Genomic DNA, 235,719 nt, shown 5'->3' with positions numbered 1-235,719 from the left:
ATAGAGATAAATATTATATATTACTTACTATATCTTTATAATTATATCGCTTATTTAAAGTTCTCTTTTATATCTATTTTAAATAAGCTTACCTATAAATAGTCTAGTCGATATTAATTATTTAATATTTATATATTAAATATAGATAAGGAGGAGTCGGATATAGGCCTAATAGAGGTAAACCCCCGTCCTAGATTTAAGATAGGGCTCTTAAGTATAAGGCTCGAGATAATAGTAAGAGAGATAGAGCGGTAGTATAGATAGGTTCTAAGGAGATAGCTCTCCTTTACCTATTCCGATCGCCGCTATTTAAATAGGTTTCCTTTTAAGTATAGGACTAACCTAATTACGTTTTTTAAACGCTATCCTTAGCTTAGACCTATATTAGAACTAGGGAATTACTATTTCGGGAAACGACTATATTTCCTATTTAGATAGTACCTCTAACCTAAGCTATACTTACGGAAAGCGGAATTCCCGTATTACGATAATTAGTCTAAGGTGATTCGGGTAGATATAAGATATAACGACAGACCCCGAAGAATTAATATAGCTAAGGCTATTATAAATTACTAGACTTATAGGGTTATCGCCTTAGGATAACCTCGGGAACTAGGCTTAAGGAAAGATCGTCTAAAACCTATAAAGATTCTAATAAAATCTAAGCTATTAGTATACTAATAGTGATAGGAGATAGATCTAACTTAATAACCTATCTAAGCTTAGTTAACCTTAAGGAGAGAATCGTCTAAAATTAGATCTTCTACTAAAGAACTCTTAGAGCTAGTAAAGGAGATTCTAAGGGCTAGTTCTCTACTAAGTCAGACTAGTAGAGATAAAGAATATAGGGAGGCCTATTAGAGAAGTAATAAGAGAACTATTAAATACTATAAAAATATCGAGAGATTAATATTAGGCCTTCTACCTAAGTCTCCGAAAGCTATAGTTATTAAATCTCCTCGTCGAACCTATTTTCCGAAGTAACCTACGTCCCCTCTCGAACCCTCTCTACTAAACTATATTAGCTAAGTAAAATATTTCTATAAAGGTATAGAGCTAATTAGAAAAACTTAGGAATTTAATAAAAAGTATCCCGAAAAGAAACTTACGAAATCTTAGTTACTTCTAAAGCTTAGGATTAGTTACGAGAGTTAGAACTCTATAGTAGATCTTCTAGATATTACTCGTTCCCTAATATTTAGTCTAGCCTATTCGGAAGTAAAAAGAAAAGCTCTAGAGTATATACGTCTAAAGAAGAGTTAACTACCTTTTAACTCGTTATAAGAAGCGATTATAGCACTAAGAAATAAGAGGGTAGAAAGTAGCTATCTTTAGGAAGGAGCGGTTAACGACTATCTTAGTCGACTATCTAGCCTTCCTCCTTTTACTACTTTTCTTCCTCTAATATAACTCTCTTCCCGCCCTCTAAACTCCGTCTAACCTCTATCTCCGGTTTCTTTATATTTAATACGATCTTCTTTCCGCGAATTCGATATTTAAAGTATTATTAGTATAGATAAGGAACTCCCTATTTCCTACTTTAAAGATACTACCTACTAGAATAAAGATAGGGAATAGTCTTAAAATCTACTAGGTCTAATAAATTTTTCGGAAATAGCTACGCTAATAGTCGATCCTTAAGAAGTAGAAAGGGCACTAATAGGGCCTAATTCGTTAGATTCTATCTATCTATAATTAATTATACTTACTATCGAGTTATTAGCTAGCCTAGTCTCTAGTAACCGAATATTAGAACCGAAGCCCCGGCGAACGTAGCGAATAGTAGATTAGGATATACGCTAAATACTAAGTAAGGCCGGCTCCTTATAATATCCTATAGTAAGAGTTCCTTTCCTAGATCTAGTCGGATATAGATATCTACCTTTTCCCGATAATTTCTCCCCTTATAGATAACTACGCTACCTATCTTATATTCTTATTAATTAGTTTTATCCGGGTAGAGGAATTAAACCTTCTAGATATTAAGTCTATAGGTTAGAACCGCGTTACGGACGTCCTAAGGATAAAGATTTAGACCCTAGACTAGATACCTAGATCCGGGAGATATAATAAATAGTGTTATAACCTAATATACGGAGTATAAATATGGTACGTATATCTTATAGCATATATCGGGTATTTAGGTTAGTAACCTGATATGACGACTAGTTAGTCGTCATAGTGGCTCTTTTGGTAAACGCTCTATCTTACCATTACTTCCTACGTTTTATATAGTGGTGTTAGGCCCACTTACCATAATAATATGACGACTAACTTCGGAGACCCTAGGTTCGAGACATGTAGATATCGAATTCGAATCTACGGTCTTTGTAAGGAATATCATGGAGAGATCCAGATATACACTTAGGGGTCTATAACTTAAAATACATATACCGATATCTTACTAGCACGGTATCCATACCGTTTAAGCTACCTATGGATATTCTATGCCTCGGGGTCAAGGCATCAGAAAGAGGGGAGATAATATTACAACCTAACATACGGAGTATAAATATAGTGCGCATATCTTATAGTATATATCGGGTATTTAGGTTAGTAACCTGATATAACGACTAGTTAGTTGTTATAGTGGCTCTTTTGGTAAACGCTCTACCTTACCATTACTTCCTACGTTTTACATAGTGGTATTAGGCCCACTTACTATAACAAATAGTCTAAAGGTAAGAATAGGAATAAGAACTTCGCGAACTATAGCGGCGTCTTACTAAGGAACCGGAAGTAGAATTACCTTAGGTTAAATTACCTCCTACTAAGAAAGGAACTAAATAACCTAATCTAGTATTAATACGAAAGAGAGAAAAGGAACCGGAATAGGAACTAAAAGTAAAAGATAACCCTAGCCCGACTAATAAAATTCCGAATCCCTAATTAAAAAGTTAGGGCAATTTAACTAAAGAGCGGGTTAAGGATAAATTAGTATTAATAAAGGAAAACGCTACTAAAGTAAAGAATCCGGAACTAGTTAAGAAGATCTCGGGGAAATAAAAACGAGTAAGTTCTCTAGTAGAGTAAATCCTACTTAGTCGTTAGAAGGTTAATAATAAGAAAGTAGGATCTGATCCTAAGAACCGTAACGTACGGAATCTTCTCGAAGAACTAAAAGAAACGGTAATCTACTAATACTAGCGAGAATTAGAAAACTAAGACTCTAAGGAGGATATCTTTATATTCTAAGAATATTTAGATTTACTAGAAGGACTAAAGGAACTAATAGTCTTTAATCGAGATCTAATAAAAGATAAGGTCTAATCCTTATTTTAATTTACTTTAAAGGTCTAAATAGATTATAGTAGATATTTCCGAATAAAGGGCTACCTAAAAATAGAATACCTAGATTACCTTTATTAAGAAAAGAGAGGTTATCTAGTTTTCCTAGTATAAGTGATTTATTCGAATAATCCGATACTTATTATAGACTAGATTATAATATATATACGAAAGTGTTACGGTATTTCTTTATTATATTATTTTGCCTTAGGCTCCCTTTCTCTTAGACGGAGGAGACCCCTCCGAATACCCCACGATATCGGGATAGAACTAATATGATCCGGTTCCGAGAAGCGGGGAACCTAAATTATAAAAGGAAGACACCTAGAGGGATAGGGAAGGTAAGATTCAGTCTTATAACTAATATAGAATCGAATACCCTTCGCCCTAACTACGTATCCCTCTCGTATTATTATTTATCTAGTTAATAAGTACTACCTTAATAAATAGTTACCTTAATAATTCTAAATCTTCTTCTTTAACTACCTAAAGAAATGATAACGAGATAGAGTTTACGATCCCGATAGGGGGATAAGGAGATACCTCTATAAGAAAAACCTACTATCTACGAGATAGAGGAGGGAGAGACTTAATCTTTATTAGGACTCTCGGAAGCACCTACTACTACTAGTAGAGACGACCGATAACCCTCCGAAACCACCCTAAATCCTTAGCGAAATAGGGATAATTCTTAAGTAATCCTTAAGAAAGAAACCTTCTAAGCCTTTATAATAAGGATTAAATAGCTTAAAAGGGTAGTCGAAACACCTACGTATCGTAGCCGGATCCGTAGTAATTCCCTAAACCTATATAATTAGGAAATCCGTTTTAAGAACTCTAACTTTACGGAAGAATTCTCGATCTAAGAAAGAGAAGACTAGTTACTTAGACTACGTCTAGAATTTAAAAGAGCGAGTAAAAAATATAATACTAAAAAATAAAAGATCCTTAGTGCCCTATCCTATATAAATAGGAACTACTAACGACTTTAGTATAACTATCTAGATAAAATACCCTTAACTCTAAGCCGAATCGTATAGGATTCGTAAGCTTACCTTAAGGAATAGACTTTATCCTTAATAAAAAATTCTATAAATATATAAGCTACTATTACTAACTAAATATAGAGAATAATCTAGTAAAACGATTAAGACCTAAAAGACTTTTACTATAAGTTAAATCTCTTAGAAAAATATTTCCCGAAGTAAAGCGAGGAATAAAGAGCCCTTACCTTTTTCTTAAAACTTAATTATAGACTCTAAGCCTATATCTATAAATATAACCTAACTCTTCTAAAAACTCGAGAGGAGATAGTTTATATTATATTAAAATTTTAGGAGCTTTAAAACTAGAAAACGAAACCTAAACGAAAAGCGACCGAATTAGGGTAGAGAGACCTAGATACGAAGAAAAAAAAGAGAAAATTCGAAAAATATAATAAAAATAAAAACTCCTCCGAAAAAAGAAATCTAAAAGACTTAAGGTCGAAAAGGTAAGGAAACCCTATTAATAAAAAGATAGAGAAGAAACTTACCTATTATACCTATTAAAGTAAGGATTACCTTTTAAATAAATATCTAAATAACTCCCCGATAAAGAAAATAAAAGTATAACTAGTAAAAGTAAAAGGATCCTTAACGAAATAATAGGGAAACGAGAGTAGATCGGAGTAGATTTCCCTACTCCGACCCCCTAGATCGGAATAACGATACGCTTCTATACTCCGATCCTAGTAGGAAAAATTAAAACCTATATAGACCTAGATAGTTATATAGAAGTCGACCTCGTTAGTTACGAGTTCGTAAAAACTTAAAAACTTTAAAAAGCGAAACTTATACCTCCTATTATTAAAGTAGTAAGATATAAAGAAGTAACTATATATAGGGTATAGAACGTCCCTATAACTATTACGGATAGTAGAGGAATTACTAGAACGTTTATATAACCCTATATTACTATCGATAGAGATCTAAGGATTTCGGGTAGTCTAGTATTACTATTAATAATAACTTTAGTCGACTAAAAAATTAACCTCTCTCTACTAAACCGAAAATAGTAGTTTAATACCCTAAACTATAAAGCGATAACCCTATACTAGTTTATAAAAGAGTATAGGAACTACGTATATATATATACTATAGTAAAAATACCCGAAGAAGTATAGCTCCTATATAAAAAGGAGGGGGATATAGAAGAATCTCCTAACTTATCTTTAGAACTATAAGGATTCTATAACGTCTTCTCTACGAAAAACGTACGAACCCTCCCTTTAAATAAGGCTATAGACTATACTATTAATATATTACTAGGAGAAAATCCCTCTTATAGACTAATCTACCCCTTATCTTAGAAGGAACTAAAAGAACTTCGAGAATATATCGATAAGAATCTAGAAAACGGACGAATCCGACTATCTAAAAATCCCGTAGGAGTACTAATCCTCTTCGTTCTAAAAAAGGATAGCGGATTACGTCTCTACGTAGACTACCGGGGGCTAAATAAAATCTTAGTTAAAAACCGGTATCTATTACTACTTATCTTAGAAATTCTAGACTAATTAGTAGGAGCTAAATAGTTTAGTAAAGTTAATATCTAAGATATATATTACCGAATTCGTATTAAGGAAGGAGATAAGTAGAAGACTACGTTTTATACTCGATATAGATACTATAAGTATATAGTTATACCGTTTAGACTAACTAATACCCCTACTATATTCTAAAGTTATATCTACAACGCACTAAGAGACTACTTTAATATAATCTATATAGTATATCTCGATAACGTACTAGTATTTTCTCTAATAAAGGAATCTTATATAAAATACCTCTAAAAAGTCCTTAAAAACCTTAGGAGAGCTAGCCTATATATAAAGGCCTTAAAGTATATATTCTATTAGGAAGAGGTAGAGTTCCTAGGATTTATAGTAGGTTCGAGGGGCGTCTCTATAGACCCCCGAAGGGTAGAATCTATTAGGAACTAAGAACTCCCTAAAAGCTATTATAATATCTAAGTATTTATCGGATTCTATAACTTTTATTATCGGTTTATACTACGGTTTTTATAGATTATACTTCTATTAACTTCCCTACTAAAAGGGTTAAAAAATAGAAGAAAACCCGGATAAGTCTAGCTTAATATCTATAAAAGACTTACGTTTCGCTATCTAATTATAGCGTTTTAGTTACCGATACTACTATACTATTTTAACCTAGAAAGGGATACGTAATTAGAAACTAATACTTCTAATAAAGGTATAGGAGGGATTATATCCTAGAAGGATAAAGATAGGAAATAGTATCTTATAGCCTTTTAGTCCTAAAAGTTTAGTAGGGCTAAACTTAACTATTCTACCTTAGATTAAGAACTATTCGCTATCGTTTACTCGTTTAAATATTAGCGACACTATTTAGAAGGAAGTATCCGACCTATAGAAGTTCTATCCGATTATATAAATTTATAGACTTTTATAAAGTAGCTAAAGCTAAATAGAAGATAAGCGAGATAGTATATATTCCTATCCTTATATAACTTTTTTATTAAATATAGACTAGGAAAAATAAATCCTATAGATATATTATCCTAAAAAGTAGATCTAAAACTAGAGGACGCCTTAGTAGAAGATCTACTTAGACTATTACGTAATAGAATCGTTACTAGAATACTACCGAAATAGAGTGTTACTATAGCCGAATCGCTAAGTATTAGCGATTTATATACTAGTAAATCCTAGTTTAATCTAGAACGGACTAGTATAAATAGCGACGAAGCTAGTATAGAAGTAGCTAACTAGGCTATATAGGAAGAGTTAGGTCGCGACTAACGGATACCTTATAAAATAGTTAAGTATATATACCGAAACTAATCTATATATATATAGGAAGTATAACCGGACCTCTAAAACCTAATCGAGAAAATCTAAGATAGCGATCCTAAGATACGCCGCTAAAAACTTACTATTTCCTAGTCGAAACTAGGTAATAAAGGTTAAGGCGTCGATCTATATAGTATTATAAGGTATAAAGAAAGACTCTATATCCCCGCGGAGGAGAACTTAAGGAAAAAACTCCTTAGTCTTTATTATAATAATACCTTAGCGGGATATTTTAGTAAATATAGAATATTAATATTACTATAAAGATATTTCTACTAGTAAAATATATATTAAGACGTCGCGGAATACGTATCTAAATATATAGTATATTAAGGAAACGTAGCTTCGAGGTATCGGCTATATAGCGTACTTAGAACACTACTAATTCCTACTTAACCCTTCGCTAAATTATCGATAGATTTTATTATAGGATTACTACCTATAATTTATAAAAACGATATAGTAGATAGTATCCTTATTATTATTAATAGGATAATAAAATAGGCTCTATTTTTTACCGTTTCTATATTAATTAACGCCTCCGAGCTCGTAGAGCTTTTTTATATAGAAGTAGAACTTCGCTATAGACCCCTATAGGGTATTATCTCTAATCGAGGCCCTATATTTACTAGTAAATTTTAGTCTTAACTATACTATAAAAGTAAGGTAAAACTACGCCTTTCTACTACGTTTTACCCCTAAACGGATAGTTAAACTAAGCGTATAAATTAAACGCTAGAATATTATCTTAGATATTTTATTAATATAGAGTAATTTATATAGCTAAAACTACTACTAATAGTATAATATACCTATAATAACTTACCTAATATAATTATAGGCTACTCTCTATTTATAGCTCTTATAAGCTATAAGCCTAACTTTTATATACGTTCTAAGGATAAAACGTATAAAAAGGAGGTCCTAGCCGTAACTAAAAGAATCGAGATTCTAAAAAAGTTACGGGAAGATATAATAGAACGATAGTAAAAAGCTTCCGAATTATCCGCGAAACGATTTAACTCTATTTATAAACCTATAGTATTTAAAAAAGGCGACTTAGTAGGGTTATTAATAAGAAACCTAAAATTTAAAGTCTACACTAAGAAACTAGCCCTAAGATATATTAGACCGTTATAGGTCCTAAACCCTATTAGATCCTAGGCGTACCGATTAAGTCTCCTAAACTAATACGATAAGATATATAACGTATTTTATATCTCTCTTCTAGAACTATAGAAAGGAGAAAAGTCCGAAACCTTACTAATACTAGAACTTAAAGAGTCTAATAAATAGGAAATTAAAAATATTAAAGATAAGAGACTATTTAATAAGGAGAGGCACTTCTTAGTAAAATAGAAAGGTTAGCCTACTAAATATAACTAGTAGATCCTAGAAGAAAATATAGGAAATATAAAAGAAGCTATTAAGTCCTTTAAAAAACTTAAGGAAAAGAAGAAGAAAGCTTAAAGTATATAGTTAAATTTAATACCCTATTAATAAAAAGAAGATAATAAATCTAGATTAAAACGAGCCCGTTTTACTATCGAAATACCTTTAAGATATTATAGAAGAAATAACCTTTAAAAACGAGAAAATAGAATAATTCCGGAAACTATACTAAATATATAACGAACCTATAGCGTATCTAATACGATTAGAAAGCTAGCCTAGATACTAAGGGAAAGTATAGGGCTTATATTAGTATCTTAACTACTTATAATAATCACTATTATTAGATCCCTAATAAACGAATACTTCGCGGCGTTCTATAAGGTATATCCCGAATCCCTATAGCGGATAAAGTAACGAATAGAAACGTCGTAGGTCTTCCGCTTAGCTAGTATAGCTAAAAGACTAAGGCGAGGTAAAGAGGTTAGACCTCGAGAAGAAAGGAACTATTTATAAGCGTTAACGATATCCTACCGATTCGTTAGCGAAATATACCTAAAAGGGAGAAGATAATACTTATAATAGGAGTCTTCTTTTAAGATAGGGGGAAACTATAAGTAGCTTAATAACTATAGATTAACACCGAAAAGTCGGAGATTAACCTATAGATCCTACTCTTAATAGTAGCCCGGATAGTAGGCCTATAGAAAAACTAAGACCTATTAACCTTATCCTATTCTATATAGTCGGGGCGATCCTCTAGCTTTTTAAAAATCGGGTAGACTATTCGATAATTAAGATTAGATCTATAGCGTTACTAGTAATACTACTCGGAACCTATATAATTAGGGTCTAATACTAATAAGAAAAGCGAACAAATCTATACTAAGTTATATATCTATCGTTTCTCTATATAATATTAGTAAGAGATAGAACTAATAGCCTCGGATTTATACTTAATCTTAAAGGGTTCGTTAGTAACCTACTTCTTCTTAACTATATATAAATAGATAACGTACTAATTTAAGCGATATCGGATAGGATAATTTCGTTTTAGACGCGTAGAAGAACCGGAGTTTTAAGTACGATAAGTAGTCCTAATAGGACCTATATAAGGAGGAGTTAATAGCGGATCTACGTTAGAATAGTTATAAACCTTAGATACTAGCTTAGAAGTAGCCGAAGAAGAAGAGGGTATAGACTAGTCTATAAATAGGTCGTTAATAGGATTTATACTATAACCCTAACTATAATTACGACCGCGACTATAACTATAACCTCGCGTTATAATAAAGGAAGGTTCTTATAGAAATAAATAGGACTCGTAGAAGATAAGACGATAAGATATAAGGGGATTACCTACGAAATATATAAGGAACTATACGTAAATAATAACGAAATAACGTAAAGAAAGAAGGATTATAGTTAGAAAATTAAAATAAATTCCTCTTTTATTCTAGGCTACCTTTATTATAAGGAAGGAACTATATATATAGTACCTTCCCTTTTATCGAGGAGAATAAGTTACGAACCTCCTATATTCGTTAATCCTAAAAGTATTAAGTAGGATCGTTCTTATAGCTTCCCTAAATATAGCTATAAAAGTATTAGAAACGGACTCTAAATACCTTTATTTTATAATAGTCTAATAAGTATATTCTATATCCCTAAAAAGTAGACTTAAAAGTCTACCCCGATCTAATAAAGTTAAACTACGACTATTAAGTATAGTCTATATATTAGCCCGACGACCGTTTATAAACTCGTTATAATTTACCTAAAATAGCTAGACTATTATTAGAAGACGAATTATCGACGAAAAGGCTATAAAATATTTATAGCTTATATTTTTTTCGTACCTACTAAATTCTAATATAAATAGTAACTAATAACCGCCGCGTTAAACGCCTAGGCTAAATTATACGAACTCTTAGCGACTTCTATATAGATCTACTCCGATAACTCTATTTTATTATCTAGAAGAACCTTTAAAAATTTTAGGATAGTAGAAAAATCCTAAGTATCCCTTATTATACTAATAGGTACCTATACGGGATAAGTACGGATCTATTACGATAAAGGCCTAAAAACGTACCGTATCGTAAGTCTTCTTATCTATATAATATCGCTCGTAAAGGATAGACGCGATTATATTATACCGGTAGGAGATAGAGAAAACCTCCCTTTCGGTAGTATTAAAGGACTTTAAGTTAGAACGTAAGTAGCCTAGGCACTAGACTAGTTCTAGTTCCGGTACTAGATCGCTAGTATCCCGCCCGTTAGCTACTACTACGGCTATACTAACGAAGCTCCGAATAATAGAAAAAGGGATAAACTCGATAGGAACCCTCCTTATCTTATAACTTATACTTCCCTTTATTTAACCTAAAACCCCGGGACGGGTTTTATAGAGAAGGGGGGATAGTTATTACGGTATTTCTTTATTATATTATTTTGCCTTAGGCTCCCTTTCTCTTAGACGGAGGAGACCCCTCCGAATACCCTACGATATCGGGATAGAACTAATATGATCTGGTTCCGAGAAGCGGGGAACCCAAATTATAAAAGGAAGACACCTAGAGGGATAGGGAAGGTAAGATTTAGTCTTACGACTAATATAGAATCGAATACCCTTCGCCCTAACTACGTATCCCTCTCGTATTATTATTCACCTAGTTAATAAGTACTGCCTTAATAAATAGTTACCTTAATAGAAAGAAAGATAGGGTATTATTAGTAGATAGAGAGCCCGTCTCTACTAAGTTACGAGTATTAGGATAAATCTCTCCGGAATAAGCTAAACCGAGATCTATTCCTAAAAAGACTAGGTTAGAAGAAGCTAAACTAAAGGTCCCGGTCTAAATAAAGCCCTCGGAATATATCCCTCCTATACTGATATCTATAGAATAGGAATTAATTCCGAAAGAAAAATATTAACTCCTAAGAGAAACTCTAAAGCAAACTCGGACCTAAAGGGACTCCGCCCGAAGTGAACTTAATACCACTAAATAGCTATTAGACTCACTAACTAATATTCTCCGGAATAAGAGTTAGGAAACCGAATAGTAGAAGAAAAGATCCGAAAAGCTAGAGTCTTACTTAAAGAAAGACCCGTCCCTATATAAACCTACTCTAACCTCCTTAGGTCTAACCCCTATTACTATCTAGGTTCCTATATTCCTAAAGAACCCCTTAGATTAATTAGAGGACTAAACTAAAAAAAAAAAAAAAAAAAAAAAAAAAATTCTTAACCCAAATCAAGAATTTAGGAAGACCGGGATCCTATCCCGTGCCTATTGTTACTAAAGTAGTTTAGTTCTAGAAAGACGGAAATCCGCGGCAGAAAGGGAACCTACCTTATCTATCATATTCTTAGCTAGATCATAATTTTACTAACCATTCATACTAAGTTATAGACCTTCGTACAAAGACCTATTTAGGTCTGAATTTCAGTATCTCGATTCTTTTCAGTTTTCTAGTCAAGTAGCAAGTTATAGAATACATTATTTCAGCCAACTACGGGCGACTAAGTATGCCTCGCGGGATATAACCCTCTTATTAGATAATATTGCCTAGTAGTATATTAGGACCAGCGTGCTAGCGGGTCCTAGTAGGTAGTATAGAACTAGAGTAAAGGAATAGTAGGGTGCTAGTATATTTATAAACTAATCGCTAAAGAGCTAAGTTCCCCTAGTAGTCTCTATATAGATGACCTTTAGCGGGTCACGGGACTAGGTCACCTAACCCGGTAGGACTTAGTCTCCCTAGTGCGGTCTCTAGCGGGGGGTTATACTACCCCTACTAGGTCATAGGTTCTAGGTTATAGGACTAGGCGGGATCTAGCCTATAAGGCACTCTCCTAGCAGAGGGTCGTAATATTTTCCCCCTCCTTAAAGAGCTACGTCCTCGTAGCTAAGGGTCGGGGTTCGAGGGTCTCTTATAGTCGAGATAGGGAGGGTTCGAAAATAGTATATATATCTAGCTATCTAAAAGAGGGTAATTTGTCTTTATAGTGGAAGGTGTAGATAGACTCGGAGCTTTAAGCGTTATCTCTCTTCGTCGCGTATAATCTAAGTTCTTTATATATTTTTCACTTATCTCTCTTCGAGTTATAGCTTTCTTCTTTCTACACTTCCTCGTCCTTTCGCTTTTTCTTCTTATAGCTTTTCGTCGCTTCGCTTTTCTTCTTATAGCTCTTTATCGTCTCGCTTTTCTTACTATAGGTTATTTCGACTTATTATAGTAGCTCCCTTTCCTCCGGTCGCGAGTACGACGTATACCTCTATTAATAATTACGCCCCTCCGGCCGTCGTCTCCCCTACTAACCCTATAAGTATATAGTATCGGCGTTATATAGACCGTCTTAGATATAACCCGGGGTATATATATATCCCTCCGCCTAGCGGGATTAACGTTAATACTCCCTAATATAACTATTATATAAGGAAGCGGTAGTCTTATATAATAGTAAGTGTAGATCTCCGTTTATATTAGCGGTTATTAACGTTCCTTAGGTTAATTCTAGACTCGACGCTTAAGTTAATACTTATATCTTAGCGCCCCGTACTACCCCTACGTAGAATATATCGTTCCTTATAATTATATAAGGGTTTCGAGGTATACGGAACACTTTAACTCGAGATATCTATATAGGTATAGTTACGCCTTTTAGTCTTCCTCGCGCTACGCCCCCTTTACCTCCCCTACCCCCTCCGCCCCCTTCGACGTAGATTTTATTAATAAATCGGGTTATAGGTTAGCTTTAGGCGCCTCCTCGGGCTAGGTTACGTATATAGCGGTAAAGATATAGACGTATCTCGGAGGTTACTCGTCTAGTATAGGTAGTTATTACGTTATACCTTTAGAGAGTATTAGCTATATTACTTTTTATCCTATTTTTCGGCGATAAACTCTTATATATCCTTATTATATATCTATAGTCTCTTTAGGATATTTTTTATCCGCTCCTTATCTTTACTAGTGTTCTAGATCCTCCCCTAACCTATCTATAGTGTATACTAGTATAGCTAGTTATTTTCTAAGGGTCCGTTCGGTAGTTAGCTATTAGGTTCGGCGTTCTTAAGCTCACTCCGGTCCTTCTAACCTTCCCGGAACGTATCTAGCGGTAGATCCTAGGTTATATTAACTTCTTCTTTATAGATCTTCCTCGGCGTATTATACGCTTTAGCCGTTCTTTCTTCTTATTATAGTAGCTCTCGAATATTAGTATATCTTCTACGTTTTCTCTCGGCTCCTAAATATTTTTCTTATACCTATATTCTCTCTATTTAATAAGGTATTCGGCGCTCTTACGGTTATTAGCGAGGATCTCCTCGATCTCCTATTTAGATTAGTTATCTACTAATATAGGATCGGGCCGCTTTTAAGCTTTTAGCGGATCTCCGTAGTATAGCTTTAGTATTAAAGTATATTATATAGGGTAGATCTTATAGTATCTCGGTATAAGGATTAGCTAGTATATCTATTATCCTACTATACCTACTATCGTAAAGGGTCCTATATAGTAGTTATCTAGCTTTTTATACGGTCGTCCTAAGTTAATATACTTATTTCTTAGTATAACCTATTATCCGATTATAAAAGACTTCTCTATATATTTCCTATTATAAGCTCGCTTTATTATAGTTTTCGACTCTTCTAGGCGCTTTCTTAATATTTCTTATATCTTTAGTATTTCCTTTACGCGGCTTTCGGCGTTATCGTAGATTTCTATCTTCCTATCTAGTACTAACGTTCTTAGTTCCGGTCGGAATCCTAGTAATACTTCGGCCGGGGATATTTTTAGTACGCTATAGGTAGTAGTATTATAAATAATCTATATAAGGGGGATCTATCTTATCTAGTCGTCCTAGCACTAGCTTACTATATTACGTAGGTAATACTTAATACTCTAGTTTTATCTCTCCGTCTACCTATTAGTTTATAGATAATAGGCTATTAATAGTCTACGTCTTATAGTAAGGAGATAATAGAAATAGCTCTAGAATTTTAATATAAAGATAGTATCTCTATTACTAACGAGGTTTTCTAATATTCCCTATAGGGGTATAACCTTTTTATAAAATAAGGTTATAAGTTCTAGTAAGTCTACGTCTTTAGTATAGGAAATATAGAGGGAATATTTTAAGAATAGATCGACTACGACTATAATTATATCGTAGGTCTTCCCCTCCTATTTTAAGGGTAGTAGGCCTATAATAAAGTCTACGCTTATCTACTAGCCTAGTCTCTCTAGTACTAGTAATAGTTTAAGTAGTCTATATAGCTTATAGCGTTTAATAGTATTAGACTAGTAAATCTAGTATATAAGGATATAGTCCTATATATCCTTAATAAGGGTTTTCTACTAGTATTTACGTCTAATAGCCTATAGCGTTTTTTTCCTCGTATAATAGCCTACCTATAGATCGTCGTAGTAGATCCTTATAATTTCCTAGTAGATTACGGGTTCGCCTTCGGGAATATAGACGTAGTTATTATATCTTAGTAGTCTATTCTAGCTCCTTACGCTCTATCGTATCTTCGGGGGTTATTTAAAGTCGCCGGTTTCCCGTACCCTTCTAAGCGTATTCCTATAGAACTTATTCTTCGCCTATATCTTAAGTATAAGTTCTACTATAGTTTCTAGCGGCTCGTAGGTATATACGGTTTCTCCTTTAGCTACTTCGCGTACCTCTTTTTAACTCGGTAGTCTATTCGTCGCGGGCTTAGTAGAGATCTTTACGCGTACTATAGTTATTATAACGCCTAGGTATATCGTATCCCGTAGATCCCTTTAGTAACTAGCGCCTTTACCGATAGTCTCCTTAAATCTCTATATAAAGATATTACGACTTATAACGTTCGGTAGCTCGTCTACTATATAGTTAGGTCGTCTATTAGGAGCGTTTACGGGGTTCGTTTTCCTTAGGCGGAATATAATAACGAAGTTAAAACCTACGAGGTATTCTACCTAGCGTACCTAGCGTCTCGTAAGCTCCTTAGTCGTTATAAATTAGACGAGATTAGTATAATCCGTTATTATTACGATCGGGTACTTATTTCCTTTAAGGAAATAGCGCTATTCCTTAAACCCTATAAAGATTACTAATATTTCTTAGTCGCCGACCTAGTAATTTCTCTTTACTATTAGTATCTTCTAGGAGTAGAAGGCGATAGGGTACTAGTATCTATCTTTATAGAGCTATAATATAATTACGTAGATAGCGGCTCCTAATATATCCGTTTCTATTATAGTTTTTAATATAGCGTCGAAGTATATAAGTATCGGCGTAGTCTAGAAAGCGGTCTTAGTCCTTTTAAAAGCTTCTCGCGCTTCTTCTATAAAGATAAACCCTTCCTAGCGCTTATTTCTTCCCTTCTTTTATACGTCTAGCCCCTTAATTAGATCGTTAAGGGGGGCGCTAATTATTAACTATTTCCTAATAAAATATCGGTAGAAGTTAGTAAAGCCTATAAACTACTATACGTCGAAGATATAGGTTAGCTCTAGCTACTAGCTTATCGTCTCTACTTAGGTAGGGTCTATAGTAACTCCGTAGCGGGAGACGATAAAGCCTAAGAAGTTAACTCTCTCTACGTAGAATATATACTTACTAGATTTAATAAATAACCTCTACTTAATTAGGCGTTCTAGTATTTCTTAGACGTAGTATACGTAGATCTCCTTATCCTTCGAGAAGATTAGTATATTATTAAGATATACTACTAGGTAGACGTTAATAAGTCCTACTAAGGCTCTATTAACGTACGTCTAGAAGGTAGCGGGAGTATTCGCGAGTCTAAACAGTATTACTATATATTTAAAATATCTATAGCGGTATCTAAACGCTATTTTCTACTTATCTCTCTATTTTATATAGATCCTATAGTAGGTATCTTATAGATCTAGTTTAGTATAGATCTATACTCCTAATAATCTTACTAGGGACTTATTAATTAGTAGTAGAGGGTAGCGGTTCTTAATAGTAATCGCGTTTAACTCTCTATAGTCTACGTAGAGTCTAAGCTTACTATCTTTCTTCGGTATAAAGAGGATAGGTATACCTAATTAACTCTTTAAATATTAGATCTAGCCTTTTTTAAGGTTCTCCTTAATATACTAGCGGAGGACTTCTAACTCCTTAGCGGATAGTACGTATACTAGCCTCTAAGAGGGTATCTTACCTAGTATTAGCTCGATTATATAGTTATACTCTACGTAGGTTAGAAGGGCTATAATACCTTCTTTACTCGCTATAATAGCTAGATCTTAATATTCTAGCGGGAGTTTAGTTAGGGGTTATACTAGATAGGAGGTCCTATCCGAGCTTTATATTACCCTTAGTATTACTATAAACTCCCTAGTAATCTTATCGACGTCTAAGCGTAGCTTTCTAAGTATACCTTATAGTCTTATTTCTTCTTTAAAGTCTTCTAGCGGGAGGGTTTTAACCTCTAGCGGGGCTATATTTCTATACGCCTACTTACTAGTTACCTAGTTAATATCCGGATTTACTAATCTAAGCTAATCTATTCTTAGGATTATATCGTAGATCGTTATATTTATAGCTTTATAGGTTATTTTAATAACTCTACGGGTTCTATTCTAGTCTATTAGACTAAGCTATACTTCTCGGCTTCTATATAAAGAGATCTTACGCCTATCTATAGCTTTTACTAGGCGGGTACTTATTATATATATCTCTTCTAGGTTCTCTTTTACCTATTTCTAGCTTACGAAGCTCTAGGTTACGCTACTATCTATTAGCGTCTTAGCTACCCCCGTTAGGGCTCTAGTCTTAACGTCTAATATTAGTACGTTATAGACGAGTACTCGGTATACTCCTTTATATTCTCTAAAGAGGACTATCCCTAATACTATAGGAGTTTATAGTATAGGGTTATCTATTTTTTTAACTCTTCCGCGGCTATAGCGTTTACTATAGCTTTCTTATAGTAGTCCTTTATATAGTAGCCCGGCTTACTATAGAAGTTATAGAATTTATTATCTCCGCTCTAGTCTCGTTTAGACCCTATAGTAGCTTTTCTACCCTCCGTAGTAGTTATAGCTTACTATACGGGGAAAGCGCTATTTCCCTTAAAGGGTCTTCTATTAGATCTTTATAAGTCTATAATATTTCTTAGCGCTATCTTCTTAGCCTCCCTAAGATATAATATCCTACCTAGTATTACTTTCTTAATTTAGTTATAGAAGGCTACCTAGTTATCCTATTAATCTATAGCGGGGGCTATAAACCTCTTTACTTTATCTTATATCTCCTTAACGATACCCGTCTCTAAACGGTCGATTCTTATCTATCTAGTTAGCGTATCTTTTAGGCGGTTATAGAGTCCGGTAAGCTTTAAGGTATATTAGTATATATCTTAATACTTAGCTTATATTATCTACTATTAGTCGTATTTAGCTTCTTATTATATCTTAATAGGGTCGGTAACCTAAGCGAGCGCCTATATTTTAAAGACTAACTAAGTAAATATCGTACCTAGATTATTCCTACGGTATTCTATCTATATTATATTAACCTTCGGCGCTAGGAACTCGGTTACTCGGTCTACCTTATATACGTCGCTAGCGAACTAATCGGGGTATCTATTCTAGAAGGCTTCCTAGTTCGACTTAAAGAGATTATATTCGCCCGAACTCTCGGCTCTATACGTTATTATATTATAGGGTATATATAGTTCCCTTACTTTCTTTTAATAGGATAGGTAGCCTCCGGCACTTCCTTATAATATAATTAGGTTTATACGGGTAGTATCGGGTAATTAGTAAGTAGTTTAGTTAGTAGTACTACCTAGCGAACCCTAACGGATCCTAGATCCTTATATTCTCGCCTATAGGATTACTACGTTTTCTTCTTCGTCCTATAGCTCCGCGCGGATCCTATTTTTCTCCTTTACTAGAGCTAGACGTCTTTTAAGGGTCTCTAACTCTTAGAGTTCCGCCTCCTTATCTACCTCGGTCGGGATTATCGGATCCGGTAGGTTTCCTCCTTAAGGGTTATCGTCGACTCCCTATATCTCTACCTCTTCTAGTAGGGGTTATAGGGGTCCTAGGACGTCGTTCGTTTCCGCGATCGGGGCTAAGGTTCCCCTTAGGCGGTCGCTCGTACATCGAGTCGTCGATATTACGTATTCCAACGGTCTAGTTTAATTAAGATTTAGCGATTAGAATATTAGGACCGGCGTGCTAGCGGGTCCTAGCAGGTAGTATAGAACTAGAGTGAAGGAATAGCAGGGTGCTAGTATATTCATAAACTAATCGCTAAAGAGCTAAGTTCCCCTAGCAGTCTCTATATAGATGACCTTTAGCGGGTCACGGGACTAGGTCACCTAACCCGGCAGGACTCAGTCTCCCTAGTGCGGTCTCTGGCGGGGGGTCATGCTACCCCTGCTAGGTCACGGGTTCTGGGTCACAGGACCAGGCGGGATCCAGCCTATGAGGCACTCTCCTAGCAGAGGGTCGTAACACAGTATTCTAGTCATCTAAAGGTGAAAGCTTCCAGGGTTCCCTCTAGGGCTAGAATGCCTCATTTTACAGGGTTTATGCCTTAGTTTAGACTAGTATTAATTAAAATACCTAAATTACTATAATAGAGGGCTTAATGAGAAGGTAGTAATATTCAAATGTAAAGCTATTCCCATATGTGCGCTATATAAATCCCTATATGTATATACCTATTTCTCGGTTATAATCGTCCCCCTCTGCTCTCCCTCTCTCTTCTCCCTCTCTCTTATTCTCTAATAATATTTTGTCAGTAAGTAGAAAGTATAAACCCGATAAGGGAAAAACTCGAGATCTATTAGCTCTATTTTGAGGTAAATACATTTTTAGGAGGTAGTCTTTCTTATAATGTATTTATTTGTTTACTTCTATAAGGCAAAGAAAAGAACTACCTACCTATACTCGGAGACTCCGGGGTACGTCTAGCCTCCGGAGGTGTAAGATACCCCTATTTAAAAAAAGATAGATAATTTTATCTTCATACGGTTTAAGATCAATGAATAGTCACACTATTATCGAGTGTATAGGTATAGAAATAAAAGAGAAATTGAAATTAGCATATAGGCTTCGAGAGTGCGGTGAGAAAGGCGGTAGGGTAGTATCCAATGAGAGGGTTATGTCCCGCGAGGCATACTTAGTCGCCCGTAGAGCCCTAACTACGGGCGACTAAGTATGCCTCGCGGGACATAACCCTCTCATTGGATAATATTGCCTCCACGACGTATAGAATCAATCTTACGTTCAAGGCAACGAGCACATCCACTGGAACAGCAGTCTTAGCAACCAAAGCAACATTTGACAAGCCCATGGTCTATATATTATTAGAGCACTCAGGGCTTGAATGTTGTTTGGCACTTTCCTCTTAAGGATGCTCGACAATACCACCATCTTTATATTCAGAGCCATTATCTGATATTAGACTCATTCTCTCGTGCATGTCTTTGCTTGGCCCACTTAGTCTCTCTTTGAGGGATATTCCCTCTCGGCAGAACTCGAAGATTTGCTTCTAGATAGGAGAAATCAGAATACTGGGCGTTGCGTTTTCTTCTCGTCCCTGAAGAGCAGATCATGCCCGCATTCCTCGGAAACGATGTCATCGGAGATTTCGTCACTAAACAAGGACTGGTTGGAATGTATATGACTTGATCCTCGCATTATATAGAATGTGGGACTTGAATGACATCTCTGGGGTTGGAATGAGGTAACAAAATTGAATCAGTAATTTCTCTCGATAGCTGTTGTTACGGTGTTATAGTGAAGTCAGCTTCTGTCCCGAGACCTTCAGGGCTAGATCGGGGTTTCTATATAATCCACCCAGTTCTTCATTCGCGATCACTTAAAAGAGCAAACTGCGACTTTGACTCTGTTTCTCGATACGGAGTACTCCGTAATGAGTACTGCGACACTGTTGCCTCTCGCAATGGGATAATTTCGAACTCCACGGGGTGCAGCATATATTTAGAACTGATCGCTGCAAGTATATTACAAGATAGCCAATCAGCAAAGATCTCCTTCTGATTCTATGTATCTCTACTCTGTATGTCTGACTCAGATTGAATCAAGTTAAGGTCTCGGCTGACCGCTATTAGACCCACGCAGAAGACAACCCCGCGACCAACGACTTTATACTGTGTACTTCTTACCTGAAGCCACCAAAGAGCCCAAAATGTCTACACCAAATTCTCTAGTCCTCGAGCCCGTGACGATCGAAGACCTCCCAGCCATCACAGAGCTATGGTTTACCGTCTTCAACGACCCTGGCATGACGCACCTCATGCCCAACACACCAGGGATACGCGAATGGTTCACCCAAGCCAACCGCACGGACATGCTCACCAAGCCGTACCAAAAATACCTTAAAGTCGTCGACCCAAATACCAAAGATGCTCAAGGTCGCTCGCGGATAGCCGCGTACGCGAAGTGGGATCTGGCCATGCCTGACGAGCGCGGGCCTCGGTTCCCGCCTTGGCACGGCGACATGCCTCAAACGGATTGCGAGAAATTCTTCGGGTCGCTGGAAAGTGAGCGTAAGCGGGTGATGGGGGATCGGAAGCATTATTGTGAGTACTCCGTACTTCTGTCGAATCTTCGGCGAGCTGCCTGCGGTATGACACCTTTGTTGACTCTCATACGGAGTAGACCTTGATATGCTCGGTACGCATCCTGACTACCGCTGCCGTGGTGCAGGCTCTATGCTTGTTCGCTGGGGCTGTGACATTGCGGACCGGGAGGGTGTTGGAGCGTATATCGATGCCAGTGAGGCGGGTGTCCCCCTGTATACGAAATATGGGTTTGTGGATCGCCGTGACCCCGCGCGGACAAGTGAGGTGACCCCAATGGCTCGAGTCTAGCGGAGAGATTGGCAGTGCCGACAGTCTAATCTACGTTTCGAGGTACGAGAGGTCTATCGGTCTTGCAGCCGTTTTTGAACGGTCTCGTATTCCCCGAGCGGTATACGACAGTCAGAATGAAACCTCAAGCAGCCATTGCTGGAAGATTCTTTAGCCGTAGCTCCGTGCTTTACGGAGTATTGTGCATTAGATTGAATGCCGATATGGTCTTGACCTGATTAGCACGGCTCTGGCTCGAAATTCTACACAAGTCCATGATCCAAGACATCTCAGCCCCTCTCGGCAGCATAAATGTACTCCGCATTCGCCGGCCGAGTCCTCTATCACACATATCACATTAAAAATAGAAATAGTAGTTCAACGACTTTGCAGATGTCAAGCCCGTATGCGCCAAGATCGCGAGTACCGGCCAAGTCCTTTTCCCCTCGCCAAGCATCTCCGCCTCGACAGCCCCCCGCGACTTCAAGCAATAAGCGACGTTCTTTGACACATGGGCAGATATCCTCCAATTCACAAGACGGCATGTATCTAATTTTAACTTGCCATGGCCCGGAGACCGACACAAGGTCTTGGCTATCACCAGTCACTGTATCACAGATGATCCCAAATTGCGCGGTTCTAAATATGGTATTGATGTGCGTCGCAGGGATCAAGGTGCAGATGGGCTTGGGAAACCTGCACCGTGGCCTGATCCCTGTCGCTTTTTCAGGTCCCAATTTCGGGTGCCGAGCTCCAGCGTATTGAGATACGGGCTGTTCGAAGGGGGCATCAAGATGTCCAAATACCTGGTGTATCGCTGCGGTTCCAGACGGCCGCAGATGATACCAAGATGAGACAACGATGTTTCCGGACGCGAGGGCGAGCGAGGATTATCCCCTACGTCATGCGGCTTCTCAATCTCCCAAACAAACGCCAAGTAGCTGGAACAGGGATTGGCCGCCACTTACCAAGCATCGTGGCCTCGACCATCGTCCTGTTGACGCTTAATCCACGCCAAGACATCCTCCACGGTGGACTCCATCCGATTATTCCGACTCAAGCCCGAGTCGCCGAGTTCCTCAGCGAATATCTTCGTTCTCTCTGTGTTGTACTCTATAATGGCCTGATGTACTCTGTACGTGGTACGGTTATGGGACCAAGATTGGACTCGGCATTTCCATTGGGGCGAGCTAACGGTCTTCGGAGGGAAACAATGCGTGGTGTGCCTCTGTCTGCTCCCTTGGCTGTGGAGATGATCATCCACTTCAGCCGGGGCCCCACTGCGTCGACCAGGGTGATTCGATCTCGTCACACTTGTTGACCGAGGCCAGTGAACCGAATTAATCATTCGACTTCTGGTTGGCGAATGTCTAGCCCGTGCCTGATCGCTAATGCACATGTATGATGCGGTCTGCGAACTTTTGCGGAGTTTACCATTGGCTCATTGCCAAAGTCCCAGTCGACGGTTTTAATTTCCTCTTCGGGTTCGCTTTCATACAATCGTATAAAGTGAGCCTGGGGCCGTTGGCCAAACCCCCTTAGTGAATCGAGGTTGAGTTTCCCATCAAGATTTACACTCTCCAACCGTCGCAATGCATGTGCTCGCTCTCGTGACGGGCCTCGCTGGCATTGCCAGTGCTGCTTGTCCTTATATGACCGGTGAAGCAGGCGACAATCCTCACCTCGCACGCCGAGGGGATGGAGATGCTGCCGGTGACACGGAAGAATTCCTCTCACAGTTCTATCTCAAGGACAAAGATGTATATCTGACCTCTGATGTTGGCGGTCCTATTGAGGACCAGAACAGTCTCAGCGCAGGAGAGCGTGGAGCGACTCTGCTTGAGGATTTCATTTTCCGTCAGAAGATTCAACGCTTCGATCATGAACGAGTATGTTTCCCATGATCCAATCCAAGCTCACAAACTCATGTCTGTTTCTCTCAGGTACCGGAACGCGCTGTTCACGCTCGAGGCGCCGGCGCCCACGGAACATTCACCTCCTATGGGGACTGGTCCAATATCACAGCCGCATCTTTCCTTTCCGCCAAAGGCAAACAAACCCCGATGTTCACACGGTTCTCCACCGTTGCTGGTAGCCGTGGAAGCGCCGATACCGCGCGAGATGTCCACGGCTTTGCCACCCGCTTCTATACCGATGAAGGAAACTTTGGTACGACCGATCCCCCATTGATAAAACGAACGCCGCTAATTCGGGCTTAGATATTGTTGGAAACAACATTCCCGTTTTCTTCATTCAGGATGCAATTCTTTTCCCGGATTTGATCCACGCTGTCAAGCCCCGCGGCGATAATGAGATTCCCCAGGCTGCTACAGCCCATGACTCGGCTTGGGACTTCTTCAGCCAACAGCCTAGTACAATGCACACTCTTCTTTGGGCAATGGCTGGTCACGGTATTCCCCGGTCGTTCCGTCATATGGATGGATTCGGTGTGCACACCTTCCGCTTCGTTACTGACGATGGAAAGACCAAGCTTGTGAAGTTCCACTGGAAGGGCCTGCAGGGCAAAGCCAGCTTTGTTTGGGAGGAGGCGCAGCAGACCGCGGGTAAAAATGCAGACTTCATGCGTCAGGATCTTTTCGAGTCCATCGAAGCTGAGCGTTATCCTGAATGGGAGGTATGTTACTCAGCCAAACGTTGCCGTGATGCACTGGCTAATAGGTTGTTAGCTCGGTGTTCAAATTATGGAGGAAGAAGACCAACTCCGATTCGGATTCGATCTTCTCGATCCTACCAAGATCGTTCCTGAGGAGCTCGTGCCTGTCACAATTCTGGGCAAGATGCAGCTGAACCGAAACCCATTGAACTATTTCGCGGAAACCGAGCAAGTCATGGTACGTCCCAGCCGATCATTACCAGCAGCTCGATACTAATTTCTTAGTTCCAACCGGGCCACATCGTCCGCGGCGTTGACTTCACCGAGGATCCCCTCCTCCAGGGCCGTCTCTTCTCCTACCTGGACACCCAACTGAACCGCAACGGCGGTCCCAACTTCGAGCAACTGCCCATCAACCGTCCCCGGTCCCCAATCCACAACAACAACCGCGACGGAGCTGGTATGTACCCACAAGAATCCCAACCTCACCAAACCTTCATTCCTAACTCCTCCAGGCCAAATGTTCATCCCCATCAACCCCAACGCCTACTCCCCAAACACCCTAAACAGCGGCTCGCCCAAGCAAGCCAACCAAACCGTCGGCAAGGGCTTCTTCACCGCACCCGACCGCAAAGCAAGCGGCAACCTCCAACGCACCGTCAGCTCAACCTTCGAAGACGTCTGGACCCAGCCCCGCCTATTCTGGAACTCCCTCGTAGACGCAGAGAAGCAATTCGTCGTCGACGCAATGCGCTTCGAGCTCTCAAACGTGAAGAGCAGCATCGTGCGCAACAACGCAGTCATCCAGCTCAACCGCATCAGCAACGATCTCGCCAAGCGCGTCGCCCAAGCGATCGGCATCGACGCCCCGAAGCCCGATTCGTCTTTCTACCACGACAACACGACCGCGAACATCGGTGCTTTCGGGCAGAAGCTCGTTAAGCTGGATGGGTTGAAGGTTGCTCTTCTTGCGTCTGTGGATAGCAAGGGTTCGATTGCGCAGGGCGCGAAGCTGCAGTCTGCTCTGTCTTCTGCTGGTGTTGATGTTGTTGTTGTTGCGGAGCGGATGGCGGATGATGTTGATCAGACTTATTCTGCGTCTGATGCAGTGCAGTTTGACTTTGTTGTTGTTGCTGATGGTGCGGAGGGGCTCTTTGGTTCGAAGTCTTTGACGGCTGCTCCTAATGCTAAGGCTTCGGGTGCGTCGTCTTTGTATCCCGCTGGTCGGCCTTTGGATATTTTGCTCGATGCTTTCAGGTTTGGAAAGCCTGTTGGTGCGTTGGGTAAGGGTTCTGCCGCTCTGGAAGCTGGGCAGATCTCTGCGGACCGTGAGGGAGTTTATACTGCTCGCTCTGCGGGAGATGCTTTTGCGAAGGATATCCAAGAGGGACTGAAGACCTTCAAGTTCTTGGATCGGTTTGCCCTGGATCAGTAGAGAGGAGATGCTGGTGATTGTAATTATTTGTATGGATATATCAGATTTAAATACGTGTGACTATGTTCATCTTCTTTCTCTTTACAATTGTGCTATACCCAAGGTTCTAGGAATTGCCCAAATAGGTAGGTGGTAATGTGCATATTCACAAAATTCTTCTTAGTTTCTCAGGACACATGAAAAGCTCAATCAGCGTTTAAAGCCGAGATAAAAATTGCCGACGCCGCCTCATGAAAGGATCAGTCTCCGATACGGCCGCTGCAAAACGCACGTCGATCTTTCTCTTTGGTTTAGTGGCTGAGGAAGAACTGCGCTCCTTGTCTTGCCCGATAATGGCCCATTCGGCAACAGTCGCACCAGTTCCGTTCCTGGCTTCAACATCAACGGAGTCTAGGGCTTGGTTGCCCACAATAAGTAGAGATGCATAGCGTGCTGCTCGTACGGGAGATGACAAAGTCACATTCGTTGTATTGCCAGTGGGGATAGCAATGACATCGAGATTTGTAGTATCGGAGTCGTAGGGATTTGATTGAATGATGTTTGTCATGCTGTGAACAACTGTGTAGTCTGGGCTTTGAGCGGAAAGCGCACTGGAAGGATTCTTCAACGTCACGTTGTGGAAAATCACTGTGGCATTGACAGGAGGTGCCTGTGCCCAGTCAAAGTAGAATCCTGACACCATAGCACCGGCCTCCTCTTCGAAAGACACTGTTACAGCGCTGACATCGGCCGCCAATGAGGGTTGCCACTTTGTAGATGCTGCGCCATCCACCGCAGAAATTGGGAATTGGCCAGGCTCAAATGCATTTGAAGAGGTGACAGCCTGGCACTGCACGAGATTACCTTCCACGGTATTCTCGGATCCAATCTGTCGGTTAGGAATGACAATGGAGCCTTTGGAAGGTAGGCGATAAATAGTGGCATCGGCCTCTGGGCCAGAGTGAATTGTGATTGTTTTGTTGGCAAATCGTTGATCAGCAGTATCCAATGGAGCAGACCCCGTGGCATGGCTGATGGTCGTGTGCGTGTAGTTTGACCATGCTGAAATAGGCCACCCGCGCCAGTAGAAGGTGCGATATCTCAAGTATGGAATCTGAGGAGGCAAGTTCGGATCCACATGAAGGATGTCATCTGGTACCAGCCGCAAGCCAAGATAGCCATATATAGCAACCTGGTTGGCGCCACCATGACCAGTCAAAAATGGATACGCTGGGTGCGTTCCACCATTGATGGTAGCATTGTCTACCATCTGCTCCGATAGTTGAAAAAATGGCGCGCGGGTATAAGGCTTGTAGGAGTATTGAGCATAGGTGTATGCTGAGCAGCCAGAGGGGGCCATCTCATTCGCGACAACAGAAAAGATAGCCCAGGTCATGGCAGGTCCATCAGCGGATTGTTTGGCGGCATACTAGATTTTTTCAGCTTGGGGTTTTCATTCAACTAAACAGGGACAAAATACTCACATAGTCCAAATCATTCAGTGAGTTTTCGGAGGTATAGTTCGCTGTATAACCCAGGGGAAAAGTGACCATAACCACATCAGCTTGCTTGACTACAGCGCTTCCATTCATTGTAGTGAACTCGAGAGTCACATCGTTTTCGCGCAGGATTAAGACGTTATCAGCCATTTGATCCCAGGTCGCATTCTCTTCCAATCCAAAGTCTTTACGGAAGGTGTTTGCATGTTGGAGTGTATCAGCAATCAGCGGCATTGTGAAGCCACCTGCATCAACGTTGTTGGCATACTCGTCCTATGTGTTGTCAGTGTTTTATACTTCGAATATTGAGACATCAAACTTACAGGGTCTGTCATGTTAGTCAATGTCCAATGTGAGCCATTCCGAACTAGCAGATTCGAAAAGAGTGTAGCCGCGGAATCATAGATTGGGAAATGCTTCTCCTTGAAGAGTTTTGTATTGCCACTTGTTACCCATTGGTTGACTAGGGAGATTCCAATATCTCCATTCAAGTGATACTGGTAATCCCAGCAAGCGCCGGTGGCTGTGCAGTTTCCAAAACGGCCACTAGTCCAGGGATAAATTGCAGCCGACGAACTGAAATGTGTCTGATTCTGAGATCCAGAGTACGCAGTCTTAACGTTTTCCTGTGCTTGGGCATATTGGCCCACACGGAAGTTGGTGAACCGCTGAGACGCTTCTGGGTGAGAGGCAACAAGACCTGGTTGCATCCACACATCGGCATCCCAGAATACTTGACCACCATAGGAGTCAGATGTCAAGCCACCAACTGAGATACTGTCCACATTGACCGGTGCTCCTGAAGTGTTGTTGATGGCATTTTTCCCAACGGTATTCTGCAGCAGATAATAAGTGTTAACCACAGAGTTCACTGCAGTATCGATGATAGTGGTATCTGCGGGCAAGGTTCCGTTCGGGAAAGCGTAGTGATCAACAGAGCCTTCAGGCATAACACTGGCCCATTCCATGATATGGGTTCTCACAGACTGGGCATAGCCATTTTTCATGGCGGTGGAAACAGCCTTCTTGGCTGTTTGTTTTGGATCATCAAAAGCATCCGTAGAAGCTACCCCGACATATTTGGTGACGTGAACAACCTGACCGGGCTTGAAAGTCACATCCATAGCTTGCGCAATGGAGGATTTATTAGAATGGACATATGGCTTGTTGGAGACAATCTTGCGCGAGGAAATATCGACATTAGATGACCCAGTGACGTTCGCGTAAACATAGGCCGTAACATTACCAATACCATTCGGCCTCACTGCCGAGAATATCGCACCATTCTCTTGGCCAGTCTCCACGAAGTCTGTGCGAACCGCAGAGGCTCCATCAAGCACATTGACGATGCTCGCCTTTGCTTCTTTGGAGGGAACAATCTCCATATCTACCACGGCCTGGTTGATGTACAGCTTGTGTGCAAGAAGACGGTAGGTGATCTGGTAAGATCCCTTGTTCCCCCCAGGCGTCCATTTATAAGACCAGGCCAAGATTCCTGCTTTGAAGTCGTATGTTGTTCGGAAATTGGAGATGGTCTCGTTATCTACCTTTGCGTCCAGATAAGTACCATCCCCAAGATCCAAGATAATACCCGCCCAATGAGGCACACCACTGATCACACTGTCGCCGCCGTACTGGGACAGCCAGGGAAAGTTGCTGCCATTTGTGGTCGGCTGCGAATCGAAGAACCCGCTGACCGTTGCAAAGGTCTGGCGGGTAGAGAAAAGCGGCCAGCCGTTGATATCATCGGGACTATCAATTTCAAAGAAAGGACCAACACTGGCAACATTGATACCCAAATATCCGTTCGCGACAGATCCTCGGGATTCAAAGCGACCCTGTTCTAATATGGTTGTGCTTAGAAGCCAATTATCTTCGTCCCAGGTCACGTTGTCAAAGCCAGTTTGGTACACATTGTTGCTGAAATTGGCTGCAGAGCTAGGACCAGTATGTGCTCTGAGACTTCTGATGATACGATTGTTGGGAGCGCCACTGGCAAGGTTCAAAAGCAGCGGCAAGACCGCGCATGTGAGGGACTAAGCATAGCGTTAGACGGTCGGCTAAAGTGTACATACGCCAACTCACCTTTAACTGCATATTGCAGTTTTGCCAGCCTGATCAACCAGTTCAAATACTTGGATAATTCCGTTTAGTAGCAAGTAGAACAAAGAAATACGAATGTCACCTTTCGCAGGGGAAGGACGAGCGATCGTGGAGGAAGGAAGATGGGTTTCCAGGAAAGACGGCGATTTAAGAGCACTTTCCCAACTTAGCAAGTGACAAGATGATCCAGGTACGTACATACATGTAGTAATTCAAACTCGCCCAGACCATCTATGAACGCATGGCAAATTGTGGGGTATCATGAGAGTCAAGTTGAGTGGCCGGCTGGTCAGAGGGCCGTTCTCAGTGGGTTATATGACCTCTGCCAACGTTGGAAGTCCACAGAGGTCACCCGTCAGCCAAGGCGTTGACCTGATAAATGTCGTACGAGGCTGGTGGCGTACATTATGGGGACAGTAACGGAAAAGCCGGAAATGCGGGGGCATTCATACAGCAAGGACTGGCTGGCATTGGATGTGAAGACCGAGAGTTTCCGTCGGCATCCTCCACGGCCAAGACCTACCCGGCTTGAGACCGAATCTCCCCAGATCGTCGTCATCGAGTGCAAGAGAAGGTTTGGCGCGACTTCTTTTTGGTTCTAAAGATCCAACCATGTTGAAAGGTGAGTAAACTTTCCGAATGTAGGTTTTAATTTCATCGAGCGACGTTAAAAGCAGGTTAAAGGAGTAAGTGTTAAAGGAATGTAGTTCTTGGGGAGGATGCAATGACGGTTTGGAAGATGGAGGATGCCTCACGTGTCCACTTCACCCACAGAATCCCCATGGATTCTTTCCCTTGTACGGAGTAGATATATGTAGATTTTACATCTGAGCAGTATGACCATACTGGAACAAATTCGAGTGTTTTATCAACTTTCCGGGTTAAGCTAGTTCATTCCATTTCATCATCCACTCTCACATCTGATCGATCTTTCCTACAAGTTCGCATGATCCCCAGTGTCTACACCTAAAGATACTTATCAGGTAGGGGGTTTGAGTGGCTCTGGGTGCGACTGGGGCACAATACGAGCGATTGCTTGGGATGTTACTTCAAGCACGCTGGTAGCAGTTCCTGCTGCCAATGCTCTGACATGTCATTCATTCGTGACCATCCACATGGATTTGGATTTGCATGACACGAACACGCGTCGAAGCCAACGCTTCGCTCAAGATGGTTGGCAAAGGTCTAGACGGGCTTTGTGTGCTTTGCCTGATTGAGCCTCAGGTTCAGCCTTCAGTGGCGTTGTTTCCGTCGCCGGAATCTTCGCGAAGCTCACTAGGAGCAGCCGACGAAATCTGGCTTCGCTGTGGGACAGCGTTGCTCGACCTTGCGTTTACAGTGATCGCTTTCTCGCCCACAAACATATCACCGGGCCATTCTTCTTTGCATACTGGGCACTTCTCTGCTTGCTGCATACGGAAGAAGTTGCGCATGCAGTGGTTATGAAGTCGACCGTTGCAATCATGGTCACCACAGCGTTGGCCCTGGATATCTCGGTTAGGCATGTTTGATACGATTTGAGATTGATACTTACCACAGTGATAATCTCTTGGCAGGCAGCACAAAATTTGATACGCTCCATGACTCGGCCATCGTAATTCTCGTCGTTATACGTCAGGACCAGCCAGCCCCGCAACTCCATCAGCGCTCGTGGTGTGAGACTAAGATATCCACTTCGGCTCTTCTGGAGCCAGCCCTCTTCGATCAAGCGGATAATCAGCGTTTCTGCTTGAGTCATGCGTAATGACTGGACCGCTGCGGTTTGGGTCTGTGTTGAGTCGTTACTGGTGGACAGCCGACCGCTCGATGGAGCTTTGTGTAGTCCAACTGCTTGCATCTGTGAGGCCGCCATGCCTTCAAATAACCGGGTGTTATTTGTGTCGAACATATAGTCGAGCAACCGCTTGACGAAGGCGATCTCGTCTGGGGAATAAGTCGTCGCAAGTTGCGTCAGAGCATCACTTGTAGTGTTGACAAGCGCATAAACTCGCGCTGGTGCTGGCTGTGTGTCATCTGTCTGGATTGGCTGTGGGGCTTGAGGCAAAGAGCTTCTGATCTCTAGGTCGAACGGTGAAACCGCAGTATTAGCCGCCGACACATAGTCCAAGAACCGATCTTCGGTAATATCTTCGGGATCCACCGTTTGTTCCTCTGCTCAGTAGTTCCAGCGTTAGCAATTGTTGCCGTTCACAATGCGGGGCCCAGGTAAGATCCAAGTACCAGATACTGTCAATATCGCAGCCAGGATGGGTTGTGCATCTTCAAAAGTCATAGATGAGCGGGCCATGAACGCCTGGAGAAAGGCGCGGTTGCTGTCGTTGTATTCAGACATATTTACGACGTTGATTTAAAATCTCAAGACAGCAGAGTTTGCGAAATTAGTCAATTCGGAACTCTTTGTGCCAACAGAGCATTGGCTTTAAGCGCGATCCGACGCGCTCGCGTGGCTGCCGATGGAAGAAAGATAAGAACTCCCGATAAGGATGCTTAGTAAATTGACTTTGGGCGGGTCTAAGGCATCCATATACATGTGCCTCAGGCACAATATCACTGTCAGCGCAGTATATAAGCTCCCTACATGGCTATAAACAGGAACCTTGGTTTTTGTTGTGGCCTAGTGGTACTTTGCTGTGTTTTTCACACTGATAATACTGATAATCACCCATCAACCTACCCACATATATGGAGTAGATATATCAAACCTACATTCTGCCAGTAATGAAGAATCAGAAGGTTTCTATCTATATCTTTCTCTCATAGTGGGCTGTTGACACACACATACATATAGATTATGCATAAAAACATCATGACCACTCTGGCCGACAAGCTCGCTTGAGCCTTGAAAGCGAGGCAAGGGGAATAAGCAGTACATCGAAGTCTTTATACAATTTAGCTCAAGTCATAGTCTGGACGTTAGCTTCCAATGTTTTTCCAGCATTTTAATGATATTCCTATCCCGATATAGCTTGCGATAAATCTAGAACGATTTCTCTAGTAGAAGAATTTCCGATGAATGCGAAAGGTCCTGCTGATAATTGGAGCCTAGATGATCAATATTATGATTCTTAAATAGATAGCTATGATTATGACGGTGCAATAATCCGTAAATCGCATAGTCTATGGTTATGAAGCGCTGGATACAGATTAGAGATGATGATATAATCTAGCGTTCGCGTGTTCCAAGGATGAGATGTTGGTGATTAACACATAGAACGGCCCTCCATATATAGTTAAGCCGAGTTGTTTGCAGACCATCTAGCAAAAAGTAAGCCCTTAACCGCATCTTCAACACTATTGGACAAAATCGAACATCCCTAGGCCATTTTCAGGGGAGAAGTATGTATATAACATACCTAGACTACGGCTATGTGAGCCTGATGAAAATATACGCGTAATTCAATAAAGCGGAGGTATTCAGGAACAGGTCTAAACCGTATGTACATGAGCTCTTCTCCTGGCCCCGTGGGATGTACCGCGTAGCATTATGTATAGGCCTTGCAGCGCTCATTTGAAACGTCAGGAGCACAGCCATTTCTCAACCTTGACACGAGAAGACAGAAAAGATGAAGGTGAAGTCTCGGCCTATCACGCTATCTGTTCTCTCGATACTCCCATCGGTCGATGCAATCACATTCTCCAGCCTTGAAGCTACAGGCAAGCACCATGCCACCTCCGAGCCACCACAGCCCACTCCCAAGATGCAGTTATATCGGCGTAATCATCCATTTTCACATACGACCATGATCGATAGCCCAGATGCATGCGGATGGCTTCGCCCTGATGAAGATACTAGTAAGTATAATGGGAAAGTAGCATGACATGTATCCAGTTGACGGATTGACAAAAGGCTGGCTTTTGACACGGTTGATAGTCGCTCCCGATGCTGTGCTCCCATATGGGTGTGATGAGGGTTACAGTTGCGGCTATCATTTGTCCAACACCGCTTTCCCTGGTATGGCGGGATGTTGCCTCGACGGTGATTGTTACAACTTTCAAGCCACTTGTTATAATAGAACCCAAGTCTCTGCGACACCATCATTGGCTTCAGGTAACACGGCCTTTGCTGTCTTTTGCACCGAAGCTACCGCACCAGAGTGTAGGACGTTGATCTGAGAAGGTCATGATTGGGCTCATTACGCCTGCGATTCGAACCCCCGTGTGACAACCATTTATACGGTGTCAACATGGGACAAACCTGTGAACGGGACAATACTCACGGTCAGTCAACATCTCACAGAGATAGACGATGATACCCTGAGCACGTACTCAGCTTCATTCAATATATCAACCGCGGTATCGAAGCTAGTCCCCGAGGCGTCGCAGACGAATGCTATGACTGAAATCACGACTTCCGTGCCACCAGTCTCGGGTAGCTCATCTACCTCTCCGGGCACGATTGCGGGTGCTGTTGTTGGAAGTGTTGCAGGCGCCGGTGGTATTGTAGCCGGTGCCATGTTCCTAATTCTGAAGAGGAAGAAACACCAACAGGCTCAGTCAAATGATGCTAGGAATGTCACAGACCAGAAGGACCAGTCATGTCACTCTGGTTGGGAGAAGCCGCAAGCTGTGGAGGTTGAGGGAAGCACCCCGGCTCATGGGGCTGCAGCCGTCTCAGGAAATAATGCACCACGTGAACTTAATCCTACTCACCTCATTTTCGAGTTACCAACACTGGATGAGGCAAACCGTCATTGAGCGTGGTCGAACCTTGCAGCAAAAGCCAACCTGTATCACCCATGAGGTCGTTCTTCATTTTTTTCGAAACATATCCCTTTTGATAGATGCAGATAGTCTCGTTTAATATCGTCAGTTATCACTGGGCATCTAGTCTGGTCTGAATCTACCACGGTAATACTCCATTAAATGCAGTTGCAAAATATAGAAATCGATCTAACAAACAATTTACGTACAAGGTCAATGATAAAATGCATACATTTGTATGATTCGAATCGTCCAGAAGTCTAACGGATTTAAAGATTTGAGCAAAGTCTTCATATACAAAGCTACCGAGCCATAGTGAAATAGAATAACCGCGAACCCCTTGGAAACCTGGGGAAACCTCACATGATTGATCAACATGCAGGATTGATGTTCATCTACGCGAGGAAAAATCAAAAGAAGATTTGTTCATTCAGTTTGGCTGTGAGTTACTGATCGCGCAAGTCTGATATCATGAAACGCAAATGCCAATCAAGAAAAGTAAAGACCGAAACCCCATACCTAGACGCGCCGCTGCGCAAAGGAAAGGAATCGAACCACCGACTGATATCGCCAAACGCCAAAGAATTGAATAGAAGATAACAACAATGAAGAAAGGTCAAGAGCCGCAGCACACCGCTAGTATCTGCGCCGGGTGGGCTCGGGGCTGGGGCTTCGGCTGGCACTGCGAGGATCTCTGCCACGTTCCTTGAGCCACTTCTTGGTGCTGAGACGCAACTCGCGGTCGACATCGGCCGAAGGATCTTTCCGGTGAATGAAATTGCAGAATCCCCCTCGTACACATCCTTCGCCGCTATTGAGACGACAACAAGCTTCTCGGAAATCCGTGACGGGTGATAATTCGCAATAAATCGGGCGTGCTGCATACCAGCGGGAATTGAGCTCGTCGCATGCTGACTGCGCATCTTCTTCGTATTTGAATCGGCCATAGACGTTACCGATGAGGTCTATTGTCGCGAAACCAGATGTCAGTAGGGAATTGGATATTTCAAGTAGAGCAATTACTTACGGTCATTGTTGTTGTCGCAGATGACCAACTCCTCGAGTTCACCGAACTTGCACAGCTCACACCATACGTCCTCGTAGAACGCGTCGAAATGGTTCTGCATCTGACTGGGGTTCATCTTGTTCTTGGGGTCGTAGGCCGGATTCTGGTACATGTTCGGCATAAGGATAGTCTGCGAGTACGAAGGCTTCACATGCTTGCGGGAGCAACGATCACCGTGTCGGCATGCGCCGATCTTGTAGTAGAACGAGCAATTGACCTTGTCCTGCTCGGTACCGAAAATGGATGCGAGGTAGTTGGCCATGATGGATGATTGTCAAGCTTCGGTGTGGTCTGGTGAAGTTGTGGGGAGAGACGCGTCGAGCTGTTGAGAGTGTCTCAAAGGGAGCAGACACAGATGAAAGGAGGGCTAAGTTGCTTTGACAGCTGGATGATATCGGATGCCCGAAGTTTCTGGAGAGCTCGAGTGGCGCGAATATGGATGACTAAACCTGGGGAGCTGGTCGGATTATCCATGTTCCGTGATCACAATGTCAGGGACAATCCCCGGATTATATATAATCCGATGGGCAATGTATACAATGTACTCCGTACTCCGTACTTGGACTTAGAATTCAAGTCTGCATTTGTGACGAGTTTTACCACTTGCATATTGAGTTTCGCTCTAAAAAAGCTCTATGTTCTATTGCCTATCTGAGACACCATATCTAACTCCTATCGCCCAAATCAGAGAATATAAAAACATCTACCAGCTGATTCACAGTTTAGAGCTAGGACCTTTGTCCTGAACTGCCAATCCGCTTACATCCACTGACAGCTTTTGCTTCTTAATCATCTCAGAAACAATCTTTCCAGTTCCCAGGCTCAGAGAGATCCCCCAAGGTCCATGTCCAGACGCTATGAAAACACCTCCCTTGGGGCTTGCTCGTACTCCTCCCAAAGAGTGGTCCTCGACTCGGCCTATTGTTGGGACACCAGTAGTTCCTACTGGACGGAAGCATAGGCCTTCACGAACAATCTCTAGGTCGTCTGTGTTGACTGCATCATCAGTAGCCTCGGTCGTACCCTTGGGGGGCTCTCCCATCAAACGAACTGCGACATCTTTGAGTTTTTGCATCTCGGCAGGGTCAAAAAGATGCTTGGTATCTGCGACACAAGAGGGAAGTTTCATCGTGGTGTTGTTGAGGCCGGCAATATAAATCTCACCACCCTCCCTGAGGAAGATCTCGGGGCTGAAACCGCATGACGGAGGGTGTGTTGTGAATACCGCATCGCTCCTTTCGCCGTGCACATTTCTCTCGTGCTCCATCGTATACCGAGGGGAGCGAACGACCAGCGAATAACCAGCCAAGGGTGAGATATCGAATGATACCCGAGAGGAAGGGAACAGGTCCCTGAGTACCTGTGGGGTCCACGATCCGACACTCAGGACAAGGTTGGTACATGGGATTATCGACTCCTTGTTGGAATCCAAGGACACAATCTTGACACCCGTAATCATGCCATTCCCATCCTTGATCACTGCCGTGGCCTGGGATGGGTTATGAAGCTTGACGCCACGGGAGATAGCATCATCCATAAGGAATTGGCTCAGCCGCAACGGATCCCTGATTGACATTAACAAACTATCCGCAACATGCTTCATTCGAACACTCACGCCTGGGCCACGGTTCCTTCCTGGCTGATCTTCTCTAGAATCCCTTCTTTCTGCTTCGTTAACCACTCCGGAAATTGAACCGGAGCAGTATCTTCGGATCCGGATGCAGTCTCTGCTCTACTGGTCCCGGTTCGCAACCAATCGTCACCGCGGGGACCACCTCGCTTGCGCTGGGCAACGGTATCCAAATTGTATGCTGTTCCTTTCATAAATCCCCACTTCTTGTTTCCATCCCGCGTGGCGGCGAGCTCATGGTGCATGTCAAAAGACAGAGCAGCAAGAGGGGCGAGAGACGGCTCGAACCAATCTCTAGCTAGGAAACCAGCAGCATATCCCGAGGCTGATGTGAACAGCTCTGGAGATTGTTCAATGATATGAATCTCGCCTTCTGGCTGATTGGCAGATAAATAGTAACCAATTGAGGCTCCAATGATGCCTCCTCCCAGGATAACGGTCGACATGTTTGCTATTGTGGGTGCGAAATCAAAAATGTCCACTGCAGATGTGGTCGAAATCAAGTGTCGGTCAATATCTGCGATCAATGCTCAAGGGTGGAGATCGCTCCAGATGAAATTCCTCGGCAATCTAAGAATTTCTCTCTCGGCTCCTTTGCACCGGCCCGGCAGTATATATATGTCCAAGCTGCGGATGGAAATTCGGGGAGGATTTTTATGACTTGGCATATTAGATAATGATCCACGGGACCCAGCATTTGCCATTGTGTGTGCTGGGCTCTGTGTGGTTCAAATACCATGCGCTATGGAGTACGTGAGAGGCGATCGCAAAACTTGACTCCCTTGGGGAGGTTCCCCAAAGGCTGTCTTATCGAAAGTGGATCTGTCGGATCGCTTTTCTTAAAATGGTATGGCTTTATTGTCACTCCCGAGGTCGCTTCACTACATCGTAAATTGGTGTACGGAGTACACAACACATAAGAATGTATCAAGGAAAATACATGTACGGATGTACTCCGTACGTGTAGGTACTCACAGGGATGTGTGCACGGCTTGCCGATATCATGTGATATCCTTATTCTCGTTCAATCTGTTCAAGTTGCGGTCGAGAGAGATCGCTCATCATAGCCCGATTTTGAATATCATCCCTTTAAAATACCAAAATTCATCTGCCGAAAAATGATAGATATCTGGAAATAACCTTATCCAATGAGATATGATAAAACCTACTTCAAATGCAGCATACTGAATGTTATATGACATGACGTTGACAGCCCTCCATAGTGAACAGGACAACCGCCCGCAATGCGATTAATAAGCCCCGCACTGGATCACGGCGCTCTGTGTTTTCGTTCCCTGCCATAATTGATACCCAGCATTGAAGACATCTAACACAAATAGTGCATAATAATTTGAGAGTAAGTCATCCCAAATACCTATCTAGATCCCTACATTTTCATCAGTCCTTGATTTGTCGGCTTTGGTCGACTCAAGTTTTGCCCGACGATCCCAGATAGGCCAGACGTCTTGATGGAATGTATTCCTAATCACTCGAATGATTTGGCATATGAGGCCGTTCCAGTTCCAAGAAAGCATCCACCATGCTACTGGGATTTTGAGTTTCATATTCTATCCAGCATCCACCCGTTGTGGCGTTTATTTTCACCTAGAAATTTCGTACCGCTGACACCACTTTAGCATTTATCAAAATGGCAGCCAAGACCATCATTGTGACAGGAGCCTCAAGAGGTAATAATACTCTTCAAGCCTCATGCATGGCAATTCGTTAACATCACCCCTCTAGGCATCGGTCTTGCAGTGGCTAAGTATCTGCTTACGGCGCCTCAATCCCACAATGTTGTGGTAGTAGCCCGCAGCGTTGAGCCCCTCCAAAAGCTGAAGGAACAATATGGCAAGCAGGTGGCAGTTGTGAATGGCGACTTGTCAGACTTCTCTCTTCCCCAAAAGGCCGTTGACACAGCTATCAGCACATTTGGCGGACTCGACGGAATGGTCCTCAACCACGGCGTGCTAGGCCAGGTCGGCAAAATCGCCGACTCCGATCCTCAGCAGTGGAAAGAAGCCTTTGATATCAATTTTATCAGCCTAGTCGCTTTCGTATGGGATCTATAATCTACGTTCTCACCATTCACTACTGACATGCACTAGGCCACAGCGGCTCTCCCGGCTCTCCGTGAGTCCAAGGGAAAAATTATTTTCACGTCTTCTGGAGCAGCTGTCAACGCTTACCGTGGTTGGGCTCTCTATGCTGCCACCAAGGCCGCCATGAACAACTTTGCCATGAGCCTGGGTGCTGAAGAACCCGACGTCACCTCAGTGTCTATCAGGCCTGGTATGGTTGACACCGAAATGCAACGAGCTCTGCGGGAAGACCATGCTACAGCATTGGATGCCGAGATGCACTCCAAATTCACTGGCGTCCACAAGGATGGCAAGTTGCTCAAGCCCGAGCAGCCCGGTCATGTCATGGCCAAGCTGGTGCTCGATGCGCCTAAGGAAATCAGCGGTCGTTTCTACTCGTATGTGATATCCCACACAGATTACGCGAAATGTACTAATAATTGGCAGATGGAACGACAAGGACCTCGAGGGTTTCCAGGAATAAGAATATCATTGATAGCTAGCATAAAGTCTGTTCATATCTGTATTCTTTATAGTAAGTCAGTAACGATCACCATAAAACAATGAGTGGGATATTCAAGACATTGATTGGTTACAAGTCAGTCGAAAGATGAAAAGCAATACATTTTAGAAGCATTAGGCGCAGTGCACCTTCATGTTTAGCATGGAATGTAAAGGTATACATCATGTAATTGGATCTCAAAATATAGCAAAATTTCTGCGCGTACCTTTTTAAATACACAGATGTAAAGATTCCATGCTCCCAAAAAGGTATTCTGTTCAATGTGACCCAACTGGGGAACCCCAAGATCCAAGCTACGAGATTGTGTCCCTGTGAAATTCTTCAATAATGTTAGCAACAGCTTCAAACAAATGAATGAGATGCAAATAGGCAGAATTGATAAGATCAGAGAGTCCGTTTGGCTAGGACAGGTAACGTCACCATGGAATGTATGATAGGGGCGACAACAAGGTTCATCATGATAAAAGCGGGAAAAGGAGATTTCAAGCAAAAACTTACCATTAGTGTGTGGCCTTGGAAAGAGTCAAGCTCATTTGAAAGACTCTTTCCAAGGTAGTTGGAGGAGAATGAAGACTGATGAAGAAGAAGCAATTGGGAAAAAAATTCAGCGGCATTTATGTAGTTGAAAGCGGTGAGATAGTGCCGGCAAGAAAATGTACTTAACTCCGTGGCGCGCCTGTGATGGGCCTTGAAACTTTGAGCCCCACGCAAAAAGATCAAAGAAATTAAAGTCGCATCTCTTTGTCGCGTTTATCTCTTGAAATATCTCCTTGACGTCCATTTATCGATCTAACATTAGATCACCTGATTCGCCATGTCTGACCGGGAGTTCAACTGTGAGTGTATTCCAGATCTTGGCCGCCTGCGCGCACCCTGCTGACCTGTATGAATAGCAAACGATGACCTGTCGCTGCCCAAAGGTATGGCACAATATCGCCGTTCCATCGTGTTTTGATGGTTGTATATATTACTGCTATTTGGGACATTATATATTCATAACCCATCTGTGCACTTGCAGCTTCACATACGCGTTTGCTAGCATTTACTAACACATCTGTCATAGCGACGGTCCAAAAGATTATCACTGAGATCTTGCCTCCTAGCTCTGGTCAAACCTTCTCTAAGGATGCGCGCGACTTACTGATGGAATGCTGTGTCGAATTTATCACCTTGATCTCCTCCGAAGCCAATGATATCAGTGAGAAGGAAGCCAAGAAGACTATTGCTTGTGAGCATGTGGAAAAGGCATTGCGGGATCTTGGGTTCAGTGATTATATTGCCGATGTACTCGCTGTTGCCGAAGAACACAAGCAGCAGTTGAAGGTATGTTTATATTGCTTGGGATTGTGGACTGGGCGCAGGCTGACCTCGCTGGTTTCAATTATAGTCACGAGAGAAGAAGCAGAGCAAGATGGAGCAGAGCGGCCTGACAGAAGAGGAGCTTCTACGCCAACAACAGGAGCTGTTCCGATCAGCGACTGACAAATATCATGCCGTTCCAGAATAGAAACACCTAAGACTCGTGCTGGTCATAGAGTGAAAAGGATGTTGGCGTTTTCTTCCACCGGATATGTGGGCCTGGAGTTTTTGTCTTTTTTTATTTCCTTCGATGGATTCTGATCTTTCCCCTTTTTTGTTTCGAGAATGGTTTGGGCTAGGATATTTCTAATGACGCGAAAGCGCCTAATGCATTAGTGAATTGCATATGATTTGAACGTTCAATGGACATAGGGAGTTTCCTTCTAGTAGTCTCGAAAAGAATGTAAATTAGGTAACAATTGGAGTTGTGTCAATTGCTTTGTTGATTTAAAGCTACCTTATTCTGAATAGGCTAGCTGATATAAGGTATGGTTCTATGGATCTATGATGGATCATGTCAAAGTGGCGGATGTTACCTACATGTAACCATGTGTACTTTCAGTTGGATTTCAGAAGTAATTCATATTTACCTATTCAATCATCCGAAGAATCCATTTGACTGATTGTTTGCGTTTTGGCAAATCTGCGTAAATCAACGTGTGGTACTACGTACACATCTTCCATTCGGAGACAACTCCCGTCCCCAAAACCTCCAAAGCACGTGACCTTTGATCCATTTCACACGCTAAGCCGCAATGGGAGGAAAGCGCAACCAACGCAAATCGAGCCACAGCGGAGCTCCCGTGCGCAATCATCGCTTGTCGCAACGCTCATTGCCACCGAGAAAGATGCCTCCCTTCAAGGATGAGCATATCCTGGTATGATTGGCTCCCGCTATTATTTTGCTCAGAATTAACCGACTCGTCTAGCTAATTGCGCCAGGTTCGCAAGTGACCTTGGCGCAGCTTGGTCTCCCCGAAACATTCACGCCCGCGCGATTCCGATTCCCAACGCGCATGTTCCCTGCCGAGAAGAAGGGAGAATATGAGCCTTATCGTGTTCACGAGAGACGTCAAGTGGTCAAGGTCAACAATGGCACGGAAGCCCCTAAGCCCGATGTGGAGATGAAGGACGCTGAGCCCGTCGCGGCTGATAGTGCCCCAGCCACAGAAGATACCACCAAACCCGATGGAAATCCTGAAGAAAATGGCGAGTCAGCCAAGACTATTGAAGAGGTCTTTTACGAGGAAGATCCGACATCCGATGAAGGGGCAATCTACCCGATCGAGAACGGGCGCATCGTCGACTGGCCCTGTTTCTTCGCCCTGCTTACTCACATCCATAACACCTTGAGCCCACCTTTCCACACCCCAATTATGCTCATTGGTGAGCCTGTCTGGTCTGCACGCGATCGCGAGGCAATCGCTCAATTCGTCTTTGAGAAGTTCAAGGCACCCGCATTTAGTCTTATGGACTCTGCCCTTGCAGCTTGCTACGGCTATGGTACAGCTACAGCCACTGTTGTAGATGTTGGTAAGGGCAAAGTTGACGTTACTGCCGTGACCGATTTCTCGGTCAACGACCACGGTAGGGGAATTGCACTAGAGGGATGTGGTGGAGATGCCATGACCGATCGTCTTGTCGAGCTGCTTGGTCCGAAGGGATTCACGAGAGAAATGTGCGAGCAACTCAAGCGAAGTAACATCGCGGAGATTCTGCCCACGGGAACACCGTTGCCTGGATCTTCTGCTACTGCACGCCAGGGCGCCAACCCTGCTGCTGCCGCCTCGACAGGTGGATCAGATGCGAACGAGTCTGCTCCCCGTGGTCCAGGTGACGGCACTCAGACAGGAATAGAGGGAAGTAATGTTGATGAGGATGAGGGTGTCCTTGATGTCGCTGCGATTGTCAGTGGCAACACCACTGAATACCTTGCCAATATTGAGAAAGAAAAGACGACTACCAAGAAAGGTGCAGCTGATCCTAAAGGAGCCCGTTTGCCCAACTCGAAGAAAGAGAAAGCGTCCTTCCAATTCGAGGAGTTTGTTCAACTGGAAGGAGAGAAGGCGGGAGCCCACGGCTCTCGGCAGTACATCCGTCATACTCGTGACATCGAAGTTAGTGTCGAACGTTTCCTCTTGACATCGCCTCGTTCAAAGACTGGGGACCGCCTTAGTGGTGGTATTCTAGAAGATATCGCGACTCAGATCCACCACACTATCCTTGCTGTCCCAGATGCTACAAAGCGAAGCGAGCTTTGGGACTCTTTAATTATCGTTGGATGCGGAAGCAAGGTAAAGGGTATGTTTTCCTCCCCCGGCAGCACCCATAGCTTAAGCCTTTGCGCTAACATATGAACAGGCTTCACTCAGGCTCTGCTCGCTGTCATCACACAGAAGTTCATACTTTCTCCGTCCGCCACTATCTTCACATCTGAAATTCCTTCCAACTTCACCACACCTCTTCCAACTGGTGGCACCAATACACCGGCACCCATGGGTCAGCCTGGGCCAATGTACCACCCGGCAGCACATGGAGTGAATCCTCTCCTTGTAGCAGCGACTCACAACAATCCTGGTATGCCCGGTGGTATGCCTGGTACACCCTCCATGGACCCCAGCATGGCATCACACTACCGGTCAACCGGCCACTCTCAAACTCCAACCTCAGTCAAGACTTTGAAGCTTCCCGAGTATTTCCCAGACTTCAAAGACCAAGGCAACAGCAACGCTCCCGGTGCGAGCAGTGGTGGTGCTGGGCCCAACGCATCTGGCGCGTCCCAGGGTGGTCGTGGAATGGAAGAGGCCATTTTCCTTGGTGCCCAGATGGCTGCCAAGGTCTTCTTTGTTCTTGATCAGGGTCTCAGCAAGGGATACATGAGCCGGGCCGAGTATAACGAGAGCGGGCCGTCTGCAATTCACGAATATATTCTGTAATACTTGCAGATTCAACGGATCAATAATTCATGCTGTTTTTATTGCATTTTTCTTTCGCCTATCGGTATCGGGCCCCTTCGTCTTGGCGAAGTTTTCTGGTTTGTATCTGAAATATTTTTGTTTTACCTTATGTACGCTATGATTCTAGAACAGCCATCTTGGAATGCAGGCGTAGAATTGGGGGGAGTTTGGTCTAGGTTTTGTCAAAATATTTCAAACCGGGTATCCTGTACTCGATTCATTTCATCTTTCCGGTGTAGTTCATACTGGCTGCTATACCGACACGCGAATTTGTATACATAAAACATCGGGATGGATGGATCTTTCCAGAAGGTAACTGACCAATCATAGAACCAGGGAACCCTGGAGGTTCAACCAAGGTTTCAAGGTTAGTCACGAGTATCATGTGATGCGGCTTATCGCTATCGAGGCCCCATCTTTTTTATCTCTTGACACTCTTCTCTCTATTCATTTATCAACTTCTCCGCATTCTCAGTACCTTTCAAAATGCCTCGTGCTCAGGCCGGGACAACCAAAGCGATCGGAAATAAAATAAAGAGCAAGGGACTTGGTCGGCTGCGTTGGTACTGCCAGCCATGCGAAAAGCAATGTCGCGACGAGAATGGATTTAAATGTCACACTCAAACGGTAAGAGCCACGAAGCACCCATACATTTGGATATATCTCTAATTTTTGGTTCATTTAGGAAGCACATGGTATGTAATTCTTACCTACATCTTTCTAGCACCTGGCTCACTGGTTATCAGTCCGACAGATGATGCTCATTGGAGAGGACCCGCGCAAACACATTAGAGAATACAGTCGTGAATTCGAGCGAACCTTCATCGACACACTGCGGACTACGCATGGAACCAAATCTATCAACGTCAATCATTTCTATAATCAAATTGTGGCCGATAAACAGCACATTCACATGAACAGTACAGGTACGTCCAGGGATATGGCAGGGATAGTGTGGACTTGTACTGACAACTGGCGCAGAATGGAAAAGTCTATCACAATTTGCAGCCTATCTAGGGAGGGAGGGAAAATGCCGAGTCGAAGACACCGAGAAAGGGTTATTTATCGCTTGGATCGATAATAGCCCCGATACACTTCGCCGTCGAGAAGCCATCTTGAAAAAAGAACGCCAGGAGAAAGGAGATGAGGAGCGCGAGCAGCGCTTGATTCAGGACCAGATTAAGCGAGCCCAGGCAGCAGCGGCCAACGCTGCGACAGGCGCAGAGGACCCCGAGGCAAAGTTGTTGCAGAGGAAGGAAGGAGAAAAGATGACATTAAATCTTGGACTTGGCTCGAAAAAGGCAGATACAAAGCCCGCCTCACCTCTTACAGCAACGGACTCGCCCGAAACAGATGTACCGACAGCAAGCACTGGCACCGATTCTCCTGCTCCATCTGCGCCTCCTGCGCCGGTCAAGGTTTCGATGTCGATGGGTGCACAAAAGCCGAAAAATGTGTTTGCCATGGCGAAGAAGAACCCTTTGGCTGGAAAGAAAACATCTGTGTTTGCGCCTCCTAAGAAGATGACCGAGCAAGAGAGGATTATGAAGGCAGAGATGGAGGCTATGGAGAGGAAGCGATCTCGCCCAGACTCGGGTTTCATGAACAAGCGACCCAAGGTCACTTAATGTGACATATACTGCATAAAATAAGTATCATATCCGGACATAGCCGGCTTATCACCCTCCGCAGGACCTTGCTCGAGTATCCGTGAAGGTGGTGGTCCTGTGTTGTCTCAGATGTCCTTCATCTACGATTGTAACTAGTAATGAAAAGTGTTATTCTATCTTACTTGTATGGTGATGTGGTTTCCGCCTTGACAGTTTCCTTGATAATCTTGGATTTTGGATGATTCTTTTCGACTTCGAGACTTACGATCAAATGTGTGGTGTATTCACGCCTTAACTACGTAGTGCGGTAAAGGTGAATATATATATCTTCTCCCACAACCATTTTCCCGCCTCAGCAATTTGCTTGAAATAGCCATTGTTATGGCTTAATAGGAAGTAAAAAGGAGAGACATATGTTCTATACGAATTACAGACACTTAACTGAAATAGTTGATATTTTGATACAACCCCAAAGTTTCAATGTTGGAAGCATGTTGAAACACGACCAACTAAATCTCCCTCCTGTAGCCTTAATCCGACGCCCTATCACAACAACAGCCCGGGTGGTCTAGTGGTATGATTCGCGCTTAGGGTATTCAAAACCTGAGCAATATTGCGCGAGGTCCCGCGTTCAATCCGCGGCTCGGGCCTGTTATCTTTTTTTGCTTCTGCTCTTTTGTTCTTCCGCTGTGGATAATGTGGAGCCAGCGGAATCAGCTTTTTCTTGATGGAAGAAACTGGCGAACGGTAAAGGATAGAGTTCGAACCAGGGGGATATAGGAGGCAGATGTATAAAATACTTGAGGGCTCACATAGATGGAACACAGCTATATGCACGAGCATAGAAAGAGGAATCCGGTTCCAAGTGGCACAGCAGCAACGGATGAAAAACATATGAGCCGATAGGTTCAGTTTGGAGTACAACCAGCTGCACCGGTGGATGACGCCTGAACAAATCAACATGTAGGGTTGTCAGAGATCGGCCTGTGTGCCGTGTTCGCCAAGAAGGAGAAGAACAGGATGATCGTGTTTCTAAGTGCAGGGATATAATATGTCGATCATCGCCCTCATCGTCTCTCCAATGGCCAAGGAAGGGATGGTATCTAAGACAAATAGAGTACAATAGGGATCTCTGCGTAGTCGAAGTGAAAGCCATTAGCATGGCATCAAACTCTGTTGCTCTGACCTCATGGTGCTACGAAGAAATCCTGAGTATAAATCAACACCGCGTACTGATGGACCTGATTCTCCCACTAGAGTGAACTGCCATAGACACAATGGACATACCTGACCTCATATACCCCTCCTTTCTGGCTAGCCACTGCCTCATAGGCCTGCTTGGTGTGGTCTTTCTAGTGAGTATGACCAAGCTTCCTCTCATTCAGAACCTTGACTAAGAAGCAACACACATAGAGACTCATATATCGGAGACTCACGAACCCTCTCTCTCACATACCCGGCCCGGAGATATCAAAATGGACGGACGCCACATACACGTACCACTGGATGAATGGAGAGATACCGATGTACATTCATCAGCTTCATGAGAAATACGGTAGGTGTTCCCAACAAGGAGTGTCAGTGTCATCAACAGAAGCACCAAACTCGCAATAGGTCCTATCGTACGAGTGAGCACAGATCGGATCGATATATGCGACATAAGGGCTGCGAAGGAGATCTACAAGACAAATAGCCGCTTTATCAAAACGAAATTTTATCGCAAACTGGCTGCGGGCTCTGCGCACAACCTATTCTCAACAAGCGACAAACATCTCCATGCTGTTCGCCGGCGTCTGTTGGCATCACCTATCTCTGACTCGTCACTGACTCGCCTCGAGCCACTGATAGCTGATAGAGTCCAGCTAGCTGTTCACAAGATCACCGAGGAGCTAATGGATCGCGGTGTTGTCGATGTGTTCAAATGGTGGTTGTTCATGGCGACGGATATTATTGGCGACCTCACCTTTGGAGACTCATTTCGAATGCTTGAAACTGGACAGGTAGATGGGGAAATCATGTCAGATTTGAGAAGAAATACGCTGATCACGGTTATAGAAAACGCAATACAGCCTTGATCTGGAACGAGTGTTAACTTTCCAAGCCATTCGAACAACATTCCCGACCATATTCAAGGTTGCCGGCTATATTCCTGTACCCGGATTCACACAGGCAGCATATGCAGACAAAAGACTCGAAACGTATGCCATGCAATCTGTTGATCGCTATAGAAAGCTGGTCTCCCAAAACGCATCGCAACCAAAGCCAACTCTGTTCGCTAAACTCTTTGATGAAAAGAGTGGTATGTCATACTCGCAAATCCAACAAGAAGCACAGGGGTATATCGTTGCAGGAACTGACACGACCGCTGTCACGTTGACCTATCTTGTATATGCTGTTTGCCAGGATAGTCGTATACAGGAGAAGCTTGTTGCCGAGTTGGCTAGTGTTCCTGAGCCGGTCACAGACCGTAGCCTGAGGGATCTACGCTACCTCAATCAGACCATCGATGAGGTTCTGCGACTATATACGGCTGTACCTACCGGCTTACCCCGATTGGTGCCACCAGAAGGTGCCCAGTTCAATGGATATCATATACCGGGAGGTATCACAGTCTCAACCCAGGCTTATAGTCTTCATCGAGACCAAGATATCTTCCCAAACCCAGAGAGGTAAGTAAGCTGCACCTGAAAGCGTCAAGGTGCTCAACTAATACAATCAGCTTCACTCCCGAGAGATGGGAAACCCCGACTAAGGAAATGAAAGATGCTTCTCTACCGTTTGGTGGTGGATCAAGGGGTAAGTCTCCAGGACTTGAGTATGTCGAGTTACCAACCGACTTAATTAATGTAGTCTGTTTGGGCATGCACTTAGCTCGAATGGAGCTCCGCCTGGCGACAGCACTTTTCTTCCGCGCCTTACCCGATGCTCGAATCTCCACGAAAGAAGGGATGTCAAGCAAAGACATGAAGATAGAAGCCTTCTTCTTGATGGCACCTCAAGGACGTCGTTGTCTCATTGAGGGATGATATCGAAATATTTCGGAATTTCCACAAATGTTGATCATATTCTGAACGGATTATAGTTTCTTGATTGAATGGATCCGAAGAAAGAGTCTAAATTGACGTTTATGTATCCAAATCGTGTTATTAGTCCACTTCCAAGCAATATGTTTTTATTGGCTAGTCGTCTAGCGCAAGTGAGCATTGTTGCATGACCGATCAAGCTTGTCACAACCTAGTTGTTGTTACCTTATACATCTAAGCTTATGAGTGTTCAGCTCTCGGATGGAAGTAATAGTAATCTGGATTCTGCGAGACTTCTTGGGCGTGTCTATTATGCTGAGTGGAATCCGAGGCAAGATCTCAACAATATATCTCACCAAACCTCCCTACACGAGTTACCGCGGAGAATGTAATTACACTCGCACGGCCCGCCAGCCAAGGCATCTAAATAGCCTTGGAGGTTTCAGTTTCAGCGTAATTCAGGGGGACTGTTTCCTTGATCCTGTCACTGCCTAGGTTCGAGTTGGATATCCCAAAACTAGTCGATATACCTCGAATGTTGCTGGAATGGCCAACATAAGCTTTCTGTATAAAACCCACTCGGCCACCAAATCGCCAACTTCCAAAATGACCCAAGCACTCAAATGAGCCTGGGAGAATGGTCGCTGAGCCCATGTACCCGTTTAGATTACAATCCCGACTGCTGACAGTGTTAACGCCCCGATTGCTGCCCGTAGGTTGTTATGTATAACACTGAAGCGCGTTGATTCGTCAAGAACAAACAGTATGCAGCCCTCACTGACATCCCCCTTTTGATCTTCTTGGCTTCTCCCCTTCTCCACACGTCAGAGGAGCAGGACAAGGCTGAGCAACTCGGATGCAAATTACCGGGGCCTATCCGTAACCGCAAGTGGCTTTTCCATATGTCGATCACATCCCATTAGAGGCTGTTGTGGAATTTGTCTCTGGTGAGATGTTCAAAAAAGGACCCAATTCTGAATCCGAGTAGGCGCTAGTACGGGATACGGCGTACAGACAAGCTTGTTAATTGGGGGCTGATAATCCCCGTGCTCGAGAAGCATGATATAAGCACCAAATCCCCTAGAAGCTCAGCCTTGTCCACGTTTCTTTAGATACTCTCCCCCTCATTTCGACCTCTTGTGATATGTGATCCGATGTCGGATATGTTGAGTAGCCCCTATGGGCTGTCCGTTCGTCGAAACGGCTCCTGCCTCGACACCGAGCAGGATTGTGGTGGAACATGGTCGCCCTGGCGAGCCTGCTGCCCAGGGGGCACGTTCTGCCCTCCTAACCAAGACAATGTGAAATGCTGCCCATCAGATGCAGAATGTACCGATCTAGTGGATAACACGCATTGCGCAAATGAAACCGCGAATGTCTACAAGGCCGTGGGGTGGTTCTGTTGCGCGAATGGCACCTCGGCCTTCCAAAGAAAGAACGGATGGGTTGGCTGCGCCGATGACATTTCCGCTTTGAACAGTGATATGACCCTCTTGGCTATTAAATATCATGGTATGGAACAGGCCCGGAGTCTGAGTGTAGTCTATTTGCTAACGGACCGACAGCAACTCCCTCCTCATCCATCCCATCATCGACTGCGTCCGGCGCAAGTAGCGCCATGGATGGGTCAGCTACTAACACATCCACCACTACCACCACTTCTGCTACCGTCACTTCTGCTACCACTCCTTCCGCTACTAGCACCGGAAATACTGCCGCCGCCACGAGCGAGGAAATCAACTCATCGTCTTCGTCATCAAATACCGGAGCCATTGCTGGCGGAGTCGTTGGGGGAGTAGTTGGTGCAGCCATTTTGCTTGGTATACTCTGGTATCTACTCCGTCGCCGAAAGAAGGCACAGGGTACCTTGGGAACACCTACGGATCCAAGCCCTCTAATGTCCACGATCGGCGGATCGACTGCTCCTCCCTCGAGCGCCCCTGCCTCGAACGTTGGCGGTCCGAATGTTGTTGAATACTACAACAAAATACCCGTCGGTTCGGATCCAAGAGTACCGGCCGAGCTGTCCGGTCGACAGGAGAATACGATTCATGAGTTGCCGTCATCGCAGGTGAAATATCGGTGATGGCTGAGTATATACCCGAGAGAAAGGCCGACTTTCTCTCCTTTGATGAAATATGTAATAAGACCTACCTAATTTTGAGTTTCTGTTTCTGGGATATTACCAAACATTTGATTTCCTAGATCAAGGGCCATATGGCAAACGAAAAGTGGCGAGCTGGGTCTCACATCTCACTGTCAACATAACTACCGGCCGCTGCTAATGTGGCGTAGTAAAGATCTGTCTCGGCACAGATGACCATTCTGCCTTTCCCAGCGAAGTTGAAGTTCGCTGCTGTAGATCCGAGGTGGATTTTGCCGAGAAGCTTTCCAGATGGATTCCACACCTGCACGCCATCGCCACAGCCGGCATACACGTTACCCCGTGAGTCGCAGTGGATGCCTTTTCAAGGAGTCAGTTCCAATATAGAATACAATGCAAAGATCAGCGTTGCTAAACTTACCATCGGGTGCACCGGCATTAACGAAGGCAAAGGTCTTGCGGTTCTCAAATGTGCCGTCCTTTTTCACATCGAATCGGTAGCTGAAACACAGCTTATGATCAGCTTCAAGTACCAGAGAACACCAGCTGTATAGCTAAAAACACGTACATGGAGGCGCGACGGGTGAAGTCGAGACCGAAAAAGCCGCTGTCGATTCCGGTATCGGTGACGTATGCGTAATCACCATTCGGGGAGAATGTCAATCCTTTTGCAATGTTAGTCATATTTCCATTGTCAACTTTTCGGGCATCCTGGATCCTTTACCATTGGGATGATCGAATCCGTCCGCAACAACTGTCACGGCACCTGTATCAGGGTTGAATCGATACACCTGATCCTGTAGGCCGGGAGCAGGGCGGAAGTCTTGGGCATAGCCATAGATCGTGTCTGTGAAGTAGATTTCCTTGTTTTGGGGATGAATAGCCACATCATTCAAAGAATTGAATTGGCGACCGAAGTAGTTGTTCAGAATCACTATAGACCGCTTTGTTAGTTCTGGAAAGCCAGAGAGCTTGATTATACTAACCTGTAGTGTTGTATGGCTCCTTCGGGTTCATAACCCACAAAGAAGGCGGCTTATTATCGCCTTGACCTTCGCCAGTGAATATGATATCTCCTCGGTAGTTCGTCCCACCTGGAGTCACTGTTAGCCATCTTTAGCAGTGAGAGGCAAGCTAATCGCGTACCATTAGGGTTGAGGACCATTGGCGATGAGGGAACGGTGGTCACATCGACCAAACCCACGGCATCAGCCTTATGGGAGACAGCGGCAGCGTCCGCAAGAGAAATCTTTTCAATAATGGCCGACTTTTTGAGACCGGTGCCGGCGTTCTTAGCGCCTGCATTCTGGACAAAGAATACTTCATCTGTGTCCTTGGACCTGAAAGCCAATGTCAGAGTGTGTCTTTTATATATGGGGTTGTCTACTTACCATACGACCGCTTCATGGAATAGAGGGTCCTTTGGAGAGTGTGCAATCCGGGTTAGAGTTGGATCGTCTCCAATGATCTTGAGGAATTCCTTGTCGTATACATGGAAAGGCCGCTGGGCTAGACTATCTCCGGTTGATCCCGGGGGTACAAAGGACTATACCCGAATCAGTAAAAATCGCTATCGGAAGCGGCATATGGAATCGCATACACTCTTTGCACTGAATTCCGTTGGGGGTTGAGTTGTTTCTAGGACATTGAAGGCCTTTTGATCAATCAACTGCGCCTGAGCGGGAAGTTTGCTAGATGTGACAGGCGACAGGAATGACCCCAAGAGTAAGAGCGTAGCCAGTGAGGACATTTGAGAAGGCATCTTTAACAAGACGGCGCACTTTAAACAGTGTGCTTTAGAAGGATTTTTCGAGGGGAAGATCGGGCATTTATTTCAGAGGGGGCTGGGGACGTGGGGGTACATTGGCATGGACCATGCTGCAGAAATTCTCCGGACTCCATTCAAAGCTAAGGACTCCGTACTCCGTACTCCGTATGCCGTGTTGCTGTTGAGCGATGTCTGATGTCGGAGTCGGTCCGATACTCGGCCCTCGCCTCACCTAGAGTCGCCTGTTGACGTCATCGTCATAACAGTGGAAGGATATCTTCGACGGATCTCGAGTTTAATAAGGAAAGAATTCCTCAATGTATGCTTTGATCAATATATTAAGTCTCATTCTACCGTTTCATATGCTCAGTATCTGCTATGCTAGTTTCTATGTCGTGCAGCAACTTCGGTTGGAACTTGGCCTGGCTTAACACTCAAGTCGGAAGATTTAGGACTCTGGACTACGAGTCTCGGGCTTATAACCCAGGGAAAAGACCAAAAGAGAAATATGGAATACCCGGGCAGCACAAAAGTTAGCTAAGTATATACTCAATGCTACCTAGGTAGGTATCCATGCGGTCTTCACCTGTCGGCCCGGGGGTCACCGAAAACACTCGAATTGCCTAGTGAACCACACCGGGTCCAAGGCTGGAACATTCGGCACACAATTGCCGTAACTGGGAATGTATGTATTGCTCTCTGTTTTATAATGGGATATTTTTAGGAGATAGATTGCGGCAACATCATCACACGTGGCGAACCATGAAATACGGAGAACAAAACAAAGTGGCGATTTTCTCTGGTCAATAGTTGGTCGACTCTAGAAAGCGTGAGATGCCTTCAATGGGATAGCATTTAATACTGATATTGACGTTCGAGTCTGGATTGGTCCGTGAAATAAAGACCAAAATAGAGACAAAATAAGCCGCCAGTTCGTGAGAACCTTGATATCCAATCTTGCTTTAGGGAATGTTCGCTCTGTACCAAAAAGGGAAACCTGCTCACGGAGAGCTGGTCATCGGTCAACTTCATCCTGCCTTGTTAATGATTCGAACCATATCGCCCTGTCTAGACTTGTGCTTCGCTCCAGACACACCTAGGTACATTCTGGCCAAGACAGTCTAGAATGGTGACGCCTTTGTTCTGTTTAGCGTCTAACTCTATTTGCCAGTGTTTCAGACACAAAGAAGGCATTGAGAATCCTGATGTATCATAAACCAAGAAAACGAGGTGACCCGCCGTTGCTTTCATTAAGCCAGTGCAACGTTATATCCCTTGACTTTGACCTTATTATAACGGTGTAGCTCATGTTGATGATCCCGAGTCCACAAATCCTTGGCTTATAGAGCCCCCGTGGAACGCTGCGGAGAAATAGAACGAATCCAAAGAGTCCACCGGGGAAATCTAAGCCGCTGAAGACGGAGATCGAGGAGATTTAGACGAGAGTCGTGAAAATGTGGAAGCCAAGCCGGCACTGCGGGATTTTGTCAAGCGCGCTGGAGGAAGAGAATTCACGTTCAACGAGGCACCGGGCGATGAACCACGGATGATAGCCAGACATCCCCGGGAACCAGCGATGATTGGCTAGGGACGGACCCCTGCCCTGCCAAGATCAAATACTCTATTATGATTGGTTGTTAATTGAAAAATACCCAGCCAATCGTGTTGCTTTGCTCCTGAACCACAACGTCGTCGTCCGTGGTGCAAGAGCTGACCTTCCGAAACACACAGAATCTCTCAATTTGGCAAACAACTCTCGAGACCATGAACCCAGAATTGGAGCTTTGGAAAGCTATGGCACTATGGCAGCACATACCCAACTGTTGACAGTTGATGCGTCTTGACAGGCACGGTGGCTGTAGCCAGAATCCCCTCGGATCTGAGTTCCTGATGGTTCCGTATCCTTTAGTCTCGGGCTAAAAGGATCTGATCATCCTTCCGTTGGGTCCACACTGGGAGTCTCTTTCTGGAGTCTTTCTGGCCCGGAAGATCCAGTTTGCAAGTCTTTGTCGCTTCCAGACCAGGGTCAATTTGCATTTCTGGGTCCCACTGGAGCTCTGTTGATAGTCACTTCTCCCTACGGTCTTCCAGTTGCCAATGACTTCCAAAATATACCAGAGTGATATTGTCTCAGAAGAAACAGAAGAAAATGCGGAGAACAGGCATCCCCCGGGCTCTTTCTCCTGTAGATGGAATCATGGTTGCAGTCCGACCTTCCTCCGGGACCATGTCCATGGACAATGACCAGGCCCACAGTTTGATGGATCTGCCAATGACGAATTTCTCGGGGAATATAGAGATCTGGAATAACCAATGGCTTGAATCTACCCAGATGGACCCAATCAGACTGTCTATTGTCCGACCCATGGACCAAACTTCTTCCTAACCCACCGCCATACATCCAATGGCATTCTCTACATTCAGCCCATATCCACTGGCCCAGAGGGCTTACTTGTCAAATCCATGGCCTCGACTCTTGTGGGGGCTCATACATAGCACACGACCCTTTCCATTGTCTCAACGGCCTGACGTACTTGCGCCCCCGGTGGTTCCCATGGATGGAGCCAGGTACAACACACTCTGTGGGACATCTTTGGTCTCGACCTACGAGGCAAGCGTGGCGGAGAGAAGATTCTGTTTCGTTCGAAAGCTATATATAACTGCTCTTGTCCGTCCTGTTCATTTCCTTCAAACAACCACAGTCCTTTCCGGTAACCTGGCTCATTGATTTTCATTCCGTCTTTACAATCCAACCAACGCTCCTTTGAGATCTTCAGTGATATCTTCATTGATACCTTCATTGATACCTTCCTTCTTTCGTGACTCAAAAAAGCACATACACACACTCTCTTTCCACCAAAATGCAGTTCACCAAGTCTCTCATGCTTCTGGCAGCCCTTGCCACCAGCACCCTCGCCGTTCCCACAAGCCTTGAGCGCCGCCAGGCCGCAACCTCCGCCGCCTCCTCTGGCAGCTCCAGCGGCGGCGACTGGACCTCCACACCCTCCAGCGGTTCATACTCAACCGACGGCTTCGGCGGCAAAACCAGCTCCTTCGGCTCCGGCGAGACCTACGCCGGCAACGTGGGCAACCCCTACGGCAGCAACATCATCCAAGTATCCGCGTCCAAGGCCAGCGAGTACAAGTACGTCGCACAGTTCACAGGCTCCAACACCGACTCCTGGACCGTCGCCATCTTCAACAAGTACGGTCCTGACGGCAAGATGACCGGCTGGTACGGCAACGCCTGCCAGACCTTCACTCTCGCCCCCGGCGAGACCAAGTACGTCGCCTTCGACGAGGACTCCAACGGTGGCTGGGCTGCTGCCTCGGGCTCCACCATCCCCACAGACAGCAAGGGTGGCTACGCCTCCACCTGGGGTGAATTTGACGTCGGATCCGCCACCAACAACGGCTGGTCTGGCTTCGATGTCTCGGCCATTGCCGCCCAGAATGCCGGTATGTATGTCTCTGGTATGAAGATCTGTGATGCGCTCGGCACGGTTTGCTCGTCTATGACCAAGGACGCGGCCAGAGTCGATAACGCTTACACTTCTGCTGAGACTGATATCGGTGGTATCGGTGCTAACTTGGGCTCTGGTCCGGTTCGCATGGCTGTTACCATTGACTACAGCGGTTAAAGCTGATTTGTTCTCTTTGATTTGATATGACTTGATATGATTTTGAAGATAGACGATTAGATCATTCTGTTCTTTTTCGGAGGATGGTCTATAACCCCCCAGCTGGAATGGTTTCTGCTTCTGTGTCAATATAGAGACTTTAGGCTGGTCCTTTTTTGGTTCAATACACCACATACATTCTTTCAAAATTCCTTATTAATTCCTTTCCATGGAGATATCACTAGGGGCTGACATATCTGGCGTGGCGTTAAAACGTGGCGGACGTGACCGCATAATTGCATACTTCCGTACGTCGCCGCCACGTTGTTTGATCCCACGTTCATAGACCGAGACAGGAATAAGATTAAAGTTAAAAATAAGCTCATTTCATTCTGATATTATTCATAATAACGTTGGATTAAGGTATCGACAAATTCATTAACTTCATATGCGCCCAATCCAAACCAAAAAAAAAAAACATCAATCTCGAGATTACTTCCGGGCGCTCACCAAACCGTAGAACTCAAGCGGCTTGATACTGAAAGCACCGTTCGACTCAAGCTTGTATTTGGGATCTGCCAGCTCGAAGGTAGTATCCTTGATAATGCTAGCGAGAGTGAAGAACGACCACCGCCAAGCCCAGAGCTTGCCAATGCACTCACGCTTGCCATTACCGAAGCCCTTCTTCGCGGCAGCAGGAAGCTGATCCCACTTTTCGCCGAGGACACGCTCGGGCTTGAAGGCCTCGGGGTCTTCGAAGACAGCTGGGTCGCGGTTGACCTGGCTCAAGATTGCGATCATGGGTTGGTTGTGGGCGATCTGGTACTCGCCTCCGCCGAGGAGGACAGGGCTCTTATCGTTGGAGGGGATGGGCTCGATGTTGAAGCCTGGTGCTGTGGCAGAGAGACGGATGGATTCGCGTAGGACGGCCTCGACGTAGTGGAGGCTCTGCAGGTGCTCGAGGTCGATGTTGTCGTCGCCGACAATGCTATCAATCTCCTCCTGTGCTTTGGCGAGTGTGCTCGGGTTCTCCATCAGATAGTAGAGGGCGTATGAGACGAGGTTGGGTGCTGTGGCGGCACCGATGAAGATCGAGATGATTTCATCGATGACCTGCGACTCGGTGAGCTTCTCGCCGCTCTCTGGATCGGCTCCGTTCAGCATAGCATCCAGGATGTCGTTGCGGGCCGTCTCTGGCTGCTCTTTGCGAGTCTTGATAACCTGTGCCGCGAAATTGCGCATGGTCTTGGTATCTTTCTCGAATCGGCGTTGGTACACAAGCCAGTTCAGTAGCTTGGGACGGGTGGGTCGCTTCATTGCCTCCATGGTGGCGCCGTCCATGGCATTGAGCATGGGTGGCTCAGCGCCCTCAAGCACGTGCACGCGTTGGTTGAAGAAACATTGCATGCAAGATGCCAGCAGGAGACGGTCCAGGTCTTTAGTGAGCAGGGTGCGTGTCTTGGTTCCTGCGCTCCACTTCCTGGTCAGGTCCGGAATGACTTCCGCCATATCACCGAACAAGTTATCGGTCGCGGATTGCGTGAGATGAGGCATCATGATTCGATGGGCGATACCCCAACTCTTCTCGTAATCGTATGCGGTGAATAAACTATCGTGCACAGCATATCTGATTTCTACCACCGGACCTGTCACACACTTGCGGAACCGGGTCTGGTCACAGATCTCTTCCAGCAGAGCGACGCTGCCGATGAAGACAATCTCATGGCCGAGAGCGTTGATCTTGAAGATAGAGCCTGATCTTGTTAGTGGATGACTCGTTTACCTAGATTAGCTGACAACTGCTTACCAAATTGCTTGGCCAACTTGTTGAGCGAGTTCCACGTCTCATTGGGGTTGACATCGAATATATTACCCAGGAGGGGAACTCCGGGTGGTCCTGGAATTTGGGTAGGCATATCGCTGAAAAAGGAAGGGGATATCGGTATAGTACACAAACAAAGGATCAAAGAAAGAAGAGAAACGATTCCTAGCTCCCAGTGGGCGGGGGAAGTATTAAAGCGCCATCAGGCTTTCGGTTTTAGTTTGCACCCGGAATAATCTGCATGGCTTTCCGATCGACAGATCAAGATGAATGAGGCGATTGGCGCAAAAGGAATCTTACACTTGGCCTATGTCTCCATCGTTCACCAGAGCTCCGGGATGCGCTGAAGAGATCGGCAGGATTGCGATTGTAATAGCGCAGATTGGTGCGCCGATCAGCCCAAAATTGGCAATCCATCAGACTATCTGGAGCCTTTCTGCAGCTATCTGGGGCTTCTGGGGCCTCCAAAGCGCGCTACGGCCTGTAGTGCACCACTGAGCTGAATGGAGTTCAGCACAATTGTCAGCTGAAAGCTTCTGCAGATTTTTCCAGTTCTGCATCACTGCACTCGCACTGCACTCCACGCATCTTGACCGCTCCTATGCCACGTTGGTACACGTTGTATATCAGTGTAACGACGGGTAATGTTGACCATTGTGGTCATCACACAGGGTAAAGTAGTAGAACAAGAGATCGAATGCATGATCATCAAACCATGACTTGTCAGTGTGGCTGCCAGTGGGGCACGAGTCGACCGCAATTGCGGGTTCCAGCCTCCTTGTTTGCCGCTGTGCATTTGCGACATCACATCATGCTCTGCAGGGATAAGATGGCCCATATGTATTCGATTCTGTATACGGAGTACTCCGTACACCGTATGTGGATAGGGTTCATTCATTTGCCAGGGGAGTGATCCTGGTCTCATTTCTTTGGCGCCAACAGCACTAGCCTGAAGGACTAAGTCCAGTTCAGTGAGTCGGCCCGTGGAGCTGGGATGGAGTCATGTGATAATGATACTGCCCAAGGCCTCATAATTCTTTCGCCACTATTTAATCTACTATGGAGTAAAAAGAAACGCTATGCGTACCCCCAGACTCTCACTGGGTGGTAACTGGATCAATGTATATGTCATCCAAGAAATAGTACAAGGTAAAAACAACTCTCCAACCTAGAACCCAAAGCTGTCCAGCAACGAATTGGCATCCGGCTCATGGAACATTGTGGGCGGCGGCTTCACCTTCGGTTTCTGATCTTCTTTCTTTGGTTTCTCTGCAGGGGAGTCCTCGAGAATGGCATGTTCCTGCGAAGGATCTGTAAGTCGCATCGGCATATCAGCAACCACGAGGCTGCTCCGCCGACGAAGCAGCTTCCGATAATCGACCCCGTTCTCTATTATTTCGAAAGAGGTGTGTGATTTCAATGAGTCCTGGGTAGGTAGCCCACACAAGAACTCCCAGTGGCGTACAAGGTCGAGAGCGAGAAGATCGCAGCCCATACGGTCGTAGAGTCGAGCATTGCGAATAACAAAGTCCCATTCTTCTCTTGGTCGCACTTTCGACGCACCTTTGAGAGTCTGGAGTGTCTTTGCGCGGAGTTGGTGGTATAAAACCACCAAAGCGGGATCATTAGAAAGATAGGATTTGGACTGCAAGGTTCCTCGCCCCGGGCTTCCCGGAGTATCCGGGGTCGTTGATGTTAGGAGGGTTTCAACCGGTGACTGGGTCTAATTAGTTGAGCGTTAACGATCGAAGAGGGCGGATACTCACTATCAGTGCCCGCACCGCCATATCCCGTCGTCCAAGCATCCAGAAAGCCCAAGAGGCCATCCAGCGATTGCCCTCCGAAGCTGCTTCAGGCAAGACTTTCTCTTCCAAGATTTCCTGGAGAACAGGACCGTTGTCTCCTTCGGAGGCCCGAGTAATTGCGATTGCGAGCTGGAGATCACCCATCTGGTTTATGATGACATTGGCAGCGTCGCGCAAATGGTCCGCGAGAAGGAAGAAAGATGCTGCGTACTCTGTTGAGTGTAAGTTGAATGTACTCAATTGTAAATGAAATAAGATTGGGATTACCAAATCGTCGCTTTCCAAGCAATGCATACGCGTTCTTGAGCGCGGATGTCCTCCATCGCGGCTCCTTGAAGTCATTTGCCAGCAAACGTTGGGTCGCCGCTTGTTCGCGATTCCAGTGTGCGATGCGCCAGAGACCCTGAAGGACGTTTTTCTTCCCGAGAGCAAGATAATATAGGGTACAATCGATCGGGTTTCTCTCTTCTGTCTTGGTATATTCGCACCGGGCGAGAATCTCGAGTTGTGATTTCTAATCAAGCTGTCAGTACATAACCAGACAAATGATGTGACACACACGCACCACTGCTACCGAGTCCGATAGCCACATGAAAAGACCGCTCTCGCGAGCAGCCTTCCAAGTCAATTGGCCATTGAATTGCCGAGACACAAGGTCCGTAAGAATATCTTGACTGCTGCTATGGTAAGCCCAGACAATCTCTCGCCATGAGACAGTGTCTTTGTTGGCGAGTCCTTGGCTCCGTCGGAGCATATGCTGTCGGAAAAACAAGAGATAGCGTGCTGCGTTATCATCCATTGATCGCCGGTGTTTCTCGACCATGGCAACACATTCAATGGTATCTGCCAAGCGGAACTGTTCGTGGCTAGACAGTTGCGGCAAGGCAATCCGTGCTAAACTCTCATTCAACGCCTCCGCTGCTTTTTCATCAATGACAGTTGAGAATTCGTCTTCAGTGAAGTCTACATAGGAAGAGCGCATTTCTTTGGAAACTTCTTGTTGGGAAGCCTGGCTTTGTTAACATATGAAAGAGGGACCAGTCGATAAGTACTTACATCTTGATCGTAGAAAGATTCCACTGGCATATCTAGGAAACCATCTAATTCATCACCGTCAATGTAAAATTTGAGCTTGCGATGTAGATTCAACAAGATCGAATGTACCAAACTAGTCTTCCCGGCTAGAATGCATTGTGCTAGGAATTGTGGGTGGAATATCGGCAATGGGCCATTCAGTCGGCTGACAAGATCGAAGAGATCAACTGTCGACAGTCCCCGAGATGGCATACGGAGTTCAGATACCAGACGATCTCCAACATCGATGTCCTTATCCCAAACGAACAGCTGATTGCCCGCACCGATAACTAGATGGCCATTGCTCATCCAACAAGAGTCTCCGATAGGGTGAGGTGTGAAATCCTTGATCCCGATTTCTCGAACTTGTGTCCATGAGGGTCGAGAGTCTAGATAATCATAGCGAAGCTGAGACAGGAGAACAACTTTGTGTGGGAACCCCACAGCTAAGATGGATTGTTTGTCTGGTGTTGAAGTCCAGTCCAAATCACGGATAGTGTCATGTGCAGCAAAATGCTCCTCAAACTCCAGCTGAGCATTGTTGGTGTCCCAAATCGTCAGACGGGTCCGGTTTTCATCAACCAGAGCTGCCTTTCTAATGGAGCTGCCACTGGCCAGGGATGGATTGATGATGCCGGTATCAACAGTTGATTGAAGTAGCCAATTAACCTTCATCCTTACCGGATCAACTGTAGCCGTCCATGTCCGCACAACTCCATGGTGAGTGTAGGAGAGAGCAATGTCGGCAGAAAAAGAATCAAAAAATCCCGAGGCTTTTTCTTTAGGGCCAGCAGGGTCTACCGGCAGGATGTATGCAATATCTTCCTCCAGCCCCATGTTAAAGGTGCAAAACTCTCGTAATTGATAGCCATTGTCATCAGCGGATTTCTCTTTTTGGTCATACTGATCAGGACCTCGTATCTCCCAAGCAATTCCGTGCATGTCTCCCCAAATCGTTGCTACATAGGCAACATTTGCACTCGTTTCGGTGCTAGGAATTGGCAGCACACACAGCGGTTTTCCAGATCGTGTGAAAGGCAAAGTAGCCAATTTCTTGGCATGGTACGAGCTGACATCCCAAAGGGAAACTCCATTGTGGTGGAGATTAAGGAGAAGATTCTGGTTCTCCAGCACGCATGTCCGATGAATGTGCTCATCTGAAAGAAGGACGCTCTTATGCGCCAATCTTGACCCTCCATCCCGACGCCGTTGTGTCCATACAGTGGCTTTGTTGTCGTTGGTACGAGAGACCAGTGTATCTCCAGTCGCATTTCGGACAATCTTTTTCACAGGAGCAGTATGACCAGACCAAGAAGCCGTCTGAGTAATTCTTCTTGTGCGAGGTGCAGGGTCGAATAAAACATCCACATGAGAATCATACCACTCGATTCGACCATCAAAGTGATGAACTAGAACACTGAGTTTGTCTTCTGAAGTTATGCTCTGGAATGCACGAATTTGTGCGTAGTCTTCTAGAGGCGGCCGATCGCATGCAAATCCCAAGTCTAAGCCTTCGACGTGGAGAATATTGAAGACACTCAGATTGGTCTTTGCTTTAGAGCCAATATCTTCCAAAGCCCATGCAGACATATGGCCCTGGCCATCAATGACAACACAAATTTCCGGGGCCTTACTCGCAACCTCAATAATGTGTTCCAAGGCATGGTTGTTTTTATTCCCTGTAGTCCTTTGAACAGCACGCTCGGTTGCAACGCAAAAGTCACGGCTGTCCAAGATAAACCCATACCGCCGTTGTGGTCCTTGGTCTGCATTAGACGCATTCCTAGGTTGAACTGATAAACTCATGTCAATCTCAGCCCAGAATTGTAGGGCAGAAAGCGCATGGTGGTCTGTCACTGCCCATACTCGGATCTTGTTATCGGCGCAAAATGTGTATAGAACATTATCCATAGATTGCTCCGGGTGCCGAGGCAAACGCCAGTGTATCCCGGTGACGACATTCGGATGGGGCAAATACGAGTTCTCGAACCGAACCTCATCTGCGCCAAAGGCGAGTCGTCTCCATACTTTGACCAATCGGTCGTATTGTCCTACTGTAACAATTAAGGCCGAATCGGGAGAAAATTGCGCAAATTTCACCGGTGTAGCAAGCTTTCGTTTCCATACCAATCGTGCTTCATCGTTCATAAACCAGAGGGCAAGGCGGGAATTGCCCACCAGCAGCTCGTTTGAAGAACCCCACGATAATGTGTAGATCGGCTCGTCGTCATCGGAGGCGCGAAACGTGTAAAGGAGAGACCACTGAGTAAAGTCATTGATTAACTCCAGTTCCAATTGTCATTATGCGCAAGTGCTGTGAGCAGATCAAGCTCCGGGGAGTGGGGTTGTATGCGCACTTTCAAAGTTTCGCCTTGGATGCCGTATGGCTGGTACACGAATACATCAGGACCACCACAGACGGCAATCCTACCAGATGTCTCGTCAAAGGCTACAGCCTCGAGGGTTTCGGTATCATCGACGTAGATCGTTTGGAGGAGCGCCTGCGGACCGCCGAGGATGACCAGCGCGTGGCCAGAGATGTAGGCCTATTGGGGAACGCGCGCGGGCAAAGGTCAGCGACTGGAGGATTTCAACTGGTGATGGAGCTGTAATGGTAGTTCAGCAACCACGGGGGCCACTTACAACAACGCGAATGCCATCCCACAGCGCGGTGCTGAACGACTGGAGCTTCGCTGGGGGTCTCCCCGGCAGTACCGCTCGCATAGAGGCGGTTGATTCGGGGGTTGGACGCTCGTTGCGCTCGGAGGCAGATTACAACATTGCCAGGGCAATATTATTATTATGTCTGGGAATAGCCAGAATGACAGAGGAAAATGAGCGTAGTAGATGGGTGTATGGGGGTTTGTCTAGATACACGTAGGAGACTTGGCGGGAGACGTCGATTACGCTCCCGCTCCGCTCGGTGTGACCGTGTGACCGATGATCCTCAATGTAGGCCGCATAAAGAAGCTACGGGATGGACATCGGTCGTATTGCATGATCAATCTTTTTTTTATTTACGGCGGAAATTTACATAACAAGGACCTATAACCGATTTGCAACATAATTACAGAGTACAGAGCTCACTAATAAGCGACTACAATACTACGTCAACGTATATCTCAGATAACCTGGGATGACCAGATGGTCTACATATCACCGTACTGACACACATGGTTTTTCATCTTTCCCAGAAGAGCTCTATTAAAACACAATTCGTATCTTGGGTATCTCATTCAATCATGGCAAAAGTACAAAACAGTATACCAAGGGCCCAGAGTCCATTGAACTCGCTATATGCTGCGCCGCATGATGCATCCAATGAAACATCGTGGCACCTATCCACAGACATGAAAGGATGGATATAATCATCGCTGATGTACATGAGGCTAAAGCAACTGCAAAGACGTCATACACCAAACAAGGAACGTCAAGATCGTCGATTAGCTGACCTGCGACCATCTGACGGAGACTCGGGAGGTTCTTCGTCAACAAATCGGACGCTGTTTCCCACTGAGCTTTGCCGACCTGCCCGTACCCGCTTAGAAGACGTAGATAGAGCAGTCGTAGTCCCAGCACGAAGTAGTCGGCTGGCAAAAGGTGTGCGTAAGGGTGTAGCGGGAGTGGTAGATACTTGGGCAAGGGCTCGCGCACGGGCGGCTCGTTTGGAGGGTGAGGTGGTGAAATTGGGAGTCGCCAAGGGACTTGCAGAGATTGGATCATTGGAGGTTGCTTGAGATGTCGTCGTGAAGTCGCTGATTTTGAAAGGCGTTTCAGCCTGGTCTTGATACCAAGGGTCAAATATCGCCGGGCTAGCTGCATTGCCATTCCCGAATGTTGACATTCGTGCAGGTGTCAAGGATGGACCCGCAGTATCTCGAGCTTCCAGCTTCATTCGGGCGTTATCCACCCAATCACGGAACATGTTTCTCGAGTGTTTGCGTAGATTTCTTTCTCGCATGGCTTCGGCGGTCTCCGTGGTACTACCAATCTGGAAGATACGAAGGCTGAGCTTGCGAAGAGAAGCAGCTGCTTGACGAAGGACATGTACTCGGTATACATTATCTGCCTGGTCTTCCATCTCGCGGCGAATGATAAAGGTTTCGGACATTTGCATCAATTGGTCAAATGCAATTTGTCGGAAATAAGAATCGTCCGCATCCTGGCAGTCCTGGGTTCTCTTGGTTGTTTTGTCGTGCCATTGGACGAATATCGCGGATGTATCGGCAAGCAATTTCTCACGATCAACAGCATTGGCTTGTTGTTCCATTCCCGTGATGATTCGAGTCTTGGATGACCAGGTAGCCAGTGCCTTCGATGCTAGGTTGACCTTAACCTTCCGCCGGACTTTTGCATACGCCTCTTGCCGCCGTCGTTTACCAGAATCCACTTTAGCCTGGTGCCATTGCTTCATGGTCCTTTTCATTAGGAAGTAAAACCGAGCATCTTGAGCCCAACTTTCCATCTTAATAACCTGTTGGTGCTTTGACCGCCAAATCGCCAGAGATTCAGCAGCAAGCCGTGGAGCATAGAACTCAAACGCCACATACTCTCGCTCGCGCTGGAGTTGCACTTGGTCCCGCCAAATGGAAAATTTAGAACGAACCAAACTCCCGGCCTTATGGTCCTCGTGGGTTTCAGCATGAAACAGTAGACGGGTGTAAGTGTCCCGAGTGTTTGTCACAAACCGAGAAAATACTTCCCGCTTGATTCGCTGCTCACGGATCCTTCGCATAAGCTCATATCTCTCCATCAGGATCCACCTGTACATGGCCTCCATTTTTAGTCGCTCGTCAACGCGAGCCTGAAGGGCCAGGCAGCGAAGCGTATCATTCCAGGAGATCCACGCGTTGCGTTGTATTCGCTGACGATCTAGCTCTTTTGCTTGTTGGAACCTCCGCGCCTTTTCAATCCATTGTGAAAGGGCATTCCGTACAATCCTTGTATCAACCATTTGAGATACTCGAGAAGCAGCTGGGGCCAGCCGAGACTGAATTCTCCATTCATCAAAGGTTTCTCTGAGATCATGTTGACGCCGAGAAGCTTGGACCTCTTGATCTGCACAGGAAATGGTTCTCGAGTGATGGGACCAAATCTGAAGTGCCGACTTCAAAGCTGACCGTTTGTTATGAAGGTCTATCTCATGATCACGCTCTCGATTGGTGCGGAAGTTCCGAAGCCAGGAAAGCAGTGACCGTCGTTTGAGTCGATAATCGGAAACTTCAAGAACACGCCTATCACAGAAGCACCACCACCAGTCCCAGAAGGCAGTTTTTTGAATCTTTGTGTCGCGTACACTGACTGCTTGAATCTCTGCTGCCTTCAGATCTTTAACCTTTTTCCGCCACATATTGAAAGGTCTCTGCAATGCAAATCGCTGAGCCTTCAACTCATTGACCGCTGTGATCTCGCGCCAGGCATTGAAATATTTGACACCAAGAACATGTCTCCGAGCAGCAGAGGTTCGAGCCACTTCTTCCGATGTCAACTGGGCCCAATGGCTAAACGCTTTAGTCATTAGGTATAAATCACGTGCACGACTAGCTCGCGTCTCAAGGTGCTTGAAGAACCGATCTGTTCGGACAGAGTGGCGTTTTTCTTGGATAACTCCTCGCCATGGATCGAACGCTTGTCGGATGAGAAGGCCCCGGTCGTAATTGATTGCGAGTGTTTCTCTTGTTTGTCGAGTTTGTCGTGCTTGGAAGGCTTTTTTCAGCCATTGGGTCAAAATTCGACGGCAGATTGACCGTTGGCGATACATATTGAAGGTAGATGCATCCCGAAGTAGATCGGAAAGTTGGGGGCGATACAAAAACTCGGGTGGCACCTCTTCTTTATCAAAAGAATCGTGCTCTGGGCTTTGTGACATTATTGATTGCTCTTCTTCGGACTCGGAGCTGGAATCGTACGAGGGTGGCCGATGGGGACGTGAAGCTTCAGCCATTCTCTTCGAACGATCACGAGCAACGGCCGATCTCGCAACCACTCCGTTAGTCAATGGCAGTTCTCCTGTGGCTGCATTCTTGTGCTCTATTCCATCAAACCGGCTCAGTAATCGGCGACCGACATCTAAGAACTGGCTGATCAATTGTGTCCGGTCTGGCGATTTTGTAGGCCCGAACTCATGGCTGGGTGTAGGTAAAAGGTTGGGCTTGGGAAACTCCGGTTTGCCTATTTCAAGCCGTGACATTGAAGATCGAGAGCTGGGGCGATTGATTAAGCTTCTCTGTGTAGCATCTTCACCAATATCATACGTAGTGTTAAACGATGCGCGCCGCCTCGGTGTCGGTGGCACTCCATTCGTAATCGGAGCATGGTCATGGTTATGGTCAACCGTCTGGCTATGAGTGACATCCACTGTATATCGGTCATGTTCATGTGTCTCATTGAGATTCGTAGATCCCTCGTCGCCAAGCTCAATCACGATTCCCATCCGTTGGAGCGCATTCTCGAATTTGTCGAAGAGAGTATCGCCGTGGACATCTTTGCTTCCCATTTTGAACAGGAAGCGCAGACAGGCATGGCCTGGGTCCACATTGACGCCATGATCACCAATGACTTCGTCGTAGGCCTCAAACAGCGCCCGGAATGGGAGTCGATCTGCTTCAGGTTTTGTCTCGGCGCTGGCGACAACCTGGTAGAGAAAACCGACATCTGTCAAGATATTAGCTTTGATTGAATTAACGCCACCATTAATTTCATACCATCATCGGTAAGAGACGAGCTCTCTTCGGTCACGGCTCGACGCTGCGAGGATATCGGAGGCATCGAAAATTCGCGATCTTAAGGCGCGCTTGTCGCATCTGGGTCATAGAGCCGCAGGACCAAATAAATCATCGCGAAGGTCGGGGATACCCAATATGAGAGACATGCGCGGGCAGAGATACTCTGCGACCAGCAAATCCAAAAGAATAGCAACAATAGACTAGTCCATGCGCCATCAATCGAAGCAATGACTGGCTAAGCGGGTTGTTTTGGTTGTCGCGACAGAAACATGCAGAACGGTCACGTGCCATTATGTAACATTCTTGGATTTCGCCCAGTGGACTATTGACTTCACATCGGAACAATAAAGTCTTTGCAATCCGAGCGGCAGCCTAATAATTCCTCAGAATGCCTGCCAGAACTCGTCCGGTTGAAAAGATTGCCAAAGCCACGGCCCAATGCTCCGCAGAGGTAAGTAACTTCTGTATGACCTCATCTCGGAAGTCCACGACTAATTAGCTTGATAGGTTGCGGCATACGGCAAGTGTGTTGTAACGGATTATAACTCGGTACACAAAGATATGTGCGCCAAAGAGTTTATGAGATTGAAGAATTGCTATCTGGTAGGTGACAACCGAGTGCTACAACATCCAAACAAGCTAAACAACCCCTACAGGCTGCATCCAAGAAGGGCTAAAGCAAGGCTCGTTGGGCTTCATGCTGGAAGCATCAAAAGAAGGCATCAGAAGCATTCCTCGATTTGAAACTATTTGGGTATAGCGGCGCAAGCGGGGGCATTTGTATAGTATCTCAAGGTTGGATTTCGCCAGAAATTGAAGATGGATTATCAAAGAAAGATTCATGTTTTCATTTAAGGGAACCGGAGAGTATTTGAAAAGTAGACTTTCTAGGTATCTACGTATATTCTTTGAATAGGCCATCTAGAGCTTGAGAAGGCGCAACAGGAAAGTAGCATTTTGCACCTCCTGCTCTTCCTGAGAGATGGTGCCTTCTTCATCTCCGGTAGGCAGCTTGTCGCCACTGAAATCGCTCACCTCGACTGGCCGGCGGAGAACCTTCTCAAAGGCTTGGGCCTGAGACTTGAAAGCTTCACCAAGGCCAATGTTGTCCGGATCCGAGATCACGGTGTATTCCATCTTCACATCATCGGTGGGGACGAGACCGGCCTTCTTGCGAAGGCGCTGAACTCGGTTGATGATCTCACGACCAAGACCCTGGTGAGCCAGCTCGGGGTACAAGTTTACATCAAGGATGGTCAACACATCAGCATCGGTGTTGGTCTCCATGCCCTTAGTGTTGTCGTTTTCCTTGATTCCACGCTTCACGACAAGGTCACCTTCAACAAGTTCGATGCCATCAACCAAGATTTTCTTGTCTGCAAGATAACCCTTCACGTCATCACTGGTCAGAGAAGGCAAAGCCTTCTTAACCGCTTGAACAGCCTTCTTGAGCTTCTTTCCTAGCACAGGCCAATCAGCAGTCACTGAGTATTCGACTTGGTATTTGGCCTCGTCAGATGAGAGAACAAGCTCCAAAACATTGAGCTCCTCAAGAATGTAGGACTCGAGAGACTTGACATCTTCGAGATATTGCGGGTCATTGTGAATCACAACAAGTGTCTTCAGGGGGGTCTTCAGACCGATAGCCCGACGTTCGCGCGAGATACGACCGAGTTCAATGATGTTCTGCATCCGAGAGACTCTGCGCTCGACAACTTCGTCGAAGAGCTCTTGGCGCACTTCAGGGAAGGGAAGGAAGTGTACGCAACGGCTGTCTTCGGCACGGAGCGACTCAGGAATGTGGGGTAGGAGACGCTGGTAGATGTTGTCGGTGATGAAAGGAGTGAAGGGAGCAAGGCCTCGGACCAGGGTGTAGAGAATCTCAAAGAGAGTGTTCAGGGCGTGCAAAGTGTCATCAACGCCATTCTCGCCCTTGAGTCTCTTGCGGTTGAAACGAATGTACCAGTTGGTGGTGTTATCGATCAACCCGAGGAGTCGCGGTACAACGGTGTACAGACGGTAGGCAGCCATTTCCTGGTTAATGAACAGAAGAAGTGACTGGCAGCTTGCAAGGATCCAACGATCCATGACGTTTGTGTTAGTGCTCTCCGCTGTGGGATCAAAGACAAAGTCAATGTTGGAAGTCTTCTTCAAAAGAGTCACCTGGCCCTCGAAGAACTTGTAGCTGTTCCACAATGGAAGCAGCACTTTGCTGACGATTTCCTTGACACCACTCTCCTTGAATCTCAGAGGCTCGGCACGAACGACAGGGCTGTTGATCATGTACAAGCGAAGAGCATCCGATCTAGTTGTAAAACATTAATTCCAAAGATTCTTCATTACAAAGCGCAAGGCATGAACACCTCGGAACGGAAGGACTGGACCGGTACTTACCCGTAAGAGTTCATAATAAGCGATGGATCGGGGTAATTTTTCAACCTGTTTAGTCAGAATACTTGAATATCATTCAGGTCTTGTAGCGGTAGTGGTTACACACCTCTTTGACATTTTGAGACCGTTCTCCGCGAGGACAATGCCATTGACCACGACGTTCTTGTATGGTAGTCTCTGTCGCAAATGAACTCCGATAACGCTAAGAACGTAGAACCATCCTCGGGTTTGACTAGAAATCCAAAATTAGCCCGTGAATAGCGGTGCACAAAGGCAAATGGGGAAATTACTCAAGACCCTCGGCAATGAAGTCTGCTGGGAAACGGTCCTCGAATTCCTCCGCACCCTCGAAGGGGTAGTGGACACTTGCGAAAGGCATACTGCCTGATTCGAACCAGCAATCGAAGACCTCCGGAACACGTCTCAAAACACCGTTGCCTTTAGATGAAGGAATAGTGATGTGATCGACCTTATCCCGATGGATATCGGTGAGTTCGCCCTCATAACCACTCAATTCCTTGAGTTGTTCGATGCTACCGATAGCAACGACTTCCGAGAAATCATCACTAACCCACAATGGCAGCGGCGTTCCCCAGAAACGGTTGCGAGAAATGTTCCAGTCATGAGCGTTCCGGATCCAGCTAGCGAATCTGCGCTCCTTGACATTGGAGGGGACCCAGTGTGACTTCTCAATACCATCGAGGATATCGGGAATGATGGGCTTGACCTTCACGAACCAGGATGGCACAGCACGGTAGATCAGAGGGGTGTCAGACCGCCAGCAGAAAGGATAACTGTGAGTAATCTGGCTGTCAACAAGAACACGACCGTTGCCCTTGAGAAGCTTAATAATGCCCTTGTCAGCCGCCTTGACATTTTGGCCCACGAAGTCCCGAACTTCAGCAGTGAAACATCCCTGAGCATCAACGGGGTTGGGGGGAAGGCGGGTTTCAGAAATGACACCGTGGTTCATAGCGACTTGGTAATCCTCCTCACCGAAGGCTGGGGCCTGGTGGACGATACCCACACCGTCCTCGGCGGTGACATATTCGTCGTTCAGCACCTGGAAGCCACAATCCTTGAATTCTTCATAGAAGTAATCAAAGAGAGGCTCATATTTCCATCCAAGCATGTCGGAACCCTTGATGCGATCGACGATCTTGAACTTGGCCTTCTTCGGGTCCTTGTAGATAGTCCGCAGGAGAGCCTCCAGAAGAATGTAGTTTTTCTTTGTAGCCTCATCGTAGATCTTAACGTACTCGAAGTTGGGATTGGCACACAGACCAGTATGCGAAGGAAGTGTCCATGGGGTAGTGGTCCATGCAAGCAGACATGTCTCTGGGTCATCGCGCAAGGGGAATGTCACAACGACAGCGGGATCCTGCACATCCTTGTAGTTCTGTTGCGCTTCGAAATTACTGAGAGGGGTGTTGAGGGCAGTAGAGTAAGGCATGACACGGTATCCGCGGTAGACGAGACCCTTGTCGAAGAGCTCCTTGAAAACCCACCAGACTGATTCCATGAATGACGGGTTCATGGTCTAAATAATAAGCTCGTTAGCAAAAAGGCGCAAAACGCTATTCGGCGTCGGGCGTACCTTGTAGTCATTATCGAAATCGATCCAACGACCCAATCGCTCGATGGTCTGGCGCCATTCTGTCGCGTATCTCATAACAATAGATCGGCACTCCTCGTTGTACTTCTCGATTCCGATCTCTTGAACCGCCTGTAGACCAGACATACCCAACTTTTTGTCAATCTCATATCTAGTAGTGCCCCACGTCAGATAAAGACCCAAAAAGCCTTGAAGCATGTCTTGAATTAACTCACTCGATGGGCACGCCATGGGTATCCCAACCAAAGCGGCGCTCCACATGGAATCCCTTCATAGACCAATAACGGGGAATCACATCCTTGATTGTCTAGTGGAAAATATTAGGACGGTTCACGAACTATTCGCCAGTTGTTCACAACGCTCTTACCGAAGCAAGCAGGTGTCCGTAATGAGGGGTTCCGGTAGCAAATGGAGGACCGTCCAGGAATCCATAGCGTGGCTTTCCGGCCGAAAGTTCAACTTGGCGCTTAAATGCATCAATCTCCCTCCACCGAGAGAGCACACGCTCTTCTTCTGCAGGAAAATCCATGTCGTAGTGACTCCAGTGATTTTCGAAGGTTGGAGAGAAGACTAACAACGACAATTCACAGGTGAGTCACCCCGCCTGGCTTTTTTTGCCAGTGTGCTTTGTTCCCCGACCCCTCCACGCACACCGCCTTCCCCGAATAGTAAACCTCATATTAGGGCTGCAAGTACGCAGTAAAAACCTCAGAGGCGAGGGACTATGGACATGAAAGAAAACCAACAGCACATAATAGCCAGCGGGACAGTGAATGGCTTACTCAGAAGCAGAGTGGTTTGCTTAAAGCTTCTTATATATCATCAAGCTAGATTTTTGAGCGAATACATAGATCCTCTACAAGCGCACCCAAAGAGTATATATAAAAGACATCAATTGAATTCATTTTACATTCCCCGTAACTCCGTTTCTTCCTCATACCCGATTCCCAGATGGACCAACAAATACTAACAACAGTATTGCAAGAAGCAAGAAATAGTTGGAGAGAAAGACAGAGAGGCAGCTAAAGCCTAATCTACTTTCTAGTATCGATTATAACCCCCACCTTGATTGTAGGAGTACTGGTCTCGGTTCTGACCGCCGCCACCGCGGCCTCTACCGCCACGGTTACCTCCCCGGCCGCCGCGATAGTCCTGGGAGCCATAGCCTTGCTGATGCCCGTTGTTGTATTGGCCACCTTGGTTGTATTGACTACCCTGGTTGTACTGATGGTTTTGCTGGCCATAGTATTCCCCAGACTGTTGGTAGCCGTGCTGCGGTGGGTACTGGTGGGACATTCCACCACGCGGAGGGGGAGGAGGTCCTCTGGAGTAGCCTCCATATCCTTGACCAGGAGGTACCCACCCAGGAGGTACCATGGGGGCACCACCAGGAGCACCTTGTGGACCAGCATTGAACTTTGGATCAAGATGCGCGGCGAATGGATTCGGACGATCACTGGAGTAGTTCATCCGACCACCACGTCCTCTGCCCTGGAAAGGTGCTCCGCCGAAAGACCGACCCGAGTTCTGAGCTCGGCCTTGGGTGGCTCTGATATCATTTGCATCCAGCATAGGAGTTGGAAGCTTGACACCGCGAAGAAGCATGGACTTGTGGACATGAGAAGACTCCGGAATCGAATACAGAACCCTTTGGTCGGTCAGCATATAAAACGGATATGGGATTTCATAGGGTAAAACTCACGTGAGAGAACGATCATCATCAACTCCCGGCATGCCATGTGCCTCCAATGGTGAGACTAACGAACTGTGGGGTATATAAGTGTCGCTACGCTCAACGATGCCAGCAAGACCGCCACTGATATCTTGTTTGAGAGTGTATTTTGCTGGACCGGGCTTCTTCGAGTAGAAGTTCGCGACAAGATCTTGATATAATGGGTGTCGGTCAGATAGTAGAAGCACTTCCTGACCGTGAGAGTTGCGACTCTTCTCATCTTCAGTAAGAAGGGGGTATACCTTTGCCATGGCGTTTAGAAGGCGGGTTTCATCGATGAAAGGGAGAAGAATCACGCCTTGCCAGGCGAATTTCTTCCCGTTCAAATCCAGAGGGAAGTCCTCTGGGTAGAAATCGATGATCTCACTATCGGGATTTTCCATGAGTGGATGGAAAACTTTGGGCAGCGCGTGGTTAGACGATGCAGGCAAGACTCCCATTAGCTGTTCAAAGGGTTTGAATATGGTGCCCTTTTCGAACTTGACATCCATGTCGGCGATGTCAACAAAGTCGGCAGCTGTAGAAATACGTTAGCTTTGGCCGAAGAACAAAGATAAACATAGAGAGTGTGAAGACATAGAGACAATGGAAGAAGAAAACTCACCGAATGGGGCATAGTGCCTTGGGTAATACCAAGTCTGAAATTAAGTTAGTAGTGTTCACTCATAGATATGTAAGTAGGAGCGATAAACATACCCAAGATGGACAGCCCTGGAAATAGTATCGCAAAACCCAACAGAGACCCATCGCATACTCACGAGCGACCTGGTGGCGGAACTCCAAGTCTTTGGGATCCACACCGAACTTTTGCTCATAGTAGCGATCGGCGTATCCTGGTTCCCAAAGCTTGACGGTATCTTCTTGGGGCTCGTCTTGTTTGGCTTTCGCAGGAACCACAGGAGGAGGTGGGGGAGAATCTCTACCTGGTGTTCCAGCCTCTTCGACCTCCTGTTCAGCTGCATCGGCCTTTCGTTTTCCGAGAACTCCGGGAGAGGTCGGCTCTGATGCTTCATTTGATGCTTCCTCGCCCTGTGTGGCTGGGGATTCATCGGCTTCAGGCGCCTGATTGCGCTTCATGAGTTTACTCTTCAGCACAGCGGCGGCGCTCTTGTTCTCCATGTTGGCGCGGTACACAGCTCCACGGTTGATGACCATGCTGTGTGTCAACTCCCGTGTCTCCTTGGCCAAGTGGCCCCGGCCAGGAGTGATCAGTTCCATAGTAGGTGCAGGCTCGCCGTCTCCGCCGCGCGAGCGATTTTGAGCTCCAGAGTCATACTGAGGCGAGCTTCGCCTGCGCTTTTGAGAACGCTCTTCATTGCGAGCTGCTTCTTGCTCCTTGCGCCTCTTCTCGTTTGCCTGCTTTCTCTCGTCCGCCTGCCTACGACGTGCGAAGATGGCATCCTCTTGTTTGGCCAGTCCTTGCAAAATGATTTGGGCGTTCTTCAACTCAACACTTCCATCTTTAGTGAGGTAACTTCCCATTGCGGGAAGATTGTCACGCCAGATTGCGATGAGTGTATCAATTCCGTTTTCACGAATATCCAAAGAGGGCAAGTGAGGAAGGAAATCGTTTCCAACGAAGAAACACATGAAAACCCAATCATCCAGCGCACGTTCTAGGTCGAATGGGAACGGTTGGTTAGGAACACGGAGCTCTACGGCAAGATATTCTCTCAGGACTGCGACGTGGAGCCAGATAAATGGCTTCAGAGGGGCAGCATGTTGCTTCTCATCAAATTCGCCGCTTTTCTCCTTTGGGCGGCCTAGACATTCCTCAGCCTTGTGTCCAGTCTGTCCACAGAGTCTGCAACCCCGAGGCCTTGAGTCCTGGGCAAACACATCTTCACGCAGTACTCGGAAATAAGGCTCATGAGTACCAAGACCCAGCATAATCAGATCGGCGTCCTGTTTAATGTTAAGTCAGCTGGTTGAGAATTTTGATTCGCAAGATCATCAAACTTACAAGACCATAAATAACATGGCGAGTGTTGGGATCATGATCAGGCGAGGCCCGCTGCGATCGCACAAAGTTCATGATCTTGTGCTCTCCTTCTCCTGGAACCGTAGCATCCGAAATGATGATTTTCAGCTATTCAAGTCAGTTAAGCAAATGGTACTGAGAAAAGATATCAAAACATACGTTCTCCCAGCCCGGGTCAGTGTTGAGCTTATAGGCAATCCAGTACCGCAGAGAGGCAGCGAGGATATCCATGAAAGGCGTTCCTGGTGTGATCACATTGCTGTCCCATGTCTTCTGAACAACTTCTTCTCGAAGCAATTGCTCGCCGGTCTTCTTGGCATGCTGTGAAGCAAGCATCTTCTGAAGTTCCTCCTTCTTTTGATCATTCTCCTTAGCCTCCTGCGCTGAGCGGAATCGACGTGCACGCTGCTGGTTCATTTTCGCTCTTGGTGCAACACCATCTAAACATGATCGAGGTTAGCGGAACCTGCGGATTTGGCACAAGAATCAAAAATCCAAAAGCCTGACTGGAATATCCACATACCAATAGCGATCATGAGAAGCTTTCTAGGGCGCACCATGTTGACCACGCGATCAGTGTACTTGTAGATCTCCAACATCATTTCCTGCTCGTCCGCTGGTGGAGGCTTCCCCTCTGGATGAGTACACGGATGGACAATACCATTCATATCCAGATAGAGGTTATCTTGCTCTTCGCCATTGGGGTTCGGACGGGTGATATCAATTGGGATTTCTTCTCCATCGACTTGCTGAGGCTGCTCTTCAATCACCGGGGAAACGATCTTCGGATACTTGTTGGAGAGCCATCGGAATAGCGCGGGGACACCCATGATGGCAATGCGACACTCGCGAGGTCAAGGTTTGGGGATTCCGGTAGTGTATTGTCGCAATCAGTCAATAGCGCTCATGCAGATACAAGCGCGATCCCTTCGTAACTGCGTTACACGTTGACTTGACTTCAATAAGATAGAAGCTTCCTTAATGCATGCAATAAGAAAGAGTGAATGTGCAACCGCAAATATGGTCGCGGTGCAGGTTGGACGTAGTGAAAGAGAGCTCGTCGTTGACGAAAAGATAAATCCCGGGCGGTCGGGCGATTCTGCGATTCTGCGGGTTGGGTTGGGCCAAGATCGGCGTTTAGCCCCCTTCGGCAGTAGGACAGCTTTCTACTACAATCAGCGATCCCTCGTCATATTCCTCTGTTGTTGCTCGTTAGATGACTATCAATTCCTCCGCCCTCGGCCGGCGACCATGATAGTGCAAACCAACTACGATGTTCCGAATCCTCGAGTCGCAAGCTCCGGCCAAACAAACGGCTACGGACACAATTGAGATATTGAGCAGTAGACTACAGAGTGCTACATTGTTGGAAGATCGTCGGGCAGCAATCCAAGGTCTCAGAAGCTTTGCAAAACTCTACCCAGCATCAGTCGCTTCTGGTGGTCTGCGATCATTGATTAGCAGTTTACGCAATGATGGTGAGGATGTGGACACCATCAAAGTGGTCCTCGAGACCCTTTTGATGCTCTTCACACCTGATGAATCTAGTGTTGGTATCTCATACTCTGGATTACTTTTATTCAATCCGCTCACGTATACACTTAGCCCGAAGCATCGGATGAAATAGCTCTGTGGCTCGCAGATGAATTTACTCAGGTACGTACCGTTACCTCGGTTCCTGAACAATGAACTAACGTATTGAAAGCGACAAGATAATATAACAACCCTACTCGACCTTCTCGAAGCCCGAGACTTCTACTCCCGTCTCTATTCACTTCAATTGATTTCCCACATTTGCAGTGCACGACCAGAACGAACACAAGAATGTATTTTCACAGCGCCGCTAGGTATCTCCAAACTAGTCAGCGTATTGACAGACGCGAGGGAGCCCGTACGGAACGGTATGTCCAGGGCAATATCTACGTTGGCGTGAGCCATGAAAGGTTGGAGCTGATAATTTGTTCGTTGGTTTGCTAGAGGCCCTCGTGTTGTTGATCGCCTTGACCCCCGCATCGGAGGAGCTACAAAAGCTTGTGGCATTTGAAAATGCATTCGAGATACTCTTCTCCCTCATCGAAGCAGAGGGAGCATTGACTCATGGAAGCGAGGTGGTCGAAGATTGTCTCTCGTTATTGGCTCAGCTATTGAAGTTCAATGTCTCCAATCAATCATTTTTCCGCGAGACCGGTTGCGTGAAAAGAGTCACCCAACTCCTTCACGAATGCCAACATGAGCCAGAAGACAATGCATCAACGCCAGAATGGACCCTGATCCACCGAGACAAGAATGTTTGGGGCCTATTGGCTATCATTCAATTGTTTCTGATTCGCGGTGGGGTGAGCACACCTATCAACCAGACGGTATTCTGGCAAAATGGCGTAACAGAACAAGCCCTAAGCATTGCGTTTGGTCAAAAGTTTAGTGTCAACGTGACATCTAAGGTAAGATGCCGTTTATGTCCTCGTTCATCTTTTGTTAGTATTATCAATTGACCAATCTAGGCTTTATCGACCTGTGCCGACCTAATCCGTGGGAACTCACCGCTGCAAGAGAGATTTGGTGACATTGAAGTCTTGTGGGGCTCTTACCCAGGCAGCGACACGGCTACCAACGGCCATGTGAATGAACCCCTACGAATCAATGTGATTGAAGCATTCCTGAAGCTCAGTCTTGAGCCTGCCCCGAACAGCCTCTTGGATGCACGACTTGCTGCGTGCGAGTGTATGAAGGCATTTTTCGCTCAACATTCTGGTATCCGTATGCATGTACTCCGACGAGCGATTGAAGGGCATACCAGTGGACAGGATCGAATCCCGAATATTCTATCTGTTTTGCTTGTTGCTCCGGAAGCGCGAGGAAACGCTGATCCGTATCAAGTGTGGATGGCTTCAGTCTTGATGTTCCATCTGCTGTTTGATGATGCCGAGGCGAAGGCAGAGGCTATGCGGGTCACCGAAGGCGATGCTGAAAGCGGCGAAGAAGTGGTCACCAGTGTCCAATTCGTGATTGGGAATCTGATCACTGGCTTGCAACGCGGAGACGATGAAAGAATCACAGTTGGTTATCTCATGTTGCTTTGCGGATGGCTCTTCGAAGATCCTGATGTCGTCAATGATCTTCTTGGAGAGGGCAGCAGCATTCAGACCTTGTTGCAGGAAATTAAGCACCAGCGTGCTCCGAGCAAATTGGTCCCTGGCCTGTGCACAGTGTTGTTGGGTATCATTTATGAGTTTTCTACCAAAGACTCCCCGATCCCTCGTATCACGCTTCACAAACTGCTCCTTGAACAGCTTGGGAGGGAACAGTACATTGACAAAATAACAAGGCTTCGAGAATGCCCATTAGTTCGCGACTTCGAGGTTCTTCCCCAAACTGCCGGTGGTCAGCTCGAAGGTGGACTGCCGGAGGTATTTTTCGATCGTGCGTTCGTTGACTTCCTCAAAGACAACTTTAGCCGAGTGCTTCGTGCCATTGACCGCGAACCCGAGTTTGAGATTTCCGTTGTTACGAATGGCGTTGAAAAGGGCATTTCACGTGAGCTTGTCGATACATTGCGTGCAGAGATTGAAGATCGAACCCAAACCCTTCAGAAATTGGAGACAGATCTCATTAGTATGCAACAAAAGCTTGACCAAGAACAACTGGATCACCGAAAGACAAAGGAATCCAGCACGGTAGAGTTGTCAAAGATCCAACAGACCCACCAGTCTCTACAACACACCCATGCACAAGAATTATCGCAGCAATTATCAAAGCTCGAAGACCAACATAAGAATCACAAAAACGAATTACTGAAGCAGCATGGTGATCAGCTCCGTGCCATCGACAATCAACTCAAGGAAGTTTCGGCGGATTCTGAGAGCAAGAGCATCAAAGCGAAAGAGGCAAGAGAGCAACATGAGCAAGAAGTTGGTGGTCTACAGCAAAAGATCCGTGGCTTGGAAGCAGAGCTTTCTCGCATTCGGGAACAACATACCAGAGAAGTCTCCAATCTCAATAAGAAACTCCAGGAGTCGCAAAATGCCATCAAACAAGCCAAGAATGCCCATGGTGAGCAAGTTACTAAGCTTGAGAAAAAGATTCAAGATCTTGAAAGCACTGGGAAGTCCCACAGTGGTCAAGTCGATAGCCTCAGCAAGAAAATTCAAGATCTTGAAAGGACTGAAAAGTCCCACAGTGGTCAAGTTGATGGCCTCAACAAGAAGATCCAGGAGTTGGAAACCTCGATCGCCCAATCTAAGGAGACCCACAGTGGACAGGTGATTGATCTTGAAAAGAAGATCCAAGAACTTGAAAACACCAACAAGGCCAAGGATGAACAGGTTGCTGATCTCAACGAGAAATTGCAGAGCCTGGAATCTACATTAGCTGGAAGCAAGAAGCAGCACGAGACGGCAGTCGCTGATTATAAAAGCAAGCTCAAAAGCTTGGAGTCCGATCTCTCTGCAGCCAAGCAGCAAAATGAGACTGAATCCGCTGGCCACAAGGATAAAGTTGGAACCCTAGAGTCAAATCTCGCCACAGCCAAGAAAGAACACGAAGCTCAGATCGCGACACTGAAGCAATCTGTTACGGCCCTTGAGTCAGATCTTGCCAAGGCTCAGAAATGTAGCGATGATCTCGAGAGAGCCCAAGAAGGCGCCACATCCCGGACCACCGCTTTGGAAGCACGAGCCAAGGAGGCTGAGGAAAAGGCCAAGGAGGCTGAATCACGCGCTCGCAGTGCAGCTGAAGCCCTCAAAAGTCTCCAGGCCCAGCTTGACAAGGCTAATGCGGAATCCAAAGAAAAGGAGGAGGCTCGCCAGTCTGCTCAATCTGAACTAGAAGACCTGCTGATCGTCTTTGGAGACCTAGAGGCTAAGCGAATGGAGGACAAGGTATGTTCATCAACCCGGATTGCTCTGAGTTTACGCCCTGTTTCTTGGAAATCTGGCTAATAATTTTATAGAACCGTTTGAAGGAGCTCGGAGAAGAAGTCTCAGAGGCCGAGGATGACGACGATGATGATGAGGATGAGGATGAGGAAGATGAGTGATGGATATGTGCCCATTTAGTAAATAGTCATACGATTTAAGGTCAATTCTCCAGTGGTTAGCGGTGTGTTGGCATCCAAATCCAAAGCCCTGGAGGTTGAGGAACTCTTGAATTGGTTCTTGCAAGTAAAAGAAAGAGACTCCCCCACGTCCAGGGAAACCTCGGTCAGCTATTTTTCAGTTCTCATTTGTACATATAACCTTTCAGATCCGTTTCAAGGAAAAGCCCGGTGGCATCCAGTTGATTATCAGGGCTTCAATCAAGCTTCCTGTGATATATCAAAATCTTAGAATGACGCGATCAAGACAGTTGTTTTCGGTCCCGACTTCTTTGGCGGACTTTCAGGCCTTCGCCACTATAGGTTGTAAACCACATGTTAACAGCGTCTCTCAGATTATATGACTATCGTCGTTTATTGATCGTGGAAAAATGCACATTTGGTCCACTCTCACTAGTACAGTTATGTATGATGTGTGAGATTGCCAAGTAGATCTGAAATATCGGCAAGATTGAACGTTTTAGTTAAAGAGTGCTTTTGTCATAAGAAGAAGAAAAAAGGTCAAGCGAGCGGACCAACGTTATATTTACAGATGCTCACGGTCTGGCTGGCTGAAGTTCAATCTTCACCTCCTCCGTCACCAGAATCCGTTGCGAACTCATGTCCCAATCTGCATCACCCAATCGTGAAACATCATTTGTGCGATGGTCGTTGGAAAATCCATCCATCGACCCGGCCTCCCCAATATCATTCCAAAACTCTTTTGATCTAGACCACGGCGTAACGCCTGACGGCTGGTGGCTGGTCTTCCCGCTAGACATGCCGAAGATTTTCGCCAAAGCGCCACCGAAGGCTGACTTCAAGAGTACCTGCATCGTGGGCAGGCATGTGCAGACAATGCCCGTGGACACTTCAATAATGGACCACATGTATCCTTTTGAGTAGACCCATGTGGAGTCGTACTCGCCCAGGACAAGCATTGAGAGGAGAAGGCGGGCCATGGCTGCAGCGCAATCACTAGGAATGATGCGTTAGCAAGGCATAAATCTTGGCATTGACTGACATCTTTGGAATAGGAATAAGAGTATACTTACAAGAGACCCAGTGTAAAGATCAGACACAGAGCAATCTTCTGGGGTTTTGGAAGCTGGATATTCCATACTCGAGGAATTGGCATCAACCAAATCGCAAAGTCACTGACAATGTTCACGATTGCGTAGCTGACAGCAAAATTTTTGAAGTCAAGGCAAGTTCCCTCTGTTGTCCAGAAGGCGCTAATCGGATTGCAATTGAAAATAGCGAGGAAAGTCATTACAACGGCCCACACAGAGACCAGAACGATCATGCCATTGACAACTCGCAAGAAGCTTGAATGCTCGAAGATGCGCCGGTACAGAAAAAGCAGTGCTAGCTTCACAGCCGGGGGGCTGAGCACGTAGAAGATCTGGAAGAAGTAGAGAAGCTGCGAGAATACAGCGACTTCTTCTGGTGGGAGGATTGCTCGGTGCTTGCCGAGGCCATTCATTCGACCTGAAAGTCCGTCAGTGTCAATACTGCGGTTTTCTAGCGGGATCAACGTCATGATAGTACTCACTTCCCACAAAGAGTCCGTATAAGACCCAATCCAAGAAAAGGGCGATACAGATGAAACAGTCATCTGCACCGAGAGGCAACTGTCGTAGTCGTCGAGCCCCAAAACGGGCAACAACAGCGCATGTGGCCAGTGCAGCGAACACTGTATTCACCCCCCATAGTATCGGTCCCAAGTCCTCCTGGAGGTCGGTCATTGTGTGTCGATAGAAATTGGGAATCTCTGCTACTCACAAGTCACGACCATGACCCTATGAAGAGGGTTCCCTGCCAGTATAAACGCCTTCATGTCGCTACATTCTACACTCTGAGACCGTAGGCTTCTTCCAACTTTTCAAAATTTCCGGGCCTAAGACCACGCCAATTGGGACTATTAAGAAGAATCCCTGTCGTGTTTGATTGGCACTCTAAAAGAGATCAATGAAATAAAATCGCGCACGGTCTGGGGCTTTTCGAGTGGTGGTCCCCGATCCACCGGCCCGCTATTCGGGGGCCAACGGCACGGCCAGGGAAGTTAGGGCTTGTCCTGACTCCAGAATCACACGTTTGTAGCGTTCCGGTTGGCATCGCTGCAATATTAGAGCTGACAATTAAACTATGCGTATTGGTCTCAGCGCTGTGGATATGTGACCCGCTCACGATCGTACCACTGCTTCAGCACAAGCGAGATGCCACATTGGGGCCAAGAACTGGGGCCTGTCATGTTCTAGTCGCGGATCATAGGCCAATGTACCACGAAGATGAGACAATAATGAGAGAGGCCCAGCTTCGGAATTCAATGAACACCGTGCGGCATTCTGCAGAACTCCTTCACCCAGCCCGTACTCGAAATCACCCGATCTAGGCCCGGAAGATGACCATGGTACCTCAAAGGAAACTCGCCTGGCAAGAGTCGGCCCGCTAGGTCCAGGCAGTGCATTTTCGTTCCATAGACCCGGTTTACCCCACCATCGCTGCTCTTCCCGATGCGCATACTGGCGGGGTGATCGATTTCTCCCGAAAGCACCCTTCGCCTATAGAGATCGCTATCACAGAAAGTTGCACTGAGACCTTGCTGGGTTCCCTTGCAACGAGGAAATCGACTGAAACTGCAGTAACCAACACTTTTCTTCGACGAGCTGCGATCGCTCAGAAGATGATGAGTAACGCTGGAGGTTGTGCGCGACCAAATCCCTCGAAGTTCGAGTTCTAACCATCGATCACATGCTTGGACCAACTGTATCCACGAGCTTCTTCCCGATCGTGCCATCGCCAGCGCCAAGGAGCTCGATGATTATATTGCAAAGCATGGAAAGCCCCCGGGTCCGGCTTCACGGTTTACCAATTAGCATTAAAGCCCATGTGGGCCTTAAGGGGCGAGACTTCACTGCGGGATGCGTTGGCTTGCTTGACCAGGAGAGCCAAGAGGACGCAGATATTGTGCGGATTCTCTTAGATGCCGGTGCAGTTCTTTATGCACCAAAAACCGAGCCATAGGGGCTGGTTAGTAACCCTAAGTTTCCGATTCTGTTGATGCATAACTAATACTTTGGTTTCGAGGTAGATGGCTCTTGAAACATACAGTAATACCACCGGCACCACCACAAACCCGCATAATACTGCTCTCACACCAGGTGGTTCCTCCGGTGGCGAGTCGCCCCTCTATGGCAGCCCTCTGGGAATTGGCCCAGATATCAGTATGTTGCTAGAGTCTCTGGACTGATTGCTTCATTGCTGGCAGAAGATTCAGGTGACAGTATTTGCTTTCCCGCCGCTGATTGTGGTCTCTACAGCCTAAAGCCATCAACGGGTCGACTACCACTAATCGGATGTGCTTCCGACCTTCTCGGATGTGAGGCAATCATGGGAACGCTTAGGCCCATTCTACCAACGTTTGGCGGTATTGAACTGTGTATAAAGGAGATCGTTGAATCCAAGCCTTGGGCCAAAGATTCAATGATACTTCCAATCCCTTGAAGAGACCAGGGGAAGCACATCCACCAGGATAAGAAGAAGCTAACCGTCGGTGTGATATGAACCAAGCTATGCGATCATTTTCAGCAAAGTGTCCAAGTCTCACTGAAGCCCATCGAATTTCAGAAAGACGAACGGCGTGGCTCGCAATTCCTTGATGTTGACAGTCTGATCAATCAATACGCCCGAACAATTGGACAGGGCTGCATCAGAAGGATGACTAGCAATGCTGATACATCTAGTCAAATTGTCAAGCAGTGTCCGCAGATGACGAACCAGAGGCATAAAGCTACCAGCAATGGAGATACGGGTCGCGAGGAAGAGATTGGCCCTCATCGAAACGTTCATTCTGGGGCGAAAAACGCTCGCAACCATCACCATGCTACTCCGATGACCATGGCGTCTTCCAGGATGCAACTCAGTTCGTGTAACAGTGGGGTATCTAAAAGCAGGACTCGAAGGGCGAAGTTTCCCAAATGGCGGGTGGACTTACATGCCTAAGATGCGTGCAAATTGGTATTGGCAGGTAGATACGAAACGACAGGTCACTTGAACGCAGTCAGTTTGGATGCAGTGATCGAATTGGAATTGGACTTTGAGATTGATTTGACAAAAGACTAAACCCCGAAGGCACTCCCCAGCTATTTAATCGGCGCAAGCTCACAACAGGCGATGTCGGCGGGGTTGAGGGTTTGGATTAAATGATGGAATACGGTATTTCTTTGCGAGTTCTTGATGACGTAGTCTGAATGCAAGGTATCTCTAGCAGATGAGTATATACAACATATGAGCCGTGTGATGAGGACATGTAGGTGTGAGTGTACAACATCAAACCGAGTCCTTGCAGATTGACTGAGTCACCGGGCGGTCAAGAAACTGCCCGCGACACCGGAGGGGAAACGATGTCATGTTACTTTTTCTTCTCTTGCTCTTGACTCGGGAGATATTATACTCTTGTTTTGATACTCTGATTCTTGGTGCAGATTTGTCCAGGTTGGTCTATATCCTCTAATCCTTGTCTTCCCCCCGGCGTGCACCTTGTACTAGCTGCATGGTGGGGGAAGCAGATAAAGTTAATCAACCCTGAGTCATGGTACTAAGAAACTACAGAATGAAATGAGCAGCCCTTGAATTTTGTTATTATTGAGTCCTCGTCTATATCCTCCACAATGTCCGAACCCACAAAAATCAGCATCTTGGGCAAGGAGAGTATTGTCGCTGATTTCGGCCTTTGGCGCAATTTTGTCGCGAAGGACCTGATCAGTGGCTTGTCCTCGACGACCTACGTTCTCATTACCGATACCAATCTCGGATCCCTCTATACCGCTTCTTTCCAAAAGACCTTCGAGGCTGCCGCCGCCTCCGTCACCCCAGCCCCGCGGCTCCTCGTCCACCATGCCGCCCCCGGAGAAAGCTCCAAGTCCCGGCAAACCAAGGCCGATATTGAAGATTGGATGTTGAGCCAGAACCCGCCATGTGGGAGAGATACAGTTATTATTGCATTGGGCGGTGGTGTGATTGGTGATTTGACCGGATTTGTTGCAGCAACCTACATGCGTGGTGTGCGATTCGTGCAGGTCCCGACCACACTGCTTGCCATGGTGGACTCTTCAATCGGAGGAAAGACCGCCATTGACACTCCGCTTGGTAAGAACCTTATCGGTTCTATCTGGCAACCATCAAGAATCTACATTGATCTTGAATTCCTCGAGACCCTCCCCGTCCGCGAGTTTATTAACGGCATGGCCGAAGTCATTAAAACCGCTGCCATTTCGAGCGAAGAGGAGTTCACTGCTTTGGAGGATAACGCGGATTTGATTCTGGCAGCTGTTCGCAGCGAGCCTCAGCCCGGCCAAGGCCGCTTTGATAGCATTCGGGATATCCTGAAGGCTAGAATCCTGGCATCGGCACGTCACAAGGCGTACGTTGTCTCCGAAGATGAGCGTGAGGGCGGTCTTCGCAACCTGCTCAACTGGGGCCACTCTATCGGACATGCCATTGAAGCTATTCTTACCCCCCAGATCCTTCACGGCGAATGTGTCGCGATCGGTATGGTGAAGGAGGCAGAGCTTGCGAGACACTTGGGCATCCTGAAGGGTGTCGCCGTTGCTCGCGTGGTCAAGTGCATCACAGCCTACGGCTTGCCCACTTCCATGAAGGATCCACGGGTTCGTAAGTTGACTGCTGGTAAGCACTGCTCTGTGGATCAATTGCTGTTCAACATGGCTTTGGACAAGAAGAATGATGGCCCCAAGAAGAAGGTTGTCCTTCTGTCGGCGATTGGCCGTACCCATGAACCCAAGGCCAGTGTTGTCTCTAATGAGGATATTGGTGTTGTTCTTGCTCCTAGCGTTGAAGTTTACCCAGGAGTGCCAAAGTCACTTAATGTCACTTGCGCACCCCTGGATCCAAGAGTATCTCTAACCGTGCCCTTGTGCTTGCTGCGCTTGGTTCTGGAACCTGCCGTATCAAGAACCTGTTGCACTCCGATGACACTGAGGTCATGTTGAATGCCTTGGAGCGTCTCGGTGCGGCAACATTTTCTTGGGAAGAGGAGGGTGAGGTTCTTGTTGTGAACGGCAAGGGCGGAAAGATTGTCGCAAGCCCTTCGCCTTTGTACCTGGGTAACGCCGGTACTGCCTCTAGATTCCTTACCACCGTGGCTACTCTCGCTACTCCCAGCAGTGTCGACTCAAGTGTTTTGACTGGTAATAACCGCATGAAGCAAAGACCCATTGGCGACCTTGTCGACGCACTCACTGCCAATGGAGCCGATGTCGAGTACATGGAGAGCAAGGGATGTTTGCCTCTTAAGATTGCTGCTTCTGGAGGCTTCGCGGGAGGAAAGATCAACCTGGCCGCTAAGGTTTCCTCCCAGTACGTCTCTTCGCTCCTCATGTGCGCCCCGTACGCCAAGGAGCCAGTGACCTTGAAGCTGGTCGGCGGCAAGCCCATCTCGCAACCCTACATCGACATGACCACTGCGATGATGAGATCTTTCGGCATTGACGTGAAGAAGTCAACCACCGAGGAGCACACTTACCACATCCCTCAGGCCCAATACGTGAATCCTGCCGAGTACGTTGTGGAGAGTGACGCAAGCTCTGCAACCTATCCTTTGGCCATCGCTGCCGTTACTGGCACCACCTGCACCGTCCCTAACATTGGTTCTAAGTCCCTTCAGGGCGATGCCCGTTTCGCCGTGGATGTGCTCCGGCCTATGGGATGCTCTGTTGTGCAGACTGATCACTCTACCACCGTTACTGGACCTGCCGATGGTATTCTGCGGCCACTTCCTAATGTCGACATGGAGCCCATGACCGATGCCTTCCTTGGTGCGTCAGTTCTCGCGGCTATTGCCCGGGGTAAGGACTCAAACCACACGACCCGTATCTACGGTATTGCGAACCAGCGCGTCAAGGAGTGCAACCGTATCAAGGCCATGAAAGACGAGCTGGCCAAATTCGGTGTGGTCTGCCGTGAGCATGACGACGGTCTTGAGATCGATGGTATCGATCGTTCCACCCTTCGCCAGCCCGCCGGTGGTGTTTTCTGTTACGATGATCACCGGGTCGCGTTCAGTTTCAGTGTTCTTTCTCTGATCACTCCCCAGCCTACTCTCGTCCTTGAGAGAGAATGTGTGGGCAAAACCTGGCCGGGTTGGTGGGATACCCTCAAGCAAATGTGGGACGTAAAGCTTGCGGGCAAAGAACTCAAGGAAGATGAACATGCTGCCTCGGGCGGCGAGGAGCGTAGCAACGCCTCTGTCTTCATCATTGGTATGCGTGGCGCTGGAAAGACCACCGCTGGCAACTGGGTTGCCAAGACCCTTGATCGCCAGTTCATTGATCTTGACACAGAGCTTGAAACATCCGAGGGTATTACTATTCCCGAGATAATCAAGGCTCGTGGCTGGGAAGGTTTCAGAGACGCAGAACTGGCTATGCTCAAGCGCGTCTTGAAAGACCGTCCTACTGGCTACGTCTTCGCCTGCGGCGGAGGTGTTGTCGAAATGCCCGAAGCACGGAAGCTCCTCACTGACTACCACAAGAACAAGGGCAATGTTCTTCTCATCATGCGCAACATCAACCTGGTGATGGACTTCCTTCAGATCGATAAGACTCGCCCTGCCTACGTAGAGGACATGATGGGCGTGTGGCTGCGACGTAAGCCTTGGTTCCAGGAGTGCAGTAACATCCAGTACTACAGCCAGCACTCTAGCTCAACAGAGCTGGCTCTTGCCTCAGAGGACTTCAGCCGCTTCATGCGGGTGGTCACCGGCCAAGTAGACAGCCTTAGTCTCATTAAGAAGAAGCAGCACAGCTTCTTCGTCTCATTGACCCTGCCTGATCTGAAGCCATCCGGTGATATCATTACTGAAGCTTGTGTTGGATCCGATGCCGTGGAACTACGGGTTGATCTGTTGAAGGACCCTGCAGTCGATGGCGATATTCCCTCGATTGACTACGTCAACGAGCAACTATCCATCCTTCGCCGCTGTACCAACCTGCCGATCATCTTCACCATCCGTACTAAGAGCCAAGGAGGCCGCTTCCCTGATGACGCCCACGATGCTGCCATGCAGCTCTACCAACTGGCATTCCGCTCTGGATGCGAGTTCGTGGACCTTGAGATCGCGTTCCCCGACGCAATGCTCCGTGCTGTTACCGAAATGAAAGGTTACTCCAAGATCATCGCCTCCCACCACGATCCTAAAGGCACACTTTCGTGGTCCAACATGTCCTGGATTCCCTCCTACAACCGTGCTTTGGAGTACGGCGATATGATCAAACTCGTCGGTGTTGCCAACACCTTGGATGACAACACTGCTCTTCGGAAGTTCAAGACCTGGGCTGACCAGGCTCACGATGTGCCTCTAATTGCTATCAACATGGGCGACAGTGGCCAGCTCAGCCGTATCCTTAATGGCTTCATGACTCCGGTCTCTCATCCCAGCCTCCCCTTCAAGGCTGCGCCTGGTCAGCTGTCCGCTGCAGAGATTCGCCGTGGTCTTTCCCTGATGGGTGAGATCAAGGCCAAGAAGTTCGCCATCTTCGGTTCCCCCGTCGCGGGCTCACGCTCTCCCGCTCTCCACAACACCCTCTTCAGCACAATGGGTCTTCCCCACGAATACTCACGTCTGGAGACCACCAACGTCGGAGACGTTAAGGACTTCATTCACGCCGCCGACTTCGGCGGTGCCTCGGTTACCATCCCCCTCAAGCTAGACATCATGCCTCTGCTCGACGAAGTTGCTCCGGAGGCTGAAATCATCGGCGCCGTCAACACCATCGTGCCTGTCCCCAACGGCGACAAGCCCCCTCGTCTGATCGGTTACAACACCGACTGGCAAGGTATGGTCCGGTGCCTGCGCAATGCAAACGTTTACGGCTCCGCCGGTAACGAGAGCGCCCTGGTCATCGGTGGCGGCGGTACCGCCCGTGCTGCCATCTTCGCCCTCCACGACATGGGCTTCTCCCCCATCTACGTTGTGGGCCGCAGCGCCAGCAAGCTCGAGAGCATGGTCTCGACCTTCCCTACCAACTACAACATCCGCATCGTAGACAACCACGCCCAGCTTGAGACCGTGCCCCAGGTTGCCATCGGCACTATCCCCGCCGACCGTCCCATCGACCCTGCCATGCGCGAGACGCTCTGCAACATGTTCCAGCGCACTCAGGAGATCGACGGTACTACCATCGGCAAGACTACCCATGCCAGCCAGCACCGTGTTCTCCTCGAGATGGCCTACAAGCCTTCCATCACTGCACTGATGCAGCTTGCTGCTGATGCCAGCTGGACCACCATTCCTGGACTGGAGGTCCTTGTTGGACAGGGTGTGCACCAGTTCGTTCACTGGACTGGTATCACTCCTCTGTACCATGAGGCACGAGTAAGCTTCCGCCCCAGTTATCTTCCCTCTCCGAGATACATTAACTAACTTTCATATTTAGGCCGCTGTCATGGGCACTGAATCTTCATAAATGTTTCGGGAGGGGGTTTTCTTCTTTTCCATCTTTCACGCCTAACGCCATATCATGTTCCATGCTCTAGGGGCAGCTGAGCGGGTTCAAAAGCATTCAACAAAACTTGACCTGACTTGCAACCTCCTGTTTCTTGTGATTATAAGACATCTATCATATACACATAGTTCCATTTCGGTCAATCATATTACATTTCACGCTGTGTCTTATCTTGAGTATAACTTGGAGGAAGAGACCGGATGATACGTAGAGCACGTAGAAAAGTCTTAGCCAGAAGGAGAAAGTAGAGTCAGTCCATGAGAAACAGTCCCTGGAAATCCAGACTCAGTCAAACCCCTTATGAGACGCTCTATCTCAGTTCAAGACTACATTACATTCCAGGCTCTTTCTTTTGTCCTGACATCCAGGCACAATTCCTAATGGAGAGTATTGAAACCGACAAGGAGATATCAGGTTGACACCGAAACCACAAAGCAAACAAGCAACCCAGAACCCGAATCCCCACACTCACTATTGAATGCATAGTCAACATCCGTCGGATATCAGCTGAAACCCATTTGACCAACAAATGATTTCCGCCCGAATCGTCTCAAACAAGACGGCGCAATTTCGAATCCACCGCAGGTAAAGAAAAGTCGTTCTGAAACCTTTGGTATCCATCTTCCATTTTTCCCAGGTATCGTTCAGATTTGTTGTTTTCCTAGGAAGTCTCAACCCCTTTCTTGCAGCTTTCGTTCCCCGTCGGCTTTTGAATGGCGATACGGAACACTCTCCGAGACTCTGTTCAGCACCGCCGAGCAGGACACGCTTCACGCTTGATCTCGTCTACCGGGACACAGTCGAGATGTCAAGGCATATGTGTCTTTGGAAGTTCACTTTGTCATTTGGCGAACCCATTCTTCGGTATAGTTGATGATTGAATTCCGTTGAATTGTCTCTTTGACAGAATGATGCTTCATTCCGAGTGGAGGATGCCAGCCCGTTTTTCCGCAATTCGAAGTATAATGGCTCTATATAGGATCATGGAGGCGAAGACAGATGAAGAAGCAATGAGAAGAGTGATTTTTGAGAGAACCAGGGAAGGAGAAGGGAAAAAGAAGAAAATGTTTGTCTGTTTCCAGGGAAGATGGGGCCTTTATATGCCTCTATCAAACACCGCGTCGTCTACAAACAGAAGATGGAGAGACCAGACATGGACTGAGTATCTGAACCGATATGATAAAAACTGGAATTGAGCAGCAGAGACTATTCTGCATCCTCTATCATGTAAGATTGCAAACACCTTGACAAGAAGTATCTCTCAAAACTTGTTCAACCAAGCCTTCATTTCGCTTTCACTCAGCCTTGACCTCAGGTCGGGGAGTGATGGTCAACCAAGTATCTCTCCAGTACCCAACACCACCTTTGACTATAAACTTGGCCTCGGGCTTGCCCTTAACAGTCTCCGGCTTATAGAGGCGGAAGAACTGGACATGTCAGCAAATATCCCAAACACCCAAGCGACCAGGAAAGAACCTACCTGCAAAGGACCCTTGAACAACTCCATCATCGCAATATCCCTCCCTAAACAAACCCGCGCGCCATACCCAAACGCAAAGTTATACTTATTATACAATTTCGCCTTCTCGGCATCCAACCACCTCTCCGGCTTGAACTCCTCCGCATCATCGCCATAAAGCTTCGGGTCCCGATGCACCAAGTACGGATTACAGCTAATTTCCGTCCCAGCCGGCGCAAAAGTACCATAAAGATCCATCCCAGGCTCCGAGACATAGCGGGGGAAGATATTCGGCGCAGACGGACAAAGTCGCATCGTCTCTTTCACGCAACCAACATAGAATGGCAGATGCTCGAGGACCTCATTGTACTGGGGCATATCGGATATCAGACCCTTCCGAGCTGCATTGTCGATCTCCGCCATCATACGCTCATACGCCTCCGGGTGAGTCAAGAGGAACTGCACCATGGCCTGGAATGCGGTGCCGGTGGTATCGGCGCCAGCCAGAAGGACGAGCAGAACCTCCGCGCGGATGTGTTCCAGATCCAGGGGCTTGCCTTCTTCTGTGATAGCCTCGAGGAAGGTCTGGAGCAGGTCAGTGCGCTCGATCGGCTTGCCGGTTTCGATGTCCTTGGTGCGTTTGTCGATGAGGCGGTCGCGGAAGCGCATAAGTACGCCGATGCCGCTGTTGTCTTCGGGCTTGGCGACCATGTACTTTTTCAGGAAGGTGGTTTTCACCCAGGAGGTGAAGGGGTGGAGACGGCATAGGAGGCCGAACGCGGGTAGGCCGTCGTGGAAGCCTTGGATTAGGCCGCCGATGTCTTCGCCTTTTTCGATGAAGCCGAAGGGTTCGCCGAACCCGATTTCGCTGATGATGTCGTAGGCCATGTAGCTTTATGGTATTAGTTTGGGGGATAACGTTTTAGTTGGCTTGTGCTTACACTGCCCACCAGGAGAAGTCGAAGGCTTCGCCGGTCTTGGAGAATCTTTCATTGAGCTTGTTGGTCCATTCGGTGATGCGCATATCAATCAGCGGCTCCATCTTCTTGATGTTACTGAAGCTGTACTATCCTGGGTGTTAGTTTTAGATATCTATATACCAGTCTGCATACGTACCGGTCCAGCAACGTGCTTCCTAGACACGGCATGGGTCTTATGGGATCTCATATTGAACAGCGACTCAGTCTCGCCGAAGCTTCCGGTGATATAATGACCGGTCTTGTCTGCATTGCGGTGGTAGATTTCCGGTAGTTTCTCGTGATCGCTGACCAGCAACAATGTCGGGGTGATGCGCACAACGGGGCCTGTGAGGATTTACTTAGGAAACAGCTCGCTTTTCAAGAATAATCTAAACCAACCATATTTCTTAGCCAGCGCATAGACGGTCGGCACCTCGGTCTCCTGCAAATTATGCCATGCGATCCAAAGACGAGTCACAGAGCCCCAGAAAGGTCCAGGGAACTTTGCAAGTGGGTGGAAGAAGCGATAATGAACGATCTGCCAGCCAAATTTGAACGCAACATAGGCAACAAGGCCTAAGAGGATATTGCTCACTGTCAACAGTGACAGGACATTTCCCGCCAGACCCATGGTTTAGAGGCTTGAAATCATGGAAAGAAATGAAGCTCTTTTTTTTTGGCCGAGGGAGGGACCCCCAAAAAGAACAGACTCCAAATCCCACTTCATGATCAGCAGGTTGTAGTAAGGGGCAGATGGGCATTGGCCCGAGGGCTCTGTTGAGCTAACACAGTGTGAAGCCTAGACCCAACTAGGTCTAAAGGAATGAAGCTATCCTCGGCATGCGGCAGCTGGGTGCATCTGCCCCTCCCTCTAAGTGTTTTTCCTTGCGCTATCCCGCCGTGGCATGGCTTCATATTAGCGTGCGGAACTGCAATTTCCATTGCCAATCCAAAAACGAAGACTTGTAGCCGGTCCCCCCCGGCCTATCAACGGGTACGGAGTACGGAGTAGTGAAGCCCACTAGCATAGTGAAGTGACCCGAAAGAGTAGCGATTGTCCGATGGAGAAGGGCCGTTAACAACTGACAAGCACGAGGGGGCCGTGCAAATTCGGGACCCCTAGACCCTCTATTAGAAAGACATGCCGACAAGGACTTGAAACAGTGATCAACATAGGGGATAGGAAGGTTCCTTGTTTGTCTGCCGTGCTCGGTGTACTCCATACGAAGTACGGAGTATTCGGTTCCTAGTTCCAACGACACAAGTTTTCAGGATTCTTCATTCTCAAAAAAGGACAAAGTACCTTGCAGTGGAGCAACAGGCGGTTGTGGCTCCACTGTGGAATTGCCGGTGTCTAGGACGAGAGCTATTTAGACTGAAATTCAAGGCAATCAGGCTCTCACAAGGATTTGGGACACTGTTATCAACCGGGAGCACGTTCTCTCGAGATGGATGTGGGGACTGGACAGAGAACGGTTCGGAGAAAAGGGAGGATACAGCATCAGCTTCGGAATGGGATCGCTACGCAATCCGTGATGCGTTCGTTTCCCCATAGAGGCTTGAAACAAGTGAGACTCTACCTCTTGACAGTGGGGATGTCGGGTTCCTCCACTAGTTTCCCACCTGAAAGAGAGAGTGTGTGTGTGTGTGTGCGAAAGTACTCCATATGGAGTACGGAGTACAACGTAGTGAGTTCTCCGTAGAAAAGTATAATTGATGATCAGCTCTGGAGTACAGAGTATGTATTATTGACTTAGACCGATATAACGATCCCTATTATAATCGGAATACTCCGTAGTATGCTTCTATGTTGTAGTCCGGAGAAATGATTGAATGTGACCAACGTCGATCTGAATCAGGATGCCTCGGAAGGCGTAAAAGGGGCTTCAGATGCGAAGAAACGAAAAGAACCAAAGTTGCACTTTCTGCTGCGAGCATCTCGTCTGTTCATATCTCTCTGACTGCAACTCATATCATATCTGAAATATCAATTCTCCGAGTCTATCACAATGAAACACTTCTCTATCACATGCCCTACCTTTTTTTTTCTTCAACGGTGGCCTAAGACCTGAATGTAACGTCTTTGAGATTATTTCGCAGGCACTATTGACATCCTCGGCCAATCTCGCTTAAGCAGACGCCCTTGAAGACCCGCTCTCCACCTCAGGACGGCTCGGAAGGCGAACGGAAGGCGAACGGAAGGCGAACGGGACGCGCCGATCGAAATTGTGAGCTCCTTGCACAATAGCTTCCACTGGGATTATAAGGATCAAAGTCTTGACTCTTTCGTAGATCTCTCCTGTCGCTCAACTTCCGTGAGAAAAAAAAAAAATGTGCCATTCGTCAGCCTTGTCGGAAATGTTCCGATGGGTTTTCTAGTGTCTCCGATGGACCAAATAAGCTGTGTAGCTTGCCGATGTCGGTTGGAGTCGGATCCCCTGAATGCACCTATGTTATAGTGTATGTTGGATATTATCTGAAAACAATGGACTCCGTGCTCTGGTCCAAACACATTACGATCGGAGAATCGCGATGGGAAATAAAAATAGCCCCGATCTCTCCACCTCGGCCCTCGCCCGCTATGACAATCCGCCGAACCCCAAGATTTTGCCTTTCGCTCTATCAGATCGGCTTTCCTTGAGTCTCTGCATTCGAGTAATAGTCTTGAGTGATGCACGTAGCAACGTATGTTGTAATACGGAGTAGTTGGAAGTTTGCAATGTCCACATTGGATGTGCGCCCATCCCTGTCCAGGCCAATCCCACCCCGGTCTTCGAGTGGAACTCCCAAGACGGGGCTAAAAATGTGTCTTTCTCGTCATGACTGGGATTAGGACAAGGATGTGAGTTGGCATTTCTCGCTGAAGGACATTCCTTGGAAATATCCGTGGACAATAATTGGTGACAATCGCGTCTGGGCAAATAATCATATGCAAGGCCCAGTCCAAGACTCTTCCAGGTGCGTTGTAGGAGAATCTTGTGACTCAAGCCCCTTCCCATAACTGGCAGGTGGCTTTCTAGCCCAAATAGATCAGCAGTGGTCTCGAGTCAGTGGAGATGGTCGTCTCTGGCAGTTCGGCTCCATGGTACTTTGTACTCGGAGCACTTGGCTCCTAATTCACTCTCGGGAAATCACCAAGATTGACAATTTTAGAAAGCAAATTGAAACTCATTGTTAATCCCTGCCATTATTTTGAACCAAAGTCCTTTTTGGTGTATAGTGGATCGCAGATGCTGCTAGAGTCATGTACGATGCGCATCTGTGGTGTGTATACAAAGTACTCCGTGCTCTGTACACAGACCTTTTGGATCGGGCTAATTCCAGGGGCATCTGGATTAAATCTCCCTCTAGCCCTTCTACAAAGACCGGGGTACTGGTCATCTTTTCTTCTGATGCATCTCGGTGATGCTTGCAGTGATTTGCATAATCTGATCTTCATGAGACGGCCCATGTGAACCGACTGTCTGTGCCATTCGTTAATTAATTGATTCCTTCTTTGAATTACTCTCTTCAACATCTTCTTACCGTCTCTATCTCTCTCTATATCTCTGATCCTCGTCTCCTTCACTTTTCTCATCATGGCTGGTGACAATGGTTCCCAAGGCCCCGTGGTCTTGGGCATATGTCTGGCATTTGCCATCTTGACCTTCATTGTTTTGTGTCTTCGTCTTTTCTCGCGTGTTTATGTCTTGCGTAAAATGGGCATGGATGACTGTAAGTGGACTTGTCTAGTCAATAGTAACCGATACAATAATAACAGCTTCTCAGACCTGATTATTGCCGCTTGTGTAGGACAAATGCTCTCTATCTTCACTGCTATTATAACTAATCGAAACAGTTGTTCTCGTGGGCATTCATTGCTGTCACAATTATCGGTATGTTCTAGCTTTGCCATCTGTCATTTTCTACAAAAGCTAACATCATCTAGCGGTGAAGTATGGGCTTGGCAGTCACCAAAAGGATGTTGATCTGGACAAGATGGACGACTATGGCTTTGTAAGAATGAGAATCCTGGAATTTCACATCGTGATATCTCTAACTTCTTTCCAGGTCGTCTGGCTCAGCTCCATGTTCTACCTTGCCACTCTTGGATTTATCAAAACGTCCGTTCTATGGTTCTATACTCGCCTCGGAGATCGCTACCTCACTCGTCTATCCTGGATGATGATGGTCGTTATTGCAACGCAGGCCACTTCGTTTGTTCTCGTGGCGGCGTTCCAATGCCAGCCTATTGATGAGGCCTGGCTAGCTAGTGGGAAAGGGAAATGTGTCGATATCAATGTTTTCTATCTCTGCAACGCAGCTCTGAACATCGTCACTGATGTCTTGACGTATACCTTACCCATCAAGGTGATATTCGGGCTTCAGATGCCCCAAAAGCAAAAGATCGTTCTAGGCTTTATCCTCTGTCTTGGTCTTTTGTAAGTGATTGTCCAGTGTTTCCCCCTGCCCGATCGCTAATCATCAGTCTTTACAGCGCTTGTATCTCCTCGATCATCCGAATTACCTACATCCCTACCATGCTTACCTCAGAGGATGCTACTTATGCCATCAGCGGCGCCATGTACTGGTCTGTCATCGAAACCAACGTCGGCATCTTCGCCGCCTCGATTCCATCATTCAAGGCAATTGCCTCGCGCTTCCTGCCCCGCTTCATTGGCGAATACAGCAGTGGAAAGAAATACACCTGGACAGGAGATACCACAGCCAAGCGGTATGGGTCTGGATTCAATAAGGCCACAGATCCTAACAACATCACCATGATCACAATGAATGGCAGGGAAGAGGCTACCATGGGTACCAATATTGGTGCGAATAGCAATTCCAGCAAGGAACGCATTATCCCGCACGGCAAGATCTTCACGCACACGGAGATCGAGACTACAGTCGAAACACATGATTTTACAACCCGTGCATCGTCATCACTCGAGCAGGCTCCTCGATGATATCATGTTTATGCTCTGAGATTTGCAGGGACTATGAAATGTTAGAATATTCGGGCAATATGTTCTTTTCTTTCTTCTTTGGGTTGATGGCCTGTATAACACATATTCAAGGGGACAAAGTGACATGTGATAATCTTCTTTGTAAATGGGTTTTATTTGATTGATCTGCGATGAGTCTTCGGCATATATTCCATCTGGCCCTGGAAGAAACTGACATCCAAGGTCATGCAAGTCGCTGAAATGTTTTAGTCTGACAAAAACCAAAAGAGCAAACTCTCTCCAAAGTCTCATATATACCCGAATCCAACTCGGCACAGCCAAACAAAGCCAAAAGCCACCTGATCAGTCTTTAATCAGATCCATGCAACGGTCCCACCCCCGTCTCACCTCCGCATGCGAAAAGCCGCAGCCCCAACACCAACCACAGCAAATATGCAAGCCCAGCGCGCAAGGCCCCTCCGCAAATGATACTGCACCGACCTCTCAATGGCCTCGGAATCATTGACGCGGGGAAACGGTATATCCACCGGGGCCTCAACTCCCAGAGCCTCACACAGTGGCTCCCACCCATCCTTAACATCAAAGAAAATCAACCTATCCTCCGGAACAACTTCCTTGAGCCACTTAACATGACTCGCATAAGTGTCCCGGCCATGCTGGCCAGCAACACCACCATAGAGTCTCTCCCACAGCGCCGCGAGCAAGGTCCCATAAGGAATAAAATGTCTCATCCCGTCCAGCGGGAGCAGCACCGCACGTGCAAACCAAACGCCCGTCAAGCTCTGCACGTGGAGCATACTGGTCTCCCACAAGACGGGGTCGCGGGTTGTGCAGATGACCTTGGCATCCGGATAGAGCTCCATGAGTTCCGGGACCAGCTCGGAGCCTGGGGAGTCGGTGATGGCGACGTAGCCGGCCAATCGGCGGCGCAGGAGGGAGAGCATTGTTGCCCGGCTTGCGGAATCATCTTTTTGGAGCCATTTCTGCAGAATAGGAATCCAGCTTTTTATCTCTGTGGGTGGGCCGATCGACATTTGCGTTCCGCAGTGGTACACCGGTCCGTTCAGGAGGATTTCTAACGCTTGGCTGAAGGATGAGGTTCCCGTGCGCGGAAGCCCGGCGCCGATGACTTGGATCTGGGCACCTGGCTGTGGTACTGAGGCTTTTTGGCCCATTGTTGCTTTGGTTTCTGTATACGGTGGTTTGTTGGGGTGTGGGGTTGGAAGTCGGTTTCAGGTTGGCCTAGTGGCCCTCCTTTTTGCTTGCCTTTGTTTGACTCGGCGCTAGCTACTTTCACTGTTTCATTGTACTTTTGTGCATATCTTCGAGGTTGGTATCCAGCTAGATGTCAATATGTTAGGGCTGAAGTGACTTTCTGGTGGTGTTTTCGGAGGGATGTTTAGACAAATAGGAGGAGCCCGGCGATTTGGGGATTCCCGCCTCCGCACTTTGACGATCCCCCCTCTGTCGCTTGACATGCGGCCCAGTTTCTAAATATCCCCGTGTTCCATTCGACATATGGGATGAGCGAATATTATATTAGCTTATGATTTGTGGGTCTATTGTTTCGGACCTGTTCCATGGTAAACCAATAATCATTCCAAGGTTGTCCCCTTCCACGTTTCCGTTGTATACCCAGCAACTTTATCCTCTTGGCCATCGCCTCTGGAGCTCCACTCGAGTTTTGACTGGGCGTCACAATGCTTGGTATTCGTCTTTTCCTTCCTCTTTAGGAAACCTGGATCCTTGCAGCTTTCTGCCTCTTTCCCGGGATGCCATCCTGCTGCCTCGCGCTATTGCCATTCTTCAGATCTCATTACACTGCAATGTACTCCGTATATCACTATGTTTTTCATTTTGTCCTGCCTTTTTGTGCGTATTGTCCCTTGTGCCTTTTGCACATCTAGCTTTTCAGCAGTGTTTATATAGGCCAAGTGTTATAAAATTTTCCTAAGTTACTGTCTTTGAATGACACTCAAGATAGACCTACCTGTGTTCAATACTAGGGGATTGTCATGCTTAACCTTTTGCCATAGCTCCTATTTACTGTCATTAGGAGAATTTCGATGTATCTACGGAGTACAGGCCGTTGTGTTACCCACGATGTGATGCGGAGATGGCTGTATTTGCCTTCATCCACTGACCTTGCGGTCTTGATATTCATGGACATATGAGCTGAACTTCCCGCCACCCTTTAAGGACCAATTAGCTCATATATATCAAGGGGCTGTCAAAAGGACTATCACAAGCAACTGTCTTAGGGCTGGATTGTATAATGATTGGTCGTGTATGAGCGCCTACATAGTACCTTCCAGTTCTGTGCGTTGTAGGTATCGTGGAACACCAACGAAACACATTTCTCCTGACATATCTGAAATTGCCATCAGAGACATGTGCCATTCCCCAGATGCAAGGATAGATCGTGCCTTGGCTTCTCTGGTTCCGCAATAATACACACAGGCAACCAAGTTCAACACTTGTGATCCCTTGCGGGCATTGACAGCATAGCCACAAGTGTCTTGCCAGCAAGGCTCCTTGCCGCGGCTCTTCTAGCCCTATCCTTCGGTTATTAATTCCTGACTCAAGATGACAACTCATTCTATACAACTCCGCGGGCAGATCTAAATCGACCACGTGACAAATATTTTGATGAAATGTGAGTCACGCCCGAGTCAATGCTGATAAATCCAAATGACACAAAGATTCGTTCCAAGGCCTCGGGGCAATCCGTAACCAGCCAGGATGCAATATACAGCGCAAAACAAAAACCTGCTCCGAAGGATGCATGAAAAAAAAAAAAAAACTTCACGCGCATGGTCCTCCTATCTTGTCGGCGATGCCCGGAGGCCGACATTCCGGGACGAAAATAGAAGGCTTCCAGAAAAATGCAAACGTCCACGCTTGACCAGATTGGGGACTAGCGGCATGTGCAAGCCACCCAAATAGCTTCTAGAACCCACCAGAAATACGGAAATACGATAACCTGCAGACGGTGGCTGCTCCAAGTGCCGTACGGTAACAGGTTAAACCGGCAAGTTGTAGGTACTCCGTACCGTGTCACGGCATTACCGAGTGGCTGTGCAGCGCATTCCAACACCGCGGCCAATCAATTACATTGAAAACCCTTTCACAGGTGCATTAGATTGTTACTAAATATGATCTTGCATATCCTTCGCCCAGAAACCCGGATTAAGGTGCTGACATGGGTTTCTGTCGGAATCGCTTGCCGGTGAAAATTTTTCCTTCTTGTTCCTCATGCAGGGGCCTTCGATTGGTAACGAGTGCGCGGGTTGATAGTCAGCTGCCTAATTGAGCAGGAGGTTAAGGACATTTCAGCCGGGATTTTTGGGGCCAGTCCCATCTTCGAATTCATCTCGGAGATACGTACATACGATAGATCTACATATCGCACTATCTGAGTGGGCCATTCCTCAGATTAGACACTTGGATCAGCTGAGGTTGGTTTGCCACTTCCCCGGACTTTGTGACCACGTTTTGGTGTATCGTATCCTCGAGGGGACTCGCCAAGAGTGTATGGTGCACACGGATGAAGGGAGATCTGGAGTTGAAATTGGGCCAGACTGTTCGGTAGACACGGCAGACCCCGGACCCGTTTCGGGGTGTCCAGACCGAAAAACTCACTTGGACCCGAAAACATGCCGGTCGGATATCTGCGCTAGTGATTTCAAATGGTCATTTAGGGTCACATGGAATACTCTATTGGCCTGCGGTGTCTGGCTGATATTTTTTTCAACCAAGATCTAAACTGGATACTCGGGGTTTGCCACTCGCGCATTCTCGGTTCGGAGGACCTTGATCCGCGATCTGATATTCTAAATAGTTAGTATCAAGCCCAAAATATGCACGGTCAAAGGGCTGACAGGGCTAAGAAGCAAAATTTTCGCATGTAACCCGTAGAACATGGGCTTCCGCGTGCTACAAAGCCGCTAACAATTTACAGTACCAATCACTTGGCAGCCCTGGAGGGATCCGAGCACGCTTAGATGGAAAATACAACTCCCAATACGGAGTACTAAATCATAACTCCGAATACCAAATTATCAATTAGGTTATTCACAGTTCAAGTTCACCTCTTGAGTCAAAGGGTAAACAAAACTTATGATTCACATGTGATCGAGTCATCGAAGCGTTGAGCAATGTAGACCAGAAAATTAAGGCAATCAGCCCACAAGGAAACCATGTGACCACGACTTGAAGGCCCTACGCATGGGAATCCTCACGTCGTCTAATGATAAAACTAGATTTGGCATTTTTCGCCGACCCTACGGAGGAGAGCTAGTGATGCAAAGCCAACGTCTGACTTAGGTTTACCTGAGCACCAAAGTAAGACATAAAAAAAGTATCCACGACAGCTCTTCGCTTCCTCAACCCAAAAAGATTAAAAAGAGATTAATAAATTAATAAATTAATATAAAAAAAAAAGCATGGGCATTGACTTGGGTGACTCAAGGTCGGAGGTCAGCTGGTCATCACCTTCCCCTACACAGACAAGATCCATGGGCTCTTGTCCAACTCCAGTTTATCAGACCATTAGCAGATCGTTGGAGAGATGGTCAGCTGACCATCGCGTCTGTCGACTGCGGCCGAGCGGAACACGCCGATTGGCGCGTAGTGGGGAGACACTGACCATCGCAAGACAATCGCAAGATATTAACTCCACAGCCCCAATTCCAAGTCATCGAGGATTCGATTATTGCGACTATTGGGGGGTCGAAGTGACAAGTAACGAGAGGAATGTGCTAGCCTGCAGGGTTCCTCCATATGCAGGAATGCCATACCGTTGAGACGGGCGTCCCGAAAAAGTGGACACCAGCCACATGGCTCCCGATGTGGCTAATGCAAACACACACAGGACGAGTTATGTGAACACCAATATTATCCAAAGGGGGGGCCTCGGCTAAATGTATTGCCCAATTTTGCTCCACCGTTATCATATGTAGTTATGTATTTTCATTTGACTCACCGAAAATAGTAGATCAGGCCGAATCGTCAACTCCCAAAAGACCACGATTTACTATGTAAAATGGGTACCGAGCCAACTAAGGTGTGGCACAGCCCTACTCGGCTCCACCCCCGTCTTCCTAGGTACCTAATTTTGGTCGTTGGGTGGTCACCCGAGTATACGAATCGGAGCTAGTTCTAGACTATGCAGCAGAGATTTTTTTTTCTCTCTGCTTGTTCTTTTCTAAGCGATGTACGGAAAATCTTGGCTCAATCTTTGCCCGGAATTCTCCTGAAGCTAAAGCACCCAAAAATGAAATGCCATTAGTTGAAACCATCACCCTCGACGCCCAAAAGCCCAATTCACGTAAAAGATGAATATGTGGATCTTTGTGGCTTTTGGTGTCTGTAAGCCACAACTTGATAGGAGAGCGAGTGAAAGAGATCCCCCCCCAGATCAGATCAGTGGGACTGGGTATTGTGCCAAGGTTCCCGGTGGTTTTGTGATACGGGTCCAATCCCGATCTGGCCTAGCGGGGGCCGGCCGATTAAAAAAGAAATAATCAATATTCTTACGCCCAAAAATACAAGCGTAATACGGTAATCTATTTCGGAAACCCCGACTTACCTAGTGTCCTCAGGTGAGGTCATTCAGAGTAGAGAGTCTTTATTAATGCAATCATTCTCCCGGCCTCTTTCAACTTCATTACTCATACCCAACTCTGACTCTTGAGATCATCATATCAGGTAATATTTCTTTTCTCCGGTCGAGTCATTCTCCAGAACCAAACTCACCCACCTCCAGTCACCCTATTAAACTTCCAATCCTCTTATACCTCTCCATTCGATCATTCTCCCGACGTTTCCAGACTCTTCTCTCTCCAAGCTTTGAACCGAAGTCTCCCATCCCAGACTTTCCCAAAGCACGGCCACAATTGCCCAGGAAATCTTAATCGGACCTTGTGCCCTCGGGTTCTATAAAAGCTCGCCTTCCCCCAGTGGCGAACCCTACCCACTTACTCTGACGTCCCCAACCCGTGATAGCATAATGCTTATGTACCCACGTAAGGGTCTCATCACCGATCCCTACAACGCAGAGGACATCATCATACAAGACGACCAATACCCACTTGATTTCTATTCCGAGAACGTCTTGAATTGCGCTGAAGCTCGTCTGCAATCACCGTTCGAGTGCCACCCCACTGTACAGCTCTCCCCGCCATCCTCTGTACCTTCCTCGCCTGCTTTCTCTTCTCCGACGTTCTCAATTTCCTACCCACAGACATCTGATTGTCAGTCTTTCGGGGCTCCTTCGATGACCCCGTCGCATTCCTACAACCCGTCATTCGACATCCAGGGTTCCAATTCGCCTTCGCACTACCTACCTCAATATCCTCAGCAATATTATACCCCGATGTTGGCGCAACAGCCTCTTGCAAGCAGCCAGGGTTGGGACAGCAACTTGCAGTTGCTAAGCCCTGCGCGCATCCATTATCCTGGTATTCAAAAGCGATCCTCGCCCTCGGTATCATCGCGCTCAGTTCCTTCGGGCTTGGCAGCCAACAACTACCACCGCCGGTCCCACAGCTCCAACAAGCCATTGCCCACCCCGGTGCAAACTCCCATTCAGAACTCATTCCTTGCGACTCCCTTCCAGAACTTCGATCCCTCATCCCAAGATGGTCACAGTGCTGAGGCCGAGTCTGCGATGAGAAAGGCGATCATGGACCAGCAGAAGCAGTCCCCTTCACAACAGCTGCAGAGCGAGTACTCGCTAGCTCCCTCTGTGTCAACAATGAGCCACAATTCACCAGTGACCCCGCAAACAAGTCTCGATGAACTCGATAACGCATCCAAGTCGATGAGCAATGGTGAGACTCGATTTCCTGAGGTTGATCGGTGGATGGACCAATACTTACGTTTCGATGCACCCCCAGAATATAACACTGCCAATGGTGCCATGTCAATGGGAATCCCCAAGTTGGACAGAACTATTTCCGATATTTACCAAGACGAACTGTACAACCCCGCTATGATGGCCACGCCCCAGGTGTCCAAGCCGATGGGACAGAACCTCAACCCGCGCAACTTTATCGCCGATCGTCTGCAAGCTGCCAACCAAGGACACATGTCTGCTCGCTCGCAATCGCCCGCTAACAGACGGGATCGCTCACCCTTCCGTCCTTCTTCCCCATTCGCGGGTGACCTTGGTAACAACGCTCTTCAGCAGCCTCCGATGGCCACCAGCATCCCCATGGGACAAAATGGAATGAACAGCATGAGCATGAGCCAGACCTCCAACACTGGAGATATCAAGACTATGTCCCCCAAGGATGCAGTTTTGGATTTCCACGATGGAGATGACTCCATGCCTCCTCTCTTCCCCCCAACCCAGGCTGATTTCAACTTGGGTGATGCACTTGGCTTGCAACGCGATAATGGCTCAATGCGACCGATGGAAACATTCCCTCAATATACATCCTCCACCATGTCACAACCACAGTTCGCATTCTCCCAACCTCAGATCCATCGCCCTCAAAGCAACCTTCTGCAGCAGAATGTCGAGTTCCCCTCACTTCCGGGAGTGGAGTCTACCGAGACTACGCCGCAGAGCCAGGTCAACATGCCGATTACAGAGGGTATCTCCCGCCCCGCCGATACATCATCAGATACCGGCACCTACACTTGCACCTATCACAATTGCACATACCGCTTCGAAACTCCCTCCAGACTTCAACGACACAAGCGCGAGGCACACCGACAAACAACACCGGGTGGCCACTTAGTCAGCCGCGACGCCTCGCTACGCAATTCCCAGGCTGGACCGCACAAGTGCGAACGCATCAACCCGTCTACAGGCAAAGCATGCAATTCCATCTTCTCTCGGCCTTACGATCTTACACGACATGAACATACCATCCACACCGCCGGGAAGCAGAAGGTGCGCTGTCATATTTGCAATGAGGACAAGACCTTCAGCCGAAACGATGCTCTGACGAGGCGTAAGTTTCCACTTTTGATTTTCTACCCCTTAGTTGATCATACACTAATTACATTTAATTACAGACATGCGTGTGGTTCATCCCGAAATCGACTGGCCAGGCAAGCAGCGCAGGAGAAGAGACTGAGAGCGCCTTTGACGTCATATCCTACCGGATCGGCATGCCGAGCGTCATGGCTCCACTTGGGCCCACTCAAAATCCGGGGCTGCGTCATCATGACGCTGCCGCTTCCTCATCCCCATGAACCCTCTGTATCACTATTCGGATTCCGATCTCATTGTTATGTGTACGATTTTATGTTTATGATGTGTTTTGCATGCGACATTTCCCTTTAGCATTGGCTGGTGCGTTTTTGCTTTATATTGTTTTTCCTCATTTGGCTTCGACCTTGAGCTCGAGAAACAAACGGTTTCGGTGTTGTACATTTCTGTTGTACATGGTGTTGCTGCATTTTTGACCCGGTACAGTGTCCTCCCCTTGTACTATAGTACATTTTCTTCCAAAAAAAAAATATTGTACATTAGCTTTTTTTGGATACGATATGAAATCAATCTGGCAATAATCAAAAGAGTTTCCCCTCTACACCCCTCACCGGTGAAACATTGTGAAACAATCAAGGGATACCCTTGAACCTCATTGCCGCACGTGTCTACCCACCCCATATCGCAATGTAAACGTTTGCCGATCAGCAATCGTTCTGTAGTGCAGGTGTCAAGTCGGTATGTACTCCGTAGACTAATTAGAGTTGAGTGACAAACGTACCCACCCTATACAAGCATGCCGTATATCAGCAGAATGTAGATTAATTTCGTCCCTCGATGGAAGAGTCCCGATTCGTGTCAATTGTGCAATACAAGTTCACAGATACGTACATGTATTCACAATAAACAACCGAGATCATGTACATAGTCCCAGCACCATTCCGCCAAGAGTATGATCCCACCATTGCGTATGTTGTAGAAACACACCTCCCGAACAGCCGGCCACCCTTGGAACAGCTCCAGTCTCGCCCAAACTCCCCGACCAGCAATCTGGCTACCAGCGTCCCGATAGCCCGGTAGTGAAGTTTGTTTGGACGGAATCGTGGTAGCTTTGGCGGGTCTGCAGCTATGTTTACAAGATTTCGCAACCTCGATTTCCAGGATTTCCGCATCAGTCTACAGGGAAGTATCCTCGACGGGGTATCTGGCTTGTTCGTGGGGGGGTTGTACATCGTATTCCAGGGTGGTGTCATCCACCCCTCATTAGCCCACTTGCCAAACTTGTCTGATTTGTGTCGGCGTCATGGAAATCAGCTCATTTTCCAGCTTTGGGAAATTGTGTTTCTCGGTATTCGCATCCGTGGAATCAGATCGTACCGGGTACCAGGGCGCTAAGCCACCGCATACATGGCGCACATCACGTATGCCATATATGAAGTGATGGACCAAGATAGACGTGGATGGTGGACACCGTCTGGCCTGAGTGTTCTGTTTGGGTCGTTAATACCCGTGGACGTTCGGTGTGAGTGGGGGGAGGGGGGGGAAGTGTCGGAAGGTGGGGGGGTTGTGGCTTGCAGAAGTCGTCGTTCATTTGTGAATTCGTCCGGCTTACGTTGATCGTGGGTTGTTGAGTTTTGGTTTGGTGTGTACGGAGTAGATGATCGGTTTCTTCTGTACTTTGTAGGTGGCTTGTTGTGGTTGGTGGGTTCTTCTGGTTGCTTTTTCCGGTAATTGGTCTCCCTTGCGTGGATTCGGATTATATCGATTCTTAAATGTGGTATGTTCGAAACACGGGAAATAATGAAACCAATACGGAGTACAATCTAGCAATGGTCAAGCCACAATTCATCGTAATGGATACCGTTAGACTCGACTGTCCCTTCAGGCCTACCTAGGTATCTACATGTATGTAATTCCGGCAACGCGATGGGTCTCCGATCTATGCCCGTTGTACTCCGTACTCCGGACTCATCAAAAGTTAATTTTTATAACGCAATTTAGGTGAGAATCCAGTCGCAGATCTCGCAGCTGAAGACAATAAAGAAATTGGTTGTTTTGGGGCATGCGGTTGCGGAATAATGCTCGTCTGAACCTAGTGGACTTTCCATCTAGTGGTACTGCAATCATTATAGGCCGTAGCGCTTATACTTCGAGGAGGTAGTTTCAGCATCTGTAGGTGAAGTAGCCCTTATAATAAATGGGCCGGCAATTCCCCCGCCGCCTATATAGCTATTCCCTGGTGTTGTGCTGTTGATATGCTTTTCAGATTGCTTGAAAAAGGCAGCTATTTAGCCATGGCTGATATGTCCCTACCGAAGGGATCCGTGTGTCTTGTGAATAGTTGTTATAGCTGTACGCATCTGGTGCTGGGGCTGTAACTGCGCAGAAGTCGACATGTGGGTCTGGGATGTTGATATTTAGACGTACCATTTTCCATCGAAATTGCCGTCGTCGCTGTATAGACTGTCAATGAAGCCCAATTCATCGAATCCGGGCTATTTTTGGGTATCGGGGTGGGATGGGTGCAACTAGGCTCTAGGGACGCGCATAGATGCGTCCTGTGATTTGAGTCGGTATTGTCGCTTGTCGATTTCATCACTTCACCGGTAGAGACCCCTAGAGGCTAGCACTCCCTTGTACTAGTATTGAGGATATCCGCCAAGCCACTCTTGGCGTGAGTATTTCCCATCAATGAAGTGCACAGGTGCGTAGCCTGGAAGGTGACGATGTCGACAACAACCTTACAAGATCACCACCGTTCTTGACTATGGCTGTAGTTGATAGTCTCCTTTTGATCGGTCTTAGATTATGGGTGTAAGAATCAATATACATTGATGCTTAGTTTTTGCAGAGAATGGGTAGTTTGAAGGTGATCAGACCTACGAGGTAGGGCTGGAAAGAAAGAGGGAGAGGGCTGTCTTGGAAAGGCAGCGAACTCCCGGCTAAACCACGGTGATGCCTGAGGCACCCACCGCTCTCAACAAAAGGCCCTCTCACTCCCGCCTTCTAACATTGTTCCTCTCGGCCGTGTTGGACATTATTGGGGTTACAATCAAGTCCGCCCAATATACGGAGTACCAGGCAGTTTGATTGCATCGAGATACTCCGTTCCCCTGGGTAACTGCTTATTGAGCCTATTTTCGGACGTTCTATTTAATCGATTCTTCTTGTTTTAGGCTGCTCCTTCCGGCCACCAGAGCACCCAATGTTGCTGCAAGCCAAATATCCCCTACGGAGTGCATCTATTCGACATGAGTGTATTACATGGCATTGTGGAGTATCCTAAACGCCTTATTTCATTTTTACCAATTCTCAGTACAGTCTGCGAACACCAATTTTCACAACTATTGCCAAAATGAGGATCCTCTGGTGATACCTCCATTCGGCCGATCGATCCTACGCGTCCAATCAGACACTGTTTTATCCATCATCGCCAGAACCAAGTCAGACGAAAACTGAGGAACGGACTGCACCAGACTGTCTGGGAAAGCCACAGGTACAGTTCTGCTTGAATAGTGCGTGGGGTACCCAGCATTCGCCTGCGTTCTTAGCTCCACAAGGTTGTCCATGGTCATTTTCACTGCCAGATCTCGCAGCCCCCGGTCTTTTTCGGGCGTTGAGTTGTATATCTCACTGATGGCTATCGGGAATATCTCGGAGTTTAATCGCTGAGACAGCTCTAGCTCGACTTTTTCCTTGGATAAGAGCTTCAGTCCATTGATCAATCTTCGGTCTGCGAGGCTGTACATCGAAATATGAAACAGCAGCGAGTCAAATTGCGACGCACAATCTTCCGGTTGCTTAGGGGGGTTTGAATAATCTCCGGGTTGGGTTTTGATTCAAGAGGTGAGCAAAAGTCGGACTCGGGCTCGGGCTCGGACATTGGCCATTTGTATGGTTCTCGCACTGCTTCTGGCACTGGTTCAACCTCGGGTTCTGGATCTGATGCTGGCCATGAGGCTGGTGCTGGCTCTGCCACTGGCTCTGGCCATGCAGGTGGCTCTGCCATTGGTTCTGGCTCTGGCGCTGGTTCTGGCTCTGCTTCCGGCTCTGGCTCTGGCTCTGATACTGGCCATGCAGTTGGCTCTGGCTCTGATACTGGCCATGCAGTTGGCTCTGGCTCTGATACTGGCCATGCAGTTGGCTCTGGCTCTGGTGCTGGCGCTGGCGCTGGCGCTGGCGCTGGCCATGCAGTTGGCTCTATCTCTGGTTCATATGCTGGCTCTGGATATGAAGCTTCCACCTTGTAATCCAGGGTATAAAAATACTCTATCATTTTTTTCACCAAAGCAGGATGCTCTTGTAATATGATCCTGTGCATAGAGGATTTCTAGTTTGAATTAGTAAACGGGCCACATTGGAATGTTCTTCGTGTTATCTCGGTCTCTCACCTGGAACTCGCTGCTACAGGCCTTTGCAAAGAATTCCGACCGTGTACAAACTATGCATTTGTGCACATCGTATTCAATGTCTCCACATACGATGGTGAGGTCGCTATACCTAGGGTCAAGCTGTAGGCTGTAGTATTGTTAGTGACTTTTCTATTGTCTTTGGGTACATCGCGTACCTTGCTAGAGCATTAAGAAGCTCGTTGGCAGGGTTGGTATCTTGTCTCACCCCATCCTTAGAGGCGTCTGCCACTTTCTGGATGATCATTGCATCAATTCTTTTTCTTTTCATCTTCTTCAGCCTGAGTTTGTTCATGGTAGCTGGGTTGTGGTAAGGGTCCTGTGGGATGTCGGGTCTCTTCTTGGTGTGAGTTACTGAGGAAGCTGGGAGTCATATAAACAGGAGAGCAGGGAGAAAGATATGAAAGAGGGGTAGATGTCCAAGTATCTACATACAGTTTCTGGGGAGTTCATGTAAGTTCTATGAATTCTACTGGTTCATCAATATATGGATGAACAACGCATGCGCTGGGCCTTCATGCATGCAGCCAGTATTTGCTTTGATCGTGTTTCTGCCTTGCATATCAGGCTTTCATTTCAGCTTATTCTGTTCTTTTCTTTGGTTCTTCGCCTACTTGTCTCTTTTTTCTCTGTCACTTCTGTGGACTTGGTCCGTATCAATTAGACAAGCTACGTCATACCAACTTCGGGAGACTTCAGCTTGGGCAGAGAGTCCAGAAGGGCACCGGACATAAGCACGGGTACGCGGAGAAAGCTAGAGAAATAAATGACTGGCGGGGTAGGCGGTTGCCTAGGCACTCTAGATTACTGGTTTTTGGGCATCATGCATCGTGCTATTTTCTTTGCATATGCTCTGTTTGTTGTCAATGCTCTCCGGTCTATGGCATGCTCCTCGTCGTATGCGTGAGATTTCGGCTATTGCCACTCGTCATGTGTCAAGTATACATATATGTGGTCTCTGGACTCTGTATTCCAGTCTGTGACATACAGAAAGGGCGTTGTAGTAATGACTACACGTGGCTGCGAGGTATAGTTCTGGTGCCAAGGAATGTTGGACCTCCCGTTTAGGGGGTTCAACTTTGTCTTGATAAGCAGAATGAGACTGTTTCCATCGTACCACCAGGAGTGGTAGATATGACCCAAATTCTAGAAACTTTGGCTCTATTTTTAGTATCTCTACCAGGTGATACATGAATATAGACCTTAATGGTTGGGTGATCAAGCCCTTTTCTCCTGATCGCAGTGCCGAGAAAACTTGAACTGCCATTTCGGGGGGTTCAGGTTCAACTTTGATGCCAGAATGATCTGGCTCACCACGCTATGATCTGCGGTCTGTTGAGTTTGATATTGCATTTTATGGCTATTTTGTGCGGTTGGACCTATTCTGTGTGTGATTTATGTTGATTTGAAGCGTATTCGCATGGGAATTGAAGGGTTATGGAAATGTACTTCTTGAATATATATCTACCACCACAGCATAGCATGACCTATACCACCCCCAACAGCATATTCCCACCAACTAGACCAATACAACACAGAAAATAGAAACAGCACAGCCAGCAAGCAAAGATAGACAAGTCTAAACACCAGATAAGAACGTATTAGTTGACTTTTTCTTATAAACATCCCTACGAGCTCTATGCAATCAACAGCATCAATCAAACCCCCAAGCACCACAAAACGACAATAGCATTACGGGAGAGCTCTAGGCAACCATGAAGAATAGTAAGCAGGACGCGTCACAGATAAATGTTAGTACGTGATCGACGACGATCGAGGTTAGATTCAAACGTGGGCTGATATTCCGCATGAAAAGGACTCCATCAAAACAACGCGTCAATCCAACCCCAAACGCCAACCTCAAACACCAAATGTATCAGGGACCAGAATACAAACAAAGACGCGTCAAAGAACAAGGCCACAGCCAACCTCGAGAGCAACAATAGTTACATAGATCTACAAGGCACAAGAGTTGAATTAATTCAAGTTTTGATTGTATTCGTATCGGATCGCACCTTGAGTGCTTGATCCCACCATGTCCATGGTGCCAGCCGTAATGTAAGAAGGCCGCTATGATACAAAAAAGCTCAGAAGCGAACACTATGGACGCGCAATAGTGGTAATCGAGTGTTATGAAAAGCAAACCCAGAGACCCATGACGATTGTAGTAAAATAAATCAGAGAACACCCCAACGTCCCGTCATACCGTGAACCAGCCCGGAAAAGAAAAGCACAAATAATTTAGCCACCGAAACCGTAGAGGGTACCTGGATAGAGATGTTAGCGACGCGTTCTGGAACGGGAAAAAGACGCGTTGAAACTTACGGCCCTGGCGCTTGAGAGCGTAGACAACGTCAAGAGAAGTGACAGTCTTGCGCTTGGCGTGCTCAGTGTAGGTGACGGCGTCACGGATGACACCCTCGAGGAAGGTCTTGAGGACACCACGGGTCTCCTCGTAGATCATAGCGGAGATACGCTTGACACCACCACGGCGTGCGAGACGGCGGATAGCGGGCTTGGTGATACCCTGGATGTTATCACGCAAAATCTTGCGGTGACGCTTGGCACCACCCTTGCCGAGACCCTTTCCACCCTTGCCACCTGAATAGAGACGCGTTAGAACGCGTTTTCTTTTGCGTTGACTGTGCGGAGATGCGGGGTAATGACTTACGGCCAGACATATTGAATGTGTATTAAAGAAAAAGGAGGATGGTTTAGTGGAGAAAATGGACTTCGATGTCGGAAGATTGTCGATGGAAAGATAGAAGAGAAGAGGAAGTGGACAACGGATATTTGTATGACACGGAAGACCGCGAGGATAGGGAAATCACGCGCTAGGGATTGGGTCCACCAATGAGAGCGCAGGATCACAGACCAGCCTTGATCTACCGGGCCACCCCAGAGTCGGAACGCCAACTTTGCCGCTGTCTCTCAGTGATCCAGCTGGAATCCGCCACCAACAATGTTCATCTCTGGTCAAAACCGTGCAAAGACGCATTTTCAAGAATGCTCCATCGGTTAGAATGCTTTGATTGTCCGTCCAAGGGAGGCTGGTTGCAAGATCAAGAATTCGAGGGTCTTGCATTCTATACTCCGTGATCCTGCCCTGTCATTGGCTCACCACTCGCTTAGTTGGCAGTACCAGGACTTTGATCCAGTTTGGCCAATCAGCACTCACCGCAAATCAGTCTCTGGGCTACGCGCTACGCAGAGTCCCTACGCCCTGATTCCTGATGGGCTTACTTCCCCTGATTCGTGGTTCCCGTCCAGATCAGTCCGCCCTTTCCCGTTTCCTACAAATAGCCTTCCCCCACCCTCCTCTCTCTTCCCTTTCTCATCCATTCTCCGCCAACCGACTTTCCATCAACAAAACCACATTTTTCATCAAGTCTATCATCTAAGATGGCTCGTACCAAGCAGACTGCCCGTAAGTTTATACATATCTCCTCTTTTATTCACTCGCCGCTCTACCGCATCGTCGACACCTGAATTATCAGGTGTCCGCGTTGAGGGGGAAGGCGAGTGACGCGTTGACGCGAAGTTCCTTCAGAACAGAGTGCTAACTGTCTCAAATAGGTAAGTCCACTGGTGGCAAGGCTCCCCGTAAGCAGCTCGCTTCCAAGGCCGCCCGCAAGGCCGCTCCTTCTACCGGAGGTGTCAAGAAGCCCCACCGCTACAAGCCCGGTAAGTCTCATCTCATGTCATTGAATGGCAACGCCACACTATGTTCTCGAACATCTTCTAACAATCTATGAATAGGTACCGTCGCTCTCCGTGAGATCCGTCGCTACCAGAAGTCCACTGAGCTCCTGATCCGCAAGCTCCCCTTCCAGCGTCTGGTTCGTGAGATCGCCCAGGATTTCAAGTCCGATCTCCGCTTCCAGTCCTCTGCCATCGGTGCTCTCCAGGAGTCCGTTGAGGCCTACCTCGTCTCTCTCTTCGAGGACACCAACCTGTGCGCCATCCACGCCAAGCGTGTCACCATCCAGTCCAAGGACATCCAGCTGGCCCGTCGTCTCCGTGGCGAGCGCTCTTAATTTTCCTCTTTGAAAGAGCTGGTTTTCTGAAAGGCGATCAGGGGTTTGTTTTTATCTTTTTATCATGACTACTGGCGATACATGATGGGTTTGCTTTCAAATATCAATGGGTTTCGGAACCGGGTTGCTTCGCAATTTTGCTTTTTTATCGATGCTACTGCTCACCATCGATTGATGGATCAGTCATGGGCATGTACATTATGGGGCTCCCTTAACATGATGCCTTAGCGCGCATCATCTCATGACAAGACTTCTTAATGCAGTCTTCTATGATTCAACTTCTTTTCTTCCTTGTAAATTTTAGAGTCTTTTCGAGGCACAGAGTAGTTTGTTGTGACAAACGCGAAAAGACGCGTTTGACTGTTGTCCTGCCTGTGCTCCTCTGGAGAGTGGGTGGGCTCGTGTCTTGCTCGTTTGTGTTTGTTCTGCCCACGGTACAGTCGCGACTTTACCCTTGCAACCTATACAAATTGGCGACCACACCATTGCTCAACCGAACTTGTTTGGTAAAAACACGGGCAAAACCACTTTAAGCCCAAGAAATGGCCAGACCCATCAATTGGGCCAAGTTTCGTTTCTCGTCAAGAAGAAACCCCGTGACACTCCAGTTTACTCCGAATGTCCCCGGAAGGTTTCCCCCCAATTACACAACGTGGAACGAGCCTTACAAGAGGTCGTCCTTTGCTCAAGTCCGAGGCTATAATTAGACTGTAACAAACCAAGTAACAAATTTACACTCGAAATTGTGATATTTTGCAGTATTTACATCTGACCACTTGGAAAACCGGCGAGTAGAACGTGAATACCTGCTTGGGCTGGGATTTGCAAAGTCGATCGCCACCCGAACCTGCCCTCGATCCCAGCTTGGCAGACACTCGATATGAGATCACCTTGACTCAACCGTGATCCAAAGAAACGACCACGACTAGAAGACCCCCCAATCATACTCCGGAATACAATGAAACGGTTGAGCTCGGACTTTCTATCCAGTTTATACTCGCACACGACATTGTAGACCCTCTCGCCGAATTGTGAATATCCCGACATCTAGAATTTGATCGCCACTGAAGAACCCTGCTGCAAGTCATATCATGACTGGGCTGGGATCGAGTCACAATGAGATCAACATGTCATGAGCACTGGCTGCCTTCGCTAGAATATCAGAATGACTCATTGCTTCCTATTCAACAGGTCCTGGAAGGACGAGAACCACCCAAATCCATTGAGAAATCGAATCGAATATCAGATGATCACACCCCAAAGTGTAGAGAACAAAGGATTGGATCAAAGAAAAGATCAGATCAAACCAAAAACTTGGAATATATTGCCATTCCTGGTACTTGTAGAGATATGATTTGCTGACTCTGTGATTACCTAGAGGTAACCGGGGTATTTTCTAGAATCATAATGCAGGGTTGGCAATTTTATACTTCATTTATAGATTCTCCAGTAGATTACATACCAACCTGTCTATATCCGGACAAGCGAAACAAGGCTGAGTACGGGGTACTCTGTACATACGCTGTACGTGTATTTGTGAGGTTAGAGTCCAGTTGGATGATAGGGCTATATTGGCCTTGTATCGCAGGTGTCAAGATTGTCGATGCCACGCGGATTCACTGTGGGGACGGAGTGACTTGAACGCGTACTTTGTTTCCTTGATCCTACCACCAAACCGGACTAAAAAGTATTGAGATTGCAGAATTTGGTAACTAAAACTAAGATGAATCGATTGATATAAGTTGACGCGTATTTCATCTCTTTGGTACCAAGATCAATGCTATATCTTGTCCTAGTGAATGTATCTACTTCTAGTGGGTCCATCTGACGGCTGCCGGCCTGAGGCGAAAACGAAGGCACCAAGCTTCGATGGAAAATTCTAGCTTACGCCGTGGAATTAGTGCAGGTGACGACCAGCTTGAGAGAGCAAAAATACATTGTTCGTTGGGAGTGGGCCCGATTAACCGGGAGGTACTATGCATTTGGCATACTAGAAATTTTCAATTTTAGAGGCACTGGGACTCCTAGTACATGGAATAAAAATCCTCTACCATGCTCAAAATCTTCTCACAGGGCCTCGGAAGTTTACAAATGAAAGGCTCTTATCCAAAGATAGAGCATGCAGGGTGCAGAGGTAATCTTGGATGTAGTATCTACAAGATATGTGCCTTTTACTTGACCAAGGCGTCGCTTTCTATTAGCCAACGGCCGCGAAAGACGGCCGGCCCTAGAGAGTGGCTCACATTCAGAAACGGGGACATGGCAATCCCTGGAAGAAGCACACACGGGCAGCCTGGGAACTCTCGAATCGGAAACTGGGTCTAACCATCTTATACGGCAGAGAAAGGAGGACAGACAACTGGCCATCCTCCCATATTATCATGGATGGGTTGCTTTCTATGGGCGTACTTCTGTACAGAATAACATAATAATTCCATTGCTTAGCATATCCCTATACCCCATGGGAGGTCGGAGGAACACGGGCTACACCCATGTTCCAACGGACATTAAACAATAAGGCGTCGCGTTCCTCGATTCATTGAGAAATCTTCCTCTATAAGCCACCTTGATGTGTGGCAGGCAGGTTTATCATAGCGAAGAATGGCCGTGAAGATCTATTCCCTTTGTGGTCTGGTTTGCGTGGCTTGTGGGCGCGGTGGCCCAGGCTTCACATGGGATCCTCCCGTTAATGCTTGAAACTATATTGACATTGATCCTAATCTTCCATGACTCATGTATCTAAATATATCCATGGGTACATGGATATAACTGCATTGCTTACAATCTCGGAGTAACCACGGCGCTAATTTGGGAAAGAGGGATGTCATTGGTATCTATTCCTAATTGTAATTTGATTATATATCCGGGGCGAGGGGCGAGGTGGTGATCTGGAGTCAATCATGGAGTCAGCCAGGAGAAGAAGGGGAAGGATGACATCAATGGCTCCGGGTATCTACGGAGTTCGAGTGAATAAGCATATGGTGCAATTTATATTTAGGCACCGATATTCTAATGATCAATCATTTCAAGGCTGCATAAGTTGGGTCGGTGTGCAGAGTACGCAGTACATATCTGTGTACACATGGAGTTTAGCCGGCCATAAGGTGGGTAAACCCTTAGGGAACGGGGTATGGGGTACGTGCACCGGAGATACCTCTGATATAGAAGCTTTGTGAGATCTGTGTATGTTGGAGATGGAGGACTCTAGGTCGATCTACAAGATATCTACGGAGTATTCTCAGACCCCATAATGCGATATGGAGCTTCCCGAGTCGGCAAGTTACCGACTCCGAGGTGGAACGTCAAACATGGGCCCAGAATTGATGCACGGCCCCGCCGAGAGCTACATCAGTTTGGAATTTTCTTTGCATCTTTTTTTTTACCTTGATATCTCACCTACTCTATGATCCACACGCTCTACCTACCAGAACTAGAGCGAGAGGTACAAAAAATCAGAAAATGAAATCTAAAACCTCCCGATCTTTAATAAAAGGGGGTTAGTGACTTAGGTATATCCCTGACACCATATCCCCCATAAGTCTAGACGGTGGAGATAGAGTGGGAACTGATATTACTTCAGCACGGAACTTGGGTTTATCCTAACGCCGAGCCAATGGAAGCGATGCCGCATAGCCGGGTGGCTTGGCACGAAGCTTTTTTTTCTCCGCCCAAGTCACGCGCGAAAACGTGGCTACAGTTTGCATTCGATTTGCCTCCGGCTTCTGTTAGCAGCATCTACCGCGATGAATACCTCGGTGTCTACGTAGACGTCTACGTAGACGCCTACGTAGACAACTTGCGAATTATACGGAGTACCATCATAGCAATAGAACAGACTTCTCCAACCTTGAAAGCCTGTACGGAGTAAGGCGAAAGATGAATAATCCTGATAGGGCTTATATCTGCATCGGGGCAGACGTCCGCATCCGTCCCCACCCATTGCCCACTTGTCACCTTTCTCATTTTTCTTTATTCACTCTTAAACCTGCATAGCATGAGATCAATATGAGCTATGCAACCCACGCTAAAAATCTGAGAGCAAACTCTTTTATATAAGTGGAGGTTCCTGCTGAATTTTACCTCCGATTCTTCATTTCCACCTCCCATATACCTAATCGATATCTGCCCCTGTGCTCCCCTCTTGCTATCCCCGCAAGCGGAGCCTCAGGAACCCACACATAATCAAGCTCCATTTCACCTTAATTGACAATTGACGCACGAACTTGGAATACTCGCAATCCCAACACATCACCTGCCCACCATGGCAGCGGATATGGAACAGGCCTCGGAAAAGATCGAGCCTTCTGCCCCAACAAAAATCCCCTACTGGCGCTTGGTCTCGGATCAGGGTGTCGTCACCCAAGAGATTATCGACCATACCTACCCCGGCTCAGGAACGGATGAGGATCCTTTCGTAGTAACATGGATTCCCGATGACCCTCGCAATCCCATGAATTGGAGTGAGGCCAAGAAGTGGACGTTTACCCTGTTGGTTGCCATCGCAACCTTGGCCGTTGCATTGGTATCATCTGCCTACACCGGTGGTCTTCGAGAGATCATGGTGGAGTTCAAAATCGGACAGGAAGTCGCCACTTTGGGTGTCTCGCTGTTTGTGCTCGGTTTCGCGGTAAGTCATCGACTCTCTAGATAAGCTCTTGGTTTTTGGCCTGGAGCTGGTACAGTTCGTGGTGTATGATCTCTAACATTCTTTGCTTGAACTGTAGATTGGACCGTTGCTCTGGGCTCCACTGAGTGAGCTGTTTGGTCGCCAAATTCTGTTCATCACTACATACGCTGCCCTCACAGCTTTCAATGCTGGTGTTGCTGGCTCTCAAAATGCCTGGACCCTAATCATCCTTCGATTCTTTGCCGGTTCCTTCGGTTCCTCGCCTTTGACCAACGCTGGTGGTGTGATTGCCGATATGTTCTCTGCGAAGCAACGAGGTATCGCCACGAGTCTGTTTGCTGCCGCACCTTTCCTCGGCCCTATTCTGGGCCCCATCACTGGTGGATTCATCGGCATGAGTGCTGGCGGCTGGCGATGGGTCATGGGTTACCTTGCTGCTTTCTCTGGAGCAGTTTGGATCATAGGCTCTCTGCTGATTCCCGAGACCTATGCGCCTGTGCTTCTCCGCCGCCGTGCGGAGAGATTGTCGAAGTTGACGGGCAAGGTCTATCGCAGTAAGATTGAGGTCGACCAAGGCAAGGTCACCCTTAAGGAGTCGTTCAAGCTGTCTCTCTCTCGCCCTTGGATCCTCCTATTCCGCGAGCCTATCGTCTTTTTGCTGTCTCTTTACATGGCTATCATCTACGGTACCTTGTATATGATGTTCGCTGCCTTCCCTATTGTCTATCAGCAGTCGCGTGGCTGGAACCAGGGTATAGGCGGCCTCGCTTTCCTCGGTATTATGATTGGCATGATAATAGCTGTTGCCTATTCTATCTGGGATAACAAGCGCTATGTTAAGGTATCCGAAAAACACCAGGGCTTCGCACCCCCGGAGGCACGTCTTCCACCATGTCTCATCGCATCCGTTGCGGTCCCAATTGGCCTGTTTTGGTTCGCATGGACCAACTATCCCTCCATCCACTTCATGGTCAGCATCGCAGCCGGCGTTCCCTTCGGCTTTGGAATGGTCCTCGTTTTCCTCAGCATCCTGAACTATCTTATTGACGCCTACACCATTTTCGCCGCCTCCGTTCTGGCTGCCAACTCCGTCATCCGTTCCCTCTTCGGTGCCGTTTTCCCCCTCTTCACCACATACATGTACAATGACCTTGGAATTCACTGGGCTTCCTCGATCCCGGCCTTCTTGGCTCTCGCCTGTGTCCCCTTCCCATTCTTGTTCTACAAGTACGGGCCTGCGATTCGCGCCCGCTGCAAGTTCGCCGCCCAGTCCGAGGCTTTCATGCGCAAGATCCAGGAGCAGTTTAGTACGGCGCCGGTGCCGGACGAGAAGGTGGAATACGACCGCACTGAGGCTCCCGCGCCCGCCGGCTCGATCTCTAGCGAATCCGAGGATGGCGTTGGTGAACCGCTCGCTGCCGAGCGTACTCGCAGCCGTAGGCAATCTGTCGCTTCAAACCGCACTGGTGCCTCGCTAGCTCGCACGGTTACCTACGAGGGAAACCCCTACGATGTTGACCGTGTTAATACTCGTGAATCTTTCAAGCCATAGATGGCTGCTGAGCAGCTTGGCTATACTTCCTCCGACCCCTATTATCTCTCGACCGGGTTGTTTATTCATACACGCCTGTGTTGCTCTAATCATAGTTTCTATTTCCTCCCCCCCCATGTCTAAAAAAGCTTCCTTCTTGCATGTGTTACGTTTATGTTTGGACTGATACCTGTTTATACCATGTCGACCTCCGACTAATGTTTTTATGGGATGGATGCATTACCTTAGAGCTGGAGTTCGTGTTTTGTTTCTTGTCTTTTTTTTATAGCAAATATGACTTCTCAATTCATGTCACTATACCACAGACTCTTAGGTATTATATCAAGATCATTAGAATATATCCGTTTAGCTCACTCATCTCTAACCAACGCCATCGGAACCTGTACCCGGCACTGTTTTCACCCGCTTTTCGGATGACTCTTATCGCCACAACTCCGAGGTCAGATTCTCGACTTTTTGCCATTGCTCCTCGTCACGCTCATTTGGTTTCTGTTTCTGTTTTCTATTTCTTTCGTCCATTCTCAGTTTGTGCACATAGATGCGGTATTGGATATGAACCTCAACAGTCTTGCACCCAGGGCCTCGAGCTTACCCACAACCATCCTCCGCCGACCGATAACCCCCAGATCCCAACCCCAGGTATTGCGCCGAGCACGCCCACAACGCCGGCACAAGTCCAATCCTGCGGAAAGGAAAGCCTCCGAGTGTAAATCCACACCTCCACATTCACAACAATTTTCGCACCAGTCAACCTCCTCAGGTCCATCGAGGCCACCAGACACCATCCCCGCCGTTGCTACTGCCGCCGGAGCACCAGCCACACTGCTACGCAGTCGTGGATTCCGCGATGTGATCAAAGCCAGTCCGATCGGGACATTTGGACGATGGTATGCGCGCGTGCAGGAGCGCAAGCCATACACGACGCAGTTCTGGAGCGCGATTGTCATCTATCTATGCGGCGATCTGAGCGCGCAGATGTTCTTCCCCTCCGAAGTTCCTGCGCCTGCGAAGGAAGATGGTAATGATGCGCAAGGAGGGGGTGAGACTGTCAGTGCTGGATATGATCCGTTGCGAACTCTTCGGCACTTATGTGTCGGAGCTGGATCGAGCATTCCTTCTTACAACTGGTACGTGCCTCCAATGCAGGAGTGGATTCATACGATCCATGGATTTTAGATGTTTATTGTGAATTTATATCCTTGTCTGGTACTGACATCTTCGCCCAGGTTCATGTTCCTCGGCAATCACTTCAACTACCCAAGCAAGTTCCTCTCTATCTTGACTAAAGTCGTGGTACAGCAGACTTGCTTCACTCCTGTGTTCAATACGTACTTTTTCAGTATGCAGTCGCTTCTGGCGGGTGCGACGCTCGAGGAAACCTGGGAGCGTCTCAAGAAGGCTCTCCCTGTCAGTGTCACGAACAGTGTCAAGCTCTGGCCGGTTGTTACTGCGTTTAGCTTTATGTACGTGCCAGCGCAGTTCCGGAATGTCTTCTCTGGCTGCGTGGCGGTTGGCTGGCAGACTTATCTGAGCTGGTTGAATCAGAAAGCGGCGAAGGAGGTTGCTGCTGCTGAGGCGCTTGCTGCCGCGGAGGGAATGGGTTCTGGTGCGTTCCATGGTGTTTCTGGAGGGAACATGGTCTCTGTTGGGACTGCATGAATTCATGATACATAGATAAAAAGTACAGTTGAAGGTGATGGGATTTTGTATAGATTCATAGATTACAGCGGAATCTCGGCGTTGGGCACGTTTTTTTGGTTCTTCTCTTTCTTTTCTGGCTTCTGAGCGATGCATGAGATATCAAGAGCAATTCATGAGATCCAGACTTCAAGGTCTCTTATATTGTCTGTCATTCTATGCCCATCTCCATACAATTCCCAAATGAGTGGTCAGCCAGTAGGAACAACGGGATTCTTAACGCCGATCGCCATATGACGCAAATCTAGAACAACACTCCCCAGAACAGAACATGATCCCCTCCAGTCGCAGGCATGTCCTGCCCAGAGAGAATTGAGGATCTCGACTCCAGCGACTATGGATCCGACTTCACGCCAGACGAAGAGGACCTGCTGAACAACCTACTCAGCAAAGCCGTAGCGGAACACGCGACCGACGCCGCCACCTCGACACCGACCTGGACCTCGACTCCAACGCCCATTGAACGTATAACCGCGCCAAAATCCCCCGAACTCGCCGAACTCGAGTCTCTACAACCAACAGTCCTAGCGGCCCTCGTCGCGGATATCGAGGATGGCATTGAGCCACCGGTCGTTCGGCTGCCTAAGGTGCTTGGCCGGGAAGGGCCTCTCTCGCCATGGCGGCAGTCGCAGCCTCGACCAGGCCCGGCGGTCAGATGGAATCCGAGTGCTATGGGGAGATCGAGTCCGCATGCTGGCAACAGCAACAGCAACAGGTCCAGCCCGTCTGGTATGCTTTTCCATCTGAACTATTCCCCATTTGGTCCAATCTTATCAATGGATTTCATCGTGTTAGTCCTGAATTGAGCTGACGACATATTATCCGAAGCGTTTAGTCGAGCACTCTAATTCAACGGAGGGTCGAGAAAAAGAGCGCGAGCGCAACGCAGCCCGTGAGCTCGAATGGACGCGACAATCCAATGCAGTCGATACTCGATCCCCTGTCGAACGGTTTCGACGAGCACCTAATAAAGCGTTTTCAGTGACGGACTTGGTTTCGCCTGCGTGGTGCGAGCTGCAGTACTGGTATACGTTGACCAAACATGGGCGCAAGAGGAGGACTCCTGCTATGAAGAAGGGGAGCTCCATGCACAAGACGCTCGAGGATGAGATCTACACTACTGTCCCCGTGGAAATCACGACCAAAGAGGATGCGTGGGGTCTCAGGATTTGGAATGTCATCCAAGGATTGCGGATGCTGCGCGAGTACGGTATCACGCGCGAGCTGGAGGTTTGGGGCGTTGTCGACGGGGAGATTGTCAATGGTGTTATTGATCAGTTATCCTATGAATGTCCGGACTCGGAGCTTGAGGCTACTGCTGCTGGATATTATGCGGACGCTGTAGCATCACGCGCTGCACTGCCGGAGTATCAGATGTCCTTGTCGGATTATTTGCTGTCCTCTTCGCAGGGCGGGATGAAGCTTTCGGATCTGGGACAAAATCAATTTGAGGAAATGAGCGCTGTTGAGCCGGAATTGCCTGCGGCTGTTCATAATCTACCCCGGATTTATTTGACAGATGTGAAAACGAAGGCTAGTCGTTCGTTACCCACTGTGAAAAGCTCGGGGTTCCGACCGACTCTTCTGCAGCTACAACTCTACTACCATATGCTCAACCGACTGATCACGAGTGACGATGTCACCATTAATATCCTCGCTGCACGATATGGCTTTGACGTTGAATGTCCGTTCACAAAAGCATTTGTCTCGGAGGTTGGCGGACTGAATGATCAGTTCTTCGATGCTGTCTCCTCACAAGAGTCTGAACAGAAAGCGAGTCCTCCTTCTGCCAGTCAAGACTCAACCAGCATGCTCATGACACACAACAACCTATCCCGTCTTTGGAGTCTCATGATAGACCAAATGCGCCTCACGTTCCTCCCCGAAACTTCTCTTGAAACACAACCCATCGCACCGTCAATCCCATCTGTCTCCCAGCCAGAGCTTTTGGAAGAATACCCAACTCTCCTCTCTCCTGTGCTCACAGCCAGATATCTCTCATCTACCGCCAACGAGGATCTAGAGAGACAGCTTTTGGGAAGCCGATCATTCCTCTTCGACCCGACGACCCTGACTTCCTACCTCACCGACCAGATGACTTGGTGGAATGGCCAGCGAGATCCCCGCGGTGTAGATATCATGGACGCATGGAAATGTCGAATTTGCGAGTTCCGCGATGAATGCTCCTGGCGCCAGGAGCGTGAGTTGGCTTATGCGAGACGTGGACGGGGCCAGAGAGCTGGGTCGGCGGACATATAATTCTAGTCCAAGTCTGGCCATGAGGGTTGTAATGTGTTTAATTATATCGCTTCTTGTACATGTTCAGCGAATACAGACATATGGGGTTCATTTGAAACTGCCCAAAGCTGCGATCGACCTTGTTATGGACAGCGAGGAAAGATCGATTTACAAGCTCTGTATAAATGCAAAGTACCTCCCATTATCAAGATTAACTGAGTGAATAGACACGAAAGACATCCAACAGCCAAAGTCATCATTCATAAACCCCATAGCTTCCTCACAAAGGATAACTCCTAACTTCATCCTCCTTCTCAACCTCCAACCCAGCCTCAACCTGCTCCTTATGCTTCCGATCCAAAAACTCCAACAAAACATCCTGATACTTCTCCTTCCCTTTATACCGACTAACATCATCCCCCCAACTCCGAACCGCATCCGCCAAACGCCCAGGCACATAATCCTCCCCCACAATCCCAGTCACCGGCTCAAAGTACGTCCGAATCGTAAAAACCACCGCCCCAGACCTGGGCAACCTCCTCAGCGACTGCCTCTCCGAGCGAAAGAAGTGATTCTCAATAGCGCGGTTCTTCTCCGCCGTACTCCACGACACCGTCTCCGCATCCTCAGACCCAATACTATGCGACCACGCCAGGTTATCATCCACCTGGATGAAATAGTTATTCCGTAGAACGGGCTCCTCGGGCCGAAGTCGGCGGAAGAAATTCATCATGCCTTTCTCCAGCTTGCTTTTGTATCCTGGTACGTCGCCCGACGTGTGGATTTCGGATAATCGCATGCCGAATTTGTCGCTTAGGCGCCAGAAGCCCGCGAGCAGGATGGCACCGGCTAGGAGGTAGTATTCGCCGTCTGCGCGCTCGAACATTAGGGCCAGGTCGTCTTGGACTAGTCGGGCGGCTGTGGCCATTGGGTCTTCGGGGAGGGGGCGTTGGGTTATGTTGAAGGTTTCGTTGGTGATTTTGTTGATTATTCCCGTGGTGGTCTTGGTGAACATGCTTGGGTATCGTTCCGGGAGGTAGGCGCATCTGGTGAGAGGGTTGTTAGACTGGGGTTCGTTGGATATGGAGGGGTCATGTGTTTCTTTTCCTGGTACTTACAGTTCTTCTAGTAGCTCGATTGCTCCGTCCATGGCTTCTGGTGCTGTGTGGCAGCCTTTGCTGCCGCGCTCTTGGATGCGGCGGGCTTTGTCTGCGTGGTATTTCAGATAGTTGTTGTCGAGCTCTGTGTTGTGGGGAGATATGAGGTTAGGTTATGCTAGTATGTTTTGATTATTGAAGACTAACCGATACATTCGTCCCATTTCATGCTTCTGAGACCCATTGTGATGAAGTATTTTCTGTCAGGAGTCAATATATGAGTCTATCCTCACTAGGTTGATTCAACTTACGGCCCATATCTAAAAGGTCGATAGGGAATCGGCTTTGTCGAATGGACATCCCATTCGGGGTATGGGGCCGCTGTTGGCCGCTTGAACTCAGATGGAGTCCATTCTATAGAGTGGCTGTCAGTAGGTATGTTTTGTCTGGGCTTGAAATGGTATTTCCATCCATGTACCTACCACCCGGAGGCCTGGTGACTTTGCCTTTCACAGTATCGGGCTTCTCAAGATCAGGGCTCGAAGCTCTGGCCGTCTTGCCAAAGGTCCATTTTCGCGAGACCAAGACAACTAGACATGCACAGAGATTGAGAGCGAGAAAGGCGCCGACGACTTCTTTCGTCGGGATATTGGATAAGATGGCTCCCCGTAGGGATTCGAGCGCCGGCATGATGACAGAAGATCTCGATTCAAGATAACAAGGACGATATAGAAACCACTATCAATTTTACATAGTCCGCAAAATCAATATAAAGTGAAGAAATCAAGATGAACAAGGTCTAGGTATGTACATCGATGTAGTACATAGCGGACATGAAGTGGGCCCCGATCGCCTTTATCAAGTCTATATAAAGTGGAATATCGAATAGTCTTCTCTTGCGAGCTGCCTTTCTTGTCAATCCGATGCGAGATCAACCCTTATCTTTGTAAGTTGAGCAATAGAGTGCGGCTTGGGACAGTGGCGTTGGCTTCATTGAGTCGCGGGGAGAGGCATTGGAGAGAGTGTTCTCCGCACCGTCTTTTTCGAGCTGTTGAATCCGTCGCTGCATGTGCTGGAGGGTAATTGAACCTATTGCTGGGCAGCTGAAGATGCGATTTGTCCCTGGCGAGGCATGGCGAGGGGCTATCTGCCCATCAGAGCTTATCATTCTTCAAGGTCACGGACTTTTTGTCCTTTTGGGAAAAAGGCATGCTACGTCCTACCCGAGAATCTGGCTTTTGTCTCTCTATGTTTGCTGGGATTGAATGTCGATGATTGTTCGAATGTTGATATTTTTACACAATTACTCTGGAGAGCATGTCTTCCCCAGAATAATGTAAGGGTTATCCTGGATTTATACATGACCTGCAGCAGTTCGCTGGAGCAGACAGTACTCGCCCCATTTGCGTCGGAAGCGGTCTGGGATGACTGGAAGATCCGGAATCCAGATCAACCGACCTAGCAGACCGGTTTGGGATGCGTCGAGGAAGCTTGCGCAGGATACCGTCTCCCACTGCGTCTTATCTGTGACGTAATGAGGCTCCAGCTCGGTTGCATCGTGGCCAGGGAAGTAGGAGTCAACCAAGAAAGAACATTGAGAGATGTCAACCTGTATTCAAGTCAGCATAAGATGGGACATGGTCATTTCAACATCTCGTTGCGGCACTTACGTATTTGCTGGGGTCCTCGATGTTGAGATCGTTCATGCCAGACGGGATCTGCGAGGCACCATCCAGACGCTGAATATAGCTCGGCGCGTCCGGGAATTCGCTTGGAAGTAATCCTTCAAATTCGCTTCGGATAAACTTGGCACGCATGTCGTTGGGAAGGAAATAGGAGGACGGGAAGCGATACCACTCCTTGCCGAAACACACCGAGTCTCCTGCCTGCGCGATGTCCACCCGCTGTAGAGGCTCAAAGACCTTCAATGGAGCGCTGTACGCCGTGACCATGCCCAAAGTGCGCAACAAGCCAGCATTGAAAGCGACTAAAACGACTGACAGGGCTGCAGCAATCTTAAGTTTGGTTGGTACGCGCCCGACTAGTTCCTTCGGGTTAGTTGAACCAAGATAGGTCAGGATAATATGGAAACTAAGAGCCGCGCTGAGTGCCAGGAATGGGTATGCAGGAAACATAAATCGCTCTTCCTTGTGAGGCTGGACCGAGAAGATACCAAGCCACATGTAGAAAGGTGCGACCAGGGTCATGGATCGCAGTGAGGTTTTCAAGGAGGTAGTGTGCGATCTAAAGACCATCTGGAAAAACAGTAGAGGTGCGGATAGCATGGCGAGGATGAACCAGACATTGAAGTTGAGCAAGAGGTTTCGAATATAGAAAGTCCACGGCTCTGTCCCAAAAATGTCTGGTCCCTTACCCTCTCCTCCAAAGATGTTGTAGGCAACAATGTTCCAAGGCACAAGGACAAGTTTTCGGAAGAAAGCATAGTCAACTGCAACTTCAAGAGCCTGTGATACACCTTAGTAACCCCATCGAGGCCAGACAAGGACAACTTACCAGAATAGACAAACAACGAACAACACCATCAAATACAGCACACAAGAATGAGCCAAACAATCCGGACTTGAGGCTAATAATAGCCTCTTCAGCCAAAAGTGGGACAATAAGCGCACCAGCAAACGGCCACCCAACTATTGTGCCCAGTCCAAACCACATGATCCCCCGCGCTGTTCTTTGGCTATTGTTCCAATCAAGGAATGCAGCCAGACCAAGCATCGACATATACATGGTAAAAGTGGATGGCAAAAAGGCAGTCGAAGCATGGAACATGCCGGGACTGAGTGTAGTGACCATCACAAACAAGAGACCGATGCGGGGGCTGAGAGTGCGACAGATCGCCGAGTATAATCGAGTCTGGCAGGCTGCACATACAAATGCAAGAACTAACCGAATTGTATAAAATTCAGTTGTCTTGGTGTGAACCACCAAAGACCCCAGCTTGCCTACGGCAGCATGGAGCGAGACGTAGAGCCAGCTCCGAATAGAATAAACAGGGGAATATTCCCATGTTTGGAGTCCATATCCATGCTGTAAATAATGCGCAGGTTCCCAAAAATTGAAAACCTCATCGCAATCTTGGATTGGGGAGAATATCGCGGCGAGTCCGTTCGCGACTAAGCACAGGTAGAGGGTGATATTGAGGGGGATGTAGAAGGGAGGTGGTGGGGGTCTATATAAATGTCAGCAGATTGTTTAATCCCACATATATTAAGTTACATACTGCTTCTTTGTTCGAGGTTTATGGACATCCCCCGCAGCATTGTCGGTCTCTGCCATCTTGCGTGTTGGAGAGGCGTTGGAATCTGGAAACATTGACTTCATCCAGATAGAGTTACGATAACCGATAAGGCTTCGTTGACCGCCCTGTGTAATCCGGCAGATTAAAAAAAAGTTTCCTATCCGACATTTTTCTGATCTTGCGATTTGCATTGGTTTTATTCTATTTTGTGGTCAAAAATCAATATGAGTGATCATCAGAACTCCTCAAATGAGGCTACAGGTGCCACTGAAGGCCCTGCTTCGAAAAAGCCCTGTTTGATCGAGACGCCGCCTGTCCATGGGACCCCAGACACTGGCAGCGATTTCTACGGCACTCCCTTGGCTGGCGCCACCCCAGCCATGAGTACAACTGGGGTGACCATTGAAAAAGATGCAGGCGATATCCCTGTTCCCTCAAAGCCCAGCAATGTGATCCCCGGATTGAACCTTATCCACCACCCCTCCGAACAAGCCAATGGCTCACCCCCAACCGAACACACAACCCAGCAAGAGCAAGATAAGCCAGTGCAAAAAGAAGAGGATTTGGGTACAGAGACCAAACAAGATCAAAACCAACATGTCTCCCAGCCCGAACCCAGCGAGGTAGTGATGAAGGACGAGCCGGAGGCGATCAAAATCGAACATGAAGCGACTGCTGCCCCCGCCGAATCCATGGAAGTCGAGCAAAACACACACCAAGACAATATGATTGAGGCCGCTGCTAAGGGCGAAGATGGCGAAGAAGAAGAGCACCCTGAGTGGGAGGTTGACTCCTCCCCCTACGAATCATCTTCGGACAGTTCAGATTCCTCAGACTCCGATGATAGCGACGATGAGGACTATCCCATCCTCAGTGCCGAGGAGCAAGCGCGGATTCTCATGCTAGCGGAAGGCGGCTCGGATGACGAGGGAGATGGCAAGGGCAAATCGGGTGGACATCTGCGGACCACCAACGAAATCGAACAGGAGATTTTGCCTGTTCCTGACGTCAAGATCACCCCCGAGATGAATATTGTGTTCCTCGGTAAAGTTCATGCCGCTATAGACAACAATGTCCTTGTCGAGGCCAATACCTCAGGAGAATATCAGGTACTTGAGTCGGGCTCCTTGCTTTGCTCTGATGACCGCCAGGTTATTGGTGTAGTAGCAGAGACCCTTGGCAGAGTTGAAAACCCTCTGTACACCATCGCATATGCCACAGCCGCCGAGGTTCAGGAAAAGGGCCTAGTTAAGGGAAAAGACATTTTCTACGTTGAAGGGCACTCAACCTTTGTTTTCACTCAGCCACTTAAGGGCATGAAGGGCAGTGATGCCTCCAACTTCCACGACGAGGAGGTTGCCGATGAAGAGATGGAATTCTCCGATGACGAGGCGGAGGCTGAATATAAGCGCAAGCTAAAGCAAAAGCGACAAGAGCGAAAGGAAGCCAGAGAAGGCCCCCGAGGCAAGAAGCCAGCCCCGGGACCTTCCAAGTTGAACCAGAGTGAGCTCAACTATGACGATGCAGGAGGCGAGGAGGGTTACACCCCTCTTGCACGCCCCACCAACCTCCACGAAATGATGAGTTCCCGCGAGCCCCCAGTCGAAGGCAATGAGCGCGGCGGCTTCCGTGGCGGAAGAGGCCGTGGCCGGGGTGATCGTGGGCGTGGAGGACGAGGCAGAGGGGGACGAGGAGGCAGGGAATGGGAACAAGACCGTCGGCCTCAGCAGGGCAATAGTTCATCCTATGAGGCTCAGCCTCAGGCCCAGGCCCAGGCCCAACCTCAACCCCAACCACAAGCCCAGCCCACACCATACGGCCAACCCATGTACCAACAGCAGCCCCAGTATCCGTACGGGATGGCCCAGCCCTTCGCTGCATATGCACAATACGCACAGCAACAAGCTCAGAACCCGCAACTTCAACAGCAACAGCCGCAGTTTGGTCAAAATGGAGGGCTAGCACAGATGCCTTTCCAGTTCCCTAATCTCCAGGGATTACAACAAATGCAGCCCATGATGTTCCAGAACCCCTCACAGGGTGCTAATCAATTCACCCCTCAACACCTTGCTATTTTGCAACAGCAACAACAACAATTGCTTCAACTTGCGCGGACTCAGCCCATGCAGCATTTCGCTCAGCCCCAGCACCCGCATTATCAGCAGCCCCAGCAGCAAGCACCTCCCCAGGCCCAAACACCTGCTATGAACTTTGATCAAGTCAAAGCTCAGCTGGATTTGCTGCGGAATTTGAGCGGCGGGAACCAAGGCCCTCCTCCTTCTTGATAAATTTGTTTTTCCTTGCATGTTCTTCTGTGATATCCTGGCATCGGAATATTTGCTTTGCATACGGAGCGGGGTTTATGTGGGTTGGAAATCTTTGATTAAGGGCAAGTTTTCTATGGCTTGATTTCAGTGCCTTCGTGTTTGAAGTCTCTACGACGTCAACGAGTCGGTAAATGTTTGAAGCTGTATGTATATCAATGACATTGGCTATAAAAGAACAAACTCGCTATTCGTACATATACAATCGTCCTAGATCTTGATTCTCAATCGTAGGAATTTTCTTCTCAGTATTCAGCTGGCTTGGCACTCTTTGCCAGTGTCCAGAAGCTCTCCATCTTCGCACGGGACAAGGCCTCTTTTGCCGCAGAGTCGGTTTCACAGATACGGGCACCAAACCATCTCTTAAAGGAGCGGCCTTTGGCCTGGCCCTCCCAAAGGAGATTGCAAGTGTTCTCGCTGAAATCCCGAGGCTCTCCCTTGTCATCTTCAGTGGACAGCCAAGACACTTGAGCTTCGGGGCTGTCTGCAGCCACTCGATCAGATCCGGGGTTTTCGGTCCAATCGATGCGGTTCATCATCAGTTTTCGGTAATTGTTGATAGAATGCTTGCCACCTTCAACAATTACCAGATTGAATCTGGGATGCATGACACACATGCCCGTCAGTTTATTTTGCTCTGCGTTTTTGCCGATCTTGAAGCGGTTCCGGCCGCTCGCCAAACTATCGATTCGATATACAGATTGGAAGATTCCCAAAGCGGCATCCTTCTCCTGCTGAGCGGCCAATTTTTCATGACGCTGCTCTTTGGTCAATTTGCGTTCTTCGTTCGCAGTCTCGTGGGCCTCCCGACGATCTGCAATCTCCCTGGTGACACGAGCTTCTACGGCCGTGGGGTCTTTGACTGCTTGTTCGCCCAAGACCCGCATGAGGTTGGATTTCTTGACCTTTGGAGCCGGTGCTTCCACAAGACCCAGTCTGATCTTAGCTTGCTGCTCCTTCAGGTCCGCCATGCGGCGTTGTCGACGAATCTTGGCTTGTTCCTTGGGAGTAAGGAACATGGGCTTCTGCGCAGGCATATGTTTTTCTTGCGGAGGTTCAAGTTGAATAGGATGCTGGATGTAAAGTGTGATAATAGTGTCAGGTGTATCGATTTTGATGTTTTGTGGGTCATCAATTGCATCGTAGTCGCTTCCATTGACCAAGCCTTCGTCCCACCACTCCAGAGCGGGGGGAGCAGGAACAAGGAATGCCTTCTCCACGTCCATGTCCTCGTCGAGACCGGCCTGTCGTGCTTTCTCAGCAATTCTTTTCTTCATAGCCTCCAACTGCGCCTGTCTGCGCAGAGCCGCGGCCTGCTGAATATATTTGCCCTTTTGATTGAATATAAGCTGCCGGTTTTGCCGGGGCTTCGCAATCGTCGCTTTAGGATTGATGGATGGGTCAAAGTAGGGGTTGTTCTTGATTTCTTCGACAGACGGACCGGACAGATCAAGCTGTGGCCCACCAGCGCGTTTCGGCTTGAACTGTTTACCACCACGAAACTCAGGCGTAGCATCCGAGAGAAGTGCGGGATGAAGTCCAACATCCAGACCACCGCGAGCCTTGGCAATGCCTTCATCGTCGCGGACCGGAGGCTGATAGGAGGCTGCGGGCGCACTGGGTCGTTGTTGAGAGGACGCACTGGCTCGTTGAGTAGCTGCAGCAACTCGCGCTTTCATTTGTTCTAATCTCGACATCGCGGGACTGGGTGCTGGCGGAGTAGGACTTGCAGAATCCGGTTGGGGTGGTGGTGGTGTCGGTGTCGCTGTCGCGCCACCGCGCGCAGCTTGTAGACGAGCGCGGACAGCATCTGCCTTTGCCCGTGCCTCGGCCACCATTTTCGCAATGTCTGGCTTCCCCGGAGTAGAGCCTCCTTGACCTGGTGCCGGAGACCCATGGTTGGAGCGGGTCCTTTTCTGGGAGTTGTCGTTCTGGTCCTCAGGGTGAGGACGCTTTAGCGCATTCCCCGATGTGTCAGCCATATTGAAAATGGATTTTCACAATCTCAGTATTCTGGTAACCGTAAAACACAAAATGATTTAGCAGGTAGACATAGACAAGAAAGTCGGGGTGTATGACACGAGGGGATCCACGCAGAAACCCAAACACAGAGCGGTGGGGAGGGGCAGAAAGAATGTTGCTCCGGAAAAAAAAAGTTCGCTCCAGAACTAAAGCACTTGGAGACTTGATCCGAGCACTTTGATTTCGTGCGCCAGCGTTTTCTGTTGCTCAAGGAGCTGCGGGTTACAATGGCAACTTTTGCGCGCCCGGTCGCCTCGACCATTAATGGGGTTGACTTCAATGTCTACTCCGAGGAAGAGATTAAAGCTCTCTCGGTGAAAAGAATTCACAATACTCCGACTTTGGATTCATTCAACAACCCTGTTCCCGGTGGTCTTCAAGACCCTGCTATGGGCGCTTGGGGTGATCATGTGTAAGTCTCGACCCTAACGGCGAGTATATTGTTCAATCTCTAACATGAGAGATTTTCTTCTAATTTTACAGATGCACTACCTGCCGTCAGAACTCTTTTACCTGTACCGGACACCCCGGACACATTGAGCTCCCAGTTCCCTTCTATAATGTTACATTCTTCGATCACATCTTCCGCCTTCTCCGAGCACAATGTGTGTACTGTCTTCGCTTGCAGATGGGTCGCAACCAGGTCAACATGTACACCTGCAAATTGCGCCTGCTGCAATACGGCCTGGTTGACGAAGTCGCTATTGTCGATGCGATGGGAGCCGTGAAAGGTGCCAAGTCAAAGTCCACCAAAGGCAAGGATGACGATTCGGACGACTCAGATGACCCTGATGATGATGACTATATGCAAAAGCGGTCTGAGTATGTCACTCGGCGCATCCGCGAAGCCAAGAAGGAAGGCAAAGTGGATGGATTGATGGCTGGCGGGCAGAATCCTATTGCCGCTGAAGCTAGACGAGAGTTGATCAAGGCTTTCCTCAAGGATATCAACGCATTCAAGAAATGCGCTAACTGCAGTGGGTACGTTGTGCAAAATTTCTCAGCTTTGAAATTCCTATCTAACGTTATGGCAGAGTATCCCCCTCTTATAAGAAGGATCGATACAACAAAATCTTCCGAAAGCAACTTTCTGAGAAGCCGAAGCTTGCGATGGCGCAAGGAGGATTCCAGGCACCGAATACCATGGTCCTCCTCGAGCAAGAGAGAAACTCCAAATCCAAGCAGAACGGTGTTTCTGAGATCCATGGAGCCGAGGAAGAAATCCGCCGTGGGGTGGCTGTCGTGCAAGAGGTACAAGGATCCACCGGCCAAGAATTCATGTCTTCCTCTGAAGTCTATGCAGCTCTTCATCTGCTGTTCCAGAAAGAAAGCGACATCCTGCAGCTTGTTTACAACTCTCGGCCTGTGCCCAAGGGAGTGAAGGTTGTATCAGCGGACATGTTCTTCATCAAGAGTCTCATGGTGCCGCCAAACAAGTATCGTCCTGCAGTCCAGCAGGGTGCCGGAACAGTAATGGAGGCACAGCAGAACACTTCCTTCAATGCGATTTTGAAGGGATGTGACACTATCAACCAGATCAGCAAGGAGATTCAAAACGAGGAAGAGAAGACTATGTCTCGGGCACGGAATTATAGTGATCTCCTTCAAGCTATCGTTCAGCTTCAGGATGTGGTCAACGGCTTGATTGATCGCGATCGTACCTCAGTCACCGGCTCAGCTGCCCTGTCTCAGCCCAACGGTATTAAGCAGATTCTGGAGAAGAAGGAAGGTCTGTTCCGAAAGAACATGATGGGTAAGCGTGTCAACTTTGCTGCTCGTAGTGTTATCTCGCCCGATCCCAACATTGAACCCAATGAGATTGGTGTGCCTCTTGTCTTCGCCAAGAAGTTGACTTTCCCCGAGCCTGTCACAAATCACAACTTCTGGGAGTTGAAAGAGGCTGTTATCAACGGTCCCGACAAGTACCCTGGTGCTTCTTCTATCGAGAACGAAAACGGTCAGGTTATTAACCTCAAGTTCAAGAACCTGGAAGAGCGAACAGCACTTGCCAACTCACTGCTCGCACCATCAAATTGGCGCCAGAAGGGTTCGCGCAACAAGAAGGTCTACCGTCATCTCACCACCGGTGATTACGTTCTGATGAACCGTCAACCAACCCTGCACAAGCCCTCCATCATGGGTCACAAGGCCCGTGTGCTCCCCAACGAGCGGGTCATTCGCATGCACTACGCTAACTGTAACACCTACAACGCCGATTTCGACGGTGATGAAATGAACATGCATTTCCCTCAAAATGAGCTGGCTCAAGCCGAAGCCAGAATGTTGGCAGACGCTGATCACCAATATCTCGTTGCCACCTCAGGTAAACCACTGAGAGGTTTGATTCAAGATCATATTTCAATGGGAACTTGGGTTACTTGCCGTGACAGCTTCTACGACGAGGAAGATTATCACCAGCTTTTGTACAGTTGCTTGAGGCCAGAGCATTCCCACATCGTCACCGACCGCATTCAACTCGTTGAGCCCGCTATGAGAAAGCCTAAGTGCCTGTGGACCGGAAAGCAGATCATCACCACAATCCTTAAGAACATCCAGCCCTCGGACCGTGGAGGCTTGACATTGAAGAGCAAGTCTTCGACTCCTGGTGACCGATGGGGTGAGGGCAACGAAGAAGGCGAAGTCATTTTCCAAGACGGAGAGTACCTGTGTGGTATCCTCGATAAGAAACAGCTTGGTCCTACTGCTGGAGGTCTTATCGATGCTATCCACGAAGTCTATGGATATAGCATTGCTGGAAAGCTCATCGGTATTCTTGGAAGACTCCTTACCCGCGTTCTGAACCTGCGGGCCTTCAGTTGTGGTATTGACGATCTTCGATTGACCAAGGAGGGTGACCGTATCCGCAGGGAGAAGTTGGCCACCGCTCCTCAGATGGGTCGCGAGGTTGCTCTGAAGTACGTGACTCTGGACAAGGCTCCTGGTGACCAGACTGCCGAGTTGAATAGACGGTTGGAGGAGGTTCTTCGTGATGACGATAAGCAAAGTGGTCTGGATAGCGTTTCTAACGCACGTTCTGCCAAGCTTTCTTCTGAAATCACCAGTGCCTGTCTCCCAGCTGGCCTTGCTAAGCCTTTCCCCTGGAATCAGATGCAGTCTATGACAATTTCTGGAGCCAAGGGATCCGGTGTCAATGCCAACCTTATTTCTTGTAATCTTGGCCAGCAGGTTCTTGAGGGTCGTCGTGTACCCCTCATGATCAGTGGAAAGACTCTTCCATCGTTCAAGGCCTTCGAAACCCACCCCATGGCTGGTGGTTACGTTTCTGGTCGTTTCTTGACCGGAATCAAGCCCCAGGAATACTACTTCCACGCCATGGCTGGTCGTGAGGGTCTGATTGATACTGCTGTCAAGACTTCTAGATCCGGTTATCTGCAGCGTTGTTTGATTAAGGGTATGGAAGGCCTGAAGGCTGAATACGACTCCTCTGTCCGTGAGGCATCGGATGGCTCCATCGTCCAATTCTTGTACGGAGAGGATGGTCTCGATATCACCAAGCAGGTGCATCTCAACGACTTCGACTTCCTTGCTCAGAACCACATCTCCATCTCTAAGCAAGTTCAAGCTGATGATTACCACAAACTGGCCAAGGAAAGTGTTACCGATTGGCACAAGGATGCCATGAAGGCAGTCCGCAAGACCGGAAAGATTGATGCTATGGACCCTGTGTTGTCTCGCTTCCCCCCTGGAGGAAACCTGGGAAGTACATCTGAAGCCTTCGCTCAGGAGCTCAAGAAGGTATGGACCCGCCATCTCTCTTTCGTCAACATTTGAAATTCTAACATATTTTTCTATTAGTATGCGGATGTCAACAAGAACAAGCTCATCAAAGACAAGAAGAAGAACATTGAGGGCAAGGTCACCAAGAAGACCTTCGAGGCTTTGATGAACATGAAGTACATGAAGTCTATCATTGATCCTGGTGAGGCTGTTGGAATTATGGCCGGTCAGTCCGTTGGAGAGCCGTCCACACAGATGACTCTCAACACTTTCCACTTGGCTGGTCACTCGGCTAAGAACGTCACACTGGGTATTCCCCGTCTACGTGAAATTGTTATGACTGCAAGTGCCAAGATTATGACCCCTACGATGACCCTTCTTCTGAATGAAGAGATTTCTACGGAGGACTCGGAGAAGTTCGCTAAGGCCATCAGCAAACTCAGCATTGCTGAACTTGTTGATAAGGTGCAAGTGAAGGAACGCATTGGCTCTGGCATTGGCCACTCCAAGGCTAAGATCTACGATATTGATATCGACTTCTTCCCGTCCGAAGAATACACCAAGGAGTATGCCATTGAGACTAAGGATGTCCTGGTTGCTCTGCAATCCAAGCTCATTCCTCGATTGGTGAAACTCACCAAGGCCGAGCTCAAGAAGCGCAACGAAGAGAAGAAGGGTGTCAAGGGCACAACTTCTCAGCCTGAAATTGGTGTCTCGATCGGCAAAATCGCCGAGGCACCAAGAGGCGCTGACTCTGAGGCCCAGCCAGCTGACGATGACAACGAAGATGATGAAGATGATGCCAAGCGGGCCGCCGGAGCTCAGAACCGGGGCAACCAGGTCTCATACGAAGGACCCGACGATGGCGAGCAGGAAATCATCAGACGTCAGGACACCCCCGATGAGGACGACGAAGATGAAATCAGCAAGCCTGCCAAGAGCACTCGCGACGTGGAGATGCGGGACGGTTCTGACTCTGAGGATGACTCTGACGACGAGACCGCCCAAGACACCAAGGCGCGCGAGGATGATGTTATTGGCAAGTTCGAGGAGATCACGAAGTTCAAGTTCGACCCCAAGAAGGGCAACACCTGCAATATCCAATTGCAATACGACGTCGAGACCCCCAAGCTTCTGCTTCTTCCCCTGGTTGAGAAGGTTCTCCACCTCGCTGTCATTCAGTGCATCCCCGGCATGGGCAACTGTGTCTACGTCGAGGCCGACGAGGCCAAGGGCGATCCCGCGAACATTCTCACCGAGGGTGTCAATCTCCTCGCTATGCGTGACTACCAGGATATCATCAAGCCCCACTCCATCTACACTAACTCCATCCACGACATGCTCAACCTGTACGGTGTGGAAGCTGCTCGCGCTACTATCGTCCGCGAAATGGATGCCGTTTTCAAGGGTCACAGTATCTCCGTTGACAACCGTCACTTGAACCTGATTGGTGATGTGATGACGCAGTCCGGTGGCTTCAAGGCCTTCAGTCGTAACGGCTTGGTCAAGGATGCCTCGTCCGCCTTCGCGCGTGCCAGTTTCGAGACTACTGTCGGCGCCCTGAAGGACGTTGTGCTCGAGCGGGGTGTCGATAACCTCAAGAGTCCCAGTAGCAGAATCGTTGTTGGCCGTGTCGGTACTGTCGGCACTGGATCCTTCGACATTCTCGCTCCTGTCGCATAGTCACTCTTTGACTGGATGGAGTTTTGAAATGTGTATCTGATCTTGTGTTTCATGTGTATATTGTGTTTTTTATGCCAAGCTCTTTTGTCATTTTGTCCGTTTTATGTCGCTTCATCTTTGATGTGTCGATGATCTGGAGTTTTTCTTTGTGCAGCGGAACCAAAAAGTCTGTCGCTGTTCATATTAGCATCTTGACTAGTTCGATAAATAGATCTTTTCAAAGTAATAATCTTTGACAGTAACATTCCCGCCTGGGCTGCGATCGGCTTAGGGTCATAGAATGAAACCAAGTTAGTCTGCACTTCGAGGGCATCTCTTCCGGATGAGGGCATGTCAAAGTGTACCTCAATCATTGAAATAATGGGCATCTTGATGCTTGAGCCTGGGCATTTGGAGTATCAAACTACGTGATGGGTCGGTATGAATCACCGTATAAGAATGCCAAGACCTGGACCTTCTGCGCAAGAGGTCTTCCTGGAACTCCGTACGGTCCCTTGACCCCCAATCCTCCGAGGTGCTGCCCCACTCAAGCATAATGTCGCACTCCACTCTAGTAGTTGAGCGTTTCGTACCTTTGCTGACATCTCTACCTCTGGCTACACTACGATCTTCACAATGGCGCCGCGGCCTTCCGAAGTTGAAGTCTTATTCATTTCCGCGAGCAAGCTCTACAAATACTCAAGGTCGCATCAAGTACAACTGGATCCCGCGCGTGGAGCCACTGGAGGATTATGAGCCCGGAGGCTATCATCCCATTATGGTCGGGGACATGCTCCATAACCGATATCACATTACAGACAAACTCGGCTATGGGGGCTACTCGACTGTTTGGCTTGCCCGTGACATGCACATGAAGCAATACGTTGCTGTGAAGGTTAACATAGCATCCTCGCCTCTACGCGAGACGAAGGTTCTCAAGGCTCTGTCTACACCCTTGAGGCCGAATTTGTCTCAACATGCTGGGTGTGGCTTAGTCGCTAATTTACTAGATGAATTCGAAGTGCAAGGCCCTAATGGAACGCACACATGTTACGCGGTTACATTAGCTGCGTGCAGTCTGAGGGATGTCTCTCAGAATCGTCTTTTCTCCTTGGAAGTTGCTCGAGCGCTGTCATATGGCCTTGTTCAGGCCGTGGCATACATGCATTCCCGCGGCTATGTCCATGGAGGTATGTTGTAGCAATTCTTTACAATAAGAGTCTCTTGGGCTAACGTTCGACATTTTCTGGGTTAGACGTTCGTTTAGACAACGTTCTGCTTAAGCTCCCCTCCAGTTTTGATAACCTTTCCATTGAACAGCTATATAAGAGATATGGCGAACCCGAGACAGTCCCTATAACGCGAGAAAGTGGGGAGTCGCTTCCCCCAAATGTCCCGGCTAAGGCAGTTGAACCACTATGTCTCGGGAAATCATCAGATAAGATGACACTTCCTGAGGCTCGCATACTTTTAAGTGACTTCGGTGAGGCTTTTGCCCCAGCCTCGGAAGTCCGACTTGGGAAAGACTGCCACATTCCACCAGCTTTCCGAGCCCCCGAAGCAATGTTCAAACCGGACGCTCCCCTTCTGTATCCCTCTGATATTTGGAGCCTAGCTACGACAATCTGGGACATTGTCGGGATGAAGTCTCTGTTTAGCTCGGAGTTTGCGACGGAAGACAATGTGATATCTCAGCATATCGACGTCCTGGGGCCGATGCCCCCGGATTGGTGGGTGCGTTGGGAGGGACGGAGTCAGTTCTTCTCTGACGATGGCCAGTCCACCGAGTATCACCAAACAAATAAATGGACTCCGCTGGATAAGAGATTCGAGCACTGCGTACAGAAGTGGCGACGGAAAAAGGGAAGCGAGCTTGGGGAAGAGGAAACGGCAGCGTTTCTAGACCTGATGCGCCGGATGCTGGTTTTCCGGTCGGAAAACCGACTGAATGCCGATGAAGTGCTTCAGTCAAAGTGGATGGTCAAGTGGGCATTGCCGGATTATGAACGGAGTTTGAAATCTCCTGTTGTGGCCTGAGATACCGTCGGACAGTAACTGACGGTGCTTCTACCTACATATAGGTAGTTGTACTTCCCGATTACTAGGGAGTTACAGTCTGTGGATTGTATTCGCAGAGTCTAAATATATAGATAGGCTTTAATACTCCCTGCGCGAAGGACGAATCTCGTATACTGTCTAGTATAGAACATCCCCCCTGATCTACATAGCGGAGAGCAGACACTGCAGTATGAGCGGGGTAGATCTTGTCATTAGTTGTCTGATCTCTCTGTTCGAATGCATTATAATACCTCCCAGGGTTGTTTCTAACAGCCTCGATTGGCAGTATATTGATACATAAGAGGCACGATGTCCCTCTCTGCTATCAGAGGCCAAAAGAGATTTAAATATATGCACTCGATGGAATCCCACAAGCTTGCCAACTGATTTCAAGAAAAAGTCCGAGATCTGCCGAGGTCCGCTCGGTGATGTCGCCGAGAAGTGTATATAGAAGCATATCCCCGCATCAGACAACACATCCCAATTGTAGCCAAATCGAACCTCTCACGTCCTCCAAACAATCCACATATCCATCCCTCCGCAATGCAAGCTGTCGTCTTCAAGGGCCCGTTGGAGGTAGCTGTCGAGGAGAGACCTATCCCCAAAATCGAGGACCCAACAGACGTGATCTTGAAGGTACGGTACACGGCACTATGTGGCAGGTAAGAGACCAACCTTGAATGAGCTCATAAGCAGCGCTCAAAAGCTAACATTGTCAAGTGAAATGCATGTCTTTCGCGGCCATCAGCCCTCTGGGACAGGGTTCGTCATGGGCCATGAATTTACAGGCGAAGTCGTCGAGGTTGGATCGAGTGTCAACAATTTTCACAACGGAGATAAAGTAGTCTCACCCTTCACTGTGAGCTGTGGAGAGTGTTTCTACTGCGAACGGGGCTTCTCTTCTCGATGCGCTCGAAGCAAGCTATACGGTACTGCCATACTTGATGGTGGACAGGCCGAATACGTGCGTGTCCCATTGGCCGATTCGACTCTTTTCAAAGTCCCCGAAACAGTCGACGAGAAGAAGCTGGTTCTTATGGCCGATATTTTCCCTACTGGATTCTTCGCTGCGTCGAACGCTTTCTCTGGCACAAGTCCGGAGGAGGTTCAGAACAGTACTGTCCTTCTCTTTGGCTGTGGCCCTGTCGGTATCTGCGCACTGATTAGTGCTCTTGAGCACAAGCCTAAGCATCTTATTGCAATCGATAGTGTGCCTGATCGTCTAGAACTTGCAAAGAGTCTGGGAGCTGAGCCTTGGAATTTCCAGACGGACGAAGAAGGATTGCGACAACGGGTAAAGGAACTTACCGAAGGTCGAGGCGCGGATGTTGTTATTGAAGTCGTCGGACATAGCAGTGCGCTCAGAATGGGCTTTGATCTGTTGCGACCCTGGGGACGCCTGTCAAGTGTGGGTGTTCACAATGGGGAAATTCCGTGGACTGGGAATGAGGCCTACGCAAAGAACATTCGTCTGCAGATGGGCCGATGCCCCGTTCGGAGTATGTTATATCTGTCCCATCCCACTCTAACGGCTTTGCTAATTTCTGCTAGGTATATTCGGACCAGCCATGGAACTTTTCGAGAAGAAGCAGGACGTCCTCAAGTGAGTTTGTCTGAAACGATACTCTATGCTTTGCAAGCATCTAACGGTTCCCAGCTTTATGTCTCAAGATATCCGCCCGCTCTCACAGGCCGTTCAGGCGTAAGTCTTCCTCTTTCAGCTTCGGATACGTTACTGACTGATCGGTAGATATGACGACTTCCATCACATGCGAGCCCACAAGGTCATTTTTGAGGCATAAGAGCTTGGTGCCCCAATCTTGAGACAACCTAGCCTAAGAGCATGTCTCTGTTTAGTGGATTGAATGATGAACCTTTGATTCCATTATAAGAATTGCACCGACGCCTTGATAATTATTACCCTGCTCAGTGCATGTGATGTTTAGATCAACGGAGATGAATTGAATAAGCCACTGCATTGGCAGCTCTAACCCTCGGTTGAAAGCCCATGTAATACATCATCCACGCTCTAAGACTCCAATCTCTCCCACGCATCATGCGGCGGTATTGTGACAGAAGCACTGTTTGAAAGATACCTATAAACCGGAGTGTGAGACTGACGATAGCGAGGTGAGTGAGACTGGGTAGTTGTATGCGTTCTTGATCCCCCGATAACGATGATTTTGCTGCAGTCGCTGATCGTCACCTTGGAGATGAGGTCTGAGGTGAAGGGATGTTGTGTTGGGGAAGGTTGCGTCTAGTAGCTGGTGGAGTGTTCGCCAGGGCGCCCCGTATCGATGGAATGCTCGGTATGGCAGGATATCGAGGGCTTCGGTGCTTGTGAAACTCTCAAAGATCCCATTCAGCATATAGAAGGGAAGTTGGATGTCGGAGCAATAGGGGTGTGCTTTCATGTAGGGGCTGCATTTTGCCGGGGACCTGGCCACTAGCAAGGGGAGACTGCCGGTAGTTGGGGTAGGTTGGGGCACGATGCTCTTCAAGATGGAGGTGAACTGAAACCAGAGGGGATACATTCGCTAGTGGTGCCTCTGGTGACTTGCAACGAGCATCAGCAAGGGATATGGACACTAAGGGGGACAAGACATGAATGCGAGCAACGGGACGCGAGGCGTAAACAACCATGTTACTCAGGAGGCGTCGTGAACATTACAGAATACAACCTACTAACAAGAGTCTCTTCTCCAAGCCCGAGCCACTGGCTCAAGGAGTGATGAAAAGATATTCCACGAGAGTGGGGGTGCCAAAGAATACGCCTGTCAATGACCCGAAAGCCATTGAACAGCTTGTTCCGCCGCGCTGTGCAATGCAGGGACCAGACTGTGGTGAACCGCCTTCATGATCGCAGTCACCCAAACAAGGTAAGTATGAAGAAGAAAGAAAAGAAGAGGAAGAATCGGGGGGAGGAGGAGGTATTTATACCCCGAGACTAGGGGCGGTGGCACAATCCAAAAGGGGGAAGGCAGGGGTCACGGGGCATGTAGGGGGCAAACAAACAGCCGAAAGGAAGCAAGATCGTCGAGGGTTCACCGGATTTCAGATACACGATCTCATGATCGATTGATTGGAATCAACTCAGAAACTCTTCAAAGCAGACTTGGCTAGAATCGAGTTACGAGAGGGTTCAAATGATCACCATCTACCCCGTACTGCGTATGCCAGTCCAAGGTAGTCAGTCTACATGTACGTATATCGGTTCTATTAAACCAAGGTAACAGAGGAAAAAATGAGATTTCATCTTTAATTGCAAGGCAGATTGTAAATCACTGCCATTCTTAAAAAGATCGCTCATGCCAAAAGGCACTATGCCCAAGTCCAAACGCCCCAGTATCCACGCCAGTAGATGCGCCATCATGCATGCCTTATGGAACAAAGAACAAGATTATTTTATCGTGCATCCAGCATCATAAGATCCTCATCAATGTCATCGTCGTACTCGTCCTCCACGATCCGGGATGCAGAGGGGATCATGCCGTGCATCGCATGCCCATTGTTCACCTCCTCTCTCATCATCCGCTCTTCCTCGGCTTTCCTCTTTGCCTCATGGCGCTGAATATCGGCCAACCCCCAGGTGGAAATGCCTTCCTGATCTTTCGCCTTGAAAGGTTGGGCCATGGTTCGGAGGAAGTTCTTGGCATTTGATACGGCCATATCGGTGCTGAGATTGGTTTCGCTGTCCAGCATTGCCTGGTTGATCCACTTGGGCAGTTGCGCGCGCTTTCGCTCGAACCGGCGGTCTGCCAAGACCATGACTCCGTAATCGTCCTTGCCACGGAGCACACGACCCAGACACTGGGAGGCATGTCGAATTGCATCGAAAGACAAAAAGTCATTCTCCTTGATACGATAGTTCTCACGCAAGAATTCGAGACGAGCTTTCAGGATTCGAGATTCGGTGTATTGGAAAGGAACGCCAATACAAATCACTGCACGGCCATAATGGTGATCGAAATCAATACCTTCGGAAACCTTGCCTCGGGCGACACAGAATAAGATAGCGCCGCGTCCATTGCAACACGCTGTTCGGTATGTCTCCAAGGCAAGTGAAGATTCTTGTGCATCGGGTGTTTCGACGAGAATCAACTTGTAGTTCCAGATTTGATCCAGGATACCCATACCTTGCCACATGCTGATGATTGATTCCATGTAGAGATAAGATGGGAAGAAGACTACAACACCATCGGGTGTTATGCGAGAGAACTCGGTCACCAGACTTCCGTAGTTTCGTACAACACCGGGGTCATTACGGATTCCAAACGAAGATGAAACCTGTGCTTGATCGGAGCCGCGAGTGACAATCATGGGCAAGAAAGATCGTCGAGCTAGTGTCATGCTGTAGGATTCTTGCATAACGGTGGGGAATCTCAGCATCTTTGGATACATTTCTAGGGGCGATAGAGTTCCTGACGTAATGATAACAGAGCTGAAGCGATCGAAAATCGGTTTGATGGCAATGGCAGCATCCAAGCATGTAAAATGCAAGATGGGATTTGGCACAGTGGCAGCCTCAGATTCGAAGGGCTCAAGAATCAGAACAAATCCTTTGTCGTAAGTTGCAACCAGTGTTGCAAAAGTAGCCACCTCTTGAAGGGGCTGATAGTCTTCGATGTTGACAAGCTCTAGTGTGCGTACAAGTGATGTTAGACGCTCGGCGCAAAACCGCAGAGGCTTTCGTTCAATATAGGTTAGGTCTTTCAAGTGAGTGAGGAAAGAAGGGGGTGTTTCGGATATGGTATGGGTCACTTTCATGCGAGTCTTCAGGTACTCAATGAATCTTTTCAAGAAAGAGATGAAATGCTCGGCGCGGCGAATATTACCAGGAACAGCTTCCTTCAATAAGTCATCTGGCAAGACAGGGTTCGAGATAAATTGATCTTCTTCCCGAGCTTTCTCTGCCTCTTGTAGGCCTTCCACCAATTTTGAGTATTCATTCTTGAGTTTTGCCTCATCGGAACTTTTCATTTCCTCGATTTTGCGCTCCAGGTTTGTTGCGCCACGGGTGGCCTTTCTTAAAGAATCCTCGCTCAGGTCTATACTGAGCGATTCAATGCAGACGTTGTCAATATTGTGCGCTTCGTCAAAAACAACAATGCAATCTTTCGAAAGTTCTCGGGAAACTCGTTCGGCAATTTTTGGGTCGAGAAGATAGTGGTAGGAATAGATAATAATGTTGCACCATGGCATCTAGGAAGCGTTGTTAGATATGAGACACGTTATATAGGAGACTAGTCTGATGTCTTACCATGCGCCGAGCAGAAAAGTATGGACACTGCTTATGCTCTTCTCCATATCTCGATAAATCATCAAGTGTGAAGACACCCGTGGGTACCAGATTATGTGGTTCGAGGAGGTCAAGATTCTAGGCCAGTTAGATTAGCTCGTCCCAATATTGTGATGCAGACCGAAAAGTCCTACCTCATGGTATACACAAAGGTCAACATCCTCACCACGTTCCTTCTTCTCTTTAACGAACCCAGCCGTCAGGCTCCTGCACCTAGCATCAACTACCGTGCCACTCTTTTCTCTCTTCACCGAGGGGTGAAGACATAGGTTCTTCCGACTGGTCAGACCAAGTGCACGGAACTCTTCCTCATGACCCAGTTCCTTGGCGCGGTGCTCCATCAGGGCCTTCAGCTCCGCCAAAGCTTTCTCGATCTCTGACATTGTTCGGGAGCAGTAAATGAGCTTACGGTGCGTTGGATAGTGTTGTTGGTACGCGACAATCAACGACAAGAGTGAAACTGTCTTGCCAGTCCCCGAAGGCATTTCCAACACGCAATGACCCTCTGCATCGAGGGTCTTCTTGAGATCGCACATGTAGGCATATTGTTCGGGGTAAATGCGAGGATACGGAAACAGCACCGGAAGATCACTGACAAACAACTAAGGTCAGTTTGAACACGAATATTAGGCCATTCACAGGGGACCTACTCAATGAAGAACTTCATCTTGGCTGGGCTCTGATGCAGAACGCAAGAGGGCAAAGAATCCGAAGATGCGAGCTCTCGTGCTCTCATCTTTCGCGGCTCCGCCTTCGCGCTTGTCCTAATCAGGACAGCGATGACACCAGCTCACGTGATTGCTATCTTTTGTCCCGCGGGTTCTTCGAAGATGAAAGCTGGATGTGCTTGCAGCTTCACATATGCGATTGAAGAGTCATACAGCATTGGAAGCATATCCCAAACCATCATTCATGATTTACACCCCCTGCCCTCGCCGAAGCCTTTGAATCTCCTCGATATCGAGCTCCTCCCCCACTACTTCCTTATCCCGCTGACCTCATACCCCACATGAGCAAAAAGTTCAAATCCCAGGCCTCCAGCAGTCGCGCTGCTGCCAGTGCCTTTGGGTCATTTGGAGGTTTCTCCGGTAGTCTCTCCAGCCAAGGAAAGGAGCCATCGACTCTCACATACATTGCAGCACCACCAGATCTTTCTCGCATTACGGAGCAGCGATTGGTTATCGCATTCAAGAATTTATTGAAGAAAGATGAAATCACACGGACGAAGGCTCTGGAGGAGCTACGAGACCATATATCAACAGTGGCAGAGAAGAATGGAACCTTGGATGACGGTTTCCTAGAGGCTTGGGTATGGATAGATTGATTTCAAGTATATACATCAAATGCTAATTAGCATTTTAACCTAGGTTCGGATTTACCCTCGAATCTCAATCGATTTGTCGCGCCGAGTACGCCAACTCGCCCATCCAATTCAGGGTACAATCGCTGGCATTGTCGGGAAGCGAATCGTGCCCAACCTCCCCAAGGTTATCGGAGCATGGATCGCAGGAATTTATGACAATGATCGACCAGCCCATCGAGCCGCCCTTGACTCATTTACGAGTGTCTTCTCGACCGAAGAAAAAAGAAATAACGTATGGAAGATCTACCAAAGCCCCATATTGGACTTTGTAGACGATGTCATTCTTCATCAAACAGCCTTGACACTGAGCGATGAAAGAACAGTGAAGCGCGATGACGCCGAGGGCAAATATGCTCGTGTAGTGGGAGCGGCAGTTTTGCTTTTCAACCGCGTATTAGGTTTGTTAGATGTTTCTTATCTACAAAATTCATTGTCTAACACGCTTTTTTCTTTAGCCAATTCTGCCGATAATAATTTGCAGAAAAACATGCCAGAGATCGAGAACCTATTAGCCAGTAAGGATCTCTGGGCTCTGTGCTATCACGATGATCCATATGTTCGCCGGTCCATATACATTCTTCTTCGATCTGCGGTTTCCCGGGAGCCTGGATGGGTCGACTGGAAGACCCTAAGTTCTGCCGTTATTGGGAAATCTTTGTCTCTCCAGCAAGTAGGATCAGCCTCAGAATTATCCGAATCTCTCCTGCTATTGACGTCGTTGAGGCCTCAAGTGTGGACTGATGATTACACCGGGAAGTCATCTGCTTCGAAGAGATTGCGCCAGTACATGCAGAAGGGATCTCAGGGTGGATCCGGGAACTTTTGGTCAAATCTAGACCAATTACTTCGAACTATCCCTCAACAAATTTTAGCAGGCGCAGACAAGACCACTGCTGACCAAGGAATCACTTCTACCAGCGCGATTGCCTTGACTGAGGCTTTGCGAGAAGGCCTTAACTCGAGAGAAGAACCCCGCGAGAACCTTGCTGCTGGGTGGAAATCCTACATTCAGATAGGCACTTGGCTTGCACTGTTGGTTCCCCAGGAGCAAAGGTCTGAATTCATCGCGAAGAGTCTTTCCCCCTTGGTGCTACACTATGTGCGAGCCGATCCAGATTTAACACAATGGTCGCTTCCGACCCAGTCAGCCGAGGGGACTTGTGTGAACTATGTGGTCACTCTAGCTTCTACTGGGCAAGACCGGGAATTGCAAGAATTGTGTACTTCTCTTTCTCATGGCCTGCTAGAAGCTGTGAAGCTCTCGTCTCCGGAACAATCAAAGGACTTCCGTGATTCCCAAGACTCAATATGTGCTCAATCCAAACGCCTCCTAGCCTTGAAGTCTGCTGTTCTCTCACGTATCGCAGACACGAAGGCCGAAGCCCAGGTCTCAGAGGCCTTTGAAAAGACAAGCACGTTCCTTCTTGAAGAATGTCTTGAAGTCTTGCGCACTCGCAATGGGAAGCCCTATGGAGCTGCCGCTGTAGTCGAGGAGTGTGTACACAGCATGCCATCTGTCGCCAAAAAGTCGCAGGCTCTCCAGAAATTCGCACAGAATGATGCACCGGACCTGTTGCTCTCACCCTCCGCTGATCGATTGATCTCAATCATCTTAGAATGTCGACAATGGGATGGATTTGCATCCAGCTTTGAGAACATTGTCGAGCGAGCTCTAGCACTTGAGCCAGAACAGTCAAATGTGCATGTACTGCAAAGCTTGCTGTACTCCCTCAATTTCCACGATGCTAAGCACAAAGATAAGCTCAAGTCACTTGTTGTGCAGGCGCTTGCCAAAGCCTGTGAAGGAAGTCATTCTCATTGGCATATTGTCACTGCTGTTCTTCAAAACAAATCCTCACACGGTGAATTGGCGGATCAGGTATTCCTGTCTTTGATCGATGCCTTATCCACAGACAATAAGGTATTTGATGCCTTGCATGGTCTTTCTCATATTGGAAAGTCTGCACCATCCTCAGTTCGGGAATTCCAAAATGGAGCCCACGGATCTAAGCTAGCAGGAAAGCTACTCTTCCTCACTGAATCACCATCTGAAGAAGTGGCCAGCTTGGCGGAGGCGTTATTAAAATCGCTTAAGGAATCCGGTATTGGTGATACGAGTGCCAGATCGAGTATTGAAATCCTCCAACACGGATTCAACCATGTAGATCAAGAGTCGTTGTCGTAAGTGCTCGATCATGATTGAAAATCACCACAAATCTTACTAACCTTCGTCTAGTATCGAGTCACTTGTTGCTATCGCAGATGAGTTGCTGCCAGATCTAACGTCTGGCAGTGCAACCGGTGCTGTCAAAGATATTCTGCCTTCTCGTCGCTCGTGGGAGGAATCTCTGGCTCCCTTCCTCCAACTCCCACCTCGTTCTTCAATTGCCATCACAAGCCCTCTAGGAGGCATTGTTCACTTGGTTCAGCGTGAGCTGTCTGATTCTTTCAAAGCGTTATGGCCGACCATACCTCGCGATGCCGACCACCGCTCCTCTGCGTTCCGCCTGGCAATATACACCATTAATATTCTGTCTACTACTGAGTTAGTGAAATACCTTGACCAGGAGGACTTGGAGACACTGTTCCATTTCCTACCCCTGGCGGTCCAACTCATAGATGATGACTTGAGCATTGAAAACTGCAATGGAATTTCAGGCCTTGAGCTGGCTGACCAGCGCGAAGAGTACATGGAGACTGTCTTCAGTGGCAGGAAGGTGGTTGGGAACTGGATGAGTGACAATGAACCAGTAAGCTTCGCGCAGGACAAGACGATTTCTTCTTTCTTTGTCGAGTTCTGGGAACGCAGATTGGAGGAACTCAAGGGCACATCCCCCTTGGACTATCGAATCGGCGAAATTTTCGTCAAGGTCATGACTATTACAGATTCATTGCAAACTTCTAAATCATCGGATGATGTCGCTAAAATTTGCAGAGAAGCCCGAACAGCAAATTCCATACGTTCGGCATCGTGGTTTGCAGTATTGCGGAGCTCTATCCTTTCTAATCCCATCGGAAACAGGATGTGTAATGAGCTGGTTGCCGACTCTACTGGGCTCAAGCCCCAGGATGCTTCTCAAGTTGGTAAGTACCTGCAAGTATGAAAAACTTCTGTTGAACTGAACTTACTGTGTGCAGGATTCCGAAAGCTGGCTCTGTTGAATATCCTGCTGTCTGGTGAAGATGAGGTTGTTGCCACCATTCCGACGCAACGCTTAGTTTTCCTCACCAAGCACTTGATCGAATGTGTCCAAAATGACTCCATGTCTCTTGGGTTGAAAGCGGAAGTGATCAAAACGTTGTCCTTTGTCCTTCCAGCTCTCGGAGAAATCTATGGGTCTCACTGGGAAGAAACGATGGAAATTTTGAACTCGGCATTGCGAAGTACCAATGGGGGCGAAGAAGGTCTACCGTTGCTGGTGTCGTCATTTAGGCTCTTCGCAAGATTGAAGTCTATCTCGGAAAGTGATAGCAATGACGATGTCCAAGATGCATGGTTGGATCGCAAGACAACCCTGTTCAATGCCTTAGCATCCACCATTGACACCTTTGGTAATGACTATAGATTTCCCCTACAGTTACTTTATCTAACATTATATAGACTCCTCAACCACATTCCATCAGCCTCGTGATGTTGCTGTTGAATTGCTACGACGGTTGATCAACACCATTCCCGTTGACAAATTGGAAGATGTCAGCGAAACATTCCATCTTCTCACTGCGCACAGTCGAGCAGTGCAGCGAACCGCTTATACCTTACTCCACAACTACATCCCTCATGCCCAGGAGAAGGTATCCTTTGAGCTAGCCTTATCAAAGACTGCAGTCAGTCTTCCTGATGAGCTCATTTCTCTCTTACTTGAACCCCCGACAATGCAAATGGTTTCTGCTGCTTATGGAGACGACAAGATGTGGACCACCATGCGTTCGTACCTTCTCAGCTGGAAGATTGTGTTTGATCATTTCTCCAATGCTGTACGTTCCAAACCCTCTGCAAAAAGTCGCAAGATGAACTTGCTAACAATTTGATTAGTCGCTTCCGGTCCAAGAATATTATACTTCGAGCATCAGAGAGAACAATATTCTTATCCCACTGTTGGAATTCACGTTTGATTTCCTTCAAAAATCGCATGGAAAGATGATCGATGCATCCAAACTTGATATTCACTCATTTGAGCCTGATGAGTCAGAAAATGCCGAAAAGGAGACACAATGGCTTCTGGTACATCTGTACTATCTGTGTCTGAGATACTCTGCGAATATGACCAAGAACTGGTGGATCGACACGAAGAAACGCATCAAGGGCCCGGTAGAAGCCTGGACAGAGAGATATGTAAGTGATATTGGGTTGGCCCCTTTAGTTCGCAACCGTGACTAATCCTTGTTTTAAGATCTCCCCGCTTGTGATTGAGGAGGCCCTCAAAAGTGTGACCGACTGGATTGCCACCCAAGATGCAAACGAAGAGCGCGCACTTGAGGTGAAGATTTCCCCAAAGACAGGCGAAATTATCGCCAGTATTCCAGTCGATGAGGAGTCACCCCCAGTGTCTATTTCTATCACTCTCCCACCCGCGTATCCTCTACAGTCAGCGTTGGTTGTCGGCCGGAGTCGTGTGCTTGTGGACGAAAAGAAATGGAAAAGCTGGCTGCTGACTATCCAGGGAGTGATCATGTTTGCCAATGGCAATATTGTTGACGGTTTGTTGGCTTTCCGACGGAATGTACAGGGTGCTCTCAAGGGCCAAAGCGAGTGTGCCATCTGTTACTCTGTTATCTCCACAGACATGCAGACACCCAACAAGCGCTGCGCTACGTGCAAGAACACTTTCCACTCTGTCTGTCTCTTCCGCTGGTTCAAGAGCAGCAACCAGAGCACCTGTCCACTTTGCCGCAACAACTTTGTTTATGTTTAGGTGTTTTGTTGTTGTTTGATTGTACATAGAGGCACACAACACATCAAAAGGCAGGGCTTTTCCTGTTTTATTTTCAAGAGTGCAGATTCCAGCAAGAGCGACGAAATAATTATCCTTTTCGAACGCCCTAAATATTCTCTAAATATTCCAAGGTTGTGATGTACCTATGTTTAGTCACATGGAAAATTGCGAGGCTTGTTCGGCATCTACTACTAACATGTGTAGAGAGTTAAGATTGCGTATGTCTATCAATAGTGGGAAGTATCTTACTGCTTGGTGTGCACTCGTGTTTCTTCTACTACGCCATTGGAACAAGCCAGATGTAGTGGCCGGAGTGTGTTGAGGCCTCAGGGAGTAGGGCTTGAGCCAATCAGATGACTTCCCCGAATCGGAGATTTGGAGAAGAGACCAACCTCATCTTTCTATACAGTCCTTCGCAGGGACATTTAGCCACAATGCTTGCTTTATTGAAACACTTTAAGCCGATGGATGATAGAACCAGAGTGAATTCGACACATGAACTGTAGACTTGAATGTTGTGAGACCCAAGTGGCTCCATGTATGTGGAAAGGTAAGGCGTGTGGCCGCTCTACGTCTGTACGGAACTGCATGACTGATTGACAGTGAGCTGGGAATATTACTGGATTATCAAAGGGCGCAGTGGGTAGCTCTCTACTACCAAAAGATAATGATAGAGGTTGAAGCCTTACGTACGGTAAAGAGATTTGGATCCCGGTAATCAGAGAAGCTCTCTGCCTGCCCATGAGATAGGGATCAGCCTGGGTATTCCCAGCAAAAGACTTTTTAGATAGCAATCCCCAATTGCCATAAATGAAGCCACCATCTAAAAGTAGGGCGTCAAAGGCCATTGTTCGGATCGAAAGGGGGGCATCGGAACCGATCCTAGGTCTCGATGTAGACGAAAAGCCTTGGAAGCCCCACGTTGTATTCAATTGAGTAAGATGTGAGAGTTTCCCCGCAAAAGCAGTTGGCCATGTTGAAGATCTCCATTGGCCACCGTGGTCCTTGCAGAGGATCGACGTCCCCGGAGCTAGTACTCCGAGCCATTGGAGACTGATTTTCCGGGCCACACGGCGGGGGAGGTGAGAACTACCAAGCCGCCACATGAATTCGGAAAGATAGCTTCCGATTTTACCTAGTATGGCTTCAAGATGGTATGCGACTGCTTGGAGTTGAGGATACTTAACAACCGCCCCAGGTTTCCTGGTGAATCTTCCTTTGCTTTTACTATTGAAGCGCATCCAAGACAGATGCAACTGGTGAACGATGCTTCTTCAACTTGACTTTGTTCCAAGTGACTGGCAGACGCAGCTTGCAGCTATTCCTGCCGCTTTTTATCCATTGGCAATTATACCGCTGGTGCTAACTTACTACCTGTCGTCATGCCTGGCACAATGGAGACTTCATGACATCCCAGGCCCCAGAATAGCCGCCTACAGCAATTATTGGTTTCTGTGGCAATCTAGATGGGGACGTCGAGCACTGGCACTGGACGATGCCCACACGAAATATGGAAAAATGGTTCGCATTGCACCAAGACATATCTCGATCGCGGATGACGCCGCAATTCAGGCAGTCTACGGCCATGGAAACAAGTTCATCAAGGCGTAAGTGAACTCTTGATCAATGGCGAAAGTTCTGTTGACTTATCTCAAACTAGGCCGTTTTACGACGCTTTCCTCAACGTCTTCCGGAGTATCTTCACAAGCAGAGACCGCGAAGAGCACAGTCGAAAGCGAAAGCTTGTCTCCCACGCGTTCAGTGCCAAGTCGATGGCCCAGGTCGAAAAGTATGCCCATGCGAATATGGAACTTTTCGTGAAGCAATGGAGAAAGATTTCGGACACCAAGAAAAATGCAAAGACGGGATATTCCTCGATCGACGCCTTGATCTGGTTCAACTACTTGTCCTTTGATATCATCGGAGATTTGGCTTTCGGTGCGCCCTTCGGAATGCTGGAGAACAACCGTGATATCGTCGAGATGAGGAAGACCCCTGACTCCCCAGTCACCTATATCAATGCAGTTGAGGTTCTGAATCGCCGTGGAGAAGTCGCTGCCACGCTCGGCACACTCCCAGGCCTCATCCCTTGGGCAAGATGGCTGCCAGATCCCTTCTTTCGCCTGGGAGCAGAAGCCATTTCCAACCTTGCGGGCATTGCAACTTCAGCGGTCAACCGGCGTTTACAACTTCAGGGTACTACAGAGGAGCGCACCGATCTTCTGACTCGACTGATCGAAGGAAAAGACGGGAACGGCAATAAACTCGGTCGTCTAGAGTTGACAGGAGAGGCCCTGACCCTGATCACCGCGGGGTCCGATACAACTTCCAACACATTCTGTGCTATTCTCTACTGGGTTCTGAAAACTCCTCATGTAATGCCCAAATTACAGAAGGCTCTCGATGAGGCACTTGCCCAAGATGTTGAAGTCCCAACTTTGGACATGGTGAAGAATATTACTTAGTGAGTGTCTCTCTACAACTATCTTCACGAGTTCTTACTAACAGAACAGTCTCCAATGGGTGATCTGGGAAGTCCTACGTATTCATAGCACCTTCGGTCTCGGTCTTCCTCGTCAGATTCCTCCCGAGAGGGGTGTTGTCGAAGTATGTGGTCACAAGTTCTATCCCGGTGATATCCTGTCTGTCCCCATCTACTCTGTCCACCGTCTCAAAGAAGTTTGGGGCCCTGATGCCGAGGAGTTTGTTCCTGAGCGTTGGGATCCCGCACGTGTGACGCAGCGTCAGAAGGATGCCTTCATACCTTTCAGTCTCGGCCCCAGAGCTTGCATTGGAAGAAATCTCGCTGAGATGGAGCTCTTTGTGGGATGTTCTTCTTTCTTCCGCCTCTTTGATATTACTTTGGAACAGGAAGGGCCGATGCAGATTTCGGAAGGCTTCCTTCGCAAGCCCGTCGAGTTGATGGTTGGCATAAAGAGAAGGACACCCAAATCACAGACCTCCACTCAAACGTGAGGAGCAGAAGACGTGATGCAAGGCTCAATAAGAGTATAAATATTTACTGTTCTACCCCATAAATGGATTAGTGATGTGATAACTCAGTTGGATGTATTTTGATGAAACTTCGAGGAATATAACGTCTCATGGAACATTGTTCATTATACTTCCACACACTTCCCACGCGACTGAAAGCCAACACCACATATTTAATCCCTTAGACTATAAGTACTTTGAAAATATAAACCCTTGACTGTACGAATCTGGATCACATATGTTGTCATCTTGGGTATCAATTCAAATCCGCCCCCTATGGCTTTGATCACCTCCAACGTCTCCTGTTATCACATTCCACATATTGATCAAATAATATATATCAATACATTTGTGTTTGTCTAAATAATAAGCCAAGTGTGCGGACAACCAACTGGGGAGTTAATGCTGTATATATTTGCGCTTTCTCTATCCTTCAACTATTGTAAAAGACTCGACATATGAATCGACAGAAGCAGACGTATTGGGCTCTATTAAAGTGATCTCAGTTATGCAAATATTCAAACTCTCCCAATAATGAGTGACCAAGCACTCTCATTCGCTTTTCTTTCCTACTACCACAAATAGACGGAGGTAAAATTGGTTATCTGAAAAAGAGCGAGGTCAATAGAGCAAGATTTTAATTCTGAAAAGCATTGTTGAAATGAGTTTATGAATATGGCTTGGTGAAGTTGATCTTTAACCCTTCCTTAAATCCCAATGGTAATGCTCTTGACATTGAGGTATTCATCAAGCGCAGCAATGCCACCTTCACGACCAAGACCACTCTCTTGAATTCCTCCAAAAGGCCCTTCAGCCGCGCTGACCAACCCAGCCCGCGCACCTACCATGCCCACTCGCAGTGCCTCGCTCACTCGGAATAGACGCGAGATATCTTGAGTGTAGAAATAAGCCGCCAACCCAACATCGGAATCATTGGCTCTCTGGATGGCTTCTGCTTCAGTCTCAAATGGCATCAAGAAAGCAACAGGTCCGAAGGTCTCTTCTCCAGCAAAGTCCATATTTCCTCTAGATTCGGTAACAATAGTAGGCGCGAAGAAGTTGGGGCCATCAGTGTTGGATACGCCACCGGAATGAAGCTTCGCTCCCTTGCTGACTGCATCTTCCAAATGGGCTCTGGCCTTTGAAACCCCCTTGGAACAATATAAAGGCCCGAAGTTCACCTTCTTATCCCACACCGAGCCGTAGATGAATGTGTCATCAATGCATTTTCTCAATACATCGGCGAAGCGATCGACAACTGACGCCTGCACGAGGATCCTGTTCGCACAAACACAAGTCTGGCCAGAAGAACGGAATTTGCAAGTTACCAAGCCTGCAATCCATGTCAGCATTTACTCACTATCCTCCCAGGGGACGGACTCACCTTTAGCAGCCTCTTCAAGATCAGCATCTTCGAAGACGATGAAAGGAGCGTTACCGCCAAGCTCAAGACTGGTCTTCTTGATCGTCTTGGCACACTCAGTGTTCAAATATTTTCCAACAGCGGTCGAGCCCGTGAAACTGAGGTGCTTGACCAACTTATTATGGCAAAGTTCCTCTCCAACCTCGGGGGTAGTATCAGGTCCGGCAGGAATAATGTTGAGAACACCCGGTGGGCCCCCAGCGCGTTCAAAGAGTTTTGCCAGTGCAAGCGCACAAAGAGGTGTCTCCGGGGCAGGTTTACAAACCACAGTATTTCCAGCAGCGATCGCAGCTCCGACCTTGCGAGTCACCATGGCAAGCGGAGAATTCCAAGGAGTGATAGCAGCCACCACACCTTGAGGCTCACGGATTGTCAACATCCGATTATTGCCTCTTGCAGCGGGGATGGTTTCGCCCAGAGTTCTCTCCACAGAGCTTTCGAACCAGTCGATAAAGTCGATGGCGTATTGGACGCTCCCGAGAGACTCTGTGAATGGCTTTCCCAGCTCCAATGTGCACAGCGCTGCCAGATCATCTTTGCTGGCCTTGATAAGATCGCCCCAGCGGCGCATAAGCCATCTGCGTTGACGGTGCGGCGTAAGGCGGTACGTTTCGAAGGCCTTTTGAGCTTCGGCGATAGCGAACGAAGTATCGGCACGGCCTGCATTGGTCACGCTGATGATTTCCTTGTCATCCTCAGGGTCTAGTATTGTAAATTATTGGATTAGCCTCTGTTGTGCGAATGCTATATACCCAAATTGGGTACGAAGAGTCGCGCTGCTCACCATATACGGGGAATGATTTCCCGGACATCGCCGGTAGCCATTTGCCTCCAATAAATGCTCGTGTCTCGATCAAAGACGGGTCTTTGAACTAGAGTAAAGAGGGTTAACATGTTTCACTATTAGTGTCAATTGTATCAAGCGGTACCTGGTATGGGATGGACTTTTTGAAAAGAGAAGCCATGTTGTCACTGTCCTTTGGCCTAAGATGATCTGAGAAGAGCGTATGATGAATAGTATCCTCCATACAATAAAAGCGCTCTGAACGAGGGGGAGTTATATCTTAAAGCATTATCAAAACACTGAGGTCGGGGAAAACACCGAGACGTTTCTTTCCGAACCGGCTAATCGGCGCGATGAGAGACTTGGGCGAAGATGAGGTCGGAGGTTGACTCTCCGAGGGATATTTTGAAAGTCAACAGAATCAAAATGATAGTTCGGAGGGCCTGTTGGCCATACAAGCTGCGGTTGCCTCATGGTTGGTCGTAGATAGAGTAGAACGAAGAAGGTGCACCGTGAAGAAAACTCGAGTCATAGATTCACGCCACAGAAGAAGGGATTGAGTGAATGAGAGGAACTAGCCCTAAAGGGACGACATGGCTCACTCCAATCCGAGGCACCGGAAATCCTGTCCGCATAACTATGCAGCTAGTGTGCAGTAGATCGCTGTCTATATCACATGGTGAAGATGGAGTTATGAAGGCCGCAAAAAAGGTGTATCTCGAATTCTATACAAGACAATAAATTCAAATTCGAGAAAACGAAGTGAATTTAGGCAGACTAGTAGCTGAACTATTTACATGCCATCTCGCCTTGAGTGATATGCGTGCGACACAAGAGATCTATTTATTTCTACCGACTGTGTTCTTCGCATTCTCAAATCGCACGACCAAGCTGCTTTGGTGCTGTGATCTGGACATTCAATTCTTTGGCAGCGTGATAGACCCAGTCAGCTTCACGGAGAAACTGGCGACCCAGCAGAACTGCATCTGCACTTGCCTCTGGACCAGCAATCATCGCCTCGGCTGTCTTTGCTTCATGCAGATCGGCGCCTTGCACAATCTGACTTGCCGCGTGGGCTTCTGTAATCAGTCCCACGGCTCCAACCAATGTCGTCTGTCCCGCCTTCCTGATTTCCTTTCGAATTTGGCTTGCAAGGTCGATTTGATAATTGGTGTGAGGCTCCACCGTCTGGTACTGGTGGTTGCCGCCAGAGCTGACGTCCAAGAAATCAATTCCCAGATCAGGAAGAGCCTTGGCAAGCTGGATCGACGATTCAAGATCCCAGAACTCCGAGAACTTCCCATCAAGCCACTCCGTGGCACTGATTCGCAAGAATAATGGCATGCCTTCGGGGATAACGGCCCGGATGGCAGCTGCAATTTCACGAATGATTCTCGTTCTGTTTTCGAACGAGCCACCATATTTATCCGTTCTCTTGTTTGTCACAGGACTCAAAAACTGGCACAAGAGATAGCCGTGTGCTGCGTGGATCTCAATGGTGTCGACGCCCGCCTGAACAGACAGCTCAGCGCTGGTCGCAAATGCTTTCACCAAATCCTCAACTTCGGCTGTGCTAAGCTCACGCGGGGTCCAAAAGCCATCACCAGCGGCCCAGATATGGTCGGGGCCGCCTGATGGACCAACCACATCTTCTGGCCACCCACCTGCCTCTTTACCGGCGCGAAGACTCCGCTTGCCTGCCTCCTTTGCAACCCAAGGTGGCATGATGCTGGCTTTGCGACCAGCATGGGCAAGCTGAATGGCAACTTTAGCTCCTTGACTATGAACAAAGTCAACCACGCGCTTGAGCGCTTTGAACTGTTCCGATTCTGTGCCCGGTTGCCAGAGACCCGAGTCGTTCGGAGAGATGCGTCCGTTGAACTGAACCGAAGTTGCCTCAATGATGATCAATCCTATGCCCTTGAGAGCGAGATTTCCAAGATGAGCGAGGTGATAATCTGTCAGAGCACCAACGTAGGGTGACGAGGGATCTGATTGGGTGGAATACATGCACATAGGGGCAAGCATGACTCGGTTCTTCAACGTGAGCTGTCGGATTTGAAGGGGGCGGAAAAGGGTGGGTGTATTCAGACTGCTCGGGTCGATTGCAGCACCACCGTTGTTGGCAGGGGTGAAGAAGGGTATGCCATTGTAAGGGACTACCCCGACGTGATCGGTTTGAATGGAACCCATTGGGAAGTATATTCTAGAAATGATGGGATTGGAGTTGGAAGTTCAACGGCCCTTTCGAATTTGAAGGCCTTGTGATGGGTCAAAGGTGGAAGAGATGGCGACTGAAGCGTTCATATCGAGACATAAAAATAGGGTTGTCCATCTTCGCAACGTCGAGAAACGTATTTCCCATGTTCTCTGAGGCATCACGATTGGTAATCATTGAGCCCTCGGAGACACAGATCCCCTAGACTGGTTGGCTTCATGTCCAATGCGATTCCACGCAGCTGATGTCATTCCTTGGAAAGCATTCAGTGTAAGATGACGCCAACCAATGCCTTGGACTTCGACCCAGCCGCCACGTTGCCCCGAATCGGGGAATTGGAGAACGAGATCCAAGGAGCATTCTACCTAAATTAGCATAGGGAGCATGAGCATATCCCCTAATCAAACTGGTCGGCAAGAACCCCGGAGTCCCCCGCAATTGATTTTCATATGAAATTATATGAAATTCTGGGGTTGATATTGCCTTAACAGTGGCGCTCCACTTACTAGTTGGTGATCCCGCCCTTTTCTCACCCTTGCCTGTAGTGTAATATCCACCCAGGCGAAAGATGACAGGCCGTGGTAAGAACCATTGGAAGTGAAATTTACAGGTAGTATCTAGGCATGTAGTCAGTGACACGTACTTGATTGGAATGACAACCCGTCCCTTTTCGGAAATTCCCCTTTTCGGAAAAGAATCCTCGTAACGTCCCGACCTTTTGAAAGTCAAAAATCGCGAATAACCGTGTAGATGATTATTCGTTCTGACTGGGTTCCCCAAAAGTGAAATGGCAACGTCTTTCCCCAATGCATAAGCACGGATTCCTATCATCTGAACTCGACAGATCGAGCCTGCCTCAACCCCATCATGACCTCGAAATCACACGTTGAGCGCCCCAAAATTATTGCGCGTGCATGTCTGTGGTGTCGGCACAAGAAAATACGATGCGATACCGCGCGTCCAAAATGTGCAACGTGCAGCAATCAGAATCGGGACTGCGTATATCATCTGGAGGCACCAAGGAAGAGGTATGCCTCGGCACTGAAGCAAAAGGATACCGAACAATACTAAATTGTGAGTAGGCCAACGCTAGCTCAGGTCAAGGAACTCCAGCGCGAGAAGTCTAGCTTGTTGGCTTTCATTAGACGGCTCAAGCTCGCTACTCCAGAACAGCGAGAAGCCATGTTAGCCGCAACCCCAATTGATCATCCTAAAGAGGAGGGACGGCAATGGGAATGTCAGGACGAGAAGGGGATTGCCCCTGAGCCCGAAGAAACATCGGGTCCAGTTCCTAGACAAGGCAGTGAACAATTTGACATGGATTCCGAAGACGAAGATATCGACATCGCACCTTTCATTTCAATTGATGAATCCGGGAAACCTGGGAACTTCGGTCCATCGTCAGCCCTATATGTTCCAAATCAGAGTGAACAAGTATCGCCCCCAGCATCCAATCAGACCTTCGAACATAGAAGAAACACCCTCATAGCGAACGCAGCTCTACAGCGCCAATCTGAACATTACCTTTCTTTGTCTCCGAGTATTGGCGGCGCGCCAACTGAAGTCGCGCTTCATCTGTTAAATGTGCATTGGACGCGGCAGCACCACACATTCCTCCTCACCTACCGACCAGCCATCATTCGTGATCTGCAGCAGAATGGTCCCTATTGTTCAGAGCTATTGCTGAATGCAATTTTTGCCTGCTCGAACAAATTCTCCGATGTCTTCCAGCAGGAGAACCACTTTTTCCTTCGATGCGAAAGTTTCTTGACAGCGAAGGGGGTAATAATGAAGCCCACAATACCCACTTTAGTTGCTCTTCTGCTATTAGGGTCGACATGTGTTGCAAAAGGCGAAACATCAAAGGGGTGGCTATTCACTGGTTACGCTCTGCGAATGGTGTACGACCTAGGGCTGAACATCGACCCCCGCGAAACCACCGACAATAGCGAAGAGATCGAAATCCGCAGGCGCGTCTTTTGGGGGGCTTACGTCTGCGACAAATTACAGAGTCTCTATCTTGGCCGCCCTGTGGCAATCAATACACGAGATCATCGTGTCTCGCGTGAACTGTTCGATACATTCGAAGAAAAAGAGCTGTTCCTATCCACTGCACCGCGCCCTTCCCCCATCTACTCAGTCTCCACATTTCAACAGCTATGCTTGCTGTCAAAGATCATGACGTTAATCATCAATCGCTTCTACGTGGTGGGGGCTTCGTTCGCCAATGCAAGGTCAAACCTGCAACTCGTCGACAATGCCCTAAACAAATGGAAGCAAAACTTGCCCGAGGAGTTGAATTTCACTCCTCCGGCCGAGTCCCCCATGCAATATCCTTCGCCTAACGTCATGGTTCTGCATGCGATCTATTACTCCCTCGTAATCCTCCTCCATCGCCCATTCATATCTGATGGACATCTGCGATCTGCAACAACACCCCAACACTCATGGGAGAAATGTAGTTCTGCTGCACAGATGATTTCGTCCATTGCGGAGACTTACAGATTAGCATACGGTCTCCCCAAGGCTCCCTATATTCTCAGTTACGCCATTTACGTCGCCAGTACTATTCACGTTCGGAATGCCGCAGGCGACGGAGCCAGCATTGTGGAGCACAAGTGCTTGCTCATTTCATGTCTTGAATATTTGAGCTTAATGTCTCAAACGAATCCTGGAGTCGACAGACCACTGAGTATCATCAAACAACTCATAATGGTCAACGATATTGATCTTGACAGAGGTAGGGCACTTCGCAGTATAGCTGTTCAGCTTTGATACTAAACCATGGATAGATACAGTTCCAGGGAAGGAATCGGTAGATCTCTTCGACCTGGAATTGATTTTCAACACATTCCCAACTAGTCGAAAGAGCGATGCTCATGGCGTAGGAGAATATGGTGAGATTGCAGATCAAGATGGTCGCTTAGATCCATTGTTTGGGCTGATGGACTATACTGCGGTGACTCTTGAAGATGTTTCGGCTACAGAAGGGTTCCTGGTGGAAGATCCTGGTCTGTAGCATTCGGGATTTGGCTGGAGCGAAACTCAACAGTTGACATTGGACACAACTTGTCAAAGTATTTATTTGAAGGCATACTGAAAATATTCACACTGATTCAATTGGATTCGATCCCGAACCGTAGATTGTTCTCAGCAAGCCATGCACTATCATGAGCCAAGATGACCTCGACAGAGATGACTGTTTCAAGCTCCTTGACGAGACGCATGTGCTTCTCAGCTAATTCTTTATCTTCATGGGCACACTTCAGTAACCCGGTTTGCTCGTCGGGATACATTGCTGCATTTTTAGTCCCGCTCAGAAGAGCACAATCGTGAGCAGTGTCTCCGGCAAGATAGACCCATCCATTCTCCTCGTCATGAACAAGAAGATTGGGATGCCTCGATAGATGACCAGGCGCGTGAATCAAGTAAACAGATCCATCACCAAACCAATCATGAGCGGCCGGAAAAGGTCCTAATGGGGACCAGTAATCACTATCATTGCCATCTGGAAGTTCCAACACACCGTCAAGGGGAAAGCCTCTGGAATCATATGGCGAGTTTGGGTCCTCGGGGTAGGACTGGGGACCCCGAATGAAACGTCCAGCACCAGGCCCCACGACAAACTTCACCCCAGGACCGAACTTTGAGGGATCCCCTGTATGATCATAATGCATATGCGAGAAGATCACTGTATTGATATCGGATTGAACATCCAGCCCGCCTTTTTCAAGACTTTCGAACACATCTTGGGGAACATCGGCATGGACGAGTCGCTTCATTCGCTCATATACAGCCGGTGGGTAGTTTTGAACGTCTTTCTTGATGCCGAGGTCGAATACAAGGTTGGTCTTGGATGGGCCGTGTGATATCAGCCAAGCCATGGACGGCACTCGACGGATTTCATCTTTTGGAGCCCCTTGTACGAATAGATGCATCGGAAGATCGAGATAGCCAGCTTCCAGTCTTCTCAGCGCAATGGAAGCCGAGCCAGCTTTATCATCAAGTGGACTCGTCATGGCCGTATCTGTTGCTCTGAACTGTTCACTAGGTTAGATTTCGAGCTAGGTGTATATCATTCAGTTTGTCGACGCACCTGGATTTCCTTTTATATTATAATAGTCTACCACGCGGCCGGTAATATAATGGGCCGAGTCATTGAAATGGGAAATTGGAAATGTGATAGCGAGGGACATATTTAAGGAATGAGATTCGGGCGGATTGGCCCCGATGTACGGGGGGTGGGGAGAGGAGAGGATAGGAGATGGGATCGGGGCTCTCCCCGGAGCCTGGGGTCCCGATTATTCGGACTTAACTCCCCTCGAGGGCCTTGTGGAAGCCATTCATCGTCTCTATCATGCCAGAAGATCAGGCATGTATACCTTGTGGTTCTGTGACGTTCGGCCCATTCGCTACACGTGAAGATATGAGATGAGGTAGGCTCTCAGATGAGCCTCTTCCAGAGTGCTAGGAGCTTATGATTCAGCCCTGGAGCTACGCCATTAAGGCCCGTTTACGAAAAGTTCAACCAATACAGGGACTATAGAAACTTCCAATTTCATATTTCTAGAATAAGGCCGAAGATCAATACTTAGGGCTTCTCGCTCTGCTGTAGGGCCCGCTTCGCTTGTCCTCGCTCGGCGAGCTTGTCAAATATAATCTTCTGCTTTTCGTCGATAAAATCCGGGAATTTCGGGTGAACAGCACCTTGTCCGGCATCGTAGTTGGGCCCAATCTCATAACACTCACCACTGGCGGTTTCCTTGGCACTGAGCAATTGCTCACAAATCTCCACCACTCCATGAATGGGGGTAAGGAGACCCTCGGCCTCCAATGAATCGTAGAACTCCGCGGTAGAAATATTGGTCCGTATCACATTGGGGTTGACCGAGTTCAGTGTGATACCCTCAGAGGGCAGAGCCTTACCCCAGGAGCGAACCAAGCCCGTGACGGCGTGCTTCGATGTTGTATAGATTGGCAGGCCGGGGCAGCAGTATATACCACAGACAGAGCCAGTGATAATCACTGGGAATATTAGCATCGATGTAGGCCTCACTGGAGTGTAGAAATTTACCTTTGCCGCGTGAGCCATGTTCATTGAGAGGCTGTCGACGGAAGTGTTGGACAGCCAACGAGACAGTATAGAGCATGCCGGTGACATTGACATCAATAACACTCAGTTGGGGCTTCTCAAAGCCGCTGGTGGCTGTATTGTCTGGGATCCATTGATTTTCGCCAATTCCAGCACCTGCGAGCACATAGTCCACTCGGCCAAATTGGTCTAATGCTTGCTGGAACGCAGCTGCTTGGGAGTCCCAACTGCTGACATCAACGACAGCATAGGCGCCATTGATTTCCTGAGCTGTTGCAGCTGCACGAGCGGCATCGCGGTCTGCGATGAACACTTTGATTCCTTTGGATGCAAGCTGGGTGGCCACTGCTTTTCCAACCCCGCTCGCAGCACCAGTGATAAAGGCAACTTCGGAACTCATGGCTAGATGATGAGATAGAAATAGAAAGGTGGAAAAGTGAGATGTTCGAAACACAAAATAGTATGCGAAAAGAAAAAGGAATTCAATCCCTTCTGGTGTCAGCTGTGGAATAGCTTTTATGGCCCTTGGAGCCAACTCTGGGATATATCTCTAGAGCAAAAGAGGAAATACCCCGCGTCCACCCCGCGGCGAATCGATGAGCGCATTCACACGAACGGAGAAGCCCGGGGTATGCGGCCGATCTTGAAAATAATCACTTGGCCCCCTGGGGGTTGGAGGGGTAGGTCGTGGACCCGGAGAGAGACTCCCCGGATATCTCGACGCCTTCGGAAAGGAGACCGATTTCTGGATACAGACTTTGGCAGAATACGCGGTGCAATGAGATGGTTTAAGAACTGCGTTGGCTCCGGGATCTCCCTTGGAATGGAATCTTGTTATCCAAAGCAGACCTTTCTTCAACATGACCAAGACCACCCAAGCCACCCACGCCACGCCTGCACTGATTGGAAGCAATCGTGTCGGTCCTCATCCCGCCTCGATTGGACGCCCAGTTGACCATCCAGAATGGCACATGCCAACAGAGTCTGGATATGTTGTCGGAACCAATTTATTGGGGGAGCCCTTCAAACGTGATCCCCTCAAGGTGATTGTGATGGGTGCTGGCGCTGCTGGTATCGACTTCCTCCACCATGCAACACAACTTCTTTCGGATCTTAACGTGGAGATCAAGTGTTTCGACAAGAATGCTGATGTGGGCGGCACTTGGTATGAGAACCGTTATCCAGGCTGTGCTTGTGATGGACCTTCCCCGAGTTATCAGTTCGCATGGCGCCCGAACCCGGATTGGTCGCACTACTACTGTGGTGCACCTGAAATCTGGCAGTACATGAAGGGCATCGTGCTAGATGAAAAGTTAGATAGGTTCATCCAGCTGCAGACCAGGGTAGTCAAGGCGACGTGGGATGAGAACAAGGGGAGATGGCGAATCGTTCTGCGCCGTGCCGATGAATCCATGGAATGGGAGGAGGAATGCGATATCTTCCTCAATGGTACTGGATTCGTCAAGTGAGTTCAATATCGAATTATCCTCAGTGACTTTGGCTAACCGACCAGTGCTTGGAAATGGCCGAAGATTGAGGGGCTTCACAGCTTCAAAGGCAAGCTGTTCCACACCGCTGCCTATGAAGAGGGCTACGATCTCACAGGAAAGAGAGTGGCAATCATCGGATCCGGAAGCTCTGGCGTCCAAACAGTCGCGACTGCCTATCCCGATGTTTCAAAGTTGTACACCTGGGTACGAAGTCCGACATGGATTACTGCAGGATTCGCACAGAAATATGCAGGAGAAGGAGGTGAAAACACTGCCTGTAGGTTGAAATTCCAAACAAACATGTGAGATGTGATAGAATGCTAACCTTTGCCAGTTACCGAGGAGCAGAAAGCCGAATGGCGTCGTGACCCTGAGCTCTATCGCCAGTATAGAAAGATGATTGAAGATGAGATCAACCTTCGGTTTAAGGCTATTCTGCGCAACACTGCGGAGTCGCAACAGACTAATGAGGTTTGTGATTTCCATACACTTTTCGTCGCACGATGTGTATGCTAATCAAAACGCACAGTTTTCCTACAAGGAGATGAGCCGGAAGCTGGGCGGAGACCCACGACTGGTGGACAAAGTTATTCCGAAGGACTTCAACGTCGGCTGTCGCCGACCTACTCCTGGTAACGGTTACCTCGAAGCTCTAGTTGGTGAGAAAACTACCGTGTTCACTGAGACAATCGGATCAGTCACTCCGAATGGATTCAAGGATCACAATGGCGTTGAGTACGAATGTGACGTGATCATTTGCGCCACTGGATTCGACACATCCTACCGTCCCCAGTTTCCAGTGACTGGCCTGGACAATGTTTCCCTGCAAGAGCGATGGGCAGAACTCCCCGAATCTTACATGGGAATTGCAGCTCCCAAAATGCCCAACTACTTCATGTTCACCGGACCATTCACGCCTGTTGCGCAGGGTGCAATCCTGCCCATTCTCACAGCTATGAGCAACTACTTCGTGAAGGTTATTCGAAAGATGTATTCTCAGCATATCCGCCGGATCACTCCTAAGGACTCAGTCATTGAGGAGTTCATGGAGCACACTCGCGCCTATCTTCCCCGAACTTCATGGGCGGACCCCTGCGCCAGCTGGTTCAAGCAGGGACATAAGGATGGTCCAGTTGTGATGTGGCCCGGCTCTCGTCTGGCCTTCTTCGAGGCTGTCAAAACGCCACAATGGGAAGATTATGATATTCAGTATCATTCCAACAATCGATTTGGATTTATGGGAAGTGGATTTGCGCCATATGAATTCAGTGCTAAGGGAGAGAGTTCGCCATATCTGAATGGCGACTTCGTTCCTACTCTGCCCCGAAGCAAGGTTGAGGAGATGATTGCCGATGAAAAGACGAGCAAGACTGTTAATGGTAAGCATTAGATATTTGTTTTGAGGGACCTTGTATCCATAGGTTCGCCCCGTTTGTATTGTGGCCACTTTACTGGGCCTTCCTTTCCATTTTGATTGGCTTTAGAAATGCAAAAACAATGTTTTGGAATGAAAACGCTTCACCACTGTGTTTAAACCCCCTCGCTCTGTAGAATGCTAGATCATGTCGAGGCAATCTGCCAAGCGGACCTGTCCCGGCATAATCTCTCATCAGCACTATCGCAAATAGTTCTCATGTCAAGAGACTAGTGTATAGCACCGAGCTCTCCGGGTTTAGATTCACAAGGTCAGGTTCTGGCGTGCAGTCGGCCTTTTTGGTGAATTGCTGGGGCTATGATCAAGTTCGTGCTAGTGAAGCTTAGACTGAATGGAGTCAACTGGGGACCCCTCGTTCGACTATGAGGTGCTTCTTCGAACGGATGTGCTATTGCACCGCTACCTGAGAGACAATTTGGAGTGTTATCGATGGCCTTTCTGCTGCTGGCACCCTGGGAGGTCAACTCGAGCGCGGAGTTCCTGCAGCCCCTTGTGCGATCCGGTCCTCTTCATGGGCTATTTGTCATGACGGTTCAGGCCCCCGCCTAGGATATTGGCCGCGAAGCTCTACCACCTTCCATCATCGGTGAGAATGATCCGATCTCATCGACACGACCTACGATATCAGACTTGACAGTTACTTCCAGGAGTGGATGGACTCTCTCAATATGCGAAATGTCGGCAAACATTGGCAATGATCTAGAAGAGTGACTGACCCTCGCCTTATCTCTCGAAGGCTTCACCGTTATAGAGCTTATATTGATGACGCATAGTGCAGCCTCTAGAGTTGCTTCCAACAATCGATGGGACAGGTTGTTGGGGCCTCATGATGCGATTATCTCGAAATTCGGCGATGAATGAAGTGTGAACTGTAACCAAAACAAGTCTTTCAATTTCGGGGTATCCCTTTCTGCACAACCTCAAGAGATATAACCATTGTGACCTGGAACAACCCCATGAGCGCCTCCACCAGTTCGAAACATATCTCGCACATCCTTTATCAGGGATTCTGGGACTTCCCAAGCAAAGAAATGGCCCCCACGATCATTTTGACGATCGAATACAGTCGGGCCGAGCTTCCTGGTCCAAGTACTTGGAACATTGCGCAGCTCCATGGGCAGATGGCTATACCCTAATTTGACCGAACCGATCCATTCGCTTGTTCGGGCTCGAGTCACCTTGTTTGGTCCACTGTTCTTCCAATCATGTGTGGACTCATAGTATATTCGCAGAGATGCACCGCTAGTATCAAAATCAACACGCGGGAAACTATCAAAAACGCCAAAGCATGAATGAACTTACGGGCCAGCTGTACTGAACCAGTAGATACTGATCCATGTACAGACTTCTTCTTCAGTCCAAGGGTAGTTGTCGGACCAATCGTGAAGTTTCTCATAGAGCCAAGCCAGTAATGCAACAGGACTGTCAGCCAATGCGTAGGCTGGAGTCGTCGGTTTCGTCGCTTGTAAAGACCGGTATCCTGAACTCTCCTCTGCGAACCATTTGCGACGCTCCAGGCCCTTCTTCTCTCTCTCGGTATATGGTGTCACGGCATGCTCAATTGCAAGTAGAGGATACTTCCAAAACGTAGGGGCTGAGCCTCCATAATCGAAGTTGATGTGCGTCGCTTTGACCGAGTGGGGATACAGAAGCGCCATCGTCCGGGTGATGTAATATCCCCAGTCGCCTCCCTGAGTCACATACTCACTGTATCCCAGCTTTTGCATCAGATTCTGACATGTCTCCGCGTATTGCTCAAGAGCAAAGCCTCTCTTCTTCGGTCCTTCACTGAACCCAAAGTTGGGTAGGGAGATCCCAACCACATGAAAGGCTGGGTCTGAGATACCGTCACCGGAAAGGTTCTGAATGATCTTCGATCCTTCGAGAAATGAGCCAGGCCAGCCATGTACATACAAAAGAGGAATTGCGTTGGGAACAGGTGAGGGCTGGTGCAAGAAGTGTATATTCAGCGGATCAAATCCGGCCACCTCGATCTCGGTGGTAAAGTGTGGCAGATGGTTCAGCTTTCTTTCCGCGGAGGCCCAGTCAAAGTGGTCTCTCCAGTACGCTAGGAACCTGCTCACCTCACTGACAGGAGCCCCGAGGTCCCAGCCGGCTTCATCGGGTTCATCGGGTAATCGAGCATTGCGCAGCCGAAGCTTGAGATCGTCGATTTTTTCCGGTGAGATGCTAATGCAGTATGGTTTAATCGGAGACATGGTCTCAAAAGGATAACGGGAGCTTTCACTTCAGACTCCAGAGAATCGCGAGAGATGCTCTCTTGGTCTTTGAGTGTAACTTCAGGGGTGGACTACTTATGGCGCCGGAGTTCGGCAGAGTGAGAGCCCTTCAAGTGATACCTCCAACATTGGAAGTCTAATTGTTCGTATTATTCATCAGGAAGCTCTCCATTTCGGAGATCTCAGCGATATATTTTGCATCGCCAGCTTCGGGGCTCCAAAATGAGGGGAAGCCTTTCCGGAGACTCGGTCTCCGGCCACAAAAGTCACCAGAATCGGGAAGTTCAGCGTCACGCGAATTTTGCAGGAGAGTAACAGAAATCTATAAATGCTTGAATTTGCGTTATACCGAAATCAGAATCAACTAACCATTGCATGACATATCAATTGCCAAGATGATGAAAGCTCTCGTGTTTCATGGCCCCTACGACGTGAGATTGGAGGAAAGACCAAGTAAGTCTCCGTCTCTTTATATCTCTCATCCCACCAGACCATGAAGGACACGAAGAACATCTGACCGTGAACCTTCTGATTAGTCCCCGATCTCGTCGATCAGACCGATGTTATCATTAAGACAACCTCCGCTGCTCTCTGTGGAAGGTAGGTCTCCGGTATACTCTGGCCGCGGATACATGATGCTAAAGAATATATTCCTGTCTGAAGTGAGCTACATCGGTATCGGGGTCACTCAAAGATTAACATGACTCCCGGATATATTTGTGGTCATGAAGGCATTGGCATCATTGAGAAAGTCGGCAGTGAAATCAAGAGTTTCGCCAAGGGAGACCATGTCATTGTCCCCTTCCTCGTCAGCTGGTAAGAGACCTTTTTCCAACATCATTTGAATCCTTTTTTGCTTTTTTGTTCTAACATCGCTCGTCAGCAACGAATGCTTCAACTGCAAACGAGGTGTCCATGGACGCTGCCAAAGAGGTCGAAACTTTGGCGGACCTGCTTTGGACGGCTCCCAAGCCCAGTATTTCCGGGTTCCTCTTGCAGAGACAACTCTCTACCACAATCCACGCGATGCCGACCTGGGAGAACTTGCAATCTTGATGACGGACATCTTTCCTACCGGGTAAGCAAGGCAATTCCTACGACTGAGTATTTCCAAATTCATGACTGACGATAACAGGTTCAACGGCGCAAAGCGCGCCTTCATAGACGTACCCAGCGAAAACTGGAAAGATATGACCATCGCAGTTATGGGTTGTGGGCCCGTTGCCCTCTGCGCTATCATCTCGGCCATGGAATATAAGCCGGCGCGTGTCTTTGCTATTGACTCAATCCCCAGCCGTCTTAAGGCCGCGGAAGAGCTTGGTTGCATACCACTCAATTTCAAAGAGGTCGACGTCGTCCAAGCAATTAAAGAAGCGACAAATAACAATGGTGTTCACGCTGTCGTTGAGGGTGTTGGTCTTACGCCCGCACTGAAGACTGCCTATGATATTGTGTGCCCTGGTGGAAAAATCAGTTCGTTTGGTAAGTTTGAACCTTGATTTCACAGGATAGTTATACTGACCTTCAAGGTGTGCATAATGGCGAGTTGCCTTTTAGTGCCGCTGATTGTTACAATAAGAATGTGCATATGCAGTTTGGACGGTGTCCTCTGCGAGCAGTGTTTGCCGAAGCACTCGCGTGTCTGATTCGGAACAAGGAGCTGATTCAGAAGATGAAGTTCATTGATTTGGTACTTCCTCAACTTGATGAATCATTTGATGCAGCATTGAAGCGGTTTGAGCGTGGAGAATTGAACAAGGTTGTATTCAAGCCCAATGGTTTGGATCTTTGATGACTATGATCGATGATTAGACCATGGGGCGCGTGGCTCCATTTTATAGAAATCTCAAAATGTTAAATAGGAATTTTATTGACTACTTTGCTTGAGAAGTCCGGTTACTGGTAGTCTAGACGTCCATTGCCAATATTTAATTGGGGCCGCTGAGACACTGAGACCTTCAATCGCAAAGAAGTATATGACAATATCCTCATAAACTCATACGTTTGATCGAATCGGCGAAACGCTCCACCATTCTTCTCGACGGAGGTGATGTTGAAAGATGGCACCAGGTGAGCCATTCTCCATTGACATTTCCTACCAGAAAAACGACATTGAACCAATGCATTTGTACTCTCCCCATTGATGACCCACGCTAATTCAAGTCATTCATCCTCAAAATCATTTATCACAGAGAAACTGAAACCAGAATTGAACTTCAGAATCATACGAGGGTGATAGATGAGAATAGCACGGCTGGGATTTTGCTTTAGGCAGAGAGTTGACTCCAGAGATGTGATAGGATAGATTCTAAATCGTAGATAAAAGCGCTGTCTAAATCAACAAGAACAGCACATCAGGTTTGAACAGGAACCAAGTCTCACTTCCTTGGCTGGGCCTCCAGTACCCTTTTCAAATCAGTGTCCCTTTGTTTCAGAGACTCAGATGTCGGAAGCCCATATGCTTCTTCTGTCTGTTGCACGACAATCTGGGCCCAGTCCTCACCGTCTAAACCATTTGGGGGATTCCGCTAAACATCTTGATATGGAGATAGCGAAGTATCTTTGAAGGAGATGTGAGCAGCATCATCCCAACACGCTTCAATGGTCTCCGCTAGATTGCGCATGAAGCAACCCAGACCACCAACCCCTCCTCCATGATTCCACCCCTTGAAAGGACCAGCAACTGCCCAGCGTGGCCCCAGACTTGATTCCATAACAGTATCCACATCCTCAACAGTTGCGACGCCCTCCGCAACAATGTGACACGCCTCACGGAACAAAGCAAAGCCAAGTCTATTACCCACAAAGCCAGTAATCTCCTTCCTCAGGACGACAGTGCGATGGCCGGCACCCAGACCCTTGACATAATCCTCTGCAAACTTGACTACATCATTGCTTGTGTACTTGGAAGGTATTATCTCAATCAATGGCAGGATATGCGGCGGGTTGAATGGATGGACGATAAGCAACCGTGACTTGTCTTCGAGATCCGCCGCCTGTTGCGAAGCCAAGATTCCGGACATTGAGCTCCACAGATGCGTAGAGCGAGATACACACCGGACCACACGAGCCCATGTGCTCTTTTTGAAATCCAGGTTTTCCGGTCCTTGTTCTTGCACTATGCTTGCTCCGGTACAGGCTTCCTCAACCGAAGAGCAGAACGTGATGCGACCGCTAGAGGTGTAGCTTTCGATCAAGGAGCCATCCGTTTCGGTATCCTCTTCCAAACCAAGATAGACTGGTAGAAGGGAGCGAACGTGCTGGTCGAGATCTTCGCGAGTATCAAATAATCGCAGAACGCCATTGGTGTACTTGAGATGTAATGCGGCAAACGAAAGACCTATCGTACCCAGGCCAATGAGGGCAATCGTGTGCGGAGTGGTTTCATCCATCGTGGATTTCGAGAAAGAAGTGGGTGAAAGGCGAATGCTACTGGCTCCTTGGAGGTAAATGAACGCAAACTCGGTGCTTCCCCGTCCCCTGTGACTCTCCAACGGACACTCTGTCTCCGGCCATCTTTTTACCTTGGGCAACCGAGCATTTCCATCTGCCGCGGCATTTTGAGCCGGGTATCCTGGGAGTGGCGATGACCATGGCCGTTAGGGTCTTCATCTCGCGCACATATTTGAATTGTGCTTTGACCCCAGTCAGCCGTTGATGCCAATCTGGTTTCGTATTGTCATCGATCTATCTTCCATCTAGATTTATTATCTTCTTTATATTCATAGGGTATTAATTGATAGCTATATATTTTAATCTTTCTTCCTCTTTTCCTTAAGTTTCCTATAGGACTTAATAGCTTCTTTTATATTTCTTATATTTTCTTCTAAAATCTATCAATCATATTTAGTAGACTAACCCTTCTATTTTACTAAGAAGTATCTCTCTTTATTAAATAGCCTCTTATTCTTAATTGTTACAACCCAACGTACGGAGTACGAATACGGTGCGCATATCTCGTAGCACATATCGGGTATTTGGGTTGGTAACCTGACATGACGACTAGTTAGTCGTCATAGTGGCTCTTTTGGTAAACGCTCTACCTTACCATTATTCCTAGTTATGGGGTGGTGTCAGGCCCACTTGCCTTAACAATAAAGTAGATAAACAAGTAATTAAGGCTAATCTATATAAATATATAGTATTAAAAGCGTAATATCTTAATCGCTCTAAATATAGTTTATTATCTTCTATTAAAGATATAGAGGTATAATATAGTATATAGGTTTTAACAATAGGTTTAATAATACTAGGAAGTAGTGGCACTGTATCTAAAATCACGTTTCACGATATTACGATAAGCTAAATTAAAAATCGACTAGCGCGTTTTAGAATAAAATCGAAAGGAATCAAGCGGTAAAACTGATCACGAGCAGCCCTGTACCACGTTGTCTTTTATTGACCAGCGAGCTGTTTTAAATAGCGGTGATATTGTCCCCTACAGCCACATACGCCATTTGCATCTCAATGGATCTTTCTCAACTTCCGGATATCACCAGTCTGCTTGTCAGGCCAGATAACCCTCCACGAGATGATCTCGAAGGAATGGACTACGCACGATGTGTAGCTCTACACAATTACCTGATCCAATATGCCTGGCTCGCTGAAGGCCGCCCACTAGCAACTCTGAATGCCAACAGCAACTTTTTCACGGCCTTCGGTGATGAAGCTGAAGCTGAGGCTTGTCGTCCAAGGCTTGATCCGTCACTGGCGGCGTTCCTTGACACCGCTATGGTGTCTCCTTTCCCTTATGATAATCCTCACGAGTACCTCCCATTCTCTGTTTTTGCATGGGGTATCGATGGGCCAGAAACACTTTTTGACGAATTTACAGCTGATATTCACGATCAGCCCGTTGATAGCCTGGTGCGCTTGTACGCTGCGGAAACGAGCTTATCGGCTGAGGAAGGTGGTGGCGGGGTCATCTACCACCAAGGCTTCCACCGCGTCGCAACCTTCATGCATCTTGATGACTTCGGCTATGGCTTTCCAGTTGAGGCTAATTCATACGCTTGGAACCCCCTAGAGACACTCCTCACCAATTGGATCGACCTTATTCATATTGGAAAAGTTGTGGCTTCGCCTAATAAAGAATCAGCCTTATTTGACTTCGAGAAGATCGGGCCCTGGGAGTGGCGGCCCTATAGCGATTCCCAAGTTACTACGTGTGTCGCCGAGTGGGATCGACTGTGTCAGGCTATTGAGGCGCGCATCTCACAGCTACCACACCCACCATCACTGATTAGCCCTAGCTCCGGGTCTAATATAGACAGTCTAGAGCCATTGGTCGCATCAGCTATCCTAAACGCTGCTTTAGTGCCTAACCCTTCCTTTGCACATGCGTTTCTAACGCGCGCGAGACGGCCTCAGTTCCGCTACATTGCTCCAGGCCTTCTCTTGCCACCCGCTGACTCGGCTAGATTTACGGCAGCGCAGCCATTCAGCGTATTGCCCCGATCTAAGTACACTGCACCGCCAGTATGTCTTTTCCCCGCTGATACCGGAGACCACCGTCCTATCCAGCTCACAAGAACAACAACTCCATTTTTATTGCCGGACTTTTATTCAAGGTCCACCAAAACTTGTACACCATCTCGCGTCTCTGCAGGCCTATATACTGAAGCAGTGGAGAGAAACGGCCGTGATGTGGCCGAGGAGGGATTTCGGCTATTGCTTCCGTTCACCTTTAATGGTGATTCGGACAAGAGCGTGGCCGCACGAAAAAGCGATGGGTCCCTTGTTGACAGAGGACGCTTTTCAGAGCTCTTTCAGCATGGATATAAGCCTTTTGGCGGTGACTACTACCGCTCCCAGCGGCTGGAGCGTTTGCTGGGTTGTTGGCGCAAACTGGTTGAAAAAGGCGTCTGGTCTGTGGGGGCGGATGGAGTAGAAGGTACTATCGATACTTTCAAAGATGCTGAGTCCGACCGCTCGGAGGACTATTATATCCCAGCCACGTGGTAGGTATACCAGATCACACAAGGGAAGCTTCGGCTTTACATACCAGGTTGCAGGCGGCCCATCGTCCGTGATACTGCAAACGCCAGCGTGGTACGCCGAGCAAGGCATCCACTGTGCCATCTTCCACATTCTCCAATCAAGTCCTTGTTTCCCATTCGCAGCGCCGTTGACGAGACGGCAAGCCTGCGGGAAGTTACCTCCTGATTCCATGAGGTTGCCCATCGGAAACTCATCAACTTCACATCTAAATCTTTTGGATGGGAACCTTACTTGGGCCGCGGTTCGGTATGCCTTTATGCGCTGGCTTTTCCATAGTCCTTGGTTGGCACCAGGAGCCCGGCCTGCTGCAAATGGCTGATAGATAGTCTTTCCGTTCAGCAGCTTGTCGATACCCCACCTTTGGTTATCACAAATCTCATCCCAACCCATGCCATAGCGGCATGTATATGTGACCACACAATCGCAGGTACTCGTTGTCTGGCCGCCGCCAAAATTGAGAATCGGCCACTGGCCATACGAAGATCGGCCCGCTACTGTCGCTGGGACTCCAACGTTCGGTTTAGATGGAGATCCACCGAAGACCCACCCAATTATACCGCTAAGGATTTGAAAGCCGATGATGGCTGCAGAGGCGACGGCAGCACCATAATCTGTGCTAAGCCCTGTGAAAATAGTGACGATCTTGCCACGATATATTCCAACTCGACTTACACCGTGACCACAGCTCAACTGCTTAGCTGGAATACCAATATCCAGGGCAGTTGCTCAGGAAATGTAGCAGGACAGCGTGTATGTAAAAGGTAAGTCTGAGATCAAGAAGGACCCAATAGAGATATTTATGGCATTAAGTGATCCTAACCAGACTCGGCGAGAACAAAGTGCTCCCGGAGGAACGTTCCCCAAACCCAACGCGACCATCACGGCGCCTGGCGCCACCGGCGCGCCTACTTACTACACAGCAGCCACTGCGGCTTACCCGACCCAAAGTGGAACCATCAGCGAGTGCGGTAACTACTATCTCGTTGTAGCCGGTGACGACTGTCCTACCATCGACCTGCGCTTCGGCCTGAACTTTAGCCAGTTGCAAGAGTATAACCCGTACCTTAACTCCACCTGCGGCAACCTGTGGCTTGATTACGATATATGCGTCGCTCCTGTCACCCCGGAGACAGTCTCAACAGACGGTAGGTGCCCTGCGGGGGTTACCTGTGTTGGGAGTGCCTTTGGCGATTGCTGCTCGCCATTTGGCTACTGTGGAACCGGGTCAGATTACTGTGTTAGCACAAGCAACGGCACCGCGACACAAGACGGCACCTGTGGGCCTGATTATGGGGGCACGACTTGTATTCCCAAGTTCGGAAACTGCTGTAGCATATACGTAAGTGATGCTGTATCGATTCATGACCATCCTTCCTAGTCACTGCAGTCGCTGATCATAGACATAGTGTTACTGCGGAAATGGTACCACCTATTGTGGTGCAGGGAACTGCTACTCTGGTAGTTGTGACACTGATAATGGCGGCCCGTCCACAAATGGAGAATGTGGCCCGAATTTTGCTGGAAACAAGACTTGCACTGGTACCCAGTTTGGCACGTGTTGTTCCAGTTCTGGTTATTGCGGAAGCACCAGTGCCTATTGTTCTGAGTCGAACTGTTATAGCGGTGCTTGTGCGTAGTAATGCTACTCTGACTATGCAAACAGGAGGTTCTCAATGTGTATATCATGTCCAAGTCGTATTCAATATTTGCCACCTTTTCAATCTAGCTGATTAGATACGAATGGTGGCATACTAAGTTACCCCCTTCCATGTATTTATTCACAGAATTCCGAATAATAGGCCAAAAAGACATTCTTTAGATTGGTTTTACCGCGAAGAGCTTTAGTATAAACGATCCTGCTAGATCAAAAGAAGAGATCAGGCTTCATATTTATGTTATAAGCGATTACTAGCTGCTGATGGCAACAGCAAAGAAAACTTCCTATTATGGCCACCGTTATCTGATTATCTTCGTATCATAGTCCCGGATGGCAGAGTATGTTTACGATATGACTATTCTATTGATCGACCTGATTCGTTATATGAATATGAGGCTACATTCCTGCCTCTGCACTATGCTTTATGGAACCATTTTTGTACATAAGCAGGTAATATGAACGGGAAGCGTTAGAGCACATCTAGTCGACGCACACGCACCGTTCCTAGGAACGCGGACGGCCAAATTTACTGCGACCATTAGGACTGTCGATCCACACGCCCGACGTTCCGTCGTTGTGAATGGAAGTGAGTAGTTCCACATCATTCTATCGCTACCTAACCAATTTCTGATGCTTACTTCGATCTTCTGTGGTAAACATATGGATAAATATGACCATACTTAAGTATGAAATGAGACTGGCGGCAATAAGATATAAGGCTTCACGTCTTCCAGTGGTCTCTTACGGGATTAGCATGAGGTCCGCAAAAAATACCCCAACGCGATAAATCCGATTCTGTGTCCCTATAAGGGCTAGTCCTGAAATAAGACGAAAGTAGCATATGTATAGTGACATCTTGTTGTGACAATTTTTAGGTCGGATAATATTGAAGTGTTATGGTAGCAAGCGCCCTCTTGTTATATGGTATACAATTTGAGCTATAACACCCCTAGAATTGATAGCGTGGGGAGGCAGCATCGAAAATCGATCCCGATTTTGCTTCGAAGCTGTTAAGGCAGTCCGTGATGCAATTGGCGGTGACCGAACGGCGATGCGCTTATCACCTTTCAGCACGTTCCAGGGCATACGCATAGAAGATCCAGTTCCTCAGTTCACTGATCTCATAACCCCGTCTGAGGGATCTCGGTCTCGCTTACTTGCATCTGATCGAGCCACGGATGTCAGGAAACGCGGACAAAGATGTTCAGAATGATGAGAGCCTTGAGTTTTGTATAAAAACGTGGTCAAAGGCTAGTCCGATAGTCCTGGCGGGAGGATACACTGCCCAGAGGGCCAGCAGATTGTTGAACTCTACACTCCAGGATGAGGTGGTTGCATTTGCCTTTGGCAGACACTTTATATCCAATCCCGACTTGCCGTTCCGATTGGAAAAAGACATTGCTTTGACGCACTACCACCGCGACACTTTTTACAAGGTAAAACACCCTGACGGGTATACGGATTACACATTCAGCGACTCTTGGAAGGAATCAAATTCACTCTGGATCTAATGTCAGCATTGTTATTACGTCCTACAAGAATAAGAGATTTTATCAACCATTTTGTACTAGGGTAAATGATTTTGGCATTTCGGACCGACACATCCATGATAGTGTGGAACTTTCAATCATCATCGTGTATATTCTTAAGTTGACCGATTCTCAGCGCAACTCGCAGACGGGAAAGAGGGACATTTATCCTTGATCTTTCCTGGTAACCTTTTGGGCATGTCAGAAGTATTCCAGGATTACAACAAGGCCATTTTAGCCCTAAAGATGACCATAGCACTTTTATTTTGCCGAAACACAGACGAAGAATGATCGCTCGTCCAAAATCAGTTAGACCGCACACCCCCGTTACCCCTGTTACATTCCCCAGAAAGATCTGACGAGTTTATTGCCTAGAAGAACGCGGGGAAATAGTGTCATGCTTCTGCAGGTGTGTCACATTTTCAGCCATATCCAATAGCAGCTCACGCTATATACCAGTTGATTCAGCCTAATAATATTGTTGCTAGTCCATTTCTTCACGGCTGAATGTAGTGATCGTGGCACAACACAACTGAAGTTTTATACTTGAAGTGTCATTAGGCAAAAGTGTCCTTTCGGTCCAAAGGAACCTCTTTTCTTCTTGAAGAGATATTGTTGGCGGCAAAATGCTGCCATCATCCGACTGCAATTCGGCTACGGACTACCAGAAGCTATATAAACCGACCATGGCATCTACAATTTGACCTAGCAGACCTACCTATACGCATGAGTATATCCAAATCAACAAACCTTCTTCGTCTAATTTGATTCCATATCCATTGACACTATGCTTTCCAAAATCTCGATACTCACTCTCCTTACCAGCAGTGCCTTTGCTGTTCCGCTTGAGGTTGAAATCGAGAAACGCATCAACTGTCCAGACGTGCACATCTTTGGTGCGCGCGAAACCACAGCAGCTGCTGGATACGGCTCGTCCAACACAGTCGTCAATGGCCTTCTCAGTGCTTACTCGGGCTCTACGGCCGAGGCCATCAACTATCCTGCATGCGGCGGACAAGCATCATGCGGGGGCGTGAGCTACTCGAGTTCAGTTGCTCAGGGCATTGCAGCTGTCGCCTCGGCTGTCAACTCCTATAATTCGCAGTGTCCGTCGACAAAGCTCGTTCTGGTCGGATATTCTCAAGTGAGTTGTATCTCGCGTACTTTGCATGGAGCATAGTGTATCTAATCATGCTCCAGGGTGGTGAAATCATTGATGCAGCCTTATGCGGCGGTGGTGTCCCCAACCAAGGCTATACCGACACTGCAGTCCAGTTTTCGGTCTCGGCAGTGAACATGGTCAAAGCAGCTATCTTCATGGGTGACCCGCTGTATGTGGCAGGGTTGTCGTATAACGTTGGAACATGTGCAGCTGGAGGCGTACGTGATTTTCTTCTTTTCTTACTGGATTTTGCAATGCGCTAACACTTGCGACACAGTTTGATGCACGTCCTTCTGGATTCTACTGCCCGTCGGCTAGTAAGATCCAGTCATACTGCGATGCATCGGATCCTTACTGTTGCAACGGTAGTAACGAGGCAACACACCAGGGGTATGGGGCTCAGTACGGTGAACGGGCCATTGCATTTGTCAAAGGCAAACTAGCTTGACAGAATGTATAGTGAGGCTGTCTCTGTATATACAGACCCTTGTGGGGGATTGTGTCTGAAATCCAGACAGGCTTAGGACTGTGACACCCCGGTGGTATGGACAATAGAATGCCAGATAATGGTGATATATGATGGAATTGCAAGCAGTACTTATTCATTTTCACTTCCAAAGTTCTCTATGTCATGATTCAACGCACATTAAGTATAGCATATGAGACATTGGTACGTCAAAGTTGTACGTGGTCACTCACCAAGTCAACCTTCGAGGTGAAACAAGGCCAAATGACGTAGTGTAGGGATAAGGATGCGGGACCTCGAATCACTTGGCTAAAGTCACTAATCGAAAGTTCAATTGAAGATATTTGTGTTCAATGATTTGAATTGTGTATTCTAGTGGAAAGACGGAGACTTCGGAGACCAAAATGGCCAGAAGCGAACTGGACAGCTACCCCACCACGGAAGCCCAATCCAAGCTTCCTCCATTCCCCATGGCCTCTCACATTCCCAACCTAAACTCTCTCCGACGAGGTCGAGGTCGAGGTCGTGGTACAGGGACAGAAGATACGAGACTCCCGTCTGGAAAAGACCGCATCGTTCAAGGCACAGACAATGACGCAAGCGTGTCCCGCCTGAGCGCCGTGGAGCTAGGATACCTAGAAGATGCCTACGCGACAGCATTGACACCCGCCGGGTGCGCGACGCGAAGACTCCCAATCATTAACAGAGGTAAGATCTCTTTCTCATGCCATATGATGCTATTACCGAGGATGGAAAGGGTTGAGACTGACCTAGGGACCTCCCCACGCAACAGGTACCTATGTCCGCACAACAGCCATCGACCAACTCGTGGCGCGCTTCCTCGGTCCGTCCTCGCCGGAAAATACACACAAAAAGCAGATTATCTCGCTAGGCGCGGGGTCCGACACGCGTTTCTTCCGATTACTCTCATCGCGCCAGACCCCGGATTTCGTCTACCACGAGCTCGATTTCGCTGTCAACGCGACTGCGAAGATCCGCGCGATTCGCTCGGCGCCTATACTGCAGCGGGTACTGGGGATTGAATCCTCGGAGGTGTCTTCAAGAAAGAATAATGGAGTTACCGTGTCGGAGGCAGGCGACGCGCTGCATTCGCCCTCATACCATGTTCATCCGGTTGATCTGCGGTCGCTGTGGGCATGTAGCGATCCGGCTGTGGCACTCCCAGGTGTTGACACAACATTACCGACGCTGTTGATCTCTGAGTGTTGTTTGATCTACCTGTCGCCCCTTGAAGCAGAAAAGGTGGTTGCGTTCTTCACACAACGGCTTTTCGGCACCGGGCATACATCATCTGGGCCCGACGACAGCTTGCAGGTGAAGCAATCAGGCATCACTCCGCTTGGGTTGATTCTTTATGAGCCTATTCGCCCGAATGACCCCTTCGGCCAGGTTATGGTGTCAAACCTTGCGACGCGAGGGCTTCAGCTGCAGACGCTCCATAAGTATGCATCCCTTGGGGCGCAGCGGGGTCGCTTCCAACAGCAAGGCTTCCAAGATGGCCAGGCTGCGGCTGATATTGAGTTTATTTGGAAGCGATGGGTCAGCGAGAAAGAAAAGGAGAGAGTTGCTGGGCTTGAAATGTTGGATGAGATGGAGGAGTGGGAGTTGCTTGCACGGCATTATTGCATTGCTTGGGGTTGGAGAGACCGTGACGATATCTCGGCCTTTGCCGGATGGAAAGATTTAGAGACCCAGCAAGGCGAGTGACTTCATTTGTGAATACTGGATCTGCAATGATCCAGCTCTATAACGAAAGATTATGATACATACATAGTTGAACATGCACAACAATATATTTTGAGTCAGAAGGACCCCCTGATCCTTTGGATTTGGAATATGTATATACAAATGAGGATATTGCTTTCGCAAATACAGCAGGTGGACCGAGCTGATGGTCAATTTACCTACTGGTAGTACCCTCATGAGGTACACTCAATATTAACCACCAAACACAACATACTGGAGCTTGAGTGTCATAGTATGGCTCTGGGTGGGAACCCGACCTGTCATATATTGCCAGATGCATGGGACCCCGCAAAATGAGAGGTTCGATAGGCCACGCAGAGACTAAACATGCGAGGAATCTCAACATCCCTTGCAGCAACTCAAAACAGACTTCGCTGGCAAAGTATCATCCGCGAGGTAATGCCACCCGCTGCAGCCGCATCAGATTTCTATACGAAGCCGACCAAGCCGACACAAGGATCACCGGGCATATGGAGTAGTGGGAGAAGGATACGTGAAGGCTATGAGTTTGCTGGTCCCGAATGTGCGACTACAGTATTGAAGGAACTATTGAAGGGAATCCTAGCTAATGATGTGTTAGATTTTGTTCAGCGAGGCAGGTAACAATAATGCGAGATCTAGTACGGGTTATATCGATATAGATACTAGATATTCGCTGTGTAGATATCAATCTATCACACAGAATCATAATGCGGACAATTTTATAGAATAGAGGCTCTATACGGAGTGCGTCTTTGATACTCCACGTCCAATATGCCATTAGTGACGATCGTACCCCTAGCGTCAAAACCATGCCACTAGGGCATTCAAAGTGACTACTAGCTGTCAACCGTTTCCCCATCTGATAGACAAGTCCCACACATGCTCAAAGTGATGATAAACCGTCAAACCCCTCGTAGATGGTGTGATGTAAACTCCTAGGCCAAGCCTAACCATAGCCTCCCCAAGGCGATACGTTGACAACCTGAGATGCAAGGACGGTCTGAATATCTTGGCTACTCGGTTCCATGTCTATCAAAGAAAGCGCGGGTCAGCGGGAGTCCTCGGAGGACCCGGTAAATGTTATCATTGGCTTTGGGAATGGATATGTGCTGGATATTATGACGATCAACGGGCCCAGAACAGGGCAGCCTTGTGGGTTTGATTGGGATTGACAGCCTACCCGGCGAAATAGTCGGTTCCTTATTAGGGCGATCTGTTGTCCCGCGTTGATTCGTATGCTTGTGGATTGCTCTCCTATTCCAGATCCTATTCCAGAGCCTTGTTTATATTGCTGACAATTTTGCGTGTACAGCGTACATCGCGTGTAATGCGAGAGCATTGCGTCATTTGATGATATCTGTTTGTCCAAACAAGATGACTCAAACGCTGCCAATGTTGCCAATGTTGCCAATGTCGCCAATGTTTGCGAGTGTTGGCGAAGGTCAGGAGTGGGATGTCATGTGAGAGATAAGATTGGCATGTCGCGCCGAGTAGCCCGTTCTTCTTCTGACCCTCGTTTACTCCAGTCCGGAGCTCCGCACACCTACCGTTGAATGAGGTCCTGGAGATGACTCCACAACATCAAATACCTTCTAAGCTTATTGGCCTATCTCCCCCGCCAAGCAGGAACCATCGGGGTAATGTCATTTACCATTGGCCGCATGTCATCGCTTCCCCTGGCGCTAACCCTCTAGTGGTTCCATGTGGCTGTCCACTAGTGAAATTTGCTTCAGGGGCACAACGCTTCGGGGGTCCAAGGAAGCACGCATGATTCCTGTTTCGGAGGCGCAATCATGGGATTCATAGGCAATTAAGGACGTGGAGCCACTCATGAACGCCAGGTCTGCCCTGCACCGGAAATGTGCGCATATCATCCCAGATCTAGCTCCCTTTCAGGTTAGTACTGCTCGTGGGCCTGAGGGACCGGGCCCTGCTCTCAAGACTTTACAGAGGCCGTGTTCTTTTTCTTAGTGCTCTCTCCCTGTCTCTTTGCCTTCGCTCGTCTTGACCTTCATTCTCTGTGAACATCGTGTCTGTCCCTGGCCTTTGGCCGTACGTCTCGTCACTCGTTTGACATAGCCATTCACTTCAAATATTCATTCGTTTATTTAAATTGACCGAGCTGCCAAGACTTTTCCCCCTGACAGAATGAAGTTCCAGGTTACATCCACCCGCGCATTGGGGCTTGTCGTCCTCATTGCAAGCGTTGAAGCCGCCAAACATGGCCATGGCCACAGCCGTCACCATGAAAGTCGCGATCTCGTTGTGGAGAAAAGAGGTGGACAGTGCGAGTTTCCCACCGACGCTGGTCTGGTCGCCATTACCCCAAACGAGGAGAATGGCGGATGGGCTATGAGTCCCGATGAGCCCTGCAAGCCCGGAAATTACTGTCCTTATGCCTGTCCTCCCGGTGAAGTTTCTATGCAGTGGGATCCCAAGGCCACCTCCTACTCGTACCCCATGTCCATGAACGGTGGTCTGTATTGCGACGAGAGCGGCAAGATCCAAAAGCCCTTCCCCAACCGTGACTACTGTGAGTCGGCTGCTGGTATTGTGAAGGCGCGTAATAAGGCTGGAAAGTCCGTTTCTTTCTGCCAGACCGTGCTGCCCGGAAACGAGGCCATGCTCATCCCCACGCTGGTTGAAGAATTAGCCGATCTGGCCGTCCCCGGAATGTCATACTGGTGTTCTACGTCTGCCCATTACTACATCAATGCCCCTGGTGTTGGTATCGAGGAAGGCTGCATCTGGGGTACCTCCGACAAGCCCGTTGGCAACTGGTCCCCGTATACTGCTGGAGCCAACAAAGACGACGATGGCAACACCTTCCTGAAGCTTGGTTGGAATCCTATCTATCTAGAACCTACCACACCCTTCCGCAATGTCAAGCCTGACTTTGGTGTCGAGATTGAGTGCGATGGCGGCGGCTGTCAGGGTCTTCCCTGTAGAATTGACCCTGCTGTCAACGACGTCAATGAGATGACCGGGGATTCCTTCGGTGGTGCTGGCGGTGCTACGGGGTGTGTTGTGACCGTCCCTAAGGGTGCGACTGCGCATATTGTTGTCTTTGAGAACGGCGGTAGCGGCGGCGGCTCGTCCGAGACCACCCAGGTTTCCAGCAGCTCCGCTACATCAAGCAGCACTTCGACTCCTACCCCGACGAGCACCAGCACCAGCACAACGGAGACCCCCACCCCTACTTCCACGTCGACCTCTACCTCGACCCCTACCCCGACCTCTACCTCTACTTCAACCTCAACCTCGACCTCGACCTCGACCTCTACCTCTACCCCTACCCCATCGTCGACTTCGACTTCGACTTCGACTCAAACTTCTACATCTACATCCACATCGACCTCTACCACCTCCAGCTACACCACAACTCGCGAGTTGACAACCGTTTCAACAACCCGCTTGCCCAAGTCAAGTCCGACGTTCAGCTATACATACCAGCCACACGTTCTGACGGGTTCGGCCGTGCTTGAAGGCGCCTCTATGACCACCGCCGCTGCCGCCGCAACTTCCTCAAGCACTAATGATGCTATTGGCTCCACTGTCTCCAAGTTGACCTTGGCCTTTGGTGCCATGGCTGCTATGGTCGCTCAGTTCTAAATCAGCTTTAGCTGACTGTACATTATTGTAAATATGTACAGGTTGTGTACAGACACTACTTGGAAGCATCTCCTACGCACTTTCTTTGCCTGCGGCAATCACCCCAACTCCTTCGATTCTTTCACATTTTTAATTTCGCTTCTACATAATCTCCCTTTTCACGATTTCCCCCATTCGCTGGGTGCCCTTTCTTGACGACGCTCAACGTTGGCCTTTTATCTCCGATTCTGATACTTTGCTTCATGATTTTTATTTATATATCCCTTGGCCCTTCAGCATTTGCTTTTTCTCACTTGGTGCTTATCCCTTGTTCTTGCCTTTGATACGCATGGGGATTTGCTTGGTTACATATGATGATTGGGTGACATCAACCATGTCTTTTTGGAATGTTCTTTATTAGGAAAAATATGTGTTTTATCTTTTATTCGTCTATCCATGGGGATGCACTTACTACTGGATACAACCTGTTGTGCACGACAGATCTCATATATTACATATTGTTGTCCGCTCATTCTCTGCTTGTTCAGTGAATTCTCTTCCATTCTTTGTGGTTAGGCTTCATGTATCGACTATGGCACCTGCCTTCAAATCTTGAATCTTGGATACCATTGAAATCGGCATGCATTATTTCCGATATACCATGCTCTGCGCGTGCGCTTATAACTCTTGACTCTATCGTGTGCTGACGCTTAATATACATCAATCCATAGCCTCGATATACCAAGGCCATTTCTTCCCCAAATTATGCACCTCCATCCCAAACGCCAAATCCCAAAATCTCAAGCCCTCCCTTCCCCAGTAGGAGTAATCAAATCAGGCCTTCTGGCATAAACGGCCAACGCATTAAAGTTCTGCTGCCTGAGCTCGCGCATATATCTTCGTTGCTCCACGGAGGTGTCTTTGAAATTCGATGAGTCGTCGGTACCATGGTACATAGTGTATATGCTGAACCCAATGAGTCCACCTGCTATGCATCCGATGATGATGAGGAAGACGTAAAGAGGGTATTTATCCGGGTCGCTCATGCTGCTCCGCTTGAGTAGGTTCGCAACCATGATTGTGGTTTGGGTCTCCATTTTGGATGGGATGGCAGGCATTTTTGTGTGTGGAAGGCGCTGTAAGGAAGCAATCCGTATGTTAGTTATTGAGGGCAAAGGCAATGTAAGTAATAAGAGCTGAACAACACATACAATGGTTCCGTTCAGGCGTAATTACAAAACTGAGATGCGACGTTGATATCGGAGTGGGCTTTGGTAGATCGTGGTCTATGCAGAAAGAAAACTACAGAAACACTCAAGACGTACGCCCTGGCTGCTATATAAGTAAACGGAACCTGCACGCTAAAATCTCATCCCTCTATCTACAATCACACAGCAAGACTGAAACGCGCAGCGGATGCTAAAAGTGAGCCATCCAGTTGTGATATTATTCCCGAATAGGTATGGCGGCTTCGAAATATCCGCCAATGATGTCAGAACCCGAGCCGACCAATCAGAGGGGCCCATAGCTGGTGGGTCAACGTCTTAGGGTCGCGTTAAATGGACGCGATGTTCTAAATTTACGGGGTTGGAGCGATCGTAGCCTCGTTCTTTTTCAGGTACCCCTCTCTTCGGCCCCAAATGAGAGATTTCTCCTGGTTCGATTGTGCTCTGGCTCTATATCGGGTGCTGTTCTATTGTATCTCCTGTTTGATTGGCTTGAAGGTTCGTTTCGGTGCGCTCTGGCCTGTTGGGCCCGCATTGGAGCAGCGATTTAAGGGTCACTAGGGAGTATCAGTCTCTTTATTCGGGTTGGTTATGTCTCAGGTCAGGTATACTAGACCCTGAAACTTCTCATATCTTTGGGGCTCGTCCAGTGTAAGACCAAGGCGACCCACTGGCGCTGTACCTTAGGTAGGCATGTCCACATTGTGATCACTGATCACCCCGAGGCCAGTCATATCTTTTTTTGGCACTTGCCACGGCTCTAAAGGCATATGGCTGGACCATACATAGATTATATGCAGGCACCTGCCCGTGGGCAGACTGATATATCAACTTAAGTGCCATTGAAGAGGGAAGGGGCGTGTTCTGAACGTCCTTTCCCTGTGGTCACCTGAGTAGCGGGAAGAGAACAACCTCGTAGCGTAAGATCTTAGAATCTCCATTGCATCAATCCTGACAGAACGGGTTCGACCCCAGCAAAATTCTGAAAATGGTGCCTTGGGTCTTCGGCAGCGCACTCACAGTCACCACTATGTCGATCCATACCCCATAAGGGACAACTTCGAGTATCTCCAGTCCAAATACGACTCATGGCCTTTCTGGCCTTCACAATCTTTCATCTTAAGATGTTTTCGCTCTCGGTAACCTCGCGCCTAAAACCCGCACCTAATCACTCTCATTTCTCTTCACATATGCGCTCGGTTTTCTTCGAGATCTTTTCTCTTCAGCGTACTGTGACTTCTATGATGATTAGATGGTGCGGCAATCTCAAACTCTGATTCATCTTAGGATGCCATGTGTATGGATATACTATGGACTACTGGAAGAGCTTTTCACCCCTCCATGGGCATTGAGTGGTGGGAGTGGGATACTCCTGTCCTTTCTGCCTAGGTTCCAATCCTCGATTGTGCCTTTTGGGATTATGACCAATCTCGAGCAGATTTTCTGGTGGAACTATAGACTCAGACGCATCGCAGCCACCGAGAGGCAAACCTCCGAAGCAAGTTACCATCTTGCTGCCCATTCAGAAGTTTGATGCAGCAGCTCACCTATCTTCGAGGATCGACCACTGCATTTTTTATTCGAAACGCTTGGCGAACGATTTCAATTAGATGAAAGAATGAGGAGGGCACAGAGCAGAGCTTTATGAATTTACTTCTCAGTGAGTAAATAAAACGTTTCCCTCCTTGTTTTCCTCTGAGATCCAAGGCTTATTTATCACGAATACATAAGGGCAAGATATACGGGTATAAAAGAAAGATAATGAGAGTGACAGCTGTCAATTGATTTTTACTTATCTCACACTCAGAAAAAAGACCAACAATTGAGATTCCTTTAGGATATTTGAGTGGATAAACTGCGGCCCTAGTTGCCTCTGACAAAGTTCTCAGGTTTGCGAGACGTTTGGGGAGGCTGCTTATATTGTTCTGACGCTCACCCCTTATTTTAGTTTGCATGTTATTTTCTTTCCTTTCTTTGCATTTGATCAAAACTCCGGTTAAGTTGATATCGAATCTCGAACGTGTGGACGGTATACACATTTTGAGGTCATCGCGATCCCGAGGTTCACAGGTGCGCCCAACGGCTCAGTCAGCAAATCCTGACCCCGGGGCCCCGAACCGTGAATTTCACCTATACACCCACTTCTTCGTCACAATCCCCATGTCTCATCCAAATGGAGACGTGCGATCCATGCTGGACATGTCGCAACCGACGTATTCAATGCGACCAGTCTGGGGTGCCTTGCAACAAGTGCGAGAAGGCCGGGATCGAATGCTTCGACAAACGTCCGCTGCGGTGGGTCAAGGGCGTGGCAATTCGCGGAAAGATGCAAGGCCGTTCGTATGAGGCTAGATCAGATGGCGCTTCTCTGAATGGTTCTGGTATTGTTCAACCCACCCGATCAAAATCGAAGAAACCATCTCGCGCTCTGATCCAATCTTCTGCTGGCGGAAGTCTGCCGGTCACTTTACAAGACCCGTCCATGTCAAATCTGGATCAAGTTTCAAAATATTATTTAGACTATTGTGAGATCAGGGAGATCATCATTGAATATTAGTATATCACTAATTTCGAATCTAGATAATGACCGCATATGCAAATTGTTTATTGTATACGACAGCGACAGAAACCCGTTTCGGAGTCTGATCTCCTTGGGATTAGAAGATCCGGTCTTACAGAAAGCGATGCTTGCTCTTGCGGCGCGACATCATGTCAATACAGGCCATTCGTTTCATCAAATTCAAGCGCCGATATCTCCGGATCTTCTCAATGCCAATCGCGATGCGCTACTCTTCAAGCACCAGGCCATGGAAGCCCTCTCCCAGGCTCTCGGAGATAGGAGAATAGACAAAAGCGATACAACCGTCGCTAGTATTTTTCTTCTTATCTTCCTAGATCTTCTGGAATCGGGGAGCGACGGTTGGAATTTCCATCTCGAGGGGGCGAAGAGTTTGATTACATCCCATCAATCACTGTTGAAGTCACAGACTGGAATGAATAGCAGGCCTGGTCAGACAGTACAGGAGCTACGGGGTTTCATTTCGAGTCAGATACATTTGTGAGTTGTTCTAACTTAATCTTTCAAATGCCATGGAGTTATGGGAGATACTAATTAATTACAAAATAGGATTGAAACATTGGGATCGACCTTCTTACAACCGAAACTACTATCGAAATTCGTATTCGCCGACCAGGCAGAACCTCAGGCCCCAGAAGCAATTGAGAAATCATTCCTTGGATGTCCGGAGTTCCTGTTGACAGCAATACAATTCTTTTCCAATGAAAGAGATGCCATTACAGAGCAGCCTCACGATGATGCTGCTGTTCAAACGCACGTGCAAGACACCACCTCCATGCTGGAACTCATTCAAAATTTTGATTCTTTTGCGTGGGCTTCGACTCTTGAACACTCAAGACGGGCTTCCACTGCCGAAATTAACAATGTCTGTATTTTATCTCAGGTGTTCAAAACCGGGGCTTTGATATATGGCAGACGCGTTCTTGATGCGCTCACGCAAACTATCACAGAGCAGGACGATTTGGTCTCTGAGCTCCTAGGTCTGATTGATATTTTGACGGACGAAGAACCGCTTTTCAAATGTGTTCTGTGGGCTATCTTCGTTGCAGGTTTGGAGTGTCGATCTCAGGCCCAGAAGGACTTTTTGGTCGGGTCCTTGGAGAGATTCTGGACTGCTACAAGCTGTTTGAATGTAATCAACGCCGCGAAGATCCTGAAAGATTATTGGGCCCAGGAAGAGGGCCTGGGGATATCGTCGCGGTGGATATTTGATATTGGCCGTCTGGGTCGTGACTGTCTTCTAATATAATTCATGATACAAACCATACAGCTCATTTTGACAAAAGTCACAGAAATAGGTGATTCTTCCATATATATTGTACGCATCTTAAGATAACAGCTGGTTCAGAGCCACCCTGATATCCGCCGATATCGCAACAGCGAGATCCTGCTCTTCCATCTCCCAAGGAACACAGCCAGAAGCATCCATGCCGATCCGAATCAAGCGGAACTCTTGACTTGGAGACCCAGACACCAGATCTTCATTCGGCCACCGCAGCACACCTGCCGTATTCAAACCAACTCCCAGCTCCAAGATGACCGTTTTCCCACGTGAACTGCCTTCTCCGGCATCACCACTCTGCTTTCGAACGCCTTCCATTTCTAGTCCTCTCACATACGACTCCCACTTCCTCTCCTGCTCCCTAAAAGGAAGACTATTGAAATAGCTCCCTCCACGCACACAAAGTGTCATCTCTCCACCACAAGATCCACACTGCGGAATCTTCGTCTTGTCCATTAACACCTGCGAAACAGGATCGATAAACGGCATCGCCGCATCAACAAGAGGATCAGACAAAACCACCGCGTCTGGCCGGCACTTCTGTAAACACTGCAAGTATCGATATTGTCCCTGTGGTGTCGCCACGCGGTCCGCGGAGAACCCGTTCTTCACGAAGAACCCATCCGCATTTGTGGTGCGCACGAAGTACCTGTCATCAAAGCGGGACACGAGGTTGAGCAGGCCGCTATAGATCGGAGACACGGGCCATTTTCGTGCCATGTCGAGGTGCAGGAAGTAGTAGCCCCATTTCTGGGCTTCACTGTCCCACCCGTTGAATCCGAAGACGTCGTACAGCCTTTGCAGGCCCTTGGCGCGGAAAGCGGGGAATCGCTTTGCGAAGAGAGCGGTTGATGTGTAGTCTAGACCTGTTGCGGCAGAGAGGCCTGCGCCTGCAGAGATGATGAGGTTATCGGCTTGTTCGAGCCAGAGGTGTGCCTTTTGGAGAGTGGGCGATTGGGTCGGTAAGACTGGTGGGGATTGAAGGGTAGGTGTGAAAGAGAGGCTCGTGTCTGAGGGTGTCGATTTCTGAAGCTGAAGAAGGGTCTCTTGGTACAGTTCCCAGTCACTTTGGAGGAAAGTGTCGAAGATAATGTCAGTGATACTGGTGTCTGGGTGCTCATTGCACCATTCTACCACTGTATCGACAGCAATCTGAGCTGCCACGTCCGATGGGAATGCGAACACGCCGGTCGATATACAGCAGAAAACAACGACCTTACGGCCATCTTTGAGCGGAGGAAGAAGCTCTGTGGCGTCTAGACAAGATCGGTAGCATGACGCAAGTTGGGTTCTGTGGTGTGACTGGGGTTTCTGTGCTGGATTCAACTGCGGCCCGACGGTGTGCAAGACCCACTGCGCGGGAAGAAGGAAACCGGGGGTGACTTTCGCCGAGCCTGTTGGTTCAGGGTGGCCTTGGGCCGACATAATAGAATGGCATGCCTCTCTGAGTCGAGGTCCAGCAGCCGAATGGATCACATTGTCAATGCAGCGATGTTCGGGGCGAAAGCAGCCCAGAAGTTGGGCGTTGGCAGCGTTCACGATCGCTGTCACATCAGATAAGGTCGTAATGTCGCCCTTCCAGCAGGACAGATTTATCGGACTAGACTGTGACTTTTGGCTCTGGATAGTCACGCTCGGTGAGATTGATTTCGTGGATGTCAGCAAGTTGTGGCTGTTTCGGTACGCGATGACCGCGTCGATGTCCTCTAGCGTCTCGGATGGTAGATTGGGAACTGCCGGTCTTTGACACAATATCCGATGAAAGGCCTGGAGCTGGGACCAGGTATCCGATTCGAGAACCCAATTAGGATTATGATGGTTGTGGTGGTGCGTACATGAACAAGGTGAAGGCTGTGTTTCCTGAGTCTTCAGGAGGTATCGGAGGGCCTTTTCAAGGCGGAAAGAGCGAGAGATCCTACTAGCCATGATTGTCGAAGTCTCAATTCACTGGGTAAACTGGATGAAGTTGTTTCAAGCGGACATACGGCCGGTCCTGTTATACTTATATCTTCACCTCTCTGTCTAGCCCTAACATCAATGCAAACACCCCATTTCCGGCCCGTGGTCCCACCGGAAAATGATTGGTGATCAGCATGTTTGGCTGGTTTGCAACACAAACAAACTCAGACCATCGACCAATCAAAAGGCCCAAACTGACCCGTCCAATGCTTTTACCAGCGGACCAATTCCGAAGTAAAGATACCCAATACAGCCTGTTACTAATTTTGGCTGTTGTAGATCGCTGGAAGAAATCTAGCCTAAGCATCTATTCCAAGAGGCTAGTTACAATCCTAAAAGCGACTTAAAAGCCCGGAGCAAGTCATCCTTGAGATCCTCCCAATTTTCCAACCCAATGCTGACTCTCAGCAGCTTACGATCAACCTTGGAATCCGACAGTGCCCGCCACTCAATCAAAGACTCAACGCCACCCAAACTAGTGGCATGCTGGAAGAACTGAAGCTTGGTTGGCAAGACTTTTGCAAAGTCTTCCGTGTGCAACACGATCGAGAAGACCGGTCCAAAGCCATTGGGCATCTGTTTGTGCAACCACGGCTCGATCTGGAGACTAGCATGGTAGATCTTCTGCACCACCGACTGAACGACCATTTCGTCACTATTCACAGCAGGAGATGATGCTTGCATAGCCCTGTGAAGCCAAGAGATTAATCTAGCCGAATTCTGGCTAGCCCTCTGAACCCGTACCTCCAATGTACGCAAACTCCGAACTCCGAGCCAGCTTTCCATATTTCCCATAACACTTCCAAGGGCGATTCTATCCTCGAACAATTGCTTCGTCCAGTCTGCACGCTTCGTAGCAAGCACACCGCATAGGAGATCGCTATGTCCACCGAAATACTTGGAGCCGGAATGCATAACGAGATCCGCGCCCCAGAGGAACGGATCTTGCAAGCCAGGCGGTGCAAAGGTACTGTCGACAATAAGAAATGCGCCGCGGGAGTGGGCTTTGCGGGCGTATTCCTCGATGCTGAATGCCGTCCCCAGGGGATTGACAGGGGTCTCTAGCAGGATGACATCGCCAGCTTCTAGACTTTCAGCAGGACAGTTGAGGGCGAGTTTCTGTAGTCCGGAAAGACGCGATACTACCGCGATGACTTCATGACTGCCGTGGTACCCCTCGCCGACAGAGATTCGGCGCGGGTTCAGCAGAATAATTGCGGCGTGCAGTGCAGCCAGTCCGGTGGAGTAGCTCACTGCGTTCCCGCCCAATAAGGAGGAGAGCACGGCCTCAAAGCGAGTTGCATTTGGAGCGAATTCGCGGGAGTAAACATAGTTCTTGCCGTTGAATTCATCCTAAAGGATGTTGTTAGATCAGATTACTTCTTGGGTGTCTGCTCTTTACCTACCACGGGATCTTCCGATGGAATGAGTTGCTCTGGATCATTGGAATATCTGAAGGTTGTAGATAGATGGATTGGAGGTGCGACATCAGTCACCAGATTCAAGGGATCGTCGGCATGCAAGGCCTTGGTGGCAGGGTGGCTATTGTGAAAAGGTGCCATTTTGTTCCTCCGGAAGTCCTGTGGAAAATCCGAGATTCTTTCTGAAGAGCTTTTATATCTCTACATCTCTGACTTGGCTCTCCACCCTCATCCAGCACCAAAACGGTTAGTGGTATCCACTGTTTGAGGGAGGTACTCATTCTGATTGGTGGACTAGCTCTGGCCCACTCCCATCAACTTCCTAAAAGGGAACAGGTCTATATGGTGTACTCCGCAGACTCTTCAAGAACAGAATCCGATGCCATAGCCGATAGTATCAGACGTTTGCTGCAGTTAGTCTGGGACCACAGATCCTAGGAGCCACTAACGATGTCAATAATGAGGATTTGGGATGAATTCTCGTTCGCAACGCCCAGAGCAGGCTGCGTGGCACAATTATTCTGCGATTCTAGGATGTATTCCCTACCTACACGTAAATCTTCTACGTATTTAACCGATGTTAGATGGCCAACAATTGACAGTCACTTTGATCTTAGCTCTTCCACCCTTATGGAGGATAGAGGACGTATTCGATCCGTGTTAGGGTAGGTCGACAGACGATGACTGATGATTCTAAAACTGTAGGTCCAAACTAAATAGGACCTGACAGGAGGGATCGGGAACAATTAGCAGTGAAAGAGAGAGTCTTCCAGAACTCCGTAAATTGGAAAAACATCCCTGTGAGCCAAAACGGGTAATGAGACAGTCAAGACTCAAACACGGAGTACTCCATACCCCGTACGGAGTAGTTAAATATCGATCTGCAAGGCCCTTGGTACCTAATTTCTTTGTTGGTCCCTAAGCGACTTCAATATCCTCAGAATTTCAGGGGCATATCCTCGGACAAATGTAGAAATCACAAGACAAAGGTAGAATCAGTCTTCGCTCTCCTGCCCCTGATATGTGCATGTAGACGACCATCTGGTTCCGTAGCGAGTTTCCATCCTACTCCTCCCCGATGTCATTTCTATGTCTCCTGTCTCCATTCACAACCAAGATATTCAAAACACTCAATACCTCCTGTTCCCATGATGGCGGAATCTCCCAAGCCAGGTAAATCATACGGTTGTGTCCAGGTCTAGATTGCGATGATTAACATGATGATATTCAGAGTTCACTACTGAGACCCCGGAGAACTTGGAGACGGACGAGTTCGATTCTCTTTTAACGGAGGTTACAGCCCGCTGCGAGAAGCAGACAGAGGAAATAAGAAAATGGCTCCTCTACACCCAAGACTTCCAACAGAGGATTGCCAGCTCGTTGGAGCATGAGCGCCGGAGACAGGCTACTGAGAGGGTTGTGCTGCCTGGGACCCCTATGACGCCCATAACCCCCAGAACACCCCGAACATTGCATTAACGTTGTCAATATTGTATTTGATTTTTGGTTTAGTTTTCGAGTTCCGACTGGATTGATCTATGCAAAGAGCAAAACAACGTCTCTGCCTGTCAGAGTGACCCCACATGGATCCTCGCCCCATCGGCCCCCTCACATTTCTCTTCTGACAACTTTGTCAACAACGCCAAAATGCCTCCTTCAGCCCAGACGGTAAGCTACCATGAATTCATATTGGTCTCTACATGTTGCATGCGCAGATGATCGAGACCGGCCCTCAAAACTCGCTGCCTAGAGCTCTCATCCCTACCCCGCACTGCCGACATATGCCTTCCCCCACGCGCGTCCCGCAACGTAAGGATAGAGAATCACAATGACTTACACAATAGAATCAAAGACCAGATTAGTTTCCACCCTCCGGCTCCTCATTCCCCGTCTCCGACTCCTTCAAAAGAAAGACACAGCCTCCTCCGTTGTCCAGCGCCGCGAACTCTCCCAGCTCCTCAGTGAAGGCCGCGATGCATCAGCGCGCATCCGAGTCGAAAATGTCATTGCGACCGATATCGCAGTGGAAGTGATGGAGATGGTTGAACTCTACTGCGAATTACTACTGGCGCGCGCAAATGTGTTGGATCAGATGGCGTTCAGCGACCAGGGGACTCGCGCCCGACTTCGCGCGAAGGAAGTACTCAAGAAACGCACCCAAACACAAGCTGGTGCCACGGGGTCAACCGCTACAGGCGTTAAGGGCGCCGGGGAAAGTACTGGCTCGCGATTTGGGTTCTCTTGGTTGGGAGGACAAAAGAAGGAGGCCGAGCGGGCGGGCACACACATTCCGGGATCTGGCGGCGCGACGGACGACTCTGGCGACGGGATTACCGACGAGGATAATCCATACATGGATACTGCTATTGACGAGGCTGCTGTTGTGGTATTTTACGCGTGGCACCGCTTTCCACATGAAGTGCGCGAATTTACTATGCTTCGCACTATGCTCGGCGAACGGTACGGGAAGGAGTTCATGACTCTAGCGCAAGATAACAAAGTCGATACTGTCCAGGTCCCCGATCGACTTCTTAAGGGGTTGCGTGTGCGCCCGCCGGGGCAGGATCTTGTTGAGAGTTATCTTCGAGAGATTGCGAAAGCATACGGAGTTGAATGGCATGGAGTCGAAGAAGAGCTAAACATTGAGGAAGAGCTGGGTAGCGCGCCACCAGAGTTTGTAGATGATCGTGGTGACGGTGATGATGGAGACGCACAAGAACCCCAATTACCACAAACTCCCGGCAAGCAATACTCCGAAGCAAGACGTGCCTCAGAGACAAGTGAATTGAACAAAGCGACACCTCCACGTGGACTCGCCGCGGGCCGAAGCCCTGTCAGTGTTGCTCCGCCAGCTCCCAGAACGGATAATCCTAACCCTAAAGTCAAGCTCCCTGGAACCGAAGGGAAAGCTGCTGCTGTTTCGAAAGAACAGGGTGTATCCAAGAGCAAGAGTAACGGCATACCGGAGCTGGATGAACTGACTCGGAGATTCGCGGATTTGAAGAGGAGGCCATGATGGAGATTGAGTCTCCATCAAATCCAGCACACTGCGTTTTTCTTTCAGACTACTTTGACTTCCGGTGTTTTTCTATCATTCGATTCTTTTCTAGTCTCTTAGCCAGGGGGTCTTTTGCTACATTGAAGTTCTTGTTTCTATTTGTTTCTAGCCCTGCACAATACATCACATCTTTGAAGCCGAAACCATTAATCATTCAGGGCAATCGCGACCGACTGGCTATTCATCAAATGCCAGGTTGTAAATAGACCCAGCAGATTTTCGAAATATGATAGGTCATTTCTAGTCACGCCAAACTTGGAGGGTACTTACTTAGGAGCAAACGAACCCGAGATCCTCCGTACTGAGCTTTGCATTGTGCGAAGCAGTTGACATATCAGTACGGAGTAGTTCTTTTGATTCGTTGTATCCGAAGAAGATTCGAGATGTCAAACTTCCATCGGAGTGTTGAGTATGGAGTACAACTGTGCATGCTTCTAGATTTGCTGCAAGGCGTTATACGGAGTATAAGATCGGCGATTGAGTTTGCCACGCAATACAAGCAAGACATAGCCCTTGTCTCTGCAGACCTTTCTACAGTTACATTGACAGGCTAATCAAGTGGCTAATTTTTTATTTTTTTTTTGCTAACAAAATGATACCATTCAACCTGCTAATGGAGGCATTGAAGTGTAAACAGCCAATGTAAATCGGCGCTCCCGTTGGAACTAACCTACGCACGGGACACACCCGCGAAACCCAATCGCGTCGATACATCACCGCCCCGAAAAAACACGAGCACTCACAAGCTTAATATGCACTCCGAACTCCCTGAAAATCCGACTGCAATCCCTTCCCCAGCTAGTGGTCGCTAGAAAGCGCAATACCCACTGAAACCTGACCAAAAAGACCCAAACCAAATACCATGCCGGTCTATATGCTGCACGGCTTCCGCTGGCCCCGCGCCGGCTTCACGGGGATCCGCGTGTACATCGTGCTCCACAACCTGGAAGAAGCAGCAGCCGAATATATCCAGCAGCCCCTAACGACTGAGCTGCTCGTGGAATCTTTCAACAAGACACAAGCCGATCTCGTGCCGCGGCTACCGGAGCTGTCGTTCATCGAGCAATATGACCCGGCCGATGAATCAAGTGGCACCGTCAGCCAGGAACATGCGTACGTTGGCGCACGGGTTCTAGAGATTGCGGATGACGGGGGCGGTAGTGGCGGGGGACAGAATATTCAGGATTGCGTGGAGCAGGGCTCTGGGTTGACGGACGACCAGACAGCGGCGCTGGAGGAATTGCGCGATCGTCTGGCGCCGGGTGAAAAGATTGGCTGGTATCTTGTCTACAATGGAGATCCGGAACGATGGTTCCCTGAATCTGAAGACGAGGACTACGAGTCTGAGGATAGCTATGAGGAGGAGAGCCAGACCCGGCGCCAGAGTCAGATCCAAAGCCCGAGGGAGGAGGGGACTAAGTCTGCGGAGCCAAATACTCCGCCAAGCTATACGGTATGTCATTGATCTCCTGGTTTTTCTCTGCTCATTGGGGATTATATTATTTGTTGGCGCTTTGCCATCGCTACACTGTTGCTAATCGGGTATTTCTAGGCTCGTCTGACGAGGTTTTGGAATCGGATGAGCTCGGGTTGAGGCCTCTTGCTGAGTGCTATGGAACATGGCAAATCAAAATGTGTTCCGGTGGTGCTTGTTGCTTTATTGTTACACGAGTTAGACCAGGTCGGGATTGAAGCTTTTAACGAATTCTACGCTTTATGTATGTTGATACTATTTATGTCTGCAAATGCCGCTATATCACTTAATTTACCATATTGGATGTCCTTTGGAAACCAGATCTCCCAGAGTTCGAGTAAACAAGCCATTATAATCGTAGAACATGCCGATCTCATCAGCACTTCTATAGAATCCGATCATCTGGGCGGTGGATTCTGGCAATATGGCCCGGAGGGGAGCTTCGATAACGGGAACAGCGGAGAACATCTAAAGCTGTCGCAACACTCCCCTGAGTGGTTTCATAAATGCTGACCAGGTGACATCCTGGCCTTTTATCGCAATGGTTCTCTCATTCATTCTCGTTCAGAATCGCCAGTCCGTAGCCATCCACCCTGACCCTTTGCGATTTCAATGCTGATGACGATATAGGGGGAAAACGCGCCTGGCGAAATGGTATTCACCATACAGTGTGAGTCTTGCCAGCTCTCTTCAATTCATACGCAAAATGATCTTACGCTGACACTCGGTCTGAAGGATGAAGAGAAAGTGAAACTGAAAGGCGAGGTTCGTCCTGCAATACCACCCGCACCCGCACCTGCTCCGAAGTTCCCATGCAACTAACCACGACCGTTTAGGTGCATCGGCTTGTCGCTCCACGAGATCAGAAATATCAGTCCAACTTTGTCGAGTTCCGCCGGAGTACGAAGGTTGTCTACCGCCGATATGCGGGCTTGTTCTTCTGTGTCTGTGTCGATGCGAATGACAACGAGTTAGCTTATCTTGAAGCTATTCATTTCTTCGTGGAAGTGCTGGACCAGTTCTTCGGGAATGTGTGCGAGCTGGATTTGGTCTTCAATTTCTACAAAGTGCGTACAATTGACTGGGAATGCACCGCTCGGTGTGAACCAGTTGTGATGTAGAACCGCAGTTGGAGGAGCCATGATACTGATGCGTGGATTCATATGTTCTAGGTCTACGCTATCCTGGACGAAGTCTTTCTCGCAGGCGAGATTCAAGAGACAAGCAAGCAAGTTGTTCTCACACGATTGGAGCACCTGGACAAGTTGGAGTAGGGGTGAACCGGGATCATCGGTTTCGGCATCGATGAGGAACCCTCATCGACTACGGACCCGACTGCATCGGACAAATCAATTCAAAACAGTCATTTGCATGGAGTTTCAGGGGTATCGGTGGCTTTCAGGCAATATTACTACTGTTCATGTTCATATCAAGGGGGATTATTCTGGAGATATCAAATCATCGGTGCAGTTCATGCCATCATTTTGGGGCTCATGTCGAAATCACAGACGAAGCTGGTTGCCAGCCAAGCCTTTCCCTTGTATCATCGCTCCGCCGGCGCCCTCAAACAGTCTCTAGGTTGGGTCGGAAGTGGTGTAGCTGTCTTGTTCTCAACTGCCGAAAACACTGCCGTTGGCGCATGTCCGGCGGAGACAGAATGTCCACCTTGACTCAAAGGATCAGCCCACGAGGTTTTAAGCTCGGATTAGCTTGAAATGTTAATTCAATCTCAGCCCTGCCTCCATTTTGTTGGAGGTATTTCCCAATTGGTCGTGGTTTGGTGAGGTGATTCTGACCATCGATGGCGAGCGTTAGTCTACAGGTCTTAGCACAGAACATTTAAGGAGCTCTGTCGCTGTTCTAGGGCTGACCTTTGAAAAGGGTCTCCTCTACTTTGATGCTCCTTCCACCCATTCCTCTTCGTTGTATACCACACTACACTGGTCCAAGAACAAATAATGTCTACCTGAAAATGTCTCGGCCGTGACTGTTCTGCACCGGGGCAGTCTCATGATGACTACGCTAGGACACCATCCATCATCTGCTATGGACTGACGAATACATACCACTAATACACACACCGCCTCATAGACAGTCACTCGCCCTCGCTGTCTGAACCGCAAGAAAGCATTGATCATCCGGACCATGAGGATACTTTCCCCGAATGGAAAACATCTCAGCGACACGGGATGATCAGTTCAGTCATGACAATACGAATGTGTGACAGCGGGAGGACCACTGAAATTGGTTGACGTCTCATACAGCGGACGCTCATTTCCCTGTCGATGAATGTCACTCGAAACATTGTACCCGAGATTCGCGACATCAACCCCCCCCCCAAAGTGGTATTTGGCCGCCTCCTATACGACACATTGGACGGAATTTCTGAGATAGATGACATGGGCCGGACTGTTCAGGATAAGGAGCCCTTTGTGACCGTCCCTTTTGCGCCTGTTGATCGGTCGAGGATACTCGGTGCAATAAGATTGGACTGGGTTCGCATGTGGAACTCGCGATTCGCAAGTCTCAACCACGCGCCAAATGCAATCAATCTATTGAAGCGGGTCAATGCTTTCTCTCATCCAAAAGTTCCGGGCGAAACAGATCCGCCTGAATACTGTGGGCCGAGTTTGGAAACACAAATCGACTTCAATCATTTTCACTCTAAGTCTAAATATGGTATGAACTGCAACAGTTCAATTGCGCACTGATGAGGATGTGACGCATTACTCAAAATGGCACAGCCTCCATACATATGTTGTAGTAGTTTCAGAAATCTCCCTCTCCACAACATACACGCGTTTCCATTTGAACCACCAATGATGGACCGGATATGCACGGATCGTCTATTTGCGAAAACTTGATGAAGAGTCGGCAAGTACGGAGTACGCAGGTCGTGGATCAAAAGTCTTGGCAATCTAGTCGGTTATTTTGGGGTAATTTGTGGTAATTTGTGGTAATTTGTGGTAATCTGTGGTAATTTGTGGTAATTTGTGGTAATTTGTGGTAATCTTCGGTATTTGCATTTCGGGACCCAGGTTCCCGGCACATGGACCGTACCACAGGCGCCACAGCAGTTTCCACAACAGTTTCCCCCCTGATAATCCCTAATAATCCCTGACAATCCCCGACAATCCTCCTGTGCGTCAGCTTGTGACGTCGTACCTTGGCTTTGATACTCAGTTGCGTACTCCCAAGATACGTACTCAGACACGGAGTACACCACACTGCTTGGACGCTGTGTTTACCATACCGGAGTGCGCAGTCGTGGCTTACAATCCCTGGAACTCATCTATCCGCGATGGAGTACAGTCGGAGAACAGAGAGCAATTGACCAAGACTCGGACAGGACGGGTGGAAACGTTGCCACTCGCGGGGAGACATACTTTGGGACTGTGGAAAGTGGTTCAGGGCTCTTAATTGGCACTGCCACTTGGGACACAATGCCCACTTTTACTTATCGATCTCCCTTGGGGATCAGTCTAGCTCTGAGTCTGGAATTTTTTTTTATAACTGGGTTCTTTCTTTTTTTTTGTATTTATCTCTTTTATTCTCCCCCTTATCTCCATACTTATCATCCTTCAAAGTCCCCCCCTTCCTTCTAGACTTTTTCCATAAGTCTTGTCCCTTCTTTGCTCAGCTTTATCACTCCCTTCGTTTATATTTTACATTTTTTCTCTCGTTATAGAACTTCCAAACATAATTACAAACGAGCTTATAAACGCCTACCATGTCTCTCATGCTTTCCGATAATCTGGCTCCCCAGCCCATGACTGATATCTTCACCGATGATACGAACATTAACCGCCGAAAGTGCCACCGCACAGTGCCTATGAAGGTGCTTGCTCTAGGTGTCGGCCGTACTGGAACTGCTTGTGAGTGTGATCTGCTGTGTTGCGTTGGGCCGGGTATATTGGTGTATATACCGGATCTGATAGGAATCGGGGGCTATAAACTAACCCGGGATCTCCGTTTGACAGCGCTTCGCAAGGCCCTTGAGCGTCTTGGTTATGGCAAGTGCTACCACATGATGTGCGCGAGTGTTGAGAACCCGCCGGACTGTCTCATGTGGCACGATGCCCTGAACGCAAAGTATGACGGTGTCGGGGAGTTCGGCCGCAAGGAATGGGATCAACTTCTGGGTGATTGCCAGGCCGTCTGTGACTGGCCTGCCTGTGCCTTCGCAAAGGAATTGATTGAAGCCTATCCCAATGCCAAGGTTATCCTGACTACCCGTGATGTTGACCCATGGCACGCGTAAGTGATACACACTCATACATCTATGTTTTTAGACAAGCGACTGACAACCCCCACAGATCCGTGATGAAGACCGTCTTCTGGCGTGTCTCAGACCCAGAGCACAAGTTCGTCTCGAACTTCAGCTGGGCTGCTAGCATGTACTACCCCATGCTGAACAAGTTCTTCGAGACCTTCTTCCGTGGCGATTTCCCTGGCAAGGGCAAGCAAGTCTACGAAGATCACGTTGGTGAGGTCCGCAGCATGGTTCCCCCCGAGCGTCTGCTCGAGTACAACATTAATGACGGTTGGGCCCCTCTCTGTGAGTTCCTCGAGGAGGAGATCCCCGACACTCCCTTTCCTCGCGGAAACGACATGGCCGACTTCTACAGGCGCTGCAGCACTCGTAACCGCCATCAAATGATGAATGCCGCCTTCCAGGCTGTCACCATCGGCGGATCGCTGCTTGCCGCTGGCTTCGCTGCTACCGTTGCTTTCAAGCGCTTCTCCCTTCGCTGAATAGAGAGACCTTGCATCTGTTGTCTTTTTCCTTTCATATTCCCCACATCTCACATTCTTGCCAGCTACTAGTGTGCGCAGGCGCCTCTAGCATGTCACCATACACCATGGTCGTTTTTGTTACTGTTTCCTTTTTTTGGGGGGTCATTTTGGTTCCTTGCTGGAATGAATCGCTACATCCATCTCTAATACCCCTTTTTTGACTTTTTCTCCATGTCATCATTGGTTGGACGAGAAATCTATGGCATGACAATTCGGTAATCTTACAATATAAACACAACAGTTTCTTGCTCTTTCATTATCATTTCTCGGACCTATTTTGTGCTTTCACAACGTGAAACATGCCACGTCAAAGCACCCCCAGCTTCCCAATAGAAGGGTCATCCATAAAGGAGCCAGTTCCCCCAGCGCTGCTGTCATAGCACATTGTCTCAAAGCAAGGGGCGCTTAAAGTCTTGGCTAAACAGTCCGGCACCTGCTCAAACAGGTATCAAGACTAACAATGCCATGCCAATGAAAATGAGTACCTGACTGTTGGATTCGCGAGTTCTAATCGGATTCTACGTCGTGGTTGACTAGAAAATGGCTATAGAGTGCACGGAGTACATACAGGTGTGTTTAAGATGCTCGACGTTCGTTGACCAATAGTAGAACAGCACCTACGTACAGTATGATAGCAACCGCTTCAAGCACAGTGAACAGACAACTATGGACATCTTCGGAATCGAACTATCCACTCCTGATTCTCAGACACATCGGTCCACTTCTACTCGTACGAAAGCAAGAAAAAAAATCCCCCACTGCCAGCCACAGTTCGTTGGAGAGATTCGTGGAGATTGTACTTGCTAGGCAGTGGCTTGGCGGTACGAAGAAGCATGCGATACATACATGTACCGTATTATCATGTTCTTTATAATTGTATCTTTGCGCGGGTTCAATAACACACGTAGGTATTCGACACATGTTTTGATCCATTAAACTGCTTGGAGTCAATATATGAGGGTCGCTCGGGGCCTGCTTCATTCATGCTAGGTTCGTGGACCTCTTTCAAGGCTAAAAGTCTTCACCGAGCGAAAGATATACGTAATTCCAGAATCATCTGGGTGGATGTACGGAGTACAGGGCAGACTCGTCTTTTCCGTGGTGAATGATTCTGGAATTGAAAGTTCGAGCGACACGTGTACTGGGTCTTGGTCCTCGGGGGCACAAATCTCGGATTGAGATCTCAGTGCATTCGTAGTACATGTACGAGTGGTGGTCACTATACGTATTTTGATATATTAAGCACGCTTAATCCCGAGTCACGCACACGTCTAAGTAGATGCTTTCCAGCTCTTTCTATATTCTTGCTAGAACGAATATGTATTGCCTGTAACTAGATCCTATTTCTTATCTAACGCTATATCATTCCAGGTTGAACAACGTACAGTCAAGCTGTGGTGTATGCGTATGGAATGAATACTACTGTAAGACGAGATTATGTGTACCTAGTTCGAAATCGACCCAGAAATGGATAGCGAATACCCATAATGTTCTCGATGTTGTGGGTTTAATTCTAGCGCACTTACGTATATCAAAAGCCTCTAGGAGTCAACATGGTCTATGGATGCTCTGACGCCCAGTGTACCTGCACACTTCCCCAACTCCACACCTTGCATACGCAACAGGTGATGCGCCTTCTCAGCCACATGCACGTGGCTTTTAGCTTTATTCGCATGCTTTCGTTTCCAATCTCCGGAACTGGGTACTCGGCCGTTCCTTCTCCATCGGAGTTTGAGTAGTAGATACCGATGTGATGTAGGCCTTCTTCTACACTCGCTTCCCGAGAAATATACTTGTCCCGTCAAGATACCTTGGACCCATTGTAGTGAATTGAAATACTTGAAGATACGAACAGTGGACCTCAAAGTCATGGTCTTCGGGGCTCATTAGCGCCAGCCGAATCTGCCTTAGTCTCGCGGCCATGACGCGGCCTTTGAGGAAAATCCGCATCCGCACACTATCCAGATTGGTCGTACATAGTGAGCAGAAAGTGAAAGTGAATGAAGGTTCTCGCAAAATTACGGGAATTAATATTAAAATCCTTCCTATGAAGGAAGGTCTCCACTGGAGAGACCACATGGTCATCCAACCAAGATACGATGATACAGCGAAGAATATGATCATAATCCAATCTCTGAACATGCCCTCCTTCCCCCGTAGGCGAATCAATTATGGCACCTACGGCAGGACTGGTCATTTTGGCTCTGGACTGGTATGTATAGGTTGAGGCATCTGGCTCTAAACCGAGGCTGGCCAATTAATCTCAACCATCAACACATCCTATGCTTCAATGTAGACATACAGCAGATGGAGAGACTCATACACACGATGATCGTTTACCTTTGGCCGTTTTGGCTCCTATGACCTTGGTTGATTAGGTATTGTTAGACTTTGCTGGACGAGATTGCCAAGACAGGGTTTGAGACGGAGTATACCAGCACCAGCTTTTTCAGATTAAGAGTGACCAAAACTGACGATACAGGACCTTTTTCTTTGGGCTCCATCCTTCTCGTGGAGATCCCCTTCTTTGCCGTAGTCGCAGCTGGACCAACTCTGGGAACGTAGGGTCTTTGAGTCTCTCAATGGCATAGTTGAATGGAAAAGTCATCTTATTCAGGTAATTGATCACTCTTGGTAGAATTGGCGCCGGTGGATTGGGAAGGATGAGCGATCTTCCCACTTCCCGATCCATGAACGAAATCTACACGGCCAAGGACATGAGCAAGAGCGGAATGGGTAGTGATTTTTAATACTGTCTCTTGCTTTCCTTGCTTATTCGCAATTCTCCAAATGAATGTATGCGTGATTGTCAAAGGTAGTATCTACTAAAAATGTAAGAAAAATGGGTGAGGAGGTGAGGAGGGACCCTAGGTAGGGTATGTACATGTATACAAGATCAGATCATACCGGCAATAAGCGGGAACTTCCACTTAATCGCTCTATACGAGTTCATGTTCAAACTGTGTACGGCTTCAACGCCGCAGGACAAATCCTCCGAACCTTGGAAGTCTCGCTGTACGTGTATTACGATTACATATAAATACAGCAGCGCTTCTTGGAATACGCGCACTGAGTACACGTACTTGCGGAGCGTGGCGGAGTGTCTTGGATCCCTTCGGAGACATTGTCTTCTCATTGACTGCTTCTAAGGGGGCTTGGTATGATTGATAGTTGTAATCTGGGCATCTTAGCACATCGTACGCAAGTACAGTCACATTAACGCTAACTATATGTTGTACATAACCAAAATTTGTAATATGACAACATGTTGCAAACACGTGTTGTATGCTCATCGTTGATCTAAGTATGGAAGGCTGTCCTATTCTCCCGGGAGGTAGCGGGTTTGGGATGCGACATGTTATCAACTCCTCGCTTCGCCTTGTAAGATCTTGCAATAATGCGTGTGTACATACTCCGTAAGGATACCTGATGTATCAAGCTGACTTGCCGCTCAGGTTGGGGCTGAGGCGCTTCATTGGACTCTCGGCGCTAGATGTGAGAACGGTTACGTCAATTATTATTTATTTTTGGTGTCACAATCAAAGTTCAACGTATTCAAGCTTAAACATTGAGTTCCACGGATACGACATCCACTTTGAGGACTATCAAACCGAGACTACTACTGAATAGCCTAGTTACAAGGTGCCAAAATCCACATGGATTGAAATAAAATACACAGGGGCTGTACGAAGCTAGTCAACCATCCAAGATAACCTTCATCTCTGCCAAGAGCCAAGGCGCCAAAACGCATCGCGTTGGCGAGTCATGGCCCAGGAGAGGAGACGCTCGGCAGGGCCATGTGGAGCGGTCGTCGCAAGCCAGATGTTGTCGGTTTGTTCAGTATGGAGTATTGGTATCACATAGAGTGATAAAACTATATCTGTCATATAGGATATATGTGAAAGAGAGGATCTGATTTCAATAAGCAGATCAGAGCATTGAAGTAAATAAAAATAGACACAATCGTTGCATGATGGCAGTTCTCAAGCGTTTTGGTGGGCCTGGATAAGGTACGGAGAAATAGACGTCATGGGTATTATCCCCTGGCAGACGAAACGAAAGTCGAAAAAAAATATATCAGTCTTTACCTCTTTTCTTCTCCTTATTCCTCTCCTCGCAAATACAGAATAATATTTATCCAACCTGCATTGAGCGCCAAAACCGCCAAAACGACGGAAATACGTGATACCAAAGGGGTGGACGTTATAAAATTCCCACTTTGGACTACTTCGGCTTACACATACATACCTCCATGCCTCCCGGGACCACGAACAATAAAACAAATAATGCCCGCCATGCACGCACAACTTCTTGGTCAAGTGGCTTCCACTTGATCCAGACCACCGGCGAATCCTCCGAAACCCCTCAAGGCCGTCGTCGACGCGAGTCCAACGTCTCCCTCGCCAGCGTTGAAGAACGCTCCACCCCCGACTCACTCGACTCGCCCACCCTCAATGACACCATGTTAAGGAATACCTCGATGGATCTGTCTGCCGATCGCAAAGCCCGGCATGTGCGCGGCCGCTCGATCAGCCACGGCCAGCCACAGCTGTTGGCCATGCGGGAGGATGAGCTTCCGGTTGCGCCGGCGCGCCCCGCGCCCGTAACTTGGATGTCGCTGCCGCGCAAGGGTCAACTGGGACTTCTGGGACTCTGTCGGGTCTTCGATTTCTTGCAGATTGCTTCCCTGCAGGCATATATGTTCTACCAGCTCAAGTCCTTTGATCCGAACCTCTCCGACTCGGATGTCGCGACCCAGGCGGGTATTCTCCAGGGTGCTTTCACTGCTGCTCAGTTTGCGACGGCGATCCCCTGGGGTCGTGCTGCTGACGCTGAGTGGGGTGGACGCAAGTTCGTTCTGCTTGTTGGTTTAATTGGTACGGCGGTGTCTTGTTTGGGTGTCGCTTATTCAACGTCGTTCGCGCAGGCCGTGTTTTGGCGCTCGTTTGGCGGTGGTATCAACGGTACTGTTGGTATCATCCGGACTATGATTGCGGAGAATGTTAAAGAGAAAAAATATCATTCGCGTGCTTTCTTGATTCTGCCCATTGGTTTCAATATAGCCTCGCTGTTTGGTCCCGGTAAGTTTTGGGTCCTGCCAATGCTATTCCCGGGTATGTGACAATGCGCTAACTAGTCTCGCAGTCATGGGTGGCATGCTAGCTGATCCTGTTAAGAGCTATCCTCGTCTCTTTGGTCCTAACTCGTCTTTCGGGGGCGTGAATGGAGTGCAGTGGCTCCAGACGTATCCTTACGCTCTGCCAATGTTCGCGAACTTCTGTTTCCTCTCTTCGACCGCAGCTTTAGTTGCCTATGGGCTGGAGGAGACCCTAGCTTCTTGCAAGGGCAAGCCCGGCCTAGGTGCATTCGCTAAGAAGCTCTTGGCACGTTGCGCGAAGAAAGTAGTTCCATCTTCTTCGCCCTTGTACACGAGACTTCCGCTCCGTGACAATGAAGAGGACGGACCTTTGCTGGACCAACCGGTAGACCGCTCGGAAAGCTATGAGCTTGAAGAAAAGGCACATAAGCCTGCGCGTCATCAACAGGTCCTACCCTTCCGGAGAATCTGGACCAAGAACGTGCTGTCCACACTCGGTGCGCAAGCTTTCTTCGACTTCCAAATGGGTGCCTTCAACAATCTTTGGCTGCTTTTTCTTTCTACTCCCCGCTATGACGCCAATGACGCCGGAAGCCCAGCCCAAAGCTTGCCATTCGCCTTCACGGGTGGACTGGGTATGCTGCCGCAGAGCGTCGGCTTCGCTACAGCCATTCTCGGCATGATTGGCATGTTCCTCCAGTTCACTATCTACCCTTCCATCAATAGCCGCCTGGGAACGGCTAAGAGCTATCAGTATTTCCTCTCCCTCTTTCCGATCGCATACTTCATTGCCCCCTATATCTCGCTGGCGCCGTCCACAACTCCCCCTCCTGGCCAAGCCAACGGCCCTTGGGTCTGGTTTGGGATCATTGTTGTTCTCTTCTTCCAGGTCACTGCCCGAACCTTCACTCTTCCAACCTCCATCATCCTGCTTAACAACTGCTCGCCGCACCCATCGGTCCTCGGTACAATGCACGGCATCGGCCAGTCCGTGTCTTCCGCCTTCCGTACCATTGGACCTATCTTTTCAGGCGCATGGTATGGGTATGGCCTGGACGTCGGCATGGTCGGCTTTGCTTGGTGGTTGATTGCCTTGGTATCTGTATTTGGCTGTGTCGCAGCCGTGTTCGTATATGAAGGTTCAGGGCATGAGATCCTTCTTCCTGGTGAAGAAGAAGAGATCTGATGTGACACGATCCCAGTGTATATCTTTTCCCTTCAGACTTGGATTGTACATTGCTCCAACATTTTGCATATCATACGGTGTCGGTCGGTTGTGTGCGCACTTTTTTGTTTTATTCTTCTTGAAGTTAGTGCAACTCACATCGCCATCTTCAGATGATCTCTTTCTTACTTGCATCCATAGCTGCAGCCTTGGGCAGTCCTTGGGCGGCGGTCTTTCGACATATCGGATTTTTGCTGTTTCTTATATTCCTCGCTTGCATACTATTTTCTCTTTGCATCTTCCGTTATACTGCGGCATCTTCAATTTTTGTCTTTTTACAATAGAAACCCCAGGCAATGACCTGATTGATCCTCAATGTGATCAAATTGGATGAAAGTGATCATACTATATACTTCATTTTCGAATTTGGCCAGCTTAGAGCTTTAGTGCGTCATAACAGTGAACCGTTGCTCATTCAGTAATGCGTATCTTCTATTTTAATCTTGAAATCATATCGCTTGATACCAAGCCATCTCTTACAAGCTAGCTCCATATCCCTTGGCATAGCTTGCATCGAAAGTCTCCTTGTTGACCGCATATTCGCGGATGTAATCCCTCTCGAGATCATGTGTTCTCCGGCCAAGGAGAACAAGACTGTGCAATGGCGCACCCATCTCAACAGTAGAGAGCTCCTTGAGGGTACCGGAAACAAGCTGCTGGTTAGCAGCACCAACGCGCGCGGCTCCAACAGCCAAACTATCGGGTCCATAAACACCCTCCTTGCGCTCCTCCTCAGTCTCCAGCATCTGTGCCGCACACTGAGCAACGGTCATGTAGCGGGGCGGCTCATAGATGCGGCGACCACGCGCCATGTTCTCCAGCGACTGCTCCTTGACCTTAATATCAAGGAGGACTAGCGTGTGCAAACCGATCTGAATGTTCTCGCGCACACGATCATAGTATGAAGATGGCTTCCATGTCTCTGTGAAGAACACCATGCTGACTGTTTGTCCGAAGTTGTACAACTGCAATCCGGTGCAGCCGATGCCGGACATGATAGAGGCATTAGGAACGACCTTGGTTTCAATGCCGAGTTCGCGCGCGCGCAGGACAAGATCGGTGTGGGTTGTTGCGCTGTTGGCGGGGTTGTGTTAGCTGTTGATCTTGTGGGGGAAGTAGACGACGGCCGTACCCAAATGGATCACCCACTACGAGGAACACAATGTCGACTTTATCACCGTCGGCCAAGATATCGTCACTGCCAGTCTCGACTAGTTCGCGGTCTGCCTCGATGACGGGGCGGCCATAGAAAGCTTCCTACTAGTGTTACGTTCAATTAGTCCATCTGCGCAAATGATATGGGTTGCTTGTTTGGAATATAATTCCAAGTTAGAAGTTTGACCTCCACTCACCAGCTTTGACTTGTCCACGAGAAGGATACTGGTGTATGCTTCCAGGTAGACCCTCTCGGCCCGCTTCACAATCTCCAAGCCGCGGACGGTGATATCCGTTTCATCGGCGAGACCAAGACCAACAAGGTGCAACATTTTGGCTGTAGAACCTCTGGATGTGCAATTGAGCGGATGACAAGGATTCAAAATCAATTGAACTGCTGTCAATAAGAACAATACAATTCAATGATATAGTACTAGAAAAAAAAAAGCACCCTCCTCCGTGCCCCGCGACAGCGGCAGAATCCTGCGCCACCGCCTGGACCAAAGAATATCCGGCTATCGCTATCGCGTCCCCAGATCGGCCTGTGCTTCTCCGTCCGGACGTCCATAGCTCCGCCCTTTGTTCCTTTGGTCTGAGTCGCAATCGATTATCATCTCCTTTCCCTATACTGATCCCAGGGAACGCTCTCGTTTATATTGTCAAAGCTCCATATTCTGCGCCGGTAGGATTACCGCCATCCACCATGAGCTCCGATCGGAACCCGAAGTATCGGCAGGAGATACAACAGGTGAGTTCTTCTCCTGTTCATTGCTCTTTTGGCTTGTAGTTCTCAATCTCTCGGTCTCCCTGGCTCGCGAATACTCCAATGGAATCTTCTCGGCGGGTCCTCAATGGTCTTTGAACACATCGGCTAGCTCGTGAATTGCGGTATACTTGTGTCGCGCGAACATCTCTGCTCCTGGGAACAGCATCACACCCGACGTCCCACTTCGAATACTATGGATAGCTGCTCCAGCAAGCTTAGAGCCAGGTTTTGGGCCAGCAAAGACCATGCTCTTGTTGGGCTTGCGATGCATCACCATTGCCTTGTGCTGCGAATCAACTCGTTGGCTGGACATTGGGTCAATTCATTCCCGCTATGCCATCTTTTCAATTCTCAGAGACTTTCGATGAGCTTTTTGCGAAGGTTCACATTGGGTCGAAATATTTGGGAGCGGATTGTGGTCTTGATGGATCTTGTGAACCAGCATCATCGAGCAGTGGATGTAAATTCCTCACTGCGGGATAGCAGATTCCCACTCTTTACAATCTTCGAAGTTCCACTTCATGAATACCGAAGCTATCTTCAATGGCCCGAACGCCTGCTGGCTCCGCCGGGCCTCCTGGCCTTCTGTGGTTGAGTTGAACTGGCTCGCGCACCACTTCTTGGGATGCTTTCGTTTGTCTTTGCAACTGATTCTGCCAATATCGAAGGATTGGCATTAGACCGATGTGGGGTACTGCCTAACTCAAGTCATGGGATGATGTAAAGAAACAACTCGGAGTTCCTGGGTGCAATGAGCAAAAGGCTCTGACTTCCATATTTTGATATTCGGGGCGGCCATGGGTTTTATCACGAACTTTATCCACAACGACTTCGAAGTTTGCCTTGCGATTTATTTGTTTGCCTCGAGGTGTTTGGAAGTCTTTCAACTCTTGCCTCTTATTGCACGTCGCCTCTTTATCGGCTGTTCCTGCTACTTGTCAAATATCAACTTTTCTGTTCACCAAAGTGTGCATTTTGTTCTTCTGTTTGACTCCGGCGACGCGTTCTCCGTGTGATCTTACATGTTCAACGCGTCCTTGCAAACCTCCTTCAAGTCCTTGGATACTTCATTTGGTTTCTTCATTCACCAATCATGACTTCTCCCGACTCTAGCATCCGAGAAATCCTCAGAATCTGGACATTTTGCTCAGATGAACTTGCGCGGATTGACTCAGAAGGGGACTCGGGCCATCATATGCCTCGTGCAACTCCAGAACCGGACATTAATTGCCACGAGGATGTCTCTAGCTACCGTGCTGGGGAGGTTTTTGATGCCAATCAAAGTGGTCTCCCTGACGAAGCCGTGAAAGAAGGATCTGACTATGATCTGACCTCGCATACAATTATATCACATGTCAATTGACCTCATGCAACTTCAGATGCAGGGCCGAATTTTCATGGAGACATCTCTAGGTCTTCCATTGAAGATTAATTTAATGCCAAGTTGAATTCTCTCTCCGTCAAGGATGAAGACATCTCTTGCAAGCCCTACATCCAGCACCACCACCACCGTGATCTCAGTGAAGCTAGGATTAGTTTGATTTCAATCCACTCACTCTGTACTCATATTTACAAATCCTTCACTTTTCAAACGGACAGTGATGCGAGCAACATCGAAAGCAGTCTGGACGGCCAGGAAGATCCAGAGATTGAGAACGAAAGCGTATTTGAAGATTCCATTGCTGATGATGATATGAAGATGATGTTTGTCTCTGGAGAGACGGCAGAGCCCTCGCCTGAAACCACAACTTTGATTGAGGAAATCACTCGCCAACAAGTGATCGAAATTGTAAGAACTGGCAAGTATTATTTTAAGAGTATCATCGCTAACGATCAAACCCAATAGCTTACCCGCAGCACTGCACTGGCAACTCGCCGTGGCGTTCGCTCAATCTCCACCGACGACCTTATTTTCCTGATTCGCCACGACAAAGCTAAGGTCTCCCGTCTTCGAACTTTTCTTTCCTGGAAGGACGTCCGCAAGAATGTCAAAGACTCCGACGACAAAGGCGGCGGTGACGCTGCGGACTTCGCTGCTGCAGACGATGCGGCAGGTGTTGTCGCTGGTCCGCAAGATGTTGCCGCTAAGCCCAAGAACAAGCGAGCCAAGGTCGGACTAGCCTGGGATGTCAACAGCTTCTACTCAATCCAAGTGCCCGAGCGAGAAGACGAAGAAGACGAAGAAGAGGAGGAGCAGAACTACGCGACACTCCAGCGTCTTGCTGCAGCCGATGAACGCACCCGTCACATGACGAAGGAGGAGTACGTGTTCTGGTCTGAGTGTCGCCAAGCGTCCTTTACGTACCGCAAGAGCAAGCGATTCCGCGAATGGGCGGGTTTCGGTATTGTGACCGAGTCCAAGCCGAACGATGATATTGTCGATATTCTTGGGTTCCTTACATTCGAGATCGTCCAGACCCTGACTGAAGAGGCACTTAAAGTAAAAGAGCGCGAAGACAACGAGAAGAACCGACGTGGGGGTGCTGAAGCCGGCGAAAATCTTAAGAAACGGAAGCGTGAGACCGGCTTGTTCGATCCGCCGGAGGAAGGACGCACGCCCATCGAGCCACGCCACGTTCGCGAGGCTTACCGCAAGTTGCAGGCTACTCCTCAGAAGGCGGTTGCCATGTTATTGCACGAGGGCCGTGTTCCTGCTCGCCTTCCTCTTGTTTTGGTGAGTCTATACAATACTTCACTGTCTGGTCTTCTACTAACAAATTCATCAGATTTAAATGCTCGTTTTCTTCGGTGCCACTTTAGGGCCATTTCATGAATTACACACGGCAGCGGGAGTATACGGACGATACCCAGTTTTATCTTGTTCTATTTGCGGCGAATTCGGGGTATCTCCCCGGAGTATCTTTGGTTTTGAGTTTGCCTTTGCTTTGATTCTAGTCTTTCTATACCTGTACTACCATGTTCTAATCAGCAATACGCAACCTTGTTTACGTTCCTCGGACTTGCGCGAACCATAAATCCGTTCAATCAAACACACAAATGATCATCCAGGCTCTCGTTATTTTGAAAGTTGACCTTCAGCATGGCTGGTAAGAGAAGATGCAACCTTCAGGTGCCTCTAGGAGATTTAAGCTGAACAGTGTATGGGCAAGACTGCATTGTAACCAGTTGTTTGATACAGGAAGCCTCGTAGGATTGCGAACGATACGATATCATCACATGGACCTGTCATAGATTATTTATTCGTCACACTCTACACCGTAAAAACTACAAAATAGCAAGTTGCATACTACGTCGGTAAGATCTACCCGAGTAGATAGATGTGGCATATGTGGGTATATAAAATGGTGAAATATTGTTCTTATTTGAGTCAGTTTTATTCAATCTTCTGCCCTTTTTACCTTCCTTCTAACCTGCTCTACTGAACAAACGTCTCAATATGTACTTGACTGGTCTTGTCCTTCTATGCCTCATACGCTCGACTATGGCTACGGCCATACCACCTGGACCTGAGTCGGCGATGCATTGCCCTAATCACTGGCAGGTTTGTGGTGTATGTTGCATACATATCTCCTATTTGGTTGCTAGCTAGTATTGCTGACCTTTTTATGACAATAGATATGTAACGGAGGCTCTTGCAAGGTTGGGGGTTTCAATCAGTAAGTGTCTTACCTATTTGGGTGCTAATACATGCTAACGCGATGTTGTAGTCCTTGCAAGCGTGGGACTAGTGTAAAACTCTCATCATTTTTACCATATCTACTCGATCTTTCTGGTGTCCAGGTCTAATTGGTTTCTCTTGGATGTAGTGCTGGGTCGGCTTTGGCGGCGGGGATGGTAAGGTTTGTGGAGGTTGGATGGGGTCTCTTGACGAATATTGCCCTGGAAAAGAGCCCAGGGAGGAGGAAGTGTGAATATTTCTGGGTATATACGTATGTGACACCGCTTGATTGCAGTCTGAGGTTCGTATAGCTGGTTCCTTGGCCTCCCGTGTGGGACCACTTAAGAAGCTACCCGTATAACAAACTTATACCTCAGAGGTTCCTTAGATATGATATCGCGTATACAGTGCACTGCGGCCTTTCGGATTCCAACTCTAATTTCTAGAATGACATGCAGAAGCATGTTGCGTAAGCATCCTCCTAATAATACATATTCTCTTCGTTGCATTTGTAGGGATATATACAATCCGTCATATGTAAATATCTCATTGACAACATAGCTATGCAGTGTCGTCAATTCTCAGGCATCAGTAGCAGAGCGCAGCCTAATTATTCCTTATGTGTCCGGCGCCCTGTAGCAGTCAGTCAGTAAGCCGATTCGTCAAACACAGATGTCAAGGAGCCAAGAACATACACTCAGCCAACTCCTGCAAACTCAATTCCCGAATACCGTTGAAAGAAGGGACGTTGCCCTGCACAGCACCCTTGACAGTATCGACAGCACGACCAAGGATGCCCTTGTGTGCAACAACGTGTGTCGCTAGCTTAGCCTCAAGCTTAATGACACCAATCCGAGGATCCGTGGGTCCACCATCGTGCACGCCATCACCCATGTCACCGATCCACGCTTTGAGTGCGGGTGAATAATACTTCTCCACGATAGCAGAGTCGCCAATCACGGATGCAGTGCCTGAGATGGAGGCCCAGGCTCCGCTCACGGGATCGAGGAAGGACATGTTTGTTTCTTGTGGATGCACAGTGAGGTCCATTGTTTTGCCAGAGAAAAGGTTTGTGTGGAAGATGAGGTCAATACCGCCGTTCTCCTGTGTCCAAGAATCAATTAGTATGTTTTTCCTAACGACCATGGGGGCTATAAACGCAATAAAGCTCGCAATAAATGTTGGGACTCATACCTTTGCGGCCAATGCCATGCATCGCGAAGCGAGATAGTCGCCCTCTGACTGCTTCGTTGTCAACATACCAAACTTCACTTCGGAGATGAAGTTGGTCAGGTCTTCGATCTTCTGGGCCAGAGGCGGGTCTTCAAAGTTCTTGGTCTTATAGGGATCCACGGGGTGGTTGCCCGTGTTAGTGTCGATAGTGGCATTTGTGGTAGACATTCTTCGTTTTGTTCTCAATATGGGTCAGTTGATATGATGAAAGAAGGGAATCTGAGCAAATCGCAGACAATTTATATCGAAAACCGCTGCTTCCTTGGAACTATACACAGGGTCGTCAATGTGACGTCACCGATAAGATCCGGATCAGGGCTCAAAGACGATGAGGTCAAGTTGAAGTTGAATGCATCACACCTCAGAAGCCTGTAACCTATACAGAAGTCTCTTCACAATTCTTCGTTTACTGAGGTGGGTTCGGCATCGCATTTACAGCACATTGCTCCAACCGATCGCCTCAAATGATCGATCATCGGCGAACCCCGGGTATATCCAGCCTTCAGAAATGTCTGAAACTGTATATTATATGAGTCATTTGGCTTGAGCATCTACTCAATGAGCAGCCGTGGAATTCCCTCATTGTCGAGGGATCGAACTCTAGAGTACTCATTTAGCAGGGGTTTCAAACCACGTACAAACCAACAGGAAAAGGATCTCACCTCTGGAAAAGATACCACAGAATCTGCAGGAAAACAGTAATCAGACTCATCAAGAGTGCTATGCGACGCAGCATTAGCAAAATTTTTCATCAAATGAGAAGAATCAAAGAAGGAACACACCTTCCTGCCCCCAGCTTCCCACGATCCTAGCCGCTTTCCTCCTTGCCTGTGCTTTGATTCCAACCCAGACAGGCATAAAGCCTGTGCGACAGGTCGTTCCATAGACGACCATACACCCACCCTTCACTCGACGGCACTCATGATGCCACCGACGGCGCTCCATGATCCGGCGGACACGCCCATTGCAAAAAGATTCGTCGGTGATGAATGAGCACTTCTCCATAGGGCATTCGAGCCTGCGCTCGAATCTTTCGACCAGCCAGTCGACTTTCAGGCGTACACCAGTATACACCAAGTAGTAGAATTGGCGGCTGCTGTGTTTCAACGCTAAAGCATCTGGATAGCAAAGGTAGGAACTCAGTTGGATATGGAGTTCCGAGGGGAGTGTCACCAGGCTGGGGACGGTGGCTTTTAGGCTTCTGGAAGCTTGTGGTGCTTCCATTTTTCTCGAGGTTGATGCGTTCGAAGCCTGTTGGACCTTCGTCAGTCAATATCTATAGATGTATATCTGATATGGAGATGGGGCTGGCACCTTATATAACGAGGGTCGAAAACCGATGCCTAATGCTGTAGGAGCTGATAATAATAGTTTGTTTTGAGATAACTGATTCGACTCTACAGAAGGATCACAAAATCACAAATAATTGACGGAGTGTAAGAGAGTTGCCTATTTACGTGGCTGCGATATTAGCCAACGGGATGTCCTTTGGTGCCTAGCGAAAACCACGCACTACCCAAACCTGGGGTTGACATATGGCAATGTCTCTTTTCCAAGACATATCCTAGACAATTGCAATAAGCAACGATTGCAACTAAAACAAGTATCTCGAAGCCCAAGCTCGTTCGGTAGGTGCCCAGGTGACCAGCGCCGCTTACGTGATCTTCAATGTCGGCCTCCAGCCGATCTCCAAGGTGCAGGCTTCAACTTCTGTTGCCACTCACCAACAGACCATCCTACTTCTCCTAAACAAACCTCCATTCCAAACACAAAAATGTCAGGACCAAACGCCTACGGCACTCCGGTGTCGGACACGGCCTTCCGCAAAACCTGGGATCGTGAAGAATACGCCAAAAAAGCAGCCGACGATGAAGCCAAGCGCAAAGCTGAAGGCAAAGCCCGCTACGAAGCGAAGCTCCTGGGCAAGAAATATCACGCACCAGTCGACTACAGCACGCTTGAAGAAACCACAGCCCGCAAGCAGCGCTTGGACGTCGCGTCAATGGTCGGCAAGACAATGATTGTGCCCGCGGGCGCGGGAATGGGCAAGCGTGGACCCGGTGCTGGATTCTACTGCAAGGACTGTGATCTTACATACAAAGATAACTTGCAGCTTGTGGAACATTTGAACAGCAAGCAGCATTTGATTGCGACGGGGCAGAGTGGCGAGGTGAAGAGAGCCAGTGTTGAGGACGTGCGTATGCGGTTGAGGATGCTTGCGCATAGGAAACGTCAGAGGGACGAAGAAGAGCGTAAGGCTTGGCAGCTTGATCTTGGGGTACGGCTCAAGGAGCGGGAAGAGCTTGATGCTAAGGAGAGGGAGGAGAACAGGCGCAAGCGGAGTGAGAAGCGGAAGAAGGTTAAGCAGGAAGATGACAGCTGGGAGGGCCGGTTGGGAATCATTGCTTGAGGGATTGTCCTTGTGGTGCGCGTTCTACATTTGATACCCATGGTGTTTTGGTCTATTTTCAAGGCTTTCTTTCTCCCGATTGTGTTCTTCGTATGCAATAATGGCATTGTCAAAAGTAAAATTGCGAGCTAAAGATCCAACATTTATTTCCTAGCGCCTAACAGAACGCCTAACATGCAAATTCATTTCGTCCGAAAACATATGCACACCTGGTTAGTCGATGCACTCGATAGCTTCGAGTCGCCGCATTGCTCGGCCACCCTCCTTCTCAAATTGACTGACAAGTCGCTCACACTCTCTCTTCAATCGTTCTTCGCCGTTCTTGGCATTCCAAGAGATCCATTCTTGGACGGTCATTTTTTTCTCTGGGCTAGTCAGCCCGCCTTTCGCGCCTTTGAAAAGTCCAGAGAGATCTGCATTTTCCTTGTCGCTGGCGTCTCCGAAAATTAGTTCATCAATATCCACTGGCGTCCATGGATGGATGGAAGGTCCGAATCCTCCATTGGCATTACGTTTAGATGGTGATGGAGTGCTGGTTGCCAGAGGGACTCGGAACTCAGGCTGTTTGGGTGTCGGTTGGACAGGTGGGCGGGATGCCGAGGGTCGTGATGATGGAGGCCGGTTTTCAGCGTCTGATGATTGAGGTGATAGCGATGGAGTGCTTTGATGAGGTGGTGGAAGGGGCGAGACTGCCCGGTTAGACCGTTTGGAACTCCGCCGAGACCTGTGCACTCCACTAGAGGAGCCTTGACTTTGTGTAAGGTTCTCCGCAAGGTGCTCTTCGTCTGGGATATCGCTGTATCGTTTGATAGTCTTCGGTGGTAAACTAGGCGTCGTCTGACGCAATTGTGGCTCGTGGAAATGTTTTCGTGGAGTGGGAGAAGTGTCCTGAGGAAGGTTGACCATTTCAAGCTGATCAGGCAAATCATCCGCAGTTTCAAATTCATCATCCTGCTCTAGAGCCGAAATTTCAACATGATGTTCCTCGACTGGGGGTTCAGGAATGGGAGGCTGCTCCTTCCTTTTCTCGGACTTCTTGGATTTTTTCTCTTTGGTTGACGTAGCATCCTTCTTCTTGGAGCTCTTCTTTGTTTCAGCCTTGGCTACTGGTTCTTCGGGCTCTGGTACAGACTCGGGCTCCTTAGTGGGAATTTCGACGGATATAAACGAATCATGACGCCCTGAATCGTCCCCAACATCGGCAGACTTGCGGCTTAGGGATTCTCGAGGCTCTGGTGACTGTGTTTTTCTTGTTTCTTCGGTCTTTGCTTTTTTGGTCCCCTTTTTCTTGGATCCTTTCGCTGCCTTCGTCTTTGGAGCTGACGGCTCGGGTGCCTGCGATTCCTCACTGTCACCGGCATCCACTCTTTCATCCTGTGCGGTCGGCTCCGAGGATCGAGCTACTGCCTTGGACTTTTTGCTTGGTTTAGACTTCTTCGATGCTCTCGGTTGTTCTGTCTCGGCCTCGGGTTCGGGCTCAACGGGTGTGGGGATATCAGTTTCAAGGCCTGCCTCGATTTGAGCATCGATCTCCGATTCACGAGGCCCCCCAGGGTTTGACGATGATTTTGATGCACTAGGCACATCAGAAACCTTGCGGGTCTTGGATGCTCTCTTTTTCGTTAGCTTGCGACCTCTCCTTGCTTCTTCTTCCGAAATATCGGTATCCCCAGGCACTGCATCAGCCATCGCAGAATCGCTAAGTTCGTAGTTGTAGTTGCGAACAATGCTGCTACTCCGTGTTTTGGTGGCCCGTCGCTTCGCTGGTGGCTCAACTGGCGGCTGCGACGTCTCTTTTTCTTCTGGGGCGATCAACTCCGGTTCATCCTTGGTGTCCTCGCTGGGTCTTTTCTTCCCCCTGCCTGCGCGTTTGGGTTTCGGGGACTCCAGTTGAACAGGTTCTTCGATATTGGCTTGAATTTGGCTTTCAATCTCCACTGGTTCTTCCTTTTTGCTCTTGGTCCGCTTCGATTTGCTTTTAGATGTCTTCTTTGTGGATTTAGTTTTGGTGGCGGCCTGGGATATGATGCTCTGGTCCATCGAGTCATCCAAGTCTGCATCTGGCGCTTCGGATGTAACTGTGCCAACGGATTGAGTTGAGAGGCGGGAGGAGGCCTTGGAAACTCGGGGTTTCTTAGCACGAGAGCCTTTGCTTTTCTTTCCTGGAGGCTGCGCGAAGACAAAGAATGAACAATCGGAGGAGCGGCGGTAGTGTTCGTCACTAGCCAAAGTTAGCAATTAATCATGCGGGGAAGGAGCAATGTATACTCACAATGGGTCGTCCTTGGGCTCCCAACCATCCAAAGACAACTTACAATAGGCACAGCTAGCCAAATCGTCGCTCTCATCTGTCGGGCAGAAATACCATCCGCCTTCAACCATCTAGCGTCGTTGTCAGCCAATAGAGAATACGAAAATGGCAGATTTGCGCGTTACCTTCTCTGACTGGCATAGCCAGCCCTTCTTTCCGTCGTGTGGCCAGGCCGAGCCAAATGTCGCCAGCCGTGCTTGTGTAATTCGGTCGCCCGTAGGGTCCTCAATGGAGGAAGGGTTGGAGCTGCTCTGTTGAATATCCATCATGATGGCCCATCCACAGTCTGGCGCATGTTTGAGATGCTCCGTCACAGGATTATCATCTTCCTCCCAGCCATCCAACGCCCGGTGGCATTCGAAACATGTTGTATTGTCGGGATTGGTCTCGTATGGTTTGTAATAGAATCCAGCGTGCGCCAACTAAAATGCAGTCAAGTCAACCACTTGAAATTGACGCGTATTATCTTGTCAAACCCTGACATACCTCGGCTGGAGAAGGGCGCTGGTGCGGCCAGCTAATCGCTTTGGCTGTCTTTATGCCGGAAGACCTGCGCTTCTCTGGCTTGAGCACTATGTCGAAGCTAGCCAGGCGGGCCGCGAAAGTATCCATTTCGGAGCCCATGGTGATGTATCAGGGCAATCAGAGGCAACTTGCCACAATACACTACATGTAAAATCACCCTTGTTGGGGGGATTAGTTTCGTTTTGTCGAACGAGGGTTGTTGTCAACTCTCCGCGTTTGTTTACTTCCGTTGTTATGGGTCGCATCTTTGGGAACGGCCCACGTGACCATTACTCAGCACCCGAATTGGCAGCCGACGGGGGTACGTCAGAGCCGGAATTATTGACGGAGTCCCAATTCAACTTCATTTTACTTCACTCATTTGCTTTGCATGCGGGTCACTCATGCTCCTTGATTTGACTCAACTACTGCGCTCCGCGCCCCGATATATATTCTCCAAAACACAATCATGCCAGGAGTAATAGTATGTCAGGCCCATTTCCACCCGGTGATCCCGCTACAACTTATATGTTAGATGGTTGCTTCTCGAGGAGCTACTTCCAGCTCCGTTTGCCGCTACACCCTACTCTCATCCCCTCGTTTTAATCCTTCGTCGGTCCGTCTTTTGTCAACCAATCGTCGTGCAATCACTCCCTACAATGGCCGGCCCTCGGCACACTACAGTGCTTCGACTTCACATTTGCTACGCAAGGTGACGACCAGCCAGTCATCCTCCTCCTCATTCTCGACATCTTCAACCTCGTTTCTTCCCGAGTCGGACTGGGACCATAACCCGAACTTGTCCATTTCCAATTTCTCAGAACTTCCCTCCAAGGACTTTGGATTCAACCAGCACATGATTATAAACCAAGAGTTCAAGGAAGCGTTGCGAATGATTCTTTGGCAGTTCAAAGCGCCAATTCGATATGCATTTGCTTACGGATCGGGTGTGTTCCCGCAGAACGGTAGCGCGGCTCCGTCTAGTTCACTACACCCCTCGGCACCCACGGCTATTCAAAACATGCAACAGGGCTCCGGGAAGATGATTGATTTCATTTTTGGAGTGTCGTACTCTCAGCATTGGCATGATCTCAATCTGCATCAGCACCGTGATCATTATTCTGGACTGGGCTCGATGGGGTCGTACATGGTCTCCCAAGTACAGGACCGCATTGGCGCAGGTGTCTACTTCCATCCCTATGTCACAGTAAACGGCACGATGATCAAGTACGGTGTAGTGAACTTGGATACTTTGTGCCGGGACCTCACCCAGTGGGATACCTTGTACCTTGCCGGTCGTCTGCATAAGCCTGTTAAGATCTTGCGTGATCACCCGAAGGTGCGACTGGCAAACCAGATGAATTTGTTGTCTGCGTTGCGAGTCGCACTGCTTCTTCTACCGGAGAATTTCACCGAGTTTGAGTTGTATAGCACAATTGCCGGGATGAGCTATATGGGAGATCTCCGCATGGCCCTTCCGGCCGAGGACCCCGGCAAGGTGCGCAATATTGTTTCGGGACAGATGGCGCACTTCCGCCGGCTTTACGCGCCACTCATTGAGAATCTGCCTAACGTAACCTTCGTGGACCCCCGCTGCAGCAATGAGGATTGGATTGATGACCCGAACGCCATCCTAGCCATGGCGCAAGATATGGACCCAGTGAAGCGTGGTAACATGGTCCGCCGCCTGCCTGAGTCGTTCCGACAAAAGCTATACTTCCAATACCAGTCGCGTTTTGGCATCCCTCGGGCGGACTTCAATAAGATGGTCCAGGAAAATAAGGATTCGGAGGAAGTCCTTCGCCGGCCCCAAGGAGGTCCGTTTGAGCAACGGATTGCTGGGGATGATTTCCTCAATGAGGAGGTCTCCAAGTCCATTGAGAAGACAATCCGCTGGCCAAGCACCGTTCAGACAATCAAGGCGCCCTTCACAGCAGGTCTTGGTAAAAGCTGGACTTACTTGAAGGAGAAACGCGAGAAGCACAAGAAGGCCCAGATCAAAGCGGCGACATCATTGAAGCCAGCTGAGGCACCGAAGCCTTCAGAAACCAAGGAGACAAAAAAAGAATAGTTGAGATATAACACTAGATTGCCGACACAAGGCATATGGGGACGTTGTGGGTCGTTGTGACACATGTATCAACACATCAATGATGTATCTGGCATCCGAACATCGGTAGGAGTTTTCCTCCTGTTCAACATACACAGACTTATATAGAGACTTTCATTTCATAAATCATATAAATCAGACTTTGCGGGCTCTGATCGGCGTTCATACTCACTCTATCGCTCCAATTACAAGCTGCCATTGTCATCTACATGGATAAACTACATGTACACATAGACCTGGGTATTGGAATTTACCTGGCCCTGGGATAACTGGGCGAGAATTTTCGATTTGTCATTCCATCCATACTTACCTAGTTCCAGCCCTACCTAGATAACTGATCTCTTTAATCAAGTCTTCACATCTTCCGTGGGACCCAGGATGGATCCTATTCCTCGGATTCCTCCCTGGTCCTTGAGATGCTCAAGCATGTCAGTGGGATATTTCTTTCGCCAAGAAAAGACCAAGTTATTGGGCGCTTGAGCCTCAGTCAATGCTTCTGTGGGAGATTCTGCTCGCTGGCTCTCCGCCGCCAGTAGGCTTTTCTAGCCTCGCAGCGTTGCAATAGCTTTCTGGAAGCAGATTTAGCTAGGCTGCCACTATAAGCGGGTACCTCTCTTGCTTCATTGGTTCCCTGCTAGACAAGATAGTGAGGACTTGGTCCACGACTGTGCTATTGTATCCAAGATCATTGAATGTATTAGGCAAATGAATTCGATAGGTGGGGAAAAACGAATTCTATGTACATGGTCAAAGGTGTTCAGGCATGGAGCCATATGCGCTATGGGCTATACAAGTATATAAAATACAACAGATGGGCGCCCGGAGATGACAAGGCTAAAGCAGACAAACTAGAAGATCACTTTTTCAAAGGCTTCTTGTAGACCTTTATTGCCCAACCACGCCTCAAGTGCCTGCATATCACCCCGATTAGCCCGCTGGCCACCTCGCTCTCCAAGCGAATCGGTAATTTCCTCCATCCCCGGAAACACTCTCTGGACATCCTCTGTCTCTCGAAATCTCTCACTAACTTTTTTCTGATGACTAGGAATATCACCCCATGAGTGTGTTTTGATGAAACTCATATATGAATCGATATCTGGCGACGCACCCTCCAGACATAAGACACCCGGCTTGCCCGCCAGCACAAAGCCCGTTAACCCATACCCCGGTGCGAGATTGACCATATCATCCCTCTTCTTACGGGTTGACAGGGATGGGAAATAAAACCAGACTCGCACAATTGGTCCTTTACTAGTGACCTCTGGAGTCACGTCTTGAGACTGCTTTCTTTCAAGAAAGCGGCTGGCTTCTGCTTGAATATATTCGAATGCCTCTAAAGCATCATCGCCTTGCGGTATTGAGGCAGTGAGTTCAGCGACCTCGGCTCTGGACATCCACTCTGGCTGTCGAAGCGAGTAGCCCAATGACGGCGTCTGGTCAAGAGTCTCCGGATTCTCGCATTGCACTGGCACAGAGATGTTGACTTGGATTGTTTTGTCTCCGTCTGCAATTGGTAGACAGACGGTGAGAGATAGGCTTGACGGAACCTTGGACGGCGTAGTGGTTGGATCCTCACACCAATTTCGGAGTCTCTCAACGCATTGCGTCGTGGATTCTGGGATTTCTAGCTCCCCCGGAGATGGAAACATTGCCATTAAGAGGTCAATTGTGGACAATTGGGACTCCATGATGTCCACCGGTAGAATGTACAATCCCTTCGAACCCATTTCCAGGTCTTATATATGCAGATGCCAACAGTATTGAAGAACTTGCATAGAAAGACTGCAGTGTGATTTGCGGAGTATAGCAGCTTTGGCTTGCGACTTGCAGGTATTGAAATGGATGCGCTAGAGTCAACAGAACCTTTTGGAAGAACTCGAAGAGGTTGGTATCAATCAATCTTGAGCATTATTGATTCTCTTGGCACGTTGGAGTCTCGAACTACAAAGGACCTATCTCGGACGACCTTGTCGTGGGAGAACCGAGCTCGGGACTTGGCCGGGGAAGGTCGAATGCCGGAGGAATAATTTGCCGGAGACGGAGGGTAAGGAGTATATGTCAACTAACGTGGTATTCAGTGTAATAGGGGTCCAATCAATGATGTTGAAATCTCTATTTCTGTATCCACTAGACTTCCGTAGAACCCAGAAAAAGCCCAACCTAACCCGGACCTAACCTAACTTAGTGTTAGGACCGGCGTACTGGCGGGTCCTAGCAGGTAATATAGAACTAGAGTGAAGGAATAGCAGGGTGCTGGTATATTCATAAACTAATCGCTAAAGAGCTAAGTTCGGCTGCCTCTATATAGACCCCCCACTCCCTCGATCCACCCCCCTTTACACCACTTCCACCCCCCTTATCCCGATACAGTTAGCAGATTACCATAATAGGAATCTCATCATTTGTATGCAGATGAAGCTTAGCGCTAGGGCTATATTATTGACGCTAGTATTTCTTAGCGTATGAATGTAGTATTATATAGCATAGTGTATACCAATCAGCTAGATATCTTCCCTCCTGTGTGGTCATGTGACCTCAAAATAGATGCTGATTTTCAAAGACACCGGTAATAGACTATTTGGCTGCTATCTCGCTACTATAATATCTGTCGATCTTATATCTTAAAGCCTCTATTTTCCTCTCTAGTCCTCTACATTATAAGCCTCTCCCCTACCTTACCGCCGTTTACTAGCGACGATAAGGACGATAACGGGCTACTAAGCCCCCCGATCGTATTATCGACTTCGCTAATAATGCTAAGTTCGACGTTAATAAGGATTTAGACTTCGATACCTATAATTATAATACCGATAATTATAATTATAAAGTAGAGCCTAATAATACGATACCCGCCCCTCCCCCTAGTTAATACCTAAACCCGATAATACTATTTAAGGCGATTAACGAATTCGCCTACTATTATAGATATAGTCTCTCTACCCGCTAATTACGAGATTTTAACGACGGCTTAGGTAATATTAAAAATATTACTTTTATATATAACTATAGGCGCTATAGAGTATCTTATTAATACTAGCCTAAAGAGGCTTTATAGGGTTAACTAGTACTATAGAAAGTATAAAAGACGTTAACCTATATAACTAACTACCTATTTACTCTTACTACTCGCTACCGGCGTTATCTCTAGCACTAGGTTCTCGAGATTACTAACCCGCTATATAGTAGTTATAAAGCTTCCGCCCCTATAACTTACCGCTTCTATCGGTATACTAAATACTCCGATAATATAGACTAGATTAAGTCCTAACTCGAGTAGTATATCCCTACCTATATTATTCTTAACGGACTTACTATAATTATAAGGAAAAAAGGGTAAGAGAGTACTATATAGAGTAGGGATATATAGATATAGAAATATAAGCTTTAGGTCGGGTTCCTAGGAGGCGATATCCTAGTATAAGCCCTCCTTCGAGAGCTACTAAGCTATAGTAACTAGTATTACTACTATATACTTAATAATAATAACTTAGTTACTATAGTTTTTTATATCTATAAATTAAGTCTCACCTTATTACGGAAGTATTATTATATCCTCTAGATAGATTATATATATAAGACTAATCGGTACTAAATACTACTATTAAATATAGTTAGGGTATCTATAATTAGTAAATTATTTACTATTAGCTTTATATTTATATAGAATATACTATAAGAAATCTATACTATTATCCTTAAATAGCTAGTAAGGGTTTACTAGCGTTTTAGCTATACTAGCCTAATTACTATCTTTACTAATAAAGACGTTAGACTAATTAATATAATTAAGGAGGTAAGTAAGATCTAGATTATACTAAGTTTATTCTACTAATTTTAGTAGGTTTTCCTAGACTATAATACTATTATATACCTCTAGTATATCGAGAAGAATATCCTTTCTAAGTCCCGCTTATTTCTTTAAGATAATATACTCGCTAATATATAATATACTAGGTATACGAAAGCGGATAGACGATATTAAGAAGATATCTAATAATAATAGCTAGCTATATAAAAGTTACTAAGGAAATAGATATTTATACTAACTAATAAGGATATCGCTACTTATTAAAAAGTCTTTATTACTATATATACTTAATTCTCTAGATTTATTAATTATATTCTATAAGAGTAGGTAATATATAGTAAGTACTTTCTATATTTCTATATTAATCGATTTTTTCGTATTAATATAACGTTAACGTTCTATAATAAGGCTTCCTATTAGTAACTAAAGAGAGATCTTTAGGTTTCTACTAAGGATCTTCTTAAGGTTATATATATTTTTAAGCGGGTAATTACTTACTAAACTACTACTATCTAATAGGATACTAATTAATAAATAAGCGGCTAATAGCTCTATACTACCTTATTACTTTATAATATAGAGGGTTTAGTCTCTATATATATATAGAGGATAGTATTATAGATTTACTAATACTACTACCTAGTAAATAGTATAGGGAAAATACTACTTCCTCTATTATTAAATAATAGGACCTATTAACTATAATATAGTACGATAGTAGTATATAGTATACTATATATTTACCAGATTAGCTATTATATTAAGAAAAAGTAAAGCTTCTAGGTATCTAACTTTTACGCCTACTAAGTCTTATAGTATTACCTTCCCCCTCGCCTAATCGATAATATCTCTATAGTCCGGAATCTAATACGGTATAAACGAGGCGATAGGCGAGTAGCGATTATAGGGCGGTCGGTACGATAGGATCTATCGGGATTTAAATATACACTTAAGAGGGAAAGGGCTAATATTAAGCGAGCCGTAGAGTCTAAAAGAAGCATATAATTATTAGTAGGAGGGGAGGGGGTAAAGAGGAAGAAGAGGAATTAATCTTAGTAGGGTAGAAGAGATCGTCGGAAGGCCCCTACTCCTAGTAAATACTACGGTATTCTAGATAGGTTTACCTCTATATAGAAATTCTAATATATTTAATCGAAAAAATAAAGGTTTTAAGATATAAGATCGATAGATATTATAGTAGCGAGATAGTAGCTAAATAGTCTATTGCCGGTGTCTTTAAAAATTAGTATCTATTTTAAGGTTATATAACTATATAGGAAGATATTTAGCTAATTAGTATATACTATACTATATAATACTACACTTATACGCTAAGAAATACTAGCGTTAATAATATAGCCCTAGCGCTAAGCTTTATCTATATATAAATGATAAGATTCCTATTATAGTAATCTACTAACTATATCGGGATAAGGGGGGGTGGAAGTGGTGTAAAGGGGGGTGGATCGAGGGAGTGGGGGGTCTGTATAGAGGCACCCCTAAGTTCCCCTAGCAGTCTCTATATAGATGACCTTTAGCGGGTCACGGGACTAGGTCACCTAACCCGGCAGGACTTAGTCTTTATGATGCACTCTCTAGTAGGGGGTTATACTACCCCTACTAGGTCACGGGTCCTAGGTCATAGGACTAGGCGGGATCTAGTCTATAAGGCACTCTCCTAGTAGAGGGTCGTAACATTTTCCCCCTCCTTAAAGAGCTACGACCTCGTAGCTAAGGGTCGGGGGTCGAGGACCTCTTATAGTCGAGGTAGGGAGGGTTCGAAAATAGCACGTATGTCTAGCTATCTAAAAGGGAGTAATTTATCTTTATAGTGGAAGGTATAGATAGACTCGGAGCTTTAAGCGTTATCTCTCTTCGTCGCGTATAGTATAAGTTCTTTATATATTTTTCACTTATCTCTCCGAGTTATAGCTTTCTTTTTTCTATACTTCCTTATCCTTTCGCTTTTTCTTCTTATAGCTTTTCGTCGTTTCGCTTTTCTTACTATAAGTCCTCTCGAGTTATTATAGTAGCTCCCTTTCCTTTAGTCGCGAGTGTGATATATATCTCTATTAATAATTATACCCCTCCGGCTATCGTCTCTCTTACTAACTCTATAAGTACGTAGTATCGGTATTATATAGACTATTTTAGATATAATCTAGCGTATATATATATCCCTCTATCTAGCGGGATTAACGTTAATACTTCTTAGTACGACTATTATATAAAGAAGCGATAGTCTTATATAATAGTAAGTATAGATCTCCGCTTATATTAATAGTTATTAATATTCTTTAAATCGATTCTAGGCTCGACGCTTAAGCTAATATTTATATCCTAGCGCCCTATACTACCCCCGCGTAGAATATATCGTTTCTTACGATTATATAGGGATTTCGCGGTACGTAGAATACTTTAACTTAAGATATCTATATAGGTATAGTTACGCTTTTTAGTCCTTTTTACGTTATACTCTCTTTACCTCCTTTACCCCCTCCGCCCTCTTTAACTTAGGTTTTATTAATAAATCGGGTTATAGGTTAGCTTTAGGCGCCTTCTTAGGCTAGGTTATATATATAGCGGTAAGGCTATAGATATACCTTAGAGCTTTCTTATCTAGTATAGGTAGTTATTATATTATACTCTTAGAGAGTATTAGCTATATTACTTTTCGTTCTATTTTTCGGTAATAAACTCTTATATATCTTTATTATATATTTATAATCTCTTTAAGATATTTTTTATCCGCTCCTTATCTTTACTAGTATTCTAGATCCTCCCCTTACCTATCTATAGTATATACTAGTATAGCTAGTCGTTTTCTAGGGATCCGTTCGGTAGTTAGCTATTAGGTTTAGCGTTCTTAAGCTTATCTTAGTTCTTCTATCCTTCCCGGAACGTATCTAGCGGTAGATCCTAGATTATATTAACTTCTTCTTTATAGATCTTTCTTAGTATATTATACGCTCTAGCTATCCTTTTTTCTTATTATAGTAGTTCTCGAATACTAATATTAGGCCTAGTATGTTAGCGGGTCCTAGTAGGTAATATAGAACTAGAGTAAAGGAATAGTAGGGTACTAGTATATTTATAAACTAATCGCTAAAGAGCTAAGTTCCCCTAGTAGTCTCTATATAGATAACTTTTAGCGGGTTATAGGACTAGGTTACCTAACCCGGTAGGATTTAGTCTTCTTAGTATAGTCTCTAGCGGGGGGTTATACTACCCCTACTAGGTTACGGGTTCTAGATTATAGGACTAGGCGGGATCTAGTCTATAAGACGCTCTCCTAGTAGAGGGTCGTAATATTTTCCCCCTCCTTAAAGAGTTACGTCCTTATAGCTAAGGGTCGGGGGTTAAGGGTCTCTTATAGTCGAGGTAAGGAGGGTTCGAAAATAGTATATATATCTAGCTATCTAAAAAAGGGTAATTTATCTTTATAGTAGAAGGTATAGCTAGACTCGGAGCTTTAAGTGTTATCTCTCTTCGTCGTATATAATCTAAGTTCTTTATATATTTTTCACTTATCTCTCTTTAAGTTATAGCTTTCTTCTTTCTATACTTCCTTATCCTTTCGCTATAGTCTTTTTATCGTTTCGTTTTTCTTCTTATAGCTTTTTATCGTTTCGCTTTTCTTACTATAGGTTATTTTAACTTATTATAATAGCTCTTTTTCCTCTAATCGCGAGTATAATATATACCTCTATTAATAATTATACCTCTCTAACTATTATCTCCTCTACTAACCCTATAAGTATATAGTATTAGTATTATATAGACTATTTTAGATATACCCTAAGGTATATATATATCCCTTTACTTAATAGGATTAACGTTAATACTCTTTAGTATAACTATTATATAAGGAAGCGGTAATCTTATATAATAGTAAGTATAGATCTCTACTTATATTAACGGTTATTAACGTTCCTTAGGTTAATTCTAGGCTCGACGTTTAAGCTAATACTTATATCTTAGCGCTCTATACTACTTTTATATAGAATATATCGTTCTTTATAATTATATAAAGGTTTTAAGATATATAGAATATTTTAACTTAAGATATCTATATAGGTATAGTTATACTTTTTAGTTTTTTTTATATTATATTCTTTTTACCTCTCTTACCCTCTCTATCCCTTTTAATATAGGTTTTATTAATAAATTAGGTTATAGATTAGCTTTAGGCGTCTTCTTAGACTAAGTTATATATATAGTAGTAAAGATATAAATATATTTTAGAGATTACTTATCTAATATAAATAGTTATTATATTATATTCTTAAAGAGTATTAGCTATATTATTTTTTATTTTATTTTTTAGTAATAAACTCTTATATATCTTTATTATATATCTATAGTCTCTTTAGGGTATTTTTTATCCGCTTCTTATCTTTACTAATATTCTAAATCTTTCTCTAATCTATCTATAGTATATATTAGCGTAATTAGTTATTTTTTAGAGGTCTATTTAGTAATTAACTATTAAATTTAGTATTTTTAAGTCTACTCTAGTCTTTCTAATCTTCTTAAAATATATCTAGTAATAGATCTTAGATTATATTAACTTTTTCTTTATAGATCTTTCTTAATATATTATATACTCTAGCTATTCTTTTTTCTTATTATAGTAACTCTTAAATACTAGTATATCTTCTATATTTTTTTTTAGTTCCTAAGTATTTTTCTTATATCTATATCCTCTTTATTTAATAAGGTATTTAGCGCTTTTATAGTTATCGGTAAGGATCTCCTTAATCTCTTATTTAGATTAGTTATCTATTAGTATAGGATTAGGCCGCTTTTAAGCTTTTAGCGGATCTCTATAGTATAGCTCTAGTATTAAAGTATATTATATAAAATAGATCTTATAGTATTTTAGTATAAGGATTAGCTAATATACCTATTATCCTACTATACCTACTATTATAAAGAGTCCTATATAGCGGTTATCTAGCTTTTTATATAGTTATCCTAAGTTAATATATTTAATTTTTAATATAACCTATTATTTAATTATAAAAGATTTCTCTATATATTTCCTATTATAAACTTACTTTATTATAGTTTTTAACTTTTCTAGACGCTTTTTTAGTATCTTTTATATCTTTAGTATTTTTTTTATATAGCTTTTAATATTATTATAGATTTCTATCTTTTTATCTAGTACTAATATTTTTAGTTTTAGTTAGAATCTTAGTAATACTTCGGCTAAAGATATTTTTAATATACTATAAGTAGTAGTATTATAAATAATCTATATAAAAAAGATCTATCTTATCTAATTATTTTAGTACTAGTTTACTATATTATATAGATAATATTTAATATTTTAGTTTTATCTCTTAGTCTATCTATTAGTTTATAGATAATAAGTTATTAATAGTTTATATCTTATAATAAAAAGATAGTAGAAGTAGTTTTAGAATTCTAATATAAAAATAGTATCTTTATTACTAATAAAGATTTCTAGTATTTCCTATAAAGATATAACCTTTTTATAAAATAAGGTTATAAGTTTTAACGAGTCTATATCCTTAATATAGGAAATATAGAGGGAATATTTTAAAAATAGATTAACTATAACTATAATTATATTATAGGTCTTTCCCTCCTATTTTAAAAGTAGTAGGCCTATAATAAAGTCTATACTTATCTATTAGTCTAGTCTCTTTAGTACTAGTAATAGTTCGAGTAGTCTATATAGCTTATAGTATTTAATAGTATTAGATTAATAAATCTAGTATATAAGGATATAGTCCTATATATCTTTAATAAAGATTTTCTACTAGTATTTATATCTAATAGCCTATAGCGTTCTTTTCTTTATATAATAGCCTACCTATAGATTATTATAGTAGATCTTTATAATTTCCTAGTAGATTATAGATTCGCCTTTAGGAATATAGATATAGTTATTATATTTTAATAGTCTATTTTAGTTTCTTATACTCTATTATATCTTTAGAGGTTATTTAAAGTTATTAGTTTCCTATACTTTTCTAAATATATTCCTATAGAACTTATTCTTTACTTATATTTTAAATATAAGTTCTATTATAGTTTCTAATAGCTTATAAATATATATAGTTTCTTTTTTAGCTATTTTATATATCTTCTTTTAATTTAGTAGTTTATTTATTATAAGCTTAATAGGGATCTCTATATATACTATAGTTATTATAACGCCTAAATATATTATATCTTATAGATCCTTTTAGTAAATAGCGCTTTTACTAATAGTCTCTTTTAGTCTTTATATAAAGATATTATAATTTATAGTATCTAATAGCTTATTTACTATATAGTTAGTTTATCTATTAAAAGTATCTATAGGGTTTATTTTCTCTAAGCGGAATATAATAATAAAGTTAAAATCTATAAAGTATTCTATTTAGCGTACTTAGTATTTTATAAGCTCCTTAATCGTTATAAATTAGATAAGATTAGTATAATTTATTATTACTATAATTAGGTATTTATTTCTTTTAAAGAAATAGCGCTATTCTTTAAACCCTATAAAGATTACTAATATTTCTTAGTTACTAATCTAGTAATTTCTCTCTACTATTAGTATTTTCCGGGAGTAGAAAATAATAGAGTATTAGTATCTATTTTTATAAAGCTATAATATAATTATATAGATAGCGGCTCCTAATATATCTATTTCTATTATAATTTTTAATATAATATTAAAATATATAAGTATTAGCGTAGTCTAGAAAGTAGTTTTAGTCTTTTTAAAAGCTTTTTATATTTCTTCTATAAAAATAAATCTTTTCTAATACTTATTTCTTTTTTCTTTTATATATCTAGCCCCTTAATTAGATTATTAAAGAGGGCGCTAATTATTAACTATTTCCTAATAAAATATTAGTAGAAGTTAGCGAAGCTTATAAACTACTATATATTAAAGATATAAGTTAGCTTTAACTACTAGTTTATTATCTCTACTTAGATAGAGTCTATAGTAACTCTATAATAGGAGATAATAAAGCCTAAGAAATCGACTTTCTTTATATAGAATATATACTTATTAAATTTAATAAATAACCTTTACTTAATTAGATATTTTAGTACTTCTCGGATATAGTATATATAAGTCTTCTTATCTTTTAAGAAGATTAGTATATTATTAAGATATACTACTAGGTAAATATTAATAAGTCCTACTAAGGCTCTATTAATATATACTTAGAAGATAGTAGGAGTATTAGTAAGTCTAGATAGTATTACTATATATTTAAAATATCTATAGTAATATCTAAACGCTATCTTTTACTTATCTCCCTATTTTATACGGATCCTATAGTAGGTATCTTATAGATTTAGTTTAGTATAGATCTATACTCCTAATAATCTTACTAGGGACTTATTAATTAATAGTAGAGGGTAGCGGTTCTTAATAGTAATCGTATTTAACTCTCTATAGTCTATATAGAGTTTAAGCTTACTATTTTTCTTCGATATAAAAAGGATAGGTATACCTAATTAACTTTTTAAATATTAGATCTAGCCTTTTTCGAGATTCTTTTTAATATACTAGCGGAGGACTTCTAACTTCTTAGCGGATAGTATATATATTAGTCTCTAAAAAGATATCTTATCTAGTATTAGCTTAATTATATAATTATATTTTATATAGGTTAAAAAGACTATAGTATCTTTTTTATTTACTATAATAGTTAGATCTTAGTATTCTAATAGGAGTTTAGTTAGGGGTTATACTAAATAGAAGATCTTATCTAAATTTTATATTACCCCTAATATTATTATAAACTCTTTAGTAATCTTATTAATATCTAAATATAGTTCTTTAAGTATATTTTATAGTTTTATTTCTTCCTTAAAGTCTTCTAATAGAAGGGGTTTAACCTTTAATAGGGCTATATTTCTATATATCTACTTACTAGTTACCTAGTTAATATCTAGATTTATTAGTCTAAGCTAATCTATTTCTAGAATTATATTATAGATCGTTATATCTATAGCTTTATAGGTTATTTTAATAACTCTATAGGTTCTATTCCGGTCTATTAAACTAAGCTATACTTTTTAGTTTTTATATAAAGAGATCTTATATTTATCTATAGCTTCTATTAGATAGGTATTTATTATATATATCTTTTTTAGATTCTCTTTTACCTATTTTTAGCTTATAAAGCTCTAGATTATATTACTATTTATTAGTATTTTAGCTACCTCTATTAAGGCTTTAGTCTTAATATCTAATATTAGTATATTATAAATAAGTACTTAGTATACTCCTTTATATTCTCTAAAAAGAACTATCCCTAATACTATAGAAGTCTATAATATAGGATTATTTATTTTTTTAACTCTTCTATAACTATAATATTTACTATAGCTTTCTTATAATAGTCCTTTATATAGTAGCCTAGCTTACTATAGAAGTTATAGAATTTACTATCTCCGCTCTAGTCTTATTTAGACCTTATAGTAGCTTTTCTACCCTTTATAATAGTTATAGCTTATAACGATCGTGGATAAGAAACTAAGTCACGTGACTATAGCTATCGTAGAGTAGGTCTAAGATTTATAGGGTTTATAACTCGAAGACTCTCTAAAACTTAGCGATAGTGAGTTTTCCTTTTCCTCTTTTCCTTTCTTTCTCTATCTTAGTATTTTTATTAAATTACACTCTTTCTTTAAAAGATCTAGCTTATAATATAATACTAAGACTATTCTTTAAATTTTATAAGATAGTATAGCTATATAGATTATTATTATAATTAATCCTAGCTCCGCCTTATCCCTACTTTTCGCCTCTTAGCACTAACCTTTAATCCCGATTAGATCCCGAACCCTAACCGAAAACTAGACCTACTTATTAAGATAGTAGGTACCCGATAAACCGAAGATCGTAGTAAGTAGTGAGCTACTATAAATAACTCTAATAAAGAACCTAAGAAGGAGAATATTCCTTAACTAACGACCCCGATTAACGATATAATCCGACTTAAAAATACTAAAGAAAAGGA

General features: G+C 47.0%; 79 protein-coding genes across 79 annotated transcripts; 44 read left to right on the top strand and 35 right to left on the bottom strand.

The window, feature by feature from the left end:
• Positions 1-20,748: 20,748 nt before the first annotated feature.
• Positions 20,749-21,433, top strand: N7457_009778 (GNAT family N-acetyltransferase; the record flags this gene model as incomplete). The annotated part of the gene is made up of 2 exons (XM_057180821.1): positions 20,749-21,142; positions 21,222-21,433. The coding sequence occupies 2 exons, from the start codon at positions 20,749-20,751 to the stop codon at positions 21,431-21,433; spliced, it is 606 nt and encodes a 201-aa protein (XP_057029207.1).
• A 649-nt stretch (positions 21,434-22,082) lies between these two features.
• On the bottom strand, positions 22,083-22,454 carry N7457_009777 (uncharacterized protein; the record flags this gene model as incomplete). The annotated part of the gene is made up of 2 exons (XM_057180820.1): positions 22,083-22,353; positions 22,381-22,454. 2 exons carry the CDS (start codon positions 22,452-22,454, stop codon positions 22,083-22,085), a joined length of 345 nt encoding a protein of 114 aa, XP_057029206.1.
• A 550-nt stretch (positions 22,455-23,004) lies between these two features.
• cat1 (catalase catB) lies at positions 23,005-25,461 on the top strand (the record flags this gene model as incomplete). The annotated part of the gene is made up of 6 exons (XM_057180819.1): positions 23,005-23,301; positions 23,356-23,581; positions 23,632-24,047; positions 24,100-24,264; positions 24,312-24,486; positions 24,542-25,461. 6 exons carry the CDS (start codon positions 23,005-23,007, stop codon positions 25,459-25,461), a joined length of 2,199 nt encoding a protein of 732 aa, XP_057029205.1.
• A 196-nt stretch (positions 25,462-25,657) lies between these two features.
• treA (alpha,alpha-trehalase treA) lies at positions 25,658-29,036 on the bottom strand (the record flags this gene model as incomplete). Its single annotated transcript, XM_057180818.1, has 4 exons — positions 25,658-26,869; positions 26,925-27,212; positions 27,263-28,975; positions 29,025-29,036. The coding sequence occupies 4 exons, from the start codon at positions 29,034-29,036 to the stop codon at positions 25,658-25,660; spliced, it is 3,225 nt and encodes a 1,074-aa protein (XP_057029204.1).
• A 1,232-nt stretch (positions 29,037-30,268) lies between these two features.
• On the bottom strand, positions 30,269-31,374 carry N7457_009774 (non-structural maintenance of chromosomes element 1 family protein; the record flags this gene model as incomplete). The annotated part of the gene is made up of 3 exons (XM_057180817.1): positions 30,269-30,526; positions 30,577-31,193; positions 31,263-31,374. 3 exons carry the CDS (start codon positions 31,372-31,374, stop codon positions 30,269-30,271), a joined length of 987 nt encoding a protein of 328 aa, XP_057029203.1.
• Positions 31,375-33,374: 2,000 nt separating this feature from the next.
• Positions 33,375-33,737, top strand: N7457_009773 (uncharacterized protein; the record flags this gene model as incomplete). The annotated part of the gene is made up of 1 exon (XM_057180816.1): positions 33,375-33,737. One exon carries the CDS (start codon positions 33,375-33,377, stop codon positions 33,735-33,737), a length of 363 nt encoding a protein of 120 aa, XP_057029202.1.
• Positions 33,738-34,379: 642 nt separating this feature from the next.
• N7457_009772 (zinc finger CCCH domain-containing protein) lies at positions 34,380-35,071 on the bottom strand (the record flags this gene model as incomplete). Its single annotated transcript, XM_057180815.1, has 2 exons — positions 34,380-34,708; positions 34,771-35,071. 2 exons carry the CDS (start codon positions 35,069-35,071, stop codon positions 34,380-34,382), a joined length of 630 nt encoding a protein of 209 aa, XP_057029201.1.
• A 453-nt stretch (positions 35,072-35,524) lies between these two features.
• N7457_009771 (NAD(P)/FAD-dependent oxidoreductase) lies at positions 35,525-36,885 on the bottom strand (the record flags this gene model as incomplete). The annotated part of the gene is made up of 2 exons (XM_057180814.1): positions 35,525-36,374; positions 36,425-36,885. 2 exons carry the CDS (start codon positions 36,883-36,885, stop codon positions 35,525-35,527), a joined length of 1,311 nt encoding a protein of 436 aa, XP_057029200.1.
• A 1,202-nt stretch (positions 36,886-38,087) lies between these two features.
• N7457_009770 (SDR family oxidoreductase) lies at positions 38,088-39,004 on the top strand (the record flags this gene model as incomplete). The annotated part of the gene is made up of 4 exons (XM_057180813.1): positions 38,088-38,127; positions 38,183-38,496; positions 38,548-38,918; positions 38,968-39,004. 4 exons carry the CDS (start codon positions 38,088-38,090, stop codon positions 39,002-39,004), a joined length of 762 nt encoding a protein of 253 aa, XP_057029199.1.
• Positions 39,005-39,857: 853 nt separating this feature from the next.
• On the top strand, positions 39,858-40,550 carry nctB (negative cofactor 2 transcription regulator complex subunit NCB2; the record flags this gene model as incomplete). The annotated part of the gene is made up of 4 exons (XM_057180812.1): positions 39,858-39,879; positions 39,937-39,963; positions 40,107-40,366; positions 40,431-40,550. 4 exons carry the CDS (start codon positions 39,858-39,860, stop codon positions 40,548-40,550), a joined length of 429 nt encoding a protein of 142 aa, XP_057029198.1.
• A 607-nt stretch (positions 40,551-41,157) lies between these two features.
• N7457_009768 (uncharacterized protein) lies at positions 41,158-43,338 on the top strand (the record flags this gene model as incomplete). The annotated part of the gene is made up of 3 exons (XM_057180811.1): positions 41,158-41,280; positions 41,332-42,703; positions 42,764-43,338. 3 exons carry the CDS (start codon positions 41,158-41,160, stop codon positions 43,336-43,338), a joined length of 2,070 nt encoding a protein of 689 aa, XP_057029197.1.
• Positions 43,339-43,845: 507 nt separating this feature from the next.
• Positions 43,846-44,987, top strand: N7457_009767 (putative C2H2 finger domain protein (Kin17); the record flags this gene model as incomplete). The annotated part of the gene is made up of 4 exons (XM_057180810.1): positions 43,846-43,986; positions 44,045-44,054; positions 44,106-44,285; positions 44,341-44,987. The coding sequence occupies 4 exons, from the start codon at positions 43,846-43,848 to the stop codon at positions 44,985-44,987; spliced, it is 978 nt and encodes a 325-aa protein (XP_057029196.1).
• A 1,259-nt stretch (positions 44,988-46,246) lies between these two features.
• N7457_009766 (cytochrome P450) lies at positions 46,247-47,995 on the top strand (the record flags this gene model as incomplete). Its single annotated transcript, XM_057180809.1, has 6 exons — positions 46,247-46,324; positions 46,383-46,524; positions 46,584-46,969; positions 47,025-47,638; positions 47,689-47,765; positions 47,820-47,995. The coding sequence occupies 6 exons, from the start codon at positions 46,247-46,249 to the stop codon at positions 47,993-47,995; spliced, it is 1,473 nt and encodes a 490-aa protein (XP_057029195.1).
• A 1,151-nt stretch (positions 47,996-49,146) lies between these two features.
• On the top strand, positions 49,147-50,078 carry N7457_009765 (uncharacterized protein; the record flags this gene model as incomplete). Its single annotated transcript, XM_057180808.1, has 3 exons — positions 49,147-49,504; positions 49,558-49,618; positions 49,694-50,078. 3 exons carry the CDS (start codon positions 49,147-49,149, stop codon positions 50,076-50,078), a joined length of 804 nt encoding a protein of 267 aa, XP_057029194.1.
• Positions 50,079-50,238: 160 nt separating this feature from the next.
• N7457_009764 (SMP-30/gluconolactonase/LRE family protein) lies at positions 50,239-51,846 on the bottom strand (the record flags this gene model as incomplete). The annotated part of the gene is made up of 8 exons (XM_057180807.1): positions 50,239-50,456; positions 50,518-50,597; positions 50,665-50,761; positions 50,821-51,030; positions 51,083-51,190; positions 51,243-51,436; positions 51,488-51,642; positions 51,697-51,846. The coding sequence occupies 8 exons, from the start codon at positions 51,844-51,846 to the stop codon at positions 50,239-50,241; spliced, it is 1,212 nt and encodes a 403-aa protein (XP_057029193.1).
• Positions 51,847-54,725: 2,879 nt separating this feature from the next.
• Positions 54,726-55,505, top strand: N7457_009763 (putative allergen; the record flags this gene model as incomplete). The annotated part of the gene is made up of 1 exon (XM_057180806.1): positions 54,726-55,505. One exon carries the CDS (start codon positions 54,726-54,728, stop codon positions 55,503-55,505), a length of 780 nt encoding a protein of 259 aa, XP_057029192.1.
• A 471-nt stretch (positions 55,506-55,976) lies between these two features.
• Positions 55,977-57,400, bottom strand: N7457_009762 (uncharacterized protein; the record flags this gene model as incomplete). The annotated part of the gene is made up of 2 exons (XM_057180805.1): positions 55,977-57,238; positions 57,292-57,400. 2 exons carry the CDS (start codon positions 57,398-57,400, stop codon positions 55,977-55,979), a joined length of 1,371 nt encoding a protein of 456 aa, XP_057029191.1.
• Positions 57,401-58,474: 1,074 nt separating this feature from the next.
• Positions 58,475-62,909, bottom strand: N7457_009761 (uncharacterized protein; the record flags this gene model as incomplete). The annotated part of the gene is made up of 7 exons (XM_057180804.1): positions 58,475-59,023; positions 59,073-59,323; positions 59,379-59,625; positions 59,677-60,120; positions 60,168-62,447; positions 62,543-62,731; positions 62,829-62,909. The coding sequence occupies 7 exons, from the start codon at positions 62,907-62,909 to the stop codon at positions 58,475-58,477; spliced, it is 4,041 nt and encodes a 1,346-aa protein (XP_057029190.1).
• A 706-nt stretch (positions 62,910-63,615) lies between these two features.
• N7457_009760 (Sfi1 family protein) lies at positions 63,616-66,953 on the bottom strand (the record flags this gene model as incomplete). Its single annotated transcript, XM_057180803.1, has 2 exons — positions 63,616-66,839; positions 66,890-66,953. 2 exons carry the CDS (start codon positions 66,951-66,953, stop codon positions 63,616-63,618), a joined length of 3,288 nt encoding a protein of 1,095 aa, XP_057029189.1.
• Positions 66,954-67,298: 345 nt separating this feature from the next.
• Positions 67,299-67,587, top strand: N7457_009759 (uncharacterized protein; the record flags this gene model as incomplete). Its single annotated transcript, XM_057180802.1, has 3 exons — positions 67,299-67,361; positions 67,418-67,513; positions 67,567-67,587. 3 exons carry the CDS (start codon positions 67,299-67,301, stop codon positions 67,585-67,587), a joined length of 180 nt encoding a protein of 59 aa, XP_057029188.1.
• Positions 67,588-67,831: 244 nt separating this feature from the next.
• N7457_009758 (isoleucine--tRNA ligase ILS1) lies at positions 67,832-71,445 on the bottom strand (the record flags this gene model as incomplete). Its single annotated transcript, XM_057180801.1, has 7 exons — positions 67,832-69,215; positions 69,305-69,349; positions 69,408-69,533; positions 69,592-70,841; positions 70,899-71,067; positions 71,132-71,223; positions 71,284-71,445. The coding sequence occupies 7 exons, from the start codon at positions 71,443-71,445 to the stop codon at positions 67,832-67,834; spliced, it is 3,228 nt and encodes a 1,075-aa protein (XP_057029187.1).
• Positions 71,446-71,957: 512 nt separating this feature from the next.
• On the bottom strand, positions 71,958-75,459 carry rat1 (5'-3' exoribonculease Dhp1; the record flags this gene model as incomplete). The annotated part of the gene is made up of 7 exons (XM_057180800.1): positions 71,958-72,564; positions 72,619-73,165; positions 73,253-73,286; positions 73,345-74,553; positions 74,612-74,737; positions 74,789-75,069; positions 75,153-75,459. 7 exons carry the CDS (start codon positions 75,457-75,459, stop codon positions 71,958-71,960), a joined length of 3,111 nt encoding a protein of 1,036 aa, XP_057029186.1.
• A 443-nt stretch (positions 75,460-75,902) lies between these two features.
• Positions 75,903-79,664, top strand: N7457_009756 (uncharacterized protein; the record flags this gene model as incomplete). The annotated part of the gene is made up of 6 exons (XM_057180799.1): positions 75,903-76,178; positions 76,235-76,285; positions 76,335-76,530; positions 76,607-77,070; positions 77,131-79,506; positions 79,578-79,664. 6 exons carry the CDS (start codon positions 75,903-75,905, stop codon positions 79,662-79,664), a joined length of 3,450 nt encoding a protein of 1,149 aa, XP_057029185.1.
• A 593-nt stretch (positions 79,665-80,257) lies between these two features.
• Positions 80,258-81,448, bottom strand: N7457_009755 (uncharacterized protein; the record flags this gene model as incomplete). Its single annotated transcript, XM_057180798.1, has 3 exons — positions 80,258-80,678; positions 80,756-81,191; positions 81,256-81,448. The coding sequence occupies 3 exons, from the start codon at positions 81,446-81,448 to the stop codon at positions 80,258-80,260; spliced, it is 1,050 nt and encodes a 349-aa protein (XP_057029184.1).
• Positions 81,449-81,978: 530 nt separating this feature from the next.
• Positions 81,979-82,443, top strand: N7457_009754 (uncharacterized protein; the record flags this gene model as incomplete). Its single annotated transcript, XM_057180797.1, is given in 3 exon segments — positions 81,979-82,072; positions 82,096-82,164; positions 82,184-82,443. The coding sequence occupies 3 exon segments, from the start codon at positions 81,979-81,981 to the stop codon at positions 82,441-82,443; spliced, it is 423 nt and encodes a 140-aa protein (XP_057029183.1).
• Positions 82,444-82,794: 351 nt separating this feature from the next.
• Positions 82,795-83,207, top strand: N7457_009753 (uncharacterized protein; the record flags this gene model as incomplete). Its single annotated transcript, XM_057180796.1, has 2 exons — positions 82,795-82,927; positions 82,972-83,207. The coding sequence occupies 2 exons, from the start codon at positions 82,795-82,797 to the stop codon at positions 83,205-83,207; spliced, it is 369 nt and encodes a 122-aa protein (XP_057029182.1).
• A 1,166-nt stretch (positions 83,208-84,373) lies between these two features.
• Positions 84,374-89,188, top strand: N7457_009752 (pentafunctional protein ARO1; the record flags this gene model as incomplete). Its single annotated transcript, XM_057180795.1, has 3 exons — positions 84,374-85,591; positions 85,618-89,097; positions 89,159-89,188. 3 exons carry the CDS (start codon positions 84,374-84,376, stop codon positions 89,186-89,188), a joined length of 4,728 nt encoding a protein of 1,575 aa, XP_057029181.1.
• A 1,334-nt stretch (positions 89,189-90,522) lies between these two features.
• Positions 90,523-92,276, bottom strand: N7457_009751 (cytochrome P450; the record flags this gene model as incomplete). The annotated part of the gene is made up of 5 exons (XM_057180794.1): positions 90,523-90,654; positions 90,708-91,578; positions 91,628-91,752; positions 91,803-91,990; positions 92,045-92,276. The coding sequence occupies 5 exons, from the start codon at positions 92,274-92,276 to the stop codon at positions 90,523-90,525; spliced, it is 1,548 nt and encodes a 515-aa protein (XP_057029180.1).
• A 2,947-nt stretch (positions 92,277-95,223) lies between these two features.
• Positions 95,224-96,591, top strand: N7457_009750 (putative integral membrane protein Pth11-like; the record flags this gene model as incomplete). The annotated part of the gene is made up of 5 exons (XM_057180793.1): positions 95,224-95,359; positions 95,414-95,433; positions 95,484-95,520; positions 95,574-96,066; positions 96,123-96,591. The coding sequence occupies 5 exons, from the start codon at positions 95,224-95,226 to the stop codon at positions 96,589-96,591; spliced, it is 1,155 nt and encodes a 384-aa protein (XP_057029179.1).
• A 383-nt stretch (positions 96,592-96,974) lies between these two features.
• N7457_009749 (sulfotransferase family protein) lies at positions 96,975-97,766 on the bottom strand (the record flags this gene model as incomplete). Its single annotated transcript, XM_057180792.1, has 1 exon — positions 96,975-97,766. The coding sequence occupies one exon, from the start codon at positions 97,764-97,766 to the stop codon at positions 96,975-96,977; it is 792 nt and encodes a 263-aa protein (XP_057029178.1).
• A 4,835-nt stretch (positions 97,767-102,601) lies between these two features.
• Positions 102,602-104,681, top strand: N7457_009748 (stress-regulated transcription factor RPN4; the record flags this gene model as incomplete). The annotated part of the gene is made up of 2 exons (XM_057180791.1): positions 102,602-104,555; positions 104,620-104,681. The coding sequence occupies 2 exons, from the start codon at positions 102,602-102,604 to the stop codon at positions 104,679-104,681; spliced, it is 2,016 nt and encodes a 671-aa protein (XP_057029177.1).
• A 773-nt stretch (positions 104,682-105,454) lies between these two features.
• On the top strand, positions 105,455-105,645 carry N7457_009747 (uncharacterized protein; the record flags this gene model as incomplete). The annotated part of the gene is given in 2 exon segments (XM_057180790.1): positions 105,455-105,504; positions 105,516-105,645. The coding sequence occupies 2 exon segments, from the start codon at positions 105,455-105,457 to the stop codon at positions 105,643-105,645; spliced, it is 180 nt and encodes a 59-aa protein (XP_057029176.1).
• Positions 105,646-107,880: 2,235 nt separating this feature from the next.
• Positions 107,881-109,240, bottom strand: N7457_009746 (BTB/POZ domain-containing protein; the record flags this gene model as incomplete). The annotated part of the gene is made up of 4 exons (XM_057180789.1): positions 107,881-108,336; positions 108,444-108,866; positions 108,928-109,054; positions 109,104-109,240. The coding sequence occupies 4 exons, from the start codon at positions 109,238-109,240 to the stop codon at positions 107,881-107,883; spliced, it is 1,143 nt and encodes a 380-aa protein (XP_057029175.1).
• Positions 109,241-111,186: 1,946 nt separating this feature from the next.
• Positions 111,187-111,626, bottom strand: N7457_009745 (histone H4; the record flags this gene model as incomplete). The annotated part of the gene is made up of 3 exons (XM_057180788.1): positions 111,187-111,212; positions 111,271-111,546; positions 111,617-111,626. The coding sequence occupies 3 exons, from the start codon at positions 111,624-111,626 to the stop codon at positions 111,187-111,189; spliced, it is 312 nt and encodes a 103-aa protein (XP_057029174.1).
• A 669-nt stretch (positions 111,627-112,295) lies between these two features.
• hhtA (histone H3) lies at positions 112,296-113,001 on the top strand. The gene is made up of 3 exons (XM_057180787.1): positions 112,296-112,372; positions 112,522-112,629; positions 112,705-113,001. Exons 1-3 carry the CDS (start codon positions 112,348-112,350, stop codon positions 112,980-112,982), a joined length of 411 nt encoding a protein of 136 aa, XP_057029173.1. The 5' UTR covers positions 112,296-112,347; the 3' UTR covers positions 112,983-113,001.
• Positions 113,002-117,243: 4,242 nt separating this feature from the next.
• N7457_009743 (MFS transporter) lies at positions 117,244-119,161 on the top strand (the record flags this gene model as incomplete). The annotated part of the gene is made up of 2 exons (XM_057180786.1): positions 117,244-117,609; positions 117,707-119,161. 2 exons carry the CDS (start codon positions 117,244-117,246, stop codon positions 119,159-119,161), a joined length of 1,821 nt encoding a protein of 606 aa, XP_057029172.1.
• Positions 119,162-119,713: 552 nt separating this feature from the next.
• Positions 119,714-123,118, top strand: N7457_009742 (Major facilitator superfamily domain general substrate transporter; the record flags this gene model as incomplete). The annotated part of the gene is made up of 4 exons (XM_057180785.1): positions 119,714-120,288; positions 120,388-120,767; positions 121,145-121,588; positions 121,695-123,118. 4 exons carry the CDS (start codon positions 119,714-119,716, stop codon positions 123,116-123,118), a joined length of 2,823 nt encoding a protein of 940 aa, XP_057029171.1.
• A 259-nt stretch (positions 123,119-123,377) lies between these two features.
• N7457_009741 (heme-dependent oxidative N-demethylase family protein) lies at positions 123,378-124,884 on the bottom strand (the record flags this gene model as incomplete). Its single annotated transcript, XM_057180784.1, has 5 exons — positions 123,378-124,143; positions 124,216-124,339; positions 124,402-124,454; positions 124,506-124,608; positions 124,677-124,884. The coding sequence occupies 5 exons, from the start codon at positions 124,882-124,884 to the stop codon at positions 123,378-123,380; spliced, it is 1,254 nt and encodes a 417-aa protein (XP_057029170.1).
• Positions 124,885-125,548: 664 nt separating this feature from the next.
• Positions 125,549-127,524, bottom strand: N7457_009740 (dolichyl-P-Man:Man(6)GlcNAc(2)-PP-dolichol alpha-1,2-mannosyltransferase; the record flags this gene model as incomplete). Its single annotated transcript, XM_057180783.1, has 4 exons — positions 125,549-125,803; positions 125,865-126,659; positions 126,709-127,381; positions 127,433-127,524. The coding sequence occupies 4 exons, from the start codon at positions 127,522-127,524 to the stop codon at positions 125,549-125,551; spliced, it is 1,815 nt and encodes a 604-aa protein (XP_057029169.1).
• A 150-nt stretch (positions 127,525-127,674) lies between these two features.
• On the top strand, positions 127,675-129,735 carry N7457_009739 (RNA-binding snoRNP assembly protein NAF1; the record flags this gene model as incomplete). The annotated part of the gene is made up of 1 exon (XM_057180782.1): positions 127,675-129,735. The coding sequence occupies one exon, from the start codon at positions 127,675-127,677 to the stop codon at positions 129,733-129,735; it is 2,061 nt and encodes a 686-aa protein (XP_057029168.1).
• Positions 129,736-130,019: 284 nt separating this feature from the next.
• On the bottom strand, positions 130,020-131,756 carry N7457_009738 (U4/U6-U5 snRNP complex subunit PRP3; the record flags this gene model as incomplete). Its single annotated transcript, XM_057180781.1, has 1 exon — positions 130,020-131,756. One exon carries the CDS (start codon positions 131,754-131,756, stop codon positions 130,020-130,022), a length of 1,737 nt encoding a protein of 578 aa, XP_057029167.1.
• A 267-nt stretch (positions 131,757-132,023) lies between these two features.
• Positions 132,024-137,217, top strand: N7457_009737 (DNA-directed RNA polymerase I core subunit RPA190; the record flags this gene model as incomplete). The annotated part of the gene is made up of 4 exons (XM_057180780.1): positions 132,024-132,208; positions 132,280-132,777; positions 132,831-135,552; positions 135,613-137,217. The coding sequence occupies 4 exons, from the start codon at positions 132,024-132,026 to the stop codon at positions 137,215-137,217; spliced, it is 5,010 nt and encodes a 1,669-aa protein (XP_057029166.1).
• Positions 137,218-137,752: 535 nt separating this feature from the next.
• On the top strand, positions 137,753-139,233 carry N7457_009736 (kinase-like protein; the record flags this gene model as incomplete). Its single annotated transcript, XM_057180779.1, has 2 exons — positions 137,753-138,386; positions 138,452-139,233. The coding sequence occupies 2 exons, from the start codon at positions 137,753-137,755 to the stop codon at positions 139,231-139,233; spliced, it is 1,416 nt and encodes a 471-aa protein (XP_057029165.1).
• A 564-nt stretch (positions 139,234-139,797) lies between these two features.
• On the top strand, positions 139,798-141,056 carry N7457_009735 (alcohol dehydrogenase family protein; the record flags this gene model as incomplete). The annotated part of the gene is made up of 5 exons (XM_057180778.1): positions 139,798-139,916; positions 139,975-140,753; positions 140,806-140,857; positions 140,912-140,956; positions 141,005-141,056. The coding sequence occupies 5 exons, from the start codon at positions 139,798-139,800 to the stop codon at positions 141,054-141,056; spliced, it is 1,047 nt and encodes a 348-aa protein (XP_057029164.1).
• Positions 141,057-142,659: 1,603 nt separating this feature from the next.
• On the bottom strand, positions 142,660-145,220 carry N7457_009734 (TFIIH/NER complex ATP-dependent 5'-3' DNA helicase subunit RAD3; the record flags this gene model as incomplete). Its single annotated transcript, XM_057180777.1, has 4 exons — positions 142,660-144,456; positions 144,515-144,631; positions 144,688-145,144; positions 145,204-145,220. The coding sequence occupies 4 exons, from the start codon at positions 145,218-145,220 to the stop codon at positions 142,660-142,662; spliced, it is 2,388 nt and encodes a 795-aa protein (XP_057029163.1).
• Positions 145,221-145,562: 342 nt separating this feature from the next.
• On the top strand, positions 145,563-150,829 carry N7457_009733 (ubiquitin-protein ligase RKR1; the record flags this gene model as incomplete). The annotated part of the gene is made up of 8 exons (XM_057180776.1): positions 145,563-145,862; positions 145,921-146,314; positions 146,372-148,097; positions 148,153-149,000; positions 149,055-149,468; positions 149,518-149,891; positions 149,950-150,249; positions 150,308-150,829. The coding sequence occupies 8 exons, from the start codon at positions 145,563-145,565 to the stop codon at positions 150,827-150,829; spliced, it is 4,878 nt and encodes a 1,625-aa protein (XP_057029162.1).
• Positions 150,830-152,116: 1,287 nt separating this feature from the next.
• N7457_009732 (cytochrome P450) lies at positions 152,117-153,826 on the top strand (the record flags this gene model as incomplete). Its single annotated transcript, XM_057180775.1, has 3 exons — positions 152,117-152,457; positions 152,511-153,314; positions 153,364-153,826. 3 exons carry the CDS (start codon positions 152,117-152,119, stop codon positions 153,824-153,826), a joined length of 1,608 nt encoding a protein of 535 aa, XP_057029161.1.
• Positions 153,827-154,551: 725 nt separating this feature from the next.
• On the bottom strand, positions 154,552-156,232 carry N7457_009731 (NAD-dependent succinate-semialdehyde dehydrogenase; the record flags this gene model as incomplete). Its single annotated transcript, XM_057180774.1, has 4 exons — positions 154,552-155,177; positions 155,229-155,969; positions 156,052-156,139; positions 156,197-156,232. The coding sequence occupies 4 exons, from the start codon at positions 156,230-156,232 to the stop codon at positions 154,552-154,554; spliced, it is 1,491 nt and encodes a 496-aa protein (XP_057029160.1).
• A 692-nt stretch (positions 156,233-156,924) lies between these two features.
• N7457_009730 (NADH:flavin oxidoreductase/NADH oxidase) lies at positions 156,925-158,244 on the bottom strand (the record flags this gene model as incomplete). The annotated part of the gene is made up of 1 exon (XM_057180773.1): positions 156,925-158,244. The coding sequence occupies one exon, from the start codon at positions 158,242-158,244 to the stop codon at positions 156,925-156,927; it is 1,320 nt and encodes a 439-aa protein (XP_057029159.1).
• A 990-nt stretch (positions 158,245-159,234) lies between these two features.
• N7457_009729 (fungal specific transcription factor domain-containing protein) lies at positions 159,235-161,044 on the top strand (the record flags this gene model as incomplete). The annotated part of the gene is made up of 2 exons (XM_057180772.1): positions 159,235-159,297; positions 159,368-161,044. The coding sequence occupies 2 exons, from the start codon at positions 159,235-159,237 to the stop codon at positions 161,042-161,044; spliced, it is 1,740 nt and encodes a 579-aa protein (XP_057029158.1).
• A 341-nt stretch (positions 161,045-161,385) lies between these two features.
• N7457_009728 (MBL fold metallo-hydrolase) lies at positions 161,386-162,288 on the bottom strand (the record flags this gene model as incomplete). The annotated part of the gene is made up of 1 exon (XM_057180771.1): positions 161,386-162,288. The coding sequence occupies one exon, from the start codon at positions 162,286-162,288 to the stop codon at positions 161,386-161,388; it is 903 nt and encodes a 300-aa protein (XP_057029157.1).
• A 572-nt stretch (positions 162,289-162,860) lies between these two features.
• On the bottom strand, positions 162,861-163,761 carry N7457_009727 (glucose 1-dehydrogenase; the record flags this gene model as incomplete). The annotated part of the gene is made up of 2 exons (XM_057180770.1): positions 162,861-163,294; positions 163,344-163,761. The coding sequence occupies 2 exons, from the start codon at positions 163,759-163,761 to the stop codon at positions 162,861-162,863; spliced, it is 852 nt and encodes a 283-aa protein (XP_057029156.1).
• A 460-nt stretch (positions 163,762-164,221) lies between these two features.
• N7457_009726 (flavin-containing monooxygenase) lies at positions 164,222-166,241 on the top strand (the record flags this gene model as incomplete). The annotated part of the gene is made up of 4 exons (XM_057180769.1): positions 164,222-164,826; positions 164,875-165,128; positions 165,186-165,322; positions 165,381-166,241. The coding sequence occupies 4 exons, from the start codon at positions 164,222-164,224 to the stop codon at positions 166,239-166,241; spliced, it is 1,857 nt and encodes a 618-aa protein (XP_057029155.1).
• Positions 166,242-167,206: 965 nt separating this feature from the next.
• On the bottom strand, positions 167,207-168,505 carry N7457_009725 (epoxide hydrolase; the record flags this gene model as incomplete). The annotated part of the gene is made up of 2 exons (XM_057180768.1): positions 167,207-167,528; positions 167,589-168,505. 2 exons carry the CDS (start codon positions 168,503-168,505, stop codon positions 167,207-167,209), a joined length of 1,239 nt encoding a protein of 412 aa, XP_057029154.1.
• A 416-nt stretch (positions 168,506-168,921) lies between these two features.
• On the top strand, positions 168,922-170,318 carry N7457_009724 (alcohol dehydrogenase family protein; the record flags this gene model as incomplete). The annotated part of the gene is made up of 6 exons (XM_057180767.1): positions 168,922-168,979; positions 169,063-169,126; positions 169,190-169,342; positions 169,410-169,604; positions 169,662-170,008; positions 170,056-170,318. The coding sequence occupies 6 exons, from the start codon at positions 168,922-168,924 to the stop codon at positions 170,316-170,318; spliced, it is 1,080 nt and encodes a 359-aa protein (XP_057029153.1).
• Positions 170,319-171,054: 736 nt separating this feature from the next.
• Positions 171,055-171,918, bottom strand: N7457_009723 (uncharacterized protein; the record flags this gene model as incomplete). Its single annotated transcript, XM_057180766.1, has 1 exon — positions 171,055-171,918. One exon carries the CDS (start codon positions 171,916-171,918, stop codon positions 171,055-171,057), a length of 864 nt encoding a protein of 287 aa, XP_057029152.1.
• A 1,075-nt stretch (positions 171,919-172,993) lies between these two features.
• N7457_009722 (uncharacterized protein) lies at positions 172,994-174,490 on the top strand (the record flags this gene model as incomplete). Its single annotated transcript, XM_057180765.1, has 1 exon — positions 172,994-174,490. One exon carries the CDS (start codon positions 172,994-172,996, stop codon positions 174,488-174,490), a length of 1,497 nt encoding a protein of 498 aa, XP_057029151.1.
• An 835-nt stretch (positions 174,491-175,325) lies between these two features.
• Positions 175,326-176,777, top strand: N7457_009721 (LysM peptidoglycan-binding domain-containing protein; the record flags this gene model as incomplete). The annotated part of the gene is made up of 3 exons (XM_057180764.1): positions 175,326-175,671; positions 175,769-175,865; positions 176,726-176,777. 3 exons carry the CDS (start codon positions 175,326-175,328, stop codon positions 176,775-176,777), a joined length of 495 nt encoding a protein of 164 aa, XP_057029150.1.
• Positions 176,778-178,499: 1,722 nt separating this feature from the next.
• On the top strand, positions 178,500-181,068 carry ppm1 (protein C-terminal leucine carboxyl O-methyltransferase ppm1; the record flags this gene model as incomplete). Its single annotated transcript, XM_057180763.1, has 5 exons — positions 178,500-178,856; positions 178,913-179,092; positions 179,152-179,301; positions 179,724-180,048; positions 180,134-181,068. The coding sequence occupies 5 exons, from the start codon at positions 178,500-178,502 to the stop codon at positions 181,066-181,068; spliced, it is 1,947 nt and encodes a 648-aa protein (XP_057029149.1).
• A 2,169-nt stretch (positions 181,069-183,237) lies between these two features.
• Positions 183,238-184,701, top strand: N7457_009719 (SUN domain-containing protein; the record flags this gene model as incomplete). The annotated part of the gene is made up of 1 exon (XM_057180762.1): positions 183,238-184,701. One exon carries the CDS (start codon positions 183,238-183,240, stop codon positions 184,699-184,701), a length of 1,464 nt encoding a protein of 487 aa, XP_057029148.1.
• Positions 184,702-185,480: 779 nt separating this feature from the next.
• N7457_009718 (uncharacterized protein) lies at positions 185,481-185,798 on the bottom strand (the record flags this gene model as incomplete). The annotated part of the gene is made up of 1 exon (XM_057180761.1): positions 185,481-185,798. The coding sequence occupies one exon, from the start codon at positions 185,796-185,798 to the stop codon at positions 185,481-185,483; it is 318 nt and encodes a 105-aa protein (XP_057029147.1).
• Positions 185,799-188,079: 2,281 nt separating this feature from the next.
• Positions 188,080-189,733, top strand: N7457_009717 (Zn(II)2Cys6 transcription factor; the record flags this gene model as incomplete). Its single annotated transcript, XM_057180760.1, has 3 exons — positions 188,080-188,431; positions 188,487-188,964; positions 189,034-189,733. 3 exons carry the CDS (start codon positions 188,080-188,082, stop codon positions 189,731-189,733), a joined length of 1,530 nt encoding a protein of 509 aa, XP_057029146.1.
• A 78-nt stretch (positions 189,734-189,811) lies between these two features.
• Positions 189,812-191,692, bottom strand: N7457_009716 (uncharacterized protein; the record flags this gene model as incomplete). The annotated part of the gene is made up of 1 exon (XM_057180759.1): positions 189,812-191,692. The coding sequence occupies one exon, from the start codon at positions 191,690-191,692 to the stop codon at positions 189,812-189,814; it is 1,881 nt and encodes a 626-aa protein (XP_057029145.1).
• A 357-nt stretch (positions 191,693-192,049) lies between these two features.
• N7457_009715 (putative transsulfuration enzyme family protein) lies at positions 192,050-193,287 on the bottom strand (the record flags this gene model as incomplete). The annotated part of the gene is made up of 2 exons (XM_057180758.1): positions 192,050-193,078; positions 193,132-193,287. 2 exons carry the CDS (start codon positions 193,285-193,287, stop codon positions 192,050-192,052), a joined length of 1,185 nt encoding a protein of 394 aa, XP_057029144.1.
• Positions 193,288-194,297: 1,010 nt separating this feature from the next.
• On the top strand, positions 194,298-194,625 carry N7457_009714 (uncharacterized protein; the record flags this gene model as incomplete). The annotated part of the gene is made up of 2 exons (XM_057180757.1): positions 194,298-194,319; positions 194,378-194,625. 2 exons carry the CDS (start codon positions 194,298-194,300, stop codon positions 194,623-194,625), a joined length of 270 nt encoding a protein of 89 aa, XP_057029143.1.
• Positions 194,626-194,974: 349 nt separating this feature from the next.
• N7457_009713 (IST1 family protein) lies at positions 194,975-196,162 on the top strand (the record flags this gene model as incomplete). Its single annotated transcript, XM_057180756.1, has 1 exon — positions 194,975-196,162. One exon carries the CDS (start codon positions 194,975-194,977, stop codon positions 196,160-196,162), a length of 1,188 nt encoding a protein of 395 aa, XP_057029142.1.
• A 904-nt stretch (positions 196,163-197,066) lies between these two features.
• Positions 197,067-198,952, top strand: N7457_009712 (AP-2 complex subunit sigma; the record flags this gene model as incomplete). The annotated part of the gene is made up of 4 exons (XM_057180755.1): positions 197,067-197,657; positions 198,309-198,443; positions 198,515-198,745; positions 198,851-198,952. 4 exons carry the CDS (start codon positions 197,067-197,069, stop codon positions 198,950-198,952), a joined length of 1,059 nt encoding a protein of 352 aa, XP_057029141.1.
• A 1,011-nt stretch (positions 198,953-199,963) lies between these two features.
• On the top strand, positions 199,964-200,389 carry N7457_009711 (uncharacterized protein; the record flags this gene model as incomplete). Its single annotated transcript, XM_057180754.1, has 1 exon — positions 199,964-200,389. The coding sequence occupies one exon, from the start codon at positions 199,964-199,966 to the stop codon at positions 200,387-200,389; it is 426 nt and encodes a 141-aa protein (XP_057029140.1).
• A 1,019-nt stretch (positions 200,390-201,408) lies between these two features.
• On the top strand, positions 201,409-202,433 carry N7457_009710 (sulfotransferase family protein; the record flags this gene model as incomplete). Its single annotated transcript, XM_057180753.1, has 3 exons — positions 201,409-201,553; positions 201,659-201,935; positions 201,995-202,433. The coding sequence occupies 3 exons, from the start codon at positions 201,409-201,411 to the stop codon at positions 202,431-202,433; spliced, it is 861 nt and encodes a 286-aa protein (XP_057029139.1).
• Positions 202,434-206,727: 4,294 nt separating this feature from the next.
• On the top strand, positions 206,728-208,759 carry N7457_009709 (putative MFS transporter; the record flags this gene model as incomplete). Its single annotated transcript, XM_057180752.1, has 2 exons — positions 206,728-207,556; positions 207,621-208,759. The coding sequence occupies 2 exons, from the start codon at positions 206,728-206,730 to the stop codon at positions 208,757-208,759; spliced, it is 1,968 nt and encodes a 655-aa protein (XP_057029138.1).
• A 515-nt stretch (positions 208,760-209,274) lies between these two features.
• Positions 209,275-210,285, bottom strand: dph5 (diphthine synthase; the record flags this gene model as incomplete). Its single annotated transcript, XM_057180751.1, has 3 exons — positions 209,275-209,872; positions 209,931-210,055; positions 210,151-210,285. 3 exons carry the CDS (start codon positions 210,283-210,285, stop codon positions 209,275-209,277), a joined length of 858 nt encoding a protein of 285 aa, XP_057029137.1.
• Positions 210,286-210,801: 516 nt separating this feature from the next.
• N7457_009707 (uncharacterized protein) lies at positions 210,802-211,032 on the bottom strand (the record flags this gene model as incomplete). The annotated part of the gene is made up of 1 exon (XM_057180750.1): positions 210,802-211,032. One exon carries the CDS (start codon positions 211,030-211,032, stop codon positions 210,802-210,804), a length of 231 nt encoding a protein of 76 aa, XP_057029136.1.
• Positions 211,033-211,812: 780 nt separating this feature from the next.
• On the top strand, positions 211,813-213,451 carry N7457_009706 (transcriptional regulator SPT3; the record flags this gene model as incomplete). The annotated part of the gene is made up of 4 exons (XM_057180749.1): positions 211,813-212,073; positions 212,218-212,508; positions 212,566-213,393; positions 213,446-213,451. 4 exons carry the CDS (start codon positions 211,813-211,815, stop codon positions 213,449-213,451), a joined length of 1,386 nt encoding a protein of 461 aa, XP_057029135.1.
• A 1,497-nt stretch (positions 213,452-214,948) lies between these two features.
• N7457_009705 (blue light-inducible protein Bli-3) lies at positions 214,949-215,739 on the bottom strand (the record flags this gene model as incomplete). The annotated part of the gene is made up of 3 exons (XM_057180748.1): positions 214,949-214,971; positions 215,034-215,442; positions 215,533-215,739. 3 exons carry the CDS (start codon positions 215,737-215,739, stop codon positions 214,949-214,951), a joined length of 639 nt encoding a protein of 212 aa, XP_057029134.1.
• A 383-nt stretch (positions 215,740-216,122) lies between these two features.
• On the bottom strand, positions 216,123-216,795 carry N7457_009704 (uncharacterized protein; the record flags this gene model as incomplete). Its single annotated transcript, XM_057180747.1, has 3 exons — positions 216,123-216,171; positions 216,234-216,291; positions 216,354-216,795. The coding sequence occupies 3 exons, from the start codon at positions 216,793-216,795 to the stop codon at positions 216,123-216,125; spliced, it is 549 nt and encodes a 182-aa protein (XP_057029133.1).
• Positions 216,796-217,345: 550 nt separating this feature from the next.
• On the top strand, positions 217,346-217,981 carry N7457_009703 (U4/U6-U5 snRNP complex subunit SNU23; the record flags this gene model as incomplete). The annotated part of the gene is made up of 1 exon (XM_057180746.1): positions 217,346-217,981. The coding sequence occupies one exon, from the start codon at positions 217,346-217,348 to the stop codon at positions 217,979-217,981; it is 636 nt and encodes a 211-aa protein (XP_057029132.1).
• A 213-nt stretch (positions 217,982-218,194) lies between these two features.
• On the bottom strand, positions 218,195-220,916 carry N7457_009702 (baculoviral IAP repeat-containing protein; the record flags this gene model as incomplete). The annotated part of the gene is made up of 4 exons (XM_057180745.1): positions 218,195-220,202; positions 220,254-220,363; positions 220,418-220,714; positions 220,779-220,916. 4 exons carry the CDS (start codon positions 220,914-220,916, stop codon positions 218,195-218,197), a joined length of 2,553 nt encoding a protein of 850 aa, XP_057029131.1.
• A 349-nt stretch (positions 220,917-221,265) lies between these two features.
• Positions 221,266-222,867, top strand: N7457_009701 (phosphatidate cytidylyltransferase; the record flags this gene model as incomplete). The annotated part of the gene is made up of 2 exons (XM_057180744.1): positions 221,266-221,280; positions 221,332-222,867. 2 exons carry the CDS (start codon positions 221,266-221,268, stop codon positions 222,865-222,867), a joined length of 1,551 nt encoding a protein of 516 aa, XP_057029130.1.
• An 887-nt stretch (positions 222,868-223,754) lies between these two features.
• On the bottom strand, positions 223,755-224,594 carry N7457_009700 (DUF1115 domain protein; the record flags this gene model as incomplete). The annotated part of the gene is made up of 1 exon (XM_057180743.1): positions 223,755-224,594. One exon carries the CDS (start codon positions 224,592-224,594, stop codon positions 223,755-223,757), a length of 840 nt encoding a protein of 279 aa, XP_057029129.1.
• Between the last annotated feature and the right edge of the window lie 11,125 nt (positions 224,595-235,719).

The sequence above is a fragment of the Penicillium paradoxum genome (assembly GCF_028828445.1).
Source record: "Penicillium paradoxum strain IBT 22861 chromosome Unknown utg000007l_segment0_segment0, whole genome shotgun sequence".
Taxonomy (NCBI): domain Eukaryota; kingdom Fungi; phylum Ascomycota; class Eurotiomycetes; order Eurotiales; family Aspergillaceae; genus Penicillium; species Penicillium paradoxum.
Note: the sequence above shows the minus strand (reverse complement) of the source record. Positions and strands in the feature narration are given on the sequence as shown.

What these genes read in the sequence shown, in the direction of transcription:
- hhtA (XM_057180787.1), top strand. Translation starts at nt 112,348, where the DNA reads ATGGCTCGTACCAAGCAGACTGCCC. An exon ending in TCGTACCAAGCAGACTGCCC is followed by an intron (nt 112,373 to 112,521) that starts GTAAGTTTATAC and finishes TGTCTCAAATAG; the next exon opens with GTAAGTCCACTGGTGGCAAG. An exon ending in GCCCCACCGCTACAAGCCCG is followed by an intron (nt 112,630 to 112,704) that starts GTAAGTCTCATC and finishes ATCTATGAATAG; the next exon opens with GTACCGTCGCTCTCCGTGAG.